Source organism: Equus przewalskii, chromosome 5, assembly GCF_037783145.1.
Source record: "Equus przewalskii isolate Varuska chromosome 5, EquPr2, whole genome shotgun sequence".
Taxonomy (NCBI): Eukaryota; Metazoa; Chordata; class Mammalia; order Perissodactyla; family Equidae; genus Equus; species Equus przewalskii.
This window is the reverse complement of record NC_091835.1, coordinates 43,898,843-44,141,043: the sequence shown is the minus strand read 5'-3', so window position 1 is coordinate 44,141,043 and position 242,201 is coordinate 43,898,843. Positions and strand designations below refer to the sequence as shown.

Sequence of the window (242,201 nt, the reverse complement as noted above, 5' to 3'; positions counted from 1 at the left end):
CTTCTTTTCCTTCTTTAGAACAAAACATAAAACAACAAAACAACCACCACTCAAAAAGCTGTGGTTTCCATAGGCGACTCCCGGAGAAGGGTTCTATGTCCAGTGGCTACTCCTACACCTCCTCTCAGCCTTCTTTCCTGGCTTCTTTGCTCTTTTCTGTCCTTGGAATTGAGGGCTGGAAAGAAGCTGCAGAAGCCAGTGCTCTGAGCTTAGTTTTATGGGAAGTCCTCATTCTTTTTTTGGTGGAGGGGACACCAGGAAAAAATATCTTCTGATACCCAAAGATTCAGGTTTATCTCATCATGTTTGTGAAAGAAAGGTTATAAAATGAAAAACTAGTAAAATTATGTTAATATAAAAGAAATTACTAAGAACTACACTGTTAGACTCTAACCTGAATTGGGGTAAGAAACTGCTCAGGTGCTCTGAGGGAACTGAGGTCCTGAATCTGGATTTCTATATCAATTGGAAGATTTTAATAGCCGAGATGTTTCCTGAAGAGCCTTAGGCACATTGCCTTTGGTTGGGACTGGAACGAGGTGGGCAATGAACCAGTGCTCCTGCCAGGCCCAGATGGTCCTGGTCCAGGCTGGTCCCATGGACTCTTTCCTTCCTGACTGTAGTCCCAGGCACTTGGCCCAATTCCTGCTTCTTTTCTCGGCTGACCCACCTGGGGCAGCCCTGAAGCAGTCAGTCCTGTTCCTCAAGCCTGCCTATGCAGTGGAACATAATTTCTCCATCTCGGTCATTCCTGTTATCCCCCAAAAAGGGGAACAGTCTCTTTCAGATAATGGAAACACACAACATACACACACATCAGTGAGAAATCGATATCCATAGGTCTTCCACAGCATGTCCTGTTTGATGGTTTCTTACTTTGAACTGGTTTCATATGGTAAGGCCTGCTGCATGGGACCCTCTATTCTTAAGGAAAGGGGAATAGGACCTGAACTCACATGTGCTGAGAACTTTCACAGATATCCCCACTTTATAGAAGAGGAAATTGAAACTCAGATATAAGTTAAGGAGCTTGTGCACAGTCACACGGTAAGTGGAACAACTAAATTTGGACTCATCTCTAGGACTTGTCTATATCCTGCACTTCTTTTCTCTCAGATGTCATTGGTTATTGTATGACAAAATTTTAAGCAGAAACATTTTTTTAACATGAAACTTTATATAGTATACCACTGTATAAAATCGGTAAAATCAGAGTTTGTGTCCTTGAAGCCACAGAGAGGAGATCCCTGGTGTAGGTCCCATAGATTCCCTCCTCCACAAAGGCCCTTGCAGGTGGACATGAAGGTAGATTCAGAGCTGATCGTTCCATGGCAAGAATTAGAGCAGGAAATGTAGTCTCGGTCTCAACAGTCATTGATGTCTTTGGGGAATTCAGATGGCTAACCACACCTTTCAAAGCACCACTTCACTTAAATAGAAGAATCGCCTTTGGACGTTCTCTCATGGTTCCACATTTATGCTTTGGAATAGAAATTATACAAGATGCTAATAAATCAGGGCAAAAATTAGCTGTTCCTGGTCCCAGTCTTCCCTGTGACAGCCAGGGTAGAACCAGGGATGGATACACATTTGTTGCGAGTTAATCTGTTTGTGTGGCATGTCTAGTCAATAAAGCAATGACAGGGTCTTTTCCAGCTCCTAGGAGGTGTGCGGTAAAAGGATCAATTTGGCTCACACTAGTGAGGGAATGAAAGCAGCAGAGCTGTTGGACCACCGGCTAAGCCAATTGCCATGATCTGTTGTCTGGCTTACAAAATACAGCCCTTTGCAAGATGAGAAGGTCCAGAGTATCAATAACTTGTAGCAACCCAAGATCCTGCAGCCAGCAAGTGGAGACACGTTTTATATTAGGAAAACGGCACAGGAAAGTTAGTTTATTGCCCGATCTCTAAAACCAATCTTATTGTAGAGTGGAATTTAGACATTTGGGTAATTCATTTCATTCATCTTGCAGCAATAGCAAAAAAACGAGAAGATGACTGTTGTTATTTTATGCCTTGGTGACAGCGCAGTGGGTTTACAAAATGCAAATGAAAACAGCTATCTGGAGTTGCTTGGATAATTCCCACTGCTTTTAGCATTTGTCCAACTGAGCGTCCCAGACCCCTGTCAGACGTGTGTGCAGACGAGGCCTCTCTGACTCAGTTGCTGACTCCAAGCACTTAGCATAGAGGGTTGTTCCTGCTACTCTGGTGAGCAGGCCTCTTGGAAGGCATGCTCCATGTCAGTGCGCCCACGGGGGATGGAGGAGTCAATGGCACACTCACTCTGGAGGCGTTTTGGTGCTGGAATGAGTAGGAGGGTTTGGTGGTCTGAACCTGCTGCAAGAGACTCAGAGAATCATACAGCTGACTGAGCCGGGCCCTCGGCTAGGGCTTTACACATCAGTTCTGAGTTTTACAGCTCCACAAGGAAGATATTGCTTTGTGCTTTGGGGACACTTAGGCTCAGAGGTAGTCGGTGACTTCTCCAGGTGACTTCTCCCCACTGTAAGTGTCAGAGCACCGGCTGTCTGGACTTTTTCATCTGTGTCCCTCTGCATCCCCGACCCACCTAGGCAGCGCGCCGAGGGCTCTACGTTTAATCCTCAGCGTGACCCTGTGGGGGAAGCTCTTCTTGTTCCCATTTATGAACAAGGAAACCAGTTCACAGAGGGCTGAGGGGTGTGCACCAGGGGCGCCTGCTCGCTCCAAGCCTCTGTTCTTAACTCTACCCCTGTGTGCTTACGTATTACCATTTGTACAAATTGGCTTCTTTGCTTTAGAAGAAATAGCCAGCTTTTCAGACTTAGTTTTAGCGCAACAGATTTGTACACATTGCCTGCACAATTGCAGACATTTTCCCGATGTGAATCAGGCCCTGGCACTGTTTTGCTGGGGAGCCCTCCAGTGCGAGTGATGCAGCTGGACACAAAGCACACACACTGCGGATGCACTTGGTAGTAGAGAATCAGAGTGGAAAGCCAGGCCCGGGCACTCCAGGATTCCAATCTAGGGGCTCAGCTCCTGCTTAGGCACCACAAGCCTGTGACACAAGAGTCCACATTGGGTCACAGGCTGCACCTCCTTTATATTCTGAGGCCTGTGACTTGGCAGGGGCGATGCATTTCAGGTGTCACCCTGGGGAAACTGAGCCAGCCCAGCTCAGGTAGCAGCTTCAGAAGCTCTTATCAAATTTATTCAAGAGTTCCAAGATGGCCCTTGGAGATGTGGGAGCTTTGCTTGTACCCCGGAGCCATGTAATCGACTGTTATTCCAGGTATTGCTTTCAGCGCCTTACACACGTGACCTTCTTTATCTTCTTGAAGCCCTTTGAGAAGGCCACCATCACTGTGTTATTTCACAGATGAGACAACTGAGTCACAGTGAGGTGCAGAGTCTTAGCTCAAGTCTCTCTCCATCCACACTCTCTTGTTCTAAGCTGCTCCAATCTGCTGTACCGCTGGGCCCTATGGCGACTGCTTCCCAAGGTCGCTGGTTAAGGGAAGATGTCATCTAGTTTGGGTTTTAAACCCTTCAAAGACCATTCTGTTTTGTGTTGTAAAGGCAGTAGTGGTCACAGTTAACCTTGCCTAGTTGAAACAGCCCATTGGACTTTTTGGTGTTCTTTGAACTGAAGAAAACTATTTTGTGTTAGCTGGCTTTGAACTCCTGGCCACTGCCCTGGAACTCACCATGGCATACAAAGCAACGGCCTGGCTTGCTCAGCATTGTGCCACGTTCCAAGCCTCATGGCCTCCTGTACATTTGGGCTTTGATTGATGTGAAACCACTGTGGGGCCTATTGTTCATAGGAACCCCGGACTCTGATTCAGAGCCAGTAGCCTCACATAAGGCTAAAAATGGCTGAGTAATGGTCTTGTAATGGCGTTTGGAAAGGGACAACCAAAAAAGAGGAGGAGAGATCTAACTTGGAGGAAATCTTCTTCTGGAGAAGAATGCATATATTTCCATAGAGAAGTTTATTTATTACAAGAACCATCCTTGTTCTGTGGGCTTTCCCTTAGCCCTCGTTTGCATCGTGGGTTAACCTTGCTCTGCTCTGTTTCATTTTTAACCTGTCTTCTGGGAATTTTATTGGGCAGTCACACACCACTGCCCTGAAAAACTCCCACTGTACTGAGACCAAAGGTGGTTGTAAAAGGTTATCCTTGTGCAGCCATGTTAGTTGAGGGAAGATTGACTGCTGTAGCTGACAATACAAAATCTCTGTGTCAACACACTAGAAATTTATTCCCTTATCACATCATGGGCCAATGCAGGAAGGTAATCCTCCCCCTGGTGGTGATTCAGGGACCCAGGCTCCTTCCATCTTTTTGGCACCACCATCTCTATCTGGAGATAGAGAGAGAGAGACAGAGAAGGTTGCTTCTGGGTGATTTTCAGGGGCCAGGGGCCAGGGAGTGGAGTCTACTACTTCCAGCTACCTTCCTTTGGACAGAACCAGCTGCAAGTGGCCGGGAGATGTAACCCAGATAATGCTCTGTTACATCTGCAGTAACAGTAAATCCACTGGATTCTGCTGAGGAACCCATGAGCTGTAGATGTCTGTGAGGCCTGGAATTAAATTGTCCCTTTGGAGTCAGCCAGGAAGGAAAGCTTCAGAAGGCAGGGTTGGAGGTTTGGTCACCATATGGGTCCCGGTGACTGATGCTGTGGGTGTTTTATTAATGTTTGCTGGATGCAGGAATGAGTACACATCATTAATATTCTTTAATGTGGCTCCATAATCTCTAATACTTTAATGTGGCAGTATTGTCATTTCTGACCCTTCCAGAAAAAAATCACCTGCCCTTCTCTTGGGCCTACCTTGGATGCTTTATGTGTTTCTATCACGGCATCTGTAATACTTTCTTGCCCTTGGTTTCACCTCTGGCTTCTCCTACTAGGATGTAAACTTGAAGCAGGGACCTTGGCTCATCCATCTTCATAGCCCCACCCCTTCCACAGTGCCTGGCATGTGATGTTGAATAAGTAATTTTCTTAGGGTGTTAGAAATTTATTATTTCTCAAGTCGAAAGGTTTGAAACCAGGCATCTCTTCAGAGCAGCTCTGGGCAGTAGCGTGCATGCAGTGCCGGCCCTTTTACCAAGATAGGGAAGTAGATTGGGCTTCAAGCCTATATCCATGAGAGGTATAGACTCATACTTTCTTAATGTTAGTAAAGTACTTAGATGTGTAAACAAAAGAAGGAAATGCTTTCTGAGAAGTGAAGGGATGGGCTGCCTTGTGAGGTGGCAATTCTGCATCCTGGAGGTGTTGAGTAGAAAAGAGTTCACCATCTGCCAGGGGTATGGTTAAGGAGAGTCCTGTTTTGAGTAGGAGAGAAGGCTAGCTTGGTGATTCTCATCAGCGAAGAGAGAGAACGTCAGGATCTGTGATGGCTGATGAGTAACAAAAACAATAATAACCTGCTGTTTCTGTTCAATGAGCCATTGGGAAAAAAGCATAAGACCATTTTCTTGACTGGTAGATATTTCAGGAAATGTATTGACAAAGCTTTGGCATATAGAAGTGGAAAATGTTGAAAAAGACTTGACTAATGTTTTCTTGGTTCTTCCAACAACAACAACTAAACTGTGATTCCATAACTTTTAAAAAAATCAGCATATGGCACCATTTGTGCTTATAATAATTAGCATACTGCAAGTGGTGAAGAAATCTTTCATTGGTAGATGGAGTCATCATTCGTTCAGCATGATTAGATAAGCAAACATTTTGTTGAATGAATGATTGAATGAATGAATGACTCTTCCCTTCCTGCAGACTTAACAGCCCCACTTTTCCCAGGTCTTGTTACTATGGGCTGTTGTGACCTGCCTTGGACAACCTTCAATTTGTTAATGTCCCTCTTCAAATACAACTCCCAGAGCACCACATTATACTCCGATACTATACACTCTTTGGTCAAGTGACCCATCAGGACCAGGCCTTGTGATAAGCATCAGCTGAAACTGAGAACAAAAATCCTGCTGTTCTGGAAGGCCAGGTGTCAGAGACGTCATGGCTTAAGTTTCCTTTCCATGCATCCAAATGGGGCTGTTAAAAACTGGGGGTAGAAGTCTGCGGTTTTTGCATGTGTTATGTTTTTGTTGCTTTATAACTCCTTTGGCCAAAGTGGATGTTATATTCAGTCCTGGGCATGGCCTCTGGACTCTGAGCTTGTGCCAAGGACCAGGCTAGAGATCTGTGAGCTAGGAAACGAGCCAGATAATTTGAAGCACATTACATCAGACGTTTCCCGAGGTGGAAAGGAAGACCTCCTTGCTAGAAAGCAGGAAGGATTTTGGCTCTTAGAAATTGAATTCAGTAATTTTAACTCCTTGGCTAAGGGCCAGTCCTCTAGCAAGCAGCTCTCATATGGTCCGCAAAAAATTTGGATGCAAAGCCTCTGGCCCCTGCTTTGCATGTTGACACCATAGCCTTCTTTGAGAGATGGATCACCTTTTGTGGGGCAGAGACAGCTTAAGAAAAGGAGAGATATTATAAAATCTGAAAAAGGTTTTATAAGACATTAAATGGATTTTCTAAGAGGTTAAAAAAATCTTACTGACTTTACTAATTTTAAATTTGGGGGGCAAAGTTGACTTTGTAGTGGAGAATTGTAAACCCTGAATTAGAATGCTGTCCCAAAAAAAGTTGTCATCCTCCACTTTCTTTCCTTTTCAAGTTAAATAAAATCATATAATGTGTACTAGTAGATATATTGGTATTAACTCTTAAATTTATAAATTATACCCTAATGGTAGTTTCTGAATTAACTTCAGAAATTGACTTTTGCAGCCAAGGAATTTGCTCTCAGTAACACTCAAAGTTAAATAGTTTGTAATTCCAAAGTCTTCCGTTCTTTCTATGCACTATGCAGGCTGTTGGGAACTGCATGTGCTAATGCCTCTGTGTTCAGTACATTGCACTACTCAGATGATTAAAAAAAAAAACCCTAATTAATCATACAGAGGCCCTGGCACGTTCCCCTCTGAATGCTTAAAGTTGAGTCATGGGGTGGAAATTAAACTGGTTAGAGCAGCTTTGGGATACGTGAAAGAAAAAGATACAAAGCACTTTTGAGTGAATTATTGTACCTGATACTCCTTATTCCTGCAAAATATAGAGCTGTTCGTAGGTCATTCTACACTGTATTAACTGAGACTCAAGAGATAAGCTCTAGTCATCTGTTGAGACTAAAACCCAGGTCTTCTGACAGATTGATGCTTTTCCCACCATAAGCTCTACAAACTGAGGGGCACCAGTGCACCAGTGAGCAGAGTGACAGCTGTAGAGACCCCTGAAGGAATGATCTGGTAAAGTGCTTTAGTGTGACCTTTCTGTGGTCTGAACTGTGAGTCTCCAGTCTAAACTCTGAATACTTCATCTTCTCTTTTGGGAAAATTGATCTGGTATCACTTGATCCCTACCTTGAAGGGGTGCTCAAGAAAAACATGAAATATGTATGAAGTGCTTTAAGTTTCAGGGAAGTAATGTTCCAGCCTGCGAAAGCTGGAAATGCATTCCAGCACACCACGCATCTTATCGGCTCATCCACAGTTGCACATTTCACTCCTGACCTGTCCAAGTGTGAAAATCTAAGAATTCACATACACATTTGCCACCTTTCTTTAGCCATGTGTGTTCCTGAGAATGGCGTGATATGTTATTAACACATCCAAGAAGGGAAATAAAGGGGTGGCAGTGAGAGGACGGAGGAGGCAGCAGGGAGGCGAGAACAGGAGGAAGGGAGGTGAGTCCAAAGTGACAATCCCCGGGGAGCCCAAGCTGTTAACCTGCAAGGTATGGACATCCTCTGCCATTCCCCCTGCAAGGTGAACCTGGGCCTCGCTGGCCAGGTCTTGCAAAGAACTGTGCCAGGGTCTGCTGTGGCCAGCCCTTCTCAGTGGCAAGAGACGGTAGGGTGCAGAGCTGTTACCTGGCATCCTTCACCATCACAAGGTCACTGATAAAATATTAAAGCGATCCTATGTACCCGGCTTCATGAAGACGATCAGCAGTGGAGGCAAGCCAGGGCAAGGAGCAATGATCAGACACACAGGAGGAGCAGAGGCCCTGGAAGCTCACATAGAAAGGGCCACGACAGCCACAATGCCACAGTGAAGCAGCCAGCTTGTGTTTACTCTCAACGCAAAATGTTTTCCTTTGTATATCCATACCATCACCTCTTATTTCTCAGGAAGTGACACAAAGTAACAGGCTTCACGATGCCATCAATGTCCGTTTGACAGTATTCATATCACAATACACAATCATGTACTGTAATTATACAAAATCCAAAGAATAAAATGTTACTAGTTACACTGGTTAAAATGAAACTGACAACCAAAAAGAAAAGAAAACAAAACAAATCTCTGTCGGAATCCATAGAGACGCTTGACAATATTACAAAAAAAAGTAGCCAAATAATTGTCCTAGCATGCTGCAGTTCATTGCCATAATTTCGTAAATTCCCAGCTCTTTGGGGGAAAGAAAGTGCGTTTTCATAGCCTATAGTTCTCAAAGAAATAGCTTTTACGTGGAGGTGAGTCAACAGAAAAAGGAATGCAAAGTTAGGCACCAAGATTGCTCAGACAGCAACGGAGTCTAAAGAGTCAGACTTCAAACTTTTCCGAACCAGATCTGGTTTGTTGAAAAAGAACCTGGACAGTGGCATTAGTCCAAGAGGGCCAAGGAAGAAACACTTTACTGTTAATAAGGAAGAAAACCATCAAGAACTAGAACAATTAAGACAAATATTTTTTCTACTCCACTTTGAAGCTGAATTACAGCTTTTCATGTTTGGAAAAGAGATGCAGTTGATCTGTGGGTAGGACCCCTCTCTCTTCCCTCATCCACCCTCCCCGCTCCTGATCCAGCAGCTTAATGTTGGGTGTACAGATATCGCGGATTCAATTTCCTTAAAGTAAAATTCCCATTTCTTCATGTGTGGCCATGCCTCTTTTTAACAATGAGGTATAATTTGATACGAACAATGCCCGTTCCTTCCTGGGCTAGGGACTTGGTCAATCATGTGGGCAGAAAACAATTCAACTTTCTGATAAAATCACACACATAAAAAAAGTATTGCACTTAAAACAACAACAACAAAAACTCAGCCCAACCAGCAAAGGGCCAATGAAACTCTTCGGAAGTGCTGTGCTTCCTGCCCTTTGCTGAGCATCTGGACCTTTCTGGTGTTTGGTTGAATTGGGTCCGTTATTAGATGTCCAGAAGTGAAAGAGTCCAAAAGACACTGTAGGCTCTTTAAGGCTAAGTCTTCCCGGTGCTTCTATGAGATAAATTATCTCCTTGGCCACATACTACAAAGCAGGGGCTCCTTTTAGCAAAATGGCTAGCAAGGCCCCCCAAAAACTCTGGAAGCAAGGGAGGATGGGTACACATCATGTCCTGTCCTGTGAACAAGAGAGAGAGAGACACAGTAAGCAGCTTCGGGGAGCAAAGCCGCCCATCATCAGCTCTGTGGCTGAAGTACAGAGACTTCCTCTAACTCCCCCACTAGCCTTCATTGCACTCAGCTCCACAGCCCATGTGGACATGGGTCTATCTGTGCCTCCTTTCTGTGGATCTGAATGTCTTTCCCTCTACTGGCAAATTTGCCTCTCTCTGTGTTTCCTCATTCTTTATCCTTCCTGCCACCTTGTTCTTTTTAGCTATCTCTTGATGGCTGCACAGGTACAATGTTAATCCTATCCTGCTACCCACCAGTCCATATGCTACTTATCCTTCTATATTTCTCCCACAAGGCACCCCGTCCCTGTCCTCTCCTGTCTCTTCAGTCGTCCCCCCATTCCACATTCTGTTTACTGAGTTGAATTGGCAGATTACTTGCTACTTCAGCCACGATTACTTACACCTCCAAAATCTGATTTTCTAGTCCAAATTTGAGCACAAGGCGTTGAATATGTTACCAGTATTTTCACGAAGCTCTCAAGTAAGTGCTCACATAACGGATGAGGTCAAGGCATTTCTAGACTCTGCTATCCTGAGACTATTGTCAATATTGTTTTTCTTCTTTGTGGTCTCCACTCTAGTTCATGTTTTCTTTGTAACCTCTTGCATGACCACTGTAATCAATAAAGTATTTGCACAGAATATCTAGATAAATAGCATTGGATGGTAGTATCCTGGTATCTCAGGCACAGATACAATATCAGAGTAAATTAAAGTTCAGGGCAGAGGGATTGGAGGTCAAATCATCATGAGTTGCCAAAGCTTCTGCATGTCACACCCATCAACGAAGGTGCACTGAAGCTCTAAGATCTACTACGGTATTTCTCTCTCCCTACCTCCCTGTGACCACCTCTGTGGAGTCAGAGTCAAAACGTATGACTGCTGGTGCTGCCTTTTGTTGTATCCTATCATGTCCCCTTCCATTGTTCTAAGACAGAGCACTCATGATGGACTCTTCCCTACTTACTGCTCCGGATTCTGAGCTAGGACTTGCTAACGTTCTCATAGATGACATCACTGATGCAGAACTGCTGCTTCTTCTTCATCCACATCAGTTGCACACACTGATGGATAAAAATGTACTGCTCCTGGAAGAAAAGACAAAAACATGTTTCAGAGCAAGATAATTTTCTGCAAAAAAAAAAAACCTGAAAAGATATAATATTTTAATACTGTGGCAGAATTAAATACCATGATCTGATGTCAAAAGAAGCAATTTTCATTATTTATAAGGCATAATTTTATAGCTAGAAAATGCAAAAGAATCAACAGTAAAAATATTTTGATTAATAATAGAGCTTAGACAATCACTACTCAATGCTAAAGGCAATGAATATTCAATCAACAAATTATGAGGCTGTTTTGGAAAAGAAAATGCATCACCTCATAAAACACCAAAATAAATTCCAGGAATTTTAATAAATTAAGCCATAAAAATATAGAAGAAAGTATAAATTAATTCCTCTCTGATTCTTAATGTAATTCCTTAAAGAAGGACTTTCTAAATTTCAAAATGATGGAATTAAATTACAAATAAATATTTCAAGCTACTGTATGTAAAAAAAAAAAAAAAAGTAAAACGAATAAAGGGAAAACCAGAAAATGGGACGCAAAAATAGTTTCTGGAATCATGATGAAACATTAATATCTTTATTTTTGCTTAATATTCGTCCAAATCAGTAACCTCCATGCTTAAATTGATGAATAAAATACACCAACCACTAGATGAAATATTTCTTAAAGGCAGGGATTATGTCTTTTTATTCTTAATACCTAGCACTTAGTTTGTGCTTATTAAATTTTTTTTGAAGCAAACTGAGGAAATATTAAAACATATCAAAAAATGGCCCAGTAATCAAAAATGTAAATTAAAACAATTGTTTTTCATTCATGAAGTGAGAAAAGCTAAACAAAAAATGTACCATTCAATGATGACTTGAATTTGTTGAAGCAGTCATTTTTATCTATTGTTAGTGGAGGCATAATTAATAAAGTGCTAATAAATAGCATTGTGGACACAGATATCAGTAAAAAAAAAAGTGGCAAATAATCCAATTTAATGTCCCATACAAAGGAGAATGGTTTAAGTAAGCAATGGCATATCTGTAATGAAACATTGAGTTTTAAAATGAGATTTATAGAGTTTTAGGCTATTTGAGATGATTCACATAGTAAACTGTGAAGTGAAAAATCATAATGTAAAATTAACATGGTTTATATAGCATACAAGCATAACTGTGTAAATTTATACCATCATGTGCCTCATAAGGACATTTTAGTCAATGATGGACCACATATATGACAGTGGTCACATAAGATCAGCACCACGTAGCTGAGGTGTGTAGCAGGCCATACCATCCAGGTTTGTGTAAGTACTACACTGGTGGAAGAAATTTTCCTCTACTATTTTAGGTTCTTCTGGCTTGTCTAAGGATTAAATTGACATGAGACAGATAAACAGGAGAAAAAGAAACAAAAGTTTAATAACATGTATACATGGGAGAAGCCCACCAAAATGGCTGAAGCCCTCACCTTAAATACCATCCTCAGCTAAAGACGAAAAAAGATGTTAGGGGTGTGGGAGTCAGGGACTTCAAAGGGAAGGAAGACAATTCACAGGTAGGCGCAAAGGAGCAAACATTTGGAAAACAAGTGTTTGTTTGGTTACACAGAAACAGAAGAACACAGAGGCTCCCCCCGCACCCCCAGTGCACCACCATCCCCCCACCGTCTACCACCTAGTTCATGTTATGCTAAGGTGATAGCTTGCTTCCTGAGACAGGATTTTTAAAATTTGAATTCTTTTAGGCAGTTCAGGGAGAAGAAACAAGAAAAACATTCTGAGTCTTTTGTTTCCTAAAAATAATCAGTCTAAAATAATCCTCACATTAAAGAGACATATTTTGGAGTGGCGAATTTTGTTCCCCTTCAGTACACTCTCTGATGTTCACACAACTATGAAATCACCTAACAACGCATTTCTCAGAACATATCCCCATCATTAAGCAATGCGTGGCTGTCCTTGAATGAAGGCTGAGATGAGATATGCCAAAATATTGAGAGTAACTGTCTTTGTGCCATGAAATCAAGGTAATTTTCTTTATTTCCCAGAATTTCTTTATAGGTAATACCATTAGAAATAACCGTTAAATAAGAACCAGTTAAGGTAGACACAGAATTTCAAGGAGCTTTTTATATGGCAACTTTATGTAAAGGATGAGGTTAAATATAGAAGTACCCCCTCATCCTTGGTTTCACTTTCTGCAGTTTCATTTACCCACAGTCAACCAAAGCCCAAAAATATTAAATGGAAAATTCTAGAAATAAACAATTTATAAGGTTTAAATTGCACACCATTCTGAGTAGTGTGATGAAATCTTGTGCCATCCAGCTCCATCCCACCCTGGACGTGAATCATCCCTTTGTCTAGCGGATCCACACTGTGCATGCTACTTGCCTGTTACTCAGGTAATAGCTGTCTAATAGGTTATCAGATCTACTGTCACAGTATCACAGCACTTGTGTTCAAGTAACCCTTATTTTACTTAATAATGGTCCCAAAGCACAAGAGTAGTGATGCCAGCAATTCGGATATTGAAAAGAGAAGCTGTAAAAAACGCTTCCTTTAAGGGAAAAGGTGAAAGTCCTCAACTTAGTAAGGAAAGAAAACAAATCACATGCTGAGGTTGCTAAGATCCACGGTAAGAATAAATACTCCGAGAAATTGTGAAAAAGAAAAAAGAAATTTGTGCTAGTTTTGCTGTTGTACCTCCAATATGTATGTACAGGGAAAAGCATAGTATATATAGGGTTCAGTACCATCCATGGTTTCAGGCATCCACTGGGGGTCTTGGAACGTATCCCCCATGGATAAGGGGGGACTACTGTACTTCAGACTTCCCTGGGTTCATCTCTTAGCCTAACCTGTATTATTTTTAAGAAGCTGGAGAAAATATATTTCCTTATCTTGTGATGGTGTCACATCAATAACTGAGCTACTCCTTTTCATGATCACCCATCGCTCCATCGTTTCTGGTGTGTCAAGCACTGGGCATGGATAAAGCCAGAAACTGCCTGGTTTCTCATCCCATAACTACTCAGTGGACAAACTTTGTGTCCAAAAGAGAAAAAGTAGCTAGACCACAGGAAAAGTAAATAAAAGACTATTTATGAACACATCCCTGAGTGTTCCTGAGAAATCTAAGCTGCAGATCAGGCGGACAGGCTGCTCAAAGCAAAACCCTAATGGACCTCCAGGGAAGCCTATTAGAAAAAATCAAACAAAACATTTGATAAAAATAGACGAGAGCTCAAGGGAGGCAAACACCATCCATATGTAGCACTTTACAGTTTTATAGCACATATTTAGATTATATCATGTCACATCATGTATACTTTACAACAGTTCATGAACATTGTCATTCTCATTTTACAGATGAGGAATGAGAGCTTTGAGAGGTAGAGCAAGTTGTGTGTGTCATGCTGGGATCCAGGCCTTCTTGTAGGGTCTGACCTGATGACCCCCACTCTCTTTCTAAGTACCCCTTGCTGCTCTTGTGCAGAGGACCATGCAGTGTGTCTGGTCAGGTGAGAAAGGGGAGGAGGGCATATCAAAATACAGCCCATGCAGCATGTTGCAGTGACCTGAAATGTGCATCTGAGGACAGGGCCAATTTAATTAGTTACTCCTGCTACTTCTAGATTGGGGTGGGGTGGTTGAATCAAGGTCATGGGCAGTCTAGAGGAGGTGGGACAATTAGAAACCAGCTATGGGATGCAACCTGGTACACAATACATAGGTTGTTTATATATATATACATAGTCAGAAATCAGCTGGAGAATCATTCTGGCCATTTGAAAATGATTAATGTCAAAGGGATACTCTGGGATGACAAAGTTGAAGAAAATAATTTTTTCCTCTGCTCCTTACTTAATAACGTCAGTAAACTAGAAGGCAGCAGGACTGGGGTGTGAACAGTCTCAAGGAGGATGTTAGGAAAATCCTAACCTTCAAAATACAGGTTGAACCACGAAAAGCACAGGAAGGAGGAAAAACAAAGGTAAATGGACAAGATGTTCCAGACATAACTAACAAAACAGACATAAATAAATAACTTGAACTTGAGAGCATCCACAGCAAAATCCTGAGGGAACTCAAGAGTGAAGCTGGAACAGTTGGAAAAATAATTAACTCATGGTGACCTCCGCCTCTTCTGCTGACTTTGACTTTTCCCATGAGGGTTCAGGGAAGGGATATCATACTTAAAAAAGACTGTTTCCCTGGAGATGTCGACCTAAAATGCCATAACCACCATAAACAAAGAAGTCAAACAACCAAAATGTGGAGCAGGAAAGTTAGGGAGAAAACATTTGCTCAGCTTTGCAGAAAGGCACATGGTGGCTGCTCCAGTTTCACGTAACTACCACACCTGAGGAAAGATAATGGTGCTGAAAATTGGATGGAGGGTCGGCCATGTGAAGGTAGTTTTTAAAAAGGGATTAAGATTTTGTAGTTGGGAACAAAAGCAAACAGGCTATAATCAAAGTCTATAAAGTTATAAAAGGTATAAATTAAGTCAATGAGGCAGACAATTCATGGAATCCAAAATACTTACAATAAGGCTGCCCCTTTGAAGCTTGGGGATTAATATACATAATGGCGAGTTTTAATCACATCTTGGGACGTAAATTTATGGAAGCGAAAGCCAAAAATATGGACCAATTCATAAAGTACTGTTTAATCACTAGGTAGTGGGCTTCTCTGGGAAACCAGGACATTTTAAATTTATGATAACAAGGTAATGCTCATGTCTCCACAGTAATAAATTAGAAGGCAACACGACTGGGATGTGAGCTCCGGGAAGAGAGGACACAAATACATGACTTGCACCCTCATTATCCATGAGACATCTGAATGTGAATGAGTTACTCCTTCCGAAGTGGTATGATCTGCCAGAGCTCAGAATTAAACACATCGGAAGCACTGTGCCAAGCGTGGATCAGATGGGCATGGGAAGGCAGGAGAGAAAAGTAGAAAGGCTGGAAAAGGAGAAATCGGAAGTGTTAAGAGACGGCGGCCATTACTCCAGGCTTTTTGAGCTACACTGACATCTAGTGGTGCTTGACAGGAAAAGCATAAGGAAAACCAAGGCCACCTTTAATCTCTAGGATATTTGCTAAGAGGTCAGGGCAGGTTGTGTTCTACTCTGCAAGCGTTCCTCCCACACACACTCCTTGAGAAAAGGCATTATCGTACACCTGAAGCTAATCAGTCGCGACGACGGCTGGGTGACTGGCATTATGAAGACACTATTTATTGTGCTTAGGTTTGGGGGCCCAAACGGGTGCATGGCCACTGCTGCTCCAAGGAGTGTGATGCTGTCTGCTGGCACCTGCCTGGGGCTGCCTCTCCAGCCTAAATACATTCCACGGCTTCAAGGGAGGAGAGGACTTTGGTGAAGAGGAGGAAGAGGAAGCACATAACACTGCTGGGTATTTCTAGGGATGCTCCCATGTTGTTACAATGAAAAATCCATTCCTTTAGATCAAGAGAACTGACAGCAGATGGGGAGCTGGAAATCCTTGATATCATAACGGGTACAGAAGGCATAAATCCAACCCATATCATCATCAAAAGTGAATTGGGACAGAGAGTCACATGGAGGACAAACTAATGACAAACAGTGAATCAAGTCTAGCATTTTAAATATAAATTAAATCACATCAGTTCCACAGTCTCCATTTGGTGGCATTCACCCAGATTGGCTGTTACCTTCACTGAACTCTCAGTCTGTTCAAAGAGGTTTTATTCTATTACAGATACCTCCAGGTAGTCTGGATTACTAAAGGGTTTATGATGCCAACAGAAGTACAATCATTATACAACAAATGAATTTCTAGGGGATACTATCTATTTTTTTTATACTTTGAAACAGTTTGAAACTAGAAAGGGCAGATGCAAAAAAATTCAAGATAATTGTTTTGAAGCATGAGATTGAATAATGGTAAGTTTTTCAGTCAAGGGCAAATTTAAAAGTATATATTGATTACGTTCCTACCTCTGTCTGTACCATAGACATCCGGTATGACCTCATTTCTGACACCAGCCCTAAGATGTCAACAAACTCATGATCCCGAATGTGCTGCAAGAGCCTGTCCAGGGCAATGAACGTTCCTGTCCGTCCGACTCCAGCACTGCAAAAGAGTGTTCAGATAGCACATAACTCAGACGGCGCTTCTATGCTGTTGAAAATAAATTGGTGATTACAAAACAACTACAAGTAGCACTGAAAAAAAAGGAAGATTGAACTCCTGGCAATATTTTCTTGTTTTTTGTCTTTTTTTTACTGAGGAAGATTTACCCTGAGCTAACATCCACTGCCAATCTTTCTCCATTTTGTATGTGAAGCACCACCACAGCACAGCCACTGACAGATGAGTAGTGTAGGTCTGTGCCTGGGAACGGAAACCTGGCCACTGAGGTGGAGTGTGCCAAACTTAACCACTAGGCCACCTAGGCTGGCCCTGACAATGTTTTCTACTTAACTGATTTTTAAGTATGCAATTGTGGTTGGTTTGTCTTCTAACGTCACATTTCTGACTATCACTGTGTGAATGAAGCTGGGACTGCTCTCTCTGGTCTAACAGGTGAATGTAGCAAGCAAGCTGCATCAGCTTAAAGTCAGTACTGAAATCCATGCTGTGCTGTGGAGCAGCCGTGCAGGCGTGCAGACATCAGTTAATTATATATTTTTAAAAATTTGTAACTCATTTCATTATTAATTAATTCAATCTGATCAGGGGTTTATGGAATGGTGGGCTGTTTTCTCTATAAAACAAAGCCCATGGTGCTTAACCACAAATGCATTTGATGAGGTTACCTGCAGTGCACGATCATGGGGCCTTTGTTCTTCATGGCTTGCTGTCGGACCACGTGTACAAACTGCAGGATGCTTTCGGCAGCATTCGCTGTGGGCACACCATGGTCAGGCCATGCTGTGTAGTTAAAATGCATCACATCCTGCATCTCGTCAGCCTTTAGGAGAAAAAGCCAAAACAAGTATTAATCTCTCTGTCCACTGTCAGGATGGCTCAGGCCTCCCCTGCAGCTCACAAGTTAATGGTCTAAGAAGGTAAAGCCACATCCCACTCCTGGTTGATATACTTCCCTTTCTAGCTCTGAGCACTGTGTCTGCACAAAGCAGGCCCTGAAAAAAAAATACTAATTGTATAAAGCTTCAAATAGTAGGATAAATAGGCTAATCCGTGCCTGTGTAGAGATAAGAGCTTAAGCAGATCAGGTTTGCATCCTGGCTGTGCCATTTAGCAATTGCATCAGCTTTGGGCAATGAATTAAACACTGTGGAAGGTGCTGTTGGTGCCCGCCTTGGGTCCACTTTGCCAGGCTGGTGCACCCCTCTCCCAGCTGCTGCTAACAGCATAGAGCTGCGCCCTTCTCTTCATAGTTGTCCTCCACTAACTGCCTCTTGGGCTACTAACTCTATGGTGCCATTCATGCCCCAGCGCTCTCCATGGGACCCAGCTGAGGCTGGACTTCAGCTGAACCCACAGCCGTGGGTGGCTTCTTCCTGCCCTGTCCCATCCTGCTTCTCTTGTTCCCTTACAGATTTTACCCAAAGTTGTACCTTCAAAAGTCAACTATATGGCAATCCCTGTCTTGGGCTCTGATACTAGGGGACTTGATCCAAGATAAATTGCTGAACACCAGTTTTCTTATTTCTAAAAAGGGTCTTTTTAGGTGTTATAGTATAACATAACCTAAAAACAGGGTTGTTGTGGGGATTAAGTGTGATCATGTTTGTAAAGGATGGTGCCTGTTAGATACTGTCATCATCACCAACACCATCTGATGATCACCCTAGCTCATGTCTGGCTCCGAGCGTTTATGTGGTTGGTTCTGGGAATCCTAGTAAGTGGGTACACTTGTATATTTATTCTATTCATGTTATCTCATCCATCAAACATATCGCTGTTCTCTCTGAACTGAGTAAATATCAGTGAGGATGTGGACCCTTCAAGATTCACTTTTTTTCAGTCCCTATTAATTTATAAGCATAAAGATTTATTCTGAGCTTGTTATCAACTGTCAGAAATATCCTAAACCCAGGCCTCAGATTAGATGAAAATCGAATTCATCCCCCACCCCTCAAACTCGTGAAGAGCCTAGAATCCACTCAGGAGGTGGAATTCTAGATCATAATTTGTGAGAGTTGGCCTGGCTATGAGTTTGGGGCTAAAGTGGAGGGTCAGGTATTAAAGAGAAATGAAATGCAAAGAGTCAGTGGTCTTGGGCAGAGTAAAATTTATATAAATATAAATAAATGTACAAATAAAATGCATAAATAAATATACAAGATTTGTGTAAGTATAAACACAAGTCAGTACTTCACAGACCCACTGTCCCCTTGACACCTAAGGCCGTACATCCCCAGCTGTGGGCAGTGCCTCCCTCATTGTGTTCAGGGATGTTTCTTAGACATATATATAGAACACAAAGTCTGCAAATATGCTGGTTACCCTCAATGCTGTCTTCGGGGAGTATGGCAAGAAGGTAACCCAAGCATAATAAACTGTGTAGAATGACTCAATTACTCAACATCATGAGGATTTAAGGATATTCAATCACTAGATAAATTTGGTTGCCCAGAAAAGTTCATGAAAATGCTGATTCTTTTCAAATGCTGATTGCAGACTTAGCACAAAGACTTGTACATTGTAGGATATATATATATATATATATTCTAATACAGGTGATCTAAAAATATATCTAGCTAAAATATGCAAGGTGGTTCAAAAAAAGGAAACACGTAAATTGTCATTAGTCTTGCTTGAGCTGCAAAGCAGAGGTCTACATATCAGGGTGATCCCTGTCACCTGAATAGCAAGGTACACATCCATGGGAACAAACAAGTTTTGCTGGCTTTTAGCCTCCAGTTGTTACTCAATTCATGCCAAGTTTCAAGTACTGGAAAGTGACAAATTGGGTGTTACGGTCATTTTCCTTCCTTCTTCTTAAATGAGAAAACCCTTCTTGTTACATCTTACTGAGCCATTCCAAAATTTCTCTTACCCTGATTTCTTCATTTTTGTAATTTTATCTGGTGTACTCTGAAATTTTCCACATATTAATATGGAAGCAATAAAGAAGAATATATACAAAATGAAACAAATAAAACAATGTATTCATTGCCACAGCACAATGTTCTTTGGCAATTTAACCTTCATCCAGGAAGATTGAAATTTAGATTCTGTATGTTTATGGCCAAAAGGTGGCACTCTGGGACCAAATGCTTCTAACTACTGTATAAACACTTTACCAGAAAACACTATTATTCAACGCTTTATTCCTATATTTCAAGCCCTTCACATGATTGTCGTTGAAAGATAGGTCATTGTTTAGGACCAAGGACAAGAAAGCACAGCATTGACCATACAATGAGCTGTATGACTCTTCCTTGTCAAGGTAACAGATGTGGGAACAGACCTTATTCATTTCTCTGCAACTTTTTTCTTCTAAATGCAAACCCAGGGAAACATTTGTTCTAGCAGTTTGCATTGGCTTTCCGGCTGAAATAGCCAAGAAAGAAAGCATAGTTCAAATGGCATTCATTTGTCAAATATTATCTCTGATGGAAAGTCCAGTGCTTTCCAAGTGCTTTATTATTTTTGAAATCATTCATTCACTCACTGATTTATTCATTCCACAAAGATTATTAAATGGACAAGAGTTGGGATTCTAAGGATTATTGAAATAGGGTACTTGCTTCTGAAACTCACAGCATTCCGGGGAGGCAGACATGAAGAGAGAATTGTAACCCTTTCTGGCATACTGTGATGGAGCAATATGCATGAGACCGGAGCAGAGGAGACAAGGGATAAAGGTCTCTTGAGACTAGGGAAAGCTTAACAAAAGAAGTGACATTTGAGCTGAAACTCTATTTGAATAGGAATGTGCTTAGGGAACAGGAGGAGATGGGCGTTTCAAAGAAATGGAACAGCATGAAGCACAGCCTGTTACAATCATCCTGGGATTTGCCAGATCCTCATGGTAGCAAAAGCCATTGCCAACTTCCAGTGGTTAAGAAGTGATTTAACTCTTGCAAATATCAATAACTGGCTAGTTAATGAGTGCTTATATTGCATTGACGCAGACAACCTTTGTTTTCATTGTCTACATTGAGAGTCAGCAAACATTTTCTGTAAAGGGCAGACTAAATATTTTAGGTTTTATGCATCACACAGTCTCTGTTGCAACTATTCAAGCTTGGTGTAGCACAAAAGCCGTCAGAGGCAACAAGTATACAAATGTACGGCTGTCTTTCAATAAAATATTATTTACGGACACTGAAATTTGAATTTCATGTAATTTCCATATGGTATTTCATGTGAAGTATTCTTCTTCTTCTGATTTTTTTCAACCACTTACAAATGTAAAACTTATTCTTAGCACACGGGCTTTACAAAACAGGCAGTGGTCAATTTGTCCATAGGCCACGGTTTCCATCCCCTGACCTAAAGTGTTGAGAAGGGCTGTTTCTAAGCAGAGAACATTTCAATGAGGAATTTCTTATTAAACTTTGTCCTCAACATAGAGCATGTTTAAGTGGAGAATACTAGCAAAACTTCCCTGCCATTTTCTAGGACTGTTCTATGTGAAGAAGACAACAGGGTGACTGTAGTTGATGTCGTTGTCCTCACCTAGCCTGGCACACAAACATTCGGCAGGAGCTCAAAGGCTTGTCATCAGAGGGTAACAAACTTTATGGGAAAAGTAGACCTTTTTTTGACATTCTAACAATCAGAAATCAAAGGCATTTCACTAAGAGATATGGAACCATGATTAACAAGGCCTAGAAGTATCTTTGAAATAATAAAAACTAAACCAGAACAAAATAAGAAAAAAAGCCAAACAAAACAAACCCAAACTACTAAATCATGGTTTAAGTGTTTAATGTAAAATGTAATTGTGCCTTGTATATCCTAATTGTACTCACAGATGGTTAGTATAAGTAATGAGAATACTTCCCTCCTCAATCGTGCCTTGTGAGCAATAATTCTGTGTCTTCTGCTGCCCTGGGCTAATCTGAGATGGAACAATGCAGACTTTTTATTCCATCTCCCCAGGCCCTCCAGACCAACCATTTCATCCACACCATGGTGGATGAAATGGGAAACAAGTACATTAAAGTGAGATTTTTTTTCCTGGAAGGAAGAAATGTTGCAGAGGTTGATGTGCTCTGAGCGTCTTACATGATGGTGGGTTGGTCTCCTGACACCTGGGGGGGATCCCTCAGTTTGGGGACAGATCCGAACTTATGCTTTGTGACTTACATAGTTGATCCGGAAGTGTCTACAGGCCCAGTCGTCCTGCTCTTCCTCCGAGACCATCTCCACAGTGATGTCTCCGTAAGCTATGGGTTCCTCTGTGAACGGCCAGTAATGGTCACATTTCACCTGAGGGGACAAGAACAATCTTTCCAAACAAACAGGCCAGGGAAGAAATAGACTGTGCTCATTTAGTGAAAACAAAAGTACTTGCCTCTGAAGAAAAATAAAGCGAGTGGAGCAGTTGGTGGTACAGAGTAAGCACTCAACCCGTGGCAGCGGCTGAGGCAGGTTTTGCTGCTAAGTGAGGACAACCCCATTAGGCACTTACCCTCCTTTTCTCATTACACTGAGTGAGCATGACAATAATCTGAGACTTCTGTTGTAGGACCATCTTCCAAAAGTCATTTCTGGTTTCAGGCAGTGGTCCCTGTGTAGCAATATACTCCTGGGGTGAGTTGTAGCCCTGAAAGATAAGTGACAAAATTGTCACCTAAGGAGCCAGTGTCAACACCAAATGCTCTTCCAGACAAATAAGAAAAAACTGCAAATTTACTGGGGATAAACCTGGCAAAGGATCACACACCTAGGTAATGTTTTCTCCTTTTCTCATCAAAGAGACAGAAGAACTGACCATATAGGGCTGTATGATTTTAAGCATTGTTTTCGGGAAGCTTATAAAGTCACACCCACACCTTTTCATGATAAACATCATTATCTTTACAGACATTTTAAGAGCACAGGGGCTCAGAAGGAGCCCTTTGAGTTTAACTGCCAACATGGAAATTTAAACACAAGAAAACTGATCTTTAGTATTTAATTATTTACTTTCACTTTCACTAGACCTTTACAAAGAAACCTGAACGTTACTAATCTCTGGGCTTTTTTCTCCCCTTTCTTTATTCTGAAATGGAATAATGGAAACTGTTCTTTAGAACTGGATTGCTGGGTGGAGAATGGCTCTCTTTTTAGCTGTTGGACGCATCCCTGTAGCCCTAATAGTCTTCCTCTGGCTGGGCTAGAATTCGGCTGTCTATTTGTGTATTTTTAAATTTTTCACTTACGGGGATGTAGTTGGCATTAATGTAGTCAGCACCTTCCTCTTCATTCATGGAGACTAATCTCACTCGGCTAAAGTCGTCTGTAGAGAAGAAGAAAAGAGATATTAAAAATCAGAGTGGAAGAAAGAATTGTTTTGAACCTTTCTACTCCTATCAAGTCAATATAGTCAGTGATAGAGTAGGAATATAAAGTTTATTTTAGCTTGATATTTTAGCCATACCTCAATCTTAGTTTCTTATCTAAAAAAATATGCAAATATCTCTCAATCACCATTTTCTCCCCACTAACTCCCCTATCCTTGGAAGAACTGTCTCCAGGTTTTGTGGGGTATTGTGAAGAATATTTGCAGGAATGAAAATACCTGGTAGATTGTGTGGAAGGCTAAAGAATGTAGCCTAAATCCATGATTTCCATTTTACTTGGGACATTCAGAGGATTCACTACCTTTGAGAAAACTTTTCTCTAAGAGAAGGTGGAGTTGCATGGGTTTTTTGTAAATGGAGTTCAAATGAGAAAAGTAAACTCTGAAATGTGCATAGATGTCAGGTGTTTTAATGATAATACTACCTAAGTTTATCAAGAAACTCTATTAAGGAGAAAGTTCTCTTTCTGGAACTTTTTCAGCCTTGCTCTTTCACTTTTCCACTCTCTCCCAGCTCCCCCTAGAGTGTAGCAAAGAGGAAAGTTAAATCTATATTGGAATATATTTTAATCATCCTGTAAGTACTTTACATTACTTTTTCATTGAATGTTGCCTTTATGACAAAATGCTAAGCAATAACAGAACCTGGCAGAAGTAGGGAAGAGGAGGCATTTTAACACATTGCACTCCCTTCCCATTTGCCTCCTTCCATTGTCAATGAACTCACTGAAAATAGTTTAGAAGAGCACAAATTACCTTATCCCTAAGAGTTTTTGATCTCCAAAGAGCCAAATGGTCAGTCATTTCTGCTCAGAGACAATTCATTTAAAAGCATAATAATTAAATCTTCCTCATACAATAGGATCTAATGACATCAAAACACAAATGTGATCAATACAATTGAAGAGATGGCCTTGAGGATCCAAACCACAGCTGGGTCTGGCTAGAGATTAGAAAAACTGACTAATCTGCAATAACTGTCCTTCAGCCTTTGAAAGACATGAGCAGGATCGGCACAATTGACAATCTTACATGGTAGGATGTTTGTGTAACGATTTTTACATCGGTTCAGTGGCAGGTCTGCAGCAAAGTGTGAAATATCCAGTCCAATCAATTTCAACTCCTGTAAATGACAGAGAATAGACTTGAGATTTCCGTACATGGTGTGGATTGGATTACTGATCACATTGGCTTATAGTTCACACTGGATTATCCTTCACTCCTGGCCTGTAATGGAATTATCATACCACCTTTGCCGTAGAAAGTCACAGTAGCTCCCTTTTGGAGCAGAGTGTACCTCTTCACTCCACTGTTGTCAACTTGCTTTAGCCAATGAACTTGGGTAGATAAGAACCTTTAAATGTGCTTTCTTAGTTTGGTTTGCCTTCTTGTTTTTCTGCCTTCTGCTGTGAAAAGAACGTGCCCAGGGAAGCTACCAGTCCCAGAATGAAGAGACACATGGAACAGACCTGACTCTGATCCATAGCCTGAAGCAGAACTGCTTCCCTGTCCCACAGACCCATGAGTAAGAAAAATCAATGTTGTTGTAGGTCACTGAGATTTATACTATATAATGCTTCTATAGCATTATTGCAGTAATTACCCACTAATATAACATATAAATACCTTGGCTAACTTGTTGATCATGTGGAGAGGTAAGAATTATGTGTATCATACTCAAGGAGTGGGAAATTTGAAACCAGAAATACATTTCAGATTTTTGGAGGTATAGGATATCTGAAATATATGCAATTTGCGTAAATATTTCTTATTCTATGAGGAAATATAGGTCTTTCTCCTGCAGGCAATGAGCCTTAGAGAAGATAGGAAACGAAAGAGTGAGGAGCAATGAGTAGGGAGCATTCTCCATGTTACAAGATGTACGATTGACAGTAATTAAATATCTGGTCATTAAACCTCAAAAATAAAGATGAATCAGTAATGAGTGGGTAAAAATTAGGAGAACATCCAAATATATGTCTGTATACATCAGTACTCTTATAAATCCTACTATCCAGAGGTGCGTTGATAGGGCATTTTTATATAAACAGACAACCACCACACTTCAACAAGGAATATTACTGGAAAAAGGGGTTTCTAAGCTGCTGTGTCATGTGTCTGATGGGACCAAGGGGTTGTAGTCAGGCCAGCTGGATTTCCCTGTGGTCTATGTGAATAGCGCTCCCTGGAATCGTGCAGTGCACAACCAATGCAGCAGATCTAGTTATATTCTTGTACAAATTTGAGGGAAATATCAGTAAACAGCATATGTAACCATCTACAAATGGGATTACCTGGCTAGTATGCATCTTTCTGTAAGACTATTAAGTGAGGCAGGAGAGAGACCGCTACAAGTTTTATTTACTCATTTAGGATGTTAATATTGCGAACAAGTTTTACTCTTCATAATTCCTGCCAATTATCTCTTCAAAGAATCTTTGACATAGGAATACTTTTCTGGGGGAAGAATGTTGAAAGACTTTCGAAGGAGGTTGGAGACATTTGACGATGTTTTGAGAGGTAGAACAGGGATATCTCTTTCATGTTCTTTCTGTCTTGGTTCAAGAGCTCTTTGCAAAGCATATGCTTTAGAGATCAAGTTCTTGGGTCTTCTGCTGCTTCCCCATAGAAGTTCCTCCGCAGTTGAATGTGCTTATTGGCATGGGGATGCAAACCTGCAGTAACCTGATGAACCAACCTCGATTGCCCAGATTTCTCTCTTCCCTTGGTTCTGCATCACTTCTGGCTTTTCCAGATCACAAAACCTCAAGCTCCTTGGCTTAAGTTGAAGCTAATCTTAAAGACAAACTATGCTGACTTTGATCTCTAATTCAAAAATTAAAAGTTTTTCCATCTCAGGCAAAATTCTTGCTTGCCAAATGCCTTTAAACAGAAGATTGTCACAGTTACTTTATAACTGATTTTTCCATTTTAAAGGGTTTTCAAAGACTGTCTATATCGTTCTCCTAAGAAATAAAACATTTTAAGCAAACTTCAACCAAATCAGTGTTATTTTTAGGTTAGTTCTTCTTGGCAGCCATAAGCTTATTTAAATGATGCTTCTATTGCTTAACATATTTTGGAAATCTACTTCCTTTAGAGAATGTCTTTATAGATAGTTTGTCAAAACATCTGGCTTATTTGGGTGTACCACTTATAAATTGTAGGGTTTTGGAAAAGTAGCTCAACTCTCATTAATGTCAGTTTAATTATCTGTAAGATAAGGCTAATAATATCACCAGACTGCACTGGCATATAGTGACTACCAAACGGAATGATTACACTCAACGAATATTAGAGCAGCACTATTGATAATGATTGTGAAATGCTTCTGTAATGATTCTTTGTTTGTTTTGCTTTGCCTGGCTCCATAATTCCTCCCTCCTTTGTCATTTGTGCTAACAGACCAACAACGCTCCCCACAAATCCCCTGCTTTGAGGACAGACTGATGAGCTACAGGAAAAGGTCTCGGATATGGAAGACACTGTGGAAATAGACTGAGGCTGAAAGCTGGAGCACATATGGAAGCTGACTAACTGATAGAACTTTAATTGTGTGTTGCCTCCCTGCTGTAAATGCCCTAAGTTCATAAGAGATATTTAATTGGCTGAACACTATAAATGTAAATTGCCAAAGCTGAATCACAGCAAAGCAAGAACAGCATGTGTACACAAAATGCTTTGCAATCTTTGTAATTTAGCCTGTCACTAAGTGGGAAATCAAATACTAGTTTCCAGTTCAGTAGCTTTGCAGTTTTATTTTCTTTCCAACCATATGGAAACTCTGGAGGCTTAAATCTTTATCAAGGCAAAGTATGAGGTGATGGCCTGAAACCAATAGAAACCATTTTTGAATTTTCTTTTGCCAGTTTTGTTTCTATCATAATTTATCATCATGGTTTTGACTTTTTTTCCTCTAGGCCACACAGTCATCCACAGCGGGTTGAATGGTGGTGCCCTAACAGATATGTCCGCATCCTAACCCTCAGAACCTGTGAACGTGGCCTTATTATGAAAAAGTCTTTGCAGATGTCATTAAGTTTAGGAGCATGAGATGAGATCATTCGAAGTGGGTCCTAAATCTAATGACAAGCATCCTTATGAAAGAGGGAAGAAGAGAGGCCATATAAAGATGGAGGGCATAGATGAGAGTCATGCAGCTGTAAGTCAAGGAGTGCCTGGAGCCACCAGAAGCTGGAAGAGGGGAAGAAGGATTCTCTCCTAGAGCCGTCAGAGGGAGCATGGCCCTGCTAACACCTTGATTTTGGACTTCTGGTCTGTAGAATTGTGAGAGAATAAATTTCTGTTGTTTTAACTCACAAAGATTGTGGTAATTTGCTATGGCAGCCCTTAGAAACCAATATAGACACCAAAGCCCAGGGGCAGTCTACATTGTGTTGGCTGGGTTTGAAGCATACCAGTCTTCAAAAGCAAAGCACAAGCACGGGCACTCTATCAGTCTGCTTGTGCCGTCACGACAGAATATCACAGCCTGGGTGGCTTAAACAAAAGAAATGCATTTCTCACAGTTCCAGACGCTGCGAAGTCCAAGATCAAGGTGCTGGTAAGGTAGATTTCATTCTGAGGCTTCTCTTGGCTTATAGGTGATCATGCCTCACTGTGCTCATGTGACCTTCCTCATCTAACCCCAATTCCCTCCCAAAGTCCCCATCTCCAATACCATCACATTGGGAGTTAGGGCTGCAACACATGAATGTTGGGAGGACACATTCAGACCCTAACATGCACCATCACCTTCTGAGCACAAGCTATATTCTGGCTGAAGAGTCTGTAACAATGTGGGCAGGTGATGAGCACTTGGTACTTGCTTTGGGATAGGCTGGACGAAAGTCCAGGTGAGTTAGATTACTAGACTATGGAACAAGTGAGGAGAAACAATGTGATGAGTGGTGTGGACATAAGAGCTTCTATCTACGGCAAGTAAAGGGTCCAGAAGAAATGGGCAACATCCAATTACCTTTCAGGTAAACACAAAAGGAGAGGATGGATTTAGAACAAGCTATTTAGTGAGGTTCCGTATTAGTTTCCTAAGGCTGCCACAACGAAGAACCACAAACTGTGGCTTAAAACAACAGAAATTACTTGTATTATAATTCTGGAGGCTCTAAATCCAAAATCAAGGTGTCAGCAGACAATATGACCTCTGTAACCTCTGGGGGAATCCTTCCTTGCCTCTTCCTAGCTTCTGATGGTTTGTTGGCAATCTTTGGTATTCCTCCACTTGCAGCTGGTAACTCCCATCTCTGCCCAAGTCACCAAGTCACTCAAGTGACTCTTGCCATCACATTCTTCCTGCTTGTCTCTGTGTCTTCACATCGCTATCTTTTCACCAGTTGTATTGGATTGAGAGCCTACCCTACTCCAGTACAACCTCATTTTAACTAATTACATCTGCAATGACCCTATTTCCAAATAAGGTCACATTATGAGGTTCTGAGTGGTTAGGGCTTTGACGTATCTTTTGGGGGACACAATTCAACCCGTAACAGATACTCTAAAAGAAGAATGGAGTGCAGTCATGATAGAAATTCTGGGCAAGTGATAGAAGACTGAGTAAGAAGGAAGTCAATCTCAGGAGAGTCTGGCAATAGCTGGCAGGGCCCTGGGCTCTAGGATGGGATTTAGGGGCAACACTCCAGTCAGTGGTCAAATTACTAGTACAGGCACTCGGAAACAGAGAGCAAACCTAGGAGATTAAGAATGAGAGGAGAGAAAACTCAGGTCTGGGAACAAAGCAAGACCCCTGGTGTGAGAACTGTTGGAAAGGGTTCAAGGTAACTTATTTCAATGACGGATGCAGGTAAGTCAGCAGTGAACTGGACTGAAACGCAGGTAAAAACAGCTGCAAGTGGGAGCTGCCACCAGAAATCAAAGGTCATCTTTTGTGAGCCAAGTGGTAGGTAATGTAGTTTGTTTTGATCTTTACTGCCACATTTCTGAACAAAGGTGGTGAGGGCTTTCCCTAGAATCCTGATCAAACACAAAGCACAGAAATTAATGGCAGAATGAGCAATATGTGGTATGTCTCATGGGCTCTCAAATTTCAAGCTTTAAAGTCTGGCTCTTTAAAACCTTTTCCATATGAGACATAAGAAAAGAGGAACTGAATCTAATCCCTGGGTCCCAAACCTCCTTAAGAAAAGATGTATATTTTCATCAGAAGAATAATCAATCTTTCCAGCAGATCCAAAATCAGATGCAGAGTGAAAAACGAATTTATTCAGTGAACGCAAGTTAGCCACTCGTATAGCTTCATGTGTGACTTATAGCCGTATTGGGAATATATGTAAATCAACACATTAGTTTCAATTTACATAATGCTTATGAATGATGTAATTTATCAATATGAGTGTGATATTTCAATGTCAGTATCAAAATGAACATGAGTATTAAGCACTAATATAAACAGAATAAATAACTGTTCAGCTAGTGGATTTAGCAAGACCGGATGATTCAGCCATCTTAATACTCTCTTGGGTAACCATTAGAGCAGGAAACATTTTCTTTTTCCTTAAGCCTAAATTAATTATCAATTTCAGGAGAGTTTGAGGACTGCCATGTGAAAGGTCTGACATGCAACCTGATATTAGGTACGGAAGCATAATGCGTCTTTGAAAATAGATGAGGATATGCTGACAGTGAACCTGAGGATGTCGGGGTAGGGTGGACTTGGGGACTGGCAATGCCTGGAAGACTGTCAAAAGAAAAAGGAAGTGAGTCACATCAGTGGGTCACTGCTTGAACAAATGTTAGTCCAAAACATACAATCTGAGCCTATGATTTAAAGCAGACTTCTGGAGAGTAATTTGTCTTTTCTCACCAGAGCAGAAATACAAGGTCAGGACTTGGCACCAAATAAATTACATACATGACCAATAATGTTCTAAGAACTAGGATATATAAGAAAAAAGCTTCATAATAAATAAAAATACCAAACACTTCCCCAAATCATGGTGTGATGGTTGATTTTATGTGTCTACTTGGCTAGGCTACAGTGCCAGGTTGTTTAGTTACACATCAATCTAGATGTTAAGTGAAGATAGTCTTTAGATTAGATTGACACTTAAATCAGTAGATTTTGAGTAAAGCAGATTATCCTCCATAACGTCTATGGGTCTCATCCAGTCAGTTAAAGGTCTTAAAAGAAAAGACTGAGTTCCCCTGAGGAGGAAGGAATTCTGCCTTCAGACTGCCTTCAGACTTGCGCAGCACTATTAGCTCTTTTCTGGGTCCCCAGACTTTCCTGCAGATTTCAGATTTGCCAGCTCCCATAATCATATGAGCCAATTCCTTATAATAAATCTCTCTCTCCATATTTATCCTATTATATCATCACATACATATGATATATATCCTATGTATGTTTCTCTGGAGAACCCTGAATAATACAAATGAGGTACATGAGTTATAAAACTTGGCTGTATCCTTGTCCCACATTTAGTCCAAGGCTTCTCAATGGAATGCTACTGGCCCGGGAAAATCCTTTGTTGTGCAGGACTGTCTCACTCATTGCAGAACATTTAATATCCCTGTTCCTCTCTCCATTAACTACCACTAGTAGCTTCCTCCCAAGTCATTATGACAACTAAAAATACTCCTGCACATTTCCAAACTCCCCCAGGAGACTGCCTGGTACTCGCCCAGTTGAGAACCACCAACTTAGTTCACCATACCCATTTAATAGATGAAGAAACTGAGGTGATGAGAAATGTGTGATTTTTTTTCAATATTAATTAGTAGCAAAATGGTAGTGAGGACCCAGGTTTTTGGATTCCTCAAATTCCCTTTCCTTATAAATCCTATGAAATAAGCCTAGATCTGTTCATTTGTACATTGAATGTATACAAGCCCTCAACATGTTATAAATGAACATTTAGCACATACAATTTACCATTCTACCCTTCATATTTTTGAAGCGTCTGAAGCTAGGATCTAATCACTTAATGTTTGGTTCTCTCAGTGTCTTCTCTGTTTTGGGGAATAATGCTCTCCTTTGCTGGTTTGGCCATGTGGCTCCAGTAAGAGGTGTCCCGTTCTTATGTGATTCTTCCCTCCCTGGGACATCATGACCCAAGCCAGCCCATCAGAACCCTCCCCTGTTATTTTTCTATCTGTCAACAAGAAAGAGAGTCAACAGTTCCTTTTGGAAACTGCAGAAACTACGGGATGGATAATCAGAGATTGCAGCGGTTGTGTTTTCCACTATGAGAAAGAGGCTGGTTTGCAGTGAAAGAAAGTGAAGCCAAGACAGAGAAAGAAGCAGAAATGAGAGATAAAAAGAGAAGGTCTCTGCAGGAGTGTGGTCCCTGGTTCCCGTGACTGAGCTGCTTCCCTGCCCTCCTCCTGGTTTAGCTACTCAAACTTTCCTTTGATTATATGAGACATTATCTTTTGAACAAATTCTCTTTTCTTTTGGTTAAAACTAATTTGAATTGTGTCACTCACAACTAAAACAATCTTTTCTTTTCTGCAGAAAATGACTTACTGAGCTTTTTGTTATAATGATGTGATTCAGAAGCTCAGTCATAGTTACATTGGAGTTTGATGGCGTAAACTGGGGTACTCCTAATCCTCCCAGAAAAGGCAGTGACCCTAGCTATGCCACCAAGGTCATGTCATCCTGTAAGAACCAGGATGCTGTGGTTTCAATGAGGTTGAAAGTGTACCTACATCACAATTTTCATCATCATTATTGGAATTATCTAGATATTTATTTTTTTCTGAGGATTGGCTTATATTTTTTTATAAAAAGACTCCTTTCAATGATATAGTTTTCTGAAATGCCATTCTCATCATAGATCTCCAACTTCAATGCTTTGAGATATAGCATTTGGTGTAGCATCTGTAATTTCTTACGCATCTGCATGCAATGGATAAGTGAGTCAAGCTCTACGTGAAATTTCTCATGACACGGGGGGTAGTTAGGAACTTTTGTATTTGATAATGTATAAGGTTCTTCTCATGCTTGAATTCTCTGCTAGAATATCCAGATCAGGACTCCAGCTGCTTCTTGCAGACCAAAGCTGTCCTTGGCTAATGAGGTCAAAGAAGAAATGAATATTAATAATGAGGAGAAAGCAGCCACATTCTACAATCTGGTATTTCCCAGGAAACAGCACCTGAGAGACATTTTAAAAACCTACAGTATTTACCCTTTTCCCTGGTTTCCCTGGGTCATGGGCCACTCAAGCCTTGCTGTAGAAACCTGAAGGCCGTGAGGGCATCCAGACTGTGTTATGAGCTGTGAAATATGTGGGAAGAAAACCTGAGCACCTGTTATATTCCTCACACTGCTGACATCCTAGACTTACTTGCTTCCATCTACTCTGACATATGGTCTTGGATTCAAAGAAATATGTGGGCTTCAGAGAAAGAAACAATTTTTTCTTCTTTTACACATGCTGTGCATAACTCTCTTTCTACAATTTCACCAACAAGAGAATACGAAACCTCACAAGGGAATCTTAGAATGCCAGTAGTCCTATAGTTATAAGAGCCCCATCGTGGGCTTTTCTATGCCCAGTTGACAAGGGGGGGGGGGTCTGTTTCATCCACCATCTACCCTTACCGTGGCCTAAGAGGTATGAGAAACACACTGAAAATCCCCTGACAGTGAAATTCTGTTTCAGAGCTCAATCTTCAGCTTGCTTTCCCCTGCACTCTTAGTGGCCTTAGTTTTCAATGATGGTGTCTCCTATAAGCATGCTTGTTCTTCCCAGCACCTCCTCTGATCTCTCCTTCCCTTCATTTGTGCCACCCAAGTCCTGACCTACAAACGAAGGGTTGACATCCTTGCTCTGACCGAGCGGATTAGACGCCCCTGAGCCCAAGGACCATCCTGCCCGTTATGAACAACATCACAAGCACTGTTTAGTGGGCTGGGAAATGATGCCAATACAGTTCCCATGCCCTGTCCAGCACAGAAAGCAGGAAATAGGAAACACTTTGTCCACTCACCTCAAATTGAAGAGAAAATTTATAGTCAGAGTCTTTGGCCATATCCTTGATGTAGGCGTCAAAGTCGTCCAGTTGAACCGGGCTTTGTCAAACACAAAGAAAGACATGTTTTAAGAATTCTGTTGATAGGTATTATCTATTGTTTAACACCATATTTCTCAAACGTGAACGATTTTCTTGGAGAAAATAAAAATTTTACTTCTCAAATGTTAGCACTCATCTTTCTTTCTTTTTTTGGGGTTAAAGCTACAAGTCCCTATCATGTTGTAATTCAAAAGAGAACCATATGTATTAAACTTTCTTGTGATAGGAGAAATCTCTAGATTTTAAATTGGCTCTTATTCCAGCAGTGAAATATTATATATATGTGTACTCATATACACTTGTATATGTGTTGTTTCTAGAAAACTCTGGTTTATGGGAAAGGACAAAGGATTAGAGTCTGAAGACCTGTTTGAATTATGATTTTGCTTTTTTGACTGTGTGATCCTGGAGAATTTACCTAACTCTTCTGAGTTCAACATTCTCATCTATAAAATACTATAGTCATGCCTACTTCACAAGGTTGACACACGCCATATTGAAGAATCTTGTAGGTTTAAGCAAGCTTTACAAGTATAAGGAATTGTGCCATCTACCCAGAGCAGAGGCACGGTGGTGGAATGAAGCATTTCTCCAGAGAGCTCCCAGTGCCTCGCTCTGAGACAGCCATGTTTCAAGGCTTGCTTGTCTATAGAAGTATTGAGATGGTTCAGAGGTACAATCAAGTAATATATCCCAGCTTATGTTTCTGCATCTGTAGCAGAAGTTCTCACCTCTTTTCTAGTGTTTTTTTTTTGTTTGTTTTTTTGTGCATGTGCATGAGAATTAAATTTTATTTCCTGTAGTTTACTGTGGCTGCTTATCTCTTCTTGAGCCTACCTGTACCAATCTGCTCCCTAAGCTTCTGCAGGATGCCACCCTCTGTCAGCTAACCTAAGTCTTTCCACCTTGGCAGGGTCCACATAGTTGACCTGTCCCTTAGTCTTGTTGCAGCTTTTTCAACTTATATCATCTACCTGTGGTCTTACGTCTTACCAGGAAATACATAGTGTTTAATAGGTATTTGTCTAAAGTTGTTGACTAGCTAATCTGATAGATTAATTTAGGTTAAGATTTTAGTAAATTTTAAAAGGCATTATACGTCCCAGTAATATATTTAAACTTTAATAGTTTTACTTAATAATAGTAACATTAATGACTTGTATCCATAAAACTTACTATAGATCATAAATATTCACATATGTTATCTTGCTCGGTTGATGGTTGAGGCAGCCATGGACAACATTAGCCCCATGCTCCAGATGATAGAACCAAGGCTCAGAGAGTTAAGTGAGTCATCCAACATCACGTGGCTACTAAGCGTAGAACCCTTACTAGAACCCAGGGAGAATGATTCCTGGTTAAAAGCTTTCCCACTTCAAACTTGCTGTCCTCCAAAACAATGGCTGAATGTGGGGCTCCTGGCCTGGAATGGACTATATTAGAGCTGCACCCTCTGGCTGCTGTCTTTGAGCAGTGCGTTGACCTTAAAGTTGGATTTAATCATTCTAGTTTTCATCTCATTACCAGGCAAATGGGAGCATCAAGATGGAAAGTGAATTGGAGAAAATATTTATGGGTTAGAAAAAGCAAAAGTAGGAAGAAGAGGCAAAATAAAGACAGAGGAAGAATCAGCAACTAGAAGAATGAGCATCAGGGTGAGGAAGAAGATGGCAGGGAGGAGAAAAAGAAAGCTGAAAGGGAGCAGAGATCAACAGGACAAAGATTTAAAGGGAAAAAGGGAAAGAGAAGGTGTGGAAAGGAGTGGTGGAATGAAGGTAAGTGGAGACAGGAAAGGGGAGCTGGGGGTGGTGGGGAGGCGTTTGAGTGAAAGAGAAAAGTAAAGAAAGGTGAGCAGGAAAGGCCCTCAAGAAATGGCTTTTAGAGAAGCAGGGAGGATTAGAAGGAAAATAAGAGGGAAGGAGGAAGTTAGTGTGATGTGAGGTTTTGGCTTGTGGGCAGTGCCACCAATCCCACACTCTACCTCAATTTTTGTCCACATCCTGCTTCTCCTTCTCCTGTCTGCCTGGGTCTTGGGAGGAGCAAGCCCTGAAAGAGTCTCTGCTTTTGGTCCTAAGACTCTGTCCTGTAACTTCTCGAGTCTATGCCTCTCTACCTCACTTAATAACCCAACCAATAATTTGGGGCAAGAAAGTCTTCCTGTTTCTGTCAAATCATTCCTTCCAGGTGGCAGTCCTCCTCCTCTGTTTCAGCTGATCTTGTCTTTCCTACATCACTTGATACATGCAAGTGGAATGTGTACTCATTAGATTTAGGAAAAATTATCCTGTTATTTATATGTGCCACAAAATTATATGTCACTCAAGGCTAAATAGAAATATTTTTGCATCCACTTTTCTTTTGTACTATGTACTCCATGGTTTCGTCCCATTAATGTGGATGCCATAGATCTGGCCGGAATCTCTAATTGCCTCATATGAATTCACCAATATTCTATCTTACGTAAGCATCAAAGATGAACTCTATTTATAGGAATGGTCTACTTTTTATATGCAGTGTTTTAATTAAAGGCCTAGAGGTGATAATCTGGTTAGTCTTTTGAAATCAACTGATGGCTAATTTTCACTCATCACAATCTTAATTCTTATGACATAACAGTTTAGTAGATAGTGAAACCACAGGCTATCTAGAGAAATTATCCTTTTCTATTTACTGTAAACATTTACTGAGACAGCATTCTGCCAAGTATTTATTATAATATCAAAGAGAGTGAAAGCCTTTTCCTGCAATAAGCACAGAATTTCAAAATACAAAATGGCAAAGGTTTTTAGACAACTTTGATGTAGCTAAATATTAGATTTTTTATAGATTTAGAATAGCAGACTTCCTTCTGCGAGACTTATAATTCTGGATTGTCCATTCTGTCTCAGATTTCAAATGGTGATTATTTTCCTTATTCCTGACGTAGTTTCTGTGATACACTTTCTCAGTGGTCACTGCCATCTGTTTGTATAAACACACAAACACATAATAGCTTAGCCATTATAATATACATTTGCCTCTTTCTTAAGCGTCCCTTCTATTTAAAGATAAGCAATCTCTTTAACTTGAAAAGTTTAGATTATTACGAAGAGCATTCATTTTTATATGAAATATTTGTAAATGAAATAGTAAGAAAAACTTACATCAAAGTTGCTAAGAGACTAGATCTTAAGTGTTTTCACCACAAAAAGAAAAATGATAATTATGTGACATGGCGGAGGTGTTAGTAAAGCTACAGTGGTAATCATATTGCAATATATTGAGTATCAAATCAACACATTGTACACCTTACACTTCCACAACCTTATATGTCAATTATATCTCAATAATAAAAAAAACTTACTTAGTCAGTTTCCTCTTCTTTAAACCATTTTTACTCCTGAGAATTAAAAAAAAGACAAATTTATCTGGGCAAAAGAATTGATAAACATAATGATTAAACTTGAAGAGTCTTCAATAATTACATCAGGCACCTCAATTTTATTTAATTTTCATTAAACATATCTCATGTTTGTTTAATTACTTTTCCTTAAATGAGAAGATAATGATAATAATTTCAGATTCACTTTTACAAATTTGATTAGGCTGCACTTCATAGATCATATTTTCCAAAAACTGAATTCTAGAAATATAATAATTTCTTGCTGCCAGTGAATAAGTTGCTAAAGTACTTTGTAAATATATAGAAGTGTCCACTGCCTGAACACTCCAGGCTCTACAGGCAAGAAGAAAAGAATCGGAGAATAAAAGTGAGCACTGACGATGGGAGGGTGGATGTATTGGTCTCTTAATTAAAGACTAAAATAAGCTTTTCAGACATTTTTGTTGGGCATGTGAATTTGTGCTATCGTGTTGGCATGTGTTTTATATAATTCTCTTATGGCATTGTTCTTATTCAATTTTGAATTAGTTTTTAAGCTGTCTGAAGAACTATCTGCTTGTTCTGAATTCATGACTAGTCTGTATGCTCAAACACATGCAATGCTAATGTATGCTTCATACATAATGCTGTGCATGTCAATTACATTTTTAAGGGGATATTTAGGGTAATCGTTTTCAACCAACAAGTAAGACAATTGATCTAAGTTAGCTAACGCTAAGATAGTATCTACTGAAACACTTAAATATTGTATTTTTATTGTCTTATTTAAATGATAAATATTGATACATGACTGTGAGTGACAATTTTTATACGTAATTTTTGAAAGTCTTTAAATATCAGTGGAAGCACCCAACCTTTCAGAAAATAAACAATCTGTGGTAAATAACCAGCTGTGATATGAGGACTGTCATGTGCCAAAATGTTTATTTATATTGAAAATTATGAGTGTTTGAATACCTCCACTTCTGGAAAGCCTTAGCAGAATCAAGCACACTTCCTCTGTGCTTTCATAGCCCGTTGCTTATGGAGTATTTCTCACATGGTCTGACTGTCGGTTGCTTATGCACTTCTTGATAGACTGCCCTCTGCCCCCAGAGCTGAACACAGTTAATGGTACGCGTAGGAGGTGGCCAACAGATGCTTATTTAATTGAATTGAAACAAAACATCTTTGCTGTGTCACGCTCATGACTTTACTTAATGATTCAATTAAGAATTTCATTCTAGAGTTGGGCATGTGAGGTCCACTTGGGGAAATGGGGCTTGTGGATGGAGTGGAAGTAATGCAGGGTAGGAAATGTAGGGAAATATCCAGAAAGAAAAGTGGTGTTTCTGGTTTTCATTTTCTGGTTTCACGTAGTTTGAGTTCTTCTTCCTTCTGAGTAAAGACAATCCATTCAATAGTTTCTATCCTGTTTTTTCTCCTTCATCCTCTTTGTCTTCCATACTTGGGATTTAGAGGGAATAGACACACCAATTTTTACTTTGCCTCTCCTTCATTCCCTCAAGACACACTGTAATGTTGGACAGAGCTGTATCATATAGGCATTTGAAACCTAAAGAAATACTTACTGAGTAACTTTTTACTTAGCTCTTGTGATGATAATTTAGTTAACTTTAGGAATCCCACATTTATTTCGCCGAGTAGGAGCCAACTACTTTAGTGCTTTACAAAAGCAGAATATTAGCATAGACAACTAACAGTTCTGGTAAAGTCAGGAGGCTGCCAATATGTTTTGTGATTGGGAGTAAAATTTAAAAAAAATGGAAACCTTTCCTATCCAAACAGACTTTAAGGGAAACTGGGGCGAAATAAATGTATGTGGGAGGGTGACACTGAATAAATTCAGGGCTGAGTTTTTAAGCTGCTACTATTTAGCAGTGGTGTAGACATCTGATTCATGGAGGGGAGTCACTTTTATTTTTTTTCAATCTCATTCATTGATTGAATGAGCTTTAAATACAATGTAAAGTTCTACCACATGTTTTGTATGACATTGTCATACACTTATCTTCATATGTGTGTAAGTGTATGTCTTCATGATGTGTGTACAACTTTCATTATTCTGATTAGATTTTGCTGAATTCCTGTAGATTCCAAAAGGTTCCTGTATCCTAAACATATGGGACAGGATAGGACTGAATTATGAGACTCCACAGAAACACTGATAGAATTTTCCTACATTTTCAGTTGCTGTGCTAATGCTAAGACTAAAATCAGAGGAAAATTCACTTTTAAACATGTAAGTTAAGGCTTTGCTAACAATTTTAACTTCAGTACATTACGGAAAGAGCTAGTGTGTGTGTACGTTACAGTGAAAATTTTGGGTAATGATTACTTAATGTATCTTCTTGTCTTTGCAAAAGATTTTCTGAATAACATAAATAACAGCCATCAGTCATACACTATATATACATAGAGGACCATGCACTGCTTTTAGCTTTTCTCTTTCACTTATATTAGGCAAGGTTCTAAACCCTAATGACTTCAAGAAGTTAAGATGAATTCTTCATAAGTTCTTCATGGTTATGACAGTCTTGGAAAGCCAAACAGACTGAAATTCATTCCAAAGAGGAATACGAGGCAATGGCAGAGACATGGGATTTATAATGGTTAAAAACAAACAAAAAAACCCCCAAAACATAAACCCCCAAAACTCTAGATGCCCCCAATTTCATAAGCACTACTTACTCTTTTATGAGCTAAATGGAAATCATCCTTAAATCTTAAAGTGGCCTTTAGAGTTATATCATTCTCTGAATAGAAGATGCAATAACCATGAGTAAAGCTGAGCAGTTTAAACTCAATGTTACTTCGTGCTTAAAATGTCAACTGTTGAGGACTGAATACTTGAGTAGAGTATGGGGTGACTATAGTAGAAAAAAAAGAGAGTAATAATACTGAATCCAGATAGAGCTAGCCCAAATGAAGTGAGTTTCTTTGAACAGGAAACACAATCTGAGATCATGAGTCAGAAATCCTGGCAGAATATAATCTTGAGACTAAGCCAACGGGCACTGGTGCTCCACACTGATTCTGCTATCATCTCTGGAAAAGATTCAAGCAATACTATGAGAGAGGAGCCTCTTGATTTCCACACAACCTACAGAGCCATCAGGAGGATTTTAGAAAATCAACAGGAACATATATTTCCATGAAGTCGACAGTTTAGAGAAGCTGGACAGAGTGTTAGGAAGGAGGAAGGGTGGGTGGCTCTATTATTTGTGGTGGTTGTTAGCAGGGTAGGTGACATATGAAGACAAACACATCTGATGGAGAATTAAAAATGACTATTTAGCAAATGAAAGCAGGGGAAAATATTCACAAGGTATTAGATGAAGAGAGAAGTGGTAAACAGTCAGGAATTTGGGTGGGTTTGTGAGTACTGCGTTATTCTTGAAGGAGCAGGGACCATGAATATTACTTCTTTTATAGCTGGCATGGCACAAGCCTAGGGCTGAAAATACGATTATGTTCAGCGTGTTTCCATTGATTGATATGTGGGCAGTTTACTGAAAGTGACCCAAAGCATGGGGCTCTGTGTTTTCTCTTCTCTTCTCACCTGAAGATAACCATTTATAATCTCAAGAACATGCTTCTAAAAACTGTTGAAGGGCTTTTTCCCCCTAATTTGGGTCTCATGCTATTTGATCAGTACTATATAGCAGACCATGAAAGGGTTGCTGAAATTTGAAGATGTGATCATCAGGGGCACTAAGAAATACATGCAAATAAGCATAGGCTCACCTAATATAAGCTTAAAACAAACTGTGGAAAATGAGAAAGTCCAAGAATTAAGCAGGAAAATGAATATAATATTATAGACATCTTTCATTTTAATTGAAATCTGTGGAGGGTAAATTTAAGTATCCTTTTTGCTACAAGTAATCTAATGATAGGTTGAATACTTGAGGATGATTAATAGATGCTCAGTTAAAAGTAAACGTATGTTTTGAAGGTGAAAACAGAATTTACGTGCACTACTCATACCTATAAACTATCTGATGTTAAATGCTTAAAATATTGAGTTGACTATGGTGAAGCCCTATACTGAAAACTGTTGTTAAAACAAACTTAGAATAACAGCAAGTGGGTCCTTATACCCAGTACATTCCTCTCTCTGGCTTTATTACTTATACATTGATGTTTACTATGTTTCAAAAATTTTCCTCTTGTCTCTCTTTTTAAATAAAATACAAATTCTGGTATCAACAATCTCTGTTGTGAGGAAGTCTTTTTTTAATATTTCTTCCATTGCAACTTGAAGTCCTAAACTTTGCCAGCTGTTTCCTCCAGAGGCGCTGAAGTACATTTGATCAATTCGCTTTTTAAATAAATAACTCTCCAGATTGCTTTTCATCTTTCCTTCTCCCACCCCGTGGGCCATGTTTTCCAGTCCATGAACTATTTTTATTGCTTTTTTCTGAGTTCTTCTCAAGTTGTTCACGTCTGGATCTGTATGTACATAATTTAGTACCTAAACACCATAGGCTAATACTTAAGGACAGTGACTTTTTGGTCAGTTTTCGGGGACGACTTTACCTTTTTTCTTATGGCTCAGGAAAGGAAATACTCCTTCTAGATACTTTAGTCCCAGAATTCAAGACTACTATTATTATATTTTATAAAAATGAAAAAGATAATCTTTGAGATTTGACTATTAAAATGATTTAAAAGTCAAGAAAATAAGATTTAAAGGAGATTACTTTTTACAGAGGAAAGAATAGATTTCAGAGAGACCCGGGTTTGGAACGTAGATTTTTTTATATAGTAGTGTGATGTTAAGATAGTTAATCTCCTTAAGTCTCTATCTCTACATGTCTAAAATGAAGCTGATAATACTCTCTGCAGAGTTGTGGGGACAATAAATTAAGATAATTATACGTAGAGGCTTGCACACAGTCCGGTGCTCAATATTCATGGGGTTAGCACTATTATGAAAACATGGAAGCTCCAAATATGGAGGATAGTACTCTGAGTTTCTCCACCTTAATGCATTTCCACCTTCTTGGAAATATAACACTGTCTGATGGATGGAGAAGGTAAGGAAAATGGAAAGCATCATTTACAAAGATGGGAGGCCAACGGATTGACTCAATGAAGAAACAAATGGCTTGTAATAAATGGAAGAAAAGCTTGCCAAAACATCACAAGAAGAGAATTTAATTGGGAAAACATTATTGTTAGCATCTTGATACCATTAACTGCTTTAATCTGTTTCAATACATGATTAATAATTTTAGATGCTGCTAAACACATAAAATAATTTAAAAAATTTTTCCTTTTTGTTTACTTCCTGAAAGCTAACTTTGAAAGATTTTGTGTTAGGTAAACAGTAAAAAAAAATCACTTACCAAGGATTAATATAAAATGCCAAAAGATAATCAGTCCAAAGACATGAGGGTAGCAGAGTTAAGAAAGCAAATATACTCCTACGCCTGTGAGCATTAATAGATAACAGATGTAAAGATGAAAAAGTGGCAAGAGTTAGTAATATAAACTGTGAACAGATATCAGTAAATTACCTACTGGGATCAATTAAAATGACAAGCACCTTAATTACAATTAAATATTATTCCATTCTGTGAAATTTAGACACGAAGGTTTAAATGCTATAATATTGCCCAAATCAGTTTTATTCACACACGGCCTTATTGTAATCAGGTATATTTCTTTCAACTTATTTTTTGTTAGTTAATCTGCTATTAGGTGATTACATTTTGCATTTAGTTAAATGAGGCTCTTTAAATGCCTCATTAGTAATCTCGAGTCTTATTCTTGGATATTACCCTTGCAAAGCTTAAGCTTATTTTAAGAAATCTCTATAACATCATTTGATGGCTAAGAGCAGCCTGTGTGAGGAGGTATAAACAGTCAGTTTATGTATACTGATTCTGGGAAAGACTCTAAGCTTTCAGGCCACATTCTTATAAAGCTGTACTACTAGGTGTGTATTTCTATGTTCTTTTTAGTTTAAAGGAATACATCATTTCTAAACACCAGCCCTTAAAACAGAGGTATGGTAGGACACTCAGGTGCCTTTCATTTAAGATAAGTAGCTCATCCACTACCTAGTCAGTAATCTTACTATATTCAGTTGGATGAGAGCAAAATTACTTCATTTCACTTTAATTCTAATTCAGACTGTTGATTTAAAATCCCTGGTTTGAATCCAATTTCAGATATTTGAATTACTTGTAAAATAGAACAATCATTCACATAGATTTAAAAATATCCCATGGCTGTCTCTATAGTAATTCTGAGAATCAGGGGAACAAATGCTGTCACCTTGTCACTTAGTTGCTACAAATCCCCACTGAGATATACCTATTCTCAGTTAGCCAGAAAGTGCTGGTGTTGGCAAAACTGTCTTTGCCAAGTGCAGCAGAAGAATTGTCTTGATTTTATAGAAAGGTCCGGAAGCGAACTCTCTTTTGCCTCAGTTCTCCCATAAATTCTACACATTGTGCCTGGTAGTGAAGTCGGTCAATATGCAGCTCTCCTGAGTCACATGGATAATTGGATCAGTTCCTACATGGGCCACTCATCGCTGCTCTGTCACTGGGCCTTTTTTCGGGGTGAGCCAGGCAAGAAGAAAATATCAGTGAGTCAGTCTCTTAATCTGGGAAAGAGTGGCAATATATGTGAACAAACCCAGAAATGTTTTCTGACTTTTTACCATCAAGAGTGAATAGGTTTCTTTTTCTTCGCGGTTGGATTAACCATATTTTAAAGCAAAATTCCATTCAGGCTAAAATTTTAAAATAGCATAACATATTGTCTTGTTAAAAAGAATCCTATTTCAATTAGATTTTCAACTAAAGTGGGTATCAACTAGATGCCCATCAGGGAGGCAGAATTTATATTTTAAATAAAGTCCTCCTTCCCTCTATTGATCATATAGAGTTTCCAGTCTCACATATCTATTGCTTTAAGATTAACCATTTTGGGGGATTAGGAAACAGAAAAAAACATCATTTACCAAGGATTAATATGAAATGTATACATTTAAATGTGCTTTGCATGGCTGCTTGCAAAAGAAACAAACTAGATCATGTAAGCAGTGCTAGCTTCATATTAAATCGTTACTCAATTAGCAACTTAGTTGGGTATTGATGGCGTGTATAGGATTGTTAATTCTCATGTATCATCGTGATGGTATGATGCCAACCAGTTTAATCTCCTGACAATGCTTTCTTAATTCTCAAAATACCTCCTCCCTCCAGCATACTCAAGTATAAAGAAAAATGAGGCCGTGTTTTCTCATGGACTTTCCTGGCTTTGATACTTATTTACCTGTAAGTATAAGAGTTGAGAGCCCTGGGCTGTATACTTCTGGATTTGGGAACAGAAGTGGTGGCTCATATCCCCAGGCACTGAAACCTGAGTTCTAAATAGAGATGCTGCTCTGTCTCCTGCTGCTTCAGTGGTGTGGCTCCTGCATGTAAGCCCTTCTTTGGAATGGTTACGGGGTACTTGCGTGACTGAGTTAGTTCTTGGTTTAATAGAGTAAATACAGGGCAGACTACTACATTTTCTCTACTCCATAATTGTATTAAACCAATATATCCCAATATACACTGTGAAGAAGATCTAACCTTTGTAAGTCCATTGTCAAAGAAATTATGAAAGGATAATCAGACAAAACTATTTATCCCCAAAAGATAGTACAATAAAGTTTGGAGTGCACACAGCATAGCTAAGGTATCTAGAGGCTTGTTGCAGAAGAACACTCACCAGTTGTATGGAAGCTTTCCATCCCTCTCCAAAGATGCAAAGTTGACAAAAGTTCCTGCTCCACACTCCCTGTTTGAAAGGAACCACGAAATCAAGGTTACTGCTTGGCAGCGCATTCTTTTACCTTGACATGAAAGAGAGTCTTTACTGGCTTATCACAGCATTACATTTAAAAAAATCTAATAAAATTTCCATACATTCCTCTTTCACATTCAATGAAAAATAGAAAGATGAAACGAAACAAAGCAACATTTCACAAGGTCACACACACCCAAATCAAGTTACATGAGGCCAGAAGGATTCGGTTCACAATCCTTCCCAAAGGGCTCTCAAGATCCTAACATAAATCTTTGGACTATTTGGGGTATAATATTTTTTACAAAGACTTCAATAGTAGGGTACAGAAACTTTCCTAGATAAACTGAGGGTTTCCATTTTTAGCAAATATTCTTTGTGGGTTTTTTTTTAAAATAGCATTTTGACTTTCTCTCTGTAACGTTGGTGGATCAAGCTGAACTGTTTCCTTTCTCGAAAATTTTCCCCTCATGTCGTGATGGCCATATTATTCATCACTTGAGATAAGAGCAAAAGAGTGATGCATATTGAAATAGACTGGCTTTGGTAATGCCTCTTATCCAGAATGTTGCTTATTAATCTGTCAGCAGAAAATACTGTTGAAGTGTTTTTTCTGGAAGTGGAGGAAAAAGGTAAACATATTTTCATGCCTTCTCCACCTTTATCTAATAATATACATGAATAATGTAGCTCACTGGCTGGTGCATCACATTTTTGCCTCTATAAGAAATTAATGGCCTTATTCAGAGTTGAAGCAGAGATTTTGACATTATTGGCACATGGGCTAATTACTTTAGTTATCTGCCTGTTCTTATTAGTGTGTCCTGAGAATAGTTTTCTTCTTTGAAAAATACACTAACATATTACCATATCATGTTGTGCTATAAATTACACATTGCTAATTAATTTTCCTATGTCAATTTCCTATTTATGGTATTTATTTGACACTCAAATTCAAAGATTCTTTTTTTTCTTTTAAAGATTCTTTTTTTTTTTTTAAAGATTGGCCCTGAGCTAACGTCTGTTGCCAATCTTTTTTTTCCTTCTTCTCCCCAAAGCCTCCCAGTACATAGTCGTATATTCTAGTTGTAGGTCCTTCTCGTTCTGCTGTGTGGGACGCCACCTCAGCATGGTTTGATGAGCAGTGCTAGGTGCACACCCAGGATCCCAACCTCTGAAACCCTGGGCTGCTGAAGCCTAGCACGTGACCTTAACCACTTGGACATGGGGCTGGCCCTCAAGAGTTCTTAATCTGGGGTCCAAGGATAGAATTCAGGGCTGTAGGGACATATGTGGAAAAAAGCACATCTTTTTTTCTGAAATTTAGCAGTTCCTTCAATTATTAAAGCAGACAACAAGCCACAATAACATCATCAGTTCTTATGAAATTTACTAACAATAGAAATTGCAGGTCATTCCCCATATGATTTCCCAAGACACAGCCCTTAAGGAGAAAATAGCTCTTATAGACTAATGTATCTTCTTAGCACCTAGAATTGTGTATTCACTTAGAAAGTGCTACTTATATATTTGCTATATATTTATTGACTGAGTGCACATTTGTGACAGAAAGGGTGGCGGTGCTGTCGATCAGAGTGGGGAGCATGTGAAGAGGTGCAGGAGGAAGAAGAGGAAAGGATGAGCTAAAAAAAAAGAAATTGGAGATATTTTTCTATAAAAGACCTGCTGCAGATATTGAAATATTATTCATCACTCTGATGAAATCATGAGTTATTAGACATCCTACTAAATATTATCTAATGTACTAATAAAGGAGAATATAATACATTTGTTTTTTAAATATTTTGATTACCATATTTTAATATAATTAAAATCTTCTTAACCCTATGTATTTTATTTTATGCACTTACAAAGAAAGCATTATTCTTGGAGGAGATCCACAGGCTTCATCAGACTGCCAGAGAGGATCATGGCACAAGAAAATGTTAAGAATCTCTGCTCTAATGACCAGCTGGCTGAAGTAGAACCACTCCTCCTAAGTGTCTTGTTGTATACACCACAAAAAATGCTCAGGCAATAATACCCTCATAAATATCATGACTTCCATTACTTCATCTCTACCAGCCCCTCCACTATCACTGCTATGAGCTCATATTTATTGCATACTTCCTATGATGCTAAGCTTTTACTGCATTATTGCACCCAATTATCCACTGCTGTAGGGGCTATTATCATCTCTTCTTGATATACATTCTTTCCCTGGCCTCCAGTCTACCACACTATCTTAGTTTTCCTTACACTCCACTGGATGCCTCTTGTCAGTCTCTTTTGCTATTATCCTTTTTTCTCATTGAAAATTTTAATATTAGATTGTTCTGGTGCTTGATCCAGGGCCCTCTTCCCTGATCTACCCTTACTTCCTGGATGTTCTCCAGTCTACGGCTTTAATACCATTTATGTGCTAACGCTTCTCAAATTTGTATCTTCAGTTGCAGCCTTCTCTCCTGAACACCAGACTTTTATGTTCAACTGCCCACTCCATGTCTAACGCTTGCAGCCATCCCAGTCTTGTCATTTCCAAAACTGAAGCCTTGATGTTCCCTTTACTCTGAAATCTTTTCACTTGGAGTTCTATTTTAGTTTAAGGCACCTCCACCCTTTCAGTTTCTAGGGCCAAAAACCTTTGAGTCATTCTAGACTCATTCATTTCCACTCCGCATGCAATTTGTTAGCAAATCCTGTTGCCTCTGTTTTCAAAATACATCTGCAAGCTGATAATTTCTCCCTACCTCCATTGCTGGACTGAGCCATTACCATCTCGTGCCTGGCTTACTATAATGGCTCCCCGAGTTGATATGCCTGCTTTTGTCCTTGCCTCAGTACAGTCTGTTTTCTACACAAAAATCAAAATGAAAATATTCAAATGTAAATCAGATTTTTTGCCCCAAACCCTGCATTTGCAGCCTGTTTTACTCAGAGTAAAAGCTAAAGTCCTTACAACAGCTTATGAAGTACTAAGTGATCTGACATCATCTCCTGCTACTCCTCCTTTCATTTCCTCTGCTTTAGCTAGACTAACCTCTCTGTTATTCTTTGAACATGCCAGTCATACTCCTGCCTCAGGGCCTTTGCACTGGCTCTTCCCTCTACTGGACATACTCTTCCCCCAGATAACACATGCCTAACTCCCTCATGTTCTTCAAACCTTTTCTCAGATGTCACCCTTTCAGTGAGACCTACCCACCTCCCAGATCTCCTTCCCATATCCCCATAGTGTACTGCTAATTTCCCTTAATCCACTTTATTATTTTTCTCTTATAATCTGCTAACGTACCATGAAATCTTTTAACTTTTATCTTTATTATTTATTGTCTATCTCCTCCACTAGAATACGAGCTCCATGAAGGCAGAAATTTTTGTCTGTTTTATAGACTGCAAGACCCCAAGCACTGGAGGAGTCTGACACAGAGCAGGGATCCATTAATATTTGTTAAATGAATGAATGAAGTTTCAGTGAATGATACCCTGTAGGTTGTACATTAGGATTTGACCCCAAGGACTGTAATTTCTGAGCTTTATACTCTAGCCACAGTGCAGTACCACCTCCCTCCTTATCCTTCTAAGATTTGTTCAAATGCCAACACTGAAGAAGCTTAACTTTTATATTCAGAACTAATGTCTTTTCTCTACTTTCTTGGTATCTAATTTTCACCTCCTTTCTGGTACAGGTCAGTTTATACCTTTAAATATCTTGATTTGTGTGCATATCTCCAGCTAGGCTCTAAGTTCCTGGTAGACAGCTTGGATTTCTGAGTTTTCTTTGACTATGCCGTATAAGGCATTGATTAAATCATTATGGACAGATAAATTTATTTATAAATAAGTGAATGATAGAACTCTGAGACAGGAGGAGGATGCCAATTGACAATTCAGTAGGCTAACATCAGGCAAATATAAACTTGAACCAAATTTCCCAAATCCAATAGTATTCAAGTGGGCAACAGTTTTTCTTCTTTTTTTTTTTGGTGAGGATGATTGACCCTGAGCTAAGACCTGTTGCCAATATTCCTCTATTTTTTTTGTGTGTGGGACACTGCCACAGCATGGCTTGATGAACCGTGTGTAGGTCTGCATCTGGGATCCGGACCTGTGAACCCATGTTGCCAAGCAGAGCATGTGAACTTAACCACTATACCACCAGGCTGGCCTCAACAGATTTTTATGAGAGTTGATGGATTGTTGTGATTACGTAAGAAATCATGGAAAAGACGAGAATATGCCCTGATGAAAAATGCCTCAGTGGTCAAAGGAATAGGGAATCACCAAAATCATAAATCAAAAGGCTTTTCTAACTGCAAGAAAAATGAAGCTGCCGACAACTCTGAGTAATAGGAACAAAACTAAGAGGAGACCTTTAATGGACCTAATCACAAACTCTATGAATATTTTCTGATAAAAAAGCTTCCACAGAACTAATGATGAGAGGGATTTTTTTCTTTCCGGTGGTCTCCACACGTATTAACTCCTTTCATTCATCATACTGTGCGGGCGTAGATCTTTACTCCAAAATATGTTTGAGCGGATCCAAATATAACGAATGGACCCCTCTGTGTGGGCTACTTAAAATGACAAGATTGATAGTAAGAGGTCTGGCTTTGTGTAAGCAAACAATCCTTTGCTTTACCATTTTGATAGTAATGTTTTCTAAAATAATATGGAAAAGTCTACTTAGAAAACACACAAAATAGAAATAGGCACTGAAAACTGAAATCAAATTTACCACTGTACAATTTAGGTCTGCAAAAGCATATATGTATGATTAATAAAAAGAATTTTAAAGGCTGTAGGTAAAATAGTAACCAATCCTAACTTACCTAGCCATCTGCAGATGCTTTTTCCTGAGAATAATGAGGGTGACAAGCAGCAGTCCAATTAGTAGTGTGCTAAGGATGGCCAGCACTGAGATGACCACCACATTGGGATTCATCTCTGTAACTGAAAAGATAAGCCAGACATTTTCATTACAGCTTCCATTACATGGAAACTAACAGAACCATTCATTGTTTTTCATCTCAAGAGCAATGAACTTATGATGATGACAACAACAGCAACAAGAATGTTCCTCCAAGCCAGCAATGGTCTCTTCCTGGTCAACTATAACTTAGCAAAATTGATTGATAAATGGTGTTCAGCTGCCTGGAAGAATTGAGTCCATCTCAAAGGCCTACATTCAGGATGTTCTTATGAAGGGAAACTGACATGTGAAGACTGTGCGATCATTCAAAATCATTTGAAAACAAAAAATCTGGAAGTATTATCATTGCTTAACATTTTCAAAAGCTTATGGAGTGGAAGGTTCTTATTTTATGCCCGTGACTCTAAAGTCAGAAAGCACAACTGTATATTTCGCTCACAACTAATAATGTATATGAAAAAGGCATTAGCAAGCGACCATCTGCTGCTCCACTTAACACCTCGCTAGAAGCAGGCATTCTGATGATCTGTAACCATATGTTGAGGGGTTTTCCATCTGCGCAACTCAAGAGACTAAACCAATTAATAAGTTGTAGGACCCTTAAGAACAGGGGTCTTGTCCCTTGCATATACTTTATATAATGATCAGTCTACGATGGCACTCATGCATTGCCTAGTTTATCACACTACATGAAAAAGCAGGATATCAAAGGCAGGAATATATGTTCAATGTATAAAACACTTAAAAGTGGACCAGAAGAGAATGATACCATCCTCTGCGTTGATCATAAAATCACAGAATTGGCCAGTATATACAATCCCTAATGCTTCGCATATTGTCACTTTCTGTTTGGGCCAGCCTGGTTCCAGTTCATGGGCAGAGTACTTGCACAGAAAGAACCCTGAACTCCCAGTCATCAGAGCTTGTTCAAGTTCACTTGACTATTAACCGCCTTTTGGGCAATCTATTTTATCTGTCTCTCTTGGCCTCATTTTCCTCATTTGCAACTAAGTTTAATGACATCACCTATTTCACTGGGGTGCTGTAGAGATGACAAGGAATAATGAACATTAAATTGTACTTAGAAAAGGGTAGAAGGATGTAGAAGTGAGAGACCATTAAAATATTTTCCAGGACCATTTTTGTCCTCTCTTCTGAAAACACAAAAATTATAAACAGAAAGCCAAAAGAAAAAAGTCCACTCTAGTCAACATTGAATATGGCCGCTAAATATATGATGAGTGTTGCAGAAATGAAAATGAACTCAGTAAAGAGATAATGTGATGGGAAACGTGGTTTTATTACAGGAGGCTTCATAGAGGGCCTCAGATTGCAGAACCAGACTCTAACAAACAGGGGAGGAAAACATACAACTCATAAAAAAGAATAAGGAAACAACATTATTCTAGATCTTTCATTAATTTCTAATTTCCCCATGTATGCTTCCTGCTTGATTGAAAGTTTCCTGCTTTGACCTGGTAATTTAGGTTTGCCATGATTTGATCAGTGACAGCTAAGAGCCAAAACAGATGAACTCAAGTTGATTAGGGCTCTGTGGCTACTCCTGAAGAGGATGATGAGGTTGATGATAACAACTAGCACTTAGACAGCATGTACTAGGGCTTTCTGTACATTATTTCTAACCCTCAAAACAACTCAGCAAGGTACACATTATTATTCCAGTTTTAAAGATGAAAAAACAAAGGTTCAGAGATGGTAAATGTCTTTCCCTAAGTCATATAGCTAGTAAGTGCAATTTGGGATTAAAAGTAAGGGCTCCCTGACCCTAAAGCTTGGAAATTTTCAATGGAACATGGATTCCATTAAGAGAATAGAGATAGTGTATATTTAAAAAGAAAACATTAGGAAAATCTGGAAAGACATAATTTCCAAAGACGCCAGATTCCACTAACGCATGTAATTACCCATCGTTGAGACGGCTATGAATGTAGGAACACTGGGGCTGTCGTGGCTAAAGCTGGTGACACTACAGTTGTAGGCAGTGGCAGGAAGGAGGCTGGAGATGGTCACAACATGAGAAGAAACAGAAATCGGTTCCTGGAGATGCAGAAAGTAAGATAAATGTTATGCCACCTTTATCTGTTTTGTTGTTTAAATTATTTTTCATAGGTGAGTAGGTAATATAAGGACAGAGTAAAAAACTTAAAAGATGAAAAAAAGATAGCAGTGAAAAATGTTTCCTTGCGTGTCTATTCTCTATCTGCTCGATACTCTTCCATGGAAGCAGCCATTGTTGTCAGGTATTTTTTTCCTGTATTTTATTGATGTATAAACATATTAGATATAATTTAAAAAATCTAAGTGACAACATAGTTTACACACTGTTGTGCTTATTTTTTACCTTAGTTATCAGTATAATTTGATGCTCCTTCCATATCAGCATAGATAAAGCTGTTTTATTCTTTTTAAGGGATGCATAGACATCCATCGAAAGGACGTGCTTTATTCATCTAGTCCGCTATTGATGAATGTTTAACTCGTCTCTGATTTTTTGCCATTACAAACAATGCTACAGTGAACATAATTTCACAAATATGGCAACATATGTATATGTACACACACTCAATATATGTATGTGTGTAGGTATATATATATATACACACACACACATTCATATACAACACCTGTGTGTGTATTGATGTACGTATATGTGTGAACATACATACACATATATATATATATGCATATACACTCATATTCCTAGTAGTTGAATTGCTGGGTCAAAAGTTGCATATTTTTAATTTTGAAAGCTATTGAGAAATTGTCCTCCATAGACATTTTCCAAGTGACCCACCTACCATCAATGTGTGACAATGCCTGTTTCCCTACGCTCCTTCCAACACAGTATGTTTGCAAATTCTTTGACCTTTCCTATCTTATTAGCAGAAACAGTACCTCCCTGTAGTTTTACTTTGCATTTCTTTCACCAGGTCGATCATCTTTTCATATGTTTAAGATCCTTTTGTGCTTATTTTCCATGAAATATTTGTTTCGGGCTGTTGGTCTTTATCTTTTTTATTTGTAGTAGTTCTTTGTATATTAAGGACACTATCCCCTTTGTCTACATTCTCAGTTTTTAAATAGCATCTACCAAAGGCATAGCAACTTTGTGTTCTCAAAAATATTTAATATTAACCTATTCTTGAGTAGAACAAGTTGTTAATTTGGTGAGCCAATGGCCAGACTAGTGACAAGTACTACTGTACAATATGAAAAGATGAGTCAGCACCACCCTCTTTTTCAAAACAAGAAACACTCCTACCTAAAAATATGAGAGCCATAGGCACTTATTTCCCACTGCCATCTCTTTCACTCTCCTATTAAAAAATGAAGCTAAGGAAAGACTTTTGCTAACAGGATTCAGTTGCAGTAAGTAGCTGCCCAACCATTTCTTTCTTAAAGGAAGACATCACTGTAGTTGCAGAGAAGAAAATCCACTACCAAAGCAGTTATTTTCAAAAAGGATTCTTAGAATAGAAAAAAGATTCAGTTGTTCAGTACAGATCAAAAAGAGACGTTTGTAGAAGGGATTTTCAAAGGGGAAGAGGAATCAAAGCAAATTATCTTAATGCTCAGTATGAAAAGATTCCTACTCCCAGAAATCCTTTTTTCTTCTCAATCTCATGGATTGCATTATTTAAAAAGCATCAATTATTAATGTTCATGGTATTGCTCTCTACATTGCATTTTGTAACATTTCTCAAAATTTTCCCTTTTCCTTCCATGTCTGACTGTAAAATATTTTTTTCTGGTGGCTTTCTTACCTCCAGAACTACTGGTTCATCTCTCGCAGTATTCTTCATATCTGCTATTTGTGATTCTAAAGCTTTAACAATCACCTCTCTCGACCTTCATTTTCCCAAACAAAACTGTCCTCTTTACTAACTAGACATAGAGCCTTCTTTTAAATTCTCTTAGTAGTATGGACCTCTCTTGTGGCACTTATGTTTTACTTCATTTATTTTTACACTAATACAATATCCACAATTTGTGAAAAAATTCTTTGAAGGCAAATATTGACTCTACCATTTGTGTCCCATACATTGCCTTTCACATAACTGGCAATCAGTTCATCTTTGTTAAATTATATTTTATATGGCCGTGTTTCCATCTCTTCGATCAATTTAAAGGCCAGTAGGAAAAATGAACCACTGTAGTTCTTTACTATGACCCAGAGTGGCTAAGGATTAGGGACAAAAGACAAATATGAAGATGAAAAGAAACGTTGCCATTTGGCAAGTTGGTTCTTATTACATATTTGGGGCTTGTTCTAAGCTTACTGTTAATTTCTATCATTGAAACACAAAAGCACAAATGAACAGTTTTAATTTTCTATAATTCAAACAAATAGAAGATTTTCATTTTGCTGAGATAATTAGCCTTATCAAAATTAACTCAGAAAAGGAAAATCAAGACTTACAGTACCTGCAGTTTTGTTTCCTGAGTAGAGCCGACTTGTTGACAGAAAACTTTGAAGAAATCAGCTACTCCCTCTTCCACCCACAGCAAAGTCACTGAAGTTTGGGTTTTGTTCACTGCAAAGAGTGATTTTGGAGGAGCGGGTTCTGAGCAAAGAAAAAGTTTTTAAAATTTAATTTAATTTAACATCTTCTTTCTCCTTTCACTAATCAGCAGGATAAAATAGGCAAGAAGTCCAAACAGAGATAGTTAAAAGCATCATAAAGATTTTACATTGCTTTTGAAATATGTCCTTTCACAAAGTCAGTCATCTAACTTGGAAGGCGAAATATTTTGCCTTTTTTCTCCCTTCCACTTTATACTTCTCTTTTTGGAACACTTCTGTTTTTTACTTCAGCTTTATTATAGATATAATCTATTAATAGTTTTTGTGTTATCTGCACTGGAGTTAGCATTACCCTGATAATATGGAATTTTCTGACTGAGAAGCAAAATCTGTACTTAAAATACTGAGAAAAATGAAAGTGGCATGCTCCCAGATTCCGTCTGGTACTCAGCCAACAACCTGTCTTCCTGTCTCTGGAGACTCTTTGGAATAATTTAGTCCAAGGAATAGATTCTTGAAAATTTAGTCAAAATTAAGAAGGGTAAGCTAAATAGATAATATGATTTTGTAAGAAAAGGATTGAGGGGCTGGCCCGGTGGCACAGTGGTTAAGTTCGTGTGCTCTGCTTCCGTGGCTCAAGGTTTTCAGTTTCGGATCCTGGGTGCAGACCTACACTCATCAAGCCATGCTGCGGTGGCATCCCACATACAAAAAGTAGAGGAAGATTGGCACAGATTTTAGCTAGCTCAGAGACAATCTTCCTCAAGCAAGAAGAGGAAGATTGGCAACAGATGTTAGCTCAGGGCCAATCTTCCTCACCAAAAACAAAAAAAAGAAAGAAAGAAAGAAAGAAAGAAAGAAAGAAAGAAAGAAAGAAAGAAAAGAAAGAAAGAAAGAAAGAAAAGACAAGGATTGATGGAAGGAGACTGGATGGTTAATAAAATGTTAGAGGACTGATTTTCTTTGTCTTATTCTTTTAGGCATTTAATCTTGATCAATAAATGAATCCATTAGTCAAGTAAGCCATGCTGCCTGTGCCCCATCATACTCATTTCCAGTAATTGAGTTCATTCGACTTGTTGGCTTGAGACCAAACCCCTGCCTGGTCCCCAGTTCTAGGAAGTGGTCTGTTGTGTTGTTCCCCTATTTCTGAGTCTATCCTGGTCCCCTCCCTCTGCCCTTGTATTTTGAGTGTTGCTTTTCCCTCCAGTTCCTCCAGGATGCAAAGAGCTATGCCTGAACCTAAGTTCTTGAGCCAAGGTCCCTGTTACCTGCTGTCAGATATCCTTGACATTGCTTGTTTGGACATATCATATCTTGCAGTTTCACATGACAGCATACTATGTCCACCTGCATGTCTCTGTCGGACAACTACCCACACTGTTTGCTTGTTATTTGGATTTCTTTTTATTTGCCCCACCCTCCCAAGTCTGTTCTCCAGCTCCTGGCTTTTAACAGTACTTGAAAAAGCTCTGGAGGCCATTTCACTCCCTTGACAGGTATATGTCTTTGTGTGGGAAGGCTTAGACCTTCTTTCTAGAATATCATCATCATGGACCTGTCCAGAACCAAGAAGAATGTCATAATCATTCTTGACATGATTTACCGCAGGTGATCTAAATTTGTGTCCAATGAAAAAAGAAGCATTTTTCTTTCCAGAGGTAACTTGACAAGGTTAGGCAGAAGAGCTGAAGGAGGAAAGAGATGAGCTAGTCTTGGGCAAGCATAACTCACAATAGATATCAGGACCCCTTTCCCATTTGCAATGAATTGTCCACTCCTCTAGACATTGTATTGTCTCACTTCCTCTCTGAGGAAGACTCTTGATGAAACATAGGGGTCCTCTTTCATTTCCCACATCCTACATAATTGTCACTAACAGGATTATGAGCCAGAGAATGAGTCTTCCAGTGATTCTGACTTGTGTAGAGCTTGGATCTTTGGAAGAAGGTATGAGGTTGTCTGGGGTAGACATGGATGATTTGTTAGGCTGAGCCTGGGCTATTTCCCTTTTAAAAACACACACGACAGAATTGCTCCTCAGAGAGTCTCCTGGACTATGATTTGAATCCCTAGGATATCTGTATTTTTCCTCTCAGTGGGTAGATAAAAATAAGTTTAACTATCCAGTATGAACATTGCCCAAATCCTAATCTCCATATCTGACTCTTTACACACGTATTTCCGATCACCTACCATCTGTGCTACCTCAAATATCTCACTAGTACTTCACACTCCATATGGTCAAAACGGAACCTGGAGTCCTTGCCTTCTCGCAAGTCAATTCTACTTTCCAACTACTCTTGATGCTCTCATGAGCACCACCATTCTTTCAATGTCTAGGCTGACAATTTTGAGATTCTCCTCTTGCTTCTCCATCCAAGATAACATATCTTTAAAGAATTCTTGTCATCTCTTCCTTTAATTTATTCTTCTTATTAAATTGCATGTCCAGGCTTTTGTCACCACACTCATTGATCATTACAACAGTCTCTTACTCCTTCTCGCCTCTAATTGGTTCTCTCTTCATTTTGTCAATGAGGGCTTAAATCATCTTAAAACACCACTTTGCTCATATTAGAGCCTATCTGTGCAATGATCTATGATGATCAATGTCTATAATGTCAAATACAAATACGCCAAGTTTTAAAGATCTTACATTGGCCACATGCTACCCATCTAGCTTCACCACCCTCCTTGCTGCAAGGACATGCTGCCCCTGTTAAAGCTGTCTTCTCGCTGACCATAATACAAGCAGTACTCTTTCTCCACTCACCTATTTCTCCTCAGTGTACTCTTTCTTCTACTCTGATCATCCTAATGTCAAGAAAAGTCTTATCTTCTCCTTGAAACCTTATCTGATGACTCTGTCTTTTGATGGTCTATCCCTTCTCTGGCCATCTATTGCCCTTAACAATTTCCTATTTGTTCTATGTGAGTGAAGTCCTGACTCTATTAGATCCTACTAGTTTCTTAAGAATGGGGGCTATATGTTATACTTCATTTTGTCTTCACCTTGAACTAGCCACCTGTAAGTACTCAACAAGTCTGATCTATTGACCGATTCAAAACATAAGTCAAGATTCATTAACCTGAGGTGTTAAGAGTTAAGCATCAGGAAATGCCATACACACTGGGATTGAACTTTTATGTTCTCTGCCTTTTTGTCATGATCATGTTGGTAAAATCATCATATTTTGGTGGCAGAGTCAAAGACTGTCATTAATCATAAGTGTTCTCAGTAGTCTAAGGAATATGACTTGGATACTGGAGTGGGGAAGGTTTTTTTGGTCTGGCTGAAAATGTAGATCTAGGTGATAAATAGATCCTCAGGAAAATCTCCAAAGGGTCTGGTACCTCTAACAGCCATGTAACAAATTTTTCTTTTCAGGTGTTATATTGGGGCAATAGATTATTCCGAGGTGACTGTACCATTATCACTACATCCTTTTCTGAAAGACACGTGCCTATCTGCTCTGTAGGTCAATGCATAACATATACAAATCACCTGCTTGAAGACTGTTTAGGAACTTTGTGATAGATATATTTCCCTAGATATGCTAGGGAGAAATTTTACTCTGCTATTTCAAAGGAAACAAAGTTATTATAATATTTCATAAGTGCAGATATAATTGGATTGAGAGAGACTTATAATTAAATTTACCTACTCAAGACAACAGCTGCCCCATGGAATGTATTAAAGTGTTTGAACTGTATTGCCCAAAACAGTAGCCACTAGCCACAGGTAGCTACTGAGCACTTGAAATGCGGCTGGTCTAAACTGAGAGGTGGTGCAAGAGTAAAATACAGACTGGATATTGAAGACTTAGCATGAAAAAAAAATAAAAATATCCCATTAATAATTCTTTGTATTGATTACATGTTAGAATTATACTATTTTGGATATATTCGGTTAAATAAAGTATTTTAAACTTGATTTCACCTATTTCTTCTGACTATTTTGAAAGGTGGATGTTAGAAAATTTAAAATTACATATGTGGCTCTCATTACATTCCAATTGTACAGTAGTGGGTTAGAACATTTCAGAGCAGGAGTCTGGAAATTCTTGGCAGAAGTTGGTTGGAGAGGCCCCGATTTTGCTGTCTACCTCCTCTCATGAGAAGGTGAAGTCAGCTCAGCTCCACAGCCTAGGATGGCTTAGACGATTTGTGTTTCCATCCTCAAGAACAGGACTAAAAGTGGGTAATGGTTGAATATTGTTTAGGCAATTTCATATGAGCGAGAACATGACCACACGCAAAAGCCTTTTGATTGGTCTCTGTCTTTGTTGTGGCCTGAACTGTTTTCCTCCAAATTCATATGTTGAAGTCCTAACCCCCAGTACCTAAAATATGTGACTATACTTGGAGATGGGGCCTTTCAAGAGGTGATTAAGTTAAAATGAGGCCATAGATTGGGCCCTAATCCACTCTGACTGGTGTCCTTATAAGAAGAGGAAATTGGGGAAACAGAGACATCAAGGATGAACAGCCACAGAGAAAAGACCAATAGAGGACACAGCTGGAAGCTGGCCGTCTGTAGGCCGAGGGGAGAGGCCTCAGGAGAAAGCAAATCTTCTGACACCTTGCTCTTGGACTTTTGGCCTCCAGAACTGTGAGATAATAAATTTCTGTTGATTAAGCCACCCAATCTGTGATATTTTGTTATGGCAGCCCTGGAAACTAATCGTCTCTTACTATTCAAAATATCGAATACAGTCTAGCTCATAAAGGGGAGGGATACGAAGACCTCAAGAATGTTATGAAAAGTAAATGAGCTTTAAGACAATGTACACAAAAAACACTTTGCAGTGTAAAGAGCCATGTAGATCTTAGTCATAGAACATCTTCTGCTTATTATTTCTATCCCTCTAAATGACATTTTAAATCTTAACTTCTTCAAAATTCCCCTGCTCTATAATGTCAGGTTTCCTTTTGTTTAAAATAATTTCAGAGGCCATGATATTTGATGTAAGAACTTACGGGTATGGGGAAAGGAGGTGAACATACTGTTTTTACAAAATGAAGTGTAGATACAGGGATGTTTGCTTTTAAATACTCTAAGCGCTTTCTAATATTGCTGGCGTTATAATCAACTATTTGGCTCTCTTGCTTTCCTTCTCCTCTTTCCCTTTCAATGCCTCTTCTATTTGAGTTGGGAATTCAACCTAATTTTATAAGGAAATCAAATACCATGCGCAGAACATGCGCAGACTGGAAAGCTGTAAGGCTATCCCTACTATTTAATTTAGATTGGATTATGAGAGGCTCAAGCTGTTGCCCAGGATCTCCCGGGAGTGAAGGTGACCTTGGGTGAAGTATGAGCTAGTGTCTGATTCTCATTCTCTGCTCTGGCAGCAAATCTCTTCCTTTCCTCGGGAATTCCAAAGGGAGTCAGGTGTAATATTCAGCCTTGGAGCAGAACAGAATGTATTTACTGTCCAAAATCCATCTTTCTCTGACAGTTATTACATTGTTTCTTGCTTTAATGTGACCCATTAGTTTATCTGGCAATAGAATGATGTTAATGAGGTCAAGATTATATCCATAAGGGCCAGCTAGTTTCATTCTGTTTATATTTTATACCTCTAAACTTGGTGTCATTTTACAAATGGGTGACATTTGTGATAAGGGAAATTCAATAGAAAAAACATGGCAAAAAATTATCAACATAGCAAAATCCATTTCAATCCTCAGCCTCACTGACAGCAATTTGCTAGTATCCTCTTCATGTACAAAAGCTGGTCTTTAACATCTATATCATAGTAAGTCTTTTAAATCTATTTTTATTTTCCTCAATTCAGGCAGTTCTACCTTAAGCAGTATAAGCCATATAACATATTCAATTCAGCTAAAGAAAACATCTGTGACTTAAACAGTGTAAGCTGCATAAATTATGTTCAACGTGGCCAAAAACAACATCTGTAAAAGAAAGTATATTTGAAAGGAAAAAAACGAGGTAGAGAAATTATTCAGGGTGAGTTAAGATGGATATGCAACAAAATTAAGAAGAGGAAAATGTATACTAAACAACAAAAGTCTTTGTTAGACCCAAAGTTTGTTAAACCTATTCTCTTATTGACTTAGGGAGATTATTTTTGTAGATACAGGTAATAAGCAATTGGAGCATTTAAAAATAACATTGGGAAATAGAAAAAATATTCAGACAAGTAGTTAGCATTAATTAAAACTAGATCTTTTTCTTATCCAAAACATAAAATTTTCTCAGGAATTAGAAATATTCATCATTTCCATTCCATTTTAAATAATTTCTTTACGGCTTGATGACAGCAAGTGTAAGACCCTCTTCTGTGAATCACTGGATGTGTTTGTGGTTTTACTAGCTCAAGTAACTAAAGATAAGGAGAACTTTTTTAGAGAAAGCTCTTATTTAACTTTACTTAGTTTCAAAACAAAACATCTGACTTCCTCCTTCTTTGGTTCCAGGAATATGTGTTTTTACTTGCATTTTTATTTAGTTAGAAGTTATATATTGTGCAATTCTTCGAAAAAGATCACTACTCTTATTGTATCCTTACTCTGTTGTCCTTACTCTGAACTCAGGGATGAACCAAATTCTAAACGGGAAAGAACATTAAAGATCATTAAATCCAGACCCTCATTTTATAGATGAAGTAATTGAAATTTAGAAGGCCTGAGTCACTTTCCTTAGATAACACAATTTGGCTGTGAGAGCAAGAACCGGGATCCTAGTGAAGGGTCTTTCCTACAGCTGTTTCTTCCCTAAAAGTGTGGGTGTTTTGCATTTATTCCCATATAACGGGGGATGATGAGGCCTCCTGAAAAGTTCCTTTGCTCAGAAGAGCAACTTTTCCAGGGCACTTGCTTGTGTATTTAAATCAGTGCCAGACACCACAGTCACTGCCCTATGTGTCCATCAACCAGATTCTTCTAACATATTCAAGAGAAACCTACAAAACATGCAAATCACTTTATTGCAAGCAGAAGGAATGTTTTTAAGGAAGTGCTAAAGTGGTGTGGCATGGATGCGAGCAGCTGGCAAATTGCATTGAAACTCAGAAGACCACAGTGAGAAACAGGAGAGACGTACAGTGGGGAGAGGTATCAGTTGTCTCAGGACTGGGAAGGGAGCCATGGATCAGTAACATGCCCGGCAGCCTAATCCAAAAAACTAATGCTTGCATGGGGCTGCTGGTCATGTAGGACTCTACAAGAGGAGAAGCACAGCAATTAGGATCCTCTGCAAACCTAAAGAACATGCATGTGTTTATAAGAAGTCAGTAGAAGAAGCCTTCCACAGTTCTCATCATCACTCCCACTCTACTCACCTACTCCATCAATGTCCATATACTCTGCTGTTTGCTATCTTACTACAGATTCACCCAGTCCAAGACCACTCCCTCCACTGGCACCCTGGCTCCCATCTCCTCTGGCCCATTCAATGACATACTCTAACAAGTCTCACCTCTAAGTATCCTGCCTCATCAATTTTCCCTGCTCTGTTGAATCAGCCCATGGACAAGCTGTTTCCACCACTTAAAAGGAAAAAGAAAGAAAAGGAAAAACAAAAGAAAAACCAACCAAACACATAAGAACTCTTGGAATCTTTTATCTTCAGCTTCTGCTCGTTTTCTCCTCTCTTTATAATCACATTCTTCAAAAAGTTTGTTATTCCATCCGTCTTCAGATGTTCTCCTTTCATTCTCTCTTGAACTCCTTTTAATTGTATACCTTCCTCACCACAACCTAAATGCCTCCTCCCCAAATCACCAATGACTTCTGAGTTGCTAAGATCAGCAGTCAGTTCTTCTTCCTCATCTTACTTGACTTATCAGTGGGCTTGACAAGGTGACCACTGTCTACTCATTCAAGCACTTTATTTGCTTGGCTCTTAGGACATCACACTTTTCTGTGCTTCTTCCTACTTCATTGGCCACTCCTTCTCAGGCTCTTTGGCTGGTTCCTCCTCACCACTTCCACTTTTTAAAGTTGAAATGCTCCAGAGCTTAGTGCTTGGATAGAATTCTTTTTTCTTTATTCATTCCCTGATCACCTCATCAAGTCTGCTTCCTAACTACCCTCAAATTTATGTTTCCGGTCCTGGAGTCTCCCTGGAAATCAAGCTCGTTTATCTAGCTGCCTACTCAGTCTGTTCTTTCATGTTTAATAGGTGCCTTCAAAGGATGACACATTCAAACCTATACTTCTGATCTTCCCCCGCAAGTCAATAAATAGCACCTGTGTTCTTTCGATTGCTTAGGCCCCAGATCTTGGTATCTCCCAAGACTCCTTTCTTTCATTCATAGACAATATCTAAATCCATCAGCGATTCTCTCAGCTCCATTCTACATTCAAATTTATTTTGAATCTGATCACTTTTTATCACCATGATGGCTACCACTTTGATCCAAGCAAGTATAATCTCTTATCTGGATAGACAGGATAGCCTCCTAACTTTAACGCAACCACATAATTTATCACAAGTGTCTAAACTGGAACGCTTTGGGGAAGAAAAGGATTACTAAAGGATTGCTAGCTTTAACTGATGTATGGTGTAAAATGGTGTCTAAGGCAACTGGGATGTATGGTCATCTTATCTAACTGGTTGTCTGCTTTTACCCTAACCCTGGAAAAGTCTGGTTTCACCAACGTGATCTTGTGAAACTTGTCAGGTCACGTGACTCCTCTGCTGGAGCCGTCCAATGGAGTATCATTCACTCAGAGTAAAACGTCTTTTCAATGATCCCACACCATCTGTTCCCTTGTTACCTCTCTGCCCTCTTATCTACTACCGTCCCTCCTGTTCACTCCACTTCAGCCACAATGCCTTCCTGACTTTTCTTGCAACTTGTCAGGCATGCTGCTGCTTCTGGAGTTCAGCACCTGCGGTTCCCTCTGCCTACAGAATCTCCTCCCAGTTACCTGCTTGGCTTCTTCAGGTTTTGACTGAAATATCACCTTCACAGAGAAGCTTATCCTATCCCCCCACAAAAATTGCACCCCTAAACCCCATAACACTTCCTCCTTTCCTGCTTCATTTCTCTCCATCACACTTATCACCATTTGACACCCTTACATGTATGTTTATTGTTTCTTTTTCTCTTTTAGAATGAGGGAAGACATTTTTTGTCAGTTTTGTTCATTTCTGTATCCTCAGCAGCTAGATTAGTGTGTAGGACATAGTAAATGCCAAATAAATATTGGTTGACTGACAGAATGAATTAATTTTTAAAACATGTAGTACTTTTATTTTATTAGCTTCTTTCGAACTGACTGGTGGCATGTACATACACAGTGTGGATATGCACACTCTTTCCTTCCTTACTTCCTCCCTCCTTTCCACCCATTCATTCATACATCCTCCTAGCCTTTTCTCTTTGTTACCTTGACACAATTTATTCACATTCTTATCGCAGTGAACTCCTTTCTTTTCTTTTTTTTGGTGGGGGTAAGGGGATAACAGGTCAGTCACTTGCTAGGAGAAGATTCAAGTAAAGCACATGGGTAGATAGGGAGAGGTACTTGAGGTTTTAGGAAGCTATGACTCACAACACTAACTCACTTCTTACCAAAAATAAGGACTGCGTATAACCAAGCAACAGTTTCCCAAGTTGTAAACTGAATGACTCCAACATAAGAATAAGCAAATTTTCACAACTTGGAGTGAAACCATGAAGGGCAGCACCATGTAACGGTTGGGCTTTTACAAAGTCAGAAATTATGTTTCATCAAAATATATATAATTATTTGTAGTCTCCTGAAATATCATAAGAGAAAGAGGGAGGGAGAAAGAGTGAGAACAGATTCTAACATCTCCCAAATTCCTAACATCTAAAAGTATCTTGATTCTTTCTTGTCTATAGTCAAATTACGTTTTAAAGATTTCCAATCTGTATACAAGCACTCATGAGTAAGATTAAGAAAATCAAGCCAATGTCATTAATACCCAAATTCCCAAACAGGAAACAGAAAGCCACATGAATGGGTGTGAGGTTCCTCCCTGCTCTGTTAAATGTGTTAACAGAAAAGTGAAGTTTTTAGAAGAAAATACACCCCAAATCCAGGAAAACATAAGCAGCAAATGGATAAAAGGACTGGACCACTGTTTCTAGACCCAGGCTCAGCAATGTGTAAAGTGAGTCAAATTTCTCTAGATTCCAGCTTGCTCAAACAAGGACAGTGCACTAAATTTTCTCGAAATCTCTCCCAGCACTAAAGTAAACTGATTCCTTTTCTTGAACCTGCCCGAACCCATTTATGGGTTAAAGATAAAGCAGAAGTTTGAAAATGGTGGTGTACACATCCTGTATGGCGGCTTTCTCTGACCTCATTGGTTATTCCTTTCCAGTCCCTCTTGCTGGCTCCTCCTCCTCTGCTCAATCTCTAAATGCTGGAGTGGTTCTTCCAGGCTAGACCAACAGCTTCTCTTCTCTTTTCTTCTCTATTTCTCCTTGAAGATCACTTGGTGATCTTATCCAGACACCCTCAAATTTATATTTCCAGCCTGGAATTCTCCCCTGATCTCCAGACATATATATCAATAATCTCTTTACTTGACGACTGCACCTGGATGTCCTCTCAATTCTTTAACGTCCAAGAAAGAATCTTTGATTCTCACCTTACCCCAAATTTACTCTTCCTCCAGTTTTTCCAGTCTTTTCAGTCTCAGTGAATTGCATCACCATCCACCCTAGTTGCTCAAGAGCAAACCCTGGGGGTCATTCTTAGTTTTCCTTTCTCTCTTTTCCTATTTTCACCCCATCAGAAAGTCCTGTGGACACAACCTCCAAAATAGCTTCTGAATTCTGTCCACTTTTCTCCATCTCCCTTACTACCACTTTAGTGAAGTTACCATCATTTCCCATGGCACTTATTTGAATTACAATGCTATTTTTAAGGCTAAGGACAAATAGTCTCTTAATTGGTCTCCTTACCTTCATTGTTGATCCAACATTCCTTTCTCCCTTGAGCAACCAGAGGGATTATTTTAAATATGTCAGAGTATTTATTTTAAATTCTCTAAATGGCTTCTAATTGCACTCAAAACAAAACTTCAACTCCATGCCTTACAAGTCCTATCTAATCTGTCCTCTGCCTATTCCCTCTGCCTAGCATGCTCTTTCCCAACCTTTTCATGGCTGATTCTTTCTTGTTATGCAGATCTCTCCTCATTGCTTTCTCAGAGAAAACTTTCACTACATGGTCACTCCAGTCTCTACGGAGTTCTAGTGCTCTTTTTAAAAGTAAAGCACTTTTTACCATCTCCGCCTTCACTAGATCAAAAGCTCCTTGTGACCGGAAAGTGAACACAGCCCTTGGGTTCATTACTACAAGTAGACTGGCATCTGAGCAGTGCTTAGGATGCTCTCAGTATATATTTGTTAAATGAATAAAGAAATGGATATTCTATGACCATAGAACTATTTTGTGATATGTCCAACACTTCTTATTCCTTTTTCCTTTCTTTCTCTCTCTCTCTTTTTTTTTTTAAGATTGGAAAACTGTTTCTCTGATGTAAACATCAAATTCTTCTAAAATTTGCCCAGAGTCCAGGTAGATTCACCAAGACTAGAAGTTATGCCTGGTTGCTGGTTGAAGCCACAGGTGCATGCAGACCAATGAGTTCTTGCAAAATGACAAGTCTTAGTGCAAATTTGACTGACATTAGTATTGACTGCCAAAGGGAGCTGTCATCACTTATCACCATAGTACCATGAAACTTCTGGCAACCTAAAATTCTTAATGGGATGATTGGCTCAAAGCCCTGCAAACAGCACCGCTATTGGTACATGTCTGCTTACAGATATTTATTGATGACATAATAATTGAAAATTCTTGGCAACTGTTTTGAGGACTCTCTACCCTTGCACATGCAATCTTGGATTAATTTATATTATACTGGATTCATTGATAGTCTGTTTTCTTCCACAGATGCAATTCCTCCCCTCCATGACAGCAAGTACAGCCATTCCAAAATGGCTTCTATCACAGAGAAACTGAACTTGGGGCTAGTCTGACCAGTTTTGGTCCTAGGTTAACAATGACATTCTGATTCAAAAAGTCCTGAAAATCTTGTGCCAACGTTGTGTTTTTCTGTAAAGTAGAATTAATTTGACTTCTATGTATACCAAATGAATGTTGTAAAGAAACATAAAATAACTAGAATATAAGTTTTGTGAAAGAAAAAATAATGGCAATTCAGTTATTACTAAAGCAAAATGTTTTCACTTCTCTGAAATTTGTTTTGGTTAAATATTAACTGTAATATTATTTTCAACTTTGAAGTCTGTAGTTTCAATTCAATTCAAGTGTCTATTGGGCATCTACAGTAGGTAGGGCATTATGTGTTATAGAAAATTGAAAGAGCTTATAAAACACAAAGATGTGATTAGTAGGACAGAAAATAGACCCTTAGACAAATGAATAGAAAGTAAGATTATTTAATTTTCAGGGGGGAAAAAAAGGCTGAGGATAGGCACATTAGATATATATTATGTTGTTTTTAGAGAGGAACAAGATAGAGGCAATATTCTGTCTAACATTAAGATACCAACAAGGAAAAGCCTACTGATTCTAAGGATTACGATTCATTAGAAATAATTTCTATGGGAACTTGACTTCCCTTCTTGAAAAGTTTAAAGGAACTTTCTAAACTAGTTTAGGTAGTTCTGTCTATTATCAGGGAGGCATAGAGATTCAAAACCTCATGATAAGTTTGGAACACTGTCATGGTTTTTACTCACACTCCTATGTAGTATGAGTATAACTATATTGTTCATGATTTTAACCCATACTCCTGAGGTTTCACAGATCATCCATAATGTCACATAAAAATGACAGTGAAGCACACAATAGGCCCACTGAAGGCTACTTTGGTGAGACCACCTCTGAACTTGCCCTTTAAGGGAGACTAACAAACCAAATGAGTTGGAGAAAGCAGCTAAGACCTGAGAAACACTTATAGCTACCTATAATGATAAAACTTGGGGAAAGAAAGGCATAAGTTACCTGGAAATGAGTTTTGAACTACTGTTTATACAGAGGACAAAATTAGAGATAATGGTAGAAATTGATGGGCAGGCTATTTTTTTCTTAACAGAAAGATCATGTAATGTGGGAAGCTGATGACCTCCACCTTCCTAGAATTCAAGTATAGGCTGTTAGGGAAGAGCTGAGTGCCTGCAGTGCATGAAAGATTAAATGGGGCTTGTGATTCTAAATAGGAGCAGTACCGCCCCCTTGAGGGTTTTTGGAAAATTGCAGAATTTTTTTTAGTAGTCATAATGGGAGGAGTTCACTGGACTACTGAGGCTGGGGCTCAGAGATGCTAGATGTCTTGCAATGAAGAAAGTTCCAAAGAGAGAAATCATCTGATATTCACATCCCACATGACTTTCTAATGTTGCACCAGAATAAATTCATCATAAATATAATGACGAGTACTTTACCATGTAATACTACTCAAAATATTTTCAAGAAGTTAAGTAAATTGATTTAGAAGAAAGTTGTCATGAAGAAAGATACTTAAATGGAATTAAGATGTTATTTAAAAATTACCCAGTAATTTAGTTTTTCTGTCCATAGTTTCTATCCAGTACATCATATATTTCCAACTACTTACTAAATTTTAAAGGATTTCAGTGCAAGAATTTAGTTTTTGCTATGACAAATAAGAGACAAAAAAGATTTAAGACAATGCTTTATGAATTGAATTATAGAGAAACGCAACTAGTGGGTAAACTAATGAAAGATTGTGTTTTGTTTTGTTTGGGAGTTTCTAAGAATTTTCTAAAGGTCGCCATTGACAACAATGCTTCTCCTAGTATTTAAGCTGCATATAAAATACCCTGGATCAGTCTTTACTTACAGCTGCACCCGTGAACATCTGTAATAACAGAGACGATGTGAATCTCTTATGCACACACTCAGACACCGAGTATCAATTAGCAGACATCTGAAACAGTGATGTCAGCAAGTCGCATTAAGTGTTTGGGAAATATTTTTATTGCCATTCTATATATTCTTAATTTTCAAAATATAAAAATGATGAGATCTCTGCTGTGAAAATTGCATACTGAAATGCATTTATTTTCGGGTTGCTGTTCTCTCACTGATCTGCCCCAAGAGTCTACCACACAACTTTTTGCCAATCCCTCCTGTTTTGCCTGCTGCGCATTATAGGATATGACCTCTGAGGTCCATTTAAGTACCAGAAACTAAATGTATATCTAAATACATGGTAGACTGCTGAATGTAGAAGGTAGAAGGTGTGTTTTGTGTTACATAGTGTCACTTCCCAGTTGTATTTCATAATATAAAGAATTATTTTGACAACACTACACAGTAAGTTCTAGCTCCTTTGCAAGAATATCAAACTTTCCTCATTTTCCCTCATCCACAGCCTATTATTATTCTTGGCATGTCATCTCTACTTTAATTAAGGTTATTTCCCTCTTTCTCTCATCATATGCAAATACGTTTACTCTCTTATTACTTATCCTATATCCTGGTTTTATTCTAGGAGTCACCTGTATTTATGCTTGCTTAGTTATTTATAATTAATTTGTATGAATTTGTTCGTTCTTTCATTTATTTTTATATTTCTTGCACAGAAGAACTATTGATCCTTTTATTTCTTGTAAACTCAAACATTAATTTTAATTATATGTAGTTATCAGACAATTTCATTATGACTTCTGGAAGAGCTGTATCTAAAAATGTGTATGGAGAATCTGTATTATTTTCTTATAAATTATTTTTCTTTTATCTTGATTTTATATTAGAGTTAGGACATTCTATCAACTTAGAAAGTCAATATGTGAGTTATTTTATCTATGAATTTCAATTTAAGATATTAAAGAAGGCATGACATAATACGTATATGAAAGGGAATGATGTCTAATAGGGTAAGAACACTGTACTAGATAATTTCTAAAGGTCCTTCCATCTCTAAAATCCTAAGACTCCTTGGTTCCTCAGACTTTACTAAGAATGGTGAACACTCCTGTCTCCCAGCACAGTAAACATTCCATTCACAGAAACTTAGTGACACTAAGTTGGACATATGCTTTTAGTAGTATAAATGTCTCTCATAAAAGAGAGTAAGCTGTTTTCCTGTTATTTCATTCAGTTGAGAACACCATAAGTCAAGAGATGTAAACACTAGTTCTCTCAACATCATTATTTTCACCCCCATCCCCCAGGACACTCTTCTTACCAAGCTTGACAAGGCGGAGCATGGAAGTATTACTCCCTCTTTCAGTGCAAGCAGTTACTGAGAGATTGTAGATATCTCCTGGAGGCAGGCTGAGTATTGCAGTCATGACATTGCGTGTTACCTGCAAGATCATCAAAATCAAATGTTTAGATGTCTAATGATCTTGAACTTAAATACCACTCCAAACTACAGCAGACATTCCCTCTCTGTTCTGTGCTGCAATCTACAGTTGATTACAACCTTACAGATACATTATTTCCTCTGAAAATGATATAAATTCCTCAACTGACAATGCAAGGTAGCTCTAAACATGCATAATACGTATCGGAACATTTTGGCAATTAATCCTCTTATTTGGAATAGGTATTACTCTGATATTTTTCCTCATATTCACAGCAAACTTTAGACAAGGCAATTGCTGGGTTGCTACTGATATGTACATTGCTAAGCCCTAGCTGAGAAACTCAGAAGAAACCTAGCCATTTCTATAGACACTTGCCTTCTTAACTAAAGACTGTATTTCCCAGTCTCCCCCATAGCCAGAGGGAACCATGTGACACAGTTCTGGCCAATGGATTGTAAGTGGAAGTCACATGGGCAATTCACAGTTCAGTTCACACCCCAGAAATGCTGGGTTTCCTCATCCTCTTTTCCCCTTCCTGCAGGCTTGAATATGGATGTAATAATGTGCAGGTTCACCCATGCAGATGAAGCCTACACACACTGGCAGATGGAGCAACAAGATAGAAAGCATCTGGACCTCTGGATAATCCCTTACACCAGAGGTGCCCTGTTCATCCTGGGCTGTCATGAGAGAGACATAAACTTTTCTTTGAAGCACTACCTTTTTTAGTTTGTTTGTTACAGTAGTTTAGTCTGCACCCTAACTAATACAGTGTCAAAAAGCTTAATAAACGAGGAGAAAGAAAATCAGTATTCCCAATGTACCCAAATATGTAGGTGTTGGGGATATATGGAGAAAATACTAAAATATATAGACTGTGCTTTTCTTGAAAATGTTTGACATCCTGAAGAAATAGCTCAGATCATAACTTTAAATATAAATGAAATCAACAGTCAAAACTGTCACAGTTCACTATTAAAGATTAGAAGATAGCTCTGTGAAAGGAGGAATTTAATTTTCGTTCACTGTCCTATCTCCAGAGCCTAAAACAGTGCCAACTGGGATATAAACATTTGTTTAATGTCTCAATAAATGTTTGCTTAATGGTTTTCAATAGTTTATGTAAATAAATGTTTAGACATTCAATATTGGGATTCAAAGAAACATACACTCTTTTTAATTTTCTTCTTTCCTTCTGCAACAACCATCCAGTGTAGCATTCTAGAATGGGAGAGGTCAGTTGTGTCATCCCCATATGTCCAACTGATATATAACAGACTGTTGAAATATTCCACAGAAGTGATTTCTGGAGCAACTGGGGCTACAGGGAGGAAAGAGGCACATTGTGGTATAAGAGACTAATAATAATTAAAGAATTTATCCAATAGAGCATGAAATCCCACATAGAGTTAATTTGGAGAATTAAAATTCACACCGCATGATGGTCCTGGGGACTCCTGGACCCCTCAGTAACATAGTGAAGGTTGGTGGTACAAGCTGGGCGCTTGTTTTATGGGACCCCACCTTGTATGGCTCAGACACAAGGTGGCCAGACCCATCTGTACCTGAGGCTATCAGGGTCTTTTATACAATTTTCACAGTTACAAGATTCCTAAAATGTTACCTGTTTGGGTATGCTTGTTGCATCAATACATTAATACTATTAGGCATCGGTGAACATATTTTCCAGCAGTACTGAAAACTCTGGGGTCCTGTAAAAGTATATCTTTTTCATCGTGGTGCAGCAAAGATGTTTATGGGAATAAAGGACAGTAGGATCAATGAGTAAAGGGACAAAAAATAAATATTATTTCCATAAAATAACAAGGCAATAGCACTGACAGTATCTAGCCCAATGCTTTGCAGAAGGTAGGCTCTCAATAAAATGTTGCTGAAGCAAGTATTAAGGGAGTGGAGGAAGGGATTTTTTATCGTGCTACATAGTTAAATTCTTTCTAACACTGAGTTCATTAATTTATATTCTTACACATTTAAATTAAAAAAATTTTTCCAATTGGAGAGGAGAGTTCATCACTCATTTATAATATATGAGCTCTGAAAGCATAGTTTAATTATTTTTTAAAGTGCAGGCATGCATCCCTTAACTATGGAAGTATGTTCTCAGAAATGCATCCTTAGGTGATTTCATTATGTGAACATCGTAGAGTGTGCTTACACAAACCTAGATGATATAGTTTACTATACACCTAGACTATATGGTACTAATCTTATGGGGCCACTGTTGTATATGTGATCTGTGATGGACTGAAACGTCGTTATGTGGTGCATGACTGTAACCGATAATTCTGAAGATTTTAAGAAATAAATACACAGGTGAATTTAAATTCCAAGTGCATGTTGGTTTGAAGACAGGCAAGTGTCCCAGTCCAAGATACATCACAAAACCACCTAAAATATTTGGAGAAGAAGTTCTACAAATCATAAAGAATTATTTTCTTTAATATGCTACTAATATTCATAACAAACATTCATAATTAACTATGCTTTCAAAAACAATTATCCACTGAAGAGATTAGTAATATACAGAGTGAAAAACACATTTCTGTTTCATGTGAAATAGGAGCATCATCTCTACATATTTGACAATAAAGTCTGGAAATATCAACAATGTATCTAGCAAGTAACAAACCCACATCGCATTGCAGAATATTCTAATAAAGGATAATAACCCTGGCTTCTTTATGGCCTCTTAACATACTTCTACACATTTCATAATCTGCAAGTACCTATAATTATATTTCTTCAAAGGATATTTTCTCATGTTCTAATTCTAGTGAGGACAAGAAACATTTAAAATTGCAAACTCAGAAGTATATATCTTCCCCTCACAGGTACAAGGTCTTCAGGTTTTTATACTCCATGTTGATGCTTCAAAATCCAGCATAGAGTTGAAAGGCCACAAGATGTCACTGTTTGTTTATTAAACATTATTCGGTACACTAGCATCATTATGAACTTGCAGACAAGGTAAGTTGCCTAACAAAGATACCAGACTTGAGGCCCTAGTAAATCCCACCCTATTCAAATATTTTGCTCCTATTTCTTTTTATACCACTCAATTTGCCAATTTGGATTACAACTGAAAGCTTAGGAAAGTGAAGCGTAAGATCGATATTTGCTTTAAAATTGAAATGAGGGAAGAAAGACCAAAAAACGCTGATTTCAACTAGTTTTAAAAATAAGTATAAAAATACAACTCAACTACCATATATATGTTAATAGTGATTTACACTATATAATTTAATTCTCACACTATCCTGTGAGATATTATTATGCCCATTTTATAGATGTGAGAATTGAGACCATCTGCATCAGTATGCCTAGATAAGACTGTGGACCACTAGTGTCGGCATGATTTAGTAGTTTGCCCCAGGACAAGATAAGAAATTCCCAGAGATCAATTTATTGGAGAGAATAGACTGCTCACCCAGGCAAACAGCTTGTGTGCTAACCACAGTTTATGTATCCAGACTTGCTCTGTCCACCTAAACTGTCTTCTCAGGGTCTTTGCTCAATCCCAGTCAGTCCCCAGCTTTGAAAGGCATGTCTAACCCCCTTGAGTCCAGAGCTCCAAATCCTGTTAATGTTTCATTTCTGATGTTCCCCTTCTGAGACCTCAAAGACTCTGTGAAGGTGGGGTTCTGCCTTACTGCAGTGACTTCTAATACACTTAGTTTTGCTCTTTTAGCTGGTTGTCCGGTAATATTTTGAGTTTTACCAATGAGAAAATAAAAGTCCGGGGTTACTAAGATAATTTGCTCAAAGTTATACAGCCAGAAATTAGCAGAGCCATGTCTGCTCCATCAAGTGTTCAGATGCTAAGTCAGCTTTTTCCAGACATCTGCTCTGTCTGAGAAGGAAAGAGTATTCTCAGAGAGGCTTGTGAAATAATTGGTATTTTCTTGTTTTTCTATTGTTTTTCACTTTTCTATTCTAATATTGCTATTAATATCTGGAACAAAGGGAGCTGTAGACATTAGGGAGTAAACAAAAGTTACAAACTATGTGAGTTGATTGTGTAAGAATTCATATATGATTAATTTCTTTCCATTGTTTTATAATTGATAAATTTCTGAGGAAAGCTAGATGTGTGGGGAGGAAAACACCTTTCAAAAATTATTCTTCATCTACACAACACTTTTCTCCTTTCTTCTCTCAGTACAACTCTAATTCCAGCCTTGGAGTCCAACTCAAAGTTCTTGAAAAATCTTAGTTCAAACAACAAGGGTTAGCGTTTCTCTGATGAATTTTCTGTTTTCATTGCTACCTCTGACCACCTCTGCTGTCTCTGCTATATGATGATGAGCTATGTAATTTAAGGCTCTGAGGATGTAACACTAACAGTTTTTTAAGTACTTAAACGTTGTACAATATATTTTGTTGAGTAGCTTATTTAATTGGGTAGTAATAGTAGATAATAACAATAATAGATAATAGATATTATTATCATCCCCATTGTACACATGAGAAAAACTGAGGCTTAGGAAACTTAACTAGTTCAATGTTACACATGGTATGTGACAGAACCATGATTCAGACCCAGGACTCCCTGTCTCCAAAGCCTTTTTTACCTCTTGCCATGGACCACACTGTAGTCAGCCTGTGACTTTAAAAGGCTTAATTAATAAGGAAATGGAGGCACTCTAGCAAATATAATTATCAAATGGGTAAAATCAATTGAGTGCAGTGCAAAGTTGAAAGCCCTGCCTGCTACATCTGTATTCTAATCAGCTCCCAACAGGGTCACATAAATCAAGGGCAGTGAATCAGACTAAAAATAAATTAGTGACAATAACTCAGAATAAAAATGATATTTTAATTTTTAAAGGCTGTCATTTAAACAAATCACTAATTTTTAGAATCAAGGGTAGTGTCTTCCATGAAATTGATGCTCGGCCAGTCCTGGGTGAATGACTAGCTCTTTCTGGAGCTGTGTCCCTTCAGAACCTCCTAAAAATAGTGTTCTTTCCTCATGGAATCATCTCCCGCACACCACTCACCTGTTACGAAGCTTATGGTAGAAGTGTCACAACAGCTCAGTTCTGGGTCTCCCCACGTCACCATGGTAACGCGAAAGTTGTAGTACCATGCTGGCAAAAGATTGGCTATTCTCTAAAAAAAACCAAGGAGACAGAAGACTAAGGGGGAAAATCCTATTTTTGGAGTAGCGTTACTTGTATTAGGTCATGAAAAAAATTAATAAGTAATTTTTATTTTCCTCTCTGTGTCTTTTTGTATTTCTCAAACTTTCCGTTAAAAAAATTCTTTCTGGAATGAGGTATGGTGTAAATAAAATGACATACAAAAATATAATTTTAAAAGGTAATTCAAAGGTATAGAGTCAAATATTTCCAATATTGGTTTCATTTTGCAGTTTTCTAAATTATATTAGAGAAGTAAAATAGTACTTATTTGTAAATGACTGGATATATACATCCTCCTATTTCTAAGACAAATGACCTCTCACAGCTTTGTATTCTCCCAGCTTTGACTAAAAGCGTCATCCTTGTTGGGTGGCAATTACCAGAGTTGTCAACTGGGTAGAGGGCAATTGTGTACTTCATGTGGGACCTGTAGGTAATTGCACTTTTAAAATTATTACAGTCTCAGAAAGAGCAATCTTTACCTACTCTCCTGAAAAGCATCCTCTAATGGCCTAAGATTATAGGTATTTAACTGATTTTTAGATGTCAAGAATAGTCATCATTAGAGTTAAGCAGCGTCAACCGATTATTGAATGACTAAAGGAAATCTCTCATGTTTTCCTGCTCAGAAACAGACAGAAACAATAAGCATTTGACAGCGCTACTAAAATGCGTATTAACAAATAAACTCAATTAGAGGTGAAAGCTAATTCTGCACACTTTTCTCTCTCTTTCTCAAAAAAGGAAAACAAAACTAAAAAATGTTCCTAAAAGCGAAAACAATCAAAAAACTTTGAAAGTAGTAAGCTACCTGTGTGTATTTACAAAACGATCTAATTTCTGACACATTCGGCACATAAAGACACAGCTGTTTACATAGGAAAATATGACAGTTGGTTAAGGAAAGGTTACCACTGATGCAGTTAAGGAGACAGTTGCTGCTATTTCATAGTAGGTTGTCCACTCTGATGTCATTGTTGTAGGATTGAAATAAAACATTTCAACCACATATTTTCTGAACACTCCTAAATAAGGTCTGGTCCAGCTCAGAACCACTGCCGTAGGACCCAGAGGATAGAGCATTAAATCCTTTATTCCTGTGGGAACTAAGAAGAAGCGGGGGAGAGTGAAAAAAGAAAGCCAAGAAGGAATGTTTAATAACCTAACAATGGCTTCAAACTTCTACTTAAAAACTAGGCGTTTCATTCTTCCGATACAATCATTGAAAATTAAACACATTTGCTTCTGATTTTTTTTCCCAAGTAGTAAATGCTAAGGATGTCCTCCAGTAATACAATTGTAGTCATTTATTACTCTGAACGTAGAATACTGGGTGAACAAGTATGGGCCTCCCATATATGGTGATAATGACTCGAGCTTGTACGTTCCACCCCTCCAAACAGTACTCTGATAAAGTTATTATTCATGTGGCTGGAAACTTACCAATAGCAAATGTCACAGGATCTGAAGGTGGTCCAATCAAAGGGCCTTTTCTTAGGTACATCACAACCTGGTACTGGGCACCAGGAACCAGATTTTCAATAACAGATTTGCTTGAGTTCACCTTTAAACCAAACACCCAATAAGATTTATTTAGAGCTGGGCTTTCAGAATGTGACACAGAAGCTGAAATCATATTCAGGGACTCTTTATGGAACCAAAGAAGCCTTTGAAACCCAGAGGCCTTTACTCATGCTGGAGAAGGTCATATTTCAAAATTAGGATGATTTATAGTTTATGTGACACTGAAGGGAACCCAGAACATTCAAATTCTGTGGCTGTATTTAATAAGCCCAGTGAACTGCTTTATACTCATCAATGTCAATTGTAACTATGTCCACTAGAGACATATCAGCCTCTAACCATAATCAAATCAGCAACACCATAAGGATAGTCTGACACCCTAAATTGTGGTGTCAGCTGATTACACGCAAAGATCAGTGCAAAATGTCTTTAGTCTCTCATCACTTAGAAGCGTATAATATCTAATTATAGAGATGGAAATGACCTCAGAGATTCTCTAGTCGAAATTTCTCATTTAATACATCAAGAAAGTAAAGCCAGAGAATGGTCAAGGTCACATATTTAGATTCAGTGTTGGGACTAGAAGCCTAGTGTTGTGACCTCTAATTCACTCTACAGGCGAGTCACAGATTAAGCATCGAGATACAGCAGTAAGTACTTTGCAAGGTTATTGCGACCCCATGAAATAATGTTGTAGAGAGCATCTCTCATTTAGATAAGTTTTTTTTTTAACTTTTGGTTATGGAAAAACACCATATGGAGAAAAATAGTGAAAACAGATAGATGAATAAAATGCAATTATTAAATTTGAATATCGGCTTGCACAGGACTGACCCTTCAACTAACAGGATACGAAGAGTGCTGCTGTGGGGTTAGTGCCTCCAATATTTAAGACAGTCTTGCTTAGTGGAAAGAACACAGTTCTCTATTCAGACTGCATGAGATCAAATCCTGACTCTACCCTTTATAAGCATGGGAATTTATTTATAATCTTTACCTTGTCTTCCTCATTGATAAACTATAGATTATACTATTATATACCTCATAGAGTTGTGAGGATGCTTAAATCAGAGTATCAATAAAGTTAACTCTTATTACTCTTACAACTTTTTTGGCCTCTAGGGTGCATAACGTTGTAAAGTTGCTGCAGGAAACAGTACGAATGGAGAACAATACTGTTGACAGCTTACCTACACTGTAAGGCTTTCTTTTTTTTGGTCTCATCATGATTTTAAGAAGAAACATAGTATTGGTGATATGACATGAATTTTAAACCATTCCAATACCCAAAACTGATTCCACACAGTAGAAATCACTTAACTTGAATTGGCACAACTTTCTCTACATCTAGTAAGGGGAGCAGCATACCAAAACTTCTTTTCCAATAACTTGACAAAATTAAGTTAGTTGAGTTAATAGGTTAGAATCTCCACCCTTCCTTTTCTGTTTACACTCATATCAGAGTTTTTCACCTCTGCCTCAGAATTTTAATTCTACTGGAAGCCATCTAGACAAAGCCAGCTGGATATCTTTATCTGAGAGAGCACTTCCCAAAGAGACATACCATGAATAAGGACATCTATGTTACACCCAACTAAGCAGTACTATTTTATTTCTTTAAAATACATTTTTAAGTTATAAAACTAATACATGCTCATTGTACAAATTGTTCACATAGTAGAAGAGCAAAGGAAGTAACTTGGAAGTCTTTCTGTTCTCCTCTCACCATTTCTGACAATTTGATGGGCAATCTTCCAGACCTTCCTTGATACATATATACAAAATTAATATGATATTGAACCACATAGGTGTTATATTACCAGCATTGCTCCAAACTTTTTCTTTTAGCAATAAATTGTAGACATCCTACCATACCTGTAAATGCTGACCTCACTCATTAATCATTCATTTAGAATATCTAGAATAACACAAAACATAGAGTATAGATTGTTTCTGGGTGAAGTTAAAGTTCCTTTGGTTTGATAATATTTTAAGTAGTAATTGATTCTGATTATTCAAATTACTACCTGGAATCATAGCCACTTAAATATAGCATTATAAAAAATTCATCCTAGGGAAATTATACTTTTTTTTAATTAAAAAAAGCAATTATGTTTATATATCTCACACTACTAAAAAATGAGAAGACAGCAATGGTATTGCAAATGACATACCTTGGTAACAAATTATAAACACCATTTTTATCCCCAATTTTTGCACATTTGCAAGCTATCATCCTATATCTACACTTCTATCCCTCCATGCCTTTTTATTTATCCTGGTCCTCCTTGGCGGTGGATTGGAGTTGGGAAGGGGAAACGATTCTGCATTCCACTTGCTAAATAATATGCATTTTATTCTCTAGAGGATCATCCCACACTCCTCCTCCCATTTTCACCCCATCTATACATTTATTACAGTTATTCAATAGGTTTTTCTGTAGAGGATCTCTAGAACCTCTCCATCTCCTTCGTTTGATTCAAAAAGCATCCAATTATGTCTGCATAATAATAAAAGCTAACAATTTTTGTGTGCAGTTATTACTATTACTATGCTCCATGTCTTGCATTAAGCATCAAGTCCTTTTATCCTTATTACAACTCTATGAGCTAGGTAATACTTCTCCCTATATTACAGATTAAGACACTAAGACTTATAGAGATGAAGAAGGTTGCTTAGGGTCTCGTAGTTAGTAACTGTTAAAATTGGCTCTGAAATCCAAGTCTTTTTGACACTGGAGTCTGTGCTTTTAGTCACTACTCTTGATTCCATCAAGATGGGCATTGAGGTGGACCCTTCTAGAGTAACACATGCAATCCAACAGAAACAGCACTGGCCTGGAAGCCAGATCACTCGAGTCCTGGTCTCAGCTCTGACACTCACCAGTTATGTAACTTTGGGCAGGTGCCTTAAATTTTCTGCCTCCTCACTCTACCATTTTTTCATTTTTGAAGCTAATAGATTGATGTGTCTTTCTTTCTGATTTTGACATTTAGTTATTATACATTCTTGTACATTGTCACAAAATATTTATGAACCAAGCCAATCAGATGTAAAAATAAATACACTATATATACTATATACTATATGATGCCTTTAATGCTGAAATTTATGATTGTGTGTGAGTCTTTGGAAAAAGTGCCAAAAGCTCATTTTACTTTGAAGAATTGACCAGGTCCTTTATATGTAACAGTGATTAAGCACTGACTTTATCTTCAATATATAGTCATTAATGAATAGCACTAAAATGGTTGTTAGGAGGGGTACATCACAAAATTCCCTTTCCCAAGAACATTTACATGGAAACTTATAACACAAAACAACAGCCAGACATAAAGAACATACACATGATGAGGACAAATTCAAACCAATGCGGACAATGTACCTAGATGGAAGGCCAGACTCTAAGCTTCATGAGATCAAGGTTCAGGTCAAATTTGTTTTATTTCTAGCATCTCACACAGGACCCACCTAGCACACAGAGATCAGTGGAGTTGTAGGGAGGAGTGGGGCACTAGCACTAATCTCACAGATGATCTAGGTAATGTATAAAGCAAAGATCCTGTGTATAGTCAGTGGTACAGGCAAAGAGGGAGAGGGAAACTATAAAATAGTAAAGATTATATTCATTGTTAATGTGTTTGGCTTTAGAACCACTCTTTTTATTTTGGTGAGCAAGATTGGCCCTGAGTTAACATCTGTTGCCAATCTTCCTCTTTTTGCTTGAGGAAGATCATCGCTGAGCTAACTTCTGTGCTAATCTTCCTCCACTTCGTATGTGGGATGCTGCCACAGCATGGCTTGATGAGCAGTGTGTTGGTCCATGTCCAGGATCGGAACCAGGCCACTGAAGTGGAGTACGTGAAACCAACCACTACACCACCAGACTGGCCCCTAAAACCACTTATTTTTGAACTGGATTTTTTTTTTTTTGTGAGGAAGATGAGCCCTGAGCTAACTGCTGCCAATCCTCCTCTTTTTGCTGAGGAAGACTGGCCCTAAGCTAAGATCCATGCCCATCTTCTCTACTTTATATGTGGGATGCCTACCACAGCATGGCTTTTTGCCAAGCTGTGCCATGTCTGCACCCGGGATCCAAACCAGTGAATCCCGGGCTGCTGAGAAACGGAATGTGTGCACTTAACTGCTGCGCCACCAGGCCGGCCCCTGAGCTGCATTTTTAATTTTCTATTTAATGTAATCACCGTACCACTGGATATAGAACTAAAGAAATATTATTATTTTTTTCTTTCTGGATAACTATTGCTTCAAGAAATAAGTCCAAGTCAGACTGATTCTGGTGAGAACATCATCCGGATTCTGGATTCCTTTGGTTAGTGGCCACATGACTCTAGGCCAGTCCTTGAGACTTTTTGAATTGATGTTTCTTCATCTGGAAAGTTGTGTGGGGGTGTGTGTAGTGGGGCAATGGACGATGTTGGTGTAACAATAACACATTCTTCAAAACATTCTCGTGATGATTGATAATATTAATTGATAATAATATAAATAGCTCAGTGATCTAGATCCCACCCTCCCTTTTAAATATTGGCCTCCTTGCTTACAATCCTTAAGAGTTTCATGCGTGCATTTCAAGAAGGCATTGTCAGAGTGCACTTAGAGCAGCAGCCTTTTCTGGCTCGTTTGTAATTTACAATATCCATCTATATCTTTAGCCTTTGGCTTCTATGCAAAAGATGCATAATTTGTACACTAGATGGAGCAAGGAAGAATTGTACCTTGAAGCAGTCAAGTTTGAGGTCCTGTTCTGTAAGAAAAACACATTTTTTTATCCATGTAAAGAGTCAGTCGTCTTTGATACTCTCAGGGAAGGAAGCTAATAAGCTGCACAGTGAGCCATGATTACTAGCTAATAGGTTTAGCATATTTACTCCTTAATTTAATTCAAGTCAAGGGGCAGATTCATCTGCAACTAAGGGCTTATCCAGCACTCTAAGGCTTTCTAGTGCTCCAAAAGCCACGATTCCTGAATTCATCTTATCAATTTAAAATTTCTCACTTATTAAATTTCACTAAATGCCTAATTTTCGTGGGATGAATGGAAACATCCCAAACAGCTTTCACAGAGCAAACTTCTTTTTTGAGTATCATATTTCCAGTGTACTCCACACTAATAATTTAATTTTTTGCCTTAAGGGAAGAAAGCATTATGTGTGTAAGACACCAAGAATCAATACATTTGATCTTCTGAAAAAATAAAACCAGATTTTAGAAAAATAGGAGGGGACCCAGGCTTCCCATGGACATTCATGGCATCCACAAGAAAAGCTCGCTCTTGGGCCCTCGCTGCACAGTTCCCTTCAAGACTGATGATGGGGCATGCGCATTGATCCCGGCAGCCACTTCCGGAACTACTGACTTGCACACCGTCTCCACTTGCCTCTCACTTTCCCTTGGGCTCAGCTAACTCGTATTTGTTCTTCAAAACTTTTCTCACTTGTGATTAGTGAGGGGGAGTTTTTCACTTTATGTACTTTTAACTTTTGAATTATTTTCAGTCAGCATATATTACTTTTATAGTTAAAATAGTGAAAAGAATGAAAAAAAGTAAAACAAAACAAATTAAAAACCTCCAAAACCTTCTGCTTGGTTGTCTCCTTCCCCTGGGGAAGTTCTTCTGACCAGTTTCCAAATCCTCTCGCCCCATTCCATATTCACTCATTCCCAGGGTCCTCATTCTGCGAACTGATATGGCCTCTCCATCATTTACTTTGAACCTAGGCCTTAGTTTATACTCTGCAGTAAATTATATATTCACCTATCCATCGTTCTCGCTGGATTATAAGCTCTTCAAGAATAGGACATATAAAAATTATCTAGATCCCCAACATCTGTCCTAGTACCTGGCACATGGTTGGTGCTCAGTAAATTCTCTTGAATAAGGAATCAAAACAAAAGGAGGATGGCCGTCCTACGAGGGATAAGGAAGAGAACTATAACTCAGAAGCCTCGCGCATTCATTTCCTTGCTCCTCTCTTGGCTCTTGGTAACATGGCCCACAATGCACCTGGGGAGACCTCAGCACGCTTTCTTGCATTGGCTTCCTTGCATTGCCTGCAAGGCTGTGCTGCGGTGAGTGAGTGAGCCCCTCAGCGGTTCCTTCCTTTTACCTGAGTGCAGTACTGCTTTTCTAGCCTCTGGCTCTCCTTTTGTTTCTGGCAGGTAAGTGACACCACAGACACGATGGTGCCGTTGTAATTCTCTTGGGAAGACGTCCAGGACATCAAGGCTGTAGTGGAGCTTAGAACATGGACACTCACGTGCTGGGGCTTCTCAGTCAGTTCTTCAATCCACTCTCCTGAAGGACCTGAACATTTCAAATCAGAGCACAAGGGAGGTTTCACGCTGAGCTGGTTGAGACAAAAGATTCTTGTCTTAACGTCATTTTGTTTTCCTTTTGCCTTTACAACAATATTCAAGGTTAAGACTGGTAGCGGGACTGGCAGGACTTTCCATCCTTTGCTTAGCTACAGTCTCCACTGCATGACTCACCAGTGACCTACACAACAGCAGTGGCAGCAAGAAAATCATTTCTACTGAGAGACAGAAGCTCCATCAATTGTTATGTGCATCTGAGATTATTCTGGTATATTCTTTGCCAGAGAGAATTTACCTCTCTTTTAACAAAGAGTGAGTGTGGCATTTCATGAGTGTTTATAATTCCTTTGCTGTGAGGATCTTTGGTTTCTAGAAATAATTACTTTGAGATTCAAATTAGCTTCTACTACAATCGTGTGAAAAATTTTTAAATTTGTTGTCAGCAGGATCAAAGAGGCAGGGTGTGACAGCGTTAGAGAAGAAACAGGCAACAGGCTGGCTCAATTATAGAAGCTGGCTAAAACCTGGGTGATAATTTGAGGGACACAGTGGGTTCCTCGTTATTAAATATCTCCATAGAAGTGCCCCCTATTAGCTTTGTTCTCTTAGGTTTCTAAAGTGGTTATTAGCACAGTGCCTGACACATAGTAAGGACCCAAGAAATGATAAGGTGGTTATTATCTACAGAAACCCCCTGTTGAAATGCAAATGTGCAACTTCCTTTTATTTGCTTAGGATGCATTTCTCAGTTCCTTAATAGAAAGCTGCATTCCTAGGCTGGAACCCAGGAGAGGAAAAGGAGCAAGTGGCTCGGTTGGGGAGGGCAGGCTTGGGCTCAGGGTAAATAAGGCAAAGGAAATAATAAGAATAAAAAATGATAATAATAATGATGGCAAAGAGATACAGCACCCACTACGTACTAGACTCTGTTTTAAGTTTATCTGTGTTTACATATTTTAATCCTCTAATTTTCATAACAAGCCTATAAGTACTAGTATTAATCTCACTTTTGGATCAGGAAACTGAGGCAGATGTAGGGTAAGTAAAGCTGGGACTCACACAGAAGTCTAGTTCCCAAATCAATTTCTCTTAACCCCTGCATGAGACTTCCTGGAGCGCTATGAAACCGTGAAAAGCTTTGGTTTAGAGATAGGAAAGTTGGCCCAAGACTCAATTTCATTCATTATTAGTGATACAAGCTTGGACAAATTATCCAACTTCTCTGAATCTCAGTCATTGCATCTGTCAAATGAACAGATCACAGAATGTTAAAATTGGAAAGGATTTTAATGATCCAATACCTTATTTTACTGATGAGGAAACCGAGGCCCAGAGACGTGAATGAATTGCCCAATGTCACAGAGCTTGTGACAACCTGTAAGTACAAGGGCAAACTTCTAAGTACTTGGGACTTAGCTCAGATCTCCTGTCTCCTGGGTCAGTGCTTTGTGATGACTTATCACAATGCTATCTGAGTGATCTGCTTCATAAGGTTGTCGTTGGGGTTTAATTAGATCCTGTGTGCTAGAGAACTTTTTAAATGTGAAGTGTTATTACTGTTATGAAGAACACTGGGGTAGTGGGTGCACAGAGAGAGAAAGTGGGAGGAAGCCAACAAATTCACTTATTTAACGGTTTTACATTAGGATTCAGCTGATAATCAACCCAAGGAATAGGTCATTGCAGGCTACATGGAAATGGACATTGCTATCAAATATTCCTAGGTTCTAATCCTCGTTCTGACACTATGGGAAATCACTAAACTTTCTGTGACTCAGTTTTGTTCTCCTGAAGAATGGGTATAATAGAAACGTTCCCTTCATAAGGCTGTTGGAAGACTAATGTAAATTTCTACCTTAATTCTCATTTCTTAGGAAAGTCTTCAAAATTACATAAATATAAATCATAATGCAATGATAAACATAAATCTTAATGTAATGTAATAAATCTTAATATCATAGCTCAACACCACAATGTCTGCAACAGTTTGGTCAGGAAAATGGCTGCAAATATAATTTAGCTGGTGTGTGACCACATTATGTTGAGGGAAGTTAAACCACTCTAATTAGTTGCTCCCTTACACCTGGTTCAGTATAGTATTTATATCTGTAGTATCTTTTTTAAACAAAAGGCACATACACAGTATACCTGAATAACTCATTACTGTAGAACCGAATATCCTAAGTGCTAAAAATATCGTTCTTTTATTGGCAGAGAAAAAACAAAATTTCTAGTGCCCTGTATTTTTCTAGATGAATATTAATATGCATCTCTTTAAAATAATCATATTTTTGAGCAATTTTGATGCATTCTCAATAGCACTAGCCAATTTGGATACTGTAAGAATAGAGCTGAGTGCCTGACACACAAAAGTGGTTCAATAAATATTTGTTGAATATACAGCAGAAATAACAAATAAGCAAATAGTATAACTCTAGGCTAGGATTTTATAATTTGGTATGAGAAACAAGATGTACACAGATAAAATAAATCTAGAAAATGTCACACACAAATAAGCTCTGTGTTTTGTGTCGTACGCTATGAAACACAGTAGAAATTCAGAGAGGGGAAGAGCCAGCATGGCCAGATCAGTTTTCCTGGAAGCCCTTGACACTTGTGTTGGATCTCTACTGGCAGACAAGGAAATCTTTTGGTTAGTGAAACATTTTTAGCCTCATGGGAAGAACTGAATACTCAACTTTGTTCTCGTTCTCAAGTGATCTCGTGTCAAAGATCTCCCATATTTGAAAGACATGTAAGGCAATTGTGAATATTCTTTCTGTATGTCTAATGGATCTTTCAGGCCTTTTACCCGTGGTGACATTTTTGGTTTCTTAAGCAAAAATGTTATTTGGGGTGTTTTCAACATTGTTAAGCTGCTAAATAAACTGATCTCCTCCCTCTGTCCCCCTCCTCTTTCTCCTGCCCACTTTTTTGAGGATTATTTGATGAAAGGTGGTATTTTGCCTCTGGAGAAGATGATAAAGTGCATGCTGGTCATCCTTTTCGGAGAACAATTTTTATCCATTGCCTTCTGTTTTTTCTTTCTGCTGATTAGAGGCACCTTTAACTCCTGATAAGCTAGGTAACTGATTTTTGGCCTCTAAACTTCTGGTAAACATAGTCCGATTAGCCAAAAACATTATGGACATGGACTATTTGTGCAGATTTTAGAGGCTAGCTATTGCTTTGCTATTAACCCTTTTGGACTCAGTAGTAGCCACCCTAAGACTTGATATTGGGGCTTTTAGGATGCTCTAGCTTTGTCTTCTTGCATCAACTTTATGGTGACCACCTAGATCTTATGACACTTGAATCTTTGTCTTTCTTTTGAGCTCTGTAAGCTTAATACTCTAAAGAGAGTTTTCACACGGTCTAACAATGTCAATTTTCATTATGGCCTGAAACGAAAGCCATATTTGCCAAACTGTGTGTCCATGTCCTTTGAGATATTGTAACGGCTAGTTAAGAAGGACAGGTTAATAAATCTTCAATTATCTCAATAATAAAAAAATCCTTAAGTTAAATCTCTGGGTAGGTTTGCTATTATTAAACATACATATATTTCCTCTGCTGTCAAAATCTCATGGATTCAGGTCTTTTCTGACCTTGAAGAATTCTCAGGGTCTCTAAGGTTTGATGAATAATTGATGCCTGAGCATCATTAATCTCACCAGATTCATTGTTCTAGCTCCCCTGTAAAGTGCAAAATAATCTCTTTGGTACTTACTGATATAAAAACTGAGTGATTTTGCCGACTGACTTTTTCGAGTTTCACAAGATCCTGAGGAACTAAAGGTTGTCACAGATAACTTATATTTCCCAGGCTCCTTCAGTTCTGCAACAAATTCATGTGCGTCTTCATCCACTGTCAAATATTCAGTAAAGTTTTCTAAATCATATATAAAAAACAGAATATATATGAATTGATACCTGGAAGAGCTGTGACTTTAGAAAAGTCAATTAATACAAAAAATTAAGTATTTTTAAATGTTGTCTCCTTCCTTTTTCCAAGTTCAATTATACTTCTAAACTAAGGGTACTATAAGAGAAAGATGACTAAGACTTCAAATTGTTTTTCACAATACTTTCAAATAACCAAACAAAAATATGGTGTTCAAATCAATAAAACTAGGAATGAGCAAAACTGCATATTCTTATCTCCTTTTACCCCAAAAATCATATACACAAAATAGAAGTAGAATATTAGGAGAAAACAGCAATAGTTGACTTTCTCATCTGGACATAAGGGATAAAAAATAACCAGCAAAATAAATAAATAACCAGCAACAAATATCTTATAAGTTCTTTGTGGTAGCATTAAATTTCCAGAAATGCCTTAAAATATGTTAAATTAGTTCTCATTAGAAAGAATTCTTCTGGATATATTTTCCGACACACGTAATATTTTTGCTTCATCTGTTTGCTTTCAGAACTTTTAAAAGTAAAAGTGATTTTTACATTGCTTCAAAGTCCATCTCCTGCTGCTTGTTACTTTATTTGAACTTGTTGTCATCAGTTGGTGACTACAAAAGCCTTCAACAGAACACACTGCAGTCAGATAAAAGCGTGATTGAAACTTCATGGAAATAGGCATTAAAAAAATCCTGAGTTACATGATCCTCTTTTCCATAGAATATATTGAGGAACAGAAAAATAAAAGCCAGATTGAGGGAACTTTTTTTTTAATACAAGTAATTCCAGGCAAATGTTAAGGCTTTTGACTCAAAGAATTGGAAAGGACAAAGGATTTCAATTTTATATAATATTTGGGAATGGTTTATTGCTGTATCACCCAATAAAGAAGAATCCATGGATTTTGTATTTCATTCCACTAAATAAAGTAGAGGCAAATAAGTTGTCCTATATGAGACTACATGATCCTAAGGCCCTACCCTGAAAATAAGACTGTCATTTTTACTTCAAATGTTGACAATTTGACAACCTTTGCAAACTGCTAGACTGGAAAGTATAAAATGAAGTATGTTACTGTAAAAACAAAACAAACAGCAAATACAGAAATCTACCAAACAATTCAGACATGATTCATCATCCAAATTTACTGAATGCCATGACCCTGCTTTCCTAAATTGGTGAGCTAAACTATAAAGACCCTCAGATGCTGGATAAATGAATACAATATTTAATAGAGTAGCTGTCGTGGAAACACCAGTTTCTGTGTGTTTTCTATTTTGCTATCACCTCTTTAAGGAAATATGGGTGGTGCTGGCCCCAGAGGAGCACATTCTAGGGGCAATAAGATTCTCTGGGGAAAGCAGTCATTTTGTCAGAAAGACTCTTTCACCACATGCTTCACAAATTTGTATATGAGAAAACAGAAAATAATTTCTCCAGGATATTTTGTAATTTGTGATGGTTAGACATTTACTTCAAAATCTTTCCAAATATAAGGTTTTCCTCAGTGGCCTGGGGTATGGGACATATTGGGCAGTGAAATGTCTACAGTTGGCAGTACTTGCAACTTATGATCCACCCAATCCTGCAGTTTATGATCCAATCTGTTCATTTTTGTTTTCTAGTCTTGGACAGCATTGGATACTCAATTAAATTCTTCCCTTTCTTTATCATTTTTCTTTAGATATTAACTGTCTACCATTAGTCTTTCTGTCCAAATTTAACTGTAAAATGTTTCAGTGTCCTTTCCTTTGATTGCATCATTTCTTGTTTCCTCCGATTTCCTATTGCTTTACCTTCTCTTTCTATGTGGATATGGAACCCATCAAAGGCAGTGGGTGGTTTTGGCGGTAACCAACTCAATATCATTTGCACAGGGAAAAAAGAGAAAGAGCCTGATGTCGATTTCTCAGTCTCGCTGAGTGTATTGTTATTTTCGTATTCCATGGGAAGCACACTGACAAATTCATCTTCACTTTCAGGAGTTGCAGATGCACTGTCCCACCAATATGGCTGGGATGTAGTTTCATAGTCACTGCTGTTAAAGTCAGGCCAACCAGAGGAAATGTTGCCAGAGGGGATTTCAGGAGTTTCATCTGTAAAGTGGAAGAGTTTGTCTTTTCCCACTGTATCTTGTGACCTCATGAATGATTCCTCTGGGAAATTGCCACTCTGTTCTTCCCAGTTGTTTTTGTTCAAGTTTATAATACGAACTGAGATATTTCGAGGTGGATAAGGGGCTGTAAGAGAAAGAATTTTCATTTTCAAGTAACTTTTTAACTCTGTTATAGTGAATACTTAATCTATTCATGAGTCAAATGCACCAGCGGATTTAAAAAATAGAATTTAGTTTTACTTTTATACAGGAAATATACATCAAGAACAATTGTGGTTTAAAGTAGTGCACAGATGTTTAGATTTTGTGCATGATGTGTACACATTAGCATATCACCAGTCACACTTTAAACACATATTAACTTCGACTCAATCCCTATCAAAGTTCCAACAACATATTTCACAGTGATAGAACAAAGAATCTTAAGATTTATACAGAACAACACAAGACTCTGAATAACCAAAGGATTCCTGAGAAAAAAGAACAAAGCCGGAGGTATCACACTCCCTGATTTCAAAATATAAAACTAAAAAAGTATAGTAACCAAAACAGCATGGTAGTGGCACCAAAACAGACACACAGATCAATGGAACAGAATCAAGACCCCAGAAATAAACCCACACATTTATGGACAGCTAATATTCGACAAGGGAACCAAGAGCATATGATGGAGAAAGGAGAGTCTCTTCAATAAATGGTGTTGGGAAAACTGGACAGCCACATGCAAAAGAATGAAAGTAGACCATTCCCTTACACCATGCACAAAAATCAACTCAAAATGGATTAAAGACTTGAATGTAAGACCCAAAACTATGAAACTTCTAGAAGAAAACCTAGGCAGTACGCTCTTTGACATCGGTCTTAGCAGCATATTTTCAAGTACCATGTCTGTCTGGGAAAGGGAAACAAAAGAAAAAATGAACAAATGGGACTACATAAAACTAAAAAGCTTCTGCACAGCAAAGGAAACCATCAACAAAACGAAAAGACAACCTAACAGTTGGGAGAAGATATTTGCAAACCATATATCAGAGAAGGGGTTAATATCCAAAATATACAAAGAACTCATACAGCTCAACAACAAAAAACCCAACAATCCAATTAAAAAATGGGCAAAGGATCTGAACAGAGATTTCTCCAAAGAAGATATTTGGATGGCCAACAGGCATATGAAAAAATCCTCAACATCATTAGCTATCAGGGAAATGCAAATCAAAACTACAATGAGGGATCACCTCACTCCAGTCAGAATGGCTATAATTAACAAGACAGGAAACAACAAGTGTTGGAGAGGATGTGGAGAGGAGGGAACCCTTGTTCACTGCTGGTGGGAGTGCAAACTGGTGCAGCCACTATGGAAAGCAGTATGGAGTATCCTCAGAAACTTAAGACTAGATCTACAGAGGGGCTGGCCTGGTGGCGCAGCAGTTAAGTTCTCACGTTCCGCTTCTCAGCAGCCCGGGGTTCGCTGGTTCGGATCCCAGGAGTGGACATGGCACCACTTGGCAAAAGCCATGCCGTGGTAGGTGTCCCACATATAAAGAAGAGGAAGGTGGGCACGGACGGATGTTAGCTCAGGGCTAGTCTTCCTCAATGAAAAGAGGAGGATTGGCAGTAGTTAGCTCAGGGCTAATCTTCCTCAAAAAAAAAAAAAAAAAAGAAAAGAAAGAATAGATCTACCATATGATCCAGCTATCCCACTGCTGGGTATTTATCCAAAGAACTTGAAAACACAAAGGCATAAAGACACATGCACCCCTATGTTCATTGCAGCATTATACATAATAGCTAAGACTTGGAAGCAAGCTAGGTGCCCATCAAGGAACGAATGGATAAAGATGTGGTATTTATACATAATGGAATACTATTCAGTCACTAGAAATGATGAAATCTGGCCATTTGTGACAACATGGATGGACCTTGAGGGTATTATGCGAAGTGAAATAAGTCAGAGGGAGAAAGTCAAATACTGTATGATCTCACTCATAAGTAGAAGATAAAAACACGACAAACAAACACATAGCAATGGAGACTAGATTGGTGGTTACCATAGGAGAAGGGGAGAGGGAGGAGGGCAAAAGGGGTGATTAGGTTCACATGTGAGGTGATGGACTATAATTAGTCTTTGGGTGGTGAACATGATGTAATCTACACAGAATTTGAAATATATTACGATGTACATCTGAAAGCTGTATAATGTTGTAATCCAATGTTACTGCAATAAAAAAATTTAAAAAAAAACAAAAAAATGAGAGAAGCAGTTTGGAAACTATACTAGATGAATTATAGGATTGAGCAAGTAAGTGTCTCGGTTGACCTTGCTGAATGCCAGGGATCTCATTGTGAAAGAAGAAATGCAGAAAGATGGAATAGGGTCAGGCAAGAAAGAACTCTGGGAATAGACTAGAATTGGAAGTACTGGTGTGTACTCACAATTACAAAAAATATGTATAGGTAGAAATATATACACGCACATGTGCGTTTGTATACACATACACACACGTACTTGCATTCTCTAGCTCTGACCACCTAGCAAAGGCACCCCAGGAGCAATGCACACACCTAGCACCCATATCTTGGTCTTTAAAACTATTCAATTAAAAGGAACCAGGGCTCCTGAGAGAAATGGCCGATTCCAGGGTTGGAACAGGACAGGTACAAGATGAGTTTGGAACATCTTGAATGCCAGAAAGTAAGGAAGTACCTAAAAAAAGATGGGGCATGTCACAAGTATACAGCAGCCAGCTAAAAGAAGCTTCCAACTGGCTGAATCTTGGATTATTTGAGATGTGCCATAAGTATAAAATACACACCAGATTTCAAGCATTTAGAATTCTTCTACCAAAAAAAGAATGCAAAGTATCTCTATAATTTTTAAACTAGTTAAATGTTGAAATGATATTTTGGATACATTTAGTAAATAAAATATATTATTAACTTAAATAAATACATATTCATTTGTGATACTATGATAGTCCAAGTGGTAATTTAACCACTTCCAAAGCAGTTACATAAAAATTCTTCAACTTATCACAGTATCTGTTTTTAAAAACTGAGTCTCTGTACAGTATCTTTCTTACAAAAGCAACTATAGTGTACTTATAGCTATCAAGATAAAATACTCCCTGTGACATAGTTTAGGAGAGTTGCATATATGAGTTGCCTTTAGAAACACTAACACACATGTTGGAAATATGGCTTCACTTCTCACTTCTCTAAAATGAAACATATGAGCTCAAAATGAGTTTATGAATTATGGAAGCATACTTTTCTAGAGGTAGAAAATTATGAAGGCACACTGCATTGTCTCTACCTGCAACAGTTTCCACCAATCCTTCAAACAGCAGCTCACATATCACCTTTTCCATGAAGTTCTAATAAAAATTAATTTCTCCCTCTTTTGTGCTGTTATAGAACTTTGTATTTCTTTTATAACACTTATTGCACTTTACCTTATATTATTGCCATTTTATAGTACAGACATGTGCCACATAAGGACGTTTTGGTCAGTGATGGACCACATATGTGATGGTGGTCCCATAAGATTAGTAGCATATAGCCCAGGGGTGTAGCTAGCTATACCATCTAGGTTTGTATAAGCACACTGTACACTGTTCATTCACACTATGACAAAATCGCCTAATGGCACATTTCTCGGAATGTATCCCTGTCATTAAGTGGCGCATGACTGCACCTCTACCATTTTTGAGGACAGGGAACCTGTCTCACCAGTCTTTGTCTTCATCTCTCTCAGTACTTAGAACAACTCCCAGGTAAAAGATGCTCTATTAATGTTTCTTTATTTGAATTTAATAATGAAAAATACAAATAGAATCTTCGATGTTGACATGAGGTGAATTACATAGTTTCCTTGCCTTGGCCTAAGTAATGAGAATCATGACATCTTAGAATTTCAGATTGGAAGGATCTCAGGGGTTACCTATTATAACCCATTCGCAATGTTCCTGTGAATGGGCTCTCCAGCATTCCTATTGAGTACCTAGACACATTAGGAACAGACAATTATACTGGTGTCTAATTACAATATATACATATCATTATTGGTGGTGGATATTTAGCAGGTGTATATTTATTTTACCCATCCATTGTTCCATCCATCTATCCATCCATCCTAAATAATGCTTCATATTAGTAATGCTACTAAAATTAAGCAGTGCAAGTTTTAGATACATCTGAATCCCAATATTTTCCTTTAATAATCTGATAATCTGTACTAGAACATCACCCATCTGTTTTTCTGCTATATGGGCATATGGAATAACTGGTGTCTACTTGATCCAGTTATGTTATTTAATTATAACTTTTAGTAATATCATGCTTTTTCATTCAACTATTATAGGTCTTTGATTACACTGAAAGATTTTAGATTTTTATTATTGAATATTTTGCTCAGTTCCTTTTACATTGATAGAAAATTTATTTTAGATTATTAAAAATATATACTTTTTATCTATCTCAGCTCTGGAACAGAATGTTTGTTAGAATGATAAAGAGTATATATACGACAACATACAAATTTATTCTTTTTTCACTAAATTTGATTCTTCAGAACACTTACCAGTTCTATGCTGTTTGGGTTCATGACTCACACCGCTGTACTCCACGAGAGTACTTTTATTAAAAGTTGCCTCAGAGACCAGCTGAAAGGTGATATTACTGTAACATATTCCTGGAAGCCAGTGATTAAATACTGTTTTTCCCTTAAAGAAGTCTGAGAAGAGAAAAATCAATTATATTAAAATTTTGATCTTTTAAATGCCACACACTTCTAGGAAGTTCTAAATAATTATGATTAAATATCCATAAAATAGTATTTTCTTCAACTTCTGGCATGGTCAGTACTAAAAAAATTGGCGTGAGGCTAGACGTGAAAATTTGGATCTTAAGACTAAATCCTGAAAGGCTTTTTTTGGCAAGAATTGGATGCAATTAGGGTTAAATTTTTATTACAGGAACATTTGGTGTATTAAGTAGAGAAGATCATTTTTGAAACTGTAGAGATTAAGTTTCAGTAGCCATTTACTTGAAGATAAAAACTCAAGGTATTTTGTCACTTTCTGATGTAGGAGAAAGCAATTCTACAAGAAATGTTTTCACTAGACTCGCTTGTAAAAATTAGCCTATTTTTAAAATAGAATTGTTTATCTGCCAGTTGGCAGCCAGGTCCTGTTCGAAAAAAGAAGAAAATAAAAATTTGGATTTCGTTTAGAAAACATTAGAGAAAATAATAAATTTAGCAATCCAATCCCAGTTAGAAAGAAATGACAAATACCACTCATTGAATTAAAAGCCCAAAATAGGGGCCAGCCCCATGGCCAAGGGGTTAAAGTGCTGGGTGTTCCACTACGGCAGCCCGGGCTCGAGGGTTCAGATCTTGGGTGTGGACCCACTCCACTTATCAGCCATACTGTGGAGGCATCCCGCATACCAAATAGAGGAAGATTGGTGCGGATGTTAGCTCAGGGCTAATTTTCCTCAAGCAAAAAAAAGAGAAAGATTGGCAACGGATGTTAGCTCAGGGTGAATCATCCACACCAAAAAAAAAAAAAAAGCCAAAAATAATTTTAAAAATTGACTTAAAAAAGAGAGCATATTAATTTATTTAGTTTTAAACTTACGGCTTTTAACTCAGCAACGATTCCAGTGATTGCTTTTCAATCACTCATGAACTTGTATTTGCATGTGATCAATTAGCAAATAAGGTCCCACTTATTAATTTGCAGGTAATGTTTTCATTAAAAATAAAGAATGCAATAATTAGTGGAGTCTATGTTTACGTTTATTATCTTTAAAGTAAAAAATAAAATTCACTGCCTATGTTTTAAACAATGTCTCATAAAAATAAAATCCATGGAAGAAAGGAGTTTGTAAAAGCAGCAAGTCGAGTGACATTTTTCTGGATACCATGCCGTGTGTGCTTCAAGTATCCATTCTCCACCTCTCCAAAATACGTTTCCAGTTACAACCAGTCAACTTTGACACCATCCTCTACACCCCCTGCAGAGAAATGTCCTGGCATGTTGGCTTGAGAATAAGTTCCTCCCCTGTGATTCACTCCCAGTGAAGATGAATGCCCTCTCGTTCTCGTCCTCTCCCTCTCCACCCCTCTTCTGCTTCCATTCCCCAAAGAATCTACTCAAAGAAGTTGACTCGGCTCTTTTGAAATTATTAATTCCCCTGGACTCTCTCCCCTCCCCACAGTGTCCCCATCAAGCCAGTAAAAACAGTGAAAACAAATTTTGCATATTAATGCCCTCATTTAGCTGATCATACAGATAAATATATACAAAGGAACTAAAAAGCATTGTCTTTGCCTTTGAGAATAATCTTGGACCATCTCCAAAGCAAAACTTGGCAAAAGGCATCTCTCTAGCTTCCCAGTTCTAGAAATGCCCACTAACACACCCAAAAGGAAAAGCTTAGGTGAGGTGCTTCTAAACTTAAGTTTGAATTTATTTCCTGCACCAGACATACTACTTCTGGCAAGAATAACATGTAAGGCATAATAATCTGAGTATTTCTTATGCTTATGTATGACACATAACACTAAACTAATAAGTTCCATGTTCTAAGACTCCTCATAACAAGGTTTTCATGAATCAATAACTATTTTTAACGGTTCACTTATGGTCTAATAGTGAATCGTAAGACCTCTTTAAAGCAAGAGAGAAGACTAATTGGCAAAAATCATGTAAAAAGGAATAGCCATCATTTATGCATCCTTCCTTTTGCCTCTTACCTTTATATAGCATTGTCCGGAAGTCTTTACCTTCCCAATAGCTTATGTTTACTCTTGTGAAAACATTATATTTTTCTGGATAATGAATTTCAAACAGGACTCCTGTTTCAGGAGAAGGTTTATAGTCATATATTGAAACACTGGTTACAGGTAGAGGTTCTGCAGAAGGGAGGTAAATGGAGAAATGGGAATTGGGGGAAAAGGGAGAAAGGTGAGTATCAGTATTTGGAAGCACCAAGGGTCACACCTCTCAGAACTTCGCACATATTTTTATTATCTGTTATGCACTAAAGTCTTCCGTATTCATGAGTCGAATGTCTTCTTAGCAGGAATTAATAAAGTACATTTTATATGGTGATTTCTGCTTTTCAAAGAACTTTCATGTTCACTTTTCCAGCTGCCTTTGGCAACAACACTGAGATTGAGCAAGAGCAAATATTGCTATTGCCATTCAACAGATGAAAATAATGATAACTCAGAGATTTTAAATGACTTGTTAAGTATGTGGCAGAGTCTATATCTCTAGATTCCTAATTCACTTTTCTTTTTCTTAAGCCAAGAAAATTTGATATTAATAACAGGCCAGTAACAGAAAATACATTTTGGCTCTGACTGTGATCATGTGGCTCTGACTATGTGATCATTTATTTCCTTTTTGTGAATTTAGCACTTATCTTTCTACACTAAGTATAAGGTTGTAAACCATCCCGTGTTGTAAGAATTCTAGCCTATGGTGTTTATCAAACTACTCTTTCTATAGAAGTTTAAAAAAATGTTTATTTCTATTTTGCTTGAGTTGTTAATTCATCACAAAATGCTTTAAATACTCATTTTTAGAAACTGCGATAGATATATATCTGCATTTCCTGTATATTCCACCCTCCAGCAAAAGTCTTGTGAAATGACAGAGCTCTCCTATCCTTCTGAGGGGACTATTGGACAAGTTTTACTTGCATTAATTTTGTTCAAAAAGATCTTTTAAATATTTGGTTTGGAGTCAATTATTGTATTATAGGAAAAAAATTATTTTGATTCAAAGTTTTAGAATTGAGAGGATTCTAGGACCTCATCTATGGTCTAAATGAAAGCAATATCCTCAGTTTAAATTTCACACTTTTAAAATTTCAGTTTTAATAATGTAAGAAATCTGGGGCCAGCTGGGTGACGCAGTGGTTAGGTTCGCACGTTCCGCTTCTCGGCAGCCCGGGGTTCCCCGGTTCGGATCCTGGGTGCGGACATGGCACCACTTGGGCAAAAGCCATGCTGTGGTAGGTGTCCCACATATAAAGTAGAGGAAGATGGGCACGGATGTTAGCTCAGGGCCAGTCTTCCTCAGCAAAAGGAGGAGGATTGGCAGCAGTTAGCTCAGAGCTAATCTTCCTCAAAATAAAAGAAAAAAAAATAATGTAAGAAATCAAAATTTGACTTAGTTCATTCAACAAATAATTAGTGAATACTTATTTTGTCTCAATCTATAACTAAATATCTTTCATTTTGCTCCTCAGGATCTTAACCTAGTTTTGCTTTTGATTGAAGAGATGCCGGAGGGATTGAAGCTACATGTTAAAGCTTTGATTTTTTTCCTGGAATTTTCTCAAAAACCAAGCCAACCTCTAGCACAAGTTAGGAAGGCCTTCAGGTTGCTGCATAATTGTGATCACGTCCCTGTAGACTGTGTGCTGTATTCTCTGTTAGAATGTTTCTGTTTTACCTTTGTCTCCATCCTCGGTCTTCCTACTTAAAGGTAATGTTTAGAGAGTGAACTCACTTAACTGTCGTGTAAACAAACTCCTGAAGACTGAGTATTTCTCCTTGATTAATCCTAAAGAAGTTTTGAACCATTTTAAGGTCTTCCTTTCAACCCAGTCTAATTACTAACCCAGAGAGTCTACCAGATCCAGCTATTGACTCTGGATCTATACGAACCGAAATGAAAGGTAATAGCAAAAAGCAGCTACAGAGCGTAATTCTTCCACTGCCCCAGTCCAGTTTCCCATGCTCACCAGGGTTCTGTCTACTGAAAAGAGAAGTTAGCGGTCCACTCAGTCTTTCACGCAGAGACCTGAAGTCTGCACATCAAAGACACAGTCAGATTTGAAATTCAAGAGATATGCGAGGATTACAGCACAGATATTTTGTTTCGTGATTTCTTTTGACTGCTGCAAGCTGCTTAAATTTTAAACTAAAAGAATTTTTTAAATGCCAGCTTACATGTTTGCTTCCTATATTTCCTTCAGCTTCAACATAAGCGACCCAGGTTAGCTGTAAATTCTAAAGTCCAAGCCCAGACATTACTGAGGCATATTTAATCCAAGAATTATTGTTTGCAATAGAACTCAAATGCACTCTCTAGAAATATTTTACTATCCCTCCAGCTACTTCTCTCATTATTTTTATTTTTAGAAATTAACTGATAGGCCATAAACCAGAGCTGTTACTACTCATGTGTTTTTCAATGATGACAAGGTGAAATCTTGATCCAATTCATTACTCCTTTCTCTGTCAGTATGCCCATTACTCTCCCTTTTCTTGTCTTAGGAAGCAGGCTGGACTGGACAGAGAAAAGGAGTTGTTAGAAAATGTGAATCATTTATTATCTTTGTGTATTACTTTTTTGTCCTAAGGTCTTTTTTACTTACTTTCTTTTTTTTTTGTTTTTTTTGAGGAAGGTTGGACCTGAGCTAACATCCATGCTCATCTTTCTCTACTTTTTACATGGGACACCTGCCACAGCATGGCTTAATAAGCGGTGCATAGGTCCACGCTCTGGATCTGAACCTGAAAACCCCGGGCCGACAAAGCAGAGTGAGCAAACTTAATCGCTACACCACCGGGCCAGCCCCAAGTCCTCAGATCTTTTTATTTTTCAAAATATTAAGTGTTACAAGATATAGTTGAAACTCCCCTATAACTTACCCAGGTTTTGTTTGCCTTCTGCCTTGGCCAGAGGTAAATTATTACTCTGAAATTGGCGTTTATCTTCCCATGTATACTTTTTCCTTTTATCTTTGTATGTGTCCAACAGCCATATGGAATGTTATTTCACATGTTTCAAAATATTATGCTAATGGTTTCATATTATATGTATCATTCTGTGCTTAATTTTATCACCTAACATTACTTTGGAGATTAATCCATCTTGACGCAATTATCTCTAGAAATTTCCTTTTAGTGTCCATTTTATAACTCTACCAACTGTACAATTTATCTGTTTTCCTTTTTTGCTGTTGGCGAGTTGTTTTCAATCATTCACTTTTGCAAATAATTCTGCAATAAAAGTTCTGGGACATGTTCCCTTAGGTTGGAAATCCTGGATAATAGAGTATGCACATCCTCAACTGTATGAGATGTTGTCAAAATGTGTTCTAACTTTATGTCAATTTACATATTTAGCAACAGCATATGATAGTTCCTCTTTCTCCATGTTCTTTTCCAACACTTGATTGTATCAGCCTTTTTAACCTTTGCTACTGTGAGATGTGTGCAATTTTGTCTCTTTTAATTGGCTGTTCCTGACGGAGGTTGATTATCTTTTCATATGTTTATGGGTCACTCAGCTCTCCTTTTCTTAGAATTATTTGGTTCTTTTGCCTGTTTCATGGATTCTTTTCCGTTTTCCTGTGCTAATTTGTATTGTAAACTTTGTCATATACAACATTTCCATTGTCACTTTTTAAAATTGTGTCCCTTGCCTTCCCTCTAGATCCACCTTTCTTCGTGCTGAAACACAACATTTAATAATTATTTAAGTTAGAGTATGGATGTCAAGTTCATCTAGGCTTTTTACACTAGAAAATTTCTTTACTCTTGATGTAGCTTATCAAGGTATAAAATTCTAGGTAGACAGATTTCCCCTCAGTACTTGGAAGATATTGCTCTATTATCTTCTTGCACCAATTATTGTGGAAGAGTAAACACTTCTGTCAATGTAATAGCTATTCCATTGTAGATACCACGATTTTTTTCTTTGGCACCTTCTACACTTATTTATCCTTGATAATCTGCAGTTTCACCCTCACATATCTAGTTGTGCTCTTATTTTTGAATTACCCTACTATGTCCTTGGAGTACTTTGTCACTCTGCGGATTCATGTCATTCTTCAAGTCTTGGAAATTCTCATAGTCATCTCTACATATATTGTGACCATGATTCCCTCCATTCTCTTTTTCTCAAACTCTTAACCTCCTTAATTAGAGCCTCTCCCACCTCCACACCTGTGAATTCTCTCACTGTGTTAAATTATGGGGCAATTGCACAGTATTATCTTTCAATTTACTAACTCTGTTTAGCAGTTATGAGTATAGAATTTACCCTGTCTACTGAAGTTTTTCAATTAGTTAACTTTATTTCTTTTATGTTCAGAAGATTTTATTTATTTTGAATATTTTTATTAAGATCAGTTAAATAATTAAGTTAATTTTGCCTAGCTTAACCAAAGTATTAAATTAATTTAAATGATTGTATTTTTCATTTAAAATTTTTTTTATCTATTTATATTTATTCTATATGTTTTTGTTTTATTTCTGTCAATTTTTGTTTCATTATTTCTTGATCTTCTTTAATGGATGTAATTTTTACATTTATCACTTTGAACATCATAATATGCTGTAAATTTTTGTTAGATTGTTATATAAAATATAATCTGAAATATTATAGTTGTTATTTTGATATCTATCTTTTTTAGCATGGATTTCTTTGTGTGTTTTAAAATATAGGCCTTAAGCCAATTTTATGTTTTCTCATTGCCCCAATTCTTGCTTACTCCTTGCTATTGAGGAGTTTGGCCATTGTTTCCTTTCAGTTCACCACAACCCTAGTCTAGAACCAGGGCATATAACATTATTTTGGGGTTCTTGATATTGCAGATGATGTATTGGCTATCACAAATTCATTCCCTGAGTCACAGGGTAATGAAGCCTGGTCCTTGATACTAAAGCTGAATGTGTGTTCCCTGTATCCCCAAGCCTCCTTATATACCTTTTTTACAAACAGGAAGAATCTTTGTTCCCAGCAGAGAGCATGGCTCTGTGCCCTATCTAGTGTGGAGCATTTCAATACTTCTTACTCTCCTGGGGTCCAGATTTGCTACCATCTTTTTCCAGATCCGGAGCACAGAGGCCCTGTGACTCCAGCCCACTTCCCTACTTCAGTTTTTCTTTCCTTACTGACTAATAGAGACAACTGTCATATTTTTCAGCTTAGCAATGCATTTCTAGTCTTCTTTTTGTTTTGTGGTAACAGCAAAGAGTATATGACAAAGCAGGAATTTACTGCATTATTTTTACCAGAAACCTTAATGTTAAATTCCAATTTTTTCTTTTAATAAAAAATCTAAAAATGATATTTAATATAATCATTTTTTACCTCATTAGGTGTCCCACATAATGAAAACTCATGTTGAACTTGAAGATATTTTATGTTCCTTAATTACTTTTGAACCATTTTTGACAGATCATAAATAGGAAGTTTTTTAAAGTTCCGGATGTGACTATCTCAGATAGAAGATGATGAAACAAAAGCGAATGTGAAGCAAATACTGTTGAAAGAAAGTAGAAGTAGCCCTGTACTTGTTAGTAACTGTTGAGTGTTGAGAGGTGCTACTTTCTGAGATTGCTCTGTTTTGAGCAAGCTGTTGAGTCAGTGACCAGTATCCTTTTCTTTTGATGTGATCAACCTAAGAATGTGTCTTTTCTGACATAGTCCTCTTGAGGGAGAGGAGCCTGGGATTAGGCCCTCTCATCTGATGGCAGGAGTATAGAAAAGGGACTTATGCTGGATCTCAGGCCAGCGCTCCTGTCCCGTGTTTGGATGTCGCCTTGAGACCCCACCTGGTGGCTCAGCTATATCCAAGCAGACCACTGAGGTGAGCTGGCAGCAGCAGCCATCGATGGTCCAGGATGGGTAGCTATCATCACACCCACTACCTTAGTTCGTCTTCATCAGTTCTTTCCTGCAATGTTTCAACCGCTTTCTAAATTATTATCGCTGCCTCCAATCTCATCTTAATTTTTCTCATTTATTTCTGCTCAAAACTTCTAATCTGCAGGCTTCCTGATGCTCTCACTTTTATCAGAGTCTCTGACTTAAACCATTCCCCTCCACTTCACTGGCTTTTCCCTACCCAATCTGTTTTGATTCTCCTTTGTTCCTGACCCCTTGAGTAATTTTCTATTTAACACCATTGGCACTGCATATATTTACTGATCTTATATGAGGCATTACACACTTTGGTAAGGAGTTTATTTACACATTTTTCATTGCAAAAAATTTACATTATTTTATAGTACCCTCTACCAACTCAGTAGACTATGGCCTATAAACCAAATCTGGCCTGCCACATGTTTTTGTATGATTTATGAGCTAAGAATGGCTTTTACATTTTTAAATGGTTGACAAAAATCAACAGAAGAATAATATTTTATGACACATGAAAATTACATGAAATCCAAATTTTGGTGTCTTTAAATAAAGCTTTATTAGAACACAGCCATGCTTGTTTGCTTATATAGTGTTTTGGCTGCTTTTGTGCTGAAACAGCACAGTTGAATAATTGCAACATGGACTGTATGGCTCACAAAGCATAAAATATTTATTACCTAGGCCTTTACAAAAATATGTTTGCCAACACCTGGGATAGATTACATATTAGAAAACCAAGATTTAGAGAAAGTAATAATCTGCCAAAGGCTACATTATAGTTTCCAGATTTCTTTGGCTCTAACGTTAATGCTTTGAAGCCCCCACTCAAAATACCTGTTTGATAATTTGTCCATTCCAATGCAGGATTTAGGATCCTGTGCTTTTTCACTCTATTACAAGAAGGAGATTTCCCCAATCAAATCATATTATGTCATTTCTTTGTACAAGATTGGTCATCATTCTTCATCACTTACAGATTAAGGTCTAAACTATTTTGTAAAGTATTCAAGGTTCTTCCTGACTTTTCTAGCCATCTTTCCTGTTATTTTGTGGAACCACAGATCAATGACAACTTAACTTCTTGCAGTTCAGAATTGTGCCATTATATTTGTAGAGTGCCTCTGTATGTGTTCTGAAATGTTTATGGCCACTATCTCTAGACCTTTACTAACTTAGGAGACAGCTGTGTATAAATAACATTTCCCCAATTTCTAAGCAATTGTTTTCATGTATTATTTTATCTATTGAGAAACTATTCCTTCTCTCTATATTGTATGCGATATACTAAGGATTCTCAATCAATTAAATATTAACAAGATGTCAGAACCTAAGGGTTGTGAAACTCTTTGAACTGGCCAAATGACTCATTTGTGCTGAATTTATTCTTTGCCAACTTCCTCAGCTTTCTCTGAGAGCACCAGACTCAGAACAGCTATAGAGAAATATCAAAGGACTGCCCTAGGGCCAATTTCTCTGTCACTGCTTATTTCATCAGGACAAGGATCTAACACACAATAAGTGATTGCAACCAATGTACCCTTTTATTCTCAAGAGCTAAGTGTCAACTCTATGAGCAGATCCTACAAATGTTTTCTAAACTTTTTAAAAAAGCTTCCCATTAGAAAAATAAGAGGACAAAAATACGTCAACTGACAAATAATGGTAATTTTAGAGCTCAAAAGTAATCTTAGTCATTGTGTACTTTAATTCCTTCTTTTTTAAAGGAGGAAGCTGAAACCCAAATGCCACCTAATGTCACCTCATGCCTAATGTCCCAGAAATTTTTGTGCATGAATCCCCAGTTTTTATATTCCAAACCTATTATCACTTTCAGAATCTGATATGATGTAACTGAGTCTTTAAAAACGGGATAGAAAGTGAGAGACAGTCAACCACCATTTATTCATTTTTACTCTTTAGAAATCAGTGCAAATTTTCCCTTTCACTTAAGATGTAGAAAGCTGAAAGTCAATGTCACTCCCTAATCCCCAGCAACAAGAAGAAAAAACCAAGTAATCCATGAGATCATAACTTTTCTTGAGTCCATCAGAGAGGTGAGATTGCAAGGCAACAAAATCAACTAAATTCCCTGTGAGGAGAGAAAGGATACTAACTGTTTCACCTTTAGCAGAGCATAGCAGGAAGAGGGGAGCACCATTAAAGCAAGAAAGAAGAAAGCAACTAGGATTTTACTGATTCCTAAGGGCTAAGTGTGTTCTAAATGACAGTTTAGAGCTGCTTTGTCTAATAAGGTAGCTTATTAGCCATCTGTGGCTATTTAAATTAAACTTAGAATGAATCAAAATTAATTAAAATTAAAAATTGTTGGCTACTGTATTGAATAGTGTAGATATAGAACATTTCCATTATCCAAAATTCTAGGATAGTGGTGGTTTAGAACGATTGGGAATCCCAGACACAAGTAGAGTCTACACTCTCTCTCTAGCTCCTTTCCTGGGCCTCCATCAGGTGCTCATGAGAATCATTGAGGGAAGCCAACCTTAGGGGTACAGGTACGCAGGTGATAATTGGTGCCACTAGGACATCAGGAAGAAATCTTACTCAATTCCCAGGACCTTTCTTGAATACGAAGCATAAGACTTAAGGCGTTGGAGAAGGGTAGAAAATTCTTTCCCTCCCAGTTCTCAGAGGCAAAGATGGATTCCCCAACCCTGCCCGCTGCTAGCTTCTGAAGGACAGGTAGAAGCGAAGGATTTCTGTTCCAGTGAGAGGGGCACAAACTCTGTTGGACTCATGATTGTGCGCTAATACAACGTAGAGTTCTGCTACTACTGGAGAAGAGGCAGGAAACTTTCCAGCCCAAGACCTTCCACGGATTTAAGGGAAATTTTGGCCATCAGCGTATAGTGAGGGGTAGGAATGCTGAGAATACCCCACTTAGGATCCCAGGGTCTGCCTAAGCCTGAGGCTGGACCAGCGGAACCAAGAACTTTCCGTGTCCCCACCAAAAACTTAGCACTGAGTAAAAAGCAATAGCAGTCTTTTGCTAGGGGAGGGACAAAATCATGGAACCTTTCTGTGGTGCAGGTGTTCAGGGCCTGCTAAAACCTGAGGGTAGAACTCGAATGCAGAAATACCCTCTACTACTGCTGATGGCCTACCGCTGACTGGAAGAATTTGAAATCTGTGATGAACTAAAGGTGACTAGTACCTTAAACACAGCTCAACCCCCCCACAGGAACAGTCTAGTAATGTGGTACATTTAAATTAAATTCAACATGTAAATTATTATATTAAATAAAAATGATCTAAACTTGCACTGTCTAAATTTGTATCCACTAGCCACATATGGCTATTGAGCACTTATGGGCTAGTGTAACTGAGAAACTGAATTTTTAATTTTACTTAATTTTAATGAATTATGTTTGAGTGAAAAATGTATAAACTTTATATTGACTATATATGGAAATAATAATATTTTGAGTGAATATTTTAAATAATATTTTGAAGATAATTGAATAGTATTTTGAATGGGTGAGGTAAACTGTATTATTAAAATTATTTTGGGGGCTGCCCAGTGTCGTAGCAGTTAAGTTTGCACACTCCACTTTAGCGGCCCGGGGTTCACTGGTTTGAATCCTGGGCATGGACCTATACACTGCCGTTCAAGCCATGCGGTGGCAGGTGTCCCACATATAAAGTAGAGGAAGATGGGCAGGGATGTTAGTTCAGGGCTAATCTTCCTCAAAAAAAAAGAAAAGAAAAGAAAAAAAGGGAAAAAATTAATTTCAACTTTTCGGAAAGTTTTTTAATGTGTCTAGCAGAAAATTTGCTATTACGTATGTGGTTACCCTTCTCCTTTTATTGGCTAGTGCTAGGTCAAACACTCCAATTAAAAAATAGAGACTTTTAGGTTGGACAAAAGGCAAGATCCAACTCTAAGCTGTCTACAAGAAATCTGTTTACATATAAAGATATAAGGAGGTTGAAATTAAAAGGAAGAAATAAGTAGACTATGAAAATACCTAACAAAAGAAAACTAAGATGTCTATATTGATATCAGGCAAAATAGTCTTCAACACAAGGCATATTACTTACGATAAAGAGGGTCATTGCATACAGATAAAATGGATAGCTCATCAAGAAGACATAGTAATCCTAAAAGTGTTTGCACCTAACAACAAACCAATAGAGCTTCAAAATACGTAATGCATAAACTAAAAGAAGGGAAAGGAGAAATAGACAAATCCACAGAGAGAGGTGGAGACTATCACACTCTTCTCTGTCACTGTTAGAACAATGGACAGAAAATCAGAAGGGTAGAGAAGAACTGAACAACCAACTTGACCTACTGACATTTATTGAAAATTCACCCAACCAGTGCTCACAGAATACACATCAAGATGGAGCATATTTGGGGCCATGACACAGAACACCACAATTTTCAAGCCATTGAAATCATACAAAGTATGTTCCCTGATCACAACTGCATTTACCTAGAAATCAATGAAAAGATCTCTGCAAAGTCACCAAATTTTTGGACATTCAACAGCACACTTCTAAGCCCATGTGTCGAAGAAGAAATCACAAAGGAAAATAGAAAATATTTTGAATAGAACTCATTGCACATGCTAAAATAATATCAAGGAGATATTCCAGAAATCTTTTAGCATTTACTTACTTAACAAATTTCTTTATGAACCATTAGCTCAAGGGCTGACTTCTCCCACTTGGTCATCTGAAATGGCTGAGTGCATGCTAATGAATGTTGGGTCAGCAATAGGCACTGCTGTTTTATTTTGCTTTGTGTCTTATTCTTTTTTTCATGGCTCTTTCTTCTGTTACTTCCTCAGCTAAATTGATTTAATATTTATTGACCATCTATTAAGTGTAAGGCTCATGCTAGGTGCTTATGAAATTATGAAGGCGAGTAAGACAGAGCTTCTGTTTTCAAGGAGTTGTATTATAAGCAGTATCTACCTAGATCTGTTGCCTGGATCTATTAACTCCCAATTCTCATTTTTCTGCAATTTGTTTAAGACAGTGTTTTACCAGGCAAGTTCTTCCTTTAATTCAGCTAGGTCCTAGATTTGTTCATTATATCTATGAACCTTGAAGGTCTTGAGTTGGTGCCATTCCTAATTTTTAGGACTCAGTACTGATCCCGGGACTTAGCCAAGGGAAACTTTTAATTAATTTTTGACAGACATGTCAAAAATATGTCCTCTAGCTTGATTCTGAGTTCTTGCTTTTTGGTGTTTCTGTTTCCTTTTATCCCAACAGAAAATATCTTTATGTCCCTTTCTTTAATTGTGGCCAAAATGACAACATATAACCAGCATTTTAAAAATTGCAGCCCCTGGAAAATTTGCACTGAAGAACAATGAACAAAAAGAACTTCGCTGAGCCACTAAATTGCTCTAGTGATAAACTCTGCCATCTTATAGGTAATGGTTTCTCTTCCATATCTCAACATATATAGTAGAGCCATATTTTACTTTGAGATTACATATTAAACTCAGAGAGTGAAGTGAAGATCTCATGGAGTTAAAACCACTCCAAAAAATTCCTAATACCAGCATTAACTCTTTAAGATATAGACTACTGAAGATTAAAATGCCAATGACTTTTTTTCTTGGCATTTTTCTTGGGCAGTGGAAGCCAAGGCTATTTTGAGGGTGAGGTGGGGAATAGCAACTGATAATGATATCTTTTTTTCTCTCTCAGCTAAAAATGTATAATTAAATTTGAGCAGGCTGAATATGACTATAAATTCATCATCTCAAAAACCAAATTGCTTATATGAGAATGCATGTCCTGGAAAAAAATAACTTAGTTATAATCGTACTATTGAGTTACAGAGCAGAAAATTACATGGTCCAATCATGAATCTAAAATTCTCAGTCAGTCTTACAATATTCTACCTTATTAAGGTTTACTTTTTGGGGTTCAAAACAGATTTTTGCTTGACAAAAGGTAATAAAGTAAAACATTATCAAACTTTGGCAAGAAACTGTATTCTTAATATAAGGCAGAACTTTGAATCTATGTCACTTAACTTCAAGGAAATTGATCTTGTCATTCTGGACTAACTCTCTTTCAATGAGAGCCCCTTGGGAATACACTCAAAGAAGAACCACAGAGGACAATATTACACATGATGCTTACTTGTTAACACAGTGATCGATCTGGATGGCTTGGTAACCACATTTCCATTTACCACTACCAGAGTGATTATGTAATAAAGGCCATGATAATTGGCCTTAAAGGTAATAGGAGGGGGCAAAGTGCTGTTGAATTCCTCAAATTCGAAGAAGTAATTTTTTGATTCACCGGTTATCTTCACAACGTACACAGATGATGGACTCATGACATCTGAAGCTTCTAAAGAGATAACAATGCTGTTATCATCTTGGACAGTTACATGGAATGTTGTAGCATTCTGTTTAAGAAAAGAAAAGAAAAGGAAATGGAGGTCAAATTCAGATTATTAGCAATAAAATTATACTGAGACAATTCTTCCAAAACTAATGTTTGTGGTAAGTATTACTTTGTAAAATAGAGTTACACAGGTACTTTAGCATACAAGGAAAAGCAGAATGAGAGAATATTATGACTAATGATCTTCTCAGGCTTTTACTTTGAGAATTTTTCTCTGTTGAAAAGCTGCTTCAAGTTCATGGATTGTGTCATTAAATAAACACAAAATAAACATCATGGAAATGAGCAAATTATCAATGAATGAAAATCATCTCGGCTCTCAACTTTCCTGGAAGTCCTTGGTTTCAGTTACGTTAGAGAAGTTGTATGGTTTGAAGAAGCATACTATTTTACTTTAGAGGGAGTGATGTTGTGGTGGTCCTAGGAAAATTCTAGAAGAATGTTTCAAGGCCGTTATTTCCTCTCTCACTTCTCACCTGTCAGTGCTGCAAATAAAAAAAGTCACGACTGAGAAACCTGTGACAATCCTCCTCATTAAACATTAGCCTGCCGTTAAAAAGAGAAGCTAAGATGCTCTTTGAAGAAGAGACCATACTGAGGTTCTGCAGGCATGTATGGGAAAGTCAGCAAACTGAAAAGAGTCTAAAAGTTAGCAGACTGAAAACTTTGTTCAAAGTTTCCAGATCAAGGTTTATGGACAGTATTTGAGAAATCATTTGTGTAGTTGGTTCAAATATTCCTCTCTGATTTTTTTCCCACACCCCACAGGCAGAATCAGTCCTTCTGGACTCAGACTAGACTTATGTACTTTGTACCACTTGCTGTTTTGTTTTTAATTTATCTTCTGGGTATGCAGTGTCCTGGGAAAGTTATTTCACTGCTCTGAGCCTCAGATTTCTCTTCTATGAAATTGGGACAGAAAAATTGCTGAAACTTGTCAAGACTTACAAGGACCCAGGTATTGAACTAGGCAGTCTATGTACATAATCATTTCATTTAATATTCAAAATGACCTCATGAGATAAGTATTATTATCTTCAATCTCAGTTTTTAGCTGAGGAAACTGAGGCTCAGAAAGATTAAGTCACTTGCCCAAGGTTGGACATATACTTTGGACTCTTAACTCCTGAGCTGCACAAGTACCCAAACTGAGCTCCACTATTATTCCACATGTCTCTTTGTCTTTCCTTCTTGATTTATTTTCCTAATACTGAGTCTGACATACACTATACAACTGACAAGTGTTTGTTAAATGAATGAAAGGATTGCTGATTGCATTAATTATATGTGGGCATCCAACTGCTTCTTAGAATTAATCTACTTATTAATTTTGGTACCTCACATATTGTCAGCAGCCAAATCAAGCATTCAGCATATACCTATCAGTATTATAAAAGAGGCTATATAGACTTAAAAATGTATTAATATTTTTTCTTATTTAATTTTTTTAGAAATCTAGTTTTTACAGGTCCTAGTACTTATAAAGAATATTTAGTCAATAACAGAAATTTAATTCTATCTTAAAATTTGGTAGACTTAAGTGTGTCCATGATATTCTAACCATACCAGACCCTAAGTCCTTGAAGGGAAGGGACTCTATCTTATTTCTAGCTGCATCTCCAGCTCTAGGACTAATGATTGGCATATGCTAGGTGCTTTGTGATTTAAGTGGTTTTAGGCAGATTTCTGTCATAAGGGACAGTCAGCAGGGATTGACTTTTAAAATGTCCCTCTATCCACATTGTCTCTCATCCTCACACACCTGGGCAGGTTTCTAATATTGAGTTCTGTACTTCTGGAACCATACATAAAATGTGACCTATTCTTTATTGCCAGTGGTCTGAGTGGCACTGTGAGACTAAACCAAGCATTGGATATCCAAAAGAATTGAAATCTGGCTTTTATTCATTATTGATTATAGAAACAGATTCACTAACTCAAAAAACAATAGGTTTACAAACATCAAATTCATAACTATTAAGAATTTTTTCTGTTTTAACAGCCAATAACTGAAAGTGTTCATGATAATGAAAGGAGGAATAAATATAAATAGACTCAATTTTGTCAAGTGTTTAAGAAATAGATGACGCATGTGTCATGATGCTTCATAGACAGTGAAATCTTCCAGGGAAAAGGACTAATCTTCCAAATGCTAGCGACAGCTTTGGGGATGATTGTATCATCCATGAAAATAAGCATTGGCCCATGTGATCCCAGGTTGCCAAAAATAAATCAGGGTGGGCTAATCAGATTCAGTCAGTGGGACTAACGAGAAGAAGGCAGCAGGCCAAGTAAGATCTAGGCAGTGAGCCTAAAAGAAATGTCATCTATGCTATTTCTTTCTTCTGTGTCCTCTTTGCTCCAGCTTTTCCTGGAATCTATATTCAGGAAAAAATTCTGAATGTATGCTGCAGGCATGTGATGCCTGCTGAGGAGTGGAGCAAGAAGGAAAAGTTCAAAGTAGCAGAAATGGGTCTGATAAACTTAGGCAAGGCCAAGGCTGATTTATTTGGTGGATTGAAAAATATTTAAAACTTTTTTTCTGAGACTGGTAATGGTATTGCTTGACTCTGCATTGAAAACATTTTCACTGAAATTTCCTTTGCATAATAAAGTTTAATATAAAAATTTCTCTGGTCCAACACTCTCATTTCACACTTGAGAGAACAGTTGCACAAATGTCTCATGGTTAATTGATGTCAGAACAAGGTCTAGGATCCACATGTCCTTATGCCTCTTAGTATTTCTCTTTTCTGAACTGGAGGTAAGCTACCTGAGGCAGGAAAAGCGGCCTGTGGCTTGGCTTTAGCAAGGAAGGGGGAGCCCAGGAGCCTGTGACTTGTTCTAGAGCCAGTCCTGTGGAGGAGAAGCTACTGGAGATAGAGTGAATAGGACTAAAGAGGAGAAAAATGCAGGATGAGTCTCTGAAGGATGAGAACTGACCACAGATATATGTGCCAGTTAGAAGTCCCAGGAAGTCTTCTACCATCCTTGACGGATAACGAAACTGCTATCTATTGATGCCTTAATCTGGACCAGCCTTTGCATTGGGCATGTGATATTTGTGTTTTCTTTTATTCCTTACAACAATCTTCAGAAATGTGTTATTTTACTCAAAGAGGTTGAATAATTTAAGAACACAGCAACAGACTTGGAATCAGAGGGCCTGAGTTTCTATACCTTCTCTGCAGCCTATTATTTGTGAGAGCTTGGGAAAGCCCAAGGATCTCTTAACGTCATCTTCTTAATTTATAAAACAGGGGTAATTCCTAAAACTCATGGATCTTTGTAAGGATTAAATGGCTTTTATAAAAAATAGTGTGAACGCAATAAATATTAGTTGTACTTCAAAAGTTACTGTGTTTTAGTTTTGAATCACTGAATGACCTTTAAACTATAGGGTTCTATATACACCCATTTAACTAACTTCAAAACACTACGGAATTCTGCAATCATGTTCACTGGATGTTTTGTTCACAGAACATTGGAGAACTATCCATTTATTAATTCAGCAACAAACAAACATTAGCGAAGTGCCAACTTGGCGTCAGGCATCGTGCTAGGTATTGGCAACAGGCAAGTGAGTAAGACAGGGTTCTTGAACTCCAGAAGCTCAGGCTCTAGTGAGAGAGGCACACTCAAGTTCAATTATAACACAACCTGAGTGTCATTAGATACAAACTTTGAAAAACTGTCCAGTTGATACATGTGTCTGGAATCTCTTCTTCGAGTGTACCCTCTTCTTTTGAAGCACTGTTTTTTCCTACTTATGCTAATTATGGTGCCCCACTTCTAGGTCAGAGCAAGAGTTACCTTGGCTCAGTCTGGGTGAATCATACTACCCAGTCTCCTGTCCATGAAACTAGTTAAAAGGATGCATATGTGGACCAAGCCAGCCAACCAGAGAGCTTGCTCTGAAATTTTATGACTGGAATTAGCGGGAAGGAGCTCTTTCTGCTCTGGTTTCAAGTATATATGGATGCAAAGCTGGAGAAGTAGTGTCTGTAATTTCCACCCCATGAAGTTGCTTGAAGGAGAATCCCTGGTTTGGGCTGAGGATCTGGTCTCAGTCATCCTACGACCCAGCCAATGTACAGTTTGGTGACATAAGTGTGAATAAATCCCAGTTTATGCCTTAAGCTGTTTAAGCCGGATTTCCAAAATTTGCAGCCAAAGGTCCTGGTCAATACAAGAGAATTATTCTGTGCTATAGGCATGTAGAGAAGAAAACAATTCTGCTTCTATGGATGAGTATGAGGGAAGGTTTCAGGGTGGAAGTGATGCTTGAAAGATGCTCAGAAGTTTATCAGGGGAACAAAGGTCAGAAAACTCATCTGGAGAAGTGGGAGGAGACCCCATGGTCCTTTGGGGTGGTTAGATAGTGGTAGGATGCTCAGAGTAGAGGGTCGATACCCCACTCCAAGTTGTGCCTTGTTAAAGAATTTGGATATTTTTTAGGCAGAAAGAAATCATAAGCTGTTTTAATGCAGAAAAGTGACATGATTAGACAGACCACAGTTTAGAAAGATCAATATAGTTAGGAGTATGGACCAGTATAGTTAGGAATTGGCCGACGGGGACCGTCTAAGGCCAGTAGACAGTAAGGAGACTGTTGTAACAGTTCAACTAAGACCTGATGAGAGTTTGAGCAAGTGCTGGCTGCACCAAATCTCCCTGTATGACATGCCTCTAGAGCATTATCAGTGCTCCAGCTGGCAACCCAATCAATGGTTAACCTTATTAGAGGGTATTTTAGAGGGAACACTTAGAAAATTCTGCTGTGCTAAGGTTACTACATAAGACGTAATGGGATGCTCAGGTCTTTTGAGTAGTAATATTAATGATGTCCGGTGCTTATATAGCACTTATGGCCACAATTCTCTGCAGACGTTAGTAATTCATCCGCTTAGCCTCCCGTCTAGCCCTCAGGAAACCTTTTCCAGCAAGAGAGTCTTTTCCTTCAGGTCCTTCAGGAAGATCAAAGTCCCAAAGTCCCAGGGCTGCTTCTGACACTTTCTTAGAATTATTCACAAGGCTGTTTCAGAAATTGTCAGAGCAGAATTTGTTGTTGATGTCAAAGGCTAGGGGTGGCCTTCCCGAATCTTCCTTTATTTATTCAATCATTCTTACGTTTTGAGCAACCAGCATGTACCAGGAACTGTGCAGGGCACTGGGGATACACTCTACTTGGGAGTAAAGAGAAAGGCAGATCTTATGCGACTTTGTCCTTCCTAGAATTGCATCTGACCAATAATAATAGCAATGATGATGATAAGGATGATGATGATTTCATAATAAAGAACATTAACATACATAGTGCTTATTACGCAATACCAGAAACTGCTATGAAACTCATCCAGCAGATTCTTGACAAATACTTGCCGAATGAATATTTACAATCTGCTGTGTAATACTAGAGTTCTTTATATAGATCCTAAATATACCTTTTCAGGTAGAGTATGTCAGCTCTCTCTCTGTGCCTGAGTCCACATTCATGTCAGCTCTGCCTTTCATATTTTACATGCTCAGAAACACCCATTTCTATCTTTATGATTTCATAATACAGAGTCCTCACTTCTTTTGCCTCTTATTTGGTAAAGGGCTCCAAACTCAGATGTCAGGCAGGTAATATAAATGTGAGAAGCAATCAAGTATAAGAGGATTGGATAATGACATAGTTAGTAAACAGGAGGGTATGTGCCTTGTCTAAATGCATCATTAAAAAACACAATTACAACAAAATAAAGCTATGTTAGTCAAAGAAAACACATTTGCAGCCACTCCTAGCCCATAGGCTGCCAGATTATAACCTTGAATTTGTTTGTTGTACTGCCATCGCCTTGATCAAATAGCTCCTCTTTGGACTTTCAGCTTCCAATTTGACTCTATTTGCTCTGCGCAACCAGAGTGCAGAGCAACTACATTCTTACACATTAAGCACTATAAGATACATGCAAATGATATTTCCTTACTAAGTTCCTCTGTGTGTGTCCGCAAAATAGCATATTATTATATATACTAATGCAGTAATTATTTCCTGACTTTCAATATGGACGTGAGGTGGAAGTTGTGCAGCTCTTAGTTTTAGAGATTAAACAAAACATTCTTGAGGAAAGAATTCAACCTGGCATTTTTAAGTGGAAAGAAACGTATGCTGAAGTGATATTCCAAGATTTTATGTGCTATGTAGGATAATGATAATAGCCATATGTCACATTTTATATTTTATATAGCATCTTTAAATGCACTTTCTCATTTGATCTTCAAAACATCCGTTAGGTATTATCTCACTTCACAGATGAAAACACTGAGGCACAAAGAAATTAAATGGGTTTCTCAAGACTACTCTGTGGAGCAGAGGCTGGAGGAGATGGCACTCAAGGCTATTCTTTAACTATAAATTTTATGACTCTATTATGCTACGCTCCCCAGACTGCAAGATCTTGGAACCAAAATGATTTCCCAAATGCTACCTTTCACATCTATACTTAATTGGTGGTGAACTCCCTCAGCATAAACCATGACTTGTTCTTCTAGATGATGCCTGATAGATGCTCAAAAAGTGAGATATCATGATAAAAGCAGAAATTTTGGAGATAGGTAGACCTGGTTCAAATCCCACTTAAGTGATAGTCTCTTATTTTAGTTCTTTGAGCATCACTTGCTTCAGGTAAATTATGGAAATACTAAAACGTATTATGACTAGATATTTGTGGGGGAACAAATGAGATAGCATAAATTACCTAGCCCAATACCCAATATTTAGTAGATCCTCCAAAAACAATAGCTAATTGTCACTAGAAAATTTATGGTCTATTTTTTCCCATTGATTTTCTTTGGTACATGTAAATTTTAGAAGTTGTACCTTTTTAGGTCACTAATTTCATGTTTCATATATGGTTCAATAACCATTCTGACTTTCAGTCTATTCGATAATCAGTACTATCTCTTTTTGAAGCATCATGAACAAGAGCACAACATTTCTCTTTCTATTATGCCTGAGTCTGACAGCCTAAGCTAACCTGTTTGACTGAGAGTTACCATGGGAACAGTTTCTAGGACCTACTGGGCTGAGAAGTTTAAAGATCTGTGAAGCTGCGCCTGGCTGATTATTGACGTGGGAGGGGGTGGGTCCACAATCCAGGAAGCCACAAAATACATTTGTTCTCAACAATTCAATGATCAGGCAAATTCTAAAAATATGCAATATTTTTCTGGCTTAATGTGTTATGAAAAATAGGGGTTCCTGATAGCTTAATTCTGTCTGTGAAACAAGTGTTATTTTCATAAAATGAAGCACTGACAAACATAATTTTGTCTGGAGTTTTTATTCCTCATCTTTCTTTTCTAACTTTACCAGTATTTATAGTTTTAAAATGGTTTTATCTCAGAAAGATGCTTGCAAAAACATAGCTGTCCCATTTATTGAAAGATAATGTGAAAAATGATGGCACTAATCATTTATTTTAGAACAGATGAGTTCAGTCAAATTTCCCCACAGGCATGAAGTGTCTCTCCAACTGTGACACCAGTTAATTAAATTCTGATGATATTAACAAAGAGTGCAGTCTACTCACCAAACATGTAGTTCACAGCATATTTAGGTGTGATCCCTGTGACCTTTCATAAGCACTGCCCTTAACTCCCTTCCTCGTTGAGTTGTTAACATCATCAACAACAATACTGTCAGAACATTGAAGCAAATAGTTTCTTGTTTCTCCTCCATCACTGGGATTTTATGGCTTTCCTAGAAGACTGATCCCTTCATCCCAGGTAAATTAAGGCCCATAAGTTAAGAGAGATGAAGTACAACACTTTACATACATGCTTTGATCAATGTTTACCTCCATGTAGTTTTTAAAAATTGAGTGCCTACTGCCTGCTTGATGTTAAGGATATGATGATTAAGAGAAGAAATTTAGTTCCTGTCCCGGTGGTGTTTGGAGTCTACAGCAAAAGAGAGGAAATACACCATTTTAAGTAGTTAATTATTACAAATGGAAAAGGCATTATGAAGAAGTGCATGATGATAAAGAGGACCTAGCAGGGGGATCTGAACTAGAAGAAGTAAGAGTGTATACATGTCAGTACAGGCCCGATGACAAGTTGGAGAAAGAAGATCTGTGAAGAAGAGTGTGTATGAAGACCTGGGGGCTGGAGAAAGCACAATGTATTTGAGAAACCAGAATAACATCAGAACGGTCAGTAGTGGAGACTAGATCATGGGACACTTTGCATGTCCGTCTAAAAAAGCTGAGGCTTCTTGCTAAAGGCAATGGGGAGTCACTTACAGGTTATTAAGCAGGGGAGTGAAATGATCAGATTTACATTCTGTAATAGAAACAAAAAATTCATATGTTAACTGCTGGCTCCCAAATTCCTATTGAGGGAACTTTTAATGAAAAATTACCTGATAACAAGCCACTTGGGATAGAAAGGAACACTCTAACGGTGTGAGCAGAGGAATCTGGGCAAACGAACAAAAAAGAAAAAAACAGACAGCAGAACTGGTATTCAAGTTACAAAGAAAAGAATGGCTTTATTCCAGAAAGTAGAGAAGCGAGATAAGAGGGAAAATGCTAGAAAAAACACGGAGGGAAGAGCTAGCAAGATGGCATGATGCTGAGATATAAAGGGGCAACAGGCCAATGGAAATATCCAGATGGTGAGGAGGTCAAAAAGCATTTTAAAACTGGAAATGCCTAATGTTCCATTTGAAGTTAGCATTTTGAACAGTAAACACTTCTCCATCTCCCCAAATCCTAATCTTTACTAACGTTTGCTACACTCACAAATGCTTTGTGTGAGTGGATCATTTGTGGAATTTGCTGAAGGGGCTGAGTTTCACATCCATGTGTTAGGGCACATAAATGGTATCTGTGGATGCTGGTGCCTGAGGGAAGAGGAAATTATGAGAGTGAAAACCTCCTCTAAATTGACAAAAATCCCAAGGGGAGTTGAACTTCCATTAGAGATGGGAAGGGATTTAAAGCCAATTTCATTTAAGTCTCAAAGGAGACAGGAAGATCCTTCTGGTTGCAGTACAGAGAGCTGGCTGGTGAGGATAGCAGAAGCAGGTGTGACTGAATTATTCTAGGAAAGAAATCTAGGACCGGGGTGGTGTCAGGGGAAATTTAGAAGATATATTCCTCAGAACTTAGTGACTTGAGATCTGATTCATTGTGGTGTTGATTTTATACATGTACACAAACACACACACATCATCATCATCATCATCATCATGATCATCATCATGTATAGGAAAGACTGTAGGTGAGCAGTTGTTAACAGGGTAAGAAGAAAGGTGATGTGTATCATTAGTTCAGTTCAGCTTGATCCATAACAAGTATGAGATGCCTGTGGGATATCCAAGAGCAAATGCCAATTAGGTGATGAGCTATATGGATCCAGAATTCAGAAGAGAGGGCTGGATCTAATATTTAGAAGAGATTGACTCAAAGATGGTAGCTGGAGCTCTGGAAATTGAGGAGATACCATAGCGTGATACCATAGCATGGTAACACAACTACTAGTATTAGTAGAACTTACTTGTATTCAGAATCTACTTTGTGTTTAGAACTTTTTAGGCATTACTTTGCTTAATCCTCTTAACAACCCTCTACAATAGAAATCACTATTTGCATTTTCCAGATTAGTAATTCATCCTCAGAAAGATTAAGTAACACATCTAAGGTCATGTAGCTTTTAAGTAGTGGACGTGAGAGTTAGACCTGTTGCTCTGATTCCGAAGTCTATGCATTAACATTGATGAAACACTCTTCTACAAGCACCGTGAGCTGCGCTTCAGGTTTGTGTCACAGACTATCATGTACTTCATTCCTTTGCAGCCATGAGGCATGAATGTTACTTTAAGATTACTCATCTTTATTATGTGGAGAGTTACAGGACATTCAGGTGTGGTGGAAAGAGTATTGACTTAAAGACCAAAAGAACTTAATATGAATACCAGTTCCATCACAGACAGACTATTGCATACAGACCTCTCTGAACCTTAGTTTCCTCATCTATAAAATGAGAAAAGAATGCCTACCATACAAGGTTGTTATGAGATTAAAATGAAAAAAAATGTAGTTAAAATACTTGCCATATTTTATGCTTTTCACATACTAAGTGTTTAATTTTGATGGTTGAAATTATAAACAAATCTATTTAAGGAAGCTCTTGTTAGCTGCATTGCAAAGCTTTCTGAATATCATAAAAAAGCTTTAATAGACAAAGAAATTTAAGTTTTCACTTGCATAAGAACCCTCAATATCATAATAAAACTCTAAAATAATAATCACACAATTTTTCAATGTGCGTTTTTCAGGAACAGTGGTAGCTCAGATTCGCTGTTACTTGAAATATTCACAAATATAATTCAACTAGAAATATTCTTTTTATTGTCCTATTAAAATAACTTCTAAACTAGTCTAACTCTCTCCTATTTATCCCTTCTTCAAGATACTGAATTATTCTTCAAGATACTGAATTATGAAGAGTAACAGAATTATGAAGTTACAGGATCTTGGTAAAACAGTAGGAGTATGAAAGTAGGATTATAAAGAGGAAGGAGCATAAAATTTTTCTTATTTTATTGTTGAACACAGGCAAGTTATACAGCCTCTCTGAGACAGTTTTCTCATCTGTAAAATGGGGTTAATACTTATTCCAACTGTGATGGCTATATTGGATAATGTTTGTAAATGACCCAGTACAGCTGGGTGCATTCTAAGTGCCCAATAAACAGCCCAGCCCTGATCATGTGAATGTTCTGGGTTTAAAAACTTGGGGAAAAAATCACTGGGCCTATTATTCACTACCAATTAAAAACCAGATTCTTCAGCTTGACACTCAAAACCCTCCACAATCTGTCCCCAATTAACCATCCCCTCTTATCTGCCACAACTTCTTTGTCATGAATCCCAAGAAACTCACAAACCAAACTCTTCTCTCCATGTGCGCCTGGTGCTTTCCTGCCTCTGTGGTTCTATTTATGTATTCCCTCTGCCTGAAATATTCCTTCTGCACTTCAAATATCCAATACTATCTGACACTACATATCTATCAAGTCCACCTTCTTTGAGAAACCTCTGTGACCACTCCAGACAGAATCACTCTCTTCCTTCCTGTAATCCCTCTGTACAAATCTCTCCCAGGACACATCACTCTGTACGCGGGATCATAGAAATCTAGTATCAGGCAGATTGCTCTTACAGTAAGAGGTGGAAATAACTTTAAATAGCTCTTCTCTTTGACCAAGACCTTGCTGTCCTCATGTTAAGTATTTATAACCTGTATTTAAACCACTTGAAATTAACATTTTGCATATTCATCTTCATTTCACAATGTTAACTCTAGATTGTCGTCACTTCTTACTTTCCATTGCATGAGTAACATCTTCAGCCAGCACTGATGCTATTTTGAATTATAAGAAGGCTGGAACAACAATCTGATATTTATGTTTTATAAATGAAGCTCAAAAATATCTTTGTCTTTGGGAACAGCTGGAGACAGACAGTATGCAATTTACTTCACCAAGTGAAAGGATCCCATTCTTTGGGAAAGGATAGCATTTATATAAATCATGCTCTGGTATTTGGTAAGGAAATATCATTACTTTTACTTGACATAATGTACCTGTTAAGTGGCACGTTATCATTAAATATTTTCTTATTGCCCTGTACAACACATATTTTAAAAGGCGAAAAATAGAAATGTTCGCATCATCGAAATAATTTTAAAAAGTGTTTTTTACCATTAGAAAATTTTGAGAGTACAGAATCTAAGGGTAATGGTGAAAGTTTTTCATAGAATTCTTTACAGAAATGTTTAAATTTCTTTTCACATCTTTGTCTATTATTTTAAAGGTTCTTAAAGGCAGCAGCTGTTGGTGGTGGCCTGACACAATTACCTTATGCTAATTCGCAATGATCTATACTATTTATGTTAAAAAATATCTTTATTTACAAAGCTTTTATTCAATTCATAATAACATCACGGCATGCAATAGCTTTACCAATGACTGAGTGTGGGATCCATATGATTTTTGAAACTGATGTCAATGTGCTTTAAGTTCTGAAATATGCCTTTCCTATCTTGAATACCCTGAAATAGAATACTTATAATCAGTATTAACTTTCCATTTGTGAACTATTCTATTTCTATTCCCTAAATAATATTTCCTAATTCCCTTATCCTGGACATCTTTTCCCCCCATTTTTTCCTTCTCTTTGTGTTGCTTCTTATAGTCTGTTGTGTGCTATGTTTGCTTAGTTCTATATATAAACTTCTTGGTAGAGTTTTAACCTCCTAAAGACAGGGAACCAGATCTTACTTATTATCTATCACAGACTCTAACACAGTGCTTTGGTATTTTGAACTTAATAAATATCTGTAAACTTAAATCCATCTATCTGTCCGTCCATCCATCCATCTACCCTACATTTATTGAGCCTTTAACCACATAGTCCTACTGTGTCTGCCCAGCCTATTTTTATGCGTCAGAATATTTATTATTATAGCTCAGTTTCTGGATTATTAAGGCAAAATCGTATCACTGTATTACAGAAATAAAAGAATACTTGGTCAAACAAAGAGGATATTAAGGACAGAGGCAAGGAGGTAAGTGGAGAGAAAGAAGGAATCAGAGGAAGAGGAAAGACTAAAGGAATGTAAAGAATTAATGGGAGATGAAGAAAATTTGTAAATTGGGAGTAAGAGTAATAGTGAACAATAAAACAGTGACAGAATAAGACTGAAATTTTGTATCTTTGATGGTCATGACTCTACCTATGTTATTGTTTAATATCTGACAGAGAAAAAAATCAAGCTGAAGTCCAATTAATATCTCAGTTGTTTCCTTATCCACTGTCCACCTTCCTTTTTCTTCTATGACTATGTTATTGTTTGTTTCTGACTTGCAGAGAATATATTTGTAAAGGCTCATGGATAAACCGTTAATAAATCATTTGTTGCTATGGGAACTAATAGAGATTTAATCATCTAACTGCCCATGCAGAGGCCATCCATCCACTTTGCTAAAATGGTGGTGTGGAGACTCAAATATTGGATAGGAGATTGGACTTGAGGACCCCTTTCAATTCATAACTTCGAAGAGTTATGAATTAATAAAAGCTGAACCTATGTGTAACTTCTAAGAATATTAAGAGATGCATGCCAGATTTCCTTTTAGGTCATAAGTATCCAGGATCTGTTTTCTTCAAAATGACAGTTTCTCCCAAGCCTTTTCCATTAGCCTAAGCTTCGAGGAAATACATCAAGGAACATTGACTGGAAGAATTTAATAATACTTTATGATACTTCAATATAATATTTTTCAAATATATTGCTGCATAATTTATAATAAATATGATTAATTATATATATTTAGCACATAACAATATGATCCTCTGTTTCAGTGGAGTAAGAAAAGCTACTAACCTAATGCATTTGTTTAGTTGATTAATGTGTGTACTTCTTTGTGTATTCCCTTTAGCATTCAAAGTGAGAAAGAGATTTTTAGTTATCAGGTAATTATAATTAAGCGCATACTAACTGCTATAATTAAAGAGAGAAAGGAATAATAACAATTGTAATAGCTAGCATATATTAACTGCCTAATACATGCCTGGGTGTGTTCTAGGTGTTTTAGATTAATTACGCCTAATTCTTAAAACAATATTTAGAGTTCATTATTATTATTTTATCAATAAATAGGAAATAGAAGACTAGGAATTCAAATAGGAGTAATTCAAACAGCAACTTGTAGTGCTTACTTGATGTTCGCTACAAGAGCATGATTGTGAACAAGACACTGGTTTCAGACCTCAGGAAGATTAATTCTAAATGAGCAACAACAGTGAGAAGCATCAACTATTATGACAAGAAGCAAAAAGTACTCTGGTAGCAAGAACACCTTACCTAGTGATGGTGAAGTTGATGCTTGAAAGATTAACAGAACTCAGCTGGTTAAGAGGCTGGAGTGTGGGCATATTTCAGGCAAGAGGGGCTGGGAGCACCAGTGTGTTCTGGGACAGAGGACAGCACAGCACCTTCGAGGAACAGGGAGGGCCTTGAAGGTCATGTCCAGGTGTTTGGGCTTTACCTTGGGGCCACTGAAGTGTTTTCAGTGTGAGATGGCCTTGATTAGATTTTTCTTTTTTTTGAGAACAAAAGAACTAGTGGTAATATGGAGCCTGGATTGATAGAGGGCAAAATGAAGCAGGAGATTAGGTCATAGCAATAATTGAAGCAAGACTGATCTGGACTTCGCAGCGGTGAAGGAGATGAGGGAGACAATGAGAGGTCTTTTAAGGAAGTATTACTAGAGTCCTAGCAAGTGTTCAGAGTGGGAAGGAGCCTTGGAGATTATGTTGTTCAAATTCCTTAATAGAGAAGACGAAACCCAAGGTCCAGAGGTGGGAAGACGCCCACCTAAGGGTACCTGGCTGGTCAGAGGAAGACTCTTATGGAATGTAAGTCTTCTTGAACCCACACCAGTGATATTTCCATTACAATGTTTTGCCCTCCAAAGCCTACCAAATCACTTAACTTTTTCCCTTTCTGCCTTAAGAAATAAAGCTTCCTTGGGTGGATTTTCTGTGCATGCTGTAGAGGTACAAGGCAAATTTGGCCCTTGGACGAATGATCAGTGTTGTGAGGCTACTATAAACACGTGATTGCTTTCCGAGAGGCAATGAAGACTTTTATGAAGCCTTCAGGGTTTAGCATTTTTTGATAACAGATGAATAATTTAACAAAAACCCAGAAATTGAGAGTCTTTTTCACTGTATTTAGTCACAAACATACTGAAATCATATTATATCATAAGTATTCTTAAATGCATATATGCTTTAGAGTAGGGCTTTTCAAACTTAAAAGGCATATGAATTCAGGTGGTGTGGGATGGGGCCCACGATTCTGCATTTCTACCAAGCTCCCAGGTGGTGCTAATGCTGCTGGTCCACACAACACACATCGAGTGGCAAGACCTTGCTTTTCAAAGTTTTTCCTCACAGGTTGCAGGCATGAATGGTTAATTGGCAAGGCTCTGAGCCATCTAGGCTAAGCCAAGCCTGAGCAAGTCAGCCCCTCTAACCGGAGGCATTTGCAGTGTGAAAGCAAGTGACTGAGTGAACCAGGTACTCTGCTGACAATCCATTGTAAAGACATTTTTGGAAAAGGGTGCCTCCCGACACAGAAGCAACACACAGATGAGGCTCTGAGGCTCTAAATGAACCAAGGGAAGCACTAGCCATGTGCCACTACAGATGACAAATGCCCTTGACTCCCTGCGTGTCACCCTGGGAGCGCTAGACTCTGCTGTAGGTACCTCAGTTCAAATCCTGGGACTAGCTTTATGACCTAGGTTAACCCATGACAGATTTTGAGCCTTAGTTTTACTCAATTTTATATTTTAAGCTTCACCTTTTGTCAACTTTACATTTAAAATTATTCAAAGAAAGTAATAAGATAATATGCATGGAAATTGTTACATAGTAGGTGTTCAAAAGAATTAAGAGGAATGTGTGTTTGAAAATTTCGTGGGTGACTCTTTCAAGCCTTGGATCTAAATACTCTTTTTTCTCACCCCAGGTCTGGAAAATCCATGAAGCCACTTTCATATCAGGTAGTTAAATGTGATTCTTCTCACACGGAAATGATCTATTAAAGAGTCAGAAAAGAGTGTTGCACCTGTACGTTTCTGGGGTTCATGGAGTGCAAACCAGATTTAGATCTAGAAAAGGCAGCAGGTAGTGTTGATGAACTCCATGGATCAGAGACAGAGAGCTTGGGCTTTAAGAACTAAATTGAACGATTATGGACAGAAAGACTTAAAGTTGGTGTACTTGGTATAACAACAAGGTTTCCGTAAGGCAGTCACATCATTATAGTCAACAGAGGCAGAAGGGCGGAGGTAGCAAAGGAAGGGGTGAACCTGAATTAGGACCGGGACTGGGAGAGACCTGTTTCCCTGAGCTACTTCTGGTGGAGAGTTTCCAATACCCAGGAGAGGAAATACTGGTAAGTAAGCCACAGTATAAAACTCCTGTATTGGCAGGAACGATGCTTAGTAATTCACTGCAAATCAATAATTAGAGGGAATTTCCTGAATGCAGGGTACTGTCATGGGGCTATAGGAGACACAAGATGAAGAAAGGCAGTGTTGCTCAGAGAACTTGCGATGCAGCAGGAGACATAAGACATGCATGCAGATATATAACATATAGAACACGACATCAACAATAAGAGAGGGGAACTAAACAAGAAAGATTATATTCAGCTGGGGGAATCAGAGAATGTTTCACATAGGAAGCAGGACTTCCATGAATCATAAACCACTAAATTTAAAATTAGGAGGGATTTGGAAGTAATTTAGTCTGATCCTTTGGGCTGGTGACAATGGTAAGGAGAGTTTGTTAGAGGCAGACAGTATTGAGTAGAGGACCCATTCAGATAAGTTCAAGAAGTTTTTTTTTTCGTTTTGAGGAAGATTAGCCCTGAGCTAACATCTGCGGCCAATGCTCCTCTTTTTCTTGGAGGAAGACTGGCTCTGAGCTAACATCCATGCCCATCTTCCTTTACTTTATATGTGGGACGCCTGCCACAGCATGGATTGCCAAGCAGTGCGTAGGTCTGCACCTGGGATCCGAACCAGCAAACCCCAGCCTGCCCTAGCGGAACGTGTGAACTTAACCACTGCACCACCGAGCTGGCCCCAGTTCAAGAAGTTTTATTCAGTGACAGCACATGGTACATGAGAAGAAGCAATGAGACAAGGCAAAAGGCTAGAATAGAGCAAATGAAGAAGAATCTTGAATGCCAGCCTATGAATTTGAACCTTGTTAACAGGAAACCATTCAACAAATGTTTGACGAGAACCTGCAGTGCAAGGCCTTCCTGTAAGCACAGGCGGGTAATGTGAATTCTCTATTCCTTACCCCTCCTTCACCATCAGTACTTTTTGCTAGACAGAGGAAGACAGGATAGGCAAAATTATAACCCTGGATGGATTCTTTTAAATAAGATTGCGTACAGAAAATTCCCAGTATTAGGAAAAAATATCCTTTTTAATATATACTGTGACCAAGTTACATTGGGATGTGCTAAGCAGAGGAAGAAGATATGTGTGTAACATTTGGCATTTCAATATCTTGTAGGCTAAACAAATGAGATATACATCATATGTTTCAGATTAGTTTTATATGGCTTTCATACAGCTACAGATTTGTGACTCTATTGTTATAGTCACCATAAGTAAACACAATTTGGAATTTTTCAAAACTGAAATCACTTTTTATCTCAATGACAACAGAAGGAATTTTCACTTGATTCTGTGATGCAGCTCAACTGGAATCATACCTCAAAATAAAATAAATATTTCCTGAGAAGACTGACATGAAATCCACAGCGTCTCTCTTATAATTGACAATCCTTTTGAAGTGAACCTGGCATAAGATATCGAACTGTTAGATTCAAAAGAATCAGCAATCCAATGTATCTATAATTGTCCTTTTTGCTGGAAGACAATCAGATGCAACCCATCAACGTAGCTGGCAAAACTTAGCTCTCAGAAACTTTCCTTCCTAGAGCATTTTTTTTTTTTTGGTGGAAAATAATAATTATAAGACATAGGTTTGTGGCAAATTCAAGAATCAACTTTTGGATGCATCCATCAGGAATTCCACTAGAATTAAGTAGTAGCCTTTAAGTTCAGTAATTCCTTCATCATAGAGTGTGTTATCTTCTTCCTACAGTTAATTTTGCATCAGTGATGCCTTGCTCATCAAAACCTTCTCCATCTTTCTTGAAGGAGATCAAGTAAGATCAGTGAAGGCTGGTGGTAAACAGTTAAACTCGCAAATGCAGTAGCATTTAAAGCTAAGGTGGTAACTTCCTGCTAAGCTTATCTTGCTTTTCACTCACATTGCTTTGCCTTTTTATTTTCTGCAAATGGGCTGGGATTCAGCAACAAGAACCTGCTGTGATTTTCTTTTCCAGATTTACATAAGCACAGTTTTGGAGCTGAATAATCATTGTTTTATGACATTTATACTTTCTACTGCCTTTCTCCCCTGAAATCCATTACCAAGGAGGAAAGCATGATTATTCGTTGTTATCCTGTTGCACTTGCCATAAGAGTCGTGTGGTAAGAACCAACCATGAATCTGTAGGGCTGGTTCTCTAACTAAAATCTTGTTTTTTCCAGGCAGCCCTCTACTGGGGGCTTGATGATTCAGATGCTGAATTTGTAGGCTGCAGGAAGCAAATAGCAAAGGAGTCACTGGAGGTGGGGCTGCTCACTGTGTGCCAACATGCAGGGAAGGGGGGTTGCCAATGATGCATGGTACTTATCCCAGGCATGAGTAATGTAGGATCCTTGCAGGTGTTATTTTCCGGTCTTTTTTTGTTATCTTCTGGCGATAAGAAGAAAAGAGGGAAGCGCAACTTGGCCTTTTCTTTGCAAGCTCGCTACACAGGAGAGTCCTTTCCTTAAATGCTCCCCAGTGATGCAATGAAGTGGGTCTTGGTGGCACCTGAAGGGACCTTTTTCTACTTTGCCTTTGGGATCCAGGTAAATAAGAGAAGACTGTCTGAATATCCTATTATTTTAGCTGTTGCAGCAGCTTCTGCTCTGAGGACCTTGTGGGGCCTCTTTGTTCCCCATCTCTTCGTTGGGCAGGAGAGAGGACTAGAAGGTTTTGAAAGGTATATGTTTCTGATTCTGCTTCTTCTAATAATTCCCTTTATCCTGACCAAAAGACTTTAGTTACAGAGGTGTGGGTACATTAGTAAAATTTAAACCTCGAGTAACATAAAACATATAGTTTTAAATACAAAACAAAAAGTTCAAGGGAAAGGTCTGGGGTTATTTATTCCTTTTCAAATTGGAGAACCCTGGAATAATCTACTGAGGAAATACACTGTTATTAGACATTGTTCTAAATAGATTGATATATTAATGAGGCATTAGGGTGTTAAATGATTCACTATTTTAAAAACCTATATATTTGGTACTTTTTTATTAATATGCTACAAATTCTACTTTACAAGTACCAATGTCACGAGTGCTCTTTGTCCCAGAAGAAGTGAATTCATTCATGTTGGATTTGGCTGATATGTTCCAGCTGAGCTGTTTCTGTCCCTCCTATTTTGACATTTGGTAGAGTTTTCTTCCAGACATGTCAAAGGTCTGCCCTCAGGAGATAAGGATTAATTTATTGAAAACAACTGGCAATGAAGAAACCAAGCAGAAGTTTGCAGAACTTGTTCATGTCAGTTCAAGTTGGTTCATTTTAGTGAAATATTTTTTTTTTCTAAATGGAGACACCAAAGTATATTTTGTAAAACAGACAAAAGTAGTAGTTATCCATTTGTTATGGGCACACGATTAATTGTTAGCTAGAAAAGGAGAAGGGGAAATCTTACGTAGATATAACTCCATTTAGTATTAGGTTAAGCCATACAAAATTGCTGATAATCAACTAAATACATCTTTGAAATTAGATGCTTTGAAAATAAAAAGCAAATAACTTCAGCCCTTCCATTTTCATACAATAAATTCTGCTTTTTTTTTTTTTTTTTTTGAGGAAGATTAGCCCTGAGCTAACAGCTGCTGCCAATCCTCCTCTTTTTGCTGAGGAAGAATGGCCCTGAGCTAACATCCGTGCCCATCTTCCTTTACTTTATATGTGAGACACCTACCACAGCATGGCTTGCCAGGCGTTGCCACGTCCGCACCGGGGATGCGAACTGGCAAACCCCGGGCCACCGACGCGGAACGTGCGAACTTAACCGCTGTGCCACTGGGCCGGCCCCCAATAAAAGCTTCTTGAGTACCTACATTATGTTAGATTCTAAGGCTGTGTACTGTATTTATGGGGGCTCCAATCCAGCTGCTTATCAAAGCATATAGAGACAGAGTAATAGACTCTGCATTGAAATACAAAAATATTAAATGAATAATCAATTAAAAAAATTATCCATTTATATGAGTCATAATATTTTAATAAAAGAAATACATTATCATGGTACAAATATTAAGATATATAGATAAGAAAATATTAACAACAAAGGAAAAATATCCCTCATAAGTCCATCACCCAGAGGTAACCACTGTTATACTACCTAACTCTTTTACCATGTTATTGTTCTTTAAAATGGGATCATATGATCATACTGCTTTATAACGTGTTTTTTGAATTAATGTATGAGGACAATCTCTGCACATCAATAGAATATACTCCACTTGTATTCATCTTATATGACTATTATATTCCACTTCTAGGTGCTTGAAACTTTATAGTGTTTGCCAATTATAGAGCCCAGAGTGAGACAAGCTCTCCTATCCTTCTGAGTCATTACCACTTACAAGGTGGTCTGTGGAACAATGGCAGTCTGAAAGCTGTTTATTAATCATCTGTAACAAAACGAACACATCAACTGAGGATAAGCATTGAAGTCATTTATAGCAATTGGTCACAGTACGTTACGTCTGCTGTCATGTAACAATAAAAAACAAATTTGGCCTTGTATTTTATATGTATGCTTTAATTTGGTTTAATTTTTCATAAATTTGTTTTCGATGAAGGTATTTGTCCATTTAGGTGGAGGTGGGCAGGACCTTAGTTACTTACTTACCACAGATAGTTAAAAGAGTGAAACCAATCTAGCTACTCTGACTAGAACTTCTTGGCCTGGATATCACAGTCCGAGCCAATGGCTGGCTGGTAGGAATGTTTTCAATGACAAAGCAACTAAAATTTGGGATTGTATGGGTTAATTTTTGGGGAAACACGTATTCTGCTATCCATGGTACTGAACGATCATTTCTCACTAGGACTTCGTTATTTATAAACTTGGATTGTTGGTTAGTCCAGACAAACCATTCTGAGAAATTCTGAATTAGGAGAAAGAAGAAACAGTGGTGATATAGAAGTAGGGAATATGAGGAAAAGAGAAAAATTGATGAGGGCAAAGAGGCATTATATGCAGAGATTGCCAAAAAGAAAGAGAGATGCTCTGCTAATTCATTTCCTAAGAATGCCAAAAGAACAACAGATTTATCTCCCACGCAGTGCAAAGTTGCATCACTGTTTACATTAATAAATATGTTATTTTTGAAAGAATGACAAAATGCTAACCAAGCAGATACTGCATGACTGATGTATCATGTCAGTTCAGTTATGCAAAAATTTTTACAGTTTTTCTTCACTTTAGTTTTCAAGATTGATGAAAATTGTGTCTTTTGTAAAACTATCCCAAGTCATATGAAACCATGACTTATGACTCATTATTTGAATGGCTAACTTCACATACTTTTGAAAGGTCTGTCCTAATTTTTGATAGTTACAATTGTTCTTATCCTCTGATAGTTGGGAAGGTCTATTACCCCATCTCAGCTTCCTGTTCACATGTTATGCTTAGGAGAGATGCTCCACATATGATAGTGATTGAATAAGCTGACCAGAACTTCTCTGCTTATGACAATTGAGTTAGAGAGAAACTGGGGACACTGGTATCTCAACACAGACATGTTGAGAAGAGAAAGGTGAGAGCTAGAACTCTCTCCTACAGCACAGCTGCTGAGGCTTGTTTGAAACAACTCCCATTATTTTAAAATTGGTGGCGCCAGCCCAGTAGCACAGCGGTTAAATGTGCATGTTCCACTTCGGTGGCCTGGGGTTCGCCGTTTTGGATCCCGGATGCGGACATGGCACTGTTTGGCAGGCCATGCTGTTTAGGTGTCCCACATATAAAGTAGAGGAAGATGGGCATAGATGTTAGCTCAGGGCCAGTCTTCCTCAGAAAAAAGAGGAGGATTGGCAGCAATTAGCTCAGAGCTAACCTTCCTCAAAATAAGTAAGTAAGTAAGTAAGTAAGTAAATAAATAAATAAATAAATAAATAAATAAAATTGGCTGTGTCCATGGTTCTTCCAACCTAAAAGGACAAAATTGTAGATATACTATAATTTATTTAATCAAACTCCTATTTTTGTTAATTTAGGTTCTTTCACATTTTTATTGCTGTAATTAGTGATACATTGAACATTCTTATAGCTAATTCTTTGCATGCATTCAATATTGCTCTTTTAAGTTTCAAAGTATTTCACAGACATTCACCTGATTGAAATTTTAGCAGCTGTTGAGACAAATCAACCAAATTTTGTCAGCTTGTCAAAAAGACTACTAAGAATTAAATGTATTTTACTAATCATAAGAGCACCTACAAAAACTGGAAAAAAATTTCCATGCACATTTATGTGAGTAATAGTTGTGCTTTCTGTGAACAATGCTCGATGCTCAAATGAATTTGCAGACCCCTGGCAGAAGCATTAGGTTTTCTCCTTTTCCAGGAAATATTGATCTTTGCTACTTTATCCTTCACACCCAGAGAAAATAAAGCACTTACCTGACCTCAGTTTCTCTACCTTTCCTTATGTGAGAGACAAGCCATCAAAGTGAATTTACCTTTAGTGTTACCTTGCTGCTTGTGAATCAAAACCAAAATGCTGAATAGACACCTACATGTATTTTGAAATTTGGTGTGAAATGGGAAACTAATGCGTTTGAACACAAGATATTTCATCTGGGTTTACATATGTTTTCACCTGATAAGGCAATAATTTTTTAATTGTTCAAAGTGTCTTGTAGTTATGCTAATGTTTGATAGGATTTGTAAAAGAAATAAAGTAATTCTGCAAAGGACATTTTACTAAACTACTCATTTTCAAATAAGCAACCTTTGTGCATGCTGGGTAAAAGAAGGACCTGTGGTCCAGGGACACACAGGGAATTCAGTGGCTGTGCTGTGACCGGCCAAGTATATATTCAGCAAATGGACAGAGAGTTTTGGAAGATTTTGAAACATAAGATATAGAACAACATTTAGTCTTGAAAAATAAATAAGCTGCTGAGCTCAAGATCACAATGAATATTAATTTAAACAAACTAAAGGTGCTTGAGTGGTCACAGAATATCAGCGAAGATTGCCATGTGGTAATATGCAGCATGAATGTGGAGTGAGACTAGTCACGCTCCTCTAGGTTGAGAAAGCAGGTTTAAAAGAAATGATTAAACGAGAGTAATAATGTAAACACTTAGTGAAACAATATATGATCCTTTTGGTTAAGATTCCAAATCTTTGCACAAAGTTTTTCTAATATTAATATTTTTTCTAAAGTAAAAAGCCAAATATAAGAGAAATAATCCCTCTGAAAATTATCTGAATTTATAGCAGTATAAGAGAACCACGAGTTTCTTGTTGTGTTTTCACTTGCTTTGATAGCGGCATCCACATAAAACCTATGTCATTGAACTATAACAACGATTAGAGCCATTAAAATTATAATTGCCTCCTAAAATAACTATAGATCTCTCTTAGCTTGGCAACTAGACTGCTCATCACTAAAATATCATAGTTACAAAAAGAATGATTTAACATGGCTCTTTATTGTGAAAGCTTTGAAAAATTGAAGTGAGAGGAAAATGAAATAATATTTTTCATGATATTTTGAGTGGGGAGAAATGATGAAGTGGTATGGCCTTCCAAAAGGTACAATTATTTCAAGCAAATTCTTCCACTAAGAGTAAAATAACTAATTAATGAGATGATGGGGACAACAGCCATTCTACTCCTCTCTCAAACCCAGGTCCATTCTTTTGGAGAACTAAAGGCAAAGTCTTCATGGGCCACAGTTTTGGTTTTTAGAGTCTAACATTGTGATATGCAGGCAGTGGCCCTGAGGGAAATACTGGCTTTTTCAGTCAGGGACCAGCTGGGGGTTTCTGGGCCAACTGCCTAGGACATCTTGCCTTAGGACTGGAAACAGTAACAATCCTGTCCCCTGCATGACTGGAAGTTTATAAAACGATTAAACATTTTTTTTATTGAGGTCAATATCAACGTATTGAGTACAGTTTTAAGAAACTAATGACTTTACTATTTCCATATATTCTACGGAAATGCTGTCCTCAACAAAGCTAAATCTTGATGAGGATCATTTCAGAATTCAGCATGGTCCAAAAATTAATGACCACACACACACACATCACTGACTTGAAGAGGTGTCTGTCACACCTTTGCCTTGCAGTAACATTCAGAACCCTTTTGTAGTCTGAAATTTTGCTTTCTGTCCTTGTCTTCCTTGACTTCTCTGTAGAATCTGACTCTGTTTAGTGCTCTCAAGTGCTCCTCCCTCGGCTTCTATCCTGCTACAAACTCCTAGACAGTCTTGACCTGCCCAGCCACTCCTCTCAGTCTCCCTTGCCTCTCCCTGCCATCCTCCTGCCTGTCTTTTATATTCTAGTCCTAGATTCTCATGTTTTCTCCTTTCTACTCTCTCTGTGATCTCCTCTCTACTGTGTCCGATGGTGATCTCATCAGGGACTGTGGTTTAGTGACCAACTATCTGTGTGCCAAACACTCTTGAATCTGTTTCTCTAACCCTGATATTTCTTCTGAGCTCTAGACCTGTATATTTAACTGCCTCCCTGTGATACCTACTTGAATGTCTAGAAGACACTTCAAACTCAAGGCTCTTAAAACAAACTGAAAATCAATACCTTGACCTTAAACCTAATCTTTATTTGGTAGTCCCCTGTTTTGGAAAATGATCCACCATCCATCCATGTGTACAATCTCGAAGTGTGGGAGTCACCTTCAACTCCTCTTTCACCCTCACTCTGTCTTACCACGTTTACTGAACATCTCTTAATTCTCGCACATTTCTCTCTCTCTTACTTTGCGTGGACTCCTAGAGTATCCTCTCCTTATACTCTCCCAGCTGTTCTCTACACTGTATTCAGAAAATCTTTTCAATATATAAAACTTGTCATGTTGCTCTCTGCCTCAAATCCTTCAATAGGCTCCTATTGCACTTAGGATAAAGGCAGAAATAAGTTGATGTGACTTGCCTTAGGTCCCCTTTCATTTTAGCTTTGATGGCCTTTCCAGCCTCATCTCCTTCCACTTACTGCCTTGCTTTCTGTACTCCAGCCATATAAATCTTCTTTCAGTATCTTAAATGGAATATTCTCCTTCCCACCTTGAGATTTGTGCCTATTCTCTTTAAGTGATTTTCCCACTCCAGCCCCTCCTTTGAATAGTTTATTCCCACTCATCCTTTAGATTGGAGAATATATATCACGTCTTCAGGAAACTCTTCCTGAATCATCACCATCACCCTGTCCTGACTTGGCAAAGTCCTTCTGTGAAACATTTTCTTGATATTTGGTCATTTCTCTCAGAATGCTCTCTCAGATTATATGGGTATACTAATATGTTTGATTATTTCATTAATGCCTGTCTTACCCATTAGTCTAACACTCCAAAAGGGCATGGACCATGTGTGTTCTTCTCATCATGTTTACCTCAAGTCCAAGCACAGTGCCTTGTACGTGGTAAGCACTTAAGAGGTAACTTTGGAATGAATAAATAAATGAATGAACAAATGGGACATTTATAAGATTCACAAAACACTGACCTATTCGGATGGTGTGTCAGATATTCCTCACTATCCTCAATATTCAATTTCTACAATAAGTCCTGAGTTTTAGAGGGAACATGAATGCTGAGAAGTAAGGTTGTATTTACTAATTTTCCTTGCAGCTCACTATAGTTATATGACCAATTCTTAATCACTGGGATGTGGAAAGAAAGAGCAACTTTTAGAAACTGTTCTTACAGGAAAGGAATGTGCCTTTTTTCAGTCATCTCCTTCCCACTGGCTGGAATGTCAACAGAAATTCCAGCACTTGCCTTAGACCATGAGGTGACCATGAAAATGGAGGCCATTCATGGAGAAGCAACAAGAGAGAAGAAGGTGAGTTCCTGGCACCAGGGAGCACCATTAAAGTCTTGGATGAGCACATTATATTATGTGAGCAAGATTGCCACCTCTGTCTTATTTGAAGCACTAGTATTTTGTACTTTCTGCCACATTAAGTCAAACCTAACTCTGAATAAGTTTTTACATCTTAGAACCTTTGATTTAAAAGAACTTTTTTTATTATAAAATAATTTTAACTTACAGAAAATTTACAAGCATAAAGGAATCCCAGAGACTCTTTACTCAGATTTACCAATTGTTAACATTTTGCATTTTGCTTCATTTGTTCTCTCTCTATATATATATGCATATATACACACATCTATATTATTTTCTTATAATATACATTTTTAAAATTTTAACCATTTGAGAGTAAGTTGCATAAATCATGTGCCTTTTCTTCTTAATATGTGCATATTTATTAAGAAGAAGGACATTCTTTTACATAATCACAACATAGTTATCAAGTTAAGGAAATTTAATATTGTCACAACACTATTACCTGAAACTCAACCCATATTTCAGTTACATCAATTGTCCCAATGTTTTATACACCAAATTATTTTTCATGTCTAGGATTTAATTCAGGATTATACATTGCATTTACTTTTCATGTCTATCTAATCTCCTTTAATCTGGAACACAAATCATTGATTTTTAACTGAACACATGGACACTTGGAATAAAGACTACATTTCCCAGATTTCCTTGCAGCAAGATGTGCCATGTGACTAAATTCTGATCAGCGGTGCATAAGCAGATGTGTTGTTGTAGATATTGAGAAATTTCCTTAAAGGCAAGCAGCATGTGCCCTTTATCTATTCCTAGCCCCTGTCTCCACTTTGCTGCTTAGAGTGAAGCTTCATTTTGAAGCATAAATAGGTGGGCCATACCCTAAGGACAGCAAGTAGAAAGATGCAAAGCTTCTCATCTTTGACACTACAAAGCACCATCTCAGCTTGAGAGCAATACTCAGAATATATTTTGAATTTGAAAATTGTGCTTTATAAAAAACAGACAAAAATGTAGAAGGAAAGAAGTTGCAAGAAATATAGGAATAAAATTTAAATTTAAAATATTCTGTGTGTGTGGTTTTTGTTTGTTTGTTTTTTGAGGAAGATTAGGCCTGAGCTAACATCTGCTGCCAAACCTTCTCTTTTTGCTGAGGAAGCCTGGCCCTGGGCTAACATCCGTGCCCATCTTCCTCTACTTTATATGTGGGACGCCTACCACAGCATGGCTTGCCAAGTGGTGCCATGTCTGCATCCAGGATCTGAACCGGCAAACCCCGGGCTGCCGAAGAGGAACATGCGAACTTAACCACTGCGCCACCGGGTCAGCCCCTGGGTGTGTGTATTTTAATATTCATAGCAAGTAAACTGCACCATAGTTTAAAATTGTGGGGCGCCATCCCTGACGGCCTGGTTGTGTCAACTTGCTCTGCTTTGGCAGCCCGAGTTTGGTTCCTGGGCACGGAACCACACCACTCGTCTGTCAGCCATGCAGTGGCAGCAGCTCATATAGAACAACCAGAAGAACTTACAACTACACACAACTATGTACTTGGGCTTTGGGGGTGGGGAGAGGAAGAAAAAAGAGGAAGATTGGCAAAAGATGTTAGCTTAGGGCAAATTTTCCCCTGCAAAAAAAAAAAAGTTAAATGTTTTTTTAAAAGACGTGTGGAGTAATCCAACACCTTGATGGCAGAATATTTGAAAGTCCATTTATACTCTTATCAATACTTTGGGTCTACTTTCATATATAAGCCTTTTATAAGAAACTGAATTATACCACAGTGAGACTCTATATTTTCAATTTGACCACTAATTCTTTTCTTAGTTGAATATCAAAATAAGAGAAAAGATTTCTACTCCCACAGATGGAAAAGAACACCATACATGATCCATCCATCTTTCTCTGCCTTTTGCAGACAATGTTGAACACAGGGTGAGAGTGCTAAGGATCATTATGTTATTTTAAGTATCAAACACACTTGTAATAGAACCATTTGTGGTAATGGCTTTGAATCAACTTGTTCTAAAAACAGTGATGTTGTTGTCTTCAAATTTCACATTGTCCTTTGTTAAAGCACTTGATCTTAAAAGTGCTACCCAGAGGAACACTTGCTTTGACAGTTATGAAGATGCCCAGCTTTTCTGCCTCCTTCTCCTTGCATAACAAAAGAAGGCCAGCATGCTCAGATCTCATTCCAAGAGACCCCAAGTTTTCCCTTCCTATTCAGTGGAGAAGCTGATTGCAAACACAGATTGTCACAACTATTGTGAAGACCACTGTAGTTATCTATATCGATAAACTCAATCCTTCCTTTATAAACATAAATGTGTATTCATAAGTGGATAACTCAGGGTCACCAGAATTTAAGGAAAATGAACACACATTCATGTAAAAGGAGAAAGCAGATCAAACAGAACTAATCCTAGAAAAACCCAAATAATGCAACAACAGAAAAGAATTTAAAAAGTCATAAAGCAAGAACAAATTGCTACGAAAAAGGAATAACCCAAGATCAAGAAAGAATTCTTAGAAATTAAACTATGATAGGTAAAATTTAAAATTTTAATAAAAGGTCTAACTAATAAAATTAGACTGAAGACATCTCCCAAAACATAAGACATAAAATACAAAAAATATAAATTTAATAGAAAAGTTATGAGAAATAGAAAATAGATTCAACATTTCCAATATCTGTCTTTCCAGAAAACAAGAACAGAGAGAATAAAGGAAACAAAAACTCATCATTTTTTTCGTATTCAATCACATGAGCACCTACCAAAATTAAGACTCAAGAATTAAGACACACTCACCAAATTAAGAATAGCTTGTCTGAGAGATAAAAGTAATACTATATTCAATACACACAATGATTCTAAGAACCAATTTTCTTACCTAGTACAAAGCGTCAAAGAAATAATCAAAAATATTTTTCTGAGCTACAAAAGGACTTTAGTTCAAAAAAAAGCCCACTAAGTGCCTAACAGTAATAATAAAATAACAACAACAACAATAAACACTCCACAAGGATTGTCAGATTTAGAAAATAAAATTCATACATTGACACACAGATTTTGTTCACTGTTTATCTGAAATTAAATTTAATTGCCTATGTGGTATTTTGTCTAGCAATCTGAATTCCAAATCTATACACATTTAGATGAGATTGACATGAAATCTTTGAACTTCAAGACCCAGAAAATTCTAGAAACTAACAGGGAAAGCAGTGAAGAACCCTAACAAGTTGCCACAATAGAATGACTCTCAGATTGGCGTCAGAGTTCTCTTTTGAAACACAAGACACTATGTCTGGAAGATGCTACAAAGTTGAGACAAAGGAATGGGAACCTAAACTCCTGTACTGGCCAAAGTGTCATTTAAATGTGAAGGCGAAGTAAACTACTCTAGGAATAAAAATCAAACTTCTGTGTAAGACCATTCTAAATGATGAAACATGAGGAGAATTTCAATTATAACCAGGAACTAGAAAATTGAGAATATTGTCATCAACACTTTTCATTATAGTACATATATATATGAAATGAGACAATATAATTAAAAAGTATAAATATTGCAAAAGAAGAGGTAATGCTGACAATTTTCATGAGTATAACAGTCTAGGAAAAATTCCAAGATTACTAATTTAAAAACTACATAAGTAATATGAGAATTTAATATGATAATTAAACACAAGAAAGACATGCAAACATATTAACACTTTTTCTATCTATCAGTAGGATCCAATTAGAAATTTTAATGGAATTTGAGATCTCATTAAAAGTGGAAAACAATGAAAAAATGCTTAGGAATAAACTTAGCAAATATTGTATAAGACTTTTAAGAAGAAAACTGTAAGAAATGGATTGAAGTGTAAGGAAGACTTTAATACATGAAAGACTATATTTTAGCATGGAAAAGATAATCATTTTGAGGACAGCAGTTTTCGTCAATTAATTTATAAGTACATTGCATCCCAAGTCGAAATCCACACTCATTCAAAAAAAAACTTTACAGAACTTAAGAAGCTAATTCCATACATTTCTTTGGAGGAGTAAATGCACAAGAAGAGTGACAAATATTTTGAAAAAAGGGGACAATCACTCCAACATTTATCAGCAACAATGCCATAAAGTTACAGTAATTAGAACAATGTAGTGCGATTGAAGGAATGAACAAATTAAGCAATGAGAAAGAGTCAAAGAGCTATAAAGAAAGCCACGTATATTTCAAAATCTGTTTTAGAATAAATGCATTATTTCAAATTAATGAGGGAAATAGTAGCTAGTACAATAAATGATGTTCTAACATTGGAGACGAAAAGAAGATTTCTAACTCAAATTGTGCAAAAGAATGAATTGCAAATTGATTAAAGTTTTACACCTAAAAGTCACAGAACTATAAAATTATTATACGAAAGTCTAGGAAGTAATTTTTATAATCTCTGAGTTGGGCAAGGTCTGGTTTAATGAGATATAAAGTACAAATACTATAAAGGAACAGAGGATCAAATTTGAAAGAAAGCAGCTTAGCACAGACTCAAAGCACAGGCTCTGGAGCATTTCAAGGGTGTACATCTACCAAAAGTTACATAACCTCTTGTGCTGTGGCTCCATTTTCTTACTTATAACTGGGGGATATTAATACCTTCCACACAGGGTTGTTATGAGGATTAAATGTGTTAACATTTTTAAAGCACAATAGACTAAACTGGCTCATAGTAAGTACTTGTTAACTACCCTTAAAAAACAAAGCTTACATATGGGGTAAAATCATAGACAAGCAAAATACTGTAGAAGCATAAGCACAATATAAAAATGACAAAGAAGGACTATCAATGTTCGTAAAGAGCTTCTGCAAGTCAGATAGCAAACAACCACAAATCATGGGAAAAATGGGTGAAAGATATACGCCAAAGACAAACAAAATCAAAGTGGCTTAATCTTCCTATATTCTCGAATAATTGGGAAAATACAAATTTAAACAGCAGTGATAGCTGTGGTTTTAGGAAGGAAGCACTTGAAGCCCAAGGGGGGAAAGAGACACCCATCCAGCCTCCCAGATGAGACCTGAGACGAGGTGACCTGTGGGATGACAAACATCCACATCGAATGGCCTGCACAATGGGGCCCCAGCTCACCTCCACCGTTAACTTGAGCTGTCTTGGCCTGGCAATCATTCCCTAAATGCTCCACACACCTCCTTAACCTCTGTCGATATTTCCTCTGGCTGCAATGTCTTGCTCATCCTATGGGAATATTCTCTGCAGCCTTCAAGACTCAGCTCAGATGTTTTCTCTTATGGGATATTTTCCTTAGCTCCTCAGAAAAGATAAAGTCTCCTCTTTCATGCACCCATTATTGTTTTGTTTATCAACTACGGCTTGATTACCATGTCCTGACTTGTCTTATCATTCTGTTTGCATATCTCCCAAAAGACTGCCAGCTCCTTAAGGACCAAGGTCACCACAAGTTTATTTCTCTAGGATGGATACATAGTAGAGACGTAATAAGACTTTGTGAATGATGAATGAATATTTATTTTAAAATTGCTTCCTTTCTATTTTTATGGATAATTACAAGTTGATTCCACAGTCTTTAATGGATTCATCCCCACTTAAAATATAATCATATAACATTCTAAACGTTAAAGGAAAATGAGATATTTTCACCATCAATCAATGTCATTTTTAAAATTTCCATCTTCATACTCTAGTGGAAAAGCCTCTTCAGAAAAAACCACCTTGTCAAATGTGTGAATTTTAATGTTCTATAAATACAGGATTTAAAATAGAATGTGCTGTATGTAAATAAATGAGAATATATTTCTTTGAAAAGATAATACATATGCTACATTTCATATTCTTGCAACATTTATCTTAGAATATTCAGTTACAACTTAAAGTGCCAGAAAAATGCTGATAATTGGAAATGTTGTCCAGCAAGTCAGATGCTTCTCCTTATATGTAGCCTGTCCTATTAGCCTGTCATATTTTAAAAGGCTAGTGAATTCTCTTTTGATGACCAGACTCTTCTCTAACTTATGCTCTTAAATTCCCAGCTGGAGGAAGGGTAAAAGCAGAAAGACAGGATGGAACTAGAATAAGTTATCTCCCTGGCATCATCTCTTATAATCAGTATTCATGGCATCGACTGAGTCATCTAAATGGGTTAGAGAAGTAATTAGGATATTGTTAGGCAGAAGCAATGGATGTGAGTGAACCTATGATTATCCTATTGCTTGTCTTTTTCAGCATGATGTGGAAAGCAAAGAAGCAACTCTAAAACCAAATAAACCTGAGATGTCATTGCATAAATGACAAAAAAACAAAAAAGACTTCTAGATCCCCCAAATTATGTTATAGATCTGAATGAATCAAAATATTTGCATTCATATTAAGGCTTAAGCAATTACTAAAATTGAGTTTAGAGACAGAATGGTGAATAATATCTGATTTTCCAAGAATATTTAAGTGCTTAGTAATTTCTAGCTATTTTTTTTCACACATTGGTCTAATATGGTTTAACCATAACCTCCTTCAGTTTACACTTCTGCAAGAAATAAACTATGATTAAATACAGAAAATATTTTCAATCACAAATTGTCATGTTTTACTAGTTTATTTATTCCATCTTAACACTTTGCAAAGCATACATTTAAAAGATAACTGATGGTCTAATTTTACAAGATCAATAAATTATAAAAACTCTAAGAAACTTCGGGGAGCCTCTGGTCCAGCCATCTTATTTTATACAAGAAGAATCGGAGGCTCAGGGAATGTGAGGGATTTATTCAAGCTTCACAGCAGTCAGAGAGAAATAGGTCAGGAGCTCTGTTCTCTTCTCTCCCAGCCAGGGGCACTTTCCACCCAGTGACCCTGCCTGCCACCCAGTCTTTGCTTCAGTTTCTCTAAAATGATTCTCTCTCTGAATGTGTAATATTTCTCAACTCCCCTTAAAAAGTTAAGCAAACAAGTAAAAAATTCCCTTTGCATAGCAATATGACCCTAACTTTTTAGAATTTAGGGAGAGAGATTGTACAAAGGGATACACAGAAACTGATAGAAAGTAATTACCTCATTATCTGGAGGAGAAATGTTTTTTGGTTTTATGTGACGTGGGACTTATATCTTTAATCCATATCTTCTACTAAAATAGTGGCATACTTTGTGTGGCCTTCGATTAATCACTAAATATTTACCCTCTTCTAAATATTTAATATCTTATTGCCCAGTCTCTCTTTACTCTAGCAAACATTTCTTAAATCTTGTATTATTTACATGACCAGGAAATATGCAAAGAGTGTTGGAATTAGGCACTGATGAGATGAGCCCCCAAACCTGGGGTCACATCCACTTGCTGTCACTTTGTATAGCTGTATGGTTTAGGCAAGTCACCTGATCTGTCTTAGCCCTGATTTCCCCCTGAAAAACTGAGAGGGCCACTAAATGGAGGAATGGAAAAGATGTATTTAGGCTAAACCTTATTCCATCGCCATTTTCCCAGGTTAAAAACATCAAATATTGGTAGTATTTCATTCAACCTAATATATAAAACATTTGGCACATAGTAAGCACTCAATTATCGATAACGTAATTATTTTCAAACTATTTTTTTTATTTCGTTCATTATAAAGCCATCTTTGCACCAAGCCATCACCTTAATATTTACGTAGTGGGCACGATATTTAAGTTTTTAAGATTGCCTCAAATGCCCTAATAAACAATTATTTAACAAAAAAATATATATCCATTTCATGTGGTGATAATGTCTTTTTTTCCCCTTTGCAATCACATTTGACAGAGGTGAGAATGAATTAAAGCCAAAAAGTATCTTAATTCCTCCATTTGGCAATATCCAAATTCTACTCCCTGGGGTAAGTTCTTTTAGAATTGCTGCAAAGCTTTCTTCAGCAACTCTGTGGCAGAGAAACTATCTGAAATAGAATCGTCCTTTTTTTTTTTTCTTGAATAGAAAGCTTCACATGTATTTCATTGTTCTCTTATAACAAGATAGTAACAATAATAGGCAAAACTTAAAAAATTTCTTATCAAGAATCATGTGTGGTCCTAAGCATGTCAAGTTCTTTCAACAATCTCATGTGGTGGGTGCTGGTACTGTCACACTTTAAACATGAAGAACGGAAGCACAGAGGGACTTGGTGGAGGCAGGAAAGGCCAAGCCAGAATCTGACCCTAGGCAACCTGATGTTTGGACTTTGGATACTCTTGCTTCTCCTTAGATGTCACAAGGCTTTAAACATAGGAGTCCTTCAGTAATGATAAATACTATCATAAATTATTGGGAGTGGGAAACAGATAACAGACTCCAAAATAAACACTCCGATCCCCTGGTGATACAGAATAACACACTTTTATTTTTGCTTTATTTGTCCCTACCCGGCCCAGGCAATGAAACAACAATCTGCCCATAAATTAGACCTTGCTATGCCTAGGTTTTGGAGTCATCTCTTTAGGACCACAGTGTTTGGTCCTCAGTGCCATTCAGGCATTAGTTGTACTATAGCGTATCTTTTAATGTAAGTGTAAGTGAGCCACTTTTCTCCCTTCCTTCTTTCCTACTTCCTTCCTTCCTTCTTACCTTCTTTCCTTCCTTCCTTCTCTCTCTCTCTCTCTTATTTTTTTCGCTGAGGAAGATTATCCCTGAGCTAACATCTATTACCAATCTTTCTCTATTTTGTATGTGGGTCACCACCAAAGCGTGGCTGCCTGTGAGTGGTGTAGGTCCATGCCCAGGAACAGAACCCAGGCCACTGAAGTGGAGCACACCAAACTTAACCACTAGGCCACAGGGCCAACCTCTTTCTTTTTCTTGTTTGAAAAATACATTTATTGAGCTATTACTATGTTCTAGCTAGCAAGCTAGACACTAAAATGAACCAAACAAAACCACTGTTTTCAACGATTCAGTGCCTAGAAGGAAAGACAGGAAAATAACTCCAATGAAAGATCACAGGTACCACAAAGATGTACATGCAAGATAGGAGTGTAAAGGGTATTGTGGTTCTATTTAAGAAGTCATCATTTTATAAAGAAGCATTTAAAGGTAAACTGATAAGGTGTCTATAATTTGCTTTAAAATACTCTAGTAACAATATCTAGACAAAGAAGGGACAGATAAATGAAACAATGTGGCAAAATTTTGATAATTGCTAAAACTAGGTGTTAAATACATGGTTATTTATTATATTATTGTCTAATTTTGTATGTATTTGAAATTTACCATAAAAATATTTAAAAAGTACATCATCTGGATAGTTGATATTTATTGAAGGCTTACAATATGGCAGGTACTAAGCACTCTTCCTGTGTAAACTCATTCAACTCTCACAACTACTCTGCGAGGTAGGAACTATTATTGTACCCATTTTACAGGTGAGGAAACTGACACAGAGTGCTTCAATAAGTTGCTATGTTCACAGAACTAGTGGGTGGTGGAGCTGGGCTCTCTGACTCTAGAATTTTCTCATTTAACCACCATGTTACATTGTCTCAGTGTAGAGTAATTATTATAACAAACTATATAAGGCTAGTCATTTACTATTTTGGGGCACTGTGCTAAATACTTTACATATAGTGTTTCATTTAATCCCTGCAAAAATATGAGGACTTAAGTTTTAGGATCCTTTCAATGGTGGTGTGGGTTGGTCAGGAAATGTGGCAAGATGGGAAGGAAGTGATGTCTGAGCTGAATTTCTATAACTGAAAGGCTCTCTCCCAGGATGAAAAGGATGTGTTCCCATTCCAGGCAAGGATAGAATCCTGACCAGATGCACAAACTGACGAATCAGACTGGTGGTTGCAGTGTAGGAGGATTAGCATGAGGTGGCTGGTATAAGAGTTGGGCAAGGTTGGATAACCAGGCAGAACTAGGATCTGGAGGTTCTCATGACATCCTAAGGAAATGGGGCACTGTCCCAAAAGTTATGAAAGAGCCACTACCAGGTTATAAACAGGCAAGTGACAATATCAGACTTAAATTTTAAAAAGTCAACCAGGGAGCCTGGAAAAGTGTGAACCAGAAGGGGTAAGGTCCAATATGTAACTGACTCAATCAGTTTGTTGAATGAATGCTTTGATGTGTCTATTAATCTTCATAAATTCGACTCAAGGTTGGCTCATTTCTCTTTTCTCTGAAAACAAAAGCAAATCAAAGCACAACAGCTTTCACCTTTTCCTGTCTTTTCTCTGTCATGCAGACAGTGCCTACTTAAAAGATATACCCTCAAAGGGTATTACATAAATGTGATGCACCAAGTAGTTTTTTTTACTATAGTTTGTTTATTAATTAAAAGAAAAAATTTCCCAAATTCAAGCTGCGAGATGACCTTTCCTTTATCTTTGGCTTAGACGGCTTGGAGTTCACTTGAATTGTTAGAAAAAATTTTTGCTTTAGCTTTAATTAAGTATTTGGCTACATTCCTCACGTGTAACAGAGATATTTATTTCCAGGGTTCTTGAAAAGGAGGGAAGCAATCTGAATTCCTTCATCCTCTGGCATGGACTCTTTTCTTTATAGATGCTATTTTTAATGAGCAGATTTACAGCTACACTGACCTTTCGCCAAAACTCCTGAGTCTGAAAAATTAGATCGCATCAATTAACTCCCCCACAATCATAGCTGGGGCATCTTAAAATGATAAATGAACTAGTTGGTATTAAGAAAAGAGAAGGGGGGCTTTCTCAATGAACACATGAATATCTGCTAAAATCTTAGCTGATCTGTGCCTATTAGGCCTATGCTTCTAATTCACCTTTCTTCTTTAAAAATTGCATCTATTTTGATCTTCTAGCTTGAAAGTCTAACTAATTTAGCAATGCTCAAAAGTTTACATTGTAGAAAATGTCATCTGCCATGAAAGATCTTACTACCGAAGCTTTCAAAAGCATCACAATTTTTCTACTTTTATTGCAACATTTTGTGTGTGAGTGTGTATAGGGTGATTGGTCCCTATAATCACTCTACTGAAGGTCTTTTAAGCATGGCCGACCACATCTATGCCTCAGGAAGCTTACAATCTAAGCTAGAACAAAGAACAACAACGACAGGAGTTGAGCTAAGCAGTTCATTCATTCCTCAGATGCTTATCGAAGCCCATCTCTGTGCTGGGTCCTGGGAATCTAGCAATGAATATAATGGATCTTATGGAGTTTACAGAGAAGTTCATCTATATTAGTAATTAATTCGTGCTCTAATATGAAGGACTTGGAGTGATTAAGCATGTTCACGTTATAGAAAGTAGAGAGACCTTCTGCATTTAATCACTTTCTCTGTGCTGCTCAAAATTCTTATCCAAGAGGAGATCCATGAGCTTGTGCTTGATTGGAAATCAACACACTGCTGCCTTCCTTGAAATAGTCTCACTAAGGAAAAAATAGTAGCTGAAATAAAGTGTGCCTAGTGATGGAGGTAATTTATATTCTGGCACAAGCTCCTTATCTCATCATGCACATTCTACCAAGGTCCTTATGTTGTTGCAGACTAGTAAGAAACAATTTGCAGATGGGCAGCCAGTCTTCTGACCTCAATTTGGATTGCATTGTTCTAGATCATAATCCCGCATTGTTGAGAGTTATCAACTGTAGGCTCAGTTCACAAAGGATGTAATTTGAGTGCATGCTTAAAGAAAGACTAAATCTTAGTGTTAAAGGCCCTGAAAAGTCCCCGTTCAGAGTAGACTTTGGGGACAGTGCAGACACAAAAGAGAATTTAGGACAGATGGACATTCCTGTCCTTCAATTACATTCCTTTAATCACACTGGTTAAGACTCTACCATCAGTTCCTTTGTGAAAAGAAATTGGAGTGTGATCAATGCTTACTATGCACTCGTTAGAGTAGCTTCTCAAACATAACGTGCACACAAATCCCCTGGGGACCTTGTTAAGAATGCAAGTGTGATTTAGTAAGTCTGGGGTAGGCCCTAGTCTACACATTTTTAACAGACTTACAGGTTTGCTGGACAGTGGGTCACATTGAGTAGCGAGGCTTGGCGTTTGTGGTATTTCCAGTTCACTATATGCATCATCACGCAAATTGGGTTCAGTCATTCTTACTATATTCTTTTTCTGTTTTCATGAAGACATGAATTAAAGATCCTCTATCTAACTGCTATATTCAAGGCTATTAAAAACTCATAAGTAATATGCATAGAATTCACTCATTTCTTTCTTGATATGTTTGCACTGATATTATTAAGTTTTTTTACCTTGTGTTGAGTACCTTTGTAATATATTTGGACTGTGTCAGAATAAAGGAGCTGACCATTTCCAGAAAGTTGTTCAGATATTTCTACAAAACATGGGACTCTAGAGTCCCCGGCTCTCAGGAAGGCACAAACAGGGCTTGGGTGAATAAGGATAAGGGAATCTTTCAATTACATCCAATCTGTACAAGTGTGTATAGAGAGAAACAATGTAAAATTTATATTCCAGCCACTTTCCCACTTCTCCTCATATGGTATACTAATTTTCTATTACTATTTGTCTTTGTCCAACCACTGACACAAGGGCAAATTCACAAAGGTAATGAAGAGAAAGCTGGAGAACTCATGTTGTTCTTTACAACTTAGAGAAAAATCTGCACAACTCCACTTAGTCAAAGAGAAGAGCATGTCAGTTGCCAAGAAAGGAGGAAGTGGTAAAACCACTGCCAGGATATAAAGAAACTGTTTCCTAACAAAGGGCTGTCAATAAAGATTCTGGAAAACTGGATTAACAGAGAGGAGCTAAGATTTAGCTCGACCATGAATCACGGCATGTGGGAAACGTTCAGTAAGCTTGAGACTCATGATTCATTCATTCATTCAACGTGACAAGGACATGGCATTGGGAAAGGTTCCAAAGTCTTAAGTCTATGCCTTTGAGTACTGCTCAAAAAGGAATAAGAAGTGGTCCACTGCTTATGGGACTGACATACAAATAAATTAGACATTAAAATATATAGACATGCTATTTGTCTCCTGTCTGAGTTATATAATCCCTGAACCTAAATAGGAGACTTTATTGGGATTCTGATTCTAATAAATCTCTTTATTGTGTGATTGTTACCAGTGATATAATTTTGGTTTTCTAGAGCGCAAAGGAAACTTTTGCTGTCTTCTTCATGACAACCTTCTAGTATTTGAGACTGGGTGTCATATTATATTTAGATATTTCTTCAAAGTAAACACATTTATTTTTTCAAAGAATAATAGACATATAGTTAATTCTGGGCACATTATTTTATTTATATAATCAATAGAATGTATCATAAATTGGTTTCATCTAACAAAAATTCTGACTTATATAAAAGAAAGTGGAGAGAAAGAAGAAAAACTGGAGACAATTTGAAACAGCCACTACTGCTTACCTTTTCTTGAGCAAACTGCTGATTAGCTGGGCCATTACAAAGAGGCCATTTAGGGCACTTTGCCCCTAGGCAGGTGGATGGGTCAGCAAGGAAGACAATTTAGGTTATTTATGGATTTTCCAAAATCTGAGTGTTTTCCTTTGAAGTGTGCACAGCAGCTGCCTTTTATTTGTCTCTCAGCATTCTTTCTTATCCTCTCCATCCTAGCTACGACAGCTCTTCACCATTTTTCTTATTAGAACTTCTCAAGCATGAAATGCTTTCTAGATTCCACACCATCTGGGTGGAGTTAACTTTTGAGCTTATTCTTGAAGAAATTAATGGGCAGTATTTGCCTTGCACTCTCCATGGTACATTAGAGGCTTAAAAAATAATTGGGCAGATTTAGACCAATTTAGCATCAAGTACAGAGTTGGGAATGGTACTTTTCTAAATGGCTATATTAGATGACTAAATTTCCTTTTTCCAGAAAAAATAATCACCTCTGTTCCCTCCTGTTTTTGTGCTTTTAAAAATAAAATATTAGTTCACACTTACTTGCTTCTCTTACAGGTGTTCAGATAATTGACTTTCTGGCCAAGGTAATTGCGAGGAAGAGAAGCCACTCTAAAAGGTAATTTAGGATTGGTATTGAAGCAGCTAAATAAATCAAAATTTATATGAATATTGTCAAAAGTATGAGTTAGATCATTATGACTCTTAGAAGGAGACTCAACAGAAAGGGCACGCCTCCAACAGAACAAGCAGAAGTGCTCAATTTACTGGGATAAAATAAAATAGTGTCTATGCAGAAGATGGACTTAAAGCAAGGGAGAATAATGGTGAAAAGAAAAGACATTTTATGCCAATGTACCTAGCTAGATTCTGATTGAGCAATAAATATTTATTCGAGGACCTGCTAGATGAGGAACCCTCTGCTAGGGGGTTTCATGCTTCTAGAATGCTTTGCTACTCAACATGTGGCCTGCAGAACAGGAGGATTAGTATCATTTGGTAACTTGTGATAAATGAATCTAAATCTGCATTTTAACAAGATTCCTAAATCATAGTTTAAAGTTTGAGGCAGACATCTCTAACAGAAACAGGAAATCAACATTTCATAAACATATGTCACAATGTGTTAAATTACTTCTGGGAAGCAGTATTTTAACAAGGAACCAGGAGATTCTTTTGATTAGAACAAGTCTGGTAAACAGTGAACTAGATAAATATCTGTACAAAGGCAGATGAGGTAAAGATCAATTGTTTCCCTTCTAATTACTTTGCAATTTCTGTTTTGTATTTCTTAGATACGTGGAAATATTTATTTAGCATATTGACACTTACACTTTAATTTTCAACGTGTTCCTTGATCCCAAGTTAGCAGTTTAAATCTTGTTGTTTTAGCTGTAACCCTTTACTTAAATGAAATGTTTTTCCCACTTAAGAAAATCCTTTAATCATTTAAAATCCTTTTTTATCTCAAAGAGTGTGATTTTAAAATTTGTTAGCGTATTTTTATTCAAAGCATATAGTCATCCATTACAAAAATCACGTCCAATCTTGGGCCGGCCCGGTAGCATAGTGGTTGGGTTTGCGTGTTCTGCTTTTGTGGCCTGGGGTTCATGGGTTCAGATCCCAGGCGCGGACCTACATACTGCTCATCAAGACATGCTGTGGCAACATCCCACATGAAAAATAGAGGAAGACTGGCAATCTTCCTCAAGCAAAAAGAGGAAGACTGGCAACAGATGTTAGCTCAGGGCCAATCTTCCTCACTAAAAACAAACAAAAAATCATATCCAATCATTAATTGTATCAAGGACATTTACTCATTGGCCTGTATTTTTCTGTACGTACAAAATGGTGTTTTGTTTCTTTTTTTGGTTTTGGCTTAAAATAACACACATTATTGTCTTATGGCTCTGGAGATCAGTTTGAAATCAGCTTCACTGGGCCAACATCAAAGTGTCCGCAGGGCCGTGCTCCTTCTGGAGGCTCCAGGAAGCAATCTGTTTCTTTGCCTCTTCCAGCCTCTAGAGCTTCATTCCATGCATTTCTCCTTTTGAGGCCCCTTCCTGGTCTCAAGGCGCCTTCCTCCATCTTCAAAGCCAGCAGCATAGCATCTTGCCTCAGTTATTACGTTGTCTTCTGCCTTTGTTCTGTAGTCAAATCTCTTTCTGTCTCCTTCTCGTAAGGACATTAGATTACCAGTTTATTATAAAAAGATATAACTCAGAAACAACCAGATGGAAGAAATGCATAGTTCAAGGCCTGGGGAAGGGGCACTGAGCTTGCAGGCTCTCTCCCAGTACAGTACTCTCCCTAAAGCTCCACTTGTTCACCAACCCAGATGCTCCACTTCAAGAGATTTATAAAATGTAATACCATTTCCAGAAATGAATGGCCAGCACTGGAAATTGTAAATCTTTCAGGAGAATTTAAAGATTATCAAATATTCCTTATAAGAAGATATAAAATGAAACATTATCCAAAACAGTTACTTAGGTTTGTTTATTAAGTGGCTTTCTTATAACGACTCAACTAGTTATAAATAGGATGACAAAAAAATAGAAGTTACAAAAATTTTAATTAAGGGTTTTCTTCATTCCAAAAGCAGCAGCAGCTAAACTCATGTCTTAACAAACAGAAAAAACTTTTTTGGTAACTTACCCAATGACCCTATAATAGTCTTTCTCACAGTGAAACATTTTATTTTACAGCATTTTAACAGCCAATTTATAGAATTATTAATAAAAAGTCTTACTTCTCTTGAAACATACATTAAATATTTCAGTTGACGTTGTACATTGGTTTAAGGATGTACAAAATATTGAAAAAAATATAATTTCTAAAAATTGGTTTTTCAAAAGGAACAGTATCCCTTAGGGCAGGAAATAATAACACTGTGTGTTTTAAAATATTGTAAGGCATTTTTCAAATGCTATTCTTACCAGAAAATCTGGCATTTCCAGATTGAAGATTCATGGTTTCAACCATGTTGAGTGACCCCCAAAGACACTTTGCAATTTTGCTGACCCACAGGTCTGAGCCCAATGGGTAAAAACAGTAAACATGGTGGTAAATGATCTTGGAGAATTTCCCACATGCCCGTCTCAAGGAGGCTTGATGGCTCCCTTTTTCCTTGTTTAGTGATAATTATTTAGATTGTTTTTAGACTGCTTGAAGCATACTGCTTGGCCAATATAACTTATTTTCCCACAAATTGTGATAGGTCTAGGTTAAATAAAGGAAAATGACCCCAAATAATGCTCCGAGTCTTTGTGGTAAATCCTTAGGTGAGGATTAAGTGGTTTTAAAAGAATAGAATAACATGAACTCACTTTCTGAATAGACTGTATTCTGATTGCCTAATATAAGTACCATGGTAGAACTGAGTATTGTCCTTTGGACTCTCCATCTTAAATATTGAATTTGTCCACCAAGCTCTTAAGTCAGGGTTGAACGTGCTTAAGTGTCATGTTCAGACTTTAGAATGGTACTGAGTTGTATTAGAAGGGTTGCATCAATACATGGTCACTGCTGATTACTTTGAGATCCTAAGGTCCCACTACTTTGCTTTCAGCTTCTCCATAGACATTCTTTTCTATAAGACTGCTTTGTCTGAAGCAAATGTGCTTCGGTCACGGGGAAACAGACCTGCTGGTAACTTTCTATTTCATTTTCACATGAAACAATAGCTTATATTTTGTACGTAGACAATGGAAGCAAATATCTAGAAAAATTTAGGCAAATAATTAACTTAGACCCTATATAGTTGTCTGAATATAGCAATTAAGAGGTGATGGGATCAAATCTGAATAATTACTTCGACTCTCGAAGTAAAAATACATTCTAAATTGCCAAATATCCTTCTTACTTTTTTAATTAAGTAATTTTTTAAATTACTAAATGACCTAAAGGACATTCATTACCTTTAAGATACAGTTTGATTATCACTTTTTATAATAATCAGCTTTGCATTTCTCATAGCAATGTACTTCCTCAGACTTTAATTTAGTGAGCTAACATTTCAGCATTACCAAAAATATGGCATAATTGTCCGTGTAATTCCTTTAGGAAGCTAATTGCATAGCATCTTGATCTCAACGTGGAAAATTAGCTGTCAGGGACACATAATTTCTATGTGTCAAGATTTAAACTACTATCCTTCCAATTTTATTGTCAAATATGGGGAGCTATATTAGATGTGGAAGTCAAGAATAAATCACTCCTTCAATAAAGAGCCTGCGGTTGCCTCATCATGAATGATCCTAAATTTCAATCCCTTGACTATAGTATTCTCTATTACATTGCTTACATTTCTATTAGGATGCAATAATACTTTTACTGTTGGCAAGACTTTCTATTAACTGTTATTGATGATAAGAAGTAGTTATGAATCTAATCTATAGACTGAAACTATTTACATAGAACAACTTAAATTTGTCTTTACAATTATACCTGGAAATTGTTAATGAAATCCATTTCACCAGACTATATGCAAACTAACTTATATAGAACATATAGGATTATATTTCACTTCTGCTTGGTTTTCTAGCATTTTTTTGCTTCTTTCATCCTCAGTTTTTTTCTATTGGTAAAAAGGATCTGAAAATATCTGTTTTTACAAGCTACAAAGAAACAAGTGATTTACACTGAATCACTTTTGTATGTTTGGGTCATGAAAATTCATCGAATAATTACAGAAAATCCATAAACTCATATGATGTAAATGGTACCTAATAAATAACACAAATTACAATTTTGATAATATTACCTCAGTTTAATTAATGGATAGATACTGATACCTAATGTTTACTTTGGAAATGAAACTAGGTAATCATGATTACCTTAAAGAGCTCTAATAATGTAATATTATTTATGAAATTTCTCTGTTAATTATTTCAAAAACATTAGCATCATTCCTGCTCCAGAAGACTTAACTTAGTTGCTTTTCAAAGAAAGTCTTCAGGTACTATACTTTGTTTCTAATGTAGACCATTGCTATTTTTTCCTAAATTTAGATGTGTGATTTAAATTGTTTTCCCAACCCACTCCTCTCAGGATCCACATGCCTTTGTTCTTTGGGGACACCATGCATGCCCCAAGCTGGAGGGCACAGAGAGACAGGCTGGACCTGGGGTTCAGTAGCACCCACTCCCCAAAGCTTCATGCTCAAAGAACATGGTCCTTACTTTTTCGAGGCTATCAGATTCCTGGGAAAGGAAATTATAAATACGCAGCCTTTCAGCGCCATCCTTGCTTGGTATAAAATGTCTTCCAAAAGAGCATGATTCTCTGGTGGCTGAGAAACCCAGCTCAGTCACACTGGCCCTCAGTCCACACTGGCCTGCAGTCCTGCCTTTTGGCCCCAAAGCACTGCCCTAACCACTCCCAACCACACCATCCCCTCGGGCCCAGCCCAATTTAGATGCCAGCAACCTCTTCACGTGCTCCAGGGAGATCCCATCAGTAAGGTCTTCCCACTGCTGTACCCAGTATTTAGCCTTCCTTCCTTCCCTTTTCCAGATTCATCCTTCCCACATCCTCCAGTAGTAGACCCCCTTTATAGCTCTCCCAGCTCCCTAGTTTTCCCTCAAAGCAGAAAGCCAGCTCACAATCCCAAAAGATGCTACTATTTGCTGCCCCTCAAATAATAATGAAATGCTAACTAGTCAAAATGCTAAATTTGATTATCATTTTTTAAGTCCAAAACTTCTCTACAAATACAACACAACAGGAGTCACCTGTTGAATGTCAAACACTGCACATTTATTTAAAACTACTCTCAACCATTAGGAAGAAAAAATACCCCACTCCATTATTAGATCAGGACACTGAGACCCAGAGTAATTTGCTCATGGCTACACGTTAAGAAAATGAATGAGAAAAATTCAATTCAAATTCAGGACCATCTATCTTTGCATACCTGTTCTTTCCCTCTGCCACACTGATTTTCAATGGTAATGTATTCAACAAAAATCCTATTGATATAATTATGCATCCATGAGGAAAAAATGGTCATGGAGTTTAACTATTCTGTGCTAATTCTGATTAACATTTGCTCTCACATCAAACAAAGATCAAAGATCTCGTTGCACTAAAGAAATTGTTTTTTTTTTTTCTTTTAAAGATTGGCACCTGAGCTAACATCTGTTTCCAATCTTCTTCTCCCCAAAGACCCCCAGTTCATAGTTGTATATTCTAGTTGTAGGTCATTGTAGTTGTGCTGTGTGGGATGACGCCTCAGCACAGCCTGATGAGCGATGCCATGTCCATGCCCAGAATCCCAAGCTGTGAAACCCTGGGCCGTCGAAGAGGAGCATGAGAACTCAACCACTGGGTCACAGGGCCGGCCCCTGAAGAAATTATTTTATGTATGTTTCATTTGTTGTTTTTATTGATGTGTTATTTCTGGTGTCATTTTCATGGAAACTTTTATTTCTTTCTCTTATACCTGTTAATCCTCTTTCCTCTTCTTTCTTTCTTTCTGTCTGTCTCTCTACTTTTCCTGTTATACCATAACTAGTAATTCTGCGGTATACCTGAATCAGGCAGGCATCATTATCATAAGGCTCTCTCTTCTACTATATTTCCCTAAGCTTCTTGAATCTAGTGATCTCTACTCAGAGAGTAAGAGGGAGAAGAACAGCTTCTTGGAAGCTGATAGAAGGATACTTTCCATGGGTTGTAACTGCAATAAACATCACTTATACACTCTTGTCTACAGCTTATAAGTATTGATGTTGCCTTGACAAGTGAAAACAAATACTCTCCTGGCTTGTGCTGTTTGCTAACTCTAAGTGCCAGGGAAAAACTCCTGCATAAACCCACGTTTCTCAGCAGAGGCAACCAGCACATCACGGGTCTATATAAACTGGCAATACCTCTGAATCCTTTGTTATCAGGCCTCTCAAAATTGGAAAATCTTGGGAAACATAAATTGGCACAGTGAGAGACAAGGCTGGGCTTTGAGATCAGCTACAGTGTTTGACACAGTTGTGATATCTATTGGCCGACTTCCCAACATCCTTCTCTTCTTCAATAGATTCTGATGAGAGTTTGACTGAGGTCATCCAAGTTAGTTATTACTACAGAATATTATTTTTAAAATAATCACTCTAGGAGGTTAATATTGAAGTCTCATCTATTCAAGATAAGAAAGTGAAAATATAATATAATTGAACTATCTTCAACTTTTATTGAGAGTCTGTCCCAGGACACTCTGTTAGGCAGGACCTAGAGATACAAAGTGGCATTATTTATCATCCGTTATCTCTTAAGGTTTATAATCTAGCTGTAGAGATTGGACAAAGACATAAAAAAGACAAACATATGTACAAAGTAGCATCCGTCAAAAGACTTATGACAAATACAGAGAAGTGTTTAGAGAAGGGAATAATCACGGAGCTTGAATTTTCAGGGAAGATTCTCTAAAGGGAACTAGCACCTGAATTCAGCTTTGAAGCAAAAGGAGACTTAAGATATTAATAATAATAAGTACCGTTTATTGGATTGGATGTGCCAAACTTAGTGCTTTATAAGTATTTAACACTCTTAACAGCCAAAGGGGGTTGACATTTAGTGTCGCCATTTTACAGGTTAAGAAATTGGGGCTAAGAGAAATTACAGCGTGCTATATCACTTTTAAAGTGGAAAATAAGGTGTGTTTTCTTTTGTTTTCACACCTCAGAGAGGATGTTTATGAAAAAATCTACATGGAAAATTTGACCTCTATCAAGGTTAAAAAAACTCTTTCAAATGACGTAAAAAAAGAATAGAACCTCACATGACTGATCTGTTCTCCAGCACTATGGGCATTTTATCAAACGTAGGATGTCACTGGTCTAATTTGGTGAGAGATACTTGATAATACAGACTTTCATAGAGTATTAAAAGTAAAAATGACCAAATTTATCTCTCTTTTTAAATGTGGGATAATGAAAAAAAGAACAGTGATGATTCTAGCAGAGACCAATAATTACTAACATTATTAAAAATCTTCCCACATACAGAGGCATCCAGGCACATCCAAAGGAGGGGAATATTCAAATGGTTACTATAAAATATGTATTCTTTCTTGGAACAATAGTATCTCAATCCTAGAAACTGAAATCAAGTAATAATAAAAAAGGATACTTAAGACAATAATCTTGAGCTAAAGTCTGGGATTTTAAAGAGATCAGATCAGTCTTTTCCATCCAGTCCCCCATCCTACCCCATCAGTGTCTGCCCTCTCTCATCATTTAATTTCCTTATCTTGTAGGAGCAGTCAACTTTGAAATTGCTAGGAAGGCAAAGTGAATGAGCCTGATAAATAAATAGATTGTTTCACGTCTCTTACATAAAGATTAAAGACAAATTTGAAGGAATGGTCATTTATATGCCTTTCCTTTTTAGTTTTCATTTTCCCCTCATTCTTTCGAAATCTTGTAAGGTCTAATTTTCATATTCAATGAACATAATAAAAGAGAAAATAAAGTAAAAATGTTTTGGGTAATTTCAAGAGAAAGGTTAGAAATCTCAGCTGTAATTTCTGGTTGGAAGTTGGTCATGGGTTATAGCACATAAGCTGATTATATATTATACATATAGTTGGTTTTGTTCGTCATCGTAGTTGTTGCTTTAGTTTTTCTGCTTTGCCCCTCTAGTAAATGGTAAACAACCTGAAGGGAAGAAATGCATTTTCTGCTTTTTCTGTTTCTCTCACAGGACCCAGAATTGCCCAAAGACTGATATCTTGGAGTGCTTTTGGATTAGACACTGTACTAAGTTCTGGGGATTTAATCAATACTTTAGATACGGTGATCAATTGAATTGGGAAAAAAAACTGGTAATTTTGTGTTTATGTACAAAATGAGTTTTCATGAAGTTTTAAATAAATTGGATTATGAGTGGAGGCTGCATTAGGTTCTAGATTGACATTTGTCCTTAAATTTTTCTAAATAATGCCGAGTCAGAAAAAAGCACTAGATTGGAGGTCAGAATATAATTTTACCATTAACTGAGACATGAAGCTCATCTTGGGGGAAACGCTGAATGGATCAGAGCCCTGCATAGATGGAGGAACAGTCGCATTCTCATTCCCACAATCCAAAGCTCAGGAAAGTCACTGACTGATTGAATTAAATAGTGCAAATAAGAAATGGCTGTAAAGTACTTTATGTACCCTAATTTTTGTTTTAGCTTCTATATTAATAAGGATAATATTATTTAATCTCTAAGTCCATACCACTTTAATAACTAGAAAAAAAACAGGAAAAGCAAAATATTGTGCTACTTTGCTTTATGTTGATGCAAAATTGCTCTTAGCATGATTTTTTAGTCCTTCTCCTGTTATGTCAAATATAAACTGTCAGAAAGTTATCAAAATATTACAATGATTCTTTCTGAGACTAATATTTATGTGGCATTTTGTATACTCTCTATAAGCACCATTATATCAGGATACTTTGAATTTATAGCATGTAATTTTTACTGTGACCTGACTTCAAACCCTTTGAGGAGACAGTCTTCACTAAACTTCATCTAAGACCATGTTATTATTACCTTTGTTAAACCAGGAGGTTCAGGAGAGGAAAAATGCATATAAAACAGCCTAATCAGCAAGTGAGCAAACCAAGGTGCTATAATACCAAAAGAAGAAGATTAAAAATCAGCGCCCAAAGTATGTTTTAAAATGACAGTGTTTCAAGGTAGACGTGAGTGTAAGACTACAAGAAAAATTGATGCTGATCAAAGCACGCTCTTGAACTGAAGTTGCTGCATTCATGATTGATTTGGCTGCTCCGGAAACAAGAATTTCATTTGAAGTTTCATGGCTTTTTTTGTCTTTTCTAGGCTTACAGAAACCATTTCCTTGCATGTATCTCCACATGAGTTGTGCATTTTTTTTTTAACAGTATCCTGTGCAATGACTGCATACACAGTGGCCAGCAGAAGACGGATTGTGAACGTAATTGTGATAATTAGAAATCAAACCATCCTCTGGGTTAGAAATAGTGAGTTTCGGTTACAAAAATACTATAATGGATCCAGATGACTCCTGAATTCTAGTCCCAATACTGTCACTAACTTCTTTTAGTATCTAGGGAAAAGACAAGTTGATGGAACCACAGATTAAAGTAAAATAATTAAATTAGACAACAAAAAATTAAATTTAATGACTTAGATAACTTAATCTGAAATGAAGTTTCCTTTAGCAACTGTACAAAAATATTTGGAATTTGCACTTGATCCCATAATTGTAGGTCTCATATTCACATCTCTCCCACTTTTTTTTCACTGTCCCTCGTGTCCTGCTCCCTTGGTTCTGCTACACTGGGTAAGACTGTATAGTTCCCTCAATCTTGATGAAATGGAGCAGTTTATTATTAACTCATCTAGTATGAAAAAACCTTGTGGTTCAGGATATATTATTTAAAATAGTCATAATTAATTGGCTTCCAATAAATTAAAATGAGAAACAGTCACTTTAGATCCTTCCTTCTCTTAAAGTGTAGTGTTCTGCATAATCATACGAAAATGAAAATAATCTTGGAGAATGGTTTACCGATTTTTTCACCAAGACGAATATCATTTCTTATCCCCACATGGATTCTATATTATAAAGTATTTTTATCTATCTAATAGGTAATTGGTAAATAATGCATTTTCCCATTGTATTAACCAAAGACATATAGCACTATCAATTAGAATTTCTGATTAGTATGAGATACCACTGTTACCACGTTAAGGTGATAAAAAAAGTTAGCCCAAAGCTCAAAGACACAAAGTTAGCCCACATAGTCTTAAGGCAGACAAATGAGCAATTTCCGTTAGAAATGCCAGGACAGCCTTTCTAAAATTTAGTCTCTGGATACCTAGATCATTTACCAGAAGATACTCATGATATATTCATGTGAATGTGACAATAAAGCAATCAGACTTATTTTTCCCTTAAGCATATGCACATAGATTTAGCTAACTATCAGCTACCAAACATTGAGACATATTGCGTCGCTAAATGTGCAGAAGTCAGTTGACATGCAGAATGAAAAGAATATGGATTTTGAGTTAGGTAGTTCATATTAAACATGAGTTATCTGGAATTTTTCTTTGTTTCAGATTATTCACCTGTGAAATATGATTAATAGCATCCACCTGAAAAACATTGACAACTTTCATGTCATAAAGAGAAAGTATTGAGTACAAAAAAAATCATAAGAAACTAAAAGCCATATGTTTGTAACACATAAAACGATTGGGATCAATGTCCTGATTATGCAAATAACACTTACAAATAAATGAAAAGATTCCCCAATAAAAAAGTGGACAAAGTATATGAAATTCACTAACAAAAACATATATGGCCTGTAAGTATATAAAAATGTCCAATGCCACAAGTAATCAGAGATAAATTAAAACAATAACATGCCACTCTTCACTGATGAAATTAGCAAAGACAAGTGGAAAGATACTACTGGAGACCAGTGAAGGATGCATTTTGTTACTCAGTTAAATACTATTTATTGTATAAACCAGGCACTCTTTTAAGAAATGGAGATAAAATAAAGAATAAAATGATGAGATCACTATACTTGTGGACCTTACATTCTGGAGTGTGTGAATGTATGAGTGTGCATGTGTGTGTCTGTATTTGGTGTTTAGAGGAGTCAAGAAATAGTCAGGGAAATAAAATAAAGAGTTATACACTGAGCTAAGTACCATGAAGGAAATGAACAGGGGATTCTGAGAGAAAATAAAGGTAGAGCCGATAGAGAAGTCAGGGAAGGCCCCTCCAAAAGGGTATATTAAGCTAAAATTGGAGAGATGAGAAGTAACTGGCTTTGTTAAGAACCTCAAAAAGTGTCCAGGCAAAGGAAACACCAAGAGAAAGGAGGTGAGTTGAGAGAGGGCTGAATGTGCTAAGAACTGTTAGAAATGCCAATGGCGCTGGAGCATAGTGGTCCGAGTGTAGTGTGGCAAGATGAGAAGAGGCCAGGCGGGAAAAGGCCAGGTTTCCAGGGCCTTGAAGATCATGGTAAGAGGTTTGTATTTTATTCTTAGTGTAAAATCAAACAGATATAAACTCTTAAATAAATAATAAGTTAAATGTTTCTATGCACATAGAACATAAAAATTTACCAATCAAATAGAAATAAAACTACAAAACTGGTAAGATTTAAGTTGTCAACATTGATTTAATGTGACAGATGATCTTTGCTGACACTACATTGCATTTGATCTGTGTATTTAGTACTGAGTTTGAAGTGTAGGTTCTTTGGAGTTACACATACTTATATTAACATCAATCTTCTCATTTTAGTTATTGTGCAACTACCCTTTTCTTAGCTTATCATTTATGCTTCACTTGGCTTGAATCCTCTATTTTTTTTACTGCATCCTATATATTCAATAATTAGAATAACTAAAGTAGTACTGCTTGGTGTCAGTGAAATAACAAACATAGGGATCTTTTGAGACATTAGCACTCCCACATCCACTGCAACACTATTCACAATAGCTATGAAGTGGAAATAACCTAAATATCCATCGACAGATGAATGGCTAAAGAAAATGCGTCATACACATACAATGGAATACTATTCAGCTTTAAAAAAGAAGGAAATTGGGAAATATGTGAAAACATGGATGAAGCTTGAGCACATTATGCTAAGTGAAGTAAGCTGGACACAGAAAGACAAGTACTGCGTGAGTCCACTTACACGAGACATCTAAAATAGTCAAATTCATAAAATCAAAGACTGAAATGGTGGTTACCGGAAGCAGTGGGGATGGTGAAATGGGCATTATTAATCAACAGGCACAATGTTTCAGTTAAGTAAAATGAATAAGCTCTAGAGATCTACAGTGCACAACACTGTACCTATGGTCAACAATAACGTATTCTAAGAAGATTAAAAGAACACATCGTGTTCCTACTACAATAAAAGTTAAAAACTAAAATAAAAGTCAGACGTACAAAAATAAGCATTTATCATCCTAATTATCTAGAATATTTTTATATGTATATATATTTATTTTTATGCATTTGAATTGTTATCAAATAGAAAAGTAAGATTTAACAATTTACATAGAAAAATCTCAGGTCCCCAAGAGTAGGACCAAAGATCCCAGGTGGGAAGCACTGCCCTAAGGCATAGTATTGTGGATTGTTCCTTCAGTGAGAAGCTCATACTTCTCACAGCTTTGTAGTTGAAAATCCCATTAAGCAGAGGCAAACAATTTTCACAAAAATCTTGTATTTCAAGGAGGAATTCTTATTGAGTTTTCTTATTGCTCGGGCTAAACCCTCTAATTTAAGTCCCCAAAGCTCCTTTTATTCCCTAAATTAAAGACAGAATTTAGTCAAACAAATACCAAATTCCCATCTGGCCACCAAAATTATCCTGACAATTCTTCTACTTCATATTGAAATAAAATGCTCAACCATTTCTGTGTTTAAGAAGCATGACCCATAGTTAGGAGTCAATGAAATGATGAAATACAATTTATACTCTAATGAATTTTAATTAATTTTTAATTAAATACAGAAAATTGAATGTTTAGGCAAAATACAAAATTATAGTTGGCAAGGAGAACAAAATGTGCTTTTCAATCAACTCTGCAGTCTAATTTGCAAAGCGGTGCAAAGAAAACAGCTGTGTGAACCAGTCTAATAAAGTCGGACCTATGAAATATTTCATAGTTCATTTGAAGAATCAATTTTTAATATATAGTGAATTCTCACTCATTTGCCTGTAGGATATCTACTTCATATTTTGTACTTAACAATGTTATCATTCCTGATTGAATTTAATCAAGCTATGACTAGATGATGTGAGCTGAAGCAATGCAAACTTATTTTATCATTAGCCTAATCTATACATACTACACACATCATATGAACGCGTATATTTCACAAAGAAATTCACACAGAGAAAGAGACAAGGCTTTCGCTGTGATTCAGTAATCATTTCCTCAAATATTTATTAAGTTCTCTCTATCAGTCAGTAGTGACATCTGATAAATACTTATGGTTCTTTCCTTTGGCTTCTTGTTGTATATGGTCAGGTGACTTATTTTGGCCAGTGAGTTGTAAGTGAAAGTGTCCGGTGCACTTCTGAGCTGGAGTATTTAACTTCTGGTTAAAACCTTGGGGAGCCTTTTAACTCCTGGTTAAAACTCTGGAGAGTTTTCTCTCTTCCTGGCATACTGACCAGTAATATTTGGGATGATGGCTATTCTACTGAGCTATGTCCCTGAGTGACTGTGATGGTAAGATGGGAAGAGATCCCAGTCATATAGAATGATCAAAAAATAAACCTGTATTGCTTTGAGCCACTACAATTGTAAGGTTGTTTGTTTCCATGTCATTATCCAGGCTATTCTAACCGATACAAACTACAAAACTTTCTCAGCTTATAATGGGGTTACATCCCAATAAACCCATAGTAAATTGAAAATATCGTAATTCAAAAATGCATTTAATACACCTAACCTACTGAACATCACAGCTTAGCCTAGCCTCCGTTAAATGTGCTCAGAACACTTCCATTAGCCTACAGTTGGGCAAACCATCTAACACAAAGCCTATTTCATAACAAAGTGTTGAATATCTAATGTAATTTATTGAATACTGTACTGAAAGTCAAAAACAAAATGGTTGTTTTGGTACAGAATGGTTTTAGTGTTTCGGTTATTTATTCTTGTGAACTCACAGCTGACTGGGAGCTGTGGCTCATTGCTGCCACCCAGCCTCATGAGAGAGTATCTTACTACACATTACTAGCCAAGGAAAAGTATGATTTTTACTGAAGATGAATCACTTTTGCACCATTGCAAAGTGAAAAATCATTAAGTCAAACTACCATAAGTTGGAGACCACCTGTATGTGCAACACACTGTGCCAGGTACCAAGGATATGTCAGTGAACAAGACAGAAATAGTCACTGACCACATAGTGCTTGTATTTTAGTGAAAACATTTAGCTCTGCATGCTAGAATGGAAACTACCTGAGGGTAGGGATTTTTGTATATTTTGTGCATGGCTGTACTTCAGGGTTAGAAAAGTACCCAGTGCAAAGTAGATGCTTATCTATAAATATCTGTTGAACAAATGAAGAAGAAATTGAATGAGCTCATTAAAATATTGATACTTTTCACAATGGAAATGGCAGTGTGATGACAGCCTGTGATGATACAAGGTGCCCAGTCCACCTAAGGGGAGTAGAGGAGACATAGTCATCAGAGAATGACGTTTAAGAAGCGGAAATTAACTAGGTAAGGAATGGCAGAGTGGGAAAGGAGAGCACGTTCCAGACAATCAGAATGGCATGTGCAGAGCAACTGACATGAGAATGACACTGGTATGAAGGAGAAATGATGGTGATTTAGCTGGAGGGGAGCTCACATGGCACCTTGCAGGTCTTGCTGAGAATTGTAAGCCTTAGCCTAGGAAAATGGGGAGAGAGTGTTCGAAGGGATTCAAAGTTACACTCAGGTTTCTATGAGGAAAATGGACTGAGAAAATTAAAAAAAAATAGTTGGTAGTTTATGCAGGTATTGTTTCCATTTATTGCTACCTCTAACTTAGAATTAAACAATGATTTGGAGCTCAGCAATTGCCCTTAACCTTCTAACTAAAACTAAGCAGTGATTGGTTACAGAGGGAGAACCTGCTGTCTGTACAGCTCCCTGCCCACTAACAAGACTTGGTACGATGTCTTAGTCTCTCATTAAGAGGCAGTATAGAGAGAATGCACACGGAAAGTTGTGGAAGACATTGTTCATTTCCTTAGCAGGGTCTCTTTTGAAGATTTTCTCTGGAAGATATTTCTTCCTAGTTTGATACTAAGAATAGATCTGCTCCTTCTAAGAAATATTCTTTCTATGTTTTAAGGACAGGTAAAATTTGAAACTGATCAATTTCCCTTTCCCTGTGACTACGGAAAAGCTTAGGACAAATGTGTGACCCACTTGGAGTAACTGTATAGAATAGCATGTGTATTTATATTAACCTGTCACTACGGTATGTTTCTGCCCTTGGTTTTGCTTTTTGTTCTTAACCTACTAATTTAGGTCATCCTTCCACGTTTTATACATTCATGTTGTATCATCTTAAAGGTCTTTTGGTACTAAGCACAGTATAAACAGGCAGTTCTGAACCACTGCTTACCTCTAATCAGGTAAATAATAATCTTGGTATGAAAACTAAGCAATACACTTTTCTATGACATACGTTTTAAAAGACATGAAAAATAGGAGCCAGATTAACCTTTGCACACTAAAAAAATTCATTCATTGGTTACCTGTTATGTGTCAGGTAGCGCCGGTTCAGTGATGAGTATAAACAGATATGTTCTGTGCCTTCACGGAGCGTCTGTTTAGTGGGATAAACTCTGGAACAATGAGAAACAGGCTTGTATTGTGGGAGGCCCTCACACTACAGACTAATAGGATTTCGAGCTGGACCGCCTGAGTTTGAGTCCCAGCTCCACCATTTGTTTACTTGACCTTGGGGAAGTTATTTAACTTTTCTGTGCCTTAGTTTCCTCATGAGTAAAATGGTGACACTAATAGTACTTATCTCATAAAACTGTAGTAAGGATTAAATGAGTTAATGTGTGTAAAGAACTCAGAACTCAGCCTAGTAAGGTTATATTATTGTTAGATATTATTATTACTATCTTTAAGAGAATTGGGGCTGGAATAATGCTTAAAGCTTCCTTGTGAAATACGCAATGGGAAATCAAAGCTTCCTTTTTCTTCATGCTTCTAAATAAAGCAGTATATGCTGTTTAGACTTACGAGATCACTGAGAGAGAAGAGACCTTGGGAATCATCTTAGACAATTTTTAACAATTTAGAAATCTCTGCCACTTTCCTGATGGATGCCCACTCAGCCTCTTTGTTAGCATTTGCAGAAATTTGGATTTTACCCCTGAAAAATCCAACCCATTCCACTGTGGGGCAGCTCTAATGGTTGGAAAGCTTCTCGAAGGTTGCGTCAAACTCTAAAGAAAAAAATAAGACACTGAGAAGACTGGGTATCCATCCTGAATTAATACACTAGTGGTGCAATAATTTGATATGCCTAAAACATGATAGCTACTAAGTTGTACGTACTTTCATTAAGTGTATTATATTGAAAATACTTGAAATATAAAATGTAAACATTCAATCCACAGGTATTTGTTGAGGACCCACTTTGAGGCAGGCACACAGTTGAAAAATAAAATTTTGTAAAGGAGTACATTCATATGGTGTTGAAACAGAGCAGACATTTCAGGGATCTAACTAAATTTACTAAATGCCTATTTATGTGACAGGCAATTTAAATCTCATTTAATTCTCACAACCTTCTATGTAGGTATTATTGTTCTTATAGTAAAGATGAAATAACTAAGAAATCGAGATTCAGAGAGTTATTTTTCTGAAGAAACATAGAAATAACTAGTGTATAAATAGCAGACTTGGAATTGGAACACATCTCTGTCAGTTTTTTCCAATGTAGCCAGGGATCAGAGGCCAAAAGCAATAGGAGAATAAAAATGCACACTGAAAGAAGACTTGACTTCAGGGTGCCAAAGAACCATTATTTAAAATCAGTAGGACAGAAAAAGTAGGGATTATTAAGAGACCGTTTCTGAACATTTGAACAATGCTGTGCTTCTATGCACAACTGATTTCACCAATACAACAAGCAGTCTATTTATGTGCTACTAATGATGTTGTTAGTATTTAAAGTGGCTCACCATTTACTTACATCAGTCAAACTGTGACCACTTTAGGTTTCTTCTCTTTCATACTTGTCTTCACATTAAAGATGGGTGCAGCACTGCTTTGGGAGTATCAGTTGATTCTTGCTTTGCCCCCATACTGCTGGTTTTATGGATATTAGTTTTTATTTTGGGCTTATTCCTTTTACTCTTAATTCTTCAGGGTAAGTAAAAACAGGATTAGGGGTCAAGGGGGTAGTTTATTGTTGTAATAATACATATCCCCAACTTCCAGCAGGCCTATCTTAGGAGGATTTAAGTTCTTAAATAGGCATATTTTTTGTTATATTGGTCAATTAGTATTCAGAGCTTTCTGTATATTATCTCCATCTCTCCTACTTCCCCTCATAGAACCCAATAGAACGTAAGATCCTTAAGGGCTGAAACTTTTTCTGTTTTGTTCCCAGCTCCTAAAATAGTAGATTGCACGTGGATGCTCAATGAAGGTTGGTTGATGGATAAATAAACTAAAATCAAAGCCACAAACCTCATCCCCTGTGGGCCGTTTGGCCTTCTCAAGGGACTACATTGAAGGTTGTACATATCCTTGTTCTCACTTAGTGGTAACATGAGCTTGTGAAATCCAAGCTCACTGAAGTGTGGCTGTTTTGGACAACACTGGATAACTGAGGGCAGTGCAAACCAATTTAACTGAAGTAAGTCCTCTTTCTGTCTGTCAGCCCAAACAGAGCTTTTCAATCAGAAAGATCTGGCCTGGATCCTAACTTCCTCATTGTACTGTCTTTAAAATGGGGATAATAATAATAATCTCTTAGTGTTATCGCAAAGGAGTAAACAACACATGCGAAAGCATATTTCACAGAGATTGGCACATAGTTGTTGCTTAATGAGAGCTTGTTTATGTTCTGCCTTTGTATAAATAAAACCCAGTTGTTAGAGATATAAATATTATCAGTTGCTTAGATCTTGGTGACTAAGGAAAGCAAATCTAATTAGAAAGAAATATAATCTGAGTTACAAATTTTGATGGCAAGCCAGTGACTAAAATATACTATTTCAGTTTATCACAGTACCTTTCTATTGAGAAACAAATATTGTATGATCTTAGAATTTAGTGATGCATTACAAGCAAAGGAAAAATATCCAATAACTCATGCAAATGCCAAGCTTCTGGATATCCAGAAATGGTGAAACTCCCAGAGACCACCTTAATTACATCAGTCATAGAACTCAGCCACTTCTTAGGACAGTAGTTTCTAAAAATACTTTGTCTATATTGTGTGGGGTCCTTCTACAACTCCATGTTCTTTGTTTCACTTCCCATAGGAAGGCTAAGGATTAAGTCTGTTTTATTGTAAATGTCCAAAGGGAAGAACTATGTTAAGAAAAGTAAATGCTTCCTCGACTTCCAGTTTATTTTCTTCCTCTACAGAATCATGAAAGTCCATACATGTTGAAGAGTGAGCCTGTGTCAGATGAAAAACTTAACAGAGAACGAGTCTATGGATACCTGAACTAGCCCTGTGAATTTCTCTTTCTGGATTTGATGAAGAATTTCCTTTTGATTTTTTCCTAAGCACACATTATTATCACATCACGTTCAGAATCTTGTTTTGGATCCAAACTTTTACAGTTAATTGTTAACTATATAAAGAGTGCTGACTCAAAGCAATTTCTTTCCAGTAGCTTCAATTAAAAAACGTAGTAATTCAGCAACATTTAAGGCTACAGTATTACTCAGGATATCTATGTTTTTCTCAAAATTAATCATACATGCCTAACTATTTTCCCACATTTTTAAGGAAATTTTAAAATCACAATTAAAGGACATAAATGTGATTCAAATGAATCCAGCACCTATGGTTAAACCTTAATTTGCTCAACCAAATAGACAAATATATATACCCAAATATATACGTTTATATATATGAACCTGTGTATTTCTCTGCAAATTCACACATACATTTGTACATCCCCATCACATGTATTCAGATACATTTCCATGAGAACACATCCAAAGAAGCATCCTACTTGGAAAAAGAAATAAAGGAAATAAACTTCTAGAGAATATAAGACCTTCTAGAAATGGTATATTACACACACACACACACACACACACACACACACCTGCATATTGGTGATCTTTGTTCTCAGTGGTAAAAAGACTTGTGAGGAATTAGACACCTGCTTCTGTTTAAAACCTTAAGTAGTCCCAACGGCCTGATTACTCTGAAACAACCATACACTTGTCTTGTTTCATTGCTTAATCAATCTTTTCAGGCACACCAGAATATCCTATATTCCAGTACAAGGGCTTTCATCATCAGTGTGTGTGATCTTTAATTCTACAGTGCTGTTGTATATTAAGAGACAATAAAATGAAATCGGTTGTTATCGTTTAAAAAGCACTAGTAATTCAAATTTGGACAGCTTCAATTTGGGCAATGTCATTGTAGAAATATGCCTTCCTTCTCTCATGCTGCACTCTAACATTTAATAGTTTCACAAATCTTACTGCACTAAGGTACAAGCAATAAGAAAATAAAATTAAAATGTTGGTCATAAAATTAGTCAATATAAGAGACTAAAGATCTTATTCCAAAAGGGGGCTATGGGAAGATTTTGCATTATTCATGTTGGAATTGGAAGAATGAAAGTTTTTAGGGGAAAGAAGAATTTTCTCTCCCTCTCTTATCCCTTTGATTTCTCTCTGTCACATAACTGAAACTCATTCATACTGTCCCCACCCTAAACAACAACAGCAACAATGGCCACCTCCTTGCTCTGCTTCTTCCTACCCTTCAAGCCATCATCCTTTCACTCTCTTTTCAAGGGCAAACTTATTAAAATACTTTAAACTCATTACTTAAATTTCCTGTTTCCCTTTTCCCTATACTTCTCAACCTCCTGTAATCTGCCATTTGCCCTGCTCTTCTGCTTTATTTGCTCTAGCAAAGGAAAATAATGTGTTCCTATTTTCTATATCTATTGATCTCATATCATTCTTAATTCCATTGTAATAATCAGCAATATTTCACATTGATGACCACTTTCCTCTCCTTAAAATATTTGCTTCCCTAGGTTTGTTGAATATTGTTCTCACTTTATTCTCTCTTCTGTTCCTTCTTTCCCTGGCATGTTTTTCCTTTACCTCCCTCTTAAATATTAGTGTTACTAAAGTTCTCATCTGTTCTATTATGTGTGATTTCTTCCACTCCTTTGGTGTCTTCTCCAGGTGATAGAGTTTGAGTTCAAGTCCATCGCAAATGACGTACATGGACAAACCCTGTAGCTATTTCCTCAGGCTCCTGAATGTATAATTTGGATAGCTCTATTCTGTAGTTGGAAGAACCCTCATTGGCTACTTGACTAGGGAGCACCAGCCATTGTGGTAGGAAAGCCCAAGTAAAAACTCTTGAAACTGCATACTCCCACACCACCTCCACCAAAGATGGCAATCAGAAATCATAGTTCAGGCCAAAAAGAATTTTAGACATTAACACCACCATTAAAAACATAAGAGTTGCAAAGGTGGAGATTGCTTTTATAATGACATTTAATTAATTTGTCTGGCCTTTGAATAAACCAGAAGGATTAGGGCTTCTGGCAGTAAACTATCAAAACATAACCAAGTGATAATCCTATTTGCCACATGTTGAAGATGGTATCTTTTCAAGAACAGATTAACTCAGGCTCTTGTACTTGGTATGAAGCTACTACTAATCTGGTGAACGTGTTCTCAACTCCCTTTGGTAAGAGAAATCAAAGCCAGATCTCTTTTACATGAAAAGGACAAGATACATTCGTTGCCTTGCCTCAAAGCTATGTAAAATCTCTTGTCCTCTGTCACTATATCATCTGCAAGGACCTTGATCATTTTTATATTCTACAACACCTAATGTTGGTTCACAATACTGGTGACAAAAATAGCAACTTGATATAATTATCAGGAATTGGATGGCATTCTAGGCATTCTAAGAAGATGTGTATGTTCCAGAGGGCAAACCTCAATAGAAAAAGACCTCACAGCAAAAAACCCTAGGGTACTAGAGCAAGGCCCTTCCTTCTGTAGTACAGAATTATGCAACATTTGAAAAACAATTCCTGGCATGATACTGGATCCTAGTTGAGGCTGAATGCCCAATTTTGGAACACCAATTGACTATGGGACTAGAGTTGCACATTATCTAATCCACTGAGTCATAAGTTTGGGCAGGAAGAGCAGCGATTTATTATGAATGTGCCATTCAGGATTCAGCCTGAGAGGTTCTATAAGGTGAAAATAAATTACATAAACAGGTGGCCAAATGTCCAAGTCATCTGTGTGGTATCAATCCCTCTCCCACAACTCATAGGTATGCTATCATGGGTTCCCTATGACTAACTGACAAGGGAGACAATAGATCAGTTGAGGCCTGATTCACAGATAAGTTGTGTGATTTGTTCATGTTAGCTTTATTGGATAATTGTTACACTCTCAGATCACTTAGGGATGGAAAGGACACGGGGAGGGGGAGAAATCTTCAAAGACAAAATTTGGAAGTTCACTTTGCATGGAAGGAAAAATGGCCTGAGTTTTGGCCTCCTGGGCAGAGTGAATTGTTTGTCTATTTGGTCAGGTCTCAGAAGAAAGACAATTAGAAGATGGAAGTGGACATAATGTCTACATTTGTTTATATCTCATATTAATGCCCACCAGGGAGCATCTACTTCAAGAGGCATCATTAACCAAGTTGATAGGAAGACTGGTCCTGTGTATGCCAGCTATCCTCTTTCATTGAAAACCCAGTGCTAGCAGAATAGGATCATGAACAGAGTGATCACAGTGTCAGGGATATAGCTATGCAGTCTCAACCATAGGGCTCTTTTTCTTTAAAGTTTATCTAGCTACTTCTGACTAGTCAGGAGCAGAGAACAAAACTGAGCCCTCATTGTGATACCATCCTTAAAGGAAACCAGTCAGCTGCTGGCTGGTAGATTGATTTTATCAGACTCAGTCTCCCTAGAGAGAGCAAAAATTCATCGTTTAATGAATTGACACCTTCTCTGCATATGGTTTGCCTTCTATACCTCTAGGGCCACCACTAACATTGTCATCATCCTAGGGCTTACACAGCATCTGATATATATACTTTCATGGTTTCTCACACTAACTTATCTCAGATTCATGATACAGGAAATTGAAGAATGGGCCAATAAATGCGCATCTCATCTGTCTTACCATATGTCTCATTACTTAGGAGCAGAATCATGGAATGGTCAGTTAGAGACCAAGTGAAGACACAATCTTAGGAATAAACACTTTCGGTTGGGGTGCTGTCTTCTAGGATATGGTGTATGTGCTAAATCAATTGCTGTTATGTGGTGCTGTTTCTACTAACTAGAATACATGGGTCCCAGAAGCAAGGGGTAAAAGTACGATTGGTTCATTTCACCATCCTTTTTAGGGACCCACTTGTGGAATTTGTGTTCCCCATCTCCACAAACATAGGTTCTGCAGGATTAGTGGCCTTGGTTTCTGGAAAGGGATTGTTTTCATCAGAGGACAGAGTACAACCATCTTACTATGTTCCACTTTAACTTGAAACTACAGCTACCAAATGGTCACTTGGGCTGCCAATGTCTTTGCAGTAGCCAAGATGGGGAATTACTACACTGGCGGAGGTAACTGACATAATTTCTATGAGGTGCTAGGATTGGTAATACATAATGGGAACAGAGAGGAGTAAGTGTGGACCTGTAGAATTCAGGAGGGGTTAATATTTGGAATCTGTGCCAAGGGATAATGTGAATGGGCATTTATAGCAAATGTAGCCCCCCAAAAAAGGAAAGGCAACTAAGAGCTCAGATTTCTCAGGTATGAAAATAAGGGTCATCTAAGCAGGCAAGAAAACTAAGCCAGCTAAAGTGTTGGTCAAGGGTAAGGGAAATGAATAGAATGAAAAGAAGGGAGATGATAAATATCAGTTATGACCTTGGTACTGGCTGAAACAGTGGGGACTAGAGTTTGTTCCAATAACTCCTGAAATTAAGCCTTTTCATAGATTAATGTTGAACACTACTTTGAAGGGAACACTGTGACAGGTTACACTTAATGGAGGAAGTGGTGAATCTGAGTCGTGCAAGGGAGTGGCTGTATTGGCCATTTTATACCCTCTAAGCCCATCTCTTACCCCAACCAGTGTTGTGCTGAGTAGTTCCGTTAAATGCTTCAACAAGCTTCACCTTGGTTCAGCCATACAGTATCTCATTTTGGGCCTAGATCATGTAACTCTTACTTTTTGCCACGGGACTTCTTGGCAAGATGGTGTATGATACCTATGAGACCATACTTGGCCCTAATGTATGCACAATAAGAAGTGCATTAATTAGTTCCAACCTGAAGTAATGAGGATGAGGACCAATGGAAGAATGCTTTCCCCTATTGCTCCCAAGCCATCAATTCTCAAACATATTTCATAAGGCCTCCTAGAAGATCCTGTGAGACTGAACAATGGTTGCTCTTGTGGCAGCTTAGCAATAACACAGTTTTGAATTGGTTTTTTTCTCTTTCCCTGTTCAAAACCACTGCCTCTCATCTTCGTTCTCTAAGATTATACACCCAAATAAAATAAACTGCCTTTATACAAGTCTTGATTAACCGTTTATTCTAAGGTTGTGGAATTGAATATGGAATTCACCCAGAAAGTGCTTAGCATTGCAAGACTGGATTTAAGGTAAAAGGATGGAACTGGATGATACACAAAGCTGTGAGAAAGGATGAGCTTATCATATTAAATAGATAACAACAATTTACTAAATGTGACAGCAATATTTGGGGAAAATGGTTAGACAAAAATCCCTTCATTAAAAAGCTGAGCCCCCTGAATGTGAAACTAGAGAAAAAGTTGTCCTGAATGTCATTCTTCACTTTCACACTCATTGTACCATTCACTCTGAGAATTCTTGTTACCTGGCTATTTAAAGATTCCCTGGAGGAAAAAAATACTGTCAAAATAGATATTTCTTTAAAAAGACAGAAAAAATAGGCCTTTTATCTTTGATCAGTCAGTGAGAGCAAAGAAAGAGGTCAAACAAGAGTAGATGCTTTTCTAGGATGGAGAAAAGAACGAACACCTCTTTTAGATTTTATTTTTTAAAAACTTACTAAACTTGAACTTAAACGTGCTTATTAAACATGAAAATCTTCCAGCCAGTTATGGCAACAATTTCAAAGCATAAAATTATTAAAGAACTTTACTGTGAACTCCTTATGGATATACTCACTGATAAAGACTTTTTTTTTTACTCCTCTGAAACTAATCAGATAGAGCATTTTAGAGTAACACACTAAAGCTTCCATTAAATTTGCATAAAAATTGGACACGTTGTTATCTACTGTACTAAAAAAACCATATGCTGTATCTCTTAGTCACTGCTTAATGTTGAATACTAATATTCAATGAACTTTTTTACATGAACTTTTTCCAATTAAAGGGCTATTTGGCTCAGACGCCAGTACCTTATCATTTTAGGGGTTTTATTATTCTTTTGGCATTTGTTAATGGCAGGACTCTCTGGCTATTACCAAAAGTCTTTCAAATCATAATTTTTGAGCAGTTTAAAGTATGGGAAGAAAAATAGCCTCAATTTTTTTTAATTAAAAAACAGAATTTTACAATAATACTGGGGGAGGAGGTGGATATCTCTTCTGTATTATCTAAAAGAGGTGTGGAAAGTTTTTATGTAATACTTATTCTTGAATTTTCATAATTTGCCCTTGAATTTGTTTTAAAAATTAAAACTTTCTTGGGTAATCCACATGTTATTTTCTCATATGATGGAAATTAATCATACTGCTGCTAAGAAGACAAGCCTTCACATTGCTTTCTACAGTTAAAAAAGAATTTGTGCTTGCAAAGAAAAAAATCCACTCTCTCTTTTAGTATTCCCTGAGGCCTTCTGCATTGGCCTGGCTGGAGGTTTTTCTGTAATGAGCACTGTTTACAGCTAAGTGGAACCCTTTTCGCTTTCTTTATAGAGTGTCATGATTCTCATAAATCAAAGTGTGAGATCAGGGGAATAATCAGCCCTGTGGATGTATCATCTCTGGAAGAACCAGAAAAGCTCTTTGAATTCTGGCTTAGCAACAGTAACACAGAAAATGTTCTTCTAAGACTAGCGTCCTCTGGGAGCTATGCTTTTCAGTTTGAAAACCAATGTTTAAGATTCGTCCGGTTTATTATGCAAGTAAAATATTAGTGTTCCAGCATTCTTTCCCTATTTAGTAACTTGTTTCACCTTTTATTCATTTGTTTATTAGTTCATTCTTTCATTCGGCAGAGATTACAGAACTAGGGTATGTTCTAGACACTGACATACTCAGATGGCATGACCCCTGCAGCAGTGACTTTATGGTCAAATTGGAGAGGCAGGAGGAGATAGGAATGAAGTACTAGAATAGTGTAGAGGAAAAAACATCAAACTCTGTTGAGGAGGTCAGGGAGGGCTTCACTGAGGAGGCAACATTTGAAAAAAAGGAGTGAGTGGCACTAGGTGAGTGGGAACAGCTTACAGGCACAGGAACAGCATGAAGAAAGGCCTGGGGTTCAGGAGCAAGCACACATGTATGGGAAACTAGGAGTTCTGTGGGGTAAGGGCAGTCCCCTCCCCCACTTTTTTAAATGACATATTAAGGAGGTTGGCTTTTTTTTCTTGGGGGCAGTAGCATTTTTTACCAGAGGAGGCTAAGGAGCAAATATATTTTGGAGGTGATAATTGCTGGCCATGTGCTAGATGCTTAAGTTACTGGGGTGTAAGTTTGGAATGAGGGCTGAAAGCAGGTTTCAGAAGACACTGAACACTGAACAAAGGAATCGAATTGTGCCATGTAAGCAATGACGATTTTTAAAAGTGAACAGTAGGGTGGCAGGATGAAAGCAGTGTTTTTCTTAATGTATGTGTATACATGGAAGAATTTTTCTTTAGGTTGTTCATGTTATTTTAATTCTAAGGCAGATTTGGCTTCCAAGAGTTTTCATGGGCTATGTAATTTGAAAATAGAAAAGGTTTCTAAATGCTATTTCAAGCAATCCCCAATGATCATCTTAGATGAATCTAATATCAAGTGTTACTAATACTTGGCAGCCCAAAATAAATGGCAAAGAAAGACACAGCTTTTTATACAAGCGGTTTCTGGAGAACTAAGAGCCTGGGGTCTAGATATTTGTCTGGTAAGGAGCAAGATAGAAGATATAGGCAAGTGTCCCATAAAGCCAGTTAAGTACCAAGCATCATTATCACAAGAGGAGGTAAGCTATATAACCTTGTGTGTGGGCTCTACAATCCGGAAAAAAAAAAAGTTACTATTATATAACCTACTGGCTATGAGACAGAACTCTGAGAATATTTACAGGAAAAGGATTTTTTTTTTGCCCTTATATGGAAAACCCATAATATATAGTGCATCTTCAATCCAATATGTGTATATTTATATGCTTAACTATACGAAATTGCCTACATGTGAATGTTTTTGGCGTGCAAATTGACAATTTCATGATGTGAAAATATACATGCACACACATACACATATAAGGTTATATATATCAAGTTATGCATACATACCAGGTTATGTGATCAGACTATCTGTCTGTCTATCTATCTATCTATCTACGTCTTTATATATAGATAGAGAGAGAGAGAGACAAAGAGACAGAGACAGAGAGAGAAAAAGAGAGAGAGAACAAGCACTAAAAAATTGGCTTGAATGTTGTGACAATATTTATTTTTTAATTAAAAAAATCAAATGTTTTATAATAAATTCAGATATAATCATTACTAGGTATTTCTAACTTCTAACAAAATGACTATGTATTATATTTTAAGAACAGTGGAACAAAGGTATGTTTATGTGATGAAAAGTACTGTATTTCAAAATCGACTCCTTATGTAAATTTAGTTAGATATATATAGGACCTTCTCACTCTATCTTTTCTTTTATGTTTCCCATATCTGTATTCCTTGTGCTACCTTCTTCATAATTTATTCAGGTCTATTTTATAATCTTTTCGTCAGCTGAATGTATTCTGCTGGTTAACTCTTCCATTTAATTGTTAATATTATTCATTAAATTTTCTCATATGTGGAAGTTATTTTTGGTTCTTTTTCAAATATGAGGGACCAATTTCAATAATCTCTTGCTCTTTATTTTTATTCCTGCTTTAATTTATTTCAACATACCACCTATTGTTATTGTAAATTCTGAATCTTATTAGGTGAGTATATAAAATCTCACGCACGTGGTTACGCTGTTTGTTGTTTCTGTAGTGTCCAGCTCATATTGGCTGATTTCCTTATGTTGCTTGGTGACTCTGAGTGTGCACTTATATTTCTGAGTTCTGGGAAGCTTGAGTGAGGTATATATTTCTCCAGGCACTTGAGAGAACCGTAGAACTAGATTCACCATAAACAACATACTCCTTGCAATTTTGGGGCCCTACCATTAGTGTGATATATGGCTCCAAACTCTCAAGTATGACTTAGCTTATGTTTATAAAACCTCGAGGGAGAATTTTAAAAAATCTCTACCCAGAGCCAAGGCTGAGATGAAATATATACTTTTTGCTCTGTCACAGCTGGTCAAGTTTTCTTAGAGGCCACTCCCCCGTGATCCCCTTCATATCCACAACCCAGTATAGACCTTTCTGGACCTGGTTGTGTGTAACTTGGTCTCCAATCTGGTTTCCCGCTATGGGTTGGCATCACACTGTAAGACACCACACCTACCCTTGAAGTCAAGTTGTGAGGAAGCGTCAGTGTGACCCCTCTCCTTGACCCTCTGCTCTTTCCTGTTCCTCAGCTCCAGGGATCCCCTCTCTTTCCTTCAGCTCATCTATTCAATGTCACATTTAAAGTATGTTGTGTCTGGAAGGTTGTAGGAGCCTTAATCCGCCATATTGCCTGAAATAAAATGGATCTAAAGTTGCAATGAGTGTTTTTAGTCTTGTAAATTGTTAAATTGACTAAATGTCTGATTGCATGGTAATCAACCATGAAAGCTTCTAGTAAAAATAATTTAATCAAATGTATTCAGTTTAAGGTTATGATACTGTGTTTAAGGCTCAGATAAATCCACATGAATAAATTTTCTGGTTCATATATGTAACAATTTTAGAAAAGTCTCAGTATCTAAAATTTTCTTATCTGAAAACTTGACAAGGAGGCTGGCCCCATGACCAAGTGGTTAAATTTGCACACTCTGCTTTGGTGGCCCATGGTTCACTGGTTCGGGTCCTAGGTGCAGACCTACACACCACTCATCAAGCCGTACTATGGCGGCATCCCACATAGAAGAACTAGAACGAATTACAATTAGTATATACAACTACGTACTGGGGCTTTGGGGAGAAAAAAAAAAGAAGGAGGAATATTGACAACAGATGTTACTTCAGGGCCAATCTTAAAAAAAAAAACTTGACAAGGAAACAATGCTTTCAGAGTTATAGCAACATTTTCTGTTTTTTCACAGATCTTGTTTTTAAGAGCAGAAAATTTTATCATATACAGGAAAACTCAAAACTGTTGGCACTCAGAAATATTTTAATTGTTGCATTCACAAAAAATACAAATGTTTTGGGTGACTCAAATTCTATATTATTTTAACGTGTCAGTGGATTTATTCTTCCTGATACGTGAGTTGTATGGACTGAATTGCGTCCCCCACCCAAATTTATGTTGAAACCCTAACCCTAAATGTTACTGTATTTAGAGACACAACTTTTAGGTGACAATCAGATTAAACGGGGTCATAAAGGTGAAGTCTTAATATGATAGGATTGATGGCCTTATAAGAAGGAGAAGAGAGCGATCTCTCTCTCTCTCCAGCAGCCTACAAGCCAGTAAGAAAGTGTTCACCAGGAACCAAATTGGCCGGAACCTTAATCTTGGACTTTCCAGCTTCCAGAACTGTGAGAAAATAGATTTCTAATGTTTAAGCCACTCAGTCTATAGGATTTTGTTCTATCAGACCGAGGTGACTAATAGAGAGAGATGATAAACAAGAATTAGAATACATTTAAAGGTTTATAAGGAAAGTCAAAAGCTGTTCCTTGCTGCATTGTCCTAAAAAAATTCTGATTTTTATGGGCCTTTGGAAGTGGTTATAATCAAGTCTTTGTACACTGTCTTTTCCCCGAAAACAGAACAATGATATGTTCATTCAAAGGGCTTCCTATCTGTCATTTGAACCTGAAAATACTGCCTAGGTTCTATAAGGAGACTGGTTTGAAGGACGGTCAATCAAACTCTTCTGTGCTCCATCTCGTTCCCTCTCAGCATCACCTGTTTTTGAGGCCCCTGCTCCTGCTGCCACCAGCTCTGCATGGGCTCTAAAGGACCTCATGATGGCCCATTCTCTCTCTGCAGCCTGTGCTGTAGGATTCTTCCCTCCTGCCCCAGGGCTTCCCTGTTGGTGCTGAGGTGTGTGATACCAGAATCTGCTTACAGCACTCTCACCTGGAAGCATGGAGAAGTTAACGTCCCTCGAGATGAATCTTTGAGCTTTGGGAGATGACAGCTAGTAGATAAATTCTTCACTATTCCTCTCCCCAAATGGGCTGCCCTGAGATGCAATGATTCATCTCACCACTTGAAAGATTGTCAAAAATGTGTGTAGTTTGCTTGGTACCAAGCAGTGGCAGGCTTTGTAATCACACATACATTGTTCTCACTTCTGTGCTGTCTTGCTTTTTCCTTCCTCCCACTTTCCTGAGATTGCACTCTCTAGTAAAACAAAAGCACAGGAGCTTTCGTCATAGTCTCCGTTTGTTTGATAATCTGGGCTCAGGAAGATGGTTGCAAAAATAATAAGAAATATTTTTAGATGTTTCTAATTTATTTTGCTCAATCTTCCACAAAAGGCTATTATTAGCCACACCTTCATTTTAGAGATGAGGGAGTTTTAAACTCATAGTTTAAAAATCACCTAAAGTTAGAAAGCCACAAAACTTTCATTAAATGTGGACAAATATTTTTCCAACTAAGAGTTTGAGGCTTAAACATAAATACTGGTTGAGAGATCTTTTCCATTTAAGGGAAAGTAAAGGGAGAACGGAATTAAACATGTCAAGTATATCTTTGCTAATGACAAAGGTGAGTGTGTCTGTTCCCAGATTTTCCACGGGAATTGAGGGGAAGAGGAAATACATGCCAATAAATACAGGGAAAAAGATGTGCCAATAAACACGACCATTTTCTATCATGAAGTAGCAGCAGGTGCACGAGAGGTTGTTGTTGCTTTCTTGTCTTCTTGCTTATTTGTACAGCAACAATTGAGGTTTAGAACGGAATTAATGGTGATGACCACTGTTGGCTGAAAACATGCAACGTGATATACAGCGTGGTCGACATTATGGCTTTATCACTGTTGTGCAAGGGTTGTAGAAAACAGCTATTGAGACAAGTTTCTGGTAGGGATGTTACTTAAATTAATCTGAATAGGACATTGAGAGACAACCATCATCAAGTTTGAATATCAATGATTAAATAGCAAGAATTTTTCTTAAGTATCCTATGTATCACATATTTAAAGAATAATGCAAATAAAATCGCAAAAATTAAAGGACAAAGTGTGTGATGCAAGTATAACAAAAATCTTGAAAAACCATATTCTGATAATATTTAGTTTGTGTGACCTGGAAGGATGTTTCATTAATCAATTGTAGAAACTAGATGATCACCCTCAATTGAAAGCAAGTCTCATAAAAGCATAGAATTGTCTTATCTTTAGGTTATTATATTAGTAAGACTTTACTATGCTCTATCTTCAAAACTACAAACTGGTCTTTCAAATGATTATTCTCTCTTCTATAATACCATTCAACATAGTGTGTCTGCTTCTTTATAATCTATTTAGAGGAGTGAAATCGTATCAAATATTACTGAATGTTTTTTCCAAGATCAGTTGATCGAAACCCCGCTCAAATGAAAGTCTTATATATAGAGCACAACTATTTCAGTCTAAACTTCTCTAGAACATAATTGAAACATAACAAAAGAAGTTTAAAGCAAGAAGAAATTAAACAGTGTATTAAAGGCAACTTATTTGTTTACCTCTATTGGTGAAATTTATCTTTCTGTTCTTTCTCCACTCTATTACCTCGTTAGATTCCAGGCCCAACTGAAAGGTAGGACTGTCTGGCCCACTGGCCAAATTTTACCTTTAGACTAATTTCTCAGAACCAGCAAAATGCAATATGTTTTTAATTTTAATTGGCATATCCAAGGTCCCATTTAATTTTGCTAAATGTACCTTTAAAAATGTTGTATAAATTGGTGATTCTTTGGCTCTCATTGTGTTTGTTTCTCTGACTTTTCGGTCTCTCTGTGTAGGCATCCCTCTCTCTTTCATATCTCCTTGCCTTGTTTATTTAATTACTTTTCCCTTCCAAAACATAAAACATACATAAACTTTGACCTATTACATTTGTTGACTTCCAAATTTATAATTTAAAAAATTGCCCATGGCTTTATTATTTTTCTCCTGAGTCCATGGCCCCTGATGGAAGGAAGGAAGGGAACTAACATTCATGAAGGACCTAAAATGTTCACTATCTAATATATTCTCCCCAAATCCCCATGAGGTAGTATTTCTTCCACTTTCAAGTGGACAGACGAGGATCTCAGAAAATTCAAATAGCTTGTCCAAGGTCACATGCCTAATAGGTGGGAGGCTGAAGTTTGATACTCATCACATTATATAATGTTACTCTAAAAGAAATTTTCTCATGCACGCAATGAACTACATATAAACTGGCCCTCATTGACTTTTTTTAAAAGTTTCTTTGAGATATAATTCACAGACATAAAATTCTTCCACTTAAAGTGTCAAATTCAGCAGTTTTTAGTGTATTAATAGAGTTGTGCAACCATCACAACTTAATTTTAGAATATTATCATCATCCCCGAAAAGAAAACCTACATACGTTAGCAGTCATTCTCCATTCACCCCATCCTGTCAGACCTGGGCAACCAGTCATTGACTTTCAGTCTTTATAGATTCGACTATTTCATATAAACGGAATCATGTAATACGTGTTCATGATTAGCTTATTTAACTTAGTATTAAATTCATATTTTCAAGGTTAACCATATTGTAGCACTCATCATTCCTTTTTATTGCCAAATAATATTCCATTGTGTTTACTTGCGTAGCAAATTATGTTTCTTCATTCGTCTTGATGAAAACTTTGGTTGGGTCTATTTTTTGACTGTTTTGAACAATACACTATGAAAATTCTGTATAAGTTTTTGTGTGGACATATTTTTATTCTCTTAGGCATATACCTATGAGAGGAATTTAACATGTCGAGGTACCATCAGATTGTTTTCCAAAATGGCTATGCTATTTTACATTCCCACCACTAATGTATGAGGGTTCCAAATTCTCCACATTATTGTCAACACTTGCTATTGTCTATCTTTTGATCATAGTCATCTTAGTAGGTGTGAATTGATATCTCACTGTGGTTTTGATTTTCATTTCTCTAATGACAAATAAAATTGACCATCTTTTTATGTGCTTATTAATAAATTTTATATTTTATTCAGAGAAATGTCTATTCAAATCCTTTGTCCATTTTTAATTGGGTTATTTGTCTTTTTATTACTGAGTTGTTAAGTGTTCTTTACACATTTGGGATATAAGTCTATTCTCTGATATATGATTTGCAAATGTTTTCTGCCCTTCTGTAGACTTTTCTTGTGATGTCTTTGTCTGGTTTTGGTATCAGGGCAACACTGGCCTCATAGTAAGAGTTAGGAAGTGTTCACTTCTCTTCTATTTTTTGGACATGTGTGTTTAAAGAGTGTGTGTAGAATAGGTATTATTTCTTCTTTAAATGTTTGGTTGAATTTACCATGAAGCCACTTGGACCTGAGATTTTTTGATTACTGAAAGTTCTTAAATTACAAATTCAATCTCTTCACTTGTTATAGGTCAGTTCAGATTTTCTATTTCTTCTTAGTTACTTTTGATATTTTGTGTTTTTCTATAAATTTTTAAATTTCATCTAAGTTATCTGCTCTGTTGGCATGCAATTGTTCATAGTACTCCTTTCTAATCCTTCTTATCTTTACTACTGTAAGGTCAATAGTAAGGTCCCCTTTTTTACTCCCGATTTTAGTAGTTTGAGTATATTCTATTTATTTCTTGGTCAGTCTAGCTAACTTTTGGTTAATTTTGTTGATCTTCTCAAAAAACCAACTTTGATTTTATTGATTTTCTCTATTGTTTTTCTATTCTCTATTTCATTTATTTATGCTCTAACTTTTACAATTATTTTCTTCCTTTTTGCTTGCTTTAGGTTTAATTTGCTCTTTCCCCCCTAATTCTTTAAGGTAGAAGATTAGGTTATTGATTTAACATCTTTCTTCTTTTTTGATATAGGTGTTCACAGCTATAAATTTCCCTGTAAGCACTCTTTTGGTTGTATCTCATTAGTTCTAGTATGCTATCTTTTCCTTTTAATTCATTTCAAAGCATTCTTAAATTTTAATTTTTATTTATTCTTTGACCCATTGGTTATTTAGAAGTGTGGTGGTTAATTTTCATATTTTTGTGAATTTCTCAAATTTCCCTCTGTAACTGACTTCTGATTTGATTCTATTGTGGTTGGAGAACATACTTCATAGGATTTCAGTTCTTTTAAGTTTACAAAGTTTGTTAAATGATCTAGCATATTGCCAAAACTGTAGAATATTCTACATGCACTTGAGAAGAATGTGTATTTTTCTGTTGTTGGATGGAGTGTTCTATAGATATTTTTTAAGTCTAGATCTTTATTAGTGTTGCTCACATCTTCCATAACCTTGTTGATCTTATGCTTAGGTATTCTATCCATTTTTTGAAGGTGAGATATTAAATTCTCCAACTGTTATTTTGAATTATCTATTTTTCCTTTCAATTCTATCAATTTTTACTTTTGGTTACTGTTTGTATGGTATATTTTTCATCTTTTATTTATTGATTTAGATGAGGAAGATTGGCCCTGAGCTAACATCTGTGCCAATCTTCTTCTATTTTTTGTATGTGGGACACTGCCACAGCATGGCTTGATGAGCGGTGTGTAGTTTCATGCCCAAGATCTGAACCTGCGAAAACTGGACTGATGATGTGGACATGTGAACTTAACCAATACACCACCAGGCCGGCCTCAGTTCCTCATCTTTTAAACTTTCAACATATTTATGGCTTTGAATCTATGGTCTCTCTCTTGTAGACAGCATGTAGTTGGATTATTTTTTAAATCTATTCTGTCAATATCTGCCATTTTATTAGAGAATTTAAGGTAAGATTTACATCTGCCATTATGCCAATTCTTCTCTGCATATTTTATGTCTCTATTTTTGTATTTTGCCATTACTAACTTCTTTTGTGTTAAGTAGATATTTTCTAGTGTACCATTTTCATTACTTTGTTGTTTCTTTTACTATAATTTTTGAGTCCTTTTCTTAGTAGTTGCCCTGAGATTACACTTAATGTCTTAATTTAAAACAATCCAGTTCAGATTAATACAAACACTATATCAAAAATTTGCTCTGATATAGCTCTGTTCTATCACCTTTTGTGCTATTATTTTCAAGCAAATTACGTCTTTATGCATGACAACCCCACTGGCATAGTTTTATAATTGTTGCTTTATGTATTTTTCTTTTAAATTATATAGGTGAAGGAAAGATTTATAAAAAATTAAGTTTAAACTGCTTTTTATATTTACTTGTATAGTTATCTTTATAGATGCTCTTTTTTATGTGGATTTAAGTTACTGTCTAGTGTCTTTTCATTTCAGCTTGAATGACTTACTTTAGTAAGTCTTGTAGGGCAGGTCTGCTAGCAACAAATTCTCTCAACTTTTTTTACCTAGGAATAACTCAATTTCATTTCTGAAAGATGATTTGGTGGATATAGACATTTTGGTTGACTCTTTATTTCAGCATTTTGAATTTTCATCTCATTCTCTTTTGCCTTCCTGGTTTCTAATGAGAAATCATCTGTTAACCTTATTAAGGTTTCTTATTCTTAGTGAATCATTTTTCTCCTCCTGATTTCAAGATTCTTTTTTTGTCTTTTGACAGTTTGGTTAGGTGTGGATCTCCTTGACTTTGTCTTACTTAGAATTTGCTGAGATTCTTGCTTGTATAGGTTGATGTTTTTCATCAAATTTGGGAAGTTTATGGCTATGATTTCTTCAAATATGCTTTCTGCCCCTTTCTCTCTCTCCTCTGACTCTGGGACTCCCGTTATGTGTATTTTGGCATGCCTGATGATGCTCCCCAGTTCTTTGAGACCCTGTTCAATTATCTTCAAACATTTTTCTTTCTGTTCTTCAGACTGGATAATCTCAATTGACCTATCTTCAAGTTTACTAACTCTTTCTTCTACAAGCTCAAATTTGTTGTTGAGCCCCTCTAGTGAATTTTTCATTTCAGTTATTGTACTTTTCAACTTCAGAATTTCTATTTGGTTCTTTTTTAAAAAAATTGTCTCTGTTAATGTTCTTTATTTAGTGAAGCACGATTGTCATACTTTCCTTTAATTCTTTAGACATGATTTCCTTTAGTTCTGTTACACTTAGTCTTTGTCTAGTAAGTCTAAAATCTGCATCCCATTAGGGACAGTTTCTATTGATAACTTTTTTCCTGTGTTTGAGCCATAATGAAAAGTGCACATTTCAGATCACATAATATGGCAAATCTGGAATTCAGGTCCCCTCCCCTGGATTTGTTGTTGGTGGTTTTTGTTGTTATTGTTGCTAGGTTTCTTTGTTTAGTGATTTTCTGGGAGTAATTCTGTGAAGTCTGTATTCCCTGTAGTGGGCAGCCACTGAAATCTGTGTTTGATTAGCTAAGTGGTCAGCAAATGATTGGTCAGAGATTTTCTTAAATGTCTTGAACCTTTGGGAAATGTCTTCTACCCTTTGCCAAGGAATTTTATTTGTGTTGGGGAACTCCAGCAATGCTCAGGCAATGTATAACTCTGCCTTTGCCTTTACTTCCTGCTTGTACAGGGCCTCAAAAGCAACCAGAGATGAGAGACTGAGACATTCTTATGTCTTTCCTCAGAATGCATACAGCCATACTTATATATGTGGCCTTCTAAATTCCCAGAAATATGTCAGATCTTTTCAAAGACCCCTAATGAACATCTCATTGCCAGGGCTTCCTTTTAGATTTCTGTCCACACTCTTGTTTGCCCCAACTGGTACTGAAGGCACTTGTGATATTAAACAATTTCTGCTGATAGTTTTCAACAAATGCCCTGGAGATAGGCTTTCAAGCTCTGGATCAGGTCAAATAATGACAATGCCTTATGAATAGAGATTTTCCAGGAAGCTTTGAGACAGATCAAATAGTGATGATGCTCTGGGGATTGAACTATTTGAGAAGCTCCAAATTTGGTCTGCCACCCTGCTCCATGGCTCCAAGGCTGTTGATTTTCAAGGCAACTTCAGAACTAAGGAGAAAGGGATGGATATAGGTCAAGTTTTAAAACCACAAATCTTGATGTTCTTACTGAAGTTCAGCCGCTTTTACTGAATAAATATTCCGCAGATTGTTGAAAGCCTTTGGTTAATTTCTAGAGTTCTGAAAAAGTTGATCTGGATTTCTTTCCTGTATTTCCATTGATTTTATGGAGGAGTGGATTTATGGAAGTTCTCACTCTGACATCACAGAAGTTTCAAGGCTCTTCATTGACTCTTATTTTTACCTTACTCTATTCTCAATATTTCAATGATCCAGTTTCTATTTGGGAAAAGAAAGCCCTCTTTATGGATATTAGTCTTGCTTTGGAAATGTTCTGTGCCATTTCAAAAGCAGGCAATAAATATACAGTGTTTTTAAGTATTTTCAAAACACGATTATTAGCAAATGTTGGTACCAATCATTATTTTTCTAACTTATTTGGCATCTTATTTCCTTTTTTTCAATCAATTTTTTTTTTGCACTTTTGGAGTGGTAGAATCTTTGAAAAATGTGATGAATAGTATGGATTCTCCCTAAAACATACACATGTGAGTATAAAAATATACATTTTTTTCTAGCGTATTCATGGGTCCAGATCCCTAAGATCTCTCTGGAACACAGATTAAAATTTCCTCTCTTAGAATTTTATAGTGTATTTGTTTATAATTATTGTCCCTATGTTTTCTAGCATCTCTGTATCTGAGAAAATTTAACCTTGGTAGTATATAAGAAGGATGAAATCCACATTTATTGAGTGCTGATTAAGTGTCAGTTACTATATTATGTAAAATGATTTATGCATAATAGGTACTTAGAATTATATTTTGAATAAATACTACTTTACCTATATTATTTAAGCCTCCTTAACTATTTCCTCAATTTTTGACAGACAAATATTGCCCTCAATGAAAAACGAGAATAGTTGGATAACACGTTACACTCAAGAAACAACAGTGTGGGTGGGGAAAAAAAAGACGACGAAATATTGCTGAAATTGAGAATAGATTCAAAACTGACTTTGCAGAGCTTTAGAAATCTCTCAATTTCCATTATTCTTAAGATCTGCCTCTCCAAAAGTATGAAACAATATAAAACAAATAATGAAGGTTTGCTCTTGGGGGCCTCAATTTTGATCACAGTCTCAGCACCCAAATTACTTTTTTCTCCAGTCCTATTATGTGTCTCTCACAGTACAATTTGCCATCAGCATGCTAGCATTAACAGCCTAAAGCAGCAAAGCCTATGTTCAACTTTATGACTCCATAATTATGTTTGTTTCTACCAAGCCCTGGTGCCCACTTTACTTAGCATTTCAGATATGGATCTGAATATGGTAACAGCTTCTCATAGGTACTGTAATTACTGTGACTTTAATTTTTTCACGTATTTTAACTCGATTCCATGTAAAACATCTGGAGACACTAATTGCTGCCTGTCCTATAAACTTACATTCCAATTTGCCCTTGTGACAGTCATGTCATTAACTGACTCAGAACCAACTCTAATTAATCAACCGACAAATATAGATGGTCCACCTGCCTGCACCAATTTTAGTCTGAATCCAGCACAAAATAAAATCCTCTGCAGCACTGCCTGTGAAAATTCGGGGCATTGATAAGACAGTCTATTTATTTCTCAAGTTAAATGATAGAGAAAATGGAGTATTTTCATCAGATTTCAAAATCAATATCTAGCTTATCTTTAGTGGAAAATTCAATTCACAAACCAGTAGTGAGAGTCATGTGTCCTTCTCATGCCCATCCTTCTTACCCCCGACAGTTTATTAACGTAAACAAGTTTTTTCTGGTATTTCTCTTTCAAGTAGTTGGCTTTACTGTTTTGGCTGCATTCCAATCTGTGTAAGTACACTGTCCTCCTTCTTAAAGAAAAATAAAATCACACCAAATCATAATGGTTTTAATTAGAGAAGTTATTCTTTACTTCCCCTCAAGACAAACAAGAAACTATCAAATTGTATTTTCATTCCTACATAGCAGCTGTGATCAAACCATGGCGTCTGGGTTTTACAACAGGTAAGAATCTCCTAATTAGTTCCATAATGGACTTTAGAGTCTTTTTGATGAAAAGCATTATGGATCTAGAATGTGGTGTTATTGTCCACATAGCGGCTGCTATAGAGAGCAAAAAGCGAAGTTCTGTCCAGTTTATTCTCCTTAGGTCTGAAGATTCATGTTAATCAAGTATCTCAATTTTTAAATTGCATTCCAACACGCTAAGAAGGCAGAGAGCATTCTCAGCTTACATGAATGAGTGATTCATTAATGATATGTACCAATACTAATATATCACAAATATTTGGTACACAGAAGAGTTCTTAAGGAAGATTTAGTGAACAGAAAATATTTTAGGGGAGCTCATAATTTAAAGAATTTTGCAAAGTGAAAGTCCTTTAAAAGACAATTTTAATTTTCAGAAAAGAAAAAAGATTGCTCATATATGGAATACAAACACATCCATACATATAATATTATGGCAGATTTAGTGAATGCCTGAGGATTACCATTTTCCTGCAATCAGTGTTTAAAATAAAAATGTGAGCTTGAGGTTTTGCTATTTATTTTAAAATTGAGATTACTTACTGGTTGTAGAGTATTTCAAATTTTACAAGATATCATTTTTTTTAAATTACAAATATAACACTTATCCATTGCAGAAAATTTGGAAAATCATTATCTCACCAACTTGGCAAAGCTAATATGAATAGTTTGGTGAAGACCTATCCATATTATAATATGCAGTCCATTTATTTTTTCATTTAACAATACAACATCAACATTTTCCATGTTGATGGTATCTTATGCAGCGTTATTATTCTTGCTTGCAAAGTATGAGCATGCCATAATTTACAGTCTCTGGTTGTTAGAAATTTAGATTGCCTCAGTTTTTTAATACTGTAAGTAGTGTTTCAATGAACATTATTCATATGTTTCACTGCATTCTTCTTTGACAAAGGCTTTGTGTCATATTTGGTTAACCGTCTAGGATAGAGTCCTAAATGGAATTATGGAATTAAATGTATGCATATTTTCTAGGATTTGATTTTTAATGCTACTTGCTCTTGAGAAGCTTATAGAAGTTTTCCTTTATCACTGCCAACAAAGAGAATTATGATTCATTTTAAATTTTTTTGTGACTCAAAGGCAAAAGAATGAATTTATTTGTAAATTTCCATAATATTCACTAATAATTTTTTCATGTCTTTTGGCCATTCGTACTTTCTATTTTGGAATCACTCATTAATTCCTTTGCCTATTTTTCTATGAAAATATTCCTCCTTTGAATTAACTCATAAAAATGCTTTCTGCATTATGAATACCAGTAATATAAAAAATTAAGACACCTGTCATACATGTATAACTTGGCTTTCAAATTTATGTATATTAAAATTTGACACACAGAAAGTTACAATTTTTATGTCTGTAGAATTATGCTTTGAGAAATCTTCTACATGGTATAATTAAATTAACCTTCACATATTGTTTCTTCTAATTATTTTACAATTTGCATTTAAGGCTTCAATCCCTTTAAAATTTATTTTGGTGTTACAGATTTTTTTCCTTAAATTCATTATGACAGACTTGAAGTAGCTATTTGTAGAGATGTTTACTATCTTTTTTTTAAATCGCTGATTGATTCGAACATAAAAGAGGCTGTGATTTTAGGCATGCAGTACAACAGGGAGGAAAACGTTCAAATTTTTCTTTAAAATATTTCAAATGTTTATACTAGTCTTTGTGAAGATCTTAAATTTATAAAAAGGCTTTGTCCATGAGAAGTTTACCCAAAGAACTTCTGTTAAGCTATGTGTCACAAAATTGAAATAAAATATATACTTACACTAATCTTGGAGGAGTAAACAAATTTTTTTTACTGTTGATGGACATGCCTCAGTTTTTACTTGTCAGAATTTTCCATATTCTGTGTCATTATTATAGGTTATATTATCAATATATATTGAAGGAAACTCTAGAGGCTGGAAATCACTTTTCATTGCATAAGTAGCTCTGCTGTAACCAGTAAGCTGGTAAGAAAAGAGAGATGAGCTAATGCAAGGCAAAGCTTATAGTCTATGTTAGGTATCAAATTTATAATCTAGCAATTCCAATTGAATATATATATATATATATATATTTATTTTTTGCTGAGGAAGGTTAGCCCTGAACTAACATCTCTTGCCAATCTGCTTCTTCTTCTTTTTCACTTGAGGAAGATTAGCCTTGAGCTAACATCCATGCCAGTTCTCCTTTATTTTGTACATGGGTTGTGATTACAGCATGGCTGACAAGTGGTGTAGGTCCGTGCCTGGGATCCAAACCAGTGAACTCGGACTGCTGAAGCAGAATGTACAGAACTTAACCACTACGCCACAGGGACAGCCCCTCCAATTGAATATTTTAATTAACTAACCCACCATGTATTTCCAATTTAGGAAAGCATACATAAGAAGTAAAATTGGATGGATTGTTTAAATAACCCATGAGGATACTACTGAGAAGATTTCACATCTTATCTGGTAGGTTTACCCTATCTCTGTACCTTTGACTGTTGGTGTATCTATAAGAGCAGGTAAATGGGAAAGTTGAAGTTGAAGTTGAAGACTTCAAGGTCAAGGAGAAAAAATAACTACTTTCTTCACCTGTCATACCTTTTCAGTTGAGAGTTGCTTTTAATTATAAGTGCCCCCTTAATACACACTAACTTAAAGAAATCTTTCCTTCTCATTGCAGATTTGTGTGTCCACTGAACTCTTCCAATGAGGGATTTCTCCTTTTAATTTTGGTTTCAGGAAACTGTATTGACTGAAAGCCCAATTAAAACTCCTTTAAAAATGTACAGCAGGCTCCTTCACTGCTGAGGGTGGTTAGAGAACTAATGAAGCAGCACAGTGGCAAACTAAGCTCCAAGCATCTGACAGCCTTCCTTAGTGCCTCTTAGAACTTCAATGGTTCTCTGCCCAGGATTTCACAGCCCCCCAGAGAGATGTGCCTAAAGGAGAAACTGAGGTTGTTATCTCTGTCCTTTTCTTCCCCTCCCCGAGCCCTCCCAGCAGATATATTTTATTTTTGACCAAGGGAAAACCATCGTTTTAATCTCAGAAATATAAGACACCCATTTAACTACTTCCAAGAAGTAAAGGTACAGAAATAAGAAAGAATTATATGACGTGACAGTCTCAGTGCTAAGTCTTGAGAGACACATTTTAGGAGAAATGAATATGATAGGGAGAGAGTCAACGTTTTGGAGAAATTTGCCTAAAGGTTAAACCCAAGCTCATCAATAAACTTCATATTTATCTACATTTCTTGACATTTATTCATTCATTTCCAACAACATACTCACTGAAAAATATTTTTTGAGTGCTACTCTGAGTTATGTACTATTTTAGGTGTTGGGGATGCAGCAATTTTTAAAGCAGGCAAAACCGCTGCCTACATTGTAGAAATGAAGCCAATCAATAAATTAGACCAGTAAACAAGTTACATAGTGTTTCAGTGGCAAGGTGCTAAGGAGGAAAGTAAAGCAAGGAATGATGCTAGAAAGTGTTGCAATTGACGAGGAGATGGTTAAATTGAACCCTTACATGAAGTGGCCAGGAAAGGCTCACTAAGATGGTAATATCTGAATAAATAGCCAAATATGGTAAGGGATCAATGCTGCTGGGCAGAGAGGGGGAGTGCAAAGTGGGCATTCAAGACAGAGAGAAGCGCCAGGGCAAAGCTCAGAGTGGGACCATACCTGGCACACTAGAGGAAGAGCAAAAGGCTGTGGCTGGAAGAGAGTGAGCCAGGAATAGAGTAGTAGCATGCAGGATCGGAGGTAAGAGAGGTCAAGATCATGAAGGGCCTGGTAGCTCGTTGTAAGCATTTTGCCTCTGATTGAGAAGCTACTAAAGTGTTCTATTGAGAAATGTTCAGATGATAGGTCCATTGATTGATTGATTAGATGAGTAAAGCAAGCAGCTTTTGTTGCCTCTTCCATCACCCTCAGACCCGGAAGGAGAGCAAGTGCAGATACTATTGGCTGGGGCAGAGTACAGTTATGGCTTTCTCCACTGTGGGCTGGGCTCAGTGCAGGGCGGGGGTTAGAGCATGGGAGTTATACCCACAGCAGCCCATGAGGTCCAAGGAACATTTGTCCACTCATCTCATTTGAGGTGGGATTGGACAACATGGGGTGTGAGAGAATGGAAGGTATCAAGGATGATTCAAAATGTTTGACCTGACTGACTGGGAGAATGGAACTGCAACTCATTGAGATGGGGAAGACTGCAAGAGAACGGGCTTGGCAGGAGAATATGAGAAGCCCAGCCTTGGGTGTGTTAAATTTGAGATACCTATTAGACATCCATGTGGCGATACTAAATATACAGTTGTAAATGTGAATCTGGAGTTCTTGGAAGACCCAGACTGGAGTTATCACCTTAAGAGCCTTCAATTTATAGATGGCATTGAAAACTATAAGACATATTCACTATTAACTGATGCCTGCTCATTCTGGATTGTCGATGGAATTGATTGTACATCAACTACAAAGCAGTGGGTTGGTTTCCAGGAAAGCCAGTCAAAACAACTGTTTAAGTCCCTTCTCCCAAAGCCTGTACAATTCCCAAAGGGCTTCAAAAGAAAAAAGATATTACCCCCAAAGTGGTTCTACTAGTCAAATTTCTTCATTTAATGTTTACAAGGCTGTTTTGCTGCCTAAAATTTGGCTCACATTATTCTGGAATATTCTTCCTTTTTCTTTCCATCCATCAGACTCTACCAATTTTGTAACTCTCTTCTTCTATGTAAGGTTTTCCTCCATCATTGTAGACTGGTGGTTTGTACCATTTACTTAGTGCCCAGTTGTAGCGCTTGTTATTCTACACTGTAATTTTGTTCCTGCCTCTCAAACATTTCTTTATAAATCCTCCACTTGGAGGAATAACATCAAAGGTTGTGCATATCTGCATCCTTGAGGAGCCTAGAACATCGCTTGCCTAAAGCGGATGTTCAGAAAATATGTACTGACTTAATTTAGCTGTGATGACGTTGTGCTATTCTGAAGAAATGAGTCATCACAACTTTCTTCTCCTGCTTGCAGTAATACCGTTTATCTTGTTTGTAGTCTAGAGTTGAGTTATTTTATTATTTTCCTCCTTAAATTTTGCCACTAATGAGTAACCTTTCACTTTTTTTGATACTTTAATTCTTTAATTGCAAATATTTTGTTGATTTGAAACAAATGGTGAATTGGCTCAATAAAATATTCAAATGGCACTACCTGAAATAAGAATGTGATTTGATACCTGACCTAGCTTTGACATTTGTTAGTTTCTACCATCTCCTAATCAGCTTATTGGTCACTGAATAGGTATTTATAGAACCCCCCCCCCCACACACACACACACACAGAGGTAAAAAAGGAAACATTTCAGCCAATAAATTTAAGAACTTTTCTCTAAGCATTACTATGGATTAGTTGCTATCTCAATTATATCACCCACATATTTTTAACAAAAGGATCTTTAGGTACAGCTCTTGTCTAACTAAAATGTTCTTTGAAACCCCTATAGATATTTTATTAAATATTTTTACATATTAAGAAAAATGAGACTTCTGAGTTTCAGCCATGTGTTTCCAAAGGCATGCAAAATTCTTGGGGCAAAAATACCGGTATTAAAAATGTATCAGAGTTGAAACATTATGAATCAAAATTTTAATTTAGAGTCTAACAGTCATTTTAATTCTTTCCTTCTCACTCTGTTAAGGACACTAGGTATCATTGGTAACTTACCCGTGAAATGCTGTTCTGTAATCTCAGAAAAACATGAATGACAACATTCTTAGTAAAGATTAGCTAAGAACTAGCAACCCAAAGTATTTCTGCGCTCTAATCAGATGTAATCTATCTTCAGAGGATTCCACACAGAAATATCAGAAGAGAAACAAAACAAAATATTATAAAACAAAACAATATGCATAAGTTTCATGGGATATTTGTCACCTAATAACTGTGACTTTGCTTTAAGGATCACCTGATATCCTCATTGTTATCTTGCAGTATATTGCTCCTGGCTGGTTTTGGTATTGCTGAGTTACAAAAGTCATTTTGCAGATGTACCTAAGTGTAGTTTTACACACTCTGTCAACTAGCTATGTGTTACTTGAAGGTAGGAACTGTGTTTGTAAGCAACTCTTGACGCAATGTCTGATGGGTCAAGATCAAGGAATGATAGTACTTCTAACATATTTAGATATTGCCATTTATCCAATAACAACAGGCACTGTTCTTCATAGCCCTTTAGTGGCATGGATGGTTGCACATTGATTCATCCCCAAATTTTGATTCTGCCTTTCTTATGCCAAGGGTATGCATTTTTAAGCAAGCTAATTGGGTTGAAGAGGATGTTCTTTGTTGATGGAATGGAGAAAAAGGAACTGTCCCATTGTATTGATTTTTTAATAGGATATGTCAGATAAAAAAAGGATATTTTATACATCCAGAGAATACTCCACAATGAAGTTTCCACAGGCACAGAAAAATCCAGAAAGCAGAGGATGAATCTATATAAGATAGTATTTCAAAATCTTTCTTGTTGTAGGTTTAAATGACTCTAATGTTTATTGGCAGTCTTACATAGCCTGTAGTAAAGGGAGTCACAAAAAACTAACACACACAGAGCCTGCAATAAAGGGAGTCACAAAAAACTAACACACATTGATTTGCTTTGCTACTATGTGGACCCCAGTTCAGATTACTACCTTCAGATTTCTTTGGAGGCAGTATTAGCTTGGTGGTTATGTAGTCTGTTCCACCACTTACTAACTATGTAGCCTTGCCTCCTTGTGCCCCAACTTCTCCATCTGTAAAATGGCGATAACAGTAAAGGTCAAATTTGGGAGTTAAAAAGAAACTTTTTGTGTTAGAGCAATAAAATACAAGAAATAGTAAAGAGGATGTGAGAAGAGACAGAAAGTCAAATTATTGTGAGCAGCACAGGGATCCCACACAAGTAGATACAGGAAAGGCAGCAAAAGCCTAATTCCTCTCAAATCTTACTTTAAGAACCCTGTTTCTTTTCTTGATCTTCTCCCAATTTTGTTTCAAACTATGTGGAAATCTTTCTAATTCCTTCCCCAAAAGGAAAAAAATTAGCAGGCACAGCATGACATACCCAAGAGCCAACAGCAGGATCTGGCAGCAAGATTGGTGCTTGCCATTTTCCATATGGAGGATGGCTTTTCACTTTCTGTAACAGCCACGGGAGCGTGGAGAACAGGAAATATTAGTTAGCAAGTGGAGCTTGTGTGGTCACCTCCTATCTATTGGAACTTAGGCTTATAAGGATGAGCCTGAAGTAAATCTCCCCATAGAAAGATTGCTCTGCCACTTGAAGCTAGTTTGCACTGTATTTAGTTTAGCTTAATGAATTTTCCTCAAATGGTCTTTTCTTTTAGTGTAAATGAATTATTTAGATAAAACTCAACTTGCCTTTGCTTCCATTTACCTAAGGTAAAGTCTTGCTTTTTTAGAAGATATACATTAAAATAGCTTTCCAGTTATTTTAAAACTGTTTTCCTCCCCTTAAGCAGAGGGAAAACTAGGTGGGAATGAGCAAATTTTTGAATTCCAAAGGACCTGAATGCATTTTGAACAGTAATATTCAAATATCTGGTTGGCTTTTACTTTTTGAAAACAAAGTTTTCTATATTTTTCTTTGAAACTCACTTACATAGATTGAATGATCTTGTGGATTTGTCAGATTTTGAGGGAGGGGAGCATGGGTGGAAGAAGGGGAAGACACCAGGACATCAGCATCTAGGGCTCCTCAAGACCACCACTGAATGGTAAAAGGACGTGTCCAATGTAGAAAAAACAGTAGAGTCAACATTAGGTTCAGAATTCTTGGCAAATACGGAAGCAAATGGTCAAAGCTGGAGGAATGATACAGGGTAGGGACAAAACTTAACTGTGAAAAGGAAAATGAATCAAGTTCAAGAGAAAAGATAAAGAGTAGGTCAAAATGCAGAAGTCAAGAGATTTAGCAATCAGCCCCATTAAAATGGCATTGTTTCTAGATCCCATACCAGAAGTCTCTAACTGCAATGAATTGGTATTAGAATAGCAAAATTTTGTATATCGATTTCTTCAAACAGCATGTTCAGATTGTTCAATTAATTGGACCAGTGATTCTAGGGGTCAAGTGTATGGCTCAGCAGTATAAATATGCAATCACTTTGTTGCAGAACAAAATTATTCAATTTTCTTATTCAGTCAAATGTGTATAGACACTGCAAAATTTCAGAGGATGTTTTGGTGCAGGAATCCAGCATTGTTGCTATGACTTAATAAGTCCTGCAAATCATTCCACCTCCTTCTCTGTCAAACAAGGATAACTCCCCTGTAAGTTTAATTACAGTCAAGGACCTGGACTGCTGAGCTGGTATGGAATGTGCTTGTGTCCTTCTAACACAGTGGCTCCTGTCACAGCAGCGCTTTGATCTGTCACGACATAGTAATTGAAAACTCTGCAATTACAATGAAATAGACAGAAAGATGATAAATTAGGTTTTGGACCAAAGCATTTAGGAACCCACAGAAATCAATTATGGTAAATATTTCCAGAAAACCCACCTGGCATCCCTTTGAGAGTTTTTACTATAGTGATTTATTTGTAGAGAGAGAAGCCAAGAAAACACTTTTTCCAAGTGGGAAATCTACCACTTCTGTAATAATGAATATTCACAAAGGTACTGATGACCTCTCTCTTTTACATGTGCTTAGAGATTTATTTTATCTACTGGCAAATGTGTCATATTGCACTCTTTATCCTTTGGAGCGAAGCCTCAAAAATGTCCTATATGTCATATTCCCAGATCCTCTTGTGATTTTTATATAGATCTTATTTTTCCTTATGTTTGTATACTGGTCAGTTGTCAGAATTATGAAAATAATATAAATTTAACAAGTACGGCACAAGTTAAACAGATAGTTCAACATAATCTCATTTTGATTGAACCTTTTTTACTGATTTATATGTAGCAAATATGCTAATATTCTGATGCCAACAAGTATCTGAGTTTACAAATTCTGTCATAAGAGGAACTCTTGGAGTTTCAGAAAAACTAGTAAAATGAACATTGTGTCAGTCAGATCCTTCGATCGCTGAAGAAACTTCAAATTAACAGTGATGCCATTTGTTTGCAAAGAGCCTTAAGTCCTTTGCAATTGTTTTTGTTGTGTCAACCTAAGCGAGGTCTTGAACCATGAGTGCTTTTACTTATGTAGTATGAGTCATACTCATTTTTTTGTTAATCAGATCAAACCACTGACTCATATTTAGCTTCCTGTCAAATAAAGCTTCCAAATTTTGCGGTTTTTAATTCACTCTACTATTTTGTTACTATCAAGTCATGTCTTCTCCACATCGTGTTTGCTTGTGTGGTTTCTTGGACCCAAGTATAAGATCCTACATTTATCCTTGATAGCTTTCATCTCATTTTCAGCCTACAGTGCCAGCCTATTAAAATCTTTTTGAATTCAGATTCTGTCACCCAACATATTCATTATCTTTTAAATCTAGGCAAGTTGAAGGAGGTGTGTTTAATTTGTAGCCCAGCCAGTGTTGCACAGCTGTTCTTCGAAAAATAGAGCATGATTAAACACCATGTGGAGGAGAGGTAATTACTTTCTTTTGTCCCTGGAGAAGATAGTTTCAAAGTCTTGTAAAACTAAGATCTTGAGGAAGCTCAAGGAATTAATCTTCTAAATATTTACTTTCATTCCATATTCATTTCAAACTTCATTCCATACAGAAACTAAGCTCTGGTTTATTTTGTTAGGAGAGTGACAATTTTCCTCCCTAAACATACTCAAGGTCAGCTTAGAAATTAAATTTCCACCATCTTGAATTTATAGCTTATTCCTTCTTGTAAGTTTCATTGCAATCATGTTTTACAAGGTATTCCAAGATTAGTTTGAAGCATTAACTTTAAAAAGCTCAAGTAATAAAAAAAATTAATGTTTTAAAATGTTTCAATTGAAATCATTTCCCTAAATTGATGTAGGTTTTCAAGTTTGGAATTAGAAAGTTCTGTATGTATTAGTCTATAATAATGAGAACACTTAACTCAGATTCACATTTTAAAAAAAGTTTCATATAATTTATTAATACCTGTTGAACACACATCATAATTTTATTTTTATTTTTTGGAACCAGAGTCTATATTATAGTTAAGCCACTTCTAGTTTAGGAGATCTTTCCTACTGGTGTATTTCTTTCTATTTTACTAGATCTCGTTCTTAGCTCCCACTTCATTTTCTAGTGAACTCAAACACTTTATAAACTATATCACAGAAGAAAGGGCACGTGGTAATAAGACACATTAACCTGATAAAATGCTCTGTAAATATCAGGTATTTCCTATTTGCTGTTTGCTCCCTAAAGGGTTGACATATTCAGAGTAAATCTAACATAAGAAAATATTTAGATAAAATATATTTTGAAACATTTAAGAATAGAAGAACTTTTAATACTGGAATTATATTGCATTTTTAAACTGAATTAAAAGTAAATACGGCACTGTTGTAGAAAACCTGACATCTAGGTCTGATACATTTGGCCAAGAATGATCCATATGGAGTCAACTTCCAAATCCCTAGTCTCCAACTGTGCTGTCCAACCAGGGTAACACTTGATTTTGCATTGTTTTCCCAGTAGTTTCTGGTGGCTTCGTAGTTCTTAGAGAATCCAGAGTCCTCAGTGATTTTCAGGGATGCTTCAGAAGCTTGGAGAATGGGGACCTTGGGATAGTTTGTGCTTATAGGTTATGCTGTTCCAGAGGAGCTTGCTATGAGAATAGGGATAATGAAGGGGGAGTTATTCTCCTCCACACAGAAACTTGATCTAATGTTGAACATTAGGGGCTATATAGTATATTATAACAGCATAGCATCTACATGGTGACAAAACTCTGCAGACTTTTTTTACATTTACCAAACATCCACATAACTAACTTAATTTTTTAACTCATTTATTCATTCATTTCATCATTTGTGCTCTTCACTGAAAGCAGATGCATTTATTTGACAGATCAGAATAACTTTTTTTTCCTGTGGTAGATTCAAGGTTCATTAACAGAACACTTTGTTAATGAACCTTGACCAAATAAGCCCCATTTTTCTACTGTTTTAAGTTTTTGAATCAAGTGATTCCTGAACTATTTACTGAATATTTATCATATATTCTCTTGATATATTTTTAACCTATAGTTGTATGTTGTAGGTTCAAAATATATGTATATGACTAAATAGATTAAAAACTGTTTAAATTCTGGTGGCTAATAACATGTTGATTTTTTGTTATTGTTCCCACATACTACTTTGAGACAGTACTTAGAACAGAAAATTTTGCAATTTTCCCTTGTCATGGGTATTCATCATGATTATATATTATTTGTGTTCTTTGACAATAGATACAAAGTGTATTAATATATTTTTTGTAAATGTATCTTCTATGCTATAACCAGAGATCTGCAATCATTAGCCTCAGATCACTCTTCTGTACTCTTAGATTTTCTGAGCACCTACTATTCATCAGACAATATTGTAGGTACAGAGAAGACAATAGTGAGCCACACTAATAAGTTTCTTCCCTGATAAAACTCATGTTTTAATGTTAATATGTAAGTAAATAAAATGTTTCTACTTGTAATACATTTTATGAAGGATATAAACATGATGCTGGTGATTTAAGAAAAGTGAAATAGAAGGAGAGCCCACTTTTGATGGTGTGGTCAAGAACAACCTCTTGAATATGTTGATTTTTAAATGGAGTCTTGAAAGAGAAAGAAAAAAGAGCTAGCCACTTGAAGAATTGAAGAACACTTGAGGCACAGAAACAGGAAGAACAAACGATAGGAGTAAGGAAAATGCTTGGGAAATTCTAGGAACTATTTAAGGTCAGTGTGGTTAAAACAAAGCTAGTAGGGTGGTACAAGATGAGTTTAGGAAATGGAAAGACAAACTTTGAGCTAGTAAGAGTTCTGCAGTGATGCTGGACACAGGATTCACATAAAAAAATCAATTCTGTTCCAGTTAGCCAACAGAAACAAATTAGAAAAACATGATAGAAAAATAGATCCATTCAAAACAGCAACCAAAACTTTTAATGTCTGAGAATAAGTCTAATAAAGGCATTGAAAATGGATAAAACAATAATGAAGGGCCTGAAAGAATGCCTGAATAAATGGAAAGATGCATCTATATTTATATACTGATGAGAACCAATGTTATTATAAATATTAGTTATCCCCCACCACCCAAATCTATCCATTAAAATACAATTTGCATCTCATGGTCTCTGAGATAATTCACTCTTTCCTTCAGAAATAGCAGGTTGGATCTTCTGGAAAACACGTGATGTTCTTGCACCTCATTTATATCAAACTTGCTTTGGAGTATAGCCCAATTGCAAATTAGGTTTTATATTACAGAATTAGACCAAATCCTGGATGCACCTAAAATTCAACTTGGAGTGCACAAAAGTGTAAACTCTACATGATCATTTTGATCTCACTCCATAAAACATATCAGGAGGGAGTAAATGAAAGCGATGTAAAAATGCGAAGGGTCTTTTGGAAGATTCATGAAAACTGAGCCTAAATCCCTAGCAGATGTAATTAAAACTGAACAGAAGTTCTGGCAGTGGCAAACTTTCCATGTTGGCCTGGGATTTGTACCTGCCACTGACAACTTCTGTTCGCATTTTATCAGCAACATCTGTGACATGAACTAACAAGTAATAGCTACAGACAATGAAGTGAGGCAGAAAGCATATCTGATCAACAGTTGGAAACCTGGATTTTTATTCTGTCTTTGCTTTAACTACTTTGACAACTTGGACAACTCATTTAGTATTGAGTTCCTTTCATTTACGTGACTTGGAAACTGGATTAGAGATTCTCTAAGACCTCAAAGCTAACTGAGCAGAGTTGACTACAGCAGGCAGGAAGCCAGGTCATGGGTTAAGGCCTGTCTGAAATGCTTGGAGATTTGGGGGAACAGGTAGGAGTAGAGATGGAGTTAAATAGCTGTCTTTGCCAAGGTCAGGTAAGCTGAACTCAAGAATGGATAGGTCGTCTTAACTACACGACTTCTGCCACTGTTCCGTTTTCCTTTATAGAGTCAATCCATAATGAACATCTGCTGATTTGAAAATATTTTCTTAATGTTCATTTCTATTTTATTTAAACCATTTGGTGTATGGAAATGAATCAGTCAAGGTACTGCACACTCTATGCAGGGGGCAAAGGCAGGATCAGTAGAACTCCCTTGAGCACAATCTGAAAGAATCACCCCCAGCCCTCAGTTGTTGACAGCAGCAGTCAGAATACGTTGAAATGCAGTAATTAGAGATGGAGAGGCACAATTTCAACTAATGTGTTCTATTTTCAGTGTACTTTAGCAGCAGAGCTGCTAGAGAACAAAGGCAATAGCCTGTCTGCTTGTAGTGAATTACCTGACACAGCAGGATCTGTTTATACTCTGCACTAGGCCAGTGTTCACACCACATGCACTGCACAAAACTGCTGTCACCAAGGTGACAGCCACCCCCACAGTGACCGTGTAGAGGGATAAACAGTGTTATCAAGGTAACAACGAAGCTGAAAACACCACATATCCACAGCCTTGACCGTGACTCCAGAAACCTCTCTAACGAAACCCACCCCCCCACCTGTGTAACATTGTACAGAAAAAAGAAAAAATCATATAAGAGTAAAAGAAAAGGGATGATTTAAAAGAATAATCATAGAGAAAGAAATAAAAAAGAAACAAACATTTTTGAGCAACCACTGTATTTAAGATTTAAACGTAGATTATCCTAGTTCATCCTTATAGAAGAATGAACTGATTTTCAAAGAGGTTTTAAGTATCTTGCTCAGGTTACAAAGATGACAAAACATGTTGTTGTGAAGTCTAGTGAACATTCTGCGATACCACTCAGCTACTAAAGGTAGAAGAGAGAAGGTGAAGAAGAAGAGAAGAACAATGTCCAAGAGAATGAAGTGCTGCTCCATTTCTGGCTAATACTATCTTGTAGGCATAAGCATTTAGAGAGGGATGAACGCCAGAACCCAGGGCTACCCACATATCACTGAAAACAGAAAAATCAGCAAATGTGAAATATTTTTTTCTTCATTATTAATAGAGCCCCTAGGCTAAAAATTAAAACTAGGAGTGGCTTCTTTGATAGAATGGAGAATAAAATTGAAAAAAATAATTTATTTCTTAAAAATGTCTCTAGAAAATTCACATATGTGGAGCATAATTTTCTCCAAGACAAAGTCACATGCATGAACTATTATTTTGCATAACGTTTGTATACTAAATGTTTATTGTGTACCATGATTTCCCTATATATGTTATATTGATTTTATTTAAATTTCCTTTGGCTGATTAAAATTCTAAATTTTTATTTTATTTTAGTTGCTATTAACATCTATAAAATTTTCATGCTGAACAAACAAAAGGCCACTTATTAATTCAATGAGTCTCTGAGCAACATTTTCGCCCATAACAATATCAGGCAAGGCTCCAGTCACAACTTACGCCTGTCATTTTCTGTAATTAAAAGTACACAGTCATATTTACGCATTCTGCCTCCCAGCAGCTGCAGTTAGATTAACTGTGAACAAAGAAAACATTTTGACACAGTTAATTATACGGCAGTTCTCCTTTGCTAGCAAATACCAGCTACCTCCTCAAATGAATAAAAGCACTTTTTTGTTATTTTTCTTTTATATAGTAATATAAATAGCCACAAAAAACTTCAGTCTATACTTACAAGGAGTGTTAATCCTAATACTTCAGTCTAATGAACATTAAACTATCTGATAACTTTTACTGAAGACATACGATTATCACATTAAAAAGATCTGACTAAAGTGCTCTTTTGTGGGGTAAGATTTCAAGCATTTTTTGTTTTAACTTCAGATGAGGAGAAAGATGAGAATAGGACTTATTTCAGCATTGCAATAGGTTAGAGGTCACAAGTATATTCCTACGTCCCTTGTTTGGTTTCTGAGGGCAATGCTACTTCTTAGGAATAGTCTTACCAGGCAATATATTTACATTCTGGAAGGATTTTCTTAATGGTGGGAACTAAAATTGCCCAGTAAGAACTCGGGTGTCCCTGGGCAGAGAAGGGAGATTTGTAGCTGAGTCATCTGCCTATGACGGTAAAGGGAACATGGAGATCAGTGGGAGAGGGAGAGCATAGATAACAGTTTATTACATGAAACCCAAACTGACTTGTGACTAATGATGGGAAAGATCATTTCTGGTCACTATCTCCAGTCCTTTGTAGGAAAGAGGGTTGGGAGTGAGGCAGTAAGAACTGGGGAACAGATACTTAACCCAGCCTAAGAAAGGCCCATTCCAGATGCGAGCCCTGGACGGAGGTAGAGAGAAATGTCACCAACATGAGTTAGACTTACTTGCCTTAATTTCTAAATTTGTTTTAGTCTCTGTGCTTATCTCTTTCTTTCTCTCTCCCTCCATCCTCTTTTTCCCAAATTCCTTTACTATTCAGAATTTCAAAAATAGTAGAATTGAGAAGATTAGTATAGACTAAAGGAAAGTGTATTGGGGAAAATACGCAGAATGGTGGAAAGGCTGTGCTTGTCACTACATGCATAGACGATTTTGGTCTTTAGAGACTCTTTTATAAAGTTTGATTAAAATATACAACAACATACTGAAATTTACTTAGTTGTTATGAGAATGGGCTTGGAGTCAAACCCATGCTTGGTTACTTCATATCTCTGAGCCTTGTTTTTCTCGTTTGCAAAATGGGGCCACCTTATTTACCTCATAGGGTTGTTGTGAGTATTCAGTAAGAGAGTATGTAAGGTGCTTATCACAGAACATAGCAAGCCCTCTTTAAATGGTCTGTCATATTATTACTCAGTAATAAATAAATGCACACTTTAAAATAGAAGAAAAACAAGACTTCTGTTATCCTTACAGTCAAATAAATGCCTGCAATTCTCTTAGATGAGTGAAACTATTTAAATTTTAACAATTTTAGCTTATGATGTATGTGTGTGTGTGTGTGTGTGTGTATTTGTATGTGTGGTGAGAGGGACTTCTCTGTCTAAGATACTACAACCTGTGTATGAATAGGAGTATTATGGTGAATATCTGGAAAATGAGTTATTATGTTTGAGAAAACACACGTTTTAATTATGCCAGAAGTTAGACACACTGAAGGCAAACAAATTCTTCAACAGTCAAATTCCTCAGGAAGTAGATAACAGATACTTATTCTTAACACATGTATTTTCCGGATGACTGACGGGAATCTGCTGCACAGAGAAACTATTGACTTTCTGTGTGGATTCATGGCTATGCTAAATGAAGGTAACTAAACCTGTTTATGCAAGCTCTTCTTCCATTTCATGTGTATCAAGGCTGACTCACATTTCCTCTATCTTTAGGATGATCTGGGCCATACAACTGCACAATGGCAGAATGCACCCCAATTCCCACTGGGATTTCACACTTCAGAAAATCCCATCCCCTACTCCTCCATCCTTGGTGTTCACTTCTCTAAAAGCAGTGGCTTCTGTAGCTACCAATCATGAACAGTTCCTAACTTTCTCTAAAAATGGCACTCAAATAATTTGGGTAGAACTGACATAGTGATGGTGGCTGGTCAAGTGGAGTGAGCCTTGTAACACACTCTACTGGTTGCCAGATCTGTTACCAGGGCTACATGCTGGGTTCAGATCCCTGCAGGTTGCTGCATTGGGCAACAGTCAAGACCAAGAAAATGGGGTGCTTCCTGAAAGTGCATCCACAAAGAGGATCCTCCTCCGGCTTTCTCTTTCCCTACAGAGCAGAGATGCGGACACACAGTGTGCTTTTCAGTATTTTTTAGTGTGAAGAGCATCCACAGTAATTTGCAAGTGACATGTTTCCCCTGAGGTTATTTATTTAGGAAAGTTTCAGTTTGCATAGAGCTGGTGAAATATGCATGTTTGCATGGGATGGAAAAAACACATTTTGTGGGAGACAATCTCTAAAGTGAACAAAACTTTTTGTTAAATCTCTATAGGCTATGAGTTATAGAAACTCAGTGCAAACCAGCTTAAGAATAAAAGGGATTTGTTTTCTTTCATATTGGGAAAATCCAATATGGCATGACTGGATTCATGTACTTAAATGATATCATCTTAAAAAATGTTTTTTTTTCTTTAAAGTCTTCGCTTTCCTCTCTGTTGGCTTCATTATTTGTCAATTTTTCTATAAGTGGTAGAAAACTGTCCCCAAAGAGCTAACAGTTTTATATTTTTTCATCTCCTGATCTCAGGAGTCACAGTCTCCCTGTGCTCCTGTAATCCTCGAAATAGCATGCACTGATTATCCTCCCTTGGCTCATATGCCCATCTCTAGACCAATTTTTGTGTCCAAGAGGATTGGACACCCTGATTGCCCAGCCTGACAAGTAATCTTATAATGAAGGTAAGAATCTTTCTGACAGCCCCACCATAAGCACTTGAATTAGAGAAGGGACAATTCCTATAAGAAAGAACAAAAGGTACATATTCATGACAGGTTTCAAATATTTAATGGAATATACCATTCGTAAATTAAATGTTGGACTTGAGAATTTTATGAGTTCTAAAGTTGTTTCAAGGCATCTTGTGCTTTTTACTTCCAGGGTGACTGTGAAGCCGAACTGCTCGTCTGTACTCTGGGGACTACAGGAGTTACATGAAACTATTTTGTCAAGTTTTTGAATCCAGAAACTTGGAAGATCTCAGTTTCTCCAAGTCCCTCACACAGTTTATTCTAAGCAAGGAACCCATTGCTGCCAGTAGTTTCTCGAGTTTCCATTTTGTATTTCAAGGCCAGGATAAATAGGAAAAAAGAAAAAGGAAACCCCAAACTCTCCTCTAAAAGCTCATATGCTAAGGAATCCAGTTCTGAAGTTGTCATAGTGAGCAAAAGAATGCCAAGCCTTGCGGCTCAGTGGGCCAAGTTCTGTTCTCAGCCACATGTCTGTAGCTTTCACTGATATCAATGGGAGTTGTGTGTGTATGTGAACTGAGGACAGAAGCTGGCTGTGTATAAATAGCTCTGCAATGGTGAAAATCTCTTCTTGTGTGTCTGGTACAACAGAGGTAGTCTTTTGCAGTTAGTGGCTGTTTCTCCCTCTAATAAAGTAACCAGGCAGTTTCAAGAAATCCTGTATCAGAATATTTGATGGTAATTATTTCATTTAAAAGATTTTGGTCAGGGAAGAGGAAGCAGTATTTGCCCTAAATTTCTCTCATTTCCTACTTGCAAACTCAACCTGGATTTAACAATTTTTGCAAAATTGGCCGTCACTGTTCCCTTGGCTGAACTGTCAATCTGCTAATTGACACACAGCTAACAGTGGCAGGGTGGGGTGGGAAGTCAATATGTTCAATAAGAAGCAAAAAGTTATCTAAAGCAAAGTGTTTACATTCATGCTGGCTGTCAACGCAACAGAGCGCAGGGCTCTGACTCCATCAGGCGGCACACACGGGTAGGATCCTGGGTCCCTCGCTCATCTGCCATTTTGCCAGCAGCCCCAGTCTGCCATTCAGCATATTGATGTTAGGCTGAGCCATCTTCTAGTCTCAGATGAGAATATCTTTCAGAGTAGTTAAGGGTAGATTTATACACTATCCATTAGAAACAGATTTCTCCAATATTTTTATATGAAATATTCTAGTCTATGAAAGTTACTTATAGGTAGGTTATTTTCAAATCTTTATCTTCAGTCCATGTCCTAGTTCTAAACTCCAGACTTGCATCTAACTGGCTTCTGGACATCTCTACTTGGATGTCCCATTCACATCTTAAATTCATCCCAAACTTAACTTTCATCTCACCCCACCCCTGACTCATAGAATATCTACTATGACCTCTATCTTAGTGAACAGCACCATCTTTAAACTAATAATTCAAGTCAGAAAAGTACTAGTAGTAAGCCCTAATTTCTCCCTTTTCCTTGTTACCACATCTAATCAGGCTAAACTCAGTTGATTTCACCTATTAAATTTCTCCATCCTATCCTCTTATTTTGGTCCCCTGCTCCGGCCGTACAGAATAGATCAGAGTACAGGTTTTAAGCCCATTATCACCTGGATTTGAATCCCACTTTTGTTACTTCTTTGGTGGGCACATTTTTTTGGAGGGCACAGCTGTCTAAGCTTTCTTAATCTGTGAGACAGAGACAGCATCTACTTCACAGGTTGAATAACAGGGATTAAATTAGATCATATATGTAAAGTGTTGATATAATTGCGGACACACAGTAAAGTTCTGGTAAATGGTAACTATTATGAAATAGAGACTTCATCCTTTTTGCTAAGAATATTTTATCAGTCTCCCTGGATACATTCTTGCCTCTTCTCTGTTTTCTATTCTACATACTATGACTAGAGCAAACTTTCTACAATTCAAATCCTTCTATATTATTCACCCAAAAAAGTTTTGTATGATAAATAAGTCCTTGCGTCACTTACCCATTTATTTACCCCATCTCAAACTGTACTCCTTCTTAGCCCATTTTACCAATAGGTGCACTATCCACTTTATCCATCCACCTATTGGAAATTAGCATTTATCAATTAAAGACTCATCTTAAAACTGTCTCTTCTCTGACACTTCCCACTCCAAATAGAGTTGACTCCTTCCTTAATTCCATCACTGTTTTCTGAAGTATGAAACATATATGTTTCTATTATAGGTTTAATTATACTGTATTGGCATTATTTGTCCATAAATCTGTCTTCCTGGCCAGAATGTTCTGTGGTGTTCAAGGCTGCCTTGAAGAAGAGACTGTAATTAAGAGAATGTTTTAATTATTGTTTTCTCCCAAGAGTTTAGTCCAGTGATGTATTAGTTGTCTATTGCTGCCATCACAAATTTCTACAAATATAAAAACTTAAAGCAATGCAAATTTACTATCTTACAATTCTATAGGTCAGCAATCTGGTATGCGTCTCATTGAGCTAAAATCAAGGCATTGGCAGGGCTTCCTTTCCAGAGGCTCCAGGAAAGAATTATTTTATCTATTCAGGTTGTTGGCAGAATTCAGTTCCTTGCAGTTATATGACTTAGGTTCCCATTTCCTTGCTGACTGTCCACTGGGATTCTTCCAGAGTCTAGGGTCTGCCTGCACACCTCGGCTTGTGCCTCACTTCCTTAATCTTCAAAGCCAGTGATAGCACAGTCTTGCTGAGTGTGTCCTGACTATTCTTGTATCTTGTTTTCCAGTTTTAAGGACACATGTGATGAGATCGAGCCCACCTGGAATTTCCAGGATAATCTCACTATTGTAAGAATTCTAGTCTTTCATCTTAATCACATCTGCAAAGTCTCCTTTGTCATATAATGTAGTATATTTATAGGTTTCAAGGTTAAGGTGTAGACATATTTGGGGGACCATTATTCGCCCTATCAAAAGAGGCTAGCATATTTTAGATGCTCAATAAATAGCACTTTTTGAATGACAGAATAAATGTATGCAGAGGTATTTAGGTCTTTTGAGTTTATTAGATCATTTTATAGGGCCATAGATAAATTAGACAATTTGATATCCTTATCTGATTTATTTACTATAACTTTTTATAAGAATCCTAAATATCATGTTTGCTAGATCTTTGCCTTTCATGGGACCACGCAAATGAATTATAACCAAATAGACCAAATGAATCTCTCTATAATCTCTGATTTACCATAAATCATAAACATTATTAACAAAGGCTACATGAAGCCAGCAAGAGTCTCTTGCTCTGTCCTTTTTGTGACTACTTATAGAAAGATTTATCATTTGTACGAAGTTAACACGAACTCATACATTTATTCTAAATGCATTTGAGCGTCTATGTGTGCCAATCTTTGTGAAAGATGGTAGTAAAGAGTGGTTAATAACACATGGCCCCTTCCTTATAAGGCTTACAAAGTAACTGGGAGACAGATAACTAAAAAAGTAATTACATCTGTAGGATGAACAGACAAGTAAAAAACAAGTTTTGGGATACAAAGATAATAAACGTGTTGTACTCTCAGACAATCTCTTTCCTCAAGGAGATAATATTACAGCCTGGTCAGGAATACAAATATATGGACAAATATTGTCACTACAGTGTAATTAAACCAGTAATAGACGTATCTCCAAGTTACAGCGATGCATTAAGGAGGAAGAGTCTTGGAGTGAGTTTCAAAGGAGAAGATGGAGGAGGATGGTTTCAATGGTGGAAGAGGAGGAGGGTTTCAAAGAAGAGAAGATTTTAAGCTGTGTTTCAAGGAATAACGAGGACTTTTCAAGATAGACATACAGGGGACAGAGTGGGGAGGATTTCTAGAGAGAAGGGGAAAATTTAGGAACTTCTTTCAGTGTGAGAGGAGAGAGGGTCAGGAATAGATTTGTGGATAGAGGGTCAGCTTAGCTGAGACCCAGAGGATGAGTACATGCTTGTTTGGTTAAGGGGAGAGTGTAGGAGAAAGGAATTTTCCAGGCAGGGAGAATGGCACATATAAAGGCCTGGAGGATGGTGAGAATGGGTATCAAGTTTGAGGAGCTGAGAAAAGTTCAGAGTGACCACAGCATAAAAAGTGAGGAATGGGGAAGAAATGATACTAGAGAAGTAGTCATAAACTAGATCAAGAAGGAATGTTAAGTCCATGAAGGAGTCTGGATTTTATTGGAAGAACCATGGAAAGCCATTTGTGCATTTTAAACAGGGAAGTGAGATAACACATTTTCATCTTGCTTAACTCCATTATCCTTTGACTAACTGAATTAGCTGGTAGTTCTGCCACCCCCATGCTGGAACTAATCTATTCTTTCTATATCAAGAGATTCTTCTTCTATCCATCCTCTCAATTCTCTTTTTTCCTACAACAAACAGAACATGCAGGATTCTTGGGAAAGCTTCGCTGTTGCTCTTCTTGTCTACAAAAATCACACCTGAGGGAAGTATTAAACTTGTCTGGGATCAATATCAGATTGGGTTGAGCAGACTTTGTTCCCTCAAGCTCGTCCTGTCTCTGGCAAGCTGTGGACAATTTCCTATGGCTCTGCATCTGAGAGAATGAGAGGAAAACCTCCACATATAAAAATGATGCAGGGATACTGTTATCATATCCAAGTTGGGGATGCAATGGGAGAAATAAAATAGCATGTAAGTTAGCATTTTGAAAACTTAAGTAAGAAGGAGATTGGAAATAAAGTTCCTGGAGGCAAAATTCTGTGTGATATGGCTTGTTCTTATAGTGATTGCACGTTTGTGGCAGTCCATTACCGTTAAATGAGAAGAAAAACCTAGCAGGTACTTAGGCTCGGTGTTCAAAACATGAGTTTGAGGATGTGGGCAGTCTATATGTCTGTGAGAGAATAGAGAGGCACTAATGCCTAAAAGTCAAGAAAGAAAAGAGAAAGCAAAACCTTGGAAGCTAAAATCCAATATTTTAAAGGAAAGATGCTCCAGGCATCAGAGAAATGAGACCTATCTTACTTGTAAGGGTTTCTGATTCACCTTTTGTTCTTGAAACTAAATGACTGGAAGAATTTATAAAACTTATGATAGGGGTTCTGAGGAGAGAAGTAGGGGTGGGAATGGGGAAAGATATTGAGGTCATGTTTGATCTTTAAGCTGGAAAAAAAAAGAGTCCTTTCCATGTCCTTGTCCTTCATGACTTCTCTAGTGCCTCCCCTGATATTTATAAAGACAAAAAGAAGGCAGAAGGGCCATAAGAGCCTTTTCAGAGGCAGTAACTTTTAAATATGTAGTTATTCTATAAAATAATTGACACAGGCGATTAAATTTCTTATTACAAGATATAAACATGCTGCATGTTAGATTCAAGAACATATTATCCCCCTCACAGAGCTTAAAACTGTGTAGTTATTTTCTGATGCTTTAATGGATATATTCTAATTACTTATATATGAGAGAAAAGAGGGGAAGAAAGAAGAAAGGACTCTCTCTATACAAGGTGTAAATAATAAAAGTATAGACCAGGGAGTAGAGAAGGAAAGACGGAGTAAGAAGAGAAATTGTAGAAAGATAGGAGAGTGGTAGGTGTACACAGTTGGAATAACTTAATTCCTCTGTGCCCTAGAACAGTTCAGCACCTAGTTGAACTAGTTGGAATAATTGGAAATCATATCCAATTTCAACCTTGAGAAATGAAGTGGGCAATGATGAACTGGCCCTTAATGCCACGAGTTGTATGATGAACTGGCCCTTAATGCCATGAGCTGTGGAATTCTTCCTGAGCAAGAACACTGTACCAAAGCATTCCAGGGTTTATCATGGAGGTATGGCGCCATGGAAGTGAGAAGTTGGTATGCTAGGCCATCTGGTGAGATGCAACTTGTCAATTTCCCAGATGGTTTGTGAAAAGAGAGAGACTTGATATTGAACTGAGATCAGCATATGAAAAGAGCCATGAAATCACAAACTTAAAACCCATTTTTTCCATATAGTATTTTGAAAACTTCATTAAGGAAATTTGTTTTATATAACCTGAAAGATCGCATATAAAAGTTTTAATTTATAATATATAGAACCATTTCAGTAATATATACCATATTTGCTTTCACCTCTTTTAATAGGTGTCAATCTTAAGTTACTGAGTTAGGAGAAAGAAACTGATATTATTTTCACTGACTTATTTGCATATATCCAAGTTTTATAAGATTTCTGTAGAAGGAGGTCTGGTAGAATTTGACTATTCGGAATTGATTCTTTGGAAAAGCATGCTTTAAAAAGCCAGTGCCACGTTTGGAAATACGTCGTATTACTTTAAGATGATCTTTGCCTAATTTAAATTTCCAAATAAATGTAGTTTAGAACAATTTGCATGATGCTCACTAATGATTCTGAAAATGATGTAATCCTTAAGCATTACACACAGTATGACATATTCCTCATCTTCCTGTAACTCTGGGATTTTTAACACTAACATTTTAATATTAACAATATTCAAACACGTTGAAATCGTGCAAATTTCTTATTATTATTTCCCGTTTTTTTCAAGACACAATGCCTAATTTTTATATTTACCCTCTATTTTAGTTAGAACATGATAATGATTATATAGACTCACATAAAAATTCTCCTTCCATTTATAATGTGATCATATGAACAATAAAACCTTTTTTAATTTTAATTTTGAATTCATGTTTAAAATGGTTACTTATTTGGGAGATGTAATGTAAAATACAAATAATTTGGAGACAAATAGGACTTTTAATAATTTGTAATAGCTCAACTGCTGAGGAATTTAGACATAAATATCTGGGGCAGAGTATCAAATATAAATAAGCTTTTGACCTTGTATCTATTTTCACATTCAATTAAGATGTCAAAATTTTATAAAGGTCATAAAACAGAATGTATTTAAGACATGTTTGTTTGTGTGTGTTTTTTTTTTGAGGAAGATTAGCCCTGAGCTAACATCCGTGCCCATCTTCCTCTATTTTATATGTGGGATGTCTGCCACAGCATGGCTTGATAAGTGGTGCATAGGTCTGTGCCCAGGATCCAAACCAGTGAACCCTGGGCTGCCAAATTGGAGCAAGAGAACTTCATTGCTACGTCACCAGGCCGGCCCCTAAGACAGGTTTTTCTCTTTCTTGTCAGTTAGGTTGTCTGTGTTTGATTATCTTCCTGCATGCTACCAAGCATTTGATTATTTCACTTCCACCAGTTTATTCAACTTGACTGGAAAGGAGACAAGGTAAATGAGAGGAAGATCAAATTAGATAAGTGATTTTTGCTACTGTTAATGTAAGGAGTAGAGGGGAGATCCCAGCCTCTGTCTAAATAGAATTCAGACGTGCTTGAAAATTTAGTGGGACAGGAATTCCAGAAATCTATTGGCTCACAGCTGACAAGCTCCAAGGGGGAAAAACAAAACATAAAACTGAAGCTTGACCCTCTAAGAAAGCCTTAGTTCTCAAGTGGAGGGACAATTTTGAACGCATCAGGAAAGGTGTTGGGGTTGGCACTGGTAGTACCTGGTGGATTGGGGGGGTTGTCAATTAGGGGGATGTAGGACCTGGAAGGGCAGAGGGGGTACCCAGAAGAACTGGGGTGCCATAGCAAATGCCTTCCTAGACAGTGTGAGAAATACCTGAGTGGGTACTTTACAGGAAGAAGGCTGATGCTTCATGTGTTTGATGGGGCCAACTCCTTTATAATTGGAGTTAATATTGTAAATATACCCATTTACACCCACAGATGAGTGAAACCTGAGGAAACAGTGAATGATTAACACAGTATTTGGCATATGCTTGTTGTTCAATAAATGTTCATTGGAAGAATGAGTGAACTATGGTTGACAATATACGAAAGATGATTAGTGATCACAGATAAAAATACTGCGTGATAGAATGCTTGACAGTATTATATGTATGAAGTTAGGTGAAAAATCATTTTTATGGGAATTATCTGATCAGTAGATAAGAGATAGAGCCGATGAAAATATTTTGCCATTAGACATAAATATTTAATAAATTTTATATATTAAATCATTCTAGTCATATAATCAAGCCACGATTATAGGGGACTCGAAGTTAACTTGAGTATGGCAAACTTTACTTTTTAAAAAGAAAAAGAATCTACTACAGTATTAATTATGGCCCTTCATGACACACTGCACACATGAACCGATGGACTTAACGTGGCAAAAGAAAGCACCTCTATACCACAGCACATGAAACAAGAGATGCAATCATTTTAAATAAGATAATATCATACATTTAAATTGTGCTTTACAGGTTACCAAGTGCTTTCACAGATTATCTCATTTAGACTGCACTGTAATCCCAGGAGACAGAAGTGATTGTGATTCTCATTTCTACAGAGAGGTGAAGTGACTGAGTGATTGTGGGCAAGTAATCTCTTCTCTGCTGCCTTGTTTCACTGATAACTGTAACTTTTTTTTTAATCAGGTACTTGGTTTTCTCTAACCTGAGGCATATGCTACATTTTATTAAATATCTATGAAAAACTGAGAAAATATGCTCATTCAAAAATTCTTCCCAGCCATCATCGTGCTTCAAAGTGATAGAAATCTATAAAGACAGTACACTTTTAATAATAGTACAGCACATTTTGTCATGAGCAGCCTGTTCCTTCAAAAATTATCATGAAACAGATTGAGAGCTAAATAGGAAATGCTGAGCTCTCTGGTTAAAACAGAGCTCTCTTTTCATTCAGATCAAATCTAGATGGATGAGACAGAATAAATGGATGAACAATTATTCTATTTTTTTTTTCAGTCATGCTAGTACACTTCCCAGCTCAAGGTTCAGAAAATTTACAGAGGGGGTAGTATGGCATAGTGTGTTCAGCTAATATCTTTCTCAGCAGGACATATTCTAAAGAGGTAATAGTCATTTTCTGGGGCCTTCCTTCTATGATGCATCATCATTTTTATAACTTTCATATACAGAGTTTAGTGTCTCATGAACAAAGAGAAGAATTTAAAAAAGGAAAAATAACATACCCTTGGGCAAATGAAGTAAGCTCCTTAAAATTGTATTGACAGCTAATGCTGTTCTTCACATCTTTTTTCAGATACTCTAGTAAATTAAATAAAAAGAAGAGAAAAACAAACAAAACTCTTATCTTCAGGTATGCTTTTTCTTTGCAAAACTAATTTCACAGAACAGTCAGATATTAATAATGGGCCTCTTGGGGATGTAATTTTTTATGCGACTTGACATGCAAGTCATGAGTAATTAATTATGTCTTCTATTTACACTTTGTCAGATAAGAGTATTAAACAGAAGAGCTGAGAGAAACACAGAACACTACCATTAATCTGTTTAATTTGCAAATCTAATGCAATCAAAAGGAAGACATTAGTGTTAAAATTGTTTTTGTCCAGGTGGAATCTTTCACGGAGGGAAAGGCCTGTCTGAGGTGTAAATGTCGCACAAAAGCAGCCACAAAATCTCATGTAGGCTTCTAAACCCAGGGCAGAATTCTTCCTGGGTGTTTATATCAACTGTAAAAACTCTGGACATACAGAAATTGAAAGCCTGGGTTCTCTGGGTCAGCACGTTACATTACATTCAGCTCTATGCAATTATCTAGCAAAGTGCAGAAGCCCCAGATCCATTAAACTGAAGAAAGTGACAAGCAAAGGTATAAACTTGACACTTGTGAATTTATAGGAATCCTCTGACAGACAGCAGGCTTTGTTTGGTCTGGGAACTTGTTACTGGCACATTGATTGACAGAAAGGAGAAACTGCAAAACAGATTTTGGATGAGCAGGAACTAACTGTCTCCAGGACTGTCCAAATGACAGTCTCAGTCAAGGACTTAGAAACTGATAAAGTCACCTGCGTCTCAGGATATTTCTACAGCAAGAGGAAGAGGCAGAAGGTGTGAGTTAGTGAATGGGGAAATAAATGCTATGTCAGAGTTTTCACACAAAACGATATGGTTTACTGCTCACGGGGTCTATGGTCAAACAGACCAGAGTTTAATTCCTCACTCCTTCAGTACCTTTCTGAAACTCAGTTTCCCCAATACTGAAATAACGATAATGACATACAGGTGTATATAAGCATGGAATGAGATCATGGATGTAAAGTCCTCGATAAACAGCAGCCACTCAATAAATAGTGGTGATCACCGGTATCGTCACCATCATTTCAGTAAGGCAGTTTGGAAGAACTTATCTTCCAGTTTCTGCCTGAATTACTTGGATCTGCTATTTCCTTCGGGACATACCTTATATTCAAATGTGGCACTATTGGTAGGATCTTTTTTTTTTTTTCCTTCTCTGCTTTTTCTCCCCAAATCCCCCCAGCACATAGTTGTATATCTTAGTTGTGGGTCTTTCTAGTTGTGGCATGTGGGACGCCGCCTCAACATGGCCTGACAAGCAGTGCCATGTCAGCGTCCAGGATCTGAACCAGCGAAACCCTGGGACACCGAAGCAGAGCATGCTAACCTAACCACTTGGCCCCGGGGCTGGCCCCAATTGGTAGGATCTTGATTGCTGAGTTGGTAGCATGTTTATGGATATAACAGAAAGGTCTAGATCCTCGAATTAGTTTTGGGTGGCCAAATGCAATTTTAACTTGTTTTAAACAAAGTATAAAACTGTAGAAGAGATTCTACAAGGATGAGGGCATTGATATGTGAATTATAACTGCTATAATAAACATGGCAATGTTTTAGTCACATGCAGAGGATGCGAATTTGAAAGTATGCTGACAGTTACAACTTGTCTCCGAAAAAAATCCATTTCTTTTCCATTTATCTCTAAGAGTGCATACAGATTAATGCATGAACAACAGGATCCAGGGGAATTTAAGTCTGGGGACTAATTTACTGAACTACCCAAGCAACAAAGGATTATTTTATCTAATTAAGACAGAGCACACGTATTTAGAATTAAGCATTTGCATTTAACAGCAAATTCAGAATTATAAAAGCAATTAAAGCTAAAATGAGGTATGATAATTTTTTTCCTGCATACCACCACTGAGCTAAAGCTCATTTTAATGTTTGCCTTAGTAGCATTATTGAACATAAGGTGATGAATAGAAGCTCATGGCTGGGCAAAACTACCTTCTCAATCTCACTTCCAACCACTCATCTTCCGCACCCGAATCCATCTTTCCTGTTTACTAAAGCCTCCTAAACATAACTTGAATTTTCTCACATTCCTTCTTTTTTCCCCCTGTTCTCCAAACTGGAATGTCTCCCTTAACCTAGTTGATCTATCTGAACTCTATCAGACAAGATGCAGCTTAAAAATGTGTCTTCCTTCCTGAAACCAGTGCTCCTTCAGTCTAAATGCTCTCTCCCTCCATCTGAACGCAAGGGCACTTAGCTGAATAGAGTTCTGTCTCATTCATTTGCAAATTAATATATTACTACTTCAGGCTTCTCTTACAATAGTAAGTCATATACTATCTTTTAACTTGTTACATGTTTATTTTCCTTTATATGACACACTTATTGAGGGTATAACTTTGTTTCATACTCTTAAAAATGATGAATACAGTGCCTTGCTTATATGTCTAGTTTAACACGTTTGGTGATTGACTAGTTGACATATTTAAACATCTATTCACATTCATATATCTTCTATTCATCATCCCTGTTTTACTCAAGCTTTGTAAGCTCGTCTTACGCTTTCTATTTCATTCTAATTTATTGATATTATTTCCAAATATGCTACTTAATAATTGCTAAAAGAATGGAAGAATGACATTACTTCATCAGTCAATAAGGTATTTTGTCCTTACCTTCCACAATGGTAATGACCATGACTCCATTTTTAACTGATTCTCTGATGAGTAATTAAAATCTTGTCTTTAACACTGGTGGTAAGGGAATTACGAACGGGAATGCCTTAACATTTAATCCTTTCCAGAACTCAGTAGATAAATCTCATAAGAACATAGTTCAACATGCAATCTTCCTCATAATGCATTTGAGTTGGCAGCTAAATGGTTTTATTCAGGTCCTTGTGTGTTTTCCTGAATTTTTTCACATTTGTTTGGATATCCTTACTTTCCCTGCAAATGTAATTCATGTCTTTCAGAGACAGTCCTCCTGAGAAAGAGGCTATATCTGTCAACTAGTCAGTTAAAATACTTAGCAGAGTGTCATGCACAAAAATAAAACATAACTAAGCAAGGTAAAATAAACAATAGCTTTATCCTTTTTATTTGAGATAATTATAGATTTATAGGACGTTATAAAGAAATGTACAGAAAGGTCCCATGCAGCCTTCACCCTGCCTCCAGTCAATGTCGACATGTTGCATAGCAAAACAAGAAAATATCCAAAACCAGGAAATATCCAAACTACAAAATTGACATTGGTACAATCCATAGAATTTATTCAGATTTCACCAGTTATATATGTGCTTACTTGTGTATGTGTATGTATAGATCTTTAAACTTTTATCACACATATAACTTCATGTAACTACTACCACGATCAAGATACACGCTGTTCCATTATCACAAACCCCCTCAAGTTTCCCCTTTATAGCCATATACACCTCCTCCCTCCCCTACTCAATCTCTAATCCTTGGCAACCATGAATTTATTCTCCCTCTCCATAATTTTATTTCAAGGGTGTTATATAAATGCAATCATATAGTATGCAACCTTTTGAGATTGACTTTTTTCACTCAACCTAATTTTCTTGAGGTTCATTCAAGTTGCTGTGTGTATCAATAGTTCATTTCTTTTCATTCCTGAGTAGTATTACATGGTATGAGAGCACCACAGTTTATTTAACCATTCACTTAGTGAAGGACATCATGCTTATTTTCAGCATTTGGCTAGTTCCAAAAAAGCTGCTGTGCACAATTTCTGCACAGGTTTTAGTTTTTGATGAAAATAATCACAATTCCTCTTATATGGCTAATGCATCTTGTTTGGAGCAGAGGTTTTCAGAGATGGGTGAGGAGCTAGTGACTAAATACTGCATCAAACATGTTTGTTAGTATATTCAGGAAGGAGTAACCAGCTGTCCTCATTTTCCCAGAACAGGTCGATTTATGTCTGCTGTCCTGGCATAATGATCCCTTCACTCTGGAAAGTGCCCTGGTTGGTGTAATAAATTACATAATCACTCTGATTCAGATTACTTAAAGATTCCCAGCATCCCTAGTAGGTCTGCTCAGCTATGATGGAATTGAATTTTAGTAGATTGCTGATTTGTAACCTTTCTGAGTACCTGTGAAGTGACTCTCAGGAGTCTGAAAATGAGATAGTCTTCTTGCAGTGAAAGGCAGTCTTGCTGAAGACTCTATTTTTCCTACCTCCTCCTTTTCTGCTATAAAATGTTTCTTTTTGTGAGACAGTTTTATGGTTGGAGACAGCTCCCACGTTTTGGCTCCACAACTGGAGAGGAGAGTCCTCTTCCCCACCTTGCCAGTTTGAAAACTATTGCAGGTATAGATCCTGATAAGTCTGGCTTAGATCACATGCCAATCTCAAAGACAGTGGTCAGTGAGGTGCAGTCCCCAAATGGGCTCAGCTTGGGTCAGGTGCTCATCCCTGGACTGATCACTCTGTCCAGGGTAATGAGGTCAAGTAGAAGGATGGTATCCCCCTTTCAGAACATCCAGATCAAAAAGGAGGAGTTTTCCTTTAAGGATAGCAGGTCGGGGAGAAGATGGCAGACTTGGCCACTGGAAGAATGGTGACCTGGGCAACCACTGTAATTTGTGTCTTCTATGAAGAGGTCAGTAAACTGCCAGATGCCATACGGTTAGCAAGGAGCACAGGCAGAGTTCAATCCTATATCTTTTTTGACTAGAAAGCCTATATTCTTAATTTTTGTATACACAATATCTAGCTGTGGAGAAATGGGAAATAAATTCCTCTCAATATAAAGCTCTGAAGTTTTTCTATGTGATTAATTCTCAAGTAGTCACACTAATGGGAGGCAGACGTATAGGTGATGGTCCCGAACACTTCATGGTCATAATCAGCATGTGTGATCATCCATGTCCTTAACTGATGCAAATACAACTTGGAATTGAATACAACTGACGCACAGACCTATGGATTAATGTCCTAAATTGCAAAGGACTAAAAATGCTCTAGTCTTGAAAAAATTATACTAACACATTTAAATGAAAGGAGTATGCTAAAATAGTAGGACAATTTGATACTGTTTTTTTTTTTTTACAGACCCACTCAGATACACAGACATGGAAAAAAATTTGGAAGGATATATTCCCAGATGGTAGTTATTTTTGAATGGAGTGTGTAGGAATGACTACTTTCTTCTTTTTCTGGCTGTTGTACTTTATACATTTTCCACAGTGAACATGTATTAGTTTTCAAATTCTTAATCCATTATTATAAAATTCTTGTGTATGGTGATGCACACCTCATTCACATTTACTCAAAGCTTTCACATTAAGAACTCCCCTACTTCAGAACCACAAGAAGCCACATAGTAGAAAGGCTAATTGAAGGCTCAGCACAGCAACAAGAATTTCAAAAGAAAGAGTCTCATTAGGGTCCCAATTAGCATTCAAAAAAGTAAATAAAAAGATGTTGCAGCAATCAGATGGAAAAAGACTTTAAGATACAGCTTTTTGTTAGTTGCAAATATACAAAAAATGAATTCAAGGAAGTAAACTGGCTCAAGAATAGAGTGGCTGATTTTTAGCAGATTTAACAGTTTTAGCTAATTAAAACGAAACAACTGATAAGTTGTTTCTAGTATTAAGTCCATAGTACTTAATTCTAAGTCCTGGCAAACATTTTAGCATGGTTTTTACAATACCAGAATCTCTATGTTACAAATCCCAAGTACCTAAGCATTTTGAGTGAGGCCTGTAGTTATTTCTGACAGACTAATTGCAGAGGAAATTCCCCATGATGATGCAAAATAAACTCGGCCACATCTGAACACTTTATTTATATGTAAATAACTATTGAACCAATACATTTCATAATAACCTGGTTTTTTCTATAATACTTTACGGGAAGACCACATGACTCACTGTTTAATAATACATTACAGACAACACACAATTCCCTTGGCTTTTTATTATTCACCTTATTAATCAACTTAACATTCAGAAACTTTAGAAGCCAATGTTTCTCCCCAGATAAAATCTAGGAATTTTAAGTACATCCAAGTAATAAAGTATTTCGTATGGTAATGATGTTGGCACTTGTTGCAAATACGATGCTTATACGTTGTGGTATTTGACAAGAACACTCCCATTTTTATGATTACACTTTAGCTTTCAGGACAATGTCAAAGTAAATAGAAATCCCATAGCAATATTAATAGAATGTCTATTTTTTGTACCACCAACTCAGCTTAAATAGGAAATTCCTGGTTTATCTGAGAGAACAATGATATATGACAACTCAGAGACGGCGACTTGTATAAATGAGTTCTTCGAGATTTCCAGAAATTTTGATTTGATATTAAAAAAATGAGATTATTAAACTTAAGAAAAATATTTTATTAAATCACAGAGTTATTAATGTTATTTTTATACTCTCCAGATGCACTTCTTATCATAAATTCATGGGGGGGAATTCCTTTTGACCATGTCTGTGAGTATGTAAATAATCTGATCACAATTTTTCCCCTATTTTTGGCTCTAAAAGATATATTGATTTATCAACAGATAAAAACAAAGTTAAAGTCACAGAAAAAAATTACAGCTAACCCAAACTTTCACATTTTACCAGTACAGTAGCAGACTATGGGTATAGATTAGTATATTACAAGATAATGCAATATCTTTTAATTCTCTAGTGAAATACTGAGCATCTCCATTCTGATTCTGCTCCCTCCCCAAACCCCACTCAGCACCGCCTGCCTGATAGACTCTCCTTCCTAGTTTATCTCACTGCATCGGCTCTATTCCGTGCACTTGCATGTTTGCATCCTGTTCTTTCTATGTCTTCAGCCTGCCCCATAACTTCTGTTTGATCTTTCTCTCCCCATTTATTCTTTCAGCACTCATCCATTTATTCAGCAAGTATTTACTGAGCATCTAACATGGGTCAGGCACTACTCCAGCAGCTGGGAATATAGCAGTGAACAAAATGGATAAAGTCCTTGATCCCATGGAACCTACAAGCATTCCAATGCAGGCGGTAAGTAATAATAAAGACCCAATATAATGTCATGTAGTGAGTGGTACATTCTCTCAAGAAAACAAAACTGTGTAAAAGTGGTAAACTTTTAGAGTGATGGGGTGATTTCAGATTGACGGCTCAGGAAAGATGTTGAGGAAACGCCATTTGAGTAGAGCTTGGAACAAAATAAAATCTGCATTTACAGAATACATATTATGTACAGTGCATTCAACCCCTGATCATGGTTCATCATGGGACCCCACTGGGAAGAATGAGAATTGTCGTCTACCCAACTGGCTATTGTGGCCATGAAGAGAAGAAATGGTAATGAGCAGAAAATTTGGGCCAGTGTAAACAGTTTAAAGTGATGTTATGGAGGGCTAAGAACAGGACAGAAAGATGACAAGGTTCTCACATTTTATCTTTGTAACCCATCAGGTCTGTTAGCAAAGCAGTTATTCATAACATAAAGGAAAGCAGGAACAGTCACAACATAGTGCTCTACTAAAATGAAACAGAGATAGAACTAATGTGTTAAAGCTACAATCAGAAACAGTTCATCTAAGACCAAACCAAACTAAGCAACAAAATGGTTGTTCGAGAATCGAACAGCCACTTCTCAACTGACAGTAATTTCACCATTTATGACCAATTAGCAGTAATGTTAGAGACAAAATCTAAGCACAAGCTTAAGTTTTGACCTAGATGATCTTTGAAGAGTATAGTTTTATGATTCGATGAAATATACTGAACGAAATACATAGTTCTCTTAAGTTACATATTAAGAGAATGATATTGGGAAATAGGGTTGAAATAAATTTTCTTTCTTTTTTTTTTGGTGAGGAAGATTGGCCCTGAGCTAACACCTGTTGCCAATCTTCCTCCTTTTGCTTGAGGAAGAGTGGCTTTGAGCTAACATCTGTGCCCATCTTCCTCTATTTTGTATGTGGGACACCACCACAGCATGGCTTGATGAGTGGTGTATGTCCATGCCTGGGATCTGAACCTGTGAGACCTGGGCCACTGAAGTGGAGCATGCAAGCTTAACCACTATTCCACTGGGCTAATCCCGAATTTTCCATCTTTTTAATAGTCAAAAGCCAAACAAACTTTTTGTATGTACAATTACCAAATCCAAAGTTAGCACAATTCATAAAATAAGGACAATATGTTCTTTTTTTCTTCCAAGAGAGTTTCCTGAAAATCACTCCTTCATAGGAAAGTGGCAATGTTTGCTCTCCTTCACACAAATTCTTCCCTTTCTGAGGTTTAAATTATAATTGATCTTGCTGCTATGTTTTCCTTATCACTAAGGTTACATTTTTTTGTTTAAAAAAAGAAGCCTCTAGTGTACAAGCATACATATTGCTTCTTAGAGTGTATTCACTATTCCCATGAACTATTTTTAGAAAAAAAGTATTCTATAATCAAACTTGGGAAATGCTGCACACTATATATTCTTTATGGAAGACACAGTGCATATTAACTTACTAAGGCTCTGAAAAATTCTCGTATACACACACAAAATAAATGAATTAATACTAGTTTAAACAGAGTTAAACGATTTGCCAAATTCATGTCACCACAGAAGTGCTTATTTTTAATAATATCTGTTAACATCGTAAGTCTCTAATGTTCCGTGGAGCACATTTTGGAAGATGCTGCTCTATACACATTTGATTGTTCAACCTCTTTGACTTTGCTTTGCCTATTTTTACTGTCCTAGTTCTTTCTTCCTTCCTCTTTTTATTTTTGTTTATAACACTTACTGTGTGCTGACTGTATTCTAGGCACTGTTTAAAGTCCTTTATGCTCATGATCTCACTTATTCCTGACAATAATACCCTAAAATAAATACAATAGATCACCAAAGGGGTCCCAGAGAGGTGAAATAACTTTCCCCACATCCTTCTGCTGGTTAGTGGCATAGTCGAGAGAGCCAAGATTGAAATCAGGTCTCTCTGACCTGACACCTATACTCTCAGCAATAAGTGGCCAGTTCTTTACTCTTCAACCCCCAGAAACAATACTTCTTCCAAGCTCCACAGTGACCAACAGACTACCTATTTCCTGATCTAAAGATATTTCCTGGATCTTAGTTTATAGGACCTCTCTGTTGCATTAGAAACTGTTGGCCAATCCCTCCCACTTGAAATTTCCTAGACCCTGGGTTTCCTTGATTCTGATTTCCTCTTATACTTCTCTTGTTGTTCCTTCTTCATCTCCTTAGGTTCCTTATCAAATGTTAGTTCTCCTCAAGGCCCCATCATGGCCCACTACGCTTCTCTCCTTTGACCTCTGCTAGGACATCCCCATTCACATCTCCAGGCCTGACCTCTCCCCTAGATGCCCAAGTACTTGTTTTTTAGGAACTTGAAATTCAAGAGGTCTAGCACTGAACTCATCATGTCCTGTATCAGTAGGGGTCCTTGCAGGACACTCAGTGGAAATCCTAGAGAGTTTAATCAAGGGACTATTCATGAAAGTGTGGAGCAGATATAATGGCACTGAGTAGGGACAATAAAGTACCCAAGGATGAGCAGCAGTGAGAAGTTATTACCCTAAAGGGACAAGGAGAGGAAGCTGTTTCTGGAACTTGACCAGAATTTTGCCTTGTAAGAGGGGCTGGATTATAGGACTGGAAGAGGGAATGAAGCACTGCCCAACAGGGGCCAGCCAGGGTGGAGATTGGGGGAATAAGTGCTCCCATGTCTCTCTCCTACAGTAATCTTCTGCTAGTGCCTCATAATGGTCAGACTCTCTGCAGGATAAAGGGCAAGGGAGCTGAAGAAGCAGTCTCCATGGGGAAGCTTCATGGCTCTGAGCAGAGTGGAGAAGGAGGGTAGGTTGATCTGGAGGGGAATAGACACTACCCAGTACACTTGCTATCTTAAAGCTGCAATATCCTAGGCAAAGTTGTCAGTTACCTGCAAATTACCCTCGAGTCTTTTTCCTCAATTTCCCACACCTAACCAGTCTTTCAATTTATCTATTTTTGGCATTGTTCCTCTTCTTTTCATTCCTTTTTGCATCACCCTAATGTCAACATTTGTCGTCTCTTAATTGGACCATTACAATAACCTCCTAGAAATTTAACTGCGTCCAGGTCTGCTCCACCTTTGGGATAGCCTTTCTCACAGCCAAAAACTCTATCTAAAATGCAAACCTTATCCCATTAAGCCTTGATTAAACTCTTCAACAATCCTTTTCACCTAGAGAATAAAGGCCCTACTTTCTGGCACAGCATACATATAGGAGTCTCCCTGATCCGACTTCTATCACTTAATTTCCTTTTCTATATACTTGTTTTTTCCTAAATACTATGTTTTTGCAACATTGGGTCTTTGCTCATGCAATTTTATCTGCCTTTATGTCCATATTTTTTAGCCTAATTCATATCTGTGCTTCAGGACTCAGCTCAGGTGTCATCTTATAAGAAATCATTTCCCAAACCATGAGATATAGTTAGGTTTCTCTTGTCTAGCATCCCATATTTTCCTCTACTAAAAGAATGACAACAACAAACATGGCCATATTTTTATTTTATTTTATTTTTCTATGTCTATTTTTCCACCATGCCATATGTGAGTTTCAAGTGACTGTAATCTATTCCTGTACCTCCAATAACTATTATAATTCCTGGCACACAATAGATGCTCAATAAATGTTTGATTTAAGTGAATAGAATTAGGCAGTAAATCATTATCATGGAATCCTGAAAACAGACTTAGTATTGAAAGAAAAAAGTAACTTCTCAATGTGGCCATTCTGGCTTTGAGGAAAGACTGGCCAGCCAAGAAAATTTATAGAATGCTCTTTCAAGGAAACTAAAAGACAAGGAGAGATTAACCAGAAGTTAAACCCAGGATCAAAAAGCAGGAATTCTAGAGTTAATCAGAGTAGAATCCTGATTCAGAAAGTAAGGTACAAGCAGTTAGGAACCAGACCTCAGATAGGACACCAATATACAAAGGGCACTGAAGAGTCTGTGGAATTCCCTAACATTTGGTTTGTACATGCCAATCACAAGCTCCTATGGGTGAAAGCTAGAGGAAATCATGATCTGGAGCAGTACACAGGCCCAGAGTTGGTTTCTGGTGTGGATTAAAGGCAAAGAGAGCAGGGACAGAAATTTCTCTGTACTTGATGGGTCAATAGGAGATCAGAATGAAGGAACAGGATTAGGGGCCTGGTAGACTCATGATGATATTTTCTCACACATAAATCATCCATTTAAGAAAGCAAGTGGGCAGAAAGAGAAAAAATAAAAGTCTCAATTATCTGAAAAAAGTTAAATGAGAGGATAACAACAACAACAAAAAACCCAAAGCATTCATCATCTAATTCACATATACATTAGTAGTAAAAAATACAATTCTAAGTTTGGACCCCTACATTGTACATTGTAGGTAAACTACATCCATACTCTTTTTATTTGCTAGTAAAGGTATAAAAATTACCAGGTTCATTTTGTTTTAATTTACATTATGATAGGGATAGTTCTATTAGAAAAATGAACTGCATAGCATTCCTATTTAGGAGGAGTAGAAAAGCAAATAAATGAAGAGTATTCAATAAGGAAACATTTATTTGCATATAAATAGAAGAATGGCAATATATTTGTTTTCATCAAACTTTTCTCATTTGACTCTCTAATTTTCCCTATATTCATTTTCTTACAGAAATTACCATGATATCTATAATTTCTAACACAACTCTCAAACTGAGAGTTCTATTTCTAATTCTGATTCTATTTCTGAAATATTTTACCAAGCATATGTCATTTTTCTTTCTTTCATCTCAATTTTCTGACAAAATGGAAAGTAAAACCTTTTTTATAAGAAACCTCTACAACCTTGTTTCAAATATCTTCTTTTTGTTCGGTGGTTTTAATACATTCAGAAGTAAGAGGAGTTGGCCTTTTAGTTAACTAGAATGCCCAGGGAAAGCAGACATCTTTAACTGGAGAATTAGATTCTGAATGAACGAGTTGAGGGTGATTTTCTGACGCAGGGATAAGATATGGTTCTACTTACGGAAATCAATTTGAAGGCACCATGTTCAGAGGGAAAAAACTAAGGATCAGTACTCTGGAGACGTAGGACAAGCTCGTGAAGAGACAAGCTTACTAATTAGGCATAATTAGTGATCACAGGTTACATGAGAGATGTTTAGGAAGGTAATTCACATATTCTTCTGGATGGCTGTAGAAACAATATGGAAGCTGCTGGAGCCAAAAGCACCATGAGAGGAGAGGACAAGAGCCTTTGTGTTCTGCTTCCAGCTGTATCCCACCACACTCACCTTCTTTCTCATACTACTTATGCCATATTAACCTTGTTTTGGCCCCTCAAATCAGTGACACAAGTGTACATATTTATTTAAGCAGAAAGAGCTGATACCAATGGGTCTCTAAGGCCACCATAGAAGAGTTCTGTAAGGCACTGGGTTATGCCCCCAGATTAAACACCACCATAGATATAATCAAGATCAGGGTGTAGAAAAGGCTTCATCTCTTATGGGCAAAGTTATGGCAAAATATTAGAGAATTTCTATTAGAGGAATGCAGAAATTTTTGTCAGCTCTGGCTGGTAGTAGTCATAGAAGAAGGATGACATGGAAGAGGAAGTAAGACTATTACCTGGATATTTGGGCATTTTTCTGAAGTTATAGGTCACATAAAGAGGTAAGAAAAGTTATTTCTTCTAGTATTTCAACTCTACTTCTTAACTGGTGATGGTAACTAGCAGTTGAGGTAACATTGATGAATAAATGATCAATCAACAGTATTACTTTTTTGGAAAAAATAACATATTGGTATTTTGATTTATGATTTCAGTAAGTTCCTAATATAAGGGACTGGTAACAGTTTATTATTTTTTAGTGGCAATGATTGAATTGTAATTATAATAATTTAATTCACAAAGTGATAATTTTCTCATATTTTCCTTAAAGATGTGTTTGCAAGTCAACATTATGATATTTAACACTTCTCAGTGAAAAACTATATAATGCCAAAAATTTGAATCCTGTGTAATGAAGTTTCTGTTATATGCTTAATACCACATACCAAGGACGGTGGAAGACAAAAACCTACAATATACATGTCTTTATTTCAAAAATATTTACAACATATTTGAGTAATAAAGTGACTACACTAACTGTTTTCCGGTAAAGCTCATCAGTGCAGTGGGGCTATGCTTCTGAAAATGCAACAGCACTGGAACTGTGTACTTGAAGGCATTAAATTAGGAAGAAAATGAGAAATAAACATCTGTGGTCATTGCTGTTAAGTCTTCTATCAGGCCATGCTGCTACCAATCGCAATGGTTTATATAGATGCACCAACTGCATCCAAGACAAAAGCTCCTTTGCAAACCCTCCATAATCAGGCTGGAATTATATTTATGAGACTCAGTAGCCACTGTGCATGTATGTCTAAGTAGTTTTAAGTTGGACATTTAGATGCTATAAATAGTGCTATTAAAAATAAAAAATGACTCATTGTTTTTAATATTCATACAGATGAGGATTTTCTTATGGGCCAAAATGAGGCAGAGATATAATGCCATTTTTTTATTTTTTCATATAACAACAATCTTTTTCACAACAAAGAACAAAAACAACCAGATGGGAAATTATCACCCAATCCTCTGTAGAAGCCCAGCCCAGTGAACCTTCTCCAGCTTACTGGGGATGTCACATATAAAAGGGTCTCTCTAAAAGGCTGGCAACAACATTTACCAAAGACGTCAGTTGACAGAAGAGTTAATGGCGGCACACTTCATTGCCAGGAGGACGGTCTAGGCTGCTCCAGAAAGATGAAAAGATTGTGGTTTATTTGTCAACATTGTATAGTGTAGAAGGTAGATGAAACCTCAACAAGGAAAGTGAAACTCCTTCTGTGGATGTGTGTGTGTGTGTGTGTGTGTGTGAGAGAGAGAGAGAGAGAGAGATAGAGGGACAGGGAGATTGGAAAGGCTCAGAGGGCAAAGGAGAAAAAGAAAATGAGAGAGGGGCCACAAGGAAGTGGAGAAAGACAGATAGTCCTTGGCATGTGGATATTTCTCCCGAATAAGACTAGTATGGCCAGCTTCTTAATAATCATACTCTATAGAATTAAACATAAACCTCTTTTAGAAAATGTAATTAAGGCCCCTTTCAAATTTAATATCCTTTGATTATATATCAGGTAAGAGGAAAAATGGAAGGGAACAGAGAAAGGAGGTTAAGAAAGAAAGAATGATTCATGCCAAGCTATGAGTTTAGAGAAGCATTCCAGTTGACTACTAATGAGCACCATTTCAGGCAAGGCAGAATTGAAATTCCTATGATGTCATATTCTACAATGTGTATCTTAATTGACAAAACGCTGATATCCAGTGAACGGATAGAGGAAGAAATTTTCAGGGAGAAGTTTAGTAAAGATAGGAAGGTAAAAGAAGTTCCATTATTTTCACTGGAATTATGAGAAGGTGTACAAGAGGGAGACTCTCCAGAAAAATATTCCATTTACATTTGCATGTGGGTAGGAGATTTTGAGATTGGCAGGCTCCTAGTATAGTTGATAATAGTTATATATACTATCAATATTGATATGAAATTAAACATTTTCATAACTGACATTGTGCTTATGCAACATCAATTATGCAGTTATTAGCCTCATAACTTACAGTAGCTGATTTAGACAATCTGAGATGCCTGATTAAATGTGACCATCACTAAGCCATGGATAAGGAACAAAGCACAAAGCCTTCATAGCCAGGCACATTTAGGCTACCTCAGTGGAACTGGTTACATCCAACCATGATTCAAATTTTCGGGCTTCCCCATCACTTATATCCAGCTGTTTGTTTCTGATTTGTGGAAAAGACAAAACATAAATCAATCCTCATATTTGAGTTTCTCTAATTTTATGGCTTTTAGAAACTTTCATTTTTATATGGAGGATACTTGATATGCAGTAGTGAAAGATTTATCAACATAATAAGAACCACAGAAATTTATAGGGGGCTGGAGGAATGGTTTGTTTCTGACTCAGCACACACAGATCTTTTTAGATCTTATCATTCATATTCAATTGACAATCTGGTATTTAATAATGGAATTTGTTTCATGTTCCTATCACCACCTCCATGTTAGGTCTATTTTATTAACACTTGTTCAGGACCTTGAATGCAAAAGTATCTCCAAATTATAAAGAGATTATCTTATGTACCCCATTTACCATGTAATATACTATTCCCAGAATGTAAATGCATTACTCCCTGTGCCCAGTTTATCACTTTGAACATCTCTTGTCAACTGTAACAAAACAGAATTAAGTGAAATAGCATATGTGAAATTCCTGGAAGGCTGACTGGCACATAGTGGGTATTCAGTATATTCGGGATATATATCCTTCCTTCAGTATACTTTATATTAAGGTGACATAAAACTGCATTTACATAAAATAAAGAGTAATGATTTTCTTTACAAAATTATTTGTCCCATTACAATATTCACTTAAATGAAAAGATTTATCAATGTATTTACTATGTGATGCAGTTTACCATAGTTGACATTAATCTGCAAACGTGCAGGAATACACCTATTATGTGACACAGGGGGAGCCTCTATTATTGTCACTGAGAATACCATTATGCTATCATGCGACTGCATTTTCTCATTTCGATATCAAGTTTTGATTAGAACTTTTCCCACCTTCTTTGCATTTTAATTGCAGCACTCTACCCCCACTCCCAAACTCATCATTTGGCCATTTCTGTAAATCTCACCACTTACAAAGAATTCAAATAAAAACGTGCAGTTGTGCCAAAGGTTGGCTTTGGATCAGACGTCATACATGTAAATATTAGCTGTTACTTAGTAAAATGTGTATTAAAATGGATTCATGGCAAGTGTTGCGTAGACATAACAGTCACGACAGATTTTGACAAATAGAAAAATTAATAGAAAACAATACTTTTAATACATTTGTGGTGTGTGCTAAAAGAGCAACCTCCTAGAATGAAATCATATGACCAAGCTTACTATTTACCAGGTTTTAAATAAAAGTATTATTGGTAACTTAAGAAAAATGTAAAAACATATTAAATGTGATTTAGAATCTTATTTATGCACTCTTGCTGTTTCTCCCTGAAACTATTTTTCCTATTTTCCATTAAGATAAATGAAATATTTAAAATTGATGCTGCTTTCAATCCATTGGTCCTGTTCCACTATTTCCTTGTCAAGCATTCATAATTAATGATGTATGTAAGCAAGAAGTGACTCTTTGATAAGAAATCATTTGCATCCATTAATGTTTCATCCATTTCTAAGGTAGGTATCACTGTGGTGCTGAAAGGATAGCTCCCGGTCACCTGTCGACACTCTTGAGTTTGCTTTGCCCAGAGGAGAAAGGAAGGACTAATGACAGAACTAAAGAACACCCACTGAAGACACGAGTGGTAGGAAATTACCTCATAATTTCACACCACTTTCTAAGAAACCATCTAGCTGAAATTTCTTTTGAAAATTTTATGTACAGTATAGTTGTCAAACTAGGATTTTTTTTTTTTTTTTTAAAGCAGTCTCTTTGCTTTTCATTTTCCTCAAAGTAAAACCCTGGAGCAGTATATTCCGAAGAAGACTCAAAAAAGTTAATTTACACAGATTTTTATGCCACTGAAATTTAGAGGTAGCATCCTCTGTAAATATAGTGAGGAAAAGTCAAGAGACTTTGTAAAGGGAATTATCGGGTTGAAGATGAGGACTTGGGGAGAGGAGTCCTCCCCACGATCAAGCTGACACTCCTTATTCAGAGAAAACCATGCTCACGACCCACTCCGGCAGTCCATTTTCGACCAGGGAGCTCAGCCCCGGGTGTATAATTCCAGCAGAAGGTAAATAAAGACAAAGCAGCCACACACTCCGTTGGGGGAGGGCGGAAAGGTTAAGCAGCATTGGAGTGCAGTAGCGACCAGAACGGAAAGTGACCTCATTTTGCCTGAGGAAGCACTATCCAACAAGCCCACCTTTGATGTGGATACCAGCGGCGGCAAAAGAGCACAAAGGGTGAAAGCTGGAGGGAGCAAACTTCCCTATTCCACCCCATCCCTTAAGACCGCCGGGAACATGCACACGCAAGGACAACAAAGCGTGCGCCGGGGCTGCGCGGCCAGCGCTTCCAGTGGCCGGACCAACCCGGGGCGCGCCGCTCACTCGCAGCGGAGCGAGGGCGCCGGAGCGCGGCCGCGGGCAGGCCCGCCGGGGCAAGGGGCGGGGGCTCCCCTACCTTCAGCAGCACAAAGAGCCAGAGCAGAGGCAGGAGGCGGCGTCCGCCGCGCGTCCTCGTGGGCAGTTGCCCCATCGCGGCGCGGACGGTGACCCGGGGGGAGGCGACGCGGACCGGCTCCCCTGCCAGCGGCTCACAATGGCGAACTGGGGCTGCAGCCTCAGACCGTGGGCGCCGAGGCTGATCCCGGCGGGCGCATGCTGCTTTTCCAAGTCCCCCTGCGTCTGCTCCCTTTCCTCTTCTGCGCCCGGGGTCCTTCAGGAACGTGCCAAGCGCTGCTGTTCTTTAACAGCTAAGGATGGAGAGGGTGGGGATTGGAGTGGGCGAGGCTCTGCCGCCGCTGCCACCGCGGCCGCCGGAGAAGGCGCGGGGTCCGCGTGGTGAGCGAGAGGCGGGGGCCCTGCGCCCAGCGCACCGCGGTCCTCTGGCAGCCGGGATACTCTCGCTCTGGGCTGCGGACTCATAAAGTGACAGCCTCCCAACCCTCCCACCAGGGTCCGCCTCTTATGGCTGGACAGCCCCCACTCCGGACTCCGCCCCAAACCTTTCCACAGTCTCTGGGACTCAGGAGTTCTGTGGGATTTCCCTGACTCTTCTTGAGCAACCCCGGGCCAGATCCCCGTCTCCTCTCAGTCTTCCTACATGTGTTCTCAGTTGTGCTTATAAAGAACCAGTAACACTTGGAGGGGAGTGGTGGTTGTGATTATAATGATGGAGTGTGGGAAGTGTGTGTGCGCGCGCGCGTGTGAGATGGGGAGGATAACTCTCCTCTCTTTCATTCTCTCTATCCCATTTGCACACTCTTTTTCCATCTCACAGTCACCCAGGAAGAAAGAACACTGTTATAGACTTTTTCCATTTGACATCAGGAATTCTTGTAAATTTCAAGGGCTGTCTTTTGATGCTAAAGTCTGTTATGTCACCTGAAGCAGCCTATAGGAGAAAGGAGTCATAACATATTACATATATTTGCAAACAGATATACACTTCTATGTTTAATTATAAAAGAAACTATCTTGAACTGTTTCAGAGTGGTATGCCATTTTACATTCCCTTCAGCAATGTATGTGTGTAGGGGGGAGAGGAAAGGAAGAGGACGTAATTAAAAAGTGATAGTGTCAGGGGTCTTTGTGGTGGTGAAACAGTTCTGTGTCTTGATTGTGGTCGTGGTTACACAAATCTACCCAGATAATAAAATCTACACACACACACACACACAAATGAATACATGTAAAACTGGTGAAATCTGAATGAGGTCTGTGAACTGTCCCAATGTGAGTTTCCTGATTTGGATACCTACTATATTTACGTAAGGTGCTACCTTTGGAGGAAACTCGTTGAAGGGTACATGGGACATTTCTTACCATTTTTTTAAAATTGAGATACAATAGAAATATATAACACTATATTAATTTCAGGTGTACAACACAATGATTCTATACATATATATATATAGCAAAATGATCGCCGTAATAAGTCTAGTTAACATTCATTATGATACACAGTTAACGCATTTTTTTCTTGTGATGGGAACTTTTAAGATCTACTCTCTTAGCAACTTTCAAATATAGAAAACACTATTCTTAACTATAATCACCATGCTGTACACTACCTCCCCATGACTTATTTATTTTATATCTGTTTGTACCATTTAACCCCCTTCACCCATATACTTTCTAACAAGGGTGAATTATTCATGCAAAACTAATCTGTGACTTTTTAGAAGCTCAGAAAACTATTTCCAAGTTGTGTATCTCCAAACTATTTACGTACCTTTGGTTGTTATGTGTAGTTTTTGAAAGATGTCTGTCAAAATAAACCTCGGGGTACACTATTCAGATATAAATCATTTTTTATTATCATGTAAATTACCCTGCTGTGCCTTGCCAGTAGTGGGACTTCCAATATGTCTTTGACATGCTTGGGCACCAGGAGACAGGAAAGGTGACCTTGGTCATGAATGTAGGAGTTCAGGCAGTGACTTTGTCTCAGTCACACAGTCAGGGGAGTAGTGGCATGGAAAAAGACCCAGGGCTACATTTACTCTGCCTTTTGCTAGATGGGCAGTGACAAACACTAACCATTTGGTTGGTATGTATACGTGTGTCTGAGAATGGTTTAGAGTGAATATATTTACATGAGTACTTATGTGTACCAAATGCTTATATGCATAAATGTAGAATAATGGTCTGAATTTATGTGAGACTGTTGTCTTTGGCATCTTCTTTTAGAAACTTCTTTTGTTGTCACCTTCTTCCCTCTTATATGCTCACTTTTAGTGCCCTTGTGCCCACTCTTGGTTGGCCTGGACCTTCTCTTTCTCTTGCAAAGATATTAGCTGCTTCTCCGTCCCTCTGGGTCAGACTCATGGGCTAGCTGAAAAGTTTATTTGTGTGACTGCACTTGCAGGGGCTTTGGTTTGATATATTTTCCTTTCATTTTGAAGCTCCTGAAAGCAACAGTCTATTCCAATCCACTCCCAAAAGTGGCATTAAAGTGATCTAATATCTAGAACTGAAGGTCTGTTTAGACCAGCAGCAAAATCATACTTACATGTTGCCAACAATTCCCATTTTGAATAGAGTTTGATTTTAAAGTGCGTATGTGTGTCCATGTTGTGGATTATAAATATATATGAAAATATTCATGTGTGTGTGTATATGCATATGTGTGTATGCAGATAGATGAATATAGGCTTACCTGATGTATATAGGGCATTAGAAAGCAATTCTACTGATTATACATCCTTGTAAATGCAAAAAGAACTTTCACAATGGTGCATATTTTTATACAATCATATTTTGCTATGTTATCTTTCTATTTTTTCTCCATCGTTTGTATCACAAAAATGCATGGCGCTTTATGCCCTCACACATATGGACCACTTTTGGGGAACAATAACAGTAAACAGTAAACAGTAAAGCAGTCCCCAGGAAAGTATTAGTAATTAGCTTTATTAATATTCCATTAAGTAACACTATGATTAGATGGCCTGAAGGTGTTATTTCACAATCACAGAAAATTTTCTCTCCAGAGAAAAGTGTTTTACTTAGCTGTTGCAGATAAAATAGTTTCATTTCTTTGCATTGCACTTAAAACAGTAACAATCTTGTGAATCTTCCTGGGAGAGACACTCAAGAAGAATGTGAATGCTATATCATCAGTAGTGTGGAGTTTTCAATCTACACGGTGTGCTGTTGTTTCTTTAAACTACTAACTTGTTTTCCAATGCAACACTTCCAAAGTATGGCAAATTTTATGCTATTTTCAAGACTCCAAATCAAGAAGAAAGTCCCTGGGCAATATATAGTGTATATAGTAATGTGTGCTTCACCAATTGCTTCAAAATGTTTGTTCTGGTTTCATTATCACAAACAATACTGTTAGGTAAAGAAGGCTGAGATCATTATCACTGTTTTCTCCCTAATGCTGCTTTTCCTCGAGAAAAGATAAATGCCGGAAAAAAACAGAATCTCTTACGTGCCCTAAGTCAGGCATTTAAAAATGAATTCTCAAAAATTGAAATAAAGATCTCTACTTCCTTTGAAAATAATAATGAGGTGGTTAATGAGCAAGACACTGGAAGATCTTTTTAAAAATCTGTAGGAGGCTTTGTTTTTGTTAAGAAAAGCAATTATTTTCTAAATATGTAAAAAGGTACTCATGCCTGTGTATTTCACATCTCTCTCTTCTATGGAAAGAGAAGCAACAGCAGCCACAGAGAAGGAGCTATAATCCCTGTGAGAGGTTTAATGAGGAGTCAAATGGAACTCTTACAGTGCCCCTGCCAATGAAGTTCAATTCTGTCCTCCAGGGAGCAACTCTAATGTAGTCCAGTGTGTTTAGTTCTGGCTTCCACTACTGAAATCGCCTACAAGGCTGTCAGCAGTTTCGGTATTAGAGTTGTATTTATGGGGGATGCTCAATGACAAATAGTTTACTTTATATGGAATGCAGAAGAAACTATTGATCTCCAGACTATACTCCATTTGAAAAGCACAGTAATAGCCATGCAGTTTGTAATCCCTATCTCACATATTACAATTGTTATAACATATGAACTGTAGGTTATGTGTAATATGTTCTTAAGATCTGAGGACCAGGCAGCATTTTGATTTCAATTTATTTGAGCATTTGTTTTAGGCTTTCTTTTGGTGAACACTGGTTTCTCACCTAAAACACGTGTTGACAATTCATAAATTCTGTCTTTCAAAATGCGAATGATTGACAGCCCTCAGGTGAATAGCACGTTTCAACTGCCAAGATGTATTATTCTTGCCAGACTTGAAAAACAGTGAAATTCAGTACAGAAAGTCATTTTTGCTTTTACATGGAGACTCTTTTCCCACTGCCTCTTTTTTCCTCCTAAATAATTCCTATTAAGGGATCTATTTTATTTTACTTGACTCTTACATGGTTTTAAGGAAAATCAAATAAGAATATTGTATTACAAGATATAGGTTTTATGGCAAAAAATCGTCTACTCAAAGGAAGAACGAAACACATATAGAAAACATGAGTGGATATTTGTAGTTGGATACAAACTGGAGGCTATAGAATGAGTGATTTTAAGTTAGGAAGTCAGATTTTCATTTTTAGACACTATTCCCTCTTTCACTTATAATCTAGGATTACTGTGTATTGTCAACATTTCCTTTAATTGCCCTAAAATTAAAAAAAAAAGACATTAATCAGGGTCCAGCATGGTAGCATAGTTAATTTTGTGTGCTCCTTCTCTTGCTAGTTCATGGGTTTGGATCACGGCCGTGGACCTATGCAACTCATCAAGCCATGCTGAGACAGCATCTCACATATAAAATAGAGGAAGATTGATGTAGATGTTAGCTCAGTGACAGTCTTCCTCAGTCAAAAAGGGGAAGATCGGCAAGAGATGTTAGCTCAGGGCTAATCTTTCTCACCAAAAGAAAAAATATATTAATCAGCCTTGAATTATGCAGTTTTATCTTGTTTTATGTATATATGATGCATTGGCTAATGAACTTTTATAACAATTTTTTCTGAGTATTCTAGACATTGTTATCATCTACTCTCCTAACTTTTCTTCATAACTAGGTTTCTTGACTAACTATTTAAAGCATTAGTATCCTGCATGGGAAGATTCACTTTACATTGGCAAAAAAGCATGACTAGAACTTAAATGTAATTTATAAATAAAGCAAGACATATTGTTTGCTAAGTGGAAATGGTGTCTACTTTTCCTTCCTCTTTGCTTCTCTTCAAATTAAAGATGTAAGGCAAGATTTACTGTCTACTATGTGTCACAGAGAGTGTCTATACCTGTCACTTAAAAAATGGTTGCAGATGGAAAATTTGGTCATAGTGATTTCAAGTGCTATGTAGAAACTATGAAAACATTAGTCACGTATTTTGAAAATGCTCTGTCTTAACTGTTAAGGATTTTACCAAGAGGCACAATAATATTGCATTGACAATTATACTTCAAATCAATCACACCAAATCCATTTTCATGCTAAAAATTACAAAGTTAATAATATTATCAAATCTAACTGTGAGAGAAGGAGTGAAGATGACTATAGTCTGAAGAGGGGTAGAGGATGCCTCTGATAGATTGGTGTCATTACCTGTCTTAGCAGAAGGATCTAGAAGAAACATTTTGAGGAAAGCATGAATGTTCTGGGGGAAATTTCAGTGGCCAAGGGAAGACCATTCTCCTCATAAAGTCACACGAAGAAAAGGAATAATCATGAAGCTGTACATTTCAAGATATGTGTGTATAGTGCAAGTATCTGTAAGAGAAGCAATTTGGGCAAGGGATTTGAATGCAGAGATTCCATCTGTTCTGTTTGGTAATATGATAATGCGAGAAATTATAAGAGTAAGCATTTGACATATGTGTGGAGGATGATGCGAATGAAATTCAATCAGGGATCAATATATGTGAAGCTTATGGCATTTCCTTGTCACCTCACTGTCTTATGCTGCAATGGTCATTTCCAACCTTTTCTACTCAGCTCAAACCTCCAACCCTCTGCCCTGCAGACCTCTCCAGTGCTTTGGCTCCATCTTCTATCTTAAAGAGCAAATAGAGGCCATCAAGTGACAACTTTTTCATCTTCCCTGACAGTAAAGATAATCCTACCCATATCTGTTCCCATCTTTCTTGTTAAAAAACAAGAATCTCTCTCTCAGTGATTATCTAAGGCTAATTCCACCAACTATTTTCTAGAATCTATTCCCTCTAGCCTTCCATGCCCTCTTATTTATTTATTTTTTGAGGAAGATTGGCCCTGAGCTAACATCCTGCCCATCTTCCCCTATTTTATATGTGGGATGCCTGCCACAGCATGGCTTGATAAGTGGTGCATAGGTCTGCACCAGGACTCTGAACCAGCGAACCCAGGGCCCCCGAAGTGGAATGGTCAAACTTATCAGCTACACCACCAGGCTGGCCCCCATGTCCTCTTATTTTTACCCTCTCCCTTTTAAGGTATTCTATCCCTTGGCTTTTTAACCATGTTCATACATTTACAGTTGAAGGAAAAAAAACCTTCACTGAATCGTTCATGCTCTCAGCTGCTACCTTTTCTTTCTTCCTGTCTTTCATGCCCCACCACTGCCCCTTTACACCAGTAGTTTCCAAAGTGTTGTGCATACTCTCTACCTCCATTTTTTTTCACCGCCTACTTACTCTTCAAAGCACTCTCGTCTGGCTTCCATTTCCATCATCTTACCAGCACTGCTCTCACCAAGCTCACTAGAAATTTCTTGAGAGTACATGCTATGTTGGCTTTTTCCCTCCTTCCTGAAACACTCTCATCTCTGATTTTCCATCACCCCGCACATGCCTGATTTTTCTTTGATATCTCTGGATGTTCTTTTGAAACATTCCTTGCTGGATCATTCTCCCCTTCCTGTCCATTTAATGTTGCAATTTTCAATGCTTAATCCAAAACTCCCTTATTTTCCTCTGTGTTCTTTCCCTAGCCAGTCTAATCTATGGCCATGTCTTCAATCCCCACTTATGCAGATGATCCACAGGGTGATATCAGCAGCCTTCAGAAGACACTATTTTGATCCACACAGGCCCATACAGCTAACTGCATGCTTAAAACTCCTTTTCAATGTTTAAAACACCTCAAAGTTAGAAAATCTGAAAATGAACTCATAATAATTCCCCCAGAAGGTGCTATCTCCAGAAATGTTACTAACATCAAACCATCTGCATAAGCCAGAAACCAAGGAGTCATCCTTGATGCCTGTCTTTCCTCTCTAGCAGCACCATATTCAATTTGATTCAACATCCTGTCGCTTTACCTCTGAAATATTTCTTACATCAATTCACTTTTATCTATTCCAACCACCTTCATCCTAGTTCAAATAACCAATTTCTCTTGCCTGAACAATTACAATACCTTCCTGATTGCAAGTCTACCAGTAGCCTCAATGGCTCTCTACTTCACCCTGAAGCACAACAGAAAAGCATCTCCATTTGCAGCAGGTTGGAAACAGTTTTTGAAACTCAAATCTGATCACTCCAATTCTCTTACATAAATCCCACCAATGGCAGCCAAGTACTTCTAGGATAGTGATAAAATTCCTCAGCATGGCCCATAAGGACATCTGTCTCATCTCTTGTCATATTTCCATCTCCTTCTCTTTCTGAACTTATAAAACTCATGCATACCAAGTTCCCTCCTGACACTGAGACATGAGCCTGTTCTCTCTGCCTGGAATGCTCCTCTCCTCTCTTTAATCTGACCTCTACTCAAACTTCACTTCCTCAGCCTAATCCCATAGTTTAAGGTTTTAGAACCCATCTAGCATTTTTATTATTGGTATTTTATTTTTATCAACATTTACTTAATGAATGTCTCCTTCGTTAGAGGGTAAACTCTGCTAGCACAGGAATTATGTCAAGTATTTGCTTGCCTTTTTCTTCAGAGCACTTAAGTCTGTTCCAGGAATAAAGTAGGTACCCAGAAACTATTGGTTGAATGAATAAAGTACCATAATTGCCAATGATAATTGTACTATCAAATATTGAAATATTTATGTTAATGTTTTGATTTAATTGTTCAAGATGGGAAACTCTACTCCAGGTTCACTTCCACGTTTTTAGGAAACAACAAATAAGGGACAGCAAGTTAACAAAATTTGCACACGAATTATCCTGGGGAACCTTGTGCAGCACCTAAGATTGGTAAGTAATCAAGGAGGGGAACACAAAAGAGCAAATAATTTTTATTAGGATGACAATTTTACTCAAAATTCAGACAATCCTCTTAACTTTTGAATGGATTAAGAAACCATGGTCTATACACCCAATAGAATATTACCCAGGCATAAAAATAAATGGACCACTGATACATGCTACAATATGAATGAATCTCAAAAGCGTTACACTAAGTGAAGAGAAGTCAGACTCAAAATGCCACCCACTGTACAATGTCATTTATGTGTCATTTTGGAAATAACACAACTGTAATAAAAAAAAAAACAGATCAATGGTTGCCAAGGGATGTAGGGGTTGTAAGGGGTTGGTTAAAAAGGAACACAGGGAACTTTTGGGGTGATGAAAATGTTCTAAATTTTGATTTTCTTGGCAGTTATATGACTTATGTATTTGTTGAAAGTCATCAAACTTTATCCTAAAAAGGACAAATTTTACTGTATTTTTAAATTTTAACAAAGCAAAAAAATTTAGGCAAGAATTAAGTATGGTCAAAAAATTCTGTCCCATGAAACAGTAGCTTTATTAAAAGACAATGTTACTTTGTGTTTATATTTGTGAGTATCAGCACTTTTAAGAGCATTTCAAAGTGTTTAATGATAACAGTAATTTAGGACAAATTCTGTCTGATGATTATGTGATTGGTTCTCCCAAATTACCTCATGATAAAAACTCAGAATTAAGCTTATGAAATTGCTTAATTCCCTTCTCTTCCTTTTGGCTGAGATATTTATGTAGATTATTCATTAAGTCACTAAGCAAGCATGTATTTTATAATTCTTGCCATGTTGGGCACAGGTAAAACACAGCTGTTGACTTCTGGGAGCGTGCAGTTTAATGGGAAAGATGATGTACTAAAAGAACTACGAACAAGATGACACGTAGTAAGTAGCAGAAAAGTTAGAGACAAGTGCTAAAAGCATTCAAGGAAAGAAGAGATAATTTACACATGTAAACATCCTGGAAGCTGCAAAGCCCAGAGTATGCCTTGAAATATAAGTACAGTTAGAGGAGTTGGGATGATACGACTGGTGTGCAGAAAGTTCTTTGCTCACCAATACCCATGGCTGTCTCTTCTTTCTGGGAGCACACAGCTATACTCAGTTTCTCTTGCAGTTAAGTATTGAAACAAGTCTGAGCTATGGCTCATGGAATGTGGCAGAAGTGATGTGAACTTCCAGGCCTGGTCCATAAAAACCTCCATGCATAATCCTCACTCTTTTTCTCATCCTGAATAGAGAGGACTCTGAGTACCTAGAAAAGTGAAGAACCGTAAGATGAAAGGAGCCTTGATCCCTGGGTATCTGCAAGAAAAAGAGAACACCAGCCAACCCACTCTGGACCATGATCTGAAATTTGGAAAGTATGCTTAGACCAGGAGATCGTCAAAGTCCAGGTTAAGGGAACAGGGGCTACTGACGGGATTTAAACAGAGGAGTGACATGATCAGAACTTGATACTTTATGAAAACTGGTCCGAGTATGTTTTTTAGTAAGGTGTAGTGGAAAAAAGAGAAGATCAAGGAACTATAACTTCTAGCGGAAGTGTAATTGAAATGATAGTCTACAAAATCCAGACTGGGAAAGGAAGCAAGTGAATACAGAAGAAAGAGATCTGTGAAGATAAGGACATTCTCAAAACTTCTCTGAGCCCTTAACTTGCTGCTCACCTAAGATGCATGCCATAGACAACGCTCTGGCCACACTTTGGCACCAAGAGAAACTCTCCACCTTCCACCTCACATCTGTGGAATCTACTTGCTCTGTTAAGGTTTCAGGCTGTGTCATACCTGCTCATTATCTTCACACTGTTACTCATTTTGTTTGACTGTGTGGTTTTCCCTCCTTTGGTGCTTCACTTCTACACACCTATTTCATGTCTCCCTAAACTCCGTGACCTGCAGCCTCAGTCCAATCCCATCCCCCAGTTCCCACAACCCAGAGTAGCACTTGTCTAAGAATCAGTTCAGATAGGAGGGACATTGTGATGCAGATAAAGTGTACTTTTTTCTTTCATAGTTAGTAGGTAACTTGCAAGCTGATACTTTGAATCTGTCTTCACATCCCATTTCTCATCAGTCTTTACCCAATTATTTTAGCATTCCTTGATACAATGAGGGAAAATGATGATTTTAAAAATTCCAACATTTCTTTCTCCCTTTTTTATATTAGCTAGTATTCTTCTCTAAGGAAGTCTTTTCTTATCACCTCCTTCTTTCTCTATTTTTTTTACTATCTCTAAACTCTCCTGGATTGTTTTTTTAATGTGAGACTATTGGGACATTTATCATTTATTTAAGAAGAAGTCTGGAGATGGGAGGTTTCAAGGTTGATCATCACAGACCCAGGCTCTTTCCAACCTCAACATTAGTGTAGTGGCTTTTGTCCTCAAACTTGTTCTCTCATGGTTGAAAGGTGGCTGCCAAAGCTCCAGCATCATATCTGCTCACAGTGTGTAAAGGCAGGATGCCTCTAAAGGGGCAAGGTAAGGCTCTTTTTTACATGAGCATGAGGCTCTGTTTATCAGGAAGAAAATCCTTCCTAGAAGCCCCCTAGCAGGCTTTCCTTACATCTCATAGGCCAGAACTTGTCACGCGGGCCCCTAGCTTTAAGGGACCCTGGGGAAGTGAGCATCTAGCAAAAGGGAATGAAAATGTCATGACTGACTTGAACCAATAATGGTTTGCCACCTGCTAGCAGAGGAACCCACCTTCCATGAGACTGAGGGACCTCAACACTCACCAGCTGAACAAATTTAGGATTCTCTTAGCAGGAGTGAAGAAGGAAGAGCAGGGATGGGGAATCGGCTCTGCCTGGTTGGATAGGCAGAAAACGTGTGCCTGACAGAATAACATTGGAATGGTTACCAGGACACCCAGCGGTAAAACCAAAATATCAAGATTCTAGGCACAGGTTTCTCACTAACCAGCCTTGAGTTCTTGGTCAACACCTGATGGTCTCTTGAGGTTTCATTAGTAATATCATACAGGTTAATGACTATTTTCAATCAATAGACATTTTTTAGAATAGTTTTATATGTATATGTTCAGAAAAATTGAACAGGTACTACAGATTTCCCATATACCCTACTCCTCGCTTCTCCTCACAGTTTCCCCATTGTTAACATCTAGCATTAGTGTGGTACATTTGTTACAATTAATAAGCCAACATTGATACATTACTATTAACTAAAATCCATAGTTTACATAAGATTCACTCTTTATGTCGTGAGTTGCTATGGATTTTGACAAATATATATCTTGAATCCACTATTACAGTATAACACACAATAGTTTCACTGCCCTAAAATTCCCCTGTGCTCCACCTATCCATTCCTCCTACTTTATCCAAATCCCTGGCAACCACTGATCTGTTAACTATTTCTACAGTTTTGCCTTTTCCTGAATGCAATATAGTTGGAATCACGTGGCAAACGCCCTTTCAGACTGGCTTCTTTCACTTAACAGTATGCATCTAAGGTTCCTCCATGTCTTTTTGTAGCTTGATAACTAATTTATTTTTTATCACTGAATAATATTTCATCCTATGGATGCACCACAGTTTATTTACCCATTCACCTACTGAAGGACATCTTGATTTCTTCCAGATTTTGTCAATTATGAATAAAGCTGATCTAAATATTCATGTGAAGTTCTTTGTGTGGACATAAGTTTTCAACTCAATTGAATAAATACCTATAAGCATATGAGAATGATTGCTGAATTGAATGGTGAGAGTACATTTACCTTTGTGAGAAACTGCCAAACTAACTTAAGGCTGCATCATTTTGCATTCCTACCAGCAATGAAAGAGAGTTCCAGTTGATCTACATCATCGCCAGCATTTGGAGTTGTTAGTGTTTTAGATTTTGGCCATTCCAATAGACGCATAGTGATATATCATTGTCATTTTAATTTGAAATTCTCTAGTGACATGTGATGTTGGTCATCTTTTAATACGCTTATTTGCCATCTGTATATTTTCTCTGGTGAGCTATCTGTTAAACTCTTTGGCCCAATTTTTAAATTGGGTTGTTTACATTCTTAATGTTATGTTTTAAGAATTCTTTGTATATTTTGGAAACAAGTTCTTTATAAAATATGTGTTTTGCAATTATTTTCTCCTGGTCTGTAGCTTGTCTCTTCATTCTCTTAACAGTGTGTTTCACAAAGCAGAAGTTTTTAATTTTAATAAAATTTTAAATTAAAATGTAAATTTTTTCTTTCATGCATTGTGTTTTTGGTGTTATATCTTAAAACTCACCAACGAAAGGTCTTCTAGAATTTTTCCCATTCAGTATGTTATTACCAATTACTACAATTATTCTTTTTGATGTTCTAGTTGTTGCAATTTAGACTATGTGAGCCCCTTTAATATTGTTTGGGTCATTTTTATAGGACC

General features: G+C 37.4%; 1 protein-coding gene across 2 annotated transcripts; it reads right to left on the bottom strand.

The window, feature by feature from the left end:
• Positions 1–8,118: 8,118 nt before the first annotated feature.
• On the bottom strand, positions 8,119–230,290 carry PTPRO (protein tyrosine phosphatase receptor type O). 2 transcript variants are annotated; one of them, XM_008515607.2, is made up of 27 exons: positions 229,590–230,290; positions 106,958–107,231; positions 94,909–95,067; positions 92,728–92,880; positions 87,829–88,272; positions 85,848–86,009; positions 81,910–82,106; positions 75,698–75,818; positions 75,167–75,360; positions 74,111–74,222; positions 70,259–70,410; positions 68,966–69,086; positions 53,667–53,806; positions 51,146–51,278; positions 49,120–49,240; positions 44,210–44,278; positions 41,827–41,910; positions 36,434–36,469; positions 33,007–33,088; positions 24,061–24,151; positions 22,889–22,965; positions 22,156–22,290; positions 21,831–21,953; positions 17,360–17,514; positions 16,538–16,673; positions 10,447–10,567; positions 8,119–9,421 (listed from the first exon to the last, which is right to left on the bottom strand). In XM_008515607.2, the coding sequence occupies exons 1-26, from the start codon at positions 229,662–229,664 to the stop codon at positions 10,463–10,465; spliced, it is 3,651 nt and encodes a 1,216-aa protein (XP_008513829.2). In that variant the 5' UTR covers positions 229,665–230,290; the 3' UTR covers positions 8,119–9,421; positions 10,447–10,462. The 2 variants fall into 2 exon arrangements, with proteins under 2 accessions (XP_008513829.2, XP_008513827.2); XM_008515605.2 differs by lacking the exon at positions 41,827–41,910 and having other exon boundaries at positions 229,590–230,267.
• Between the last annotated feature and the right edge of the window lie 11,911 nt (positions 230,291–242,201).

Excerpts from the sequence above, each read along its gene's own strand:
- PTPRO (XM_008515607.2), bottom strand. The coding sequence starts at position 229,664 with ATGGGGCAACTGCCCACGAGGACGCGCGGCGGACGCCGCCTCCTGCCT. Across the intron at positions 107,232-229,589 it reads GGCTCTTTGTGCTGCTGAAG|AATGCTACAACATTCCATGT; the intron begins GTAGGGGAGCCC and ends TTTCTTAAACAG. Across the intron at positions 86,010-87,828 it reads TATCCACATAGAAAGAGAAG|AAAACTTTACTGAATATTTG; the intron begins GTAAAGCAATAG and ends TATATGATTTAG.